General features: G+C 34.3%; 3 protein-coding genes across 5 annotated transcripts; 2 read left to right on the forward strand and 1 right to left on the reverse strand.

The window, feature by feature from the left end:
* The first annotated feature begins 20,315 nt into the window (after positions 1-20,315).
* RHPN2 (rhophilin Rho GTPase binding protein 2) lies at positions 20,316-86,731 on the forward strand. Its single transcript, XM_012553766.3, has 15 exons — positions 20,316-20,564; positions 49,039-49,154; positions 61,063-61,191; positions 65,257-65,332; positions 72,047-72,124; positions 72,681-72,805; positions 74,897-75,063; positions 78,955-79,142; positions 79,565-79,721; positions 80,704-80,823; positions 81,817-82,011; positions 83,710-83,786; positions 84,797-84,943; positions 85,266-85,421; positions 85,910-86,731. The coding sequence occupies exons 1-15, from the start codon at positions 20,499-20,501 to the stop codon at positions 86,165-86,167; spliced, it is 2,055 nt and encodes a 684-aa protein (XP_012409220.1). The 5' UTR covers positions 20,316-20,498; the 3' UTR covers positions 86,168-86,731.
* A 179-nt stretch (positions 86,732-86,910) lies between these two features.
* Positions 86,911-97,552, reverse strand: FAAP24 (FA core complex associated protein 24). 3 transcript variants are annotated; one of them, XM_023494145.2, is made up of 5 exons: positions 97,413-97,552; positions 92,170-92,312; positions 91,931-92,070; positions 91,246-91,398; positions 86,911-88,015 (listed from the first exon to the last, which is right to left on the reverse strand). In XM_023494145.2, the coding sequence occupies exons 2-5, from the start codon at positions 92,276-92,278 to the stop codon at positions 87,767-87,769; spliced, it is 651 nt and encodes a 216-aa protein (XP_023349913.1). In that variant the 5' UTR covers positions 92,279-92,312; positions 97,413-97,552; the 3' UTR covers positions 86,911-87,766. The 3 variants fall into 3 exon arrangements, with proteins under 3 accessions (XP_023349913.1, XP_003757237.1, XP_023349914.1); XM_003757189.4 differs by having other exon boundaries at positions 97,399-97,552; XM_023494146.2 differs by lacking the exon at positions 97,413-97,552 and adding an exon at positions 96,502-96,577.
* Positions 97,553-97,721: 169 nt separating this feature from the next.
* Positions 97,722-240,535, forward strand: CEP89 (centrosomal protein 89). The gene is made up of 19 exons (XM_031954380.1): positions 97,722-97,930; positions 100,370-100,476; positions 112,965-113,126; positions 114,091-114,283; positions 117,260-117,353; positions 122,175-122,200; positions 123,518-123,572; positions 134,106-134,324; positions 137,243-137,385; positions 159,444-159,494; positions 159,691-159,774; positions 166,404-166,507; positions 176,294-176,409; positions 181,159-181,339; positions 187,310-187,477; positions 188,526-188,667; positions 190,713-190,802; positions 219,115-219,284; positions 238,593-240,535. Exons 1-19 carry the CDS (start codon positions 97,892-97,894, stop codon positions 238,912-238,914), a joined length of 2,466 nt encoding a protein of 821 aa, XP_031810240.1. The 5' UTR covers positions 97,722-97,891; the 3' UTR covers positions 238,915-240,535.
* Positions 240,536-254,316: the final 13,781 nt, after the last annotated feature.

The following is a 254,316-nucleotide window of genomic DNA, read 5'->3' on the forward strand; positions in this document are numbered from 1 at the left end:
CTGCCGAAATTGGACAGGGAGCCTCTTGCCAAGTTCCAAGAACCTGGTGACCTCCATGATCATGTGATCTCAGGATGAGCCCCCAAACTATGTGATATATAACCCATCCAATAAATTTCAGAAATCTCTCAAGGTGTAAAGAAAAAGTTTAATTCACTTTTCATGAGATACAAGAGTCACTCCAACCATACAAGAGATAAAAGTGAAACACTGAGCATAAGCATCATAAAGAATATATGTTCCCTGACAAAATATTAATCCCCTTTTGCTGGTTCATCCTCTTTGGCTGAAAATGTGACCTTACATTCTAAGTATGAAAGGTTTTTGTTTTTTGTTTTTTGTTGTTTTTTTTAAGCTATATTAAGATGCATCAATCATTAAAACAATCTGACACTGGCTGGGAAAATAGGTGCTAGATCAGAGGGAAACGGGAAATAACACATAAATTCGAATTTAAACAGAGACATGTCTTTTGCTGACCCTGAGATATGTATTCTCAATGTATAGGATGGGCAGGTATGGATTAGGTCAATTTATTTTATACATTCCCAGAATTGCCATCCATATCCTGGGAATTGTCTGTCAGAGAAGAAAGGCAGGGGGAAATGGGAACCTGATCCTATAGCTTGGTTAATTTATAGTTTCCTTTTGAAGAAATATCACTTTTCATATTCACCATTCTGCCTTATAAAATTGGGTAATATACCCAATTTTAAGCAAAATATGACTAGAGTAGTTCTTCTTTGAGCTCTTGCTATTGGTTGATCATGTCTCCACGCTTCCAATCCTTCCTAGTCCAAAAAGAAACTTAATTTTCTTATTATACAGCTAGTCCCTGCCTCCAAAGAGCATATATTTTTCATTCTTATGGAGGAAGGTTACCTGGAGGAGGGGAAGGGCAAAATCCTAGAGATTCCCATTCAAAATTAAAACTCCACTCCTGGTTGTTTAATGCCTTTGTGAATTTTTTAATTTTTAATTTAATTTTTTTTCTATTTTCTATATATTTCTATATAATTTTTTTTAATTTTCTAATTTGTTTCATTTCTCCAATTTAATTTGTATAATTGTGGAAACCAAATGCTCATCTATTTCTCACACACACTACTTTAGTACTTTGGGCTTTACTTCAGGGTGCCAAACTCAATGTCCTTTTAAAGTAGTTATCTTTAATAGCATAAAACAATAGACATTTTGAATTTGTATTTCTCTATTGACCCAGGCACCATTGTTTTTGGATCTACACAGGAAAATGATACAAGGAATAGGAACTTTCACAAGTAAAACTGTATGGGTCTTATAGTGAGTATTTGTGTATTTGATTGGGGCTGAGGGATGAATGGTCAGGCAGCAGGATACGAGGTTATCTCTAGGCTCCATAATGCCAGTCTTAAGAACAAACAGAAGATAGGTTTAGGGATGGAAAGTTTTACACCTTTTTCCATTTACCTGCTTCTCTCTCCTCTCTATTCTTTGCAGTCCCAAGCTCCTTTTTTTCCCTCTTCATTCCAGTAATTATTTATTTTAAATAAAAATACATAATTTAATAAATACATATGTATAATAAAAACACATAATTCTTTATTTCAACAATCCCAAGTTGCTCTCTAACACAAAAACTAATTTTTAGCACCAATAATACAGATTGTCCCAAAAGTCCCAGTGCAGTCTTAAACTGCACTGATTCTTTTTAAGCTTTGATAGCACAAAAGTGTAGAGACTTTTGGGATACACTGCATTATGAAACTGATGAGGTGCAAATGATGAGGCTAGTGGTGGAGCATCCCTTGTGGTCAATGCAGGTCCACTGCGAAGGAATTCACAAACCTGAGATGTTTGTGGCAAAAGAGATTTATTGTTGCCACTGAGAAGCCAGCTTTGCTAGGAAGAGAGACTTCTCAGTGGGTAAGGTCCTGTCAGGGAAATAACAAGGGTTAACATTGAGAAGAGAATACCTTCACAATGGGCAAGAGTACTGGAAGATAGCTTTGGCAAAAAGACAGCTTCCTTGGCAAGCATAAACCTGTTTTGGACTTCTGCAAAGATCTGGGGTTCAGAGTTGTCTATTATTAGCCTTCTGAGGGTGGGGTTTCAATCAATGCCCAGGACCTAGGTTTTCTGTTGAAAACCGAGTACTTATCTTGGATTTTCCAGCCACTCAATAGGATTATCAGGCTGAGATTTCCACTTAGTGTCTGAGAAAGGTATGCTTCTCCCAGGGAAGAGTCTTCTTTTACAGATTAAAGGTGACACAGTTTCAAGGTTCACCCCCATCAAAATCAAATATAGTGTGAAACAAAGCAAGCAATATTACTTTCTTATTATTCAAAATAGTCTTTCTTACTGCCCCCAATACTTTTTAATCTGATTATCAACCCCCTGTTAATGTTTAATTTCCACTTCATGAACCAAATGCTAAAGGAACAATAACATTAAGCCCTTCCTGGAACCTATATGCTGAAAGGAATAACTTTGGAACTATTATAAATTATGGTATATGAATGTTATGGAATATTATTGTTCTGTAAGAAATGAGCAACAGGATGATTTCAGAAAGGTCTGGAGAGATTTACACGAACTGATGCTGAGTGAAATAAGCAGAACCAGGAGATCACTGTGATGAGAGCAAAAGCAGACAGCCCTGTAAAGTTATGTAAAATCACCAACAAAAAGTTATACAAACTCAAATGGTCTTACATCCTCTGGAGACAGGATGAGCCTCCAGAGTATGACTCTTTTCATATACAAACTTAAATGGTCTTACACCGTCTAGAACCAAGAAGATGAATATCCAGAGAATGACTCTTTTCATATACAAACTCAAATGGTCTTGCCTATTCTTACATTTCTGTATAAAGTAGGCCTTCAGAAAATGTCTCTGCAAAAATCACTTCTCTCTTGAGAATGATATTGCCCACCAAGAAAGCCCTTATTTTGGTCTCTCTAACAATAAAAGCTTTTTTATCACAGCCTTTGAGTAAGCGAATTTCCTTCACTACACTTGCACCTTGGAAAACAAGGAACCTCTCACCTAATCCTGCCACACCTCTCCTTCACGACCCTGACCTCATCAATTGTACCCAGCAACAAGATCAATTCGGATGGATGTTGTTCTCTTCAACAAGATGATTCAGGCCTTTTAATAAAGCTTTATATTTTCAAAACATATGCATGGATAATTTAACATTGATCCTTGCATAGCCTTGTGTTTCAGATTTTCTCCTCCTCCCTCCCTTCCCCTAGAAGACAATCAATTAAACATATGTTAAAATATATGTTAAATCCAATATGTATAAATATATTTATACAATTCTCTTGTTGCACAAGAAAAATCTGATCCAAAACAGAAAGTAAATGAGTAAGAAAACAAATGCAAGTAAACAAGAAAAAGAAGGAGAATATTATGTTGTGATCCACACTCAGTTCCCACAGTTCTCTCTCTGGGTACAGATGGCTTTCTTCATCACCAGACCATTGGAACTGGTCTGAATCATCTCCTTGTTGAAGAGAATCACTTCCATAAGAATTGATCATTCTATAATATTGATATTGCTGTGTACAATGATCTCCTGGTTCTACTCATTTCACTTAGCATTAGTTCACATAAGTCTCTCCAGGCCTCTCTAAAATCATCCTGTTAGTCATTTCTTACAGAACAATAATATTTCATAATATTCATATACCATAATTTATTCAGCCATTCTCCAATTGATGGGCATCCACTCAGTTTCCAGTCTCTTGCCACTACAAAAAGGGCTGTCAGGACAGTTTCTATGGTCTGGTGATGGAGAGAATCATCTGCACCCAGAGAGAGAGCTGTGGAAACTGAATGTGGATCACAACATATTTTTTTCACTTTTTTTGCTGTTGTTTGCTTGCATTTTGTTTTCTTTCTCAATTTTTTCCTTTTTTGATTTTATTTTTCTTGTGCAGCATGATAATTGTGGAATGTATGTATAGAAGAACTTCACATGTTTAACATATATTGGATTACTTGCCAATTACATTGGATTAATTTGGATTACTAGGGAAGAGGGTGGGCAAGGGAGGGGAAAAACTTGGTATACAAGGTTTTGCAAGGATGAATATAGAAAATTATCTATGCATATGTTTGAAAAGAAAAAGTTTTAATTTAAAAAATTAAAAATGTCTACAAAGAAAAAATAAAATAATATATCAGATTTATTATACATAAAAACCCCAAGCAATATGAAATGAAGATTCACGGTTACATATAAAATTCTCTTTTTTTTTTGTTTTGCTCCCAAACTCAAAAGATTCACCAGTTGTTTCTTCTACTGTTGTTTCTTCTTCTGCTTCCTTTTGGTATTTAAGTTCAAAACTTAAAAAATAAAATTATAATGGAGTCATTACTAAAATAGTTCCTTATCTCTTAACAAATATCTAAAAGGGTGCTAAAGTGGATGGTATAGTGATGTCTTTGGAACCAGAGAAATATGGTGTTTAAGTCCCACCTTTGAACATACCTACTCTGTGACACTTAAATCTCTTATAGCTATAGTCAGTCTTCAAAATATGTTAAATTGGTAGGAGTCTATTCACCTAGGAGTTGTATATATCAATGAAACTTCAAGATCACCCTTATTAAAATAAGGATTATATAATAATTCTTTCCCTTTAGTTTAGCATTTTTTTATGGAGTAAGATTTTTTTTTTTTTTAAAGACATCTAATTTGTAGAGCAGCTAGGTGGCAAAGTAGATCAGCTCTGAAGTTAGGAGGACTTGAGTTCAAGTGTGATCTCAAATACTTAACACTTACTAGCTATGTAACCCTGGACAAGTCACTTAATCCCAATTGCCTCATATACACATAAAAAGAAGTATAGTCTTATTTGAATTCACTACCCACTAAATAAATGCTAACCTAGGTAAAGGGTAATTCTTGAGAGATATTGTTTTAATTTTTTCACTACTGAAATTTATTCTCTGAAAGATTGGATAAGTAGTTTAATGTCATGCAACCAATTTATGATAGAATGGAGGGCTTAACAATAGTTTTAAATTTGTAAATTCATATTCAAGGTTAAGATGTTACTCTTGTTTTATATGTGCCAGAAATTCCCATTTTGATTTTGTTAGAAGATCCAAAGGCTCACTGATTACTCTGGAATGCACGTTTCCTTGTGCATTGTACAAACTTTATGTAATGTTAGACTCTGCTGAATTTTTTTTTTTTACTGTGGCATTGGAAAAGTATTTATCCATGTTATGATCAAAAACTTCCTGCTTCTATACACATGGATTCCATAGTGAAGAAAACATATTATTGAAGGATTTTCTTCACTAAGGAATTTATGTCTAGCAATAGGCAGATTCTGATCATAACATGGGTAAATACCATTCCATAGGTTCTACTGCTAAATGTAAAAGAAACGACTTCTGAAAACCCAGGATCTAATCACATAAGGTAAAGAACTCATGATTAGCTATTTAGCTCACTGGCTGTAAAAATGGTTCAGCTTAGTGATTCAGTTATAATTAACTCAGAGAATTGTTCCTGTGAATTCAGAGGCCAACTCCCTTAGATATAGAATTCTTAAAGAAATTCTTTCCTGATATTGAATTCTTTGTTTATACAAGAGTCCCAAGTGGAGCATTTTAATGAAAAAAAGAGTGAAAGGTGTCCATGTGTCACATTTTTACAGGGTCAAAATATGTAATATATAAATGGATATGTTTTTCTACTATGCAAAGTTTCAGGAGTAGTTGCTACAGTTTTGTGGACCAGGACTGACTTCAGTTGTTCTGCAAGTTAGGGATTGGAATAAAATGAAACATTCAAAACCCATCTAATCATTAACTAGAAGTTTACTTAGCATGGAGACAGGGATTTATTAACACCTTGGTAGTTGTTGAGTCATTTCAAACTCTTTATGACTTCATTTTGGGGTTTACTTGGCAAAGATACTGGAGAGGTTTGTCATTACCTTTTCCAGCTCATTTTACAGATGAGAAAACTGAGGCAAACAGGGTTAACTGACTAATCGAGGATCGCATAGCTAGTAAGTACCTGAGACTAGACTTAAATTCAGGAAAATGAGTGTCCCAGACCCCAGCGCAGTGCTTTATCCACTGTGCCTCTCAGCTGTCCTTATTAGCATCTGCTTATGTATTAAACTCCTCTGCTAAGAGCTTTTCTAATTTTATTCTCCTTTAACCTTCTTAACAACCTAAGGAGAAAGGCCTTTCGATTTTACAGATGACATGAGGCAAACAGAGTTGAAGTCTAGGGTCAAGCAGCTACTTAGCATCTGAAGTGGGATCTGAATTCAAGTCTCAATGATTCTATCCCCAGCAGTCTATCTTCTATCAGCTGAGTCTCTTACCTGCCTTGACCTGATTTTTTATTTTGCATCTGTGGTGGTCATATGGACACACTATTCAGAAGTGTGTGTGGTAAATCTGAAAGAGACAGTGATTCATGTTGTGTTGGCTTTTGTGCTTAGTCTACCGGGAGGATACATCAGTGACCAGAGCCTGTATCCCCTGAGCCAATTACGTCTTCAGGACAATTTCATTACCTTTTTAGGAAAAAAACTAATGTAGCTCATGTGGCAGGAACCTTAGTATAAGTTACTCCTACCACACAAGAGTATCATTTTCCAGAGTGTAGCTAGCTTCATCGTCATTGCTAAAGGTATATTTGCTTTTATGTCAGTAATTTCTGTGTTTATAGAATGTCCTGTTTATGGAAATTTTCGTTTGTTTAGGGGTACTATTTCAGTGGGCTTCTGTTGCATGTGTGATCTGCAAATAGAGTCACTGTTTTTTTCCAAGCTTAAGTCTCACAGAAACAAAATCCAAACTTTTCCAAAATCTCTACCCACTCCCATTTTAATCACATAAAGATTAGCAGGTCACTAGATTTATATAAGGAAGGAGTAAATAATAGCAAGGAAAGGCCATTAAGCAATGGGGCAGCTGGACACTGGTTTGAAAAGACAATATTACCTGCTTATCCTGAGCTTTGCCTTCTCCCACAGAAAGAAGAAATTGCCCATCAGCTTAATGGCGACCCAAGCTTTGAGCTAATCTATCTTTAATTGGGTGAGGGGAAATTCTTCTAGCTGTTTTATAGATGCAGTAGTATATATTCATCAGTCCTTGGCAGATCTGAAAAAAAAGCAGTTTTTGTTCTTCCTCATCAAATTCCCATTATCTCCTCATCTAATCTCAAAGGAAGTAGGGATGGGAACTGATAACTGTCTTCTTATACCCCACTGGTTTTCTTTTCAGAGTGGTACATAACAGGAACGTGTCATAAACACTAACAAAAAAAGCTAGCTAGCTATACCAATGTCAATTGGTTTCTAAAGAACAAGTCTAAGTATAATCTTATGGGTATATGCAAATCAACAGTAAGTAAAATAGTGTAAGCTAAGAAAAAGATGTTGTTATTCTATAAGCATAACACAAATACATAATAATAGATAAATGTGTTAATAAAATAAAATAGCATGAATCAGCAGTAGTATTGCATCAATAAATACTTACAATTTGCAACATATGTTTTACACATGCAATCTGCCATGACTGTGTAAAAAAGATTTTTCCTAATAGACCAGTAACATTTTAAGTTAGTATGGTTATGGGTCAAAAGGATGTATCTCTTCTGCATTATGGATATGGTACCTGCATTAACACAGAAAAGTCAGCAGACTACTGGCTCCCATATTATAATCTTAGACATTGTAGATATAAATCCTTAAAATTAAAAGCAAATCATGCCTCAAAAACTGTGAACCTTCTATAAGTAGAAGGTACTCCATAAAAACTACAAATGAGGCTCCCTAAATTCCCCTAGGTGGGAAATATTACCATTCCATAATTATATATAGTGTCTCCATAGAAATGTTCTCCTTGGGCATCTTTCATTCTTTTTTTTTTTTTTAAGCTGTTCTCTATAATTTTATATGGGATTGCTTGTCCAGGATCTTGAAGGAAAATGGGAAAAGATATTTACAGTTGCACAGAGATTGGATGACCCATCTTTTTTCTTAAGCCTACTGCTTCAGATGAAGCAGCCTGGGAAATACTTAAATTTAGAAAGTCCACGTCACAAATGCATACCAGACCATTAACAGTATTCTTGATTTAAGTCTGGTCACTGGATTTAGATGATTCTGGAGGAGAGAATGAGGCTGAGGATCTGAGGATTGCATAGATATGCTTCACTTAAATTCAATTCACTTGCATGTCAACATCACCTTTGTAATGTCAAGAACCAAGAAACAACAAGGACAAACACTTACCTTTCTCTCCACGTGATGGCTATGGGGAAGAATGGCTACTGTTTCCAGCTTCTGACTTCTCTCTCACAAGAACCTTTCCCAAAACACAGTCCTAAAATTCCAAAGTAAACTTTGGGATAGATAGCATCTGCCTGAGTCCTTAGCAGCATTTGTAATGCTTATGTGTTTATCATGTATGATTTTAGTTTTTATTTGCATGACCTGTAAAAGTTAAAATACATGAAAAACATTTGCTTGCATTGTGCATTGTGCAAGTGTCCAGCACTTATTGGATAGTTCTCATTTCATAAGAATCTAACAGTAATGATCTATTTTGTTTTAACAGTAAAACAAGAGAACTGGACATGTTAAAGCAGAAGACATTATAATGGCATATTGAGAGTCCAGAGCTAGAGTCAGGATACTTGAATTCAAATGTTAGTTGCTGCCTTATAACTTTGGATAATTTAGTGAACTTCTCTGATTCTCAGGTTCTTCAATTTTAAGATGGAATCACACTTGATGATCTTTAAGGTCCCTTCTGCTCTAAACTGATGGTCCTACATTTTGAAAGATGTTGCCCTCCATGCAAAGAAGACCATTTATTAATTTTTTTTATTATAGCTTTTTATTTACAAATTATATGTATGGGTAATTTTTACAGCATTGACAATTGCCAAACCTTTTGCTCCAATTTTTCCCCTCCTTCCCCCCATCCCCTCCCAAAAATGGCAGGATGACCAATACATGTTAAATATGTTAAAGTATAAATTAAATACAATATAAGCATACATGTCCAAACAGTTATTTTGCTGTATAAAAAGAATCAGACTTTGAAAAAGTGTATAATTAGCCTGTGAAGGAAATCAAAAATGCAGGTGGACAAAAATAGAGGGATTGGGAATTCTATGTAATGCTTCATAGTCATCTCCCAGAGTTCTTTCACTGGGCGTAGCTGGTTCAGTTCATTACTGCTCCATTGGAACTGATTTGGTTCATCTCATTGCTGAAGATGGCCAGGTCCATCAGAATTGATCATCCTATAGTATTGTTGTTGAAGTATATAATGATCTCCTGGCTCTGCTCATTTCACTCAGCATCAGTTCGTGTAAGTGTCTCCAGGCCCTTCTGAAATCATCCTGTTGGTCATTTCTTACAGAGCAATAATATTCCATAATATTCATATACCATAATTTATTCAGCCATTCTCCAATTGATGGGCATCCACTCAGTTTCCAGTTTCTGGCCACTACAAACAGGGCTGCCACAAACATTCTTGCTCATATAGGTGCCTTTCCCTCCTTTAAAATCTCTTTGGGATATAAGCCCAGTAATAACACTGCTGGATCAAAGAGTATGCACAGTTTGATAACTTTTTGAGCATAGTTCAAAAGTGCTCTCCAGAATCCAGGTTGGATGTATTCACAATTATACCAACAATGTATTAGTGTCCCTCTTTTCCCACCTCCAACATTCAGCATTATCTTTCCTTGTCATTCTAGCCAATCTGACAGGTGTATAGTGGTATCTCAGAGTTTTCTTAATTTGCATTTCTCTGATTAATAATGACTTGGAGCATCTTTATTAATATTTTTTAATTGAAAGGAATTTTTTTTCAGTTGCTGCCAAGTTCTGGCACTTGATTTTATATAATAATTTTTGTTTATGGCTTCCTCCATTATAACTAAGGACAAGGAAAAAGTCTAATCTAACTTTTATTTGCCCAGACTAAAATAGTAGTGAGCCCAGAGAAAGCATTAAACTATTATTTGTTGAATTGAATAGATGTTTGCTGGATTATGTAAACTACTTCCTCCATTGCCATTGGATTTGGGTGTTTTTTTCAGAAAGCACATAATAATGAATATAAATGGGAGGCATTGGTTGAAATGGAAATTACCACTTAGATTACTTTCTCTTATTCAGCAAGAAAGTCTTTGAATCCACCTGTGGATTCTAAAATAGCCATTTTATGGATTCTGCAGTCAATTTGCTGGGAGAACAGCCTTCCTCCCTGCTTAAAAATTAATGACTAAGTGTGTGGGCATCAGCTACACGGATAAAGAAACACAACTCAGCAGAAAAGATGTTTATACTTTCTTATGGCAATACCATTCCATGGGAATGAAAGGAAGGGAGGAGATTCCTTGATTTTCCTCCCTGATGTTTTTGCTTTCCAGGGAATGAGATACAGGTGATAATTTTAGGTTTTGATATTCTCTCATCACCTTTTGTTGTTGATAATGTTGGAAGATTCAGTTTTGTTTATTTACAAACATTTAGATAACCTACAAAAGGGACTTTTAAAGGAATGACTATTTTGACACTTAACTGTTTTTCTGTTTTTATAACAAAGCCATAATAAATTCTGATTAAGTCCAGAATGGCAGCAGCTGAGAAAATAGTTTTCCTTCAATTAAAAAAAAAATTAACAAATGATCTTTCATGCATGGATGTAAGCATCTAGGGACCTTAAGATCACCAGGTGTGAACCCTTCATTTTACAGCTGAGGAAACTGAGTCTCAGAGAAGTTAAAAATGAACTTGTCCAAAGTCATAAGGTAGTAAACAGCATTTGAATCCAAGTAATCCATTCATAAATGCTGGCTGTACCATAATACAAGCAAAAAACTTTTCGTGTATTTTGTGTACTATTCATGCAAATAAAAACCAGGATTGAAATGATGGGGATGAACCTTCAAACTGCCCCTCTTGACTTTGGGGGGGAAGTAAAGGGGATAAACTCCGAAACTGTGTCCCCTTTGATCTGTAAAAGAAGGGAGATTTGGAGTCTCAGTCTCCAAAAAATCCAGGAAAGTATATCTTCCCAGACAAGTTAAGTGGCTTCATTCAATTGGAGATCTTGGTCAATTCACCCTCCTTTGATCTTTTGGGGTTAGCCTGATCCTCTTCAGGAAATTCCAGGCTGTGGGAAAAAGCTTTCAAAATTATTTTATTCAGTTGGAGATGTGGGCCTGTTGAGTGGCTTGAAATTCTAAGATAAATAAATAGGCCTGGGGGCATGGATTCTCTTTTCAACTGGAAACAAGCCTCAGAACACCAATAAAAGGCAAATTTGAATTCCAAATCTCTGAAGAAGTCTGAAGTAGGATTATGCTTTGCCAAGGGACCTCTCTTCTTGGCACAGCTGCCTGCCAGGACTCTTGCCCGCTGTTAAGACATTATCTTCTCAGTGATAATCTTTGTTATTTCTCTGACAGGACCTTGCCACTGAGGAGTCTTGTCTTTGTAGCAAAGCTGGCTTCTCAGTGACAATAAAAATACCTTCTGCCATTCAGACATTTTGGGTTCTCAAATTATTTCACATTGTGTGCGCTGACCAGAGGAGATTGTCACATCAATTCTCTACCATTAGACCCACATTAATACTGCTAGGTTATGCATGATTTCAGCAAAGAATTTCTGGATATTTCATGAATAGTCAAAAGAAGCTTCAAGCCCCAAAGATAATTTCATTCTTAATATATTAATATAGTTTAATATATAGTAATATTTACCCAAGATCAAATTAATTAAGGTCATATAACTGAACTCACCAATAAATAGGTAATCGGTTATTTATACTACAGTATTTCCCTATTTGTAGGAAGAATTCTCCTATTCCTGATTTTAGAGTTTATATTTTAATTCTAAAATTTTTCATATCCTTAATTTTTGCATAATTTACCTTTTAAAAATATATTCCTCTCTCTTTCCTAGAGAGTCATCCCTTAAATTAAATGTAAACTGGACTCATTTGGGCATTCCCAGGTCTAATATGGAAATGCTCTCGAGAAAGCTTTTGAGCTTGTTCAATTTGTCTACTGTGGACCCTGCTGTATCCCCTGTTCTGTGGGTGGGGTAACCTCCTTTGATTGGCTTTTTTATCATTAAAACTGGCAAGACTGAACCATTTGATCTTTTGAACTGGTAAGAAAAGAAGGACTTTTCTTCTCTTTTTACACAAGCTCTGAAAAATGGCTCTGTTGGTTGTTTCTGTTTTGTGTTGTTTGTCCTTCCTAGTTTCAGGAGCTGGAGGTGATCCTCATAGACGCTGGGGTTTGAGCCATAACAACCTTGGATCCAGGATTGAAGCTGGGGAATGGGCTGGGATTCAAGCCAAAGGGGTCTTTTGTATTTGGACACTAAGCTATGAATCTAATCCCTTCCCCAGACACTAAGGTAGTATGGGGAAGGATGCAGAATGTGTGTAGCACTATGTATTCCCTTTTGTTTTTGTTTTAATTTAAATTTTCTTTCTGAAGAAAACATTTCTTTGTAAAAGCCAATTTGGCTGTTACATACTACATACATACATAGTTGGGACCACAGACCTATACCCCTTGCAATTGAATGAATATCGTTGGTGGAAAGGGGAGCCATTTGCATAGAACTTAGACACTCCCCAACCTCCCATAAGGAGACCAGAGAATCCTGGGGGTTAATGAATAATCGAATACACTCTGCCTTGAATTAGTATAGGCCAGACTGGCCTGGATTAACAAAAATAATAAACAATAAGGAAATCTAATCAACTGGGCAAAAAAAAAAAAAAAAAAAAAATCTGTCTTTAAATGTAAAATTCCCTATCCACAGTCCCCCACTTCTGCAAAGAAAAGGTGTAGAACTTAGAATTTAAATCAATTGTCTAGCACAAACCACACACTCTCCATTCTCTGGAGATAAGATAGGTACACAGAAAAAATTCTCTTATTAGAGATTCAATTGCACTTGGAAGTAAAAACTACCACACAAAAATAAGACAACACCATGTTCAGTTAAGTTAGAAATTTCTTGAGGAAAAGTAACACAGATCTTTAAAAGTATAAGTTACAGATCTGAATTAGTGGAAGTTTTTGCTCTTTGAACTCTCAACTATATGGATGTAGATGCTCCAAAAGTACTATAGAATAGCAGTTTATCTCTGACTTTCAGCTTCTTTGCCTATGAAATGTTTAATGTTACCTGTCTCATCTAGCTCACAGAGCTGTTGTGAGAATCAAACCAATTAGTGTACATGAAGCATTTCACAAATCTAAAAACTCCACAAATGTAAGTTAGTATTACTGCAATTATTATGGGGTTTCAGGGAAGATAGAAATCAAAATGGTCTGGAATAATCAAGAAATAAATGAATGACTGAATGAATAAATAAAAAAATCATTTAATTTAAACGTTCTTTCCTTTTAAAATGTTAAACTCCAAATTCTTTCCCACTTCTCCCCTACTTATTGAGAAAACAAGCAATATGATATCATATATGTGAAATCATGCAAAACATATTTCCAGTTAGCCATATTTTTCTTTCTTTCTTTCTTTTCTTTTCCTTTTTTTTTTTTTTTTTTTTTTTGCTGAGACAACTGGGGTTAAGTGATTTGCCCAGGGTCACACAGTTGAAAGTGTTAAGTGTCTGAACTCGGGTCCTCCTGACTTCAGGGCTGGTGCTCTATCCACTGTGCCACCTAGCTGCCCCCATATGTTTTTTTTTTAAAGAAAATAAAATAAAGTGAGAAAATTGTGCTTCTTGGATTCAAAATTCATCAGTTGTCTCTATGGAGGCAAAACACAATTTTTCATCATGAATTCTTTGGCTACATAGCTGCCCCTAAAATCCTACCTTTTATAGAAAGCCTTTATTCAGTTAATTATCTCTTAATTATCTTAATATATAGCTTGCTTTGTATATATTGTCTCCTCCATTAGATTGTAAGTTTCTTAAAGATAGAGGCTGATGTTAGCCTCTTTTTGCATCTCCAGAGTAGCACAGTACCTGGCACACACTTAATAAATGTTTATAGATTAATTGATCTCTAAGGAGAAGTGGGTATGGAAGCTAACAGAGTACTACAGTGATATGCTCAAAATCATATAGCTAAGGGCATGGAGTTGTGGGAACCCCCTTCTGGTTGGTGCAGCCCTTCATAAATGAATTTATGAACCCGAAAAGTTAGACAGGCTCTAGTTTATTTGCACGGGGAAGTCAGCTTTTTGCTAGGAGTCTAACTTCCTTAGTGGCAAGGTCCTGACAGAGAAGTAAAGGTCTAGTAGAGTAATCCGGATAGAGAGGTAAAGAGGGGCATCCTCCTTTTAGGGAAATGTGTGAGAGAGACAAAGAGAGGTTAACGCTGAAAAAGAGAATGTCTTTCAGTGGGCAAAGAGTCCTTCATAGGTAGCTATGCCAAGGCAGGTCCCGTGGCCTGACATGATTTCTGCTTTTGGTCCTCTGCAAGAAGTTGGGCTGAAGGAAGCTTGTTATATGGGCAGCTCTTGTTGGGGGCTGAGAGCAGTTTGAGTTGTAATCAGAATAGAGAATCTTTCAATTGAATGAGTGTCCCTGGGCTAATCTCCGATTCAATGGAGTTGGACAGAAATGTCTATCTCCAACTCAGGCTAAGTAGGAGTGGTCCAGGACTCAACTAGTCTCACCCAGATAACAGAATGAAACCACTTTTTCTTGATTCACTGGGGCAGTGAGAGCTTCTCCGAGGGAGTTTCCCAAGCGTCCCCCCCAAAGTCTGAGAGAGAGTGACAGTTTCGGGGCTCCCCTTGTCACCAGGACTTGTCTTTCTAACTCCAAGTCAGAACTCAAGTTCTTTCTGAACTTGAATAATTCCTTTCTGAACTCTTTGAATGCAGATCTTTCTGACCTCAAGTCTAGCTCCAACCAACAACAGGCAGGCTGTTTAGCTGCCTCAAATTCTTCCTCTACCAAAAGAAAAATATAAATTCAATTTAATAATCATGAAAATCACTTAGTGCTAGACACTGGGGATACAAAGACTAAAAGGAAACATCTTCCTCCCCTTAAGAAGCCTATATTCTACTAGAGGAATAAGTCCCTTTTTGCCTGTGTTTCTGATCGGTCTTTTCAGTTAAATCTGATTCTTCATGATCTCATATAAGGTTTTTTTTGACAAAGTACTGGAGCGGTTTGCTGTTTCCTTTTCTAATTCATTTTATAGATGAGGAAACTGAGGTAGATAGGATTAAGCTCAGTATCCCATAACTAGTAAGTGCCTGAAGCCAAATTTGAGCTCAGGAAGGTATGCTTCCTGACCTCATAGCTGTTGCTCTATTCACTGTGCCAGCTAGCTGTGTAAATGGGAACTTAGTACAGAGGAAGAGGCATTAGATTTGGACTCTGAAGAACTGGATGTGAATCTCATCTCTTTAATTTGACTAAGACTTTAAACCATTCTGGACACGTTTCTCCATCTGTCAAAAGGGAGAGTGTTGTGCTGAGTAGAACCTGACAATCCCTACCAACACTATATCTATGATTGCAACTTGGTTTTAACCCTCTTTGAGCCTGTTTTCTTTTAAAAGAAAGAGGTTAGACCACATGACCTTTAAGTCAATTGTAGTTTTGAATCTGTAATTTTGTAAATTGAATCAAGCATTTAAGTGACTAATATCTGCCAGGCACTGTCCTAAGAGCTAGGGATTTTTGTTGTTGTTGTTGTTGAGGCAATTGGGGTTAAGTGACTTTCCCAGGGTCATACAGATAGGCAGTGTGAAGTGTCTGAGATCAGATTTGAACTCAGGTCCTCCTGACTTTAGGGCTGGTATTCTATCCACTGCGCCACCTAACTGCCCCTAGGGATTTTTTTAAAAAGCAAAAAATAATTACTGCTTTCAAGGAGCTCAAAGTCTGAATTTTACAATACAAAATACTTTCTTTAAAAACATTTTTTCCCAATCAGCAAATCTGCTTTTTCTCCCTTCATCTCCCTTAAGAACAAAAAAAGAGAAAATCTCTTTGCAAATACGCATAATCAAGCAAAACTAATCTCTTTATTTCCTATGTCAAAAAAAAAAAAAAAAAGTCTCATTCTGCACTCTGAATCCTTCAATTTTCGATCAAGAGGTGGGCAGCAAGTTTCATTAGTCCTCGAATCATGGTTAGTACTTACTGATTAGAGTGCCTAACATTTTCAAAGTTCTTTATAATATTGTCATTATATAGTTTTCTTAGTTTTGTTCACTTATTAGTTCATATAATTCTTCCCATGTTTCTCTTAAACCATCCCATTGATAATTTAACACAATATTATTCCACTACATTTATACACCACAACTTGTTCAACCCTTTCCCAATGGTTGAACATCCCTCAGATTGTCATTTTTTGCAACTCAAAAAAGCTCTATTTTTGCACATCTCTTATATATATTTTTATTTTTAGTATCAGCCTTCCTGTAATCTACCCTCCTAATTCTCTCTTCTCCCATATCCCTATTAAGTGAAATGTGTTATCTATACCCAATTATATATTCTTCCCTCTCATCACTTCAGATGGGTTGTAGGGATTTTGCTATTTTAAGGATCTTGGGTTTGGCATACTGGAATATTTCCTCTGGGTACTGAGAAGTGGTGATTGAGGTTTTAGTGAATGTTGTGATGGGACTTTGAGGATAAAGTTGAGATTTGAAGAAAAGTTAAGTTGTATTTGGATAGATACTATAAAAACATAAGATGTAGCCCTAGAAAGGCCTTAGAGCCTACTCCAATCTCCTTTATAGATGAGTAAACTGAGAATTAGAGAGGTTAAGTTGTTCTGTTATTTTGAAGCAAGAATTAAAATCCAGGTTTTCCCATTCCAAATCCAGTGTTTTTTTTCAGTTCACAGTGGATTTGGAAATTTATGGTGAGATAAGGACATATTCCCTGATCTACACTGTACTGGAATATAAGGAAAGAAATGGACTAATAAATAAACCTATTTTTATAGGATCATAAGACTTTGGGTTAGCTTAGGACCATGTAATCCAACTCATTTATTTTATATAAACCAAGGCCCAGTATGTAATTGATTTACCTAGATTAAAATTGACATCTAATTCTAAATCACTTAACTCTAAAGCCACTTTGGTCTTACATTTTATTCTCCCCACTATGTTTTCCTAGCCATTAACATTGGCCTCCATCCATTATCTTTCTCCTGGCTGTCCCCCTTGCCTAGAATATTCTCCCCTCCTCATTTCAATTTCCTGGCTTTTCTGATCACCTTCAAGTGATCTTTCCAGGTGTCCTTCCTCTTTCCACATTAACATATTACATCCCATTTATACTATATGTATGTATTTTGTATGCATATAATTGTTTGCAGGTTTTCTCCCTCATTAGAATGTGAGCCCCTCTAAGTCAAAGATAATAAAAGTTAAGTTCCCGGATACTTTAAAAATAGTTAAGTTCATGAGGTTAACACCTTAAAGTCAACATGTAAACAAGTATGTATTAAGCACTTGTGTATTAAGTATCGGTACCAAACACTATGCTAAAATCTGTGGATACAAAGACAGACAAAAACCAGTCTCTTTTTTCAAGAAATTCCAATTTTATGGCAGAGATAATATGCAAACAATTAAATACAAATAAGATATATGCTGGGTAATTTAGAGAAATAGCAGAGAGAGATACCTAACATTGAAGGAATCTGGAAGGAATCAGAAGATAAGATTTTTAGCATAGATTTAAGTATGTCAGGAGTCAGAGGTGAGGAGGGAGGGAATTCCAAGCTTGGGAGAAGACAAGTGAAAATATATGGAGAAGGCGTGTTTTGTTGGAGGAACACCAAGTAAGTCAGTGTCTGCACCAAAAATCTTTTTTCCCCCTTAAGTAATAGCCTTTTATTTTAAAAATATAGGTAAGGATAATTTTCAGCATTCACTCCTACAAAGCTTTGTGTTCCAAATTTTTTCTCCCTCTTCCCCCATTCCCTCTTCTAAGCAGCAAGTAATACGTTAAACATGCAGAATTCTTCTATACATATTTCCACAATTAATATGATGCACAAGAAAAATCAGATAAGGAAAAAAATGAAAAAATAAAAAGCAAACAAAGGCGAAAATACTATGCTGCGATCCACAATCAATCCCCATAGTCCGCTCTTTGGATGAAGATAGCTCTCTCCATCACGTCTGCTGGAATCACTTCATTGTTGAAAAGTCACGCAGGAATCTCTTTAATAAGCAGTCATTAACAAAAAAGGAACTTAACATCAACAAAAATGAACATGTAAGCATTCAAAGAACAGAAAAAGAAGATTGCATGAGAAGCATTCTCAATTACATTAATTTTTTCCGTTAGAGGTACATATGAAATTTAACAGGTTGATACCCCCTTTGTCCTGCTTTTGTCCTCTTCCGACCTTTGTTTTCTATTTTTAAAAAGTCTCCTACATGCTTTTCCCCCCCCCATCTCTCCCACCCGCCGACTTGGCTCCAACTCTCTCCCTACCAAAAAAAAATCTCTCCCTTGTTAAAAAGTCTAATAAAGCGGTCGTTTGCAATCCTATTTGTAAAACAGTGTTTTTTGGGGGACATCAAAAAAAAAAAAAAAAAGACGTAGGGGAGTAAGTGACCCTCGGGCTCTCTCCCCAGAGCAGGAAGCGTCCCTCTGAAGCGGAGGCCCCAGGGAGGGGTGCGGTAGTTAGGGTGGCTGGGAAAGGGCGCTAGATACGAGCCCAACGTCGGAAGGCTCCCGGGAAGAGCGGAGCTGAGCCGCGAAGTGATTAGATGACCTTTCCATCACAGCATGGGCGGTCTCCGAGACTGCACTGACTCCCGACCACCCAGAAAGCAGCGCCAAGTGAAGACCCCAGACACATCTCGGGGCAGACGCACACAAGGCTTTTTTTTTTTTTTTTTTTTAAGCCGAAGATTACTGCGCACGCGCAGAGCCTCGCCCTCAGGTGTATCCTCGAGCCGAGAACAGGGTGTGGAATAGAAGCTCATAATGTTGGGGAGGGGGGAGGTTTAAGTGTAGAAGGAGAGGGCAGGGGTCGCGCAGGCGCGATGCCTCGTTATTTGGTTTTGAGAAGCCTAGATGCCCCTGGGAAAGGAGAAAACAGTTGGGCTGGACTAGGGGGAGGGGAACCAGGGTCTTCATTCCCCTCCCCCTACTCTCCCAGTCAGAACTCCAGAACTAGGATCCTTGGGGGAATTAGGTGGGGCTTAAGTCTCTGGTTATTTGGGGATTTTTTTTTCTTGATACCCTCACCTAGGGCCCTAGACTGCCCACTCGAGAAAAGAGACTATTGAGACGTAGGCATGGAGAACATCTTTTGGGCAAGAACTCGATTTGAGGGTGGGCTTGGTGGGGGATGCCAGATTTATCTTTTTAGGGAGAGGGGAGAAGTCAAACGGGAGTCAGCCGGTGCAATGCGTTAACTTCTTTGAAAGCCCCCACCTCATTTTTATTGCCTACTTCATGAATCCTGATTTTCACTCTAGAACTCGTGGAGGTGGGGGTGGGGGTCGGCATTGTATGCCCAGTAATTAAAGTTGGTTCCAGGAAGTTTTCGATGTATATCACCTCAGTTCTCCAGTCTTACAGCTCTCCAATCCTCCTTCCCTCCCACTTCTCCACCTCCTCCCCAGCAAACGGAACTTTAGTTTTGGAAGGGACATTAAACATGGTCCAACGATTCCCTCTTAGCTACTCTCACTTTACAATGAAGCAACTAAGGCTTAGAAACTGATTTGCTCATTGAATTCGCAAAACCAGAAGTAAAACCAATACAGGTCTCTGGCTCTCAGCCCAAGTATCTTTCCACCGCACCTGTATATGATACACAGTTCCGGTTGATATCCCTCAAGTTTCCTGAGGTCTGAAATAAAGACCGAGTAAATTTCCTTCCCTCCTCCCCCCAAGCTGCACCAACTTTCCAAAGGATAATTTCCAGATGGTACCGGGTCCAAGACAAAAGTTCCCGCTCCTGTTTTAGGATTCAGCTCTTAGGGACCAATGTGGCTTTTAGTACCGTTCTCAAAAGAGCAGCGTAAAAGCTACGTGGGAACAGGGCTGGCATTTGGTGTAAGCCTCAGTGTAATAGAGGAAAGGCAGCCCCCAACAACCGCACACACACATAACCTAAACTCAGTCTCCAAAAGTCCCAGGTTTTCCGAGGTGACCACGGACCTTCCAGCACTTAACAACCTTTCCCCTAGGCCAATTTGTCTGCTTTCCTGAAGCTGCACCACCCCTGGCTCCAGGGTTTCCAGGGCTCCAGGGGATACAAACATGAGGAGGTGGAGGAGGAGGAGAGGGAAGGACGGAGGGAGGGTGGAGGAGTGAGCTCAGCCTCCCTCCCTTGCCAGTAGGGGGAGGGGTCAGGGATCGAATCTCCAGCCCAGACCGCCAGCCAGTCCAGTGCTCTGCTGGGACTCACCGCCACGGGAAGACGGGAGGAGCCCCCTACTTCTGGTCTCCAGCATCCTCAGCTCTCCCTAGGCCAGGATCCAATATGACGGACACCTTACCGCCCCCGGCCGGCCGACCCTTGGAGGAGGGGGAATGCTATTTCCGAAAGGTAGGCTGCTCAGGGATTCGGGGAACGAAGGTGTGGGAAAAACGACGAACCTGGTTTGGGGCGGAGGGAGTTGTGACGACTTTAGGTGAATTGCACTTCTTGTTAGACTCTGCTGGTGCCATGTCCCGGGCAGGTGCAGCTTTTGCCAGTCCCGGGAAAGCCTCAGAGTCCCTCCTTCCTGGCCCCCAAAGCTGCTCAGCGCCCTATAATCTCCCGGGTCAGGACGAGGAAATGGACGATAGAGATTTAGTCTGTCTGAACTGGAGGTCTCTCTGCTCGGTTTGTTCTGGAGAGCAGGAGTCCCTTTCCTTCCTCTCTTTGCTTTCCACTCTCTTCCTGGCCTTCAATGGAGACATGTGGATCCCATGAGGTCGTGGGGAATAGAGATTTGCTGCAGGAGGAACTTTTCCTGGGGTTTTAACCCCACAACGAAAGCATTGCTTACCACAGGAGTCGATGTTAGATCGGTGAAATGAGATAGTTCTGAAGGGAACTCGAGAGAGCACTGAGATTTAAAGAGTTGGCGAGATTTTTGTTGCTAAGGACAGGACAATGGTGGTGGTTTAGGATTTAAAGAGAGTAGAAACTCTTCTAATGGGTCAAGTTACCTGTAGCATTTTAACCTTGGGAGCTCACTGGTGATTTCCCGCACCACCAGTTTCAGCAGGTGTCTCTTCAAAAAGTTATATAAATTCAGATGGAAACAGCAGAATACTTTTCTCAGCCCCAGAAAAATGAGTTGATAAAGGATAAGTTAATATGGAATTTTATTTCAACATGTGGATTAAGAATTCATTTTCCTCACAAAACTTTTGAGTTATTTTGACCAGATGTTTTCCTTATAAAGAGCAGAGAGAGGAAAGGAATGGATCGTGGTCTCTAATTGTGATACAGGTTATAAAATAGCTGCTTTTCCCTAAAGTTAATGGTGAAATTCCAAGTTGCAAGTGCATTTTGTACTTTTTTTTTTTTTTTTTAAACTTAGATAACTTTAGTAAGGCAGTTGGTTGTAGTATTTCTCACTTTGGGATATGCTGTTGGATTTGGTACAATGGATTTAAGACAAATTTAAGTTAGGGAAAGCCACTGTGTAATTTTGTGGCAAGTCATATAACCTTCTGAGGCTTCAATTTTCCTAATTGCAGAAAGAAGATTCTAGTTCAGATGATTTTTAAGTACCATTTCGGCTCTAAAATGATATTCTATGATTTTGTCGAAGTGCAGCATTATCGAAGGGTAACTCAGAAAGATTGTGAATTCAGGTATCAAATCTGATTGGGAAAGAGCAATCAGGTTTCAGTGCCAGTGTTAAAGGTAGTAATTTCCCCCTCTACTTCTACAATTTATATGAATACTAATTTAATTTGCCTTTCAGCAGTTATACATTAGCAATTATGAACTGGTGTTATTATATAGCAGCAGTAGGCTGTGGAGTGAACAAGAAGAATTATGGGTCATGTTTTCTGGAGAAATATAAAGATCAATTCTGACTTAAAGTTTTGTCAAATACACCATTAGTAGTTATGTATTGATGGGGTGCATGGTACTTCCAGGCAACTGAGAGATCTGGGAGAAGACTTGCCTATGCAAAGAGAGATAATTATTAGGCAATACAGATCTGGATGATGCAATCCAAACAAGTAGGCAGGACTATACCACATTAGGAAAGATCCATAGTAATAAAACTTGGTTTTGAGACCCTTTTCAATTTTGATTATTCTTTCAAAATAATCTGCTTCTGAGTTTGAATAATGCTGGGTAGAAATGATAAGGTATTTTGATGACTCATTGTACTACAATTCTTCTCAGGTGAATCCAAAAATACCTCTTCTGGAACCTTGTCAGTGATGACTAGGATGGTTATTATTTTTTATAGCTTTCTGTGCAGAGTGTATAATTGGAAATAGGGAAGTGAAACTTTGTTTCTCAGTACAATCAGCTCTCAACTATTCAGGGTCTAATTATCCAAACCTCTTCCTACTTTTTTATGATCCCTATCTTTGTTTTTTTTTTTTTTTTTAAACTATAGTAACATCTCAGATGAAAAGTAAAGAGAAGGCTGGCTGTGGTTCCAAGTCTTGCCTCGGTATACATACATATACACTTGATCATATATGTGTATATATATGTACGTGTATAGTGTATATACATATAATTACACATATATATTCTCACACACATGTGTTGTGTGATCCTGGGCAAGTCATTTATCCTCTCACTGTTCCAGACAGTTCTCTATGTCTATATCTAGTTGTTGAACTATATCAGCAAAGGCGGTTTCTAAACTAAAAATTCCTTATACAAATGAAATCAGGTTTGGACTTAAAAAGGGAAGAAAATCAGAAAAGGATAGACAGAGTTCAGTTTAACTGACTGAATTCAATGACCTAGTTTCAACTTTCATACTCTGATTTCTGACACAGCTCTTTTCTAGTTGAGAGACAAGGTAGCATGATCTAATTTAGAGAACCAGCATGATAGAATGAAAAGAACACTGACTTGGGTCAGAGGAATTGGGTTCACATTAATCTCTTTGGCACCCATATTCTATGTGTATAAAGTGAGAGGGTTGGAGCCTCTGTGGTCCCTTTCAGCTTTAGTTTGATTATACTGTTATCCCTTCCACATCTTGAGGGTTTAGGTGCATGGGTACCCTTGCAATCTGGAAAATATGAATAAAAATTTTTGATCCTCCCTTTATACTAGAGAAAAAGTATGAATTATTATGATATAAAAAGATAAAAGTTGTTGCTGTAATACAATAACTATACATATATTTTATGGATTTCTGAGTTTCTAAATTTCTTCAGTGTTGCTTGCTTTTGAGTGTCATCTGCTGCTTTTACAAAACTCTCCAAAAATTCTTACTTAATTTCTCATGCAGATCTAAAGATATTGTGCAATTTCAGTGAGGAAAGTTGGAGTTTGGAATCGATAACTGTACTGTGATCCCATGACTTGGGTTCAAATTCAGCTTTGCCACTTAACTTGTATGACCTCAGAGATTCTTTCTGTTCTTAAATTCCTTCCTCTCAAATGAGGAGGTTGGATTTGATAATTTCAAGGTGTTTTTTTCCATCTCTAAATTAATGATCTCCCTATCTGTCTGACTGTTCTTACTGTCTTATCATCCATCTCCTTCCTGCTTAGCATAGATGTCTACAAAGTTACACCCTGGACTCTTTTCTCTTTTTTATTTTATTTATTTATTTATTTATTTTTTATTTAATAGCCTTTTATTTACAGGATATATGCATGGGTAACTTTACAGCATTAACAATTGCCAAACCTCTTGTTCCAATTTTTTACCTCTTACCCCCCCACCCCCTCCCCTAGATGGCAGGATGACCAGTAGATGTTAAATATATTAAAATATAAATTAGATACACAATAAGTATACATGACCAAAACGTTATTTTGCTGTACAAAAAGAATCAGACTCTGAAATATTGTACAATTAGCTTGTGAAGGAAATCAAAATTGCAGGTGTGCATAAATATAGGGATTGGGAATTCAATGTAATGGTTTTTAGTCATCTCCCAGAGTTCTTTTTCTGGGCATAGCTAGTTCAGTTCATTACTGCTCCATTAGAAATGATTTGGTTGATCTCGTTGCTGAGGATGGCCTGGTCCATCAGAACTGGTCATCATATAGTATTGTTGTTGAAGTATATAATGATCTCCTGGTCCTGCTCATTTCACTCAGCATCAGTTCGTGTAAGTCTCTCCAGACCTTTCTGAAATCATCCTGTTGGTCATTTCTTACAGAACAGTAATATTCCATAATATTCATATACCACAATTTATTCAGCCATTCTCCAACTGATGGACATCCATTCAGTTTCCAGTTTTTAGCCACTACAAAAAGGGCTGCCACAAACATTCGTGCACATACAGGTCCCTTTCCCTTCTTTATAATCTCTTTGGGATATAATCCCAGTAGTAACACTGCTGGATCAAAGGGTATGCACAGTTTGATAACTTTTTAAGCATAGTTCCAAACTACTCTCCAAAATGGTTGGATTCGTTCACAAATCCACCAACAATGCATCAATGCTGGACTCTTTTCTCAATGTATTCACTTTCTTGGTAATCCCACCTACCTCCAAGGATTTTATTCTCACCTACTTGAAGATAAATCTCAAATTTATATATCAATTCCAATCTGTATCTAGAAAATAGTCCAAATTACCAACTGGCTCCTGAATATCTCCACTTGCATGTACCTTTGGGAATTCAGCATTCCCAAATCTTCCCCTCTAACTCTTCCCTTCCTCTAAACTTTCCTGTTGCTATATAGAATGCTATTAACCATCTCCCCCCTAACTCATGTTCACAACTTGTCTGTCTCCCTTTCTTTCTCCCTCTCCTTCTCTCTTTCCTCATCTCCTTTTTTTTTTTTATCTCTTCCTACTTCCTTTGCTCTCTCAAGCCTCATCTAATCAGTTGACTAATTCTATCATGGGTAGCTGGATGGCTCTGTGGATAGAGTGCCAGGCCTGGAATCAAGAATACTCATCTTTGTGAGTTTCCTGTATGACCTTGGGCAAATCACTCAATCCTATTTGCCTTAGTTTCCTCATTTGTAAAATGTCCTGGAGAAGGAAATGGCAAATCACTATAGTGTTTTTGCCAAGAAAATCCCAAATAAGGGTCATAAAAGATTTGGACACAATTGAAAAACGACTGAACATCAACAAATTTCTGTCAATTCCACTTCCATAACATTTCTTTTCTTTCTTTCTTTTTTTTATTAAAGGTTTTTATTTACAAAACATATTCATGGGTAATTTTTTAACATTGACCTTTGCAAAAGCCTTGTTCCAAATTACCCTCTCCTTCCCCTTTCCTAAATGGCAGGTAGTCCAATACATGTTAAATCCAGTATATGTATACATATTTATACAGCATAACATTTCTTAACATCAATTTTCTCCATACTCACAGAACCACTATCCTGATTCATACCCTTACCATCTCCATTTGATTTCAGTAGCTTCTAAATTCATTAATCTTTCTGCTTCTGATTTCTCCTTTCTCCATTTAGTCTTATACCCAGGTGCCAAAGTAATTTTCTCAAGTTCTAAGGAACTCCCTCTCCTCTGTGCCAGTGGTTACTCTGAATGTGGAAAATTACACATATTGTCAGACTTGATTGATATGTTGAAGTTCTTTGTTTTCTCTGGGAAAAAAAAAATTAATTACAAGGGATGGCTTCCTGGGCAGGGAAGAGAGGAGGGATATATTCAGAAGTGAAAGATAGATTTAGCAACTGAAATTTTTATTTCAGTGGTATAGGGAACTCCTGGCTGGGGAAATTGCCTCTATCAGTTTGGTATGATTTTCTTTCTCCGAAACTGAGATTTGTCCAGAGTCCTGAGAACCTAAATGATTTGTTCATAGAATCAGACATCCAGAATGTGTCAGAAGTGGGACTAGAATTCCAGGTCTTTCAGGATTTCAAAACTGGCCTTCTATTCACTATACCACATAGTCACTACATACAAAGTAGATCTAAAATAAGCTAGAAGTATGAGAATGAGAAGACCTGTAACCCATTTTGACTATTTAAAGTTTGTATGATCTTGGGTAAATCCCTTAGTTGTCTCATCTGAAAAAAAAATTGTTGAGGGTTTGTTGAAATTCTAACTTTTATAAAAGAATCTGAGCCGCATGGCATAGTAGGAAAAAACATTAGACTGGGAATCAAGAGGCCCATGTGGTACCCCATAGATCTATGTGTGATCTGATAACAAACACTTTTGTCTTCCTGGGGCTTAGTTCCACATTTAAGACATGAAAAAAATTAAGACTGATCTTTAAGGCCACTTACAAGTTTGATATTCTGTTTTTAAATTTTTTTTATTAAAGCTTTTTATTTACAAAACATGCATGGGTAATTTTTCAGTATTGATCCTTGCAAAACCTTATGTTCCAAATTTCCCCCTCCCCCCCAATGGCAGGTAATACAATACATGTTTAAATATGTTAAAATATATGTTAAATCCAATATATGGGTACATATTTATCCAGTTATCTTGCTGCACAAGAAAAATCCGATCAAGAAGGAAAAAAACGGAGAAAGAAAACAAAATGCAAGCAAAGAATAACAGAAAGACTGAAAATGTTATGTTGTGATTCACATTCAGTTTCCAAAGTCCTCTCTCTGGATGTAGATAGCTCTCTTCATCACAAGATTATTGGAACTGATCTGAATCAACTTATTGTTGGAAAGAGCCATGTCCAAGGTCGTATATTCTGTGCCTGTAAGCATAGATCATAAGATATAGATTTAGAGGTAGGGAGGACCTCAGAGAACATTTAGTGTGATTATCTTAAAAAAAAAAAAAAAAAACTTAGAAATAGATCATAGGGGGCAGCTAGATGGCACAGTGGGTAGAGAGCTTTGTTGAAGTTAGAATGACCTGAGTTCAGATTCAGCCTCAGACACTTAACACTTATTAGTTATGTATCTCTGGGTAAGTTACTCAATTCCAGTTGCGCCCAAGAAAAAAAAGAGAATATGTCACAGTTCAATTCAGCAAGTACTGTACTATATGAGGTATCACAGAGAGCAAAAAAGACATATGTTCCAAGTTATGGGATGGTGATAGAGGTCCAATCTTAGGAGTTCTCACAGCGTTCTTTTCAGATTGATTGGAATTCAGTAGAGCTCAATACTCAGTTTTTTTCTGAAATTCCCTTAAATATCATAGAGCTGTTTAGTTTCAGTTTTCAAATGTGGGTTTAAGTTTTTAGGGGGAAAATGTTTATAAATAATATGTGTCTATGAAGATATATTATAGGATCATTGGATTCAGAGATGGAGGGAACCTTAGAGATCATCCAAACTGACATTTTCATTTTACAGATGGAAAACCTAAGGTTCTGGGAAGGGAAGTGATTTATTCAAACTATACAGGTATAATAGCCTAGCAGGGATGCAGAGACTGTACCTTCACACTTCAGATTCAACAACTGAAAATAACCCTAAATATCACGTATTTTCTCTCTGTACGCCTGTTTAGACACTTTGAGCCATCACTTTGTGTTAAGAGTATGTTAAAAGTTTAAAAAAATTAATAAAGAATTATTCTGGATGGAGCAGATCTAGATGAGGGTTTGCAGTACAGAAATACGAAGAGAAGGGCAAAGGGAACATAAAAGACACTTTTGAGAAATAAATTTGAGTGTAATTTCATTGATCTGAGATGGGAAAACCTGTCACAGATAGAAAGCTGTAAAAGATACCAAGACCAGAACTTTAAAAATGAAGTTCTTTTACCTATGGAGAGGGTATTTATATGAAATAGAAAGATGAATCATTACTTTAAAATATTAGTGTAATAGAGGGAGTTCCCCACTATTTCACTTGATATAGAAGATGAGGAATGTGTTCACAAGGTGTTGATGAAATGTTAAACTGACCAGGAATATTCTAACTCATTTCTGTATGAGGTGCAAACACCTCTGTGATTCAGTCTAAAAAGGAACCACCCAACTAATTGACCAAACAAATTAGCCATGCCCCCGAGGCTTTTAAAGAGCTAAGCTCTGGACAAATTTCAGGGATCTGTTCGAGCTAGTAGTGACTCCTACACATAAATCAGGGAGCAGAATAGAGACAGTACATTTAGACAGTTATATAAGGAGAAAATCACTTGAAGGAAAGAGATCTTTGAACCAGAGAGAGAGGCAATTATGATATTGAGAGGAGTCTTGAGAACCTAGCTGAACAACTTTCTTAGCAAAGATGCTACATTCAGGGGACGACCTTGAAAAAAATTACAAAAATAGGAAAAAGACTCCTAAACCCTGTGAGTTGCCCTTGCCATACATGTATTCTGTATGAGTGCTTCACTATTATTCTACATTACTTTTATGCTCATTCTTCTCATGGATGATGTGTGTATTTGTGGAAGAGTATACCCCGGTTGATGGGAAAACTTCTGTAGCAGCTACTACAAAATGCCTTTGCTAAGGGCTCATTCCTCTTGGAAGCCCACCAGTAGGGGCTCATGATCTATCATTAGTAATTTAAGCTTTTGGGGTTATCCCTGAGACCTGAGAATAATTGCCTTTCTATGGATAGGATAACTCAGAGGAACTAATGCATCTCATAAATTATTTTAAAATGAAACTTGTGTCTCTCAATTGTGAAAAAAATGTTTTAAAGTTGCATCAAACAAAAAAAAGTGAAATTTTCTGTTTTTTTTTTTAAGTAGAAACAAAGTAAGTCTTCCTGATCAGAGATTTATATCTTGTTTTAATTAAAGTTGATCTGAATCAAATTCACTCTGAATGGGGAACAGGTTTAAAGAGTTGGCCAAAATAGCCAACACAAAAAGACAGTCCTTATAATTGAGTTAATTCAAGAAATTTATTATTACAAGCAAAGTTGTCCACTATATGATGATCAATTCTGATGGATGTGGCCCTCTTCAACAATGAGATGAAACATATTAGCTCCAATAGAACAGTAATGATTTGAACCAGCTACACCCAGCGCAAGAACTCAGGGAAATGAGTGTGAATCACTACATAGAATTCCCAATTCCTCTATTTTTGTCCGCCTGCATTTTTGATTTCCTTCACAGGTTAATTGTATACTATTTCAAAATCCAATTCTTGTGCAGCAAAATAACTGCATGGACATGTATACATATATTGTATTTAACATATGCTTTAACATATTTAACATGTATTGGTCTACCTGCCAACTGGGAGAAGGAGTGGGGGGAAGGAGGGGAAAAATTGGAACAAAAGATTTTGCAACTTTCAATGCTGAAAAATTACCTATGCATATATCTTGTAAAGCTATAATAAAAAAAAAAAGGTTTGGCAAGGATGGAAGGTTGGAAAAATTACCCATTCATATGCCTGGCAAATAAATAAATAATTAAAAAAAAAAACAAGCAAAAGTTGTCTACAGTTGTACAACATTTTTTTTTTTCAATGCATCAGGGTTGATAGTACTGAAAAACAAAGAAAAACAAAACCTTTGTAACAAATTTCTGGGGATAAAGTAAAGCAAATTCCTACATTGGTTATGTCCAAAAATATGTCTCAATTTGCACTGAGTCCATTATCTCTCTTTTGAGAAAGTAGGTATTATCATGGGACCTTTGAAATAGTGATTGGTCTTTGTTTGATCCTAGTTTCCTACCCCTTCTTTGTAAAGAGGATGTTATGATAGGAATGTGCTCTTCACTAGTGCTCTAGATTTGATATATTCTTCTTGTGCTTCTTGATTCCCTTCTCTTTATTTCACCAAAAGCCCAACCACAAATTCTTAAACTTTCTTTCCTCTTAAACTTCCCCAATCTTTTTCTATGCTTAGGATTTGTTCAGAACTAATCTCTCCTTTAATCTCCCCTGCCTCTTATTCCTCCTTTTCCTTTTCTTCCTCAATCCTTTTTCTGAGTAGAATTTGTTTTACTTAGAACTATTTTCTCCATTAATCTATCTTCCCTCTTATTTCTTCTCCTTTTGCTTTTTTTCTTCTGTTTTACTGTTGAGTGAAATATATATCTGTACCCACTGCTTGTGTATTCTTTATTCTCTTAATCAGTTATGATAATGAGCTTTAGAGATTCCTTTTCCTACCTCTTCCTGCTTTTTTGTAAAGTCTTCTAGCTATGTATGCAAATTATAAGATAATTTCTCCTACTTTTCCTCTCACTTTTTCTCTCTTAGTGTTTTCCTTTTCTTTTAAATAATCAATTAAAAAAACAAAAAACAAAGCTACTCCCAAGCTCTATTTCTTATTAGAAAGTCCCCAAAGCTCACAGCCTAGGTCTCACCCTTGACTCTTCACTATCTCTTACATCCCATGTCCAATCTAAGTCCAAGGTCTATTGATTTCACCTTTGCAACATTTCTTGAATAGATTCCCTTTTTTCCTCTGATGCTGCTATTATCACCTGTTGCTTAGTCTCCTACTCCAGTCCATCTTCTGTTTCAACCACTACAGTGATTTTCCTCAAGTGCAGGTCTGACCATGTCACCCACAATTTCAGGAAACTCCAATAGCTCTCTATCACTTTCAGCATCAAATACAAATTCCTCTATTTGGCCTTCAAAGGCCTAGTCTCCCCTTCCTACCTATCTATATAGCCTTTGATCCAGTGACACTGGCCTGAGAGTTCCACAAACCAGACTCCTGACTCTGGGCATTTCCTCTGGCTGCCCTCAATGTCTGTAATGTTCTTTCTTCATCTCTATGTCCTGGTTTTTCAGGATAAAATCCTGCCTTCTATAGGAAATCTTTACCAATCCTTCTTAATTCTAGTACCTTTCCTGTTATTTTTTATTTATTTACATATCTATATTTAATTATACATATCACACACACACACACACACACACACACACACAGGCATACCGTAGAGATATTATAAGTTTAGTTCCAGACCACCTAAACAAATATTGGAATAAAGCCAGTCACAAATTTTTTTGTTTCCTATTGCATATTAAAGTTAAGTTTACACTATATTGTGGTCTGTTAAGTGTGCAACAGTATCAAATCTAATATGCATGTATGTAAAAATAGTTATCTTAATTTTAAAAATACTTTATTGCTAAAATATGCAGACCCCATCTGATTTCCCTCTCCTGACTCCCCCAATTAATACTTTCCAGTACTCCTTCTTACTTTCATGATCAAATATAAAGTCCTCTATTTGGCTTTTAAAGCCTTTTTCAACATAGTCCTTTCTTACCTTTTTAGTCTTCTTATACTTTGCTCTCCTCCATATACTTTAGGATCCAGTGACTTTGATCTCCATGTTCTTCTTTGCACAAAATACTACATCTCTGGACATGCTTCTTGCCTGGAATGCTTGTTCTCCTCACCCTTGCCTCCTGACTTTCTTGGCATCCTGTAGACTCAGCTCAAATTCCACCTTCTACAAGAGGCCTTCCCAAGTTTTTTTCTCCTCATTTTCCTTTAACATTACCTTCTATTCTGTTTACATTGTATATAATATATATGTCCATAGTTCTTTGCTTTTCTGGCTGTCCTCAGGATTTTATGTAGTTCTTGATACATGTAAAGTGCTTAATAAATACCTACAGATTTTACTTTTTGAGTTTTTTATATATCTTGGAAATGAGATCTTTATTTGTAAACTATTTCCTATCTAATTTCCACTATTTTGGTTTAGTTTATGCTAAAATATTTGCATTTTATATATTCAAAATTTTCCATAGCATAATCTGTGATTCTCTCTATTCCTTGTTTTTTTTCCCCCCATGAACTCTTCCCCTATCTATAAATATGATAGGCAATTTCTTTATTCCTCTAAATTTATAATATGACTTTTTGCATCTATTATATATATAGTTACAGCTTATCTTTATATACAGTATAAGAAATTTATTTATACCTAATTTCTGGCAGACAGTTCCAATTTTATCAGCAATATATTTTTTTTAAGTTCAAATAGCAAGTCATTAATCTAGTAGTTGGGGTCTTCAGATTTATTAAGCACTATGTCACTATGTTTCTTTGTTTCCTTATGTTGTGTATAAAATCTGTTCCAATGATTACTTTTTAAAATACAGTTTGGATGATTACAGCTTTATAGTATAGTTTGCAATTTGGTAATATTAGTCCTTTTTCCTTCCCACTTTCTCTCCTCTATATAGGTTCTTGACCTGTTCTTCCAGATGAACTGTTCTATTTTTTTCTAGCTTTATAAAATAATAATTTTGGCAATTTAAAATAACATTGTAGTGCAGCTAGGTGGTACAGTGGATAAAGTGTCAGGCCTTGAGTCAGGAAAACCTGAGTTAAAGTCCAGCTTTAGACATTACTGTATGGCCCTGGGTAAGTCACTTATCTCTGCCTCAGCTTCCTCATCTATAAAAAAGGAAAAATGAGCTGGAGAAGCAAATGGCAAACCTAATCTTAGCTAAGAAAACCCCCAAATGACACCAGGAAGAATTGGACAGGACTGAACAAAAATAATAACAAATGAGTGTCATTTTAATTATATTGATTTGGCTTATCCTAGAGCATTCAATCTTTGTTTAATGTAGTTTTGTCTGTTTTTGTAAAGAGTGTAGTGTAGATGTATTCATATAATTCCTCTGTGTCTTGGTAGGCAGACTCAAATATTTTTTACATTCTGTAATTATTTTTGATAAGACTTGTTTTTTCATTCTTTCCTGCTATTTTATTGGTAAAAGGCAGAAATACTGATGAATTACGTTTTTTAATTTTGTAACTTTGTTGGAATTATTGTTTCAATTTTTACTTGACTCTTAAGAAATCTCTAAACTAATTATTTGCAAAATAAAATGACAGTTTTATTTCTTCCTTACCTATGATTGTTCCCTCTGTTTCTTTTTCTTATTTTATTATTAAAGCTGGTATTTCTAGAACTATATCAAACATTAGTGATGGCAATGGACATCCTTGTTTTATCCCTGATGTTACTGGAAAAACCTTTAGTTCTTCTGTACTATATAGAATTCTGGCTTGTGTGATTTTTAGATAGATTTTATTTGCCAAAGTAAGCAAAGACTCATTTATTCTCATGTTTCTTTTAAAAATAGTAATGAATGTTGCATCTTATCAAAAACATTTTCTGCATCTGTTGATAGAATCATAAAATGTTTATTATTATAAAATAATCTATTTTATAGTTTTCTTTAATATTAAACCAATTCAATCCTGGTATAGATTCTGCTTGGTCACAGTGTTGTTGTATTTTATATGTTACAATATCATCTCTGTTAATAATTTACTTAAACTTTTTGAATCAGTATTCATTAGGGATGTTGTTACTTTTTCTGTTTTGACTTCTTTTGGTTTAGGTACCAACATCATCATGATTTTCTAAAAAATGTTTTATTTTTTCCCAATTACATATAAAGACAGTTTTTAACCTTCATTAAAAAAAATTTTGGGGTTCCAAATGTTTTCTCCCCCTTTCTTATCTTACTTCTTTCTAAGACAGCAAGCAATTTAATATAGGTTATACATGTGCAGTCATATCATACTGTTTTTTCAAAGAACACAAACCATAGAACCATATCAAAGAACCATAAACAACCCTTCATATAAAGATGAAGATATTATTAAAGTAATTAGTGTAGGCAACCAGCCATTTAATATATAACATGCAAGGGGATACAATTATATTTTTTTTTTAAAAAATTACATTTTGTGTGCCACACCTTTTGGCTTTCCATAATATTTAGTCATTGACTTTGTGATAAGGGAAATTTTGTATTACAGTGAAAACTCAAGACCTTTGGTGAATTACCACATGGAATACCATTTTCAAATCTTGCCCATGGGGTACATAATCACTTTGATGAAACTCTGTGTTGATAGTACTTCTGTAGGTTTTTTTCTCTGATACTTCACTTCTTTATTTTTCTGGATGGGATTAGAGTGACTTTCTTTTCTGATCCATATTTACAAAAGGGCTTATTTTTATTAATAATAGCAATTCCAATTTATGTGGCACTTTTCAGTTTTCAAAGAATTTATCTCCCTTCCATTACAGATAATCCTGTGGAAGTGGGTTTTTTTTTTTTTTTTTTTTTTTTTTGCCAGATTCATTGTTAAAAAAGTTTCTTTTCTGAATCTTGCTATGGTTACTATTTCTGATAGTTGTGAAAGAATTAATGCTATATAATAGCAATAGAAAGATATTGTGGTCTGGGGTAAGAGTTTTGGATATGACCTTAGAGCAAGTCTCATTTGTATCCATGACTTTGAACTTGCCACTGATCTTGTAGTTAATAGTACTTTAAAATGTCATAGCCTTAAAATAAGGATGCTATTGCTTAATACTATTTCTCTTTCTATTGTTCTGACTGACTTAGTTCCAAAAATAGATACGTGAAGTAGATATTTATATATCAAAACTTATTTACTCTAGTTCCAAGGTATGAGTTATAAAATTATCATAAGAATTAATAAAAGGCATAGCCTTCTGTAATTTAAATTTTTTGGTTTATTTAAATGTATTATCTTTTTTTTGTACCATAATTCATAATTATCTTTTTTTGTACTATAATTTTGTACCAATATGCACAATCCCCTTAGAACTTTTATTTATAACAAATAAACACAGTTGAGTAAAATTAAATGACACAAATATCATGTGTTACAGCACATGCATCATTCTGCACCTATAGTTCACCACCTCTTTATCTTTATCCAGTGCTTAGCATGGTGTCTGGCACATAGTGGGTGTTTAATAAATGTTTATTGATTAAAGAGAATGGAAAATGTTTCATTATGTGATACATCAAGATCTAAGACTGGTCATAACATTTAGTCTGAGATCTTTTGTCTTTTTTAATGTTTTCATTTATATTATTTTAGTCATTCTTTTACTGTTTTCCTAGAAGAATATAAAATGCTTTTAGGTTAACATATTTGTGAAGTGTTTTTAATGGCTTTGGTTTTTATATCACTTTCATTTCCATATGCTTCTCTCTTCCAACCTTATCCAAAGAGCCATCTCTTGGTTTTTTTTTTTTTAAGGAAGAGAAAAAATTCTAGTCTCAAATCTAACATACATATCAACTGAGTCTAATAAGTATATGTAATATTTTACAACCATAGTGCCCATCTCCTCAATGCATTTTCTTAACATTTGTTTGAAGTTGCTTGGTCATTATAATGCCATAGTATTCATTTTTGTTCTTTTTCTTTCCATTTATATGATTGGGTAATTGTGTATGTTGTTTCCTATTTCTATTTATCTCACTTTACATCAATTCATATATTTCTCTATGCTTTGCTATGTTTTTCACACTTATAATTTTTTATAATTCAGTAATTATTTCATTATATCCATGTACTACAATTTGTTTGGCTAACCCCTAAATAAGGGACTTTATTTCTAGTTCTTTGATGTAATTGGGCATATATGGCCCTATTTAGTCTTGGATATCCTTGTGATATAGGCCCAACAGTGAAATTTCCAGGACAAATCTCTAGGATAATGGATGTTTTTGACCATTCTTAGCCTAATCTAAAATTGTTTTCTAGAATGCTTGGACCAATTCTCAGCTTCACCCATAATATCTTAGCTATCCTATCTTTTCAGAACACCTCCATTATTGACTGTTATTATCTTTGCCAATTTTTTAGATATAAGGTAAAACCCCAGAGATGTTTTTACTTGTTTTTCTCTTATCAGTAATTTGAAGCAATCACTAAGAATATTTTTTAAAATAAAATAATTAACCCAAAACAAGTCATAAAAATATCAGGTGAAGAGAGGAAAAAGGAATAATAAGCATTCATGTAGCACCTGCTAAGTTCCAGGTACTATGCTAAACACAGTTTAACATTTTTTTAAAATATAAAAATGTAATCTCATTCGATCCTTACAACAACTGTGGGAAGTAGGTGCTGCTATTATCATACCCTTTTACAGTTGAAGAAGTTGAGGCAGACTAGTTAAGTGACTTATACAGTAAGCCTTTGAGGGTAAATTTGAACTCATATCTTTCTGATTCCAGGCCCAGCACTCTAATCACTAAATTACTTAGTTGCCTGGATGAAATAGGTTTGAGATAATAATGCTGAATATGCTTAGGAAAAAGAAAGAACATTACAAACTTCACAGGCTCAAAGATGACTTCCTGTCTAGTGTAAATGTACAGTTTATCTAAGCAGATCTCCATTAGCAGAATTAGATAGTTATTGTCTGGTCTCCTGGGAACAATGACCACTATGTTATATGTGATTTGCTTATCTCCTGTTAACATTTATGCTTTTGTACTTCTCCAGGGTTCATTTTGACTCCAGGTTTGTACTTTCTTTTCCCTCACTTGGAAATTTTCATTTCAGTTCATTCCTTTTACTTTAACTTCTTTCTTCTTTGAGTACTTACATAACCATCTGATAATGAAGCTTTGTATCCATATCAAACACCTGCTTTTGGCTTAAAAGAATTTTTTTTCTCCCACTTTTATTTCCTTACACATAGCTTCTCTCTCTTTCTTTCTCTCTCTCTCTCTCTCTCTCTCTCTCTCTCTCTCTCTCTCTCTCTCTCATTCTTTTTACATGGAAAGGCTTTATTTATTTATTTTTTTAATAGTATACCAAACATCACCATTAGACATAACAATCACTTGGAACAGTGTTTTACTTTTTTAAATGGCATTAAATATTTGATCCTTGTACTTATCACAATGAATATCTTGGAGGAAATAACTATTTGAAAGAATGTTATTATAGAGGAGATAACTGCTCAATAATGGGTTGGACTAGACTACCTTTGAGGTTCTATTCAACTCAGAAATTCTATGATAAAATACAACCAGAAGTACAAGATAGAGAATTATTAACCCTTATTCTTTGATTTTTCATTTTCTGAAGAGGGTTTTTAAGTTTTGTTGTTTGTTTGTTTTTTTAGTCAATTTGTTGTGTCTAATTCTTTGTGACCTCATTTGGGGTTTTCTTGGCAAAAATGCTGGAGTGGCCTCCTCCATTTCCTTCTCCAACTCACTTACAGATGAGAAAACTGAGTCAGACAGGATTAAGTGACTTGCCCAGGGTCCCACAGTTAGTAAGGATCTGAGGTCATATTTGAACTCAGGTCCTCCTGACTCCAGGCCTGGCACTCTATGCACTGTACCATCTTTGTGCCCCATAATTAATTAATTAATTAGTATGAATTCAGCTTTGTTTCCATTGTTTCTTACTGCCTAACAAGTAGGCGGTCCTTCTTTCAGTCCAGCAACAGCCTCAAAGCTTAGCACTTGTGATTAGGCTTTGTTTATGTTAAATTTATTGCCATGTTCATATTGTGGAGAGGATTCTTTTTTTTAACCCCGAGGTCTGCTTACCTTTTCCTTTGCATTATCTACTTCTCTTAGGATTCTGTTGAGTAGTAAAGGGTCTATGCTTCATTATTTGGTTTGTTTTAAAATGAATACATTTTATTAATATCTTTTGCTTTTAGATCATAATCATTTCCATTTATGCCCTCAACCCTCTAGCTAATGAGGCTTCCTTCTGCAAAACAAAACAAATAGTTTAGCAAAATCAACCAACACAGAAACCTACTTTAATATCAAGAGTAATAAAAAATATAAAATCTTTCTCTTGTACCAAGAAATAATTATATTTTCTACTTTACAATGAGATGTTGGATAGTTGATTTCAGTTTTGTACTGCATGTATTTGTATCTCTGGCCGTTTGTCTTCAATTTAACCAAAACATGTCTTGCCTTTTTATTTAGGCATTGGCATTTCTTCTAATAAATGATCCTTGCAAACATATACTTTGAGTCCCATATGTGTGGAATTGGGGTGAGGATGGAGAGAGTTAGAGTTAGGGTTCCCTATTAAGGATCGTTTGATGTTTTTCCCAATATTAGCCTGGCAATTTGGCTGAATGTCACCACCCAATTGCCCTTAAATTTTTTTGCTTTCAAATTCCACCTGATGAATCAAGAGCAAGGAAACTGGGCCCCATGGGAAGGGCCTAAAAGATATATTTCCTTGAATTTCAGCTTAGTTCAGCCCTGGCTGTCAGGCCCTCAGAGAGGTGCAGCAGGCAAGCAGAGGGACTTTGCCCTCTGAATCAGAGGAAAATTGCCTGAAAGTTAATATGATGAGCTGTTGTAAGTGGTGATGTGTTTCCTGGGGGTTATTTGGACAAATTCCAAAGTACCACATGATTATGCCTCACATTTGTTTTGGCTTGAACCCTATTTCCTTCTTTAGATTTACTTCTCAAATTTGGCAAGTGATAACATTGGGAGGCAGTATGTAGCTCAACTAATTGTAGGAAAGATAACATAAATGTATTGCTCCTCTTGAATCTCTGGCAAAGCCAATAACTAGTTATATAACCTGAATAATAGCTAACCTTTTACAGTAGGTGGTGATAATACAGAATTGTGTCAGATAGAACACTTTAGGACTCTTGATGAGAGAAGATTCCTTTTTTTCTGCAAACCAGAATTAGATTTGATTGAAATCTGTGTTAAACTGAACATGTTAAAAAGTTTTTTAAATGTGAATTTTGACTTGTTTTTATTTGTAAAAAGGAAAAAAGATAAGGTAAAATGATTTATATGTGAAATCCTATTACCACAAACTCTGAGAGTTCCTAGGTTTTAGTGGAGTGCTCTCCCCCTCTTTTGATGATCAAATAAAAGGGGGGGGGCATTGATTGGGATCTGAGAAGGAATGGGATGTCTTTTTTGGGAGGAAATGATTTTGTAGCAGTGATGTGGTATAATGGTTAGAGCTATTGACCGAACCAAAAAGACAATATGGATTCTAATTCTGCCTCTTGAGGGATACTGGATATATGACTCTGGGAAAGTTACTTCACCTCCCAGTGATTTGGGCAACTCACCAGTTGGTTGAGGGACTTTCCTCATTTGGAAGTTTTCTATTGGAACATGTTTCTATCAATTGTAGTAGAGATTAATTTATGATTGGGATACAATAAAAACTTGACTAAAAGCAAAACACAGAGCTAGTTCATCAAACTCCAGTTGATTTTTATTGTTCTGGTCTGTCTTTTTAAGTGTATCTAAAACTTACAGATGAATAAAAGAGAAGGATGTTCAAGATGATCTTTTAAAGTTTATTCTAACTAGCATTCTAAAATTCTGTGAATGCTGCAGGGATTTGGATAGGCTGACAGGAGCAGATGAGCTTTTCTCCAGCAATGAGCCTGCTGAGATCTTCATATATGAAAGAGAAATATATTTTTTAGTTACAAATCTACACAGTTTCAACAAATATGAACAAATTGATAAGCAAGGGACTAATACTTCAAGTCAATGATATAATTCCAATTACTATCAAATAGTAGTAGGAACCCTAATAATGGGAAGACTGAGCCAGAGAATATATTGGATTTTGTGGCTCATGTATATTGCTAATAGTGCTTTTCAATATTTTTTTAACCAAGATATGTTTCCACTAACAGTATAACATTCTGCATATTTCCCCACAACTTCATCAACATTATGTATTGTCAGTTTAATGGGTATGAGGTGGTATGATACTACAAAGTGGTTTTTAAATTTATATTCCTTTAATTATGAAGATGTTGAACAGTTTTTCAAATGATAATAATTTGTTTTTTCTTTCAAAAATTGTGTATATCCTTTGACTTTCTCCATTGATAACAGGCATTTGTTTTAAATTCTGCATCAATTCCTTACAGATTTTGGATGTTATATATTCATCAACTACATTCTTATAAATGTATTTTTCCAATTTCTTGATCTCTTTATTTTTTAATTTTAGATTTGGGGATTTTTTGTTTTATTTTCTCATCAAAAGTTCTTCATTTTGATGATCAGGATGCTCTCAGAAAAACCTGGAAATACTTCCATGAGCTCATCAAAGTGAAATGTATTGTGTACAAAGTAATAGTAATGGTTCAGGATGATTATCTGTGAATGACTTTGCTATTCTCAACAACACAATGTTCCAAGACTAGTCTGAAGTACTTGTGATGAAAAAATGCTATTCATACCCAGAGAAAGAACTGTTTCTGAATATAGATTGAAACATACTTAAAAAAAAAAAAAAAACTTTATTTTTCTTGAGGGTTTTTTTTGGGGGGGGGAGGAGGAATCTTTCTCAAAATGACTTCTATATAAATGTTTTGTATAACTTCACATGTGCATTCTCAATAAAGGGAGGATGGGAAAAAAAACAGAATCTGGAATTCAAAGTTTTAAAAAAACAAATGTTAAAAATTGTTTTACGTATACTTTAACATATTTAACATGTATTGGTATACCTACTATCTGGGGAAGGGGGTGGAGGGGAAAAATTGGAACAAAAGATTTTGCAACTGTTAATGCTGAAAAATTACCCGTGCATATATCTTGTAAATAAAAAGCTATAATAAAAAATTGTTTTACATTTAACCGAGAAAAATAAAATATTAAATAAGTGGGGAGGGGAGAATTATTTTAATGTAATGAAATCCACCTGATCTCACAGGGCCTCTTCCAAGGATCAAATAAGATCATGTACATAAAGTATCTTGTAGCTATCAACTGGTGTTATGGTTTTGTTCTTAATAATTTTATAATTTTTTATAATAAGAATTTTTCTTTTCACAATTGGGATACTCTTTTTTTTTTTTTTTTTTTTTTGCTCAGTTTTGAAATGATTTTTCAAAATATTTCAAACATTGATGTGATTTGAGATATGAAACTAATTCAATTTTTGGTCAAAATATTGATTTGCCTTTAACCTTTTGATTAATTTGTGATCCCAAAGGGACCTGTATGTGCACGAATGTTTGTGGCAGCCCTTTTTGTAGTGGCTAGAAACTGGAAACTGAGTGGATGCCCATCAGTTGGAGAATGGCTGAATAAATTGTGGTATATGAATATTATGGAATATTATTATTCTGTTAGAAATGACCAACAGGATGATTTCAGAAAGGCCTGGAGAGACTTACACGAACTGATGCTGAGTGAAACAAGCAGGGCCAAGAGATCATTATATACTTCAACAACAATACTAGATGATGACCAGTTCTGATGGACCTGGCCATCCTCAGAAATGAGATCAACCAAATCATTTCCAGTGGAGCAGTAATGAACTGAACCAGCTATGCCCAGAAAAAGAACTCTGGGAGATGATTAAAAACCATTACATTGAATTCCCAATCCCTATATTTTTGTCCACCTGCATTTTTGATTTCCTTCACAAGCTAATTGTACAATATTTCAGTCTGATTCTATTTGTACAGCAAAATAACGGTTTGGTCATGTATACTTATTGTGTATCTAATTTATATTTTAATATATTTAACATCTAGTGGTCATCCTGCCATCTGGGGAAGGGGGTGGGGGGGTAAGAGAGGAAAAATTGGAACAGGAGGTTTGGCAATTGTCAATGCTGTAAAGTTACCTATACATATAATCTGTAAATAAAACGCTATTTAAAAAAAAAAAAAAGAATTTGTGATCCCATTTATGTGGGTACTCCTGCTAATAGTGCAGATCACAACACAGCTGTACTCTTTGGATTTGCCTCAAAATTGATCATATGTTGTGGCCTATTTATATCCACATGGGGTGCCTCATTGTGATTTGGGTTTTCTTCTACTTGAATTTTTTGGTGAATGGTATTCTGTGATTCAGAACCCTATCACTTTTATTGTTTAAAAAAAAAATGGCCATTAGAGAGCCATCTGGACTGTGGGGACTGAATGTGAATCACAGCATAGTATTTTCACCTTTTTTTGTTGTTTGCTTGCTTTTTTTTTTCTTCCTCATTATTTTCTCCTTTTTGACCTGATTTTTCTTGTGCAGCATGATAAATGCACATGATAAATGTGGAAATATATATAGGAGGATCATTATTGAGGTTTAATATATATTGGATTACTTACTATCTAGGAGAGATGGGGTAGAGAAAAGGGAGGGAGAAAAATCTGGAACACAAGGTTTTGCAAGGGTGAATGCTGAAAACTATTTTGGCATGTATTTTGAAAATAAAAGGCTATTATTAAATTTTTAAAAAGATGGCCATTGTTTTAATATTCATATTGGAAAATATTCATTTGTGTCTATTTTGTTTCAGTATTTTATAGGTTGATGGGATTTTGAGTCATTAATTCTCCAACAGAAAGGCTAGGTCTGTTTTCTTAAGTACAGTCTACCAAATGTTGAAGTTCGGAAAGAGGAGACCCCAAAAGGTTGGGGTTGCAGATAGGTGTCATGAGGTGTCTCAAAAGAATTTGCAGACTTGAACCAATATCCAAGTCAAGGGGCAAAGTTTATTGTAATTGTCTATACCAGTTGAAGCCGACTAAGTCCCAAAAGAATTTAGCAAGGAACTAGGGGAAAGGAGACAAATTCTTTTACAATCCCAACCTTTTGTGGTCTCTTTTTTTTTTTTTTTTTTTTAAATTTAATAGCCTTTTATTTACAGGATATATACATGGGTAACTTTACAGCATTAACAATTGCCAAACCTCTTGTTCCAATTTTTCACCTCTTACCCCCCCCCCACCCCCTCCCCTAAATGGCAGGATGACCAGTAGATGTTAAATATATTAAAATATAACTTAGATACACAATAAGTATACATGACCAAAACATTATTTTGCTGTACAAAAAGAATCAGACTTTGAATTATTGTACAATTAGCTTGTGAAGGAAATCAAAAATGCAGGTGTGCATAAATATAGGGATTGGGAATTCAATGTAATGGTTCTTAGTCATCTCCCAGAGTTCTTTTTCTGGGTATAGCTAGTTCAGTTCATTACTGCTCCATTATGGCCTGATCCATCAGAACTGGTCATCATCTAGTATTGTTGTTGAAGTAAGTATATAATGATCTCCTGGTCCTGCTCATTTCACTCAGCATCAGTTCGTGTAAGTCTCTCCAGGCCTTTCTGAAATCATCCTGTTGGTCATTTCTTACAGAACAGTAATATTCCATAATTTTCATATATGTGGTCTCTTTCTGAACCTCAACATTTGGTGGCTGGTACATTCAGCATAGCAAACAAAAGCTGCATGAACACTGGGACTGTGTGTATATTCCTAAGCAACAAATATGTCTTCCCTATAATAGATGCTCAAAAATGTTTTTTGAATTGAAAACTCTGAAAAGGCCAGATGGGTGATTTCATAGATTGCTACTATACAAGAGCTGAGAAAGGCATTGAAAATGTTATTTGATTGAGAAAGCTGAGGACCAGAGGAGCCAGGTGACTTTTAGCACATAAAACTAGTTAGGGGCAGAACAAAGACCAAAACTCAAGTCTTTTGACTTTGTCTAGTGTTCTTTCCATAATAACATGTATTTAGAGATTAGGGCTGACTGAAGCTTGGCTATTCATTTTAAAGACCTATTCTAAAAAGATGGTTACTTGATGGAATGCAAGTAATACTTAATGAGACAGAAATACTTTAAAAAAACAAAAAGAATCCTAATGTGTCAAAAATGGGCAAATTGTACAGGACATCTTTTCCCTCTAAATAATGTTTTTTCAGTGTTGCTAAAAGACAAAGTCATTTTACCTTAATAGTCTTCTTGAAAGGATGAGTGAGATTGAGGAAATGCATAGGTATGATACACAAAATCACCTGTGATAATGGGTCCAGATCCACATCCTTTTTTTTTTTTTTTTTTTTTTTTTTTTGCTAGAGTAAATTAAACTTTGAACATCCAGGGATCTTCATATGAATCATACTTCCTTCTCTCGTGGAAGAGTTCAGATGCATTTATTTAAGTTTACATCCTAATACTGCAGTGTGTTATGCCAGTATTAGGTACTAATGGATCAGGTGGAAGGCTATCCTTCCAGTCACATAGCTCCTCCACGGAAATCTTAGGGAAAACCAGAAACAAAAATTGCAATTAGAAATTGTAGGAGGAATAGATCCTGATCTTCAAAAGGGAGTTTTCTTCATATTGAAGAAGTCCGTTCATATCTAATATTTTCTGTTAGTAAGAAGCAATATGATTCTAGGTAAAATTCCCCAGTCAAAGCTAAACTTAAATATTTTATTTTGGATTTTAATTTTATCCTATATCTTCAGGCCAGTTAAACTCATGCAAAAATTCTGGACAAGTCAAAGTAGTAATATAAGAATCAGGAATTTTCTATCTATTACTGAGTGTGGTGGAGCCTCTAGGAATGTACATCCTGAAATTAACAGTAAGGGAAAAAAAAAATATATATATATATATAAATCATGTAATTTTGTGACAAAGTGTAACAGATCTCCCTTGTAATTTTTCAGAAGATACGAAAAGGAAGAATTCAGTCTTAATATTGTTTCAGATAAATTACATTTAACTTTTATTTAAAAGGGACCAAGATTTTAAGATTTCTTGTAGGAATCATTTAATAGTTTAAAAGATAGTGTCAGGTTTTGATATTTTAAGCTGGAACAGGCATAATGTCAAAGTAAATAATAAGAGAAGGAATCCAGAGGTGGGAAAGTAAATTCTTTTGAATTTTTTTCTTTTTTTGGTGAGATAATTGGGATTAAGTTGACTTGCCCCGGGTCACACAGCCAGGAAGTGCCTGAGGCCGGATTTAAACTTAGATACTTCTGACTTCAGGACCTGTACTCTATCCACTGAGTCATCTAACTGCCTCCAAAGTAAATGCTCTTGCAAAAACACCTCAGTATATAGGTCAATATGACTCATCTCTAATATGTCACTTTAGAGGTCATCAGTTAAGTCATCTTTGAATATTTCAGTGTTTCCAACATGGTTAGTTCTTCATTCTCCCCATACCTTGAATCTTAACTGTAGCCTACAAATGATCCACTTCCTCAAAAATTTAGACAGTTCTGTCTCTGACAATAATCTATATATTCCCATACTCATCTCTCCTACACCAATTCTTTATTCTCATTACAGTTGACAATCCCTCCACCACTTGGTACTTTTCTCAGATCATTATCTTTGCTTTCTTCCTTTTCCAATTTTGACCTTGTTATAGTTAACTAGTTCAACTCTATGCTGTCATTTATTCTTGAATCCCTTGCTTCATTTTTCTACTTCTGCCCATCTTTTGCTAAACTCCAGCCTTGAATTTTATCTACAACATACCTTCTCTGCTACTAATTACATGTTGTTCAACAGAGATGAAGTATGTCGCACAACCTTGTTGATTGGATATACTATACATTTATATTCTCTCAATTCTGCCTCACTGTAAAAAAGGCAACTTTTTATTCCTTCCTGATTGATTCTGTACCTACTCCTCAAAGAAGCTGTCTCCAAATTTTTATATTCAAGTATCCCAAACTTCTTTTTCCCCCTTCTCCTCTTCTTAGCTAAGGACCTTGCCTATTACTTTATTTAAAAAATTTAGGTCATTTGCCATGAAATTCTTTCTCTGTTCTTCAAATCAAAATTTCATGATACTATTCTCCATTCTGTTTTCATTTCCTCTAGTACCTTTTACTCCATCTCTTATTATCTTTTCTGGCAGATTAATTTTTTTTATAATTTTTCTAAAATTAAAAAAAAAACTTTTTATTTTCAAAATACATGCAAAGAATAGTTTTCAACATTTACAACATTTCAACATTTACCCTTCCCCTTTTCCCTTTCCCCTAGACAGTAAGTAATCCAATATAAGTTTAACATGTGCAATTCTTCTATACTTATTTCCACATTTATCATGCTACACAAGAAAAATCAAATCAAAAAAGGAAAAAAATGAGAAAAAAGAAAGAAAGCAAATAACACATTCAGTTTCCATTATCCTCTCTCTGGATGCAGATGGCTCTCTTCATCATCTCCACACGTCTATTGGAATTGGCCTGATTCACTTCATCACAGATGATCATCACATAATCTTGTTGCTGTGTGCAATATTCTCTTGGTTATACTCACTTCACTTAACACCAGTTCATATAAAGTCTCTCCAGGTCTCTCTGAAATCATCCTGCTGATCATTTTTTATAGAAAAGTATTTTGTAACATTCATATACCATAACTTATTCAACTATGTCCCAAATGATGGACACCCACTCAGTTTGCAATTCTTTGCTATTACAAAAAGGGCTGCTATATAAACATTTTTGCACATGTGGATCTTTTTCCCTTTATGATTTCTTTGGAACACAGACCCCAGTTGAGACACTGGAAAATTAATTTCTAATTAATTATATCATAACACACATACATTATGTGTAAATTTTAATAATTTTATTTGAATTAATTTCTCATCTTCAAGCTTCTTCAAGTTTTCCCTGTCTGCTGTTTTTTTTCCCTCTTGTTTTCAAACATGCTCAAGTATTTTTCATTTTTAAGAATCTTTAATTAGATCCAACCATGCTCTCAAGATATTATCCTATGCCTCTCCTTCCTTTCAATGCCAGATTCTCTGAAAATATTGTCTATGCTCATTGTCTTCACTTCCTCTCTTTGCCATTTGACTTTCAAGCTCATCACTCAGCTATAGCTGTAGTCATTAAAGTTAGCAATAGTCTTGGTTATCAGATCAGATGGTCTTCTCTCGGTGCTCATCCTTCTTGACCTATCTGTATCCTTTGAACACTGTTAACCACTATGTTATCCTGGATAGTCTACTCTAGGACTTTGTGTTATTATTCTTTCTGGTTCTATATTTTCTGAATGACTGCTTTTCATTTTCCTTTGATGGAATGATATCATTCATATCGTGTCTTCTGAGTGTTCCACTAAGGGAATAGATTCTCTTCTCTTTGACCTCATGTTCTCTCTTGACATGGTTTTAATCATATTTAGGCAAATGACTCATATTTTATATATATTTATACACACACACATGTCTATTTAGAATGGAATGAATGAAAACAATTTTATTAACTTATTACACTGTGTAAAGTACTATGCCAATTTTGGTGATACAAGTGGAAAAATAGGACAGTTCCTGCCTTGGGGAGCTCACTCTAATTTGAATAAAATATATGGAAAGCTTTAGCTCCAAGTCAAATGAAATGATCCTATCTATCATCTTTAGAGTTCAGTGGCAAAGAAGATAATAATGCCTCTCTTTAAGTTATTCCCATTGATGTAACTGCATCAGTTTCTGATGATAAACTATTTGATGGTGCCAACATCTTTAGTGATCAATTTGAGTTTCCTTATATTTCTCATCCATGATACTCAGTCTCTCATCTTTGTCCCTTTATACTGGTTGCCTCCATGTCTTCCTAGGATGCTCTTCCTTCTCATGTCAGTCTCAGAATTCTTTTCTTCCTTCAAGATGCAGCTCAGGCACTGCTTTTCTTAATCTTTCCAATTGCTAGCACCCCTTCCCTCCCATAGTATATTGAGTTTATTATTGAGTATATGTTGTGGAGTCATTTGGAGTGAATTCTTGGACTGGAACCATTTTCAAGAGACAAATCTTTATTATGATGCCATGAGGCAAATTAAGTTCCTTAGCAGAATTCACATTTAACAAAGGGAGAGGTGGGACCTTTCCTAAGAAGACCTAGAACAATGGGTTTTAACAATGCTAATTATGTTCTTTAATAAATTAGCTGGTGGCCATGGTCACCCTGTTTATAGTTAGTTGCTGACCTTTTTATATAAGATAGTCTTAGGAGTAGATTTGGTACTGCTAAATTGCCTTCCTTTACATTTTTTCCCCATTAATTTCTTTGAAATTCTTTACCTTTTATTATTTTTCTCAGTAAAATAATTTTTTAGTAATTTAATTGGAATGACATTGAATAGGTAATTGAATAGATGAAATTATCATTTTTATTTTTAGCTTTGCCTTCCCATGAATAATTAAAATTTCTCCCACTTACTTAAATCTGACTTTATTTATATAGTGTTTTATAATTATGATCATGTTGTTCCTGGGTATGTTTTGGCAGTTAACTCTCAGGTATTTGTACTATCTACTTTTATTTTAAATGGTATATTCAGTAATATTCAGTAATATCAGTAACATATGGTATAAGATCTCTCTTAATCAAATCTGTTTTAGCTTTAACTTTTTTTGAGATTCATAATTTCTATCCCTAATTTTTTCCTTTATATCATGTAAAGCATAATAAATTCTACTCTAGCCCTGTATTTTGACTGCCCCATTTTTAAACTGCATCTCTTCTAGGCAACATATTGTTGATTTCAAATTTTTAATCTCTTCTGCTATCCATTTCTGTTTTATGGGTAAATTCATCCCATTCCCATTCAAAGTTATATTTGTTTATTGTGTATTTCCTGTCCTCATGTTTTTTCTCATTATCCTTCTTCCCCTATTTACTCTATCCCTCCTCATGAAACTGATTTACTCTTTACCCACTGCTTTGCCTTCCTTTTCCTTCATCTACCTATCCCTCTAAGAATCCCTCTCTCATTTTCTCCCTCACTCTAATTCTTAACCTACACATGTTTCTTAAGGCTTCTTCTGTACTGTTGCCCTTTTATTTCTAAGTTTAGATTTTTATACTTTTCTAAATGTACATAAGCCCTTCCTCACTTAAATTTAATTCACTTTCATGTTATGTCATCACCTCCCTGATTGAAGGACACAGAATATAACAAGATGACACATATTATTTTCTTTTTCACCCATTTCCAATCAGAGTAAGAGAAAGAAATCCCAGCACTACAAGCCATCCACTCCCATTTGCTTCTTCTGTATAACAGTTCTTCCTTTCATGCCTCATCTAAATAAGATTATTGCTTTTTTTATCTATGTTTGCCTAGTTGTATTTTTTAGAATCTCCCCATCACACTCAGCTTAGCCCAAGCTTTTCTTTTAAACTACTCGAATAGATTATAATTTTAAAAGATATGAAACTCAAATTGACAACAACACTGTTGATCTCCAGAATTTTGGAAGTAGGTGGGAATTTATTTTGCTTTGAGACTAAATATTCTTTTATTCAGTTAGAATGAAATATTTTGTTTTATCCTAGGATTTTCAGAGTTCATAATTTAAAATTTAGTATTAGATGAAATATTATTTTCTCTATTTTTTGTTTATCTCTGATGAACAATTTCTTATTGTTTTTAGGGTTGCAACCCCTTGGCCCAGACAGGCCGAAGCAAACTTCAGAATCAAAGGGCTGCATTAAATCAACAGATCATGAAAACTGTTCGGATGAGAACTGGTGCTGAAAATCTTTTAAGGTATGTTATTGCTATTTTTGTTTCTAAAGTAGCTGGAATTAGCTTCTTTTCTTTGCCTTGAACCCTTTTGTGGTCAGGTTAATAAGCTCCTCTGACTTACTGAGCCAACAGGAAGTCTTGGATTTCATAAGTTGCTTTATGCTATATGTTTTTTAAATATCTCCATCTCAGTTTGAATTCACAGAATTATAAGAGACCTTTGAAACTTTTTAATCCAAACAAGACCTTAAGAAGTATCTTCTCATCCATATACAGTACTCAATAAATGGATATTTAGCTGCCTCTGCTTAAAGATCTATAGTGAAGGGAGACACTAAGACAATTGCCTCTTGAGCCAATCCTTTATGGTGTTTTTAAATAGGATTTTGGTTATATTCAGAACTGGGAAGGACTTCAGAGGTAATCTAGTCTAATCTCCCTCTTTTGCAAACGAAGTAACTAAGAAGTTCAATGACTTCCCAAGGTTAAATAGTTGGCAAACCTGGGATTTGAATGTAGACCTTTTGATTTTAGATCCAACATAGTTTCTACTGTGCTATAGTGTAACTCCTAAGTGTTAAAATGTTTTTCTTTACATAAAGTCAAAACATGTCTTAGGGTTTTAATTACAAAAGGATATGTAATAGGGGCAGCTAGATGGTGCAGGGGATGGAGCACCAGCCCTTAAGTCAGGAGGACCTGAGTTCAAATGTGACTTCAGACACTTCCTATGTGACCCTAGACAAGTCACTTAACCCCAATTGCCTCAGGAAAAAAAAATGTATGTAATGTTAAAATAAAGAAAAAACTACCTTGAAACTCTTAACTTATATATAGGTTTTGATTCCACGTTATTGGAAACCCCATGTATAAATGTACTATATTTTTTATTGTATTTGTTGTATGAATTTCTGTTTCAAAATCTAAAGGTAAAATTTTGACTAGAGAAAGGAAATAGCTCATGTGAACACATATCAGTGACCATAAGAATATACTGAGAGTAGCAGGATCTTTAAAAATAGCCTACTTTCCACTTTTGACTTTTGGAAGGATTCCTTAATATTGCCTTTTCTAGAATACAAATTCTGAGATCAGGCATCATAGCTTTTGTCTCTTTTGACCTCTAAGAGTTTATTTATATATATTTGAAAGGTAAGAAATTTTTTCTTTTTATTAACCTATCCCTTCTCACTCTCTCTACCCATATCCAATCCATTGATTTTTATCTATGTAATATCCCTTGCATTTGTCCCCTTCTCACCTCTGATACTTCCATCACCCTGGAATAGATCCTCATCATCTCAAATCTTGACTACTGCTGTAATCTGCTAACTAGGTCAACTTGTCCTAAGTCTGCTGCCAAAGTGATTTTTCTAATGTGTAAATCTGACTGTATTATTTCTTCCTACTCAATAAACTCTAGGATCAAATATAAAATTCTCTGGCATTCATAGTCAATAATAATCTGCCTTCTGTCTTTTTTTAGTCTTTTTTTTTTTTTTTTTTTAATACTTTGTGTTACCTTCATTCCATACACTAACTTCAACCCTTTCTAGCTTTCTTCATTATTTCTCAAACAAGATAGTACTTGCTGACTGGTCAGCATTTTCATCAGCTGTTCATTATGCTTAGAATATTCTCTCACTTCATCTCTTGCCTTCTTTTAAGTCCTGCCTTCTACAGGAACCCTTTTCCTGATGCCTCTTAATTCTAGTTGATTATTTCCAGTGATCTCCAGTTCTGCAAATATCTTGCTTGTATTTAGTTAACTAGTTATTTTCATCAATTAAATTGTGATCTTTTGAGAGCAGACACTGCCTTTTGCCTTTCTTTGTACCTCTAATAATCTAACATAGAGCTGAGCATAGAGTAGGTACTTATTTTTGACTGTTGAACTTCACTACAAACTTTTCTATACAATGCTTTTATCTTTTTATCCCTTCTTCAAGTTTTTAGCTTCCTTTTATGTTGTCTCTCCATTGAAGGCAGGGGCTATCTTTCTTCTTGCATTTTATTTCCAGCTCTGCTCTTAGCCCTGAGCCTAGCACATATAAATCATTTAATAAATACTTGTTGACAGGTTGACCATTCCGTATCCCTTATTGAGCAAAATGAAAAAAAAAAATCCCTGAAAAAGAAATCTCTTACTATATATATATCTACAAAGGCAAAATAAATTCCTGTGCTAATCACCTGTCTTTCCAAGGTGAGTGGAGAGTTTCACTTCTTTGGGATTCCTGGCTCCAGGATTTCTGGAAAATATGGCAACTCAAAAAGACAAGTTTAGGGGACCCCTTAACATTTCGTGAATATATTCCCAGTTTTGTCCGAAATTGTGTTTTGTAATTTCTTATGGCACAATGATACTTTGTTACATTCATATATTATAATTTGTTCAGCCTTTCCCCAGAAGGAGGATACCTCTTTAGTTTCCAATTTTTTGGCAACCACAAAAAGAGCTGCTATAAATATTTTTGTACATATAGATCCTTTTATTTTTTTATTTCTTTTGGAGTATAGGCCATAACTTTTATTTAAATATTCTGTAAATTACCTACATCTATCCAGTGTATATGAAGCATTGAAATTTAACTTGAGGATTTAAGCATAGGAATGAAATTGTATGAAGGTTTATTGTTGAAGCCTGATTTAAGAATGGAGAATATATAGCATTGAATCTTATCCCCAATCGTTTTATTTTTAAATAAAGGATTTTCCCCTTTTAGTTAAAATGTGAATCATCCCTTTAATAACCTCACAGAAGTCCTTCTTCCTGTGGGTCTTGTGTCAAAATAAAGGAACCTTTAGTCTCATATATAATACTATACCTACTCTTAAGCACCTGTTTCAGGAAGGTAGGTGGTATTTACTGCTTTATACATTCTTATTCCTTTGGGCAATAGGGGAAAGTGTTATTATTTCCTGCTTTCCAGAAAATCCCTTTGTTTTAGGAGGAGATGATGAACTGACCCATAATACTATGTATGAGAGGGAACTGCTCTATTTCTGGATAGGTGGAGTGCCTCTTAATTAGGGGTTGTAGGTAACCTTGAAGTTGAAAGAAGTAATAGGGGTTCTTAAGATTACATGTATGTACTCACAGCTGAAACAACTCTGGCAGCTAGCCATGTGACAGCTGGGCTACTTTTCTAATACTCTAGTTCCTGTATGTGATTTCTTTAATTAGGAAAAAAAAAAAGATCAATTAGAAATTCTTATAAATAGAGCATTTACCAGGAAAACTTAAAAAAAAAAAGACCTTGCTCAACACAAGTGTACTCAAAGCACCTCTGAACCCATGGATGGAGGTTTTAAAATTCAGATTTTCATATGAAGCTAGTTGTGATGAAGATAGGGAAATAAAGTGTTGAACTTGTAGTTCATTACAATGGCATTAGACTCTTGCCTCTGACACTATACCCTCATCTGTAAAATGCTCAAACACCTACACCTTCCTCAGAAGTTTATTAGGAGGTCCAGATGAGCATGTGTGTGTGTGTGTGTATAAAGTATTTCACAAGACATAAAGCACCATGTAAATGTCAGTTGTGATGATGATGACTGTAGTGATAAATCAGGGGAGAGTTTGAAGAGGGCAACAGGAAGGACGGATTTTGGTTCAATTCTTGGCTCTGCTACCCAGTATTCCTGCAATTCTATGGGCCTCAGTTTCCTGAACTGTAAAATAAGGGTATCAGATTAGATGGACGTCTAAGGTTTATGCTAGCTCTTAATATATAATTATGCTTTTTATTTAGCTGTATTCAATTTTTGGTTTGCAATTTATTTGTAGCTCACAAACTCATGTAAATTTCATTGATAATTATAGCCTCCTGAAGTGGGCATTTGGGTTGGAAAGAGTTTAAAGTTTTCTTGGGCTTTACCCTATTAAAAACAATCTCAGGAATGATCATTTTGAAATAACCTCCTCGTAACCTACTCCCCCCCCCCCTTTTTTTTTTTAACATGAATGAATTTCCAGATATTTTGTGTTCCATTCCATTCCATTAATTCTCCAAGTAAATAACCATTCTCAACATTCAAACAAAACTAAAGCAGTATTGTAAAGTTGGCCCTCTAGTTGTATTTGCCTTTTGGGGGGAGATATTAATTATTTTCAACAGTGACCTAAAAGTTCAAAGTGCCTCTTTTCATAGAATGCTCTCGGAGGAAAGTTGAAAGGTATTTACTAAACTCACTGATGAGCCAACATTTTATTAGCTACAGAGTAACTGAGAAGTTACAACAAATATGGTATTTCAGTGCTTCTATACTGCTCTGTGTAATAAAGCTAATGAGCCACCTAAAAAGGATTCTCTAGCAGGTACCTTTAGGGTAAAAGGTAGTTTCAACCACAGATCTGTGACTCTTCAGGTTCTTTGGCATTCCACAGGACTCCAGTGCTTCTGGGGTGAAAAATAGAAGGGAAACTACTTTCTTTTAATATAAAGGCTACCTTTTAAGCAAATGTTGAAATTTGAAAGGCAAGAATTTCTTAAGCACTTATGTGCCAAGTACTGTGCTAGAACAAAGAATGAAACACTCTCTATTCAAGGAGTTTATGATGTAATGGGGGAAAATAGAAATTCAAATAGCATAGAGATAAAAAGTGAATAAATAGAAGTATATTCAAAATCTCTTTGGGATATAAGCCCAGTAGTAACACTGCTGGATCAAAGAGTATGCACAGTTTGATAACTTTTTGAGCATAGGTCCAAATCACTCTCCAGAAAGGCTGGATGTGTCCACAATTCCACCAACAATGTATCAGTGTCCCAGGTTTTCCACATCCCCTCCAACATTCCACATTATCTTTCCCTGTCATTCTAGTCAATCTGACAGGTGTGTAGTAGTATCTCAGAGTTGTCTTAATTTGCATTTCTCTGATTAATAATGACTTGGAGCATCTTTTCATATGGCTAGAAATAGTTTGAACTGTATCTTAAAGGAAAAGTTAAGAGAGGCTCTATATGAAGTGGAAGAAAGGAAGTAGACTGTAACCCTGGATGTGGGATATCTAGTACAAAAGCATGGAGATGGGAGATGGAATATCATGTTTGAGGAACAGAATGTAAATCAAATTGGCTGCATTTCAGAATTCTGAAGGGAAAGTAATGCTGGAAAGATAGATGGGGACTAGTTATAAAGGACTTTAAAAGCTAAAGGGAGGACTTTGTATTTTATCTTAGAAGCATAGGGAGACACAGGAGTTTTCTTGAGTAAGGGAGTAACATAGTACATCTGCCCTTAAAGAAAATTACTTTGACTGCAGGATATACAATGTACTGGAGTGTTGAGGGACTTGAGACCTGGGCACGAATTAGGAAGCTGTTGTAATAATCTGGGAGAGAGGTGATTAGGACCTGAATTAGGAGAGAAGAGAATGGGGCCAAATGATTTAGAAAGAGGTCGAGATAGAAATGGCATATTTGGCAGCATATATCCAGATGTGGGGAGTAAGGAAGAATGAGGAATACATGATGATAAATTTTGAATATGAGACACTGGAAGGATGGTGGTACCTTTGCAGAAATAGGGATGTTTGAAAAAAAGGAGGGTTTTTTTTTTTAGGGGAAAAATAACGTAGTTGTGTTTTGGACCTGTTGAGTTTGAGCTTTTCTAAAGGAACATCTCTTGTGAAATGTCTAATAGGCAATTAGTGATGTGGAACTGATGCTCAGGAAAGAGATAGGGAATATGTGTGTGCATGCATGCCTATATGTACATGTACACATAGTATGTCTTCATATATATATTATATATATATATATATGGACCCATAGGTATATACTTATAGCTATAGATATACAAAGTCTTCTGCATAATGATAATAGTTAAACCCATAATAACTGATGAAATTATCAAGGAAAAAGAGTTTAAAGGGAAAAGAAAAGAAGAATAGAACCTTAGGAAACATCCACAAGTAGGACTCATAATGTAAATGATGAGCTAGCAAAGGAGGCTGAAAAGGAGTTGTTCAGATAGGAGGAAAACCACAAGAAAGAAGAATCAAAAAAATTTCAGAGAAGATTAAGTACCATGGAAATGCTCAGCAATGGTCAAATGAAGCAGTTAAGGAGAACTTAAAAAAGACTTTCAGATCTGACAGTTGAAAGATAAATTTCATTTGGATGGTGAGGACAGAGCCAGATTACAAGAGCAAGCCCTGGTTTCTATGTGCAGAACTAAAAAAAAAAATAGAAATGTGAGTATGGAAATGGGGATCACAACTGTTTGACCTGAGTGCATGCCGAATTCTATTGCTTATTTCAGGAATCCGTGTATTCCTTGTTCAATGTATACAAGATTGTAGTTTCTTTTGGAGGTTTATGATAGTGGCCTCTGAAATTTTAAATGAATTTTGTTGTTATTTATATATTTCAATCATGTCCAAACCTTTGTGACCTCATTTTTTTTGGCAAAGTTCCTGGAGTGGTTTGTTTGCCATTTCCTTCTCCAGCTCATTTTACAGATGAAGAAACTTAGCCAAACAGGGTTAAATGACTTATCCAGGCTCACATCAATAAGTGTCTGAGGCCAGATTTCAACTCAGGAACATGAATCTGACTCCTGACCCTGCATTCCATCCATTGTACCACCTTAGCTCCTTTTTTCTTTTTTAAAATTTTATCTCTCTTATTTATTTATTAAAGCTTTTTATTTACAAAGCATATGCATGGGTAATTTCTAGATCTCCAACTCCACTAGGAGAGGATCTGGACTCAACTAGTCCCACCCAGATAACAGAATGGAAACACTTTATCTTGATTCCCTGGGGTGGGTCTCTCAGGGGAGAGCTTCTCTGAGGGAGTTTCCCAAGCTTTCCCCCCAAAGTCCAAGAGAGAGTTTCGGGGCTCTTCTTGTTATATATATATTGAAATTGACCCTTGCAAAACCTTGTGTTCCAAATTTTCCTCCCCTTCCCCTGGATGGCAGGTAATCTAATATATGTTAAATCCAATATATGTATACATATCTGATGAGGTTCGGCACAGGGCAGGAAGTTGTGGGAACCTCCTTCTGGTTGGTGCAGGTCCTTTGTAAATGAATTTACGAACCCAAAAAGTTAAACTAGCAAAAGAAGTTTATTATAAGAACTGAGAAGTCAGCTTTTGCAAGCTGACTTCCTTAGTGGTAGGTCCCAACAGAGAAGTAAAGATCTAGCAGAGAAATCCCAATAGAGAAGTAAATAGGGTCCTGTTAGGGAAATAGGTGAGATAGATAATGAGAGAGTAATGCTGAAAAGAGAATGTCTTTTCAGCGGGCCAAGGGTCGCAGCTTTGCCAGGGAGAGAGAGAGATTCCTTGGCATAATTCCTGCTTTAGGTCCTCTGCAAGGAATGAGCCCCAAGTTGCCTGTTTTTATAATTGAAACTTTGGCTAGAAGCTGGGGGAGGGTGTAGTTTGAGTTGGAATCAGACAGATTTTTGGAATTAAAATTTTCCATTTGAATGAGTGTCACTGGACTAATCTCCAATTCAATAGAGCTCCAAATCTAGATCTCCAACTCCACCTAAGTAGGAGTGGATCTGGATTCAACTAGTCCCACCCAGATAACAGAAGGAAAACACTTTATCTTGATTCCCTGGGGTGGGTCTCTCAGGGGAGAGCTTCTCTGAGGGAGTTTCCCAAGCTTTCCCCCCAAAGTCCAAGAGAGAGAGTGAGAGAGAGTTTCGGGGCTCCTCTTGTCATATATATATATATATATATATATATATACACACACAGTTATCTTGCTGCACAAGAAAAATTAAATCAAGAAGGAAAAAAAATGCAAGCAAACAACAACAGAAATCTGAGTGAAAATGCTATGTTGTGGTCCACACTCAGTTCCCACAGTCCTCTCTCTGGGTATAGATGGCTCTCTTCATCACAAGACATTTGGAACTGGCCTGAATCATCTCATTGTTGGAAAGAACCACATCCATCAGAATTGATCACTGTATAATCTTGTTGTTCCTTGCTCCTCTTTTAAACAAGTTAATGTTGTATAATCTTAAGCAAGTAGCTTTTCCTCATTTGGGAAATGAAGGAACAGGACTAATTAATTTCTAAGACCCTTTCAGTTCTTATTCTTAAGTCTTTCCCATTACAGAAATATGTAGACTGCATTTATACAGCTGCAGTACTTTGAAAGTAATGACCCAGTTACTCCAAATCATCAGTTCCAAAGGAGTGATGAGGATATTTCTTTTCAGTCCTGTGCATGAGTGCCTAATTGCTTTTTCTATCAGGCAAACCTAGTACTGTAGTCATTCATATCTGCAACAGAGAGATCAGGCTGAAAACAAGAGGCACATTTGTTGGGTGAAATGGGCCAAAACATGTTTCATCTGACAATAAGTAACTCACTTTGACAGAGCCAAGTAAGTGAAATCAGAATCCCAGGAGTGAGATATATACCTGTTGGCAATGAATCCTCAGCCGAGATAGAAATTGAGCCAACAGTTACTAACTTTTAGTCATTATAGTCAAAGTTTATAATTGTCATCTTATTAATTTCCATTTGCATAATAATGATGATGGAAAATATTTTATATGATGCTTAAAGCTTCACAAAGTACTATTACGTACATCATCTCCTCTGATACTCATACTCTGTAGAATAGATCCTAAAACTATTATTATCCCATTTTAAAGATGAGGAAACAAGAGTGGTTCTCAAAGTATGGTCTAGAGAATCCTGGGGATCTCTGAAACCCCTTTTAGAGGGTCTAGAAATTCAAAAATAGTTTTAATTTCCAATATGGTAAATGTCTATAAATGTAATCCAGATAAACAAAAACACTTTGGAGAGATCCTCAATAATTTTTAATAGGATAAAGATACTGAAAACCAAAGTTTGAGAACCACTGGTCTAATGATTAGGTGATTTGTCTATTGTCACACAGCTAATATGTCCTAAGCAGGGATAATAAGCAGGCATAGATTCTGAGTTGAAAGGAACCTCAGACTCCATCATTTTATGTATCAGGAAACTGAGTTATCAGAAGGTGAAATGATTTGCCTAGGGTCACAGAGTAAATCCAAGAGACAGGATTCTATCCCAAATCTTATTTGACCAATGTTTACTTTAAGTCCCTGACTAAAGAATCAAAATGGTGAATTCTGTCTTAATACTGTAGTTGGATGTTCTGTTTCTGTAACTTCATTTTGGGATACCTATTTAGTACTCAAGAGATATGCAGATTGTCCCCTTAGAGGGACAACTCTTATGTTCAAAGTACTCTGTGGGTCCTTATACTATAATATTAACTCATAATAATGTATTATAGTACCCTGAATACAATACTATTGTATAGTTCACAAGGCACTGCCATTGTACTTCCCTTTAGTAGTTAGCCACTTCTTGGCCTGGTGTCTGTGTGTTTCCTGGACTTTGGGGGCTAAGAATGCAATAAAAACAGATAGCCCCTAGCTCAACACTAGGAAATATTGGATGAAATGGGAAATAATCAATACAGGGCATACCATTATGCCATGTAGAATCCTAGAAAGAGGGCTCAGGTGGGCTAGCTCAGGGGAATAGTAGAAGGAAAAATGCCTCCCAAGTAAATAAGCTTCTTGCTACAGGTTCTTTTTACCTTGGCAAGCTTCCTCTTCCTCTCCCAATCTCAACTATTTCTTCACAATCCAGGGAAACATGGAGGGCTCCTCTGAGGTCTAGAAGAACTACAGTAAGGAGAAATATAATCCAGAGGAGAGAAATAGCTAGTGATTGCTGCTGCTTGTGGGCTTAGGCAGGTAGATTAAAAACATAACTCTGTCTGATTTACAAAATGCAAAGATGTTTTTTGACAATCAGCCTTGAAAAACCTTGTGTTTCATATTTTTCTCCTTCCTTTCCCCTCTCCCCCCCTCCCTAGAGACAAGTAATCTAATATAGGTTAAATGTGTACAATTCTTCTAAATATATTTCCACATTTATCATACTGCACAAAAAAAATCAGATTGAAAAGAAAAATAACAAGCAAGTAAACAATAATAAAAACAATGAAAAAGGTGAAAACTACCATGTTGTGATCCACATTCAGTCCCCATCGTCCTCTCTCTGGATGCATATGGTTCTCTCCATCATAAGTCTGTTGAAATTGGCCTGAATCACCTCATTGTTGAAAAGAGCCACATCCATCATAGTTGATCTTCATATAATCTTGCTGATGCTGTATATAGTGTTTTTTAGGTTCTACTCAGTTCACTTAGATCAGTTCATGTAGGTCTCTCCAGGCCTTTCTGAAATCATTTTGCTGATCATTTCTTACAGAACAATAATATTCCATAACATTTATATACCATAACTTTTTCAGCCATTCTCCAACTGATGGGCATCCACTCAGTTTTCAGTTCCTTGCCATTACAAAAAGGATTGCTATAAACATTTTTGTACATGTGAGTCCTTTTCCCTTTTTTTAATGATATCTTTAACATACAGACCTAAATAGAACTCTGTCAGATTGACAACTCTGTTCCCAATTCCTTCTAAAGCTAACAGACAAAACATTGAGGGCTTGATGCAATCATTATAATGTCACTTGCAAGTTGTATGTGTGTGTGTGTTTGTGTGTGTGAGTAAACTTTGTTTTAGTCATACCGTTTTTATTACCAATAGTAAGCACAGTAGGATTCTCTACTTTCTACAACTTTCAGTTAAATACATGACTAAAAATATATAGTGTAGTATCATTTGTGAAAGCCTCTTTTCCTTTCTCATACCTCTAAGAATGTGTGTATATAAATTTTTCTTATAAAAATTTTGTAATTGCAAGTATATGAATTGATAATTATTGATATTCTTTTGGTTGGGGGTGGGTAGAATAAATAGAGTGTTCTCTCTCTCTCTCTCTCTGTTGGGGTAAAGTGACTTGCCCAGGGTCACACAGCCAGACAGTGTTAAGTGTCTGAGGCCACATTTGAATGCAGGTCCTGCTGAATTCAGGGCTGGTGCTCTGTCCACTGTGCCACTTAGCTGCTCCTCCTTCACTGGTCTCAAAATTTATCATCTTCAGTATAGACTTTCTTTGTGTAGACATGGTCTAGTCTAGCTTGTCTTTCCATATTTTTCTTCTTCAATGACATTTTAACTTCTGCATACAAGCACATACATAATTATGGATGTGAGAGCCCAAATGTAATAGCTCCAGTCACTTTGGTTATGAAACAAATTTGATATTTATCTAAAAGAAGCTCTTTTCTATTTTCTTTTCTTTCTTTTTTTTTTTTTTTTTTGCTGAGACAATTGGGGTTGAGTGACTTGCCCAGGTTCACATAGTTAGGAAGTGTTACATGTCTGAGGTCAAATTTGAACTCAGGTCCTCCTGACTTCAGGGCTGGTGCTCTATCCACTGTGCCACCTAGCTGCCCCTTTTTGTTTCAATCCTAAATGCTTTTGGAATAACAGCATAGTTGAGACTATTGTCATGTTTTCTTTCATCTTTTTTTCCCCTTCTATTTGTTTTAAAGATATAATACTACTCATATTCTTCTATAATACTTCCCTGCAAGATTTAACACGTTAATTATTTTAAACTAGTGTGCCCTTGATCATCATAGCGTTGTCTAGCAAGCAGATAAATTATTTGTTAGCAGATTTCTTTGCTCTCTTCATAATGGCAACTGTTCCTCACATCTCTAAATATCATGCCAACTTTCAGTCTATATAATATTTTAATTCTTTGTTTTCATTTGTTCTCTTATTTGGCTGTGATCAAGAGGCTTTATTGGATAATTTCCCTAGGTACATCTTGGCAGTTTATTGCTTGAGAAACCTGAGAATTCAAACATCTCATTAAAAAAAAAAAATCTTTAAAATTCTGAGAATGCCAGTTAAAGGACTTAACAAAGTTCCCCTACAATGTAGAGTCTGTTCCTAGGGCAATCTCTGAAATTCACTAAGTTCCATTTTTTTCCCTATCCTTTTTTTTTTTTTTCAGAGCAACTACAAACAACAAAGTTCGAGATCAGGTCCTCTTGGAACTTAGTTACGTAAATTCAGATCTGCAGATCTTAAAGGAAGAATTGGAAGGACTTAACATCTCAGTGGAAGTTTACCAGAATACAGAGTAAGTGAAAGTTTGTTGCTATTTCTAATGAGTCAATTGGAATTTGAGTTCCTATTTGTTGCACTAAATGTGAGTATACAAAGTGTACAACAAAAGGAAACTATGTTATATTTAGATTGTTGATATAAATCCTGACAAATATAGCTCTGAGAAATAAGTTAGTTATAAATTGCTGGAAGATGTTTTGAACAGATTGCCAGAATTATGAAGATGAACTTGTTGAATGTGTGTGAAAATGAATCAAGTATTTAACAAAAAGACACTTGTTCTGAACTCATGTGTTATACATCCTAACAGGAAGAATTTTGTGCCAGTGATCAGTCAGAAATCCTTTCCTCATCCTGTTGCTAAGAGTTTGGCTCCCATGACTTAAGCACAAGAGGTGGTTCTTCATAACTATGTGCAGAGGAAGTTTTGTAGGTTGAATTAGGATGGCTGATTGTATTGAAAAAACTGGTTTATCAAGCACAAGGACATAATTATTATTGTCCTCAACCATATATAGTCCCCAACTCTTTGTAGCAGTTGAAAGAAAAGAAAAAAAATCATAAAAATATGTTGATGGGAAAATTCTGTTAAAAGACTATGAATGTGTGGGTGGGGAGGCATAATCCTACCTTTTGGGGGAGAGTTGTGAGCTGGAGTGAGCTTTGCCTGTGGGTGTCCACACTCAGTTTAGTATTAATGTGATGAGCCTCTATGTAGAAATGTCAGCAGGTTGCCCAAGAGGGCCAAGCTGGTCAGTATTGGAAACAGCAAGTTAGAGCTCTCATGTTGATCTAGTGTGGGGTTAGGCTCAGAAGTGGCCCTTGTGTTTTTAGTCCAAGCAAAATGAAGAAACCTAGTTTTAAAAACAAACAAACAAAAGGTTATGGATACATGAATCTTTTCACTGAAAAGATTGTTTAAGTGGTAGTCTATGGTAATTTATATTAAAAAAAAATTCAATAGATCAAATAATACTAAGTAATTAAGTAGAGAAAAAAATTAAATGTTCAAGTTTTGCATTCTGAAAAGCTTCGAGTCAAAAAATCTTCCACTTAAAAGGCCATAGGATTATATAAGTAAGATTTAGAGTAGCAGAGGTCCTTAAAGATATAGCTTAAATTTCTAATTTTATAGATATGAACTAACTTGTAAGTTAAACCACTAATTTTTTTTTAAGGAAAAATAAGCTTTGAATAAATCTTGAAGAATAATTTAAAGCCAGTGGCCCTTTCAGGGAAAATCCACAGATGAAAAACAGTTTTTGAACAATTATTTAAAGTTAGAAATATATCCACTACATTATTTGGCTTACTTTTCTATTGGTCTTTCAGTTACAATCCTTTAAATGGTAGTTCAAAAAGTTTATCATGATTCTAAAAATAGAAATACTTTAAAGAATAGCAAAAATTGAATCATTAGTGAATTAAAAAATCTTTCTCCATTTCTCTTTATGAAGAGAGATATATCTCTTTATTTGCTCCCATTGGAATCTTCAGTGTAGTTTTGAAGAAAGCCTCAGGAAAAAGGAAATAAATTTATATAATTCAACCTTCCCAATGGTAATATAAAATGCAAAAACAAAAAAACAGATCATCTCCTTTGGGAGTCTTCCAAAGGATGTAAGAATATATATTGGAATATTCCTAGTGTTGTGCTTTCTAATTATTAATTTTAAAATGTTTATTTAGCACCTACTATGAGAAAGGACTTAAGTAGGTACTAGGGGAGATATATTCAATTTTGTCTCTCTGCCTGCCACTATCAAGTGTTCTGAACCTGTAATATTTTACTGAAGACTTCAAATTGATTTCATGCTCATATTCACTATTCTTTGGGTCCAGCCAGTTCTAGTTCTGAATCCATCTTACTTATATTATCATTATTTAGCCTGACATATAGTCTTTATGGAAACTTTCAAACAATCAAGCATTTATTGCTTGATTAACAAACATTTATTAAATACCTACTATGTGTGCCAAGTGCTGGAGAAGTGTCCTTGCCCTCAGAAATCTGAAGAATATAGCATATTCACAGATAAGTAACTAAAAGATACATTCAAAATAAATCCAAAACAGTGTTAGCCAGAAAAAGAAGGGAGAGGATGGGGCAGTTGGACTGTAGTAACCAAGAAAGAATAGGAGTTATTTTCCCCTAGAAGACTTTTTAAAGTGACTATCTAGAATTTAGGTTTATCATGTTTATTTTATTCTCCTGAGCTATAAATCTAGTAACATTGCCAAAAAAAGGAAACAGAAATAGTTTTATGTGACTTGTTCTTCTTCTTCTTATTATTATTATAGCTTTTTATTTACAAGAATATGCATGGGTAATTTTTCAGCACTGACAATTGCAAAACCCTTTGTTCCAATTTTCCCTTTCCTTCCCTCTACCCCTCACCCAGATGGCAGGTTGACCAATACATGTTAAAGCATATATGTATAATATATGTATACATGTCAATACAGTTATTTTGCTATACAAAAAGAATCAGACTTTGAGATAGTGTACAATTAATTTATGAAGGAAATAAAAAATGCAGGCAGACAAAAATAGAGGGATTGGGAATTCTATGTAGTGGTTCATAGTCATCTCCCAGAGTTCTTTCACTGGGTGTAGCTGGTTCAGTTCGTTATTGCTCTGTTGGAACTGATTTGGTTCACCTCATTGCTGAATATGGCCATGTCCATCGGAAGTGATCATCATCTAGTATTGTTGTTGAAGTATATAATGATCTTCTGGTCCTGCTCATTTCACTCAGCCTTAGTTCATGTAAGTCTCTCCAGGCCTTTCTGAAATCTTACTGGTCATTTCTTACAGAACAATAATATTCCATAATAAACATATACCACAATTTATTCAGTCATTCTCCAATTGATGGGCATCCATTCTGTTTCCAGTTTCTGGCCACTACAAAGAGGGCTGCCACAAACATTCTTGCACATTATATGACTTGTTCTTGATAAATGTAGCTCTATATGATCACAGTTTTACTTTCTACATGCTTACAATCAATCCTTTTAGCAATATGTTTTAGAATTTTCCTATGAATCAAAGTCAAAAGCAGTTCTGTATGTAGAGATATTACTTTAATACCCTATAATTTCTTAAGCTACTGTTACTCCCTTTTTATAAACTTTAATGGTATTTGTTTATTCTTTATGCACCACTTATTTTGGAGTTGCCCCAATTCTCAAGTTGGGTCCATATAGGGGAGCTCCTTCTATACTCAAGTTTCTAGGGATGCCTGTGGATGTCTTCCAATTGTACCCTACTACATTCCCATCTTGCCTACTTCTACCGTTATCACTTAACCCATTAAGATCTCCCTAATATTAACTAACCAATAGCCATTAATTAGTATTTATAAAAGGTTATTTACTGAGAAGGGACAGGAAAGCATAATGACACTCCATCTTACCCTACCCCCAAAATAAGAGGCATATTTTCTATGCACACTCACTTAGTCTTTAGGAAGAGTTCATCAAAATTAAAAGTGGTCAGTATAAAATATCTCCCTTTGTTCTCTAAAAGCAGGCCCATGGAGCAGTAGGGATTCAGACAATAGTGTAAGAAAATAAAAAGATTCTAGCTTTTATGCCCCTAATATCTGTGAAAAGCTTAGCTAGCTCTGGAGACCACTAATAAGGCAGAGGCAGGAGAGTACTGTGAACTGTGTCCAGAGGAAATTCTTGACTTGTATTTTAAAGAATGGTGACCCATAGAGTATCTAGGAACTTGTAGTAGTAGCCACCCCTGAGGGATCAGCCTGCAAATACAAATGAGGGATATCCCATAGAGGGATGCCACAATGTGAAAAACAAAAGGAGAAAAAAGGGAGATAGCTTAATTATGAAATATGGGGAAATGTTTGGGACATATTCTAAGAAATTAGGGTACATTTCAAATTGTAAATTGGAATTTGTAAAAGATAGATGTTTTTAAATCATATTACTCCAGCAAGTTCTTTTTTTTTTTTTTTTTTAACATGATATAAGGTATTTGCATTGATAATTGAATCTTGATGGTAGAGTGCCCTGACTACACATATTCATGTGGCTTTGCTGTGTTTTCTTACAGGGAGACTTTTACAATTCCACTGATTCCTCTTGGCCTAAAGGAAACCAAAGAAGTAGACTTGTCAGTCCTTCTTAAGGTAAATCTCCAAAGTTGAAAGATGTGAACAGAAATGAGAATCATTAGAAGTATGAATAAAAGTCTAAACGTACATACCTTTGCTATAACTGATTGAAAAATTATTTCATTTCACTTTTTAAAAATCCCAGTCTCACCTCTTTTGCCATGTAAGCTTAGCTGAGAATTTTACATGTTATTATCACATTTCTCATTTAATCATATTCTTACTTTAGAACAGTTTATAGAAGTTGAGGTGGTAATACCCAAGTTATCATCCTCCATATTCATAAGCTTTTGGGTTAAAAAGAGGGTGTAGTTTTAATTATTTTACAGTTGTAGAGAGTAAGAAAAATACACTCTAGTATCTGATTTGCAACTTCCATAACTGAAAATTTGTTTGGTTTTAAAGAGTCTCTTTGACCAAAGAGTAAACTTGGGATGCTTTGAAAAGAAATGTTTCCTGTTGATTAATGCCAAGAAACTAAGGGTGCCCTATTTATTTATTTTTATTTTGTTAGATTTTTATGTTCTTGCTTTTTTATTTCTTCTGTTTTTTGGAGGGGTTGTCTAGACAGGATGAGATGAAGTTTAATTTATAATTTTATTGGTGTGTGAGAATTCCCAAATGTGGAAAGCATCTCTACACCAAGCAGATTGAGAACTCATCTGCTACTTATTGTCTTAGTGAGTTTTTCTGGGGCATTGAAATGAGATATTAAGGGACTTACCCATGATCTACATCTACAATATCAAACAGAATTTAAACCTAGGTCTTCCTGACTCTAAATCTTATCAATTTATCTAGTATTTAGTCTCATGAGAATTTGAAGTAAAATATCAGAGCTTGAAAAATTTGGAACAAATAGGATCTCATTAAAATAGGAAACATGCTTTAGAAAAAATTGAAGTTTTTTTTTTCCTTCTGAAAGATTTTGAAACTAATTGTAATTCAAAAATAAAATTAGAGTTACAGCATTTTAGTACTTACATATTTGAGCCCATTTTAACTTTGGAAGGCACTTAATTTCTTAAATTTATTCTTTTTAAAGTTCTAACATTTAAAATTTTATTGTTGTATTTCATTTGGGCTAAGTAGACACTTCCTAGGGGCAGCTAAATGGCACAGTGGGCCTGGAATCAGTAAGACTCATCTTGTTGAATTCAAATATGGCTTCAAACAATAAGTGTGTGACCATGGGCAAGTCACTTAATCCTGTTTGTCTCAATTTCCTTATTTATAAAATCGACTAGAAAAGGGAAATGACAAATCACTTCAGTATCTTTGCTGAAAAAAATCCCAAATGAAGTCATAAAGAACTGGAAACATCTGAAAACAACTGAACAACAGACTTCCTAACAAATCGTCCTCAAAAAGAAATTTAACCCCAAAATTTTAAATAAAACTGTCCAATAATGATTGCATTTAAAATATTACACAATACTTTTCAATTTTAATATGTATTTTGTTAAATAAAAACTTTTTGGTTCTCTGGATTTCATAAGTGACTTAGATGGCAAAATTGCATTCCACTTATTAAAAAGAGAACTTCCCTAGATGAGAACATGAAGTACTTTGTCTAAGTTTTCTTATGTTGCAATCTTTTTGGAAATTTCTTCTCAGCTCTATAAACTATAGGTTTGTTTTGGAATTCATTTGTGGAAGTTGATAATATTGCATGACCTAGGATTATAATACTGTTGGACTTAAGGGTAGGAGCAAGTTAACAATAGCAGCTTTATATCAGCATTTTCAAAGGCTCTATGAGGCTTTATATATATACTTCCTGTTAAAAGTCAATGGGATTGGTGAATAAAATACAGGTCAACTTTGTAAAACATGAGGTATTGCAATAATTGTATGTGCAGTTGTTCTTCTTACATTGGTCCTTGACAAAACTGTCCTAAGATTAGCATGTTCAAGGGTCATTATACCAAAGAGTACATGTAAACTTTATGGGTAACCTTGTAAAACAAGATGTAATACATAGGAATTTACAAATTAAAAGCAAGTTTGAAAAAACAGTTATACTTTGTCCTTGCTATTTTAACCAAAATATTTTAGAATGTAGAAACAATGAATATCATTCACACAGAAATCAGAAAATGTGAAAAAGGTTTTAATTTTTTTCTTTATTTTTATTTGAGAATATATATGTCAAAAAAAAAAAAAAAAAAAAGAACCATGGATTATCTGTCTAAATCAGGTCATTTGTTGAGACTCAAGAGTTAGCAAAGCTACAGACACTTTTATTTTACTATTTATGCAGACAAAATTCACTCAGTAAGTAACAGGTATTAGATAGGTTGTAGTTAACATTATTGGAAGCATCATACTGACCAATCTACTAGAGCAATCAAAGAGGTTGTGTGATATAGTGGATAGAATGCTAAATTTGAAATCAAGAAGATTGGGGTTTCCGTCCATCTTCTTAGACTAATTAACTGTAAAATCATTCAACCTTATTGTGACAAAGAATTGTCAGTTCTCAGAGGCCATGCCTGGGGAGAATAAATCTGGCAGGTTTTTTCATGAATAAAAGATCTTAAGTTTGGAAACACATTGCTTTCTAAGCACCATTTTAAGAGAAGACACTAATCAATAATAATTGAGAATATGGTAATGAATTTTTTGTTCATGGAAATCCATAAAACCAAGAAAATTACAAAACAGCTATTCTCTGTAGTCATCTTGGTATTTCTACAGTCACAATTGCAAGATAGTACAAAGAAGGACATTCTTATTAAGTTCAGGTTTGGTCGAGACAAAATCCTGAAAATCTGCAAGTTTCTTGAATGTCCATTTGTTTTTTGATTCAATATTATTAGTTTTGCTGAATATATTTTTGGCTGCAGACCCTAGTTCTTTTGATTGTCAATATATATTATTCTAGGACCTGTGTGGTCTTTTATTGTGGCTGCTAATAAATCTTGTACAGTTCTTATTGTAGCTCCAGCGTATTTGAATTCTTTGGTTCTTAGAAAAATTTCTCTTTGATCTGGAAGTTTCAAAATTTAGATATAATATTTCTGTATGTTTTCCATGCAGGATATTTTTGTGGTAATGATTGGTGGGTTTTTTCTATTTCTACTTTCCCCTCATACTCCTCACTCCAGGACAATTTTCTTTATTTGTTACAGTGTCAAGGTTCTTTTTTTTCTTTTTTTGGTTACAGCTTTCAGGTAATCCAATCATTCTTATATTTTATCAAGATCTTTCTTTTTTTTTTTTTTTTTTTTTTTAATTTAATAGCCTTTTATTTACAGGATATATACATGGGTAACTTTACAGCATTAACAATTGCCAAACCTCTTGTTCCAATTTTTCACCTCTTACCCCCCCCACTCCCTCCCCTAGATGGCAGGACGACCAGTAGATGTTAAATATATTAAAATATAAATTAGGCACACAATAAGTATACCTGACCAAAACGTTATTTTGCTGTAGAAAAAGAATCAGACTCTGAAATATTGTACAATTAGCTTGTGAAGGAAATCAAAAATGCAGGTGTGCATAAATATAGGGGATTGGGAATTCAATGTAATGGTTTTTAGTCATCTCCCAGAGTTCTTTTTCTGGGCATAGCTATTTCAGTTCATTACTGCTCCATTAGAAATGATTTGGTTGATCTCGTTGCTGAGGATGGCCTGATCCATCAGAACTGGTCATCATATAGTATTGTTGTTGAAGTATATAATGATCTCCTGGTCCTGCTCATTTCACTCAGCATCAGTTTGTGTAAGTCTCTCCAGGCCTTTCTGAAATCATCCTGTTGGTCATTTCTTACAGAACAGTAATATTCCATAATATTCATATACCACAATTTATTCAGCCATTCTCCAACTGATGGACATCCATTCAGTTTCCAGTTTTTAGCCACTACAAAAAGGGCTGCCACAAACATTCGTGCACATACAGGTCCCTTTCCCTTCTTTATAATCTCTTTGGGATATAATCCCAGTAGTAACACTGCTGGATCAAAGGGTATGCACAGTTTATCAAGATCTTTCTTATAACCTATTTCATATTGTTCTACTTTTTCATTTTTTACATTTTGTTTTATTATTTCTTGATCTCTTATAGCTTCACTGCCTTCCCTTTGCCCCATCCTAATTTTGAAACAATTTTCTTCTTTTTTGAGACTATCTCCCTTTGAGTTGACTTTTTTTTCATAATCTTTTTCTTGGATGGCCTTATAAAAAGTTTTTCCTCAATATCTTCAATTTTTAAAAGTCTTTTTTGAATTCTACAAATTCTTTCCAGACAGGTAGCCATTTAGCCTTAGTCTCTGGGGCAGGAGCAGCTTTTTTTACTTCAGTATCCTCCTCTGAAGATGAACCCTCATCTTCCCTATTCCCATAGTAAGTTTCTAGGGTTGAGTTCTTATTTTCTTTTGCCTTTTTGTTGTTGTGGGTTTTTTTTTTTTTTTTTTTTTTGTGAACCATTAACGTAAATACCTCTAATCCTGAGGTGAGGGGGATGGTCCTTTAGCTTCACCTCAGCTTTTCCCTTTGACCCAGAGCCCCAAACCAAAAACTCCCCCTCCTGCCAGTGCCTGCATCCAGCAGCATCCTTGCCTCACCGTTTCTGGACTGAGCCAGTGTGCTGGTTCCTTCTTGCTTAAAAGTATCTGGGTTTTGTGTTCCTAATCAACAGAGATTCCCTCAGTCTTTCTGGACTCCATCTTGGGACTCCCCAGGCTTTGTAAGAGGTGAAAATTCCTGTTGTAGAGGTTGAGGACTATCTCTGAACCCAGCCATGCATATGGCTCCCCTTTTGGTGTTTCTACAGACCTAGCCGGGAAGTGTTTACGCTTTACATATGTTAAACCTTGTCTTGGGGTCTTTCTTCGGATATTCTCAAGTTGTCCCAGGAAGACGCTTGTTCTGTCCCAAGTCTTATTTTTCATCAGTCTTTGTTTGCACTGAGGTCCAGTTTTGTTTGTGGGGGAAATCTGGAGAGCTTGGAATTTTCTTCTGTGTTCTACTATCATCAGTTGTTTTAAGGTGTAGGTAGGACTTACATTCTTCTATTGAGTAAACTCCTGTGGTTCCCTACTGCTTTTAGGATTAAATAAAAATTACTCATTATTATGCTTGAATTTACTACTTCTGTTTTGAGAAATGGATATTTTGATTATATACAAAATCTTATTCTGGAAAGATACCACTCACATAACTCACCTTTCCTTGTCATACAAATATATATGTTAAATTTTGGTTTGTGATGTTATTTGGTTCTTGCCAGGTCTAATAGCTATTAATTATCAAAGAAACTTTATTTTGTGTGGTCTACAAGTTTTTGAGCTTGTCTTTCTTCTTCCTGACCTATGCTTGCAAATATATTTTCACCATTCTCACTTTTTTCCACCTTTGTATCGAAGTAACAAAATATCAAGATATGTGTTAATATAATTTGGAGAATATTGAGCTTTTCATAGTTTGTCTATATCTTCAACTTCTGTAACAGCTGGTGTTGAACATAAGTTGCCATTATTTTCGCAGTGATCTTTTTACAAATATTTCTCATAAATATTGCAATATAAGGAATAGTATCCCATAAAATATTGTTGGGTTTATTTATTTATTTTGCTTTTGGGACATGTGATAAAATCAGTTTCATCAACTGCTTCTCCAAGAAACATCCTTTAGATATTCATATGAAGAAAAATCTCTTGCATCTTATGCTGCACTCCTAAAAAGCATACCAAGTAACAGATGTACAAAATATTAGTGGATTTGATTACTTATGTTTATTTTTTAACACAGATAACAGAACTGATTTTCTTTTTATAATGGTTTTTTATTTTTTAAAATACATGCAAAATCTTGTGTTCCATATTTTTCTCCTCTCTTCCCCAGTCTCCTCTCCTAGACATCAAATAATACAATATAGGTTAAACATGTGCAGTTCTTCTAAACATTTCCACATTTATCATGCTGCACAAGAAAAATCAGATAAAAAGAGAAAATGAGAGGGGGGAAAAAAGCAAACAACAACAAAAAAAGGTGAAAATACTATGCTGTGATAGACATTCAATCTCCACCTTCCTCTCTCTGGATGTGGATGACTCTCTCCATCACAAATCTATTGGAATTGGCCTGAATCACCTCATTGTTTAAAAGAGTCAAGTGCATCACAGTTGACCATCATATAATTTTGTTGCTGTGTACAATGTTCTTTAGTTTCTACTCAGTTCATTTAACATCCGTTCATATAGGTCTCTCCAGGGCTTTCTGAAATCATTTTGCTAATCATTTCTTATATAACAATATTCCATAACATTCATATACCATGACTTATTCATATATCCCCAACTGATAGGCATCCACTCAGTTTCCAGTTTCTTGTCACTACAAAAAGGGCTGCCACAAACATTTTTGCACATGTGGGTCCCTTTCCTTCCTTTAAGATCTCTTTGGGATTCAGGCCCAGTAGAGACACTGCCTTATCAAAAGGTATGCAGAGTTTGAAAGCCCTTTGGACATAGTTCCAAATTGTTCTCCAGAATAGTGGGATCATAGAACCAATTTTCAAATCACATTTTGAAGTTTTCTATTTGTCATTTTCTTTTTTTTTTTTTTTTTTCTTCATTAAAGCTTTTTATTTACAAAGCATATGCATGGGTAATTTTTCCAACACTGACCCTTGCAAAACCTTTTGTTCCAAATTCCCCCCACCCCCCAAGCAGGTAGTCCAATACATGTTAAATCTTATTTGTCATTTTCTTTAAAGGATTTTATCTTGGAACATTATAGTGAAGATAGCTCTTTATATGAAGATGAAATTGCAGATCTTATGGATCTAAGACAAGTAAGTTCCCATATGGGATTCAATGCAGTCACTATAGTATGTTTTAATATTTCCTCTGAGAGATACCATGGCATAGTGGATAGAGTAATAATAACTATCATAATAAGTAGCATTAATATAGTGCTTTCATTATTTGCAAAGCACTGCACATATATTTATTAGAGAATGAAAGTGTTAGATTCCTTTCTGAAATAATACTGATTTGATGAAGTTAAGCATGTCACTTAGTTGCAGAGAAGGTGCCTATCTGCATTTGAACTTTGCTTACCAAAGAATTCACTGGAGCAAAGATATCACAGGCATAGCTGATATCTCTGTTTACCTGTGTGTTATTTTCACCCCACAATGCCATGGTGAAAAACAAATTATAGAAACCATCAACTTTTGTTAAGGTAAATATCTCAGTAATAATTATGAAAGGCAGACATACTTAGGGTGGATGTTGGGAAGTTATAGGAACCATGTTCTTTGAATTGATTTTATATGCATTAGATCAGTTAGCTGATGCTAGTAGTAGGTCGTTTACCTTTATTAAATATTTCTTTTATATCTTTAGGCTTGCCGAACACCTAGCCGAGATGAAGCTGGTATTGAACTGTTAATGACATATTTCATTCAGCTTGGCTTTGTTGAAAGTAGGTTCTTTCCACCCACTAGGCACATGGGAATTTTATTTACATGGTAAGTTGTTTTTTTCCTACTTAAATGAATATTTTATTTCTCTAATTTTTTCTAAATTTTGAGCTTATGTAAAATAGCTAAAGAGATAAAGACTCTTGAATGTTTATGTCACAGGTCCCAAAGAACTTGGGATATTTCACAATCATTGCTTATTTGCACACCATAAACTATTTGTAACATAGAATTGATAGTCTTTTTTTTTTTTAAATGTAAAATCTTTTTTTTTTTTATTTAATAGCCTTTTATTTACAGGATATATGCATGGGTAACTTTACAGCATTAACAATTGCCAAACCTCTTGTTCCAATTTTTTACCTCTTACCCCCCACCCCCTCCCCCAGATGACAGGATGACCAGTAGATGTTAAATATATTAAAATATAAATTAGATACACAATAAGTATACATGACCAAAACGTTATTTTGCTGTACAAAAAGAATCAGACTCTGAAATATTGTACAATTAGCTTGTGAAGGAAATCAAAAATGCATGTGTGCATAAATATAGGGATTGGGAATTCAATGTAATGGTTTTTAGTCAGAATTGATATAGTCTTAATCTTTCTACTATAATTGGGAAAATTGTTGTCATTGGAAATAAAGATTCTTATGATAGGCTTGACAGGTGGTTTTAATGAACAGGTTTTTTCCCCCCATTCCTAAGACATTAGGTGCTGATGAATAACAAACATTGTGACCAGACAGTGAATTTGGATAGCCAATTTTTTTTTATTACAAGTATTAACATACATTCTTTTAAAAAATGTTTTTATTCACATCTTTTATTTTTTGGTTACCTTTAAAATTTTTAAAAACATCCCTTAGGAGCTATCCTTTGTGACAAAATTTTTAAATGAAACATGAAAAAAGCCGTTCAGCAGAAACAACTAATATATCACTTGTTTTTCATAATATTTTTGGATTCTATACTCATACTTTTTTATCTTTGCAATGAAGTGCAAAAAGATGCATTTTCTCAACTCTTATCTAAGACCAAGATTTTTCATTGTAATTATAAAACATTCAGTGTTCTTTTAAAAATTCTTTCCATTTCCATTTTTGTAATTATGTATGCTGTGTTTCTGGTTCAGCTTCCTTCACTCTTTATCATTTTATATGTTTTCCATGCTTCTTTGACTTGTTAGAGGTCAGTAAAATTTTGCAATATTTTACATCAGTTTGTTTAGCTAAGCCCCAACTAATGGATATCTTTGTTTCTCTTTATTTTGTTACTACAAAAAATATTGTTTGTAAAAATTCTAGTGACTATATACTTAGGTATGGGTTCTCTAGGCATGGGAATTTTAGTCTTTTTTTTAGTATATTTTCAAATAATTTTCTGGATGTTTGGATTTTTTTATAGTTCCATCCACAGTGTATTAGTGTATCTGTCATTTTCTCAGCCCCTTCCATGATTTATATTCCCGTTTTCTCATCTTTGACTATTTAGCATATATTCTTAACGAGCACGATTGCTTTAAGAATTTCACTTTAATGTCTCAGGACCTATAGTAATCCAAACATTAGGGCTGTTGATTCCAGATTTCCTTTTGGGAAGGGAGATGAGTTTTTATAATATATCTCTTAAGAAAAATCTTAACTCTTTTATCATATACTGAAGAAGTTAGCGATATTGTTTAGTCTGATACGAGATGCTCCTTTTTTTTTTTTTTTTTTTTTTTTTTTTTTTTTTTTTTTTTTTTTTTTTTTTGCTGACGCAATTGGACTTGCTCAGTGTCACATAGCCAAGAAGCCTTAAGTGTCTGAGATCAGATTTAAACTCAGGTCCTCCTGACTTCAGAGCTGGTGCTCTATCCACTGCACCACCTAGCTGCCCTACCCGATTCTTTTTTCATTCAAAAGAGAAATCTAATTGAAAGAAAAAGTATAAATTTCATAATTATATTTCAGTTAAGAGAATCATTATTTTTTAAACCAAGAATAATTTTGGACAGGATCTTCATTAAATAAGAACAAGTTTGTTATCCTTCTTTGTAAACTACTTATGGGATGTATTTTAGAGTTTTAAGTAAAAGATTATAATATAAGCAAAAATGAAGTTTTCTTTACCCTTAAAAATTTTCTTAAATAGGTATGATTCATTAACTGGTGTTCCAGTCAGCCAGCAGAATTTATTGTTGGAAAAAGCCAGTATCCTATTTAATATTGGTGCTGTCTATACACAAATTGGAACCCGAAGTAACCGGCAGACACAATCAGGGCTTGAACATGCTGTGGATGCCTTTCAGAGAGCTGCAGGTAAGGGAACATTGCTTCCTTGTTAGGATGCTGGTGTGTGTGTGCACACATTTCAGTAAGAGAATTATATTTCATTACCCTTGATTCATCATGTTCTCTTTGTTCTTCAGAAAGAATTGCTATTAATTTGTTTTTAACACTATTTTTAACCTCAGTTTTGCCATCTTAGCTTGGCTTTCTAGTCTCTGGAGTTAGTAGATAGCTTTCATACCTGAAAGGGTTCTATAGGTTCATTGCCAACTTTCTGTGAATGTACAGAAAAGAGAATTGTTTTTAAAAACCTGTTGTCATCATCTGATTTTGTGCATAGGTTTCTGGAATTTAATTTTTCCCAAATGTTAAGAGCTTGGATAGGTATACTGCACATTAATTGTTCCTTTGTAGAAAGAACACTTATGTACTTAGGTAATTATGTAACATTACTTATGTAATGTTTCTTTTATTCTGAACTTGATAAATCATAAATATTAATATTTCCTAATACCAAGATCATAAAGAAGAATGCACATGAAGCACATTAATCTCTACTTACTTTTTCTTTTCTTTTTTTTTTTTTTTTTTTTGGTGGTTATTTAAAATATGATAGTTCCAACACTGATCTGCTTATTTGTGTCTTATGAACTTCTTTGGCTCTCCTATTTTTTTTTTTCAATAATACATTGATCCTCTTTATTTTTTTTTAGCATCACTATTTCTATCTTCCTTTCCCTCTAACAAATAAACAATCTGGTGAAATGTACAAACAAATACATGCTTTTGCTATATCTGAATCTTCTAGTCTATAACATCTGTGAAGATCACGTATTTTAAAATCAACAGGAGTCCAGAGTTCAGGTTAGGGGAAAATCATCAGTCTTTATTCTCAGTGAAGAAGGATCAGAGGTGGAAGAGAATTGGCGATAGCAATGTGTGCAGCTGAGTCAAGAAGCTAGCTAGATCACCAGCCACACGACCAGCAGCCAGGAGAATCGAACCCAGGCCCAATTTCTCCCAGCTTCTCTTCCTGTTCCTCTCTCTGCCTCCACCTACCAAAATCGTCATTTCCTGTACAACACATCAGGACTTGCACAGAGAGTGGGCAGGGACCATTCTTTATCCAATCATGTATATCAGTAGAGTATAGTCCAATTACTATTTAGCCTTATGTACTTGGGACCTCAGTGCATCAACTCAAACTTCAGCCCATTACAAACATCTATCAAAGAATTGAGAAAGTATGACTCCTCATCAGTCTTCTGGAGTTGTGATTGACCATTAAATTAGTCATGCTCCTTAATTCATTCACAGTTATGTTATTTTACAAAGTTGTTTTCATTATATAAATTGTTCTTGTTCTTCTCACTTTGCAGTATTTCAAACTAGTCCTCCCAGATTTCTCTTAATGTCTCTTTTGTCATTTCATATAGCATAATAATATCCTATAATGTTCATTTGTCATGATTATACACCTGTTTTCCAGTTTGTGGGGAATTTACCTATTTTATTTCTAGTTTTTTACTACAACAAAAAATGATGCTACAAATATTTTTGTATGCATGAATCAAGGAATGCTATTTTGAAAGATAGAATAATAAAGAGCCATAAGTTCTCTAGTCATAGAAACCAAAATATAAAGGATTTGTATTTGTAATTTTGAAAGGTGTGAATAAATTATTGTCATTACAATAATTGTAATTATCATTATATCAATTCAATGTACTCAAGCATAGTAGCATTATGGATTAAGATGTAGAATTAATTCTTTGTACACAAAGAATTTGAAGGGACTTCACATAGCTGGAAGTTCGGGCCCTCTTCTTAGGGATGGAGATACTGAAAGATTGAAGAGTTAATGACATAGCATCTGACAGTGCTAGACCTAGAATTGGGCTTCTTGATTCTTATGACAGTCTTTATTCACTTGTATTTCTACTTTTATTTTTCTATTTCCTGTGGCACTAACTAATGGCTACATTGAATAATCAATCTCTGCAGCCTGTTTCAGTGAGAATTGAGCCTGTAGAAGTAGATTCTGGACTTGCGTCGAACAATATAGAGTTCTGTAGATTAATATTATTGGCAGCTGTTTGGTGAAATGGCTGGTTAAACTCCAAAGACAAGATTTTTCCACTGGAAATCAAGGCAAATCTATTTATTCCAGCCATCTGGAAATGTTGGGGCTAGTCCCAGAGCCGTCATTAACTTATGTGACCTTGAGCAAAGTAATTTCCTCTCCATGAGCTGCAGGTTTCTTAACTATAGAATGAAAGGATTAGATTAGAAGAAACTTTGATGGTCCTTTTAGATCTAAAAGTCTCTGATGAATTATAAAGGAGGGGATTTTTAGTAAAAATTATATGAAATCATTGCATTGATTAGAGTTCTTAAGTCTTTTGAAATTGATCATATTTACAATATTGTTATTGTATTGTATCAGTTCTATTCATACAAGCATGTTTCTCTGTTTTCTCAGTTTCTCTGAAAATAACCCTTCATTATATCTTAAGAGCATTATAGTGTTTCATGGTACAATGAATCAAGCACTGAGCCTGCAGACAGGAAGATCCGAGTTCAAATCCAGCCTTGAGACAATTTACCTGGCTGTATGACCTTGAGCATTTTACTTAAGCTTGTTTGCTTCAATTTTGCTAATTAAAAATTTTTTTAAATTAAAATTTAACAATATACTTTTTAGAAAGTTAGAGAAAATGTCAAACCACTCCAGTATTTTTACTAAGAAACCCCACAACAACTCATATATATGCCAGAATTTGTTCAGCCTTCACCCAGTTGATGGGCATCTTCTCAATTTCCAATTCTTTGCTACATGAAAAAGAACTACTACAGATATTTTTGTACACATGGATTCTTTTCTTTTTAAGATCTCTTTGATATAGATAAAATAGTGTTATTGCTAAGTCAAAGCATAAAAAGCATTTACTAAGTTTTTATATCAAATGTTCCTAAACCTTTTTGCTTCATAGATCACCTTCATTTTGGGCAGTCTGGTGAAACCTAGGGACTCTTTCTCAGAATAATGTTTTTAAATGCATCCGTTATTAAAAAGTGAATCAAATATACTAAAATACAGAAATTGATTAAATAAAAAAAAGGTCACAGAGCCCATGTTAAGAACCTCTGCCCTCTGCTCTATATAATGCCAAATTTCATACAAATAGAAAATGCATGTGGTCTCTCCTAATCAGTTTCTGTAACATTCCCAGAGAAAATGGTACAGTTTATATACTGGTGAAACTAGATAAATCAGTTGGATGAGAATAATATTAGAGGTTATATTTCAGCTTCTGATTTGTCAGTTTTATTTTTTTCAAAAGGAAAATATTTGGCAGCTAACATATACATTGTATTTTTTTATATAATAAATGAACCTGGAAAAGCTCCTTATTCTGTTCTTTAATTACCACATCTTCCAAGGTCAGTTTGTAAGATTGCCAAATAATCATGTGACTCTCCAAATCTGATTATTATTCTTTTTTTCTTTATTCTTTAAAAAGCTAAGTGTTGCTAGATTGAATAACATTTACGTTATTCACAGAACATTACATTAATTTAATGAGCATCAAATGTCTGCTGTTTGGAAAGCATAGTATTAGATGCTGGGGATGCAAAGTTAGATGTATCACAAACCTTGCTACCCCAAACAGTCATTATGAACCTACTAATAATGAAACTGAGCATAGATCTCTTGTCAGGAGAATGATTGATTTATAGCGATGAGTACAGATATCACTCTATGGCTTTGTAAGCATTAAGTTTTTCATGAAACCAGTAAAGAGAAGTTTTATGCATGCAGATATGTGTATGTGTAGATGTTTAATGTAGCAAAGTAGAACCTATTTCTTCTTTCAAATGATGTAGTGCTTTTTGTTGTTGTTTGTTTTTACTTTAAAGGAGTTTTAAACTACCTAAAGGAAACATTTACTCATACACCAAGTTATGACATGAGCCCTGCCATGCTAAATGTTCTGGTCAAAATGATGCTAGCACAAGCTCAAGAGATTATCTTTGAGAAAATTAGCCTTCCTGGGATCCGAAATGAGTTCTTTACCTTAGTGAAGATGGCTCAAGAAGCTGCCAAGGTAAGTAGTGATGCTGTACTTTTAGAGCTGGCTTCATTTCTTAGTTTCCATGTTTTCTGGCAGATATAAACTCCAAGACCAACAATGCCCCAGAATTTGCTCAGAAGAGCATCATTTTTTATGGTATTCCTAGGCAAGGACCTCCACTTTACTCTCTGTGCAAATTTGTTATTGTCTGATATGGATCAGTAATACCAAACTGATCTTTTAACCCATGAACAAATTTATTATTACAATTGATTGTCTAATTATTTCAATTTTGAAATTAACAATAGGAAATAACCATGAAAATGTTTGTCTAATGCTAGGATGACCTGCCTGTATTCACAATTGCTTGTAAAAGGAAAAGCTTTTTGTCCTTAGCAGAAAAAACATGGAATGGTTCTGTGTCAGTGATTTCTCTTTCCTCTCTCTCGTTTTAGGTTGGGGAAGTTTACCATCAACTTCATTCAGCTATGAGTCAGGAGCCAGTTAAAGAGAACATCCCATATTCTTGGGCCACCTTGGTCAAAGTGAAATCTGACCATTATAGAGCTCTGGCTCACTATTTTGCTGCCACCATTCTGATTGATCATCAATGTAAGAGTTAGGAAAATAAAAACTTCCAATTTAAAAAAAATTTAATGCTTCTACCACATGACTTAGTGTGATCAATACTATTTCTTTTTGATAGATTATATCATGGGGATATAGGAAGTTAATGGAAATGTCAGCATTAGTTTCAAGAAGCACAGCATTTTGTTTCTTTTGCTTAGTCCATTGAAGTACCTGTGAAAATTTATAAACTATCTGACCATTTATCTACCTATATTTTACCACATTTTTATTTCTTATTAATGTCAAGTCAAGAAGCATTAATGCCTAAAGAAAGACAAAATTTATAACTCTTACTGCCACAGGAGTTAACCGTGTAATGGAGGAGTTCAGTCTATATTTAGAGAGGGGACTACTTGACTTTTGTCTTTTTAGCTCTAGTCCCTAGCATGGTGCCTTGCATATATATGCACTATCAAGCAAATGCTTGATAATGTTAAATTATCAAATACTGATTCTGTGCAAAGCACTGGGATAGGGTTTAGGACATAAAGGCAGTATAAATTAGTATTCTTGCCCCAAATAGATTTGTAATCTAATTGGGGAAACAATCTTTACACTTAAAATTTAAAGTAACTCTACAAGGTAATAAAAGATGAGAACCAGATACGAGGTATAAACAAACAAACAAACAAATACCTTAATGTTTCTTTAAATTTAAAGGGAGAGATTACTTTGTGTTGGAATAATCAGGGAAAGCTTCATAGAAGAAAGTGATCTGGGCCTTGAAGAATCAGTAAGATTTGAAGTCAGGAAATGAGGAGGAAAAGCTTACATAACTGCATAGAAGCCATCACCTGGTAACATCATATAGGGCCATTATTTAATACAATGTTATAAAACTAACACTCCATCATGACAAAGATAAAATTATATAATGCAGAATTTAAAAAGAGTAATATTCAAAGTTTCTATTCTGATTTGTTCAGTTTACAAATCTTACATACCCAAATCCATGTCATTGTAGTGAATCCTGGAGATGATGAAGATCAGCAGGAAAAATGCTTGTCTCAGCTGTATGATCACATGCCTGAAGGACTTACACCTTTGGCAACATTGAAGAACAAAAATGAACGGAAACAACTAGGTAAATTGTTTGTATGGGAAATAGGGAAAGTGTTCCTCCCAAAAAGCTCATTAAAAATTATTTCTCTAAGGTCTGGCATATCTATGTGCTTTCCCATGCTCCAGAATGTTCCTAAAGGATAATAGGTTGTAAATAATCATGATTATTCTGCTTTGTAGTAGTTACTCAAGTTTTAAAGTTGCATTTTCAAACATGTAATTTCACAAGTTATTCTTAAATTATCTAAGCTTATATTGGTTCATGTTTCGAAATTACCAAATACCTTTTCCTATATTCATAGTTCTCGTAGCTAGATTTGTTTTTTTTTTTTTTTAAATTTATTATTTTTTTTAATTTAATAGCCTTTTATTTACAGGATATATGCATGGGTAACTTTACAGCATTAACAATTGCCAAACCTCTTGTTCCAATTTTTTACCTCTTACCCCCCACCCCCTCCCCCAGATGACAGGATGACCAGTAGATGTTAAATACATTAAAATATAAATTAGATACACAATAAATATACATGACCAAAACGTTATTTTTGCTGTACAAAGAGAATCGGACTCTGAAGTATTGTACAATTAGCTTGTGAAGGAAATCAAAAATGCAGGTGGGCATAAATATAGGGATTGGGAATTCAATGTAATGGTTTTTAGTCATCTCCCAGAGTTCTCTGGGCGTTCGTAGCTAGATTTGTTTGACCATTTAGTTATCTTATAAGCAAGAGTTAAGGTTTTGCAGATGCATTTAATTGGTCTTCAAGCGGACCAGACTAGACAATAGCTCTTTTTTTCTGCTTCATGAATGAGAAACCATTGATCAGAAGGTCTGGGACTGACTTACTCAGTTTCGTCTTCTGTTAAGCAAAACAATTGAAATGGTCTTTGAAGCCCCTTCTAACTAGTTAAATAAAGCTGATCAGTTGAAACATTGAATGCTATTTAATGATACTATTGAATTTTAAGTTTAGGGGAAGATTACTATTTTCATAATGTTTTATGTTTTCAGGAAAATCCCATTTACGTAAGGCTATTGCTGATCATGAAGAATCTGTAAGGGCAGCTAACCTGTGCAAAAAGCTGAGGAACATTGAAATTCTTCAGGAAATCTTGTCTGTTGCTCACAAAAGGTCCCATCTTAAGTACTCTCAGTATGAACAAGATGATGATTTTTTGAATTTAATAGATGCTCCAGATATTATCTGTAAGTAACATGATGAAGATGTCCTATAGTATATCCTACATATATCAACATGGACAAAACCAGTCTGTATTCAGTTAACCAGTATCTATTGGGTACCTTCTCTGTGCAAAGTACTATGGGAATGTAAAAATGGGTAAGACATGGCCAAACTTCCAGTGTCAGGAGAGTTATCTTATGCAAATATATAGTGGGCTAAATGCTATTCTCAGTACTGTTAAGAAAGGTATTCACAAAGGACTATGGAAATTAAGAGGTGGAAAGAGGTGATTAGGGAAGGCTTTATAGTGCTAAGATTTGATTAGGCTTTCAAATATGGAAAGGATTGGGGAGGAAGGTATCCCAGGTAGAATGGACGAATAAAGGTTTCTTTGGAGAGTAGCAGAAATATTGCACTTTGCCTGAAAAAATGGGCATATAATTTTGGACCTGAAAAAGCTGATAGGTAATTTTATGATCATAGAATTAAGAACTGAAAGGGATCTTAGAGATATCCAAGTCCTTGAATACACATTGGTGTAACTAAACAGGGATTTGGATTCAGTCCTTACAATTCTAAATCTGACATTTCAGTAGACCACCAGAGGGCCTTGAAAAGTCAAGACTAAAAAATACATGTGCTTATGTTTTCTAATTTTTTTTAAGACAACATTAGGATTGATTTGTGATATGTATAGTAGAAGAATAACTTATGAATTTTTCTCTGAAAATTGAGAAAGATCTTTAAACACTGCTGCATAATCTATTGAAAAACCAAATTATTACTGGAGCAAATATTCTGGTGGTACATTAGGCAAATAATAGATTTGAATGTGTAAGTCTTTGGGTTCCCCTTTTTTACAATGCCATAGCCTAAAGGTGGGGAGCAAAGGGGAATCCAAATGTATAAATAGGGAAAAGTATAATTATTATGTAATTTCATTCATAATCTATGTAGATGCATTATTTAAAATTCTTAGAGTAGTTGGCAAACTCCCTTCTAACTATAGTATAAATTGGAGTACTTGAAATAAGAAGATTGTCTACTTATCTTGAATTAGATTTCTATTTATCCTTTAATAGCATTTGCCTTTTTCCAGAAGTGTTTTTCTTTTCATCCTGCTCAATGTTTTATTTCTTGCCTAGTGGTTTGCATCTTATTGAATTTTTGAAGCATTTTCAAAGACTTTTCAATTGGACACCAAAAGGAAGTACTTATTTAAAGGAATGAGTTAAATGCCCTTATACTTACTAGTGTGAGTCACAGATCACTTCTCTTAGAACGTAATTGAAATCAATCAGGCAGTCTTGTCAGTAAGCAGTTATGAGGCACCTGCTATGTGCTAGCTACTCTCTTAAACTAGAGATACAAATACAAAAAAGAGAAGTCTCTTCCTCAGAGTTTACATTCCAATAGGAAGAATCAAAGGAGTGGTGGTCAGAGAAGAGTGAAATTTCAGGTATGATGAGTGGACGTATAGGGCAATGGAATTATGCATCATTTTCAGAAACTGTTAGTATTAATTTGATTACTGTTTCCCTGAGCAAGGAGTAAATAGTAAATAGCTAGGTAGTTTAAGTAAATTCTTGTTGCTTAGCTGATCCCGGGGTGAAAGGTGACAGACAATCAGGGAGAGGCGGATGTGGCCTGGTAAGGTGACTATGGCAAAGCTGGAAAACTGGACAAATATCATTTATATTTTGAATTTTTTTTTTTTACAGCTAAAACAGAGCAGGAAGCTGAGATGATGGCCCCACAATTTTCCAAGGTAGCAGTGACAGACTTCTTCCAGAAACTGGTATGGCCTGCTGCAATGTTATAATAATCTCTCTGATAGACAACTTTTAATTTTGCTGAAGAATTGAAGAGGTGGAATGAGGATAATGGCTATAATTGCTCTAGATGTTCTTGAATTTTAGAACAGGTTCTTTGATTTGATCTAGGAGATGTAACATAAATTATGGTTGAGAAGAGTACCATCTTGAGCAGTTTGACCATTTGTATTCCTGCAGGCGATTCTTTCAATCTTTTTTTTTAAATCATAGGATACAAAAACATTAATTGGATCCCTAAAGATTCTTCCATGTAATCCTATACCTACTGCTTACCCTCAAGTATTATTTTTGAGATTAAACTCTTCCCCGTTTTGCTTTTAAAAGTCAATTTATCTGACTCCTGGAAAAACGATTGCTAAGATTATCTATTATAGCATCATAGATATATTGCTGACAAACTCACAAGTCTTCTGGTGCACCTCCTTATAAAATTTCAAGAACACGATTTTGGAGGTGGAGAGATGTCAGTGAGCATTTAGTGCAATTCAACATGAAAAATGCTCATTGAAGACTTTCAGTGAGAGAAAAACTACCTTTTAAACCAGCATATCCCACTCTTTGATGGTTCTAATCATTAGAAGTTTTTTTCAGTGTCAACTCTAAATTTATCTCTTTGCAACTTTTGGTCACTGCTCCTAATGCTGCTGCTCTCTGAAGAGCCAAGAATAAATTCAATCCACATATAACTCTTCAAATACTTGAAGATAGTTTAAGAATTACATTTATATTGAGTTCTGTTAGAATTCTTATTTGGTACAACATTTTAGCCTGTGAGGAATTTTAGAGTAGCAATTGCCATCTGATAATAATCTTTCCTACTTTATCTCATCTGCAAACTTGATGCACCATTCCGTCAGTACATATCAAACACAGATCCCTGGGACATACTGCTGGTAGCCTTGAAGTTGTTTAAAACATACCTTTGAGATATTTTATATGCAAATCAAATCATAAGTGTTTTTGTGTTCCATAGGGCCCTTTATCTGTATTTTCAGCAAGTAAGAGATGGACAGCTCCTCGAAATATTCATTTTACTATTGAAGATGATGATTTGGGGTTTACTCTGAGAGGAGGTTCCCCAGTACAAGTTCATTTTCTGGATCCCTACTGCTCTGCTGCAGTAAGTAATGAATTTTCGAGTGCAGATTTGAGGGCAGGGGGAAATACTAAAGTGATTATATATATATGTATAGGTATATGTGTATACACACACACACACACACACATGCATAAATATGCATATTCACATATACATACACACCTATTTAAAATCTAGGCACATTAATAAATGTGGAAGTTAAATATTTATCAGTTCTTAAGGACACACTTTTAAATAAAGTAAAAGTAAAGCAAATGTTGTGAATTTTTATATATGGATTTGGAAACTTTATGATTGACATTAATTTTAATTAAAAATTGACCTTTTCTATATTACTTTCTAGCTGGCAGGTGCTAAAGAAGGAGATTATATTGTTTCTATTCAAGATATAGATTGTAAGTGGCTGACAGTGAGTGAAGTTATACAAAAACTGAAAAGTTTAGGGAAAGAAGTTATTGAGATGAAGGTTATCAGTCTTTTGGATTCAACATCTTCTATGGTAAGAAAGACATTTAACTTCTTATTCTGATTCCTTTAATGAATTTATTAACCTCTGTTAAGCTAAGTAAATTGCAGGTATTTCACATAAAATCTACAAATCAATTTTCAGACTTTTTTCATTACTCTTATTCATTACTATTTTCATTACTTCTTAATAAGTTTATTTCAGTCAAGTATAAAGAGGTGAAAAAAATTTTATATTCTTCCAAAAGAGTTGATAACTAATTTTTTTATTTTTATCTTTTTCAAAACTTACTTAGTTCTCTTTAAAACAAGAGTTCTTAATCTAGGATCCATGAATTGTGTCTTTTGTAATTGTAAGTATTTTATGCACTTAAAAACAGAAAGTGTTCATAGATTCTACCAAATTGCCAAAGAGCTCATTGAGGACCCTCAAAAAATTAAGAATTGTTGTAAAAATTGTTCTATTTTGAACATATAATAACTTATCATGGATAACTTTTTTTCCTTTTCTCTTTTATGCAGCATAATAAATGTGCTACCTATTCTGTGGGAATGCAGAAAACATACTCCATGATCTGCTTAGCCATAGAAGATGATAAAATCGACAAAACCAAAAAAATTTCCAAAAAACTGTCTTTTTTGAGTTGGGGAACCAACAAAAACAGACAGAAGTCAGCTAGCACTCTCTGTCTCCCATCAGTTGGAGTGGTAAGACCCCAGATCAAGAAGAAACTTCCTTCTCCCTTTGGTCTTCTCAGTACAGAAAGTTCACTATATTAACATTTTAGCAAACAAAGCTATTTCTAAATTCTGAGTAACTCTCAATAATATGTGCCATAATGTGAAATTTATTAATATATTTAAAACCTATTTTCTTAGATTTTAAACTTGCATGTGGCATTTGTATCCTAAACAGAAGTGCCGAAACTGGATTTACAGAAGACATTTTGTCTTTTGTTTGAAGTTGTCAATGTATTGTTACAAGTTATTTATTGCATATAATACTGTATATAGAATAGTGTTTAAAAAAAAATGAAGGATATTCACAACTAATTCTTTTATTTGTATTGTTGATCTTTACTATGTAATAGATTGAGTTTGAAAAAAAAAACATCTTTAACTTTAATTCAAACAAATACTATATACAACATGGCAGCTAGTATCCAGCAGACTACAGTAGTGGATTTGTGTTACTGTTATCAAAATATTTCTGCATACTCAATGACAAGCTCTACTTTGATCACTGTACAAAATGAATGACAAATCTGCACACTTTTAGCATAGTTGCATATTCTGGATATAACCTAGTGCCAAATTTCATGATTAATACTTTACAACAAAGAACCAGCTTTGAAAAAATTGCTGAAAAAAATAATTTTCACATTGCTAACACAGTAGTGTTAGATGAAAATACCATCTACAGGGTAGATATTATACTGTTTGATACTCAAAACATTTTCCATTTTCTTTAAAGTAGAAAAATGTATAAATGCACCTTGAATAAACTTCTGGCTAAAAAAAAAAAAAAAAAAAGCTTGTTTTTAACTTTTCTTTGTAATAAATAAAAAAAGCTTTCTGTAAGACTTAAAATCCAAATGTTTTCTAAGTAATGACTTTTTTTGCTTATGTACCTGAATACAGAAACCCCCCCCAAAAAACCTGAATTGCTAAATGTACCATTAATATTTTTAACAAGCGTTTCCAAACAGTGCCTTTAATATTATTTGTAGAGGCTAATGTATTTAAATAAATGCCTATTAATTTATATTTTGTTTTCTTCATTTTTTTTCTCTTTTAAAAATCTAGGGTGTTTAACCTGAATATTTTAAGTCACCAAAAATTTTATTTAAATTGTAGACCTCTAATCAATAATATTTTATGTCCAAAACTGAAGTAATATAGTTCAGACAATTGTGATACATAATATTTCAGTGACTATTGCTTCTGCCTTTAGCAACCATCAGAAATGTCACAGGAAGTCTGAGAAGATTGATGTTACAATCGAGATTGTAACATCATTATTTATGAAATTCCATTAAACTAAATTACTTTTAGAAATTGAAACTAGTATAAATTTCTAAAGATTAAGATACACTGCATTCAAATTTTCATCATCTTAAGAATCGCAGAAGATATCAATGGAAAATTGGTCAAAAAGTGGCAATTGTCTGGTCTGCTAGGTTAAGACATGGCCAAGAGCAGAGAGATAATGTTCTAAGTTAACCTTTCTTTTCAATATTTGGTAGAAGATGAAAAAGCATTTAGGTATTTACCTTAGTTTCAATATAGTAAATACAGTTTCAATATAGGTAAAGAAAAGCACAATCTTAAAGTTGGTGATGCTGGGCAACAAAAAAACTATTGTAGGATTATGTCCTGTCATCTTGTCTGGGTAAAGAATATATGCATTTTTTCTGCTAAAGTATGTCCAACAACTTGTTCAAGTTCTTGGACGGATGTGTTGCACAATTTTTGGATACTTGCAAACTCCTGCAATAGAAGCAGAGCTGTCATTTTCCCAACTCCTGGTATCTGCTGTACCGTTTGAAGTACTGATGATTCAGAGAGCTGGCAGTTTTTCTTTCTAAGAAAAGGGTTCCTATTGCGCTCTTTGGTTTGTTCGTGGACCTAAAGTAGAAAACAAAAAAGAATCTTCACCTCATGTCACTCAAAAAAAATTAAGCTATTAACTGAAGTTTTACCTTGAAATCAGGTTCCATTCACTTTGATCCATCTCTGCCTTGTGGCCACTTTTCTCTCCTTTGGTTTCTCTGACACCATTCTTTCCTGGTTCTTTTGCTGGTTTTTCTTAATTATAACTTTCTCCCAAACTTATCATTGACTCCCTCTGCTCTACTGACTCTCTCCTTTAGTGTTTTGACCTGCTCCCACAGTTCACACTACTGATTCCTAACTACATATCTAGTTCTTCTTTCTCCTTTGAACTTTATTCCCTTATCTCTAAATATATATTTGACATCACTAACTACATATTCCCCATGGACTTCAAACTTACCACGTCTAGAAATGAACTGTTCACCTTCCCCTCTCCTTCTACAAATTTTCTAATTTTCTGCCAACCTCTCCATTAAATAATTAGGCAGGCTTGGATACCCAGAGAGGTTTGCTAAATCCTTTTGATTCTATCTTCATAACACTTCTGGTATTCATTCCTTTTTCTCTATTCCCATTGTCACTACCTTAACCAGGCCCCATATTCTTCTTGCTTGGACTATGACAGTGTCCTTAAAGTCTGCTTTCTAATCCTTCCTCTACAGTTATATCAGTTACATTTTTCTTCATAAGTCATAAGTATAACCAAGTAGTTCAGAAATATAAAGTGGTTTCCTGCTGTCTCTAGGCTAAAAAATTTCAAGTCCTTATTTGGTCCTTAAAGGCCACAAAGCTTTTAGCCTACCTTTATATAATTTTAAAAAATATTATTTCCCCTCTTTGTTCCAATCAAACTAGACTAGCTGTTCTTTGAACTCAGCATGCATATCCCATGAAGCCTCAGTGAATTAAGTAGCTCTTTACAATTCTCTTTCTTTAAAGTCTGATTGAGGGACCACATCTCTCCCTAGTCACTCTTCCTACCCTCAAATATCCAAATAGAGAATTATACTCAATTTTCATGATCAAAAAAAGAGCCTAAACATCATTTTTCAAGAAATTATCAAGGAAAACTGTCCTGATATTTTAGAACCAGAGGGTAAAACAGAAATGGAAAGAATCCATGAAATATCCCCAAAAGCAATCCCAAAATAAAACCTTCCTGGAATATTATAGCCAAATTCCAAAACTCCCACGTCAAGAAAAAACTATTGCAAGCATCCAGAAAGCAAGCTTCCAAGTATAGTGGAGCCACAGTCAGGATAATACAAGATTTAGCAGCTTCTACATTAAAGGACCAGAGGGTTTGGAATATGACATTCTGGAGAGCAACAGAGCTAAGATTGCAACCAAGAATTACCTACCCAGCAAAATTGAGCATAATCCTTCAGAGGAAAAGATGGTCATTCAATGAAATAGGATTTTCAAGCACTCATGATAAAAAGACCAGGACTGATCTAAAGATAAGAACTATGCCCCAAAGGCTATAAAATCATGTAAATCCTCAGACATAACAATACCACTACTAGGCATGAGTCCCAAAATAGATTTTTTAAAAAGAAAAAAAACCTTTGTTTTAAAAAGAACTTTTTTGTATTGTAAAAATAATCAAAATATTAGTTTCAGAAGATAATAGTCTATTTACTCATTCAAGTAAAATTTAGTTTCATAATATCAAAAGTCAAGGAGAATCTGAACTCCCTTTGCAAAAAATGCTTCAAACAGTACTTCTGATCCAACATGATGTACACACAAGTGTTATCATCAAAGGAAATGGTCCTTTGGGACAAGTTTGGGAGAAAGTTATATTTAAGAAAAACCAGTAAAAGAACCAGGAAAGGATCTCCAGAGTGACATCTGTGTCTGGGAATTATCATATAGACAGAATAAAATGAATTAAAGCAGAGTCGGGGGGAAAAGAAAACCCTCTAAATTACTATGGTACTTTACAGCCTTCTAATAACTTTTGAAGTTACTACTAGAACACTCATTTTCCTGGTTAAATAAAACTTGAGGATCCTCAAATTTAGTTGTTTTGCCAGAACAGACCATAAATTTGGTAGATCTGTTCAAGAGAGTAACTCAATGTCACCTTGGGCAGCTTTCCTCTCCTAAAAGGAACCTGAATTCTTTAGATAGCAGAAGCATGCAGGAGAGCTTAGAAGCTGGTGAGACTGGGAATGCTAATATACAGGAGAGAAGAGATTTATATGCTATTCAAACCTATCTGAAAGCATCAGATTAAAGCAAAAAGAAAAAAATTTTTAAATATTATAAACTACCACAAGACAGATATGTGGATTATACACATATAGTACAATGATCAATTAAAGATTTCATAGGACAAATACGTATGCTATAAAACTGATAGTGTATTTAATAGTAAGTGTATTATAGAACAGTTATTTCATTGACTAAAAAGCAAAATATTTTTTAGATATGTAATTAATTGACAGCTAAATTTCAGGATAATGGGGAAATTTATACATTAAGGTTTATCATTCATTTGTATTGAAGGTTGAAAATGTGTCAAGTTTAGGTTACTGAAGACAATTCTGACCATGGATTTCCCAAATAGATTTTTCTAACTAATTAATGGAATGGTGTTCATCAAAGTAAAGGTGAATGCTATAATGAAGGGGCCTCTCAGATCTTAAAACATTTTTTGTTTCCTTTCCATTTTTTCAGAATACATGCAAAGTTTTCAACACTCTCCCTTGCAAAATCTGGTGTTCTGAATTTTTCTCCCTCCCTCCCCTAGATGGCAAGTGATTCAATATATATTAAACATTTTGCAATTCTTCTAAACATATTTCCACACTTTATCAAGCTGCACAAGAAAAATCAGATCAAAAAGGGGAAAAAATGAGAAAGAAAACAAAAAGCAAGCAAACAACAACAAAGGTGAAAATATGATGTGATCCACATTCAGTCCCCACAATCCTCTCTCTGGATGCAGATGGCGCTCTCCACTACAAGTGTAATGGAATTTGCCTGAATTACCTCATAAAACAAGATGGTACAGTGGATAGAGCACTAGCCCTAAAGTTAGGAAAAGCTGAGTTCAAATCTGGCCTCATGACATTTAGCACTTAGCTTGTGATCCTGGACAAGTCACTTAACCTTACTTAACTGCTTCTCCTTCTCTCTCTCTCTCTCTCTCTCACACACACACACACACACACAGTCCTCCCCGCCCCCCCAAAAAAATTTATAAATGCTCATCACTGTGATTATGTGCTTACCAGTTGGATAATAAGTTGGGATGCTTCCATTTGGCTGGACACAGGAAGCAATGCCATTCCAAGTTCCAGCACAACAAATTTTTGCACTGCTGGAAAGTACTGTTCACTCATCTGTGTTTTTTCAACTATTATTATCCCTTGAAGATTACTGGCCTTCAACAAAAGAAACACAACCAATAAAATGAAGATATCTTTTATTATGAGATAAAATTGTCTTATAACAAATTTTAAAAATCTAAGAAAGATCTTATTACTCATTGGAATTACAGAGGACTGATGCAATAATACATATATTTGGAATGTTTAGTAATTTTAGGGAACTGAAAATTAACAAGTTCTGCAAATAATCACTCTCCCATCTCAAAAGCTGTGCTTATTTTTAGGATACAATCACCCCTAATATCTGTCTGCTTCAATCCCACCTGACTATCAAAACTTACTCCTTTCAATTTTCACACATTTTGTTAATATTTTTCCTTTTATACAACTTATATTTAAATAAATGTCCAATCTTCCCTACTAGACTCTAAATACCTTGACCGCAGGAATGTTATTTTTAAGTCCATATTTGTTTTTGAAAACAAATTGTATACTACAATTGATCCACGTTTTCTGAATGGATATTTTAGAGTTAGTAACAAGCGGAAACAAGTCAATTTTCATTTTTCATTTATTTAGTACTTACATTTCTAAGTCGAACAATTCTTTTCTTATACCCATTTCCTGCCACCAGGTCTGCTTCAGTAATGTAAAGAATACAGAATCTATTAGAAAGATGAAAATCTACTAATGTCAGGTCTTCCTCAAAGACGAGCTTAATCTTTCCTTAAAAGAGAGAAGAGAATGAATTCTATAGCATCATAAATTAAAGTACATAGGAAGAAAGAGGGCACCAAGCCAAAAAAAAAAAATATATATATTAACCTTGCATTCCTTGGGCTAACTGAGACCCTCGCCATTTCTCACATCCAACAACATGTCCAAATGGAACGTGTATAAGGCTTGTACTAGAAAATGTGGCTTCTTTCTCCATCGATGATACTCTGATTATAAAGCGATGGTGTTAGCTTACAAAAAAAAAGCAAAATTATATTTACTTGACAATTCAATCACTGTCTTCACATTTAAAACTTTATATATAATATCACCTAAATTTTCCCTAGGATTCTTCTTCCTTTCTCTATCCTCTTTAACAAATAATGTTTGGTTTTTAAAATTGCTTTTTATCTTCAAAATATATGCCAAGATAATTCATTCTTGCAAAATCTTGTGTCCTAAATTTTTTCTCCCTCCCTTCCCCTCACCCTCTCACCTAGAAACAAAAAGCAAGCAAACAACAACAAAAAAGGTGAAAATATTATGTTGTGACCTATACTCAGTACCCACAGTCTCTTTCTGGATACAGATGGCTCTCTCCATCACAAGTCTATTGGAATTGGTCTGAATCATTTCATTGTTGAAAAGACCATCATATAACCTTGTTGTCTCTGTGTGATGCTCTCCTGATTCAATTCACTTCACTTAGTATCAGTTCATTTAAATCTCTCCAGGTCTCTCTGAAATCATCCTGCTGATCATTTCTTATAGAACATTAATATTTCATAACATTTATATGCCATAATTTATTCAGTTATTCTCCAACTGATGGGCATCCACTCAGTGTACAGTTTCTTGCCACTACAAAATGAGCAAAAAATTTTTGTACATGTGCATCCTTTCCTCTTTTTTATGATCTCCTTGGGATATAAGCCTAGTAGAAACATTGCTGGATCAAAGGGTATGCACAGTTTGCTAGCCCTTTGAGCATAGTTCCAAATTGCTCTCCAGAATGGTTGGATCATTTCACAGTTCCACCAACAATACATTAGTGTCCCAGTTTTCCTGCATTTCCACCAACATTTATCATTATCTTTTCCTGTTATTTTAGTCAATCTGAGAAGTGTGAAGTGGTACCTCAGAGTTATTTTAACTTGATCAATAGTGATTTGGAGCATTTTTTCATGACTAGAAATGGTTTTAATTTCTTCATCTGAAAATTGTTCATGTCCTTTATCCATTTTATATATCCATTTATCATTTGGAGAATGGTTTGTAACCAATAATGGTTTTTAGAAAAAAAAACCTACAACCCCCAAAATTTGATGATATATGTGCTGTTCCATATATCCATGGATCTGCTACCTCTGCAAAAGTGGCGGGAAGGAGGAGTGAAGGATTGTAACTTCTCATATCTCCTCTGGGATCAAGGTTGTTATTTGTTTGAATAGATGTGGAACAACTGCAACTAATACAGTGTTAGTGGAGTTTCGAACTTATCCAACTATTCCTGAGGGCAATCTGGAATTTTATAGTCTAAAGGATTATAAAACCATAAATACTCTGATCCAGCAATACCACTACTAGGTCTGCATCACAAAGAGATAAAAGTCAAAAAGGAAAAGGACTTATATGAAGAAAATATTCATAGCAGCTCTTTTTGTGGTAGCAAAAAAGTGAAAATTGATGCCCAACAACTGGGGAATTACTAAACAGAATGTGGTAGATGATTGTGATGGAATCCTCTTGTGCTATAAGAAATGATGAGCAGGTTACTTTCAAAAAAGTCTGTGAATCACTTAGCTCCTCTAGATCATAGCCTCAAACAATAAATGTCCCTCAGGGTCCTGCACTGGCCTTTGTCTCCCTCTATTCTATTTTACTAGATGATCTCAGCAGTTCCCTAGGATTTAATTACCATTTCTATTCAGATGATTCTTAAATCTATATATATCCAGTCCTAACCTCATGGCTAACCTCTAATCTCATGTCTCCAACTGCTTTTCAGACATTTTGAATCTGGGCATCCTCTCCAATAAAGTCCAAACTTTCACAACTTACATCCTCTAAGTCAGATTCTGTCTTTTTCCAAACCAGAATTATCTTTCTAAAGTTCTGTTTATAAAACACCTCTTTAAAGTAGGAAATCTTCATTAACTCTGCTTTTTTTATTCCCACTTACTTATATGCTTCCTGTGTGTTGGATAATTTTCCCATGGGATTTGGTGTTCTTAGAGGCACCCCTTCCAATCTTTTAAAGCTTACCACATAGATTCCTAAAAGATTTTTAAGGCTCCTTAGAGACTATCTAATCTAACTCCCTCATTTGCAAATGAGGAAACTAAGAACTATCAAAATTGAATCATTTGCATATGGTCACAAACTAAGTCAATGGCAGAGCCAAGGACTATTAAACCCAGATCTGGACTCTTACACCAACATCTGATAAGGATTTATCAAGGCGAATCATGACCTCAAATTCTGAAGGAAGCTTGATAGTTATTGCAGTTGATATTTAGCTAAACTGGAATCTTTTCTTATAACATCCCAACTAGTTACCCAAGCCTCTGAATGAAGGCCTTTAGTGGTCAGAATCCCATCATGTCCTGGGTCAGTTCATTATGCTATTGGACATCTCTAATTCTTATTCTTGATTTTTTCCTTATATGAAAACAAAATAAATCTGTTTTCCTTTACTGATTGTCAATGTATAGTAACTGATGCATAATGGACAGTTAGTAAATCTTTGATTTTTTTTTTTTAATGGTTGGGAACCAAATAGAATTAGAGCAACCGTTCTTCCATAAGAAATAATTGTTACAAATGGTAAAGGGGTATGGAGTTACAGCTCTCAAAAGAACAGTTACAACTGTTACTACCTACTAACAACCATATAAAAGATGACTTCAGATCAAGGACAGAAATGCAAATCAAAATAACTGAAGTTTCTTCTCCCACCCAACAAATTGGCAAAGATGGTAAAACATGGAAATACTTAATGCTGGAAGGACTCCAGAAAGAGGCATACTAATCATACTTACTGGAGCTGCGATTTCATTCAAGTGCTAGACATATATACCAAGATTGTCAGACAGAGGTACTATATACAACAAAATAAACAAAGGTTTTTTTTTTTTTGCACTTGCAAAGAAATGGAAACAAAGTAGATGTACTGATACATGTATCAGTAGATGCCACAAAAGTGTGGTATGTGAAAGAAATGGATTAATGAACCATAAGAATATTTAAAAAATGCATTTGAAAACAATGACTACAAAAATATAAATAGGAGGAAAAAATCCAAGCCAAACTTGCACAATGTAATGGCATTGGCCAAGCTTGGCCTTGGAGCAAAGATGAAAAAATGTGCCCCTCTCTCCTTTCACAGTAAAAGCGGGTTTGTCTTATTCTCAAAGAAGACCATGAATGATATCAGGGCAGTGATACCAGGACATGCAAGTGAAGTGGAAATGATGGGGGGAATCCTGAAGCTGTCCTCTGACTTTGGGGGGAATTCTTAAGAAGCTCTCCCCTGCAAAAGATCTGTCCCAGGGAGTCAATATAAGTAGTTTTCATTCGGTTACACCCTCTATTGAGTTGAAAATTAGTCCAGAGACACTCATTTAATTGGAAATCTTCTATTCACTTGGAAGATTTCTGTCTGATTTCAACTCAAACTGTTCCCAGCCAAGACTAAATAGGTTTCTGTTCACTAATTTCTTTGCAGAGGCCCAAAGTAGGAACATGCCAGGCCAAGGGACCTCTCCTTGGCATAGCTGGCTGTGAGGACCCCCTGCTCACTGAGAAGACACCTTTTTCTCAGTGTTAACTCTTCTTTATCTCTCTGACAGGATTCTTCTGCTAGACTTTTACTACTCTGTCGGGACTTTGCCACTGAGGAAGTTAGCCTCCTAGCAAAATCTGACTTCAGTGCCAATAAACTTCTTTTTGCCAGCCTAACTTTTCAGGTTTGTAAATTCTTTTATGAAGCACCTGCATGGACCAGAAGAGGTTCCCACAACTCTCTGCCCTGCACTAAACCTCATCATTTGGTTCCGTGCTGGGGAATAGAGGGGTGCCAAACCTCATCAGATTTAAGTGAAGGAGGGCTGTGCAAGGCCATCAGCCTCACTTTTTCCTCTGAAGCCACTTGGGTTTACATCAGGACAACTGGAGATGGCCTTGGATCCAATGGAAGATCTTGGCTTTTTTAAGCTAAAGTTTTTACCAGGTGATGGTTTGAGTGAGGCAACTGCCCATTTAAGTATGAAAGAAATGAGGCAAAAAGTGGTGGGTTTTTTTTAACTAGTTAAAAAAATAAATCTGAAAGGGGAAGATCCTTAAGAGTTTTTAGTCAAAACGGAAACAACACCTTTTGTTGGCTAATGAGAATCAGAATGATTTGGATTTTAGGCATGTTCCTCAAAAAACAAATCTAACCTGTGAACTTCAAGATATCTTGCAAGGCTTCAGCAATCAAATTTTATATTCCTTTTTTTTTTTTTTTTTGATGAGGCAATTGGGATTAAGTGACTTGCCCAGGGTCACACAGCTAGGAATAATAAGTGTCCGAATCTACATTGGAACTCAGGTCCTCCTGATTTCAGGACTGGTGCTCTATCCGCTGCGCCACCTAGTTACCCCAAAATTTTATATTCCTTTGGGCAGAACACCCACTGGAAGGAAAAAAAAGAGAGAGAAACTAAATGTTAGAAAAGGAAAATAACAAATGCTGGAGATAAATGTGGAAAAATCTGAACCCTAATGCACTTTTGGTAGAGTTGTGGACAAGTCCAACCACCATGGAGAACAATTTGGAATTATGTCCAAAGGATTACAACCAAAAGGATTGATTCTATCCCAAAGAGATTAAAGAATAAAAAAAATTACGTTTTAAAAAGCGGGGTGCCAAAATGTGTAATGTTGCTTATACCGGCAAATAGGACTGAAATGCTGGTTAATTTTGTCGAACTACCTCCCTTGTCCTGTTTTCAAAAAGCTAAAAATAACTGAAAAAAGCAAAAACTACCAGGGCTCAGTTAACCAGCAAGCATCTGTTATGCCCCAGAAGAGGTCTGCCAATGTGATAAGGGCCAGGGGTGTAACGAATGGGGAGAGGGAGGGAAGGGAAGAGAAACGCACTCTCTTTTAAAGCCCAGTTTCCTTCTCTGAGGTCTCGGGGTCAGGGGCAAGTCTTTCCCCCACCGGCACCTCAATCAATCCTTAGCGCCCGCTCGGGGATGGGGGAGTGGAACCAAACGACCCGCAGGACCCTTATCTTAGTGAAAGTCTAAAGAAACCTCTCAGGGTGAGAATCCTCCTCCTGAGCTGGTCTACCTGTGCGTTCCCACCTCCGCAGTCGCCTCAGCAAGCCCGCTTCAGAAGGCCAGGCAGAAATCCAGGAGAGCAGGCACATCCTTTTCAGGACCGGCGGTCCCCGTGGATTAACTTCTTGTCCCGCCTTCCTTTCTCCAGAACGGCCAGCGAAGGGAAGACGGACGTCAGCACTGGCCAATAGGAAGCCGAGCAGCAAAGGTCTGTCGTCCTAGTGGGCGTTGAGCGCATTCGAAGGAATCCCTTCGGTTGCCAAGGGCCAGCCGGCTTGGCAGTTAGAGCGCCCTTGATTGGTTAGTGGGAAAGCGGGAGCCAATGTCTAGAGGCCTTGGTGCAGGCTCGGTAGCGAAGGGGAAGCGTTTGGAGTTCTGCTCGTGCGGATCTAAGGCAGCTGGATAAGGCTTTGGGGCTGGGCGAAACAGCTCGTGGCTTCGGGGGAGAGAGAGCGGTCTTTTACAACCCCAGCCCAGCCCTGCTCCTCTCCCCAGCCACAAAAATGCCTCTGGGGCTCAGGAGAGACAGTAGGAGCCAGTTTGTAAGTAGAGACTTACCAGTTAGGCCCCTGGGGTCAGAAAAGAGAGGCGGGATTGGATTTAGGAGCTCCGGGCTCTGGCCTCCCTATCCTCCTCTTTCTCTCCTCTGTCCTCTCCTTTCTCCCACTTCTTTCCTCCCTCCTTTCTCTTTCTCTTTCCCTTCTTATCTTCTTGTCTCTCTTCTCATTCTTCCCCTCCTCTACCACTTCATCTTGCCTTCTCCCTTATTTTCCTCTTGTTTCCTCTCCTTCTTATTCCTCCTTTCCCCGTCCCCTCTCCCTGTTACTCCTCTCCTCTCTCCCTATTCTTCCCCTTCCTCTTCTTTTCATCCTCTACTCTTTTTCTCCTTCCTTCTCTTCACCTTTTCATCTTCCCTCCCCTTTCCTCATTTTCTGTTTCACTCCTGCCTTTTCTCTTATTCTTGTCTTATCTCTCCCTTTTTAGCTTTCCCCCTTACCTCTCCCTTCTTTCCTATCTTTTCCTTAACTGTCCGTTCTTATCCTCCCTTCCTCTTCCCCTTATCCGTCCCTCCTCTTATTATTTCTCCCTTTCCTTCTTATCCTCCACCTCTCTTCCTTTTTATTTTCCCCTCTCCCTTTCCCTCTTTCTTTTTATCCTCCCATCTCTTTTTCCTCTGTCTCTCCTCCTGGCCTCTTTCTTCTTTTTCCTCCTTCCTCTCTCCCTCTCTTTCACCTATTTCCCTCCCTCTCTTTCTCTTCTTTTCCCTATCCTTCTTTTATCCTCTCTTCTTAATCCAAACATTCAGAATCTACTGTGAGTTGTTCAGTCAAGCCGATTCTTAGTGTCCTCCAGAGCATGATCAGAGCCTTATATTTTCCACTATCTCTTGAAGTCTGTCCAAGTACTGTTTATGACAGTATCTAACCTCTGCCTTGATTTTTGTTTTTGCCTTCAATTGTTCCCAACATCAGTGACTTTTCTAATAAGTCCATCTTCTCTTGTGACCAAAGTATTTAAGTTTCAGTATTTTAATCTTATAGTGAATTGCCTGAATTATTTTTTTTAATATTGACTGATTTAATCACCTTGCTGTGCCCAGCACCACAGTTTGAAAGCATTTATTCTGTATTTCTCATCTTTCCTTATATTCCAACTCTCATAACCATTCTTTGTTATTGTCAAAATCATAGCTTTAACTATATGGACCTTTGTCAGGTCATATTCTATCTTTGTATCATGGTTATGTCTATGTATATTTCATATAACATACTGTGCATATCAGTTAAATTAGGTAACAATATATATCGCCTTGTTATATTGTTTTTCCAAGCTTAAATCAATCAGTTGTTTCATATTTGTTTCTAATTGTTGCTTCTTAGCCTGTATACAGGTTCCTCAACAGACAAATGAGATGATCTGGTACTATCATCTCTTTGAAAACTTGTTGTATTTTGTTATGATCCATAGTCAAAGGCTGTAGTGTAGTTAACGAAGCAGAAATAGATGTTTTTCTGGAACTCCCTTGCTTTCTCCATAATCTAAAAAATGTTGGCATTTTAGTCTCTAGTTCCTCTGCTTTTTTGAAAACCATCCTGCTCTTCTGTTCTCATATTTTGCTTAAATCTAGCTTGGAGAATCATAAACCTAACCTTGCTGGAATTAAAAGGAGTGCAGTTGTGTGGTAATTTGAATATTTCTTTGCTTTGCCCTTTTTAAAGATTGGGATGTAAACTGATCATTTTTTTATTTGCTGGCATATTGAGTACAATGCTTTAATAACATCATCTTCTAGAAGTTGAAATAGTTTAGCTGTAATTCCATCATCTCTACTAGCCCTATTATTAGCAATAAATTCACTTGATTTCATTTTCCATGATGTCTGACTCTATATCACAACCACATCATCATGGTTATTGGTGATGTTAAGATCTTTCTTGTACAATTCTTTTGTGTATTCTTGTCACTTCTTAATCTGTTTTGTTTCTATTAAATGTCTCTGATTGTTGTCTTTTATTATGCCCATTTTTGCATGAAATGTTCCCTTGATATTTCTTGAAGAAACCTCTTGTTTTTCCCGGTCCACTGTTTTCTTTTTTTTCTTCACACTGCTCATTTGATCTAGAAGGGGCCTATTATGAAACTAAGCAAAAAATAGTCACTACTTCCCTTTTCATCTTTTTTCTGTTATCTCCCTCTCTACTTTAGCTTAATACTCAAATACATTTCTTGAGCAGTCACTGATCATTATTTGGGAGAGATGACTAGGACATGTATAACTGAGGCTGATCTGCAGCTAGATATTTGCTGTACCTGATTTACATGTAGATTATTGAGGGTTTTTTTCATTCTTTCTGAATATATGGCAAACAAAATGTCAAGTTAGCATATTCACTATATGAGTTTATTTTTCTAACTTTTATGAATTAGGAAATTATGTTCTTCAAAGTCACTGACTATTTAATATTTTTTTGTTTGCCTAGAGACACATAGCTCACGGCCTTGTTCCTGCAGCTACCATAGCACCTAGACCAGCAGTTCCTCGAACACCCCCACCTCGTAGTCCAGCTCCTTCTCCAGAAAGACCTAGGCAAGTTTAAATTTTGTTTTAACTTTATTGTGTGTAGTGTTAATTTGTCAAGTCAAAAATATTTATTATGTACCTACTATGTGCCATATACTATGCTAAGTACTAGATATATAGAAAAAGGCAAAAAATAATCTTTGCTCTCATGGAATTTTTAATCTAATGGGGGAGACAACTACAAATAACTATGTGTAAACTAGTTAGATAGATAGATAGATTAAATGGGAAATAACAGAAGAAAGGCAGCAGAATTAGAGGGTATTGGGAGAGGTTTCCTGTAGAAACTGGTATTTTAACTGAGATTTGAAGGAACTCAGAGAAGCTAGGAAGCAAAGGTGAGAAAGGATAATTCAGGAAAATGCCCACTTGGGATATGGAGTATCTTGTGCAAAGAACAGTAGAAAGACCAGCATCACTGGGGAAGGTAATAAGAAGAATGAAGACTGTAAAAGTAAGTGGGAGCCAGGTTATGACAGCCTTTAAAAGCCAAAAAAGGATCCTGTATGAAATAGGAAACTACTATAGTTTATTGAGTGGAGAGTGAAAGCAAGTGGGTAACATCATACTTTATAGGAAGATCAGTTTGACAGCTTACTGGAGGATGGACTAGAATGGGGAGAGGCAGGAGAACTAGTCAGCAGGTCCTTGCAATGAAGGCCTGTACTAGGGTGATGGGAGCATGTGAGGAAAGATGGATGTCCACATACTGGAGATGTTACGAAGGTAACATCAACAGCCTTGTGAACAGATATTGATATGGAGGATTGGTGAGAGTGAGTGAAGAGTTGAAGATGATACTTGCATTGTGAGCCTGGGTAACTGAAGTGATGCCATTGTCCTTGACAGTAATAGGCAAGTTAGAAAGAGGGTAGAGATTGGAAGGGAAAATTAATGGTTTCAGTTTTGGAGACATTGAGTTTAAGATGTTTATGGGAACTTTCATTTGAGGTATCCAGTTACAAATGAACCTGGAATTAGAGCTGAATAGTTTTAAGAACCATCAGCATAGAAATGATGACTAAATCTATTGGAACTGCTTTGATCACCAAGCAGAATAATTTAAAGGAAGAAGAGAAGAGAGCCAAAATGATTTGAATTTTGGAGGATATGCCTGCTTAGAGAGCATTACCTGAGTAATTTTTTAGCAAAGGAGACTGAGAAAGTTGAGAATGGGGAAAGACCTGGTGTCACAAAACTCCAGCGAGTATCAAGACAAGAGGGTAATCTATAATGACAAAGGCTCTAGAGAAGTCAATAGGATTAAGATTAAGAAAAGACAATTAAAAGTGGTGATTAAAAGTTCATTAAGGGGCAACTGGGTGGCCCAGAAGATAGAGTACCAGCCCTGGAATCAGGAGAATCTGGCTTCAGACACTTAGCACTTACTAGCTGTGTGACTTTGGACAAGTCACTTAACCCTGATTGCCTCAAAAAACAAAACAAAAGATCATTAAAAGTAACTTTGGAGAGAGCAGTTTCAGATGAATGATAAGTTTGGATTCAGACTACAGAGAGGATGAGAGGAAATAAAGTCACAACATCAATTGTAGATAGCCTTCCCAAGGAGTTTAGCTTTGAAAAGGAGGAGAGATATAATACAGAAGCTAGCAGGGATGGACAGATGAAGAGAGGATCTTTGAGGATGGAAGAGATAATAGTATGTATTGAGGCAGCAGAGAAGCAACCAATAGGGAAAGATTGAAAATTAGAAAGAATAGGGATGATGGAGGGGACCATCTACCAGAGAGGTTGGAACAGGATTGGCAAAGAAAATGATCCCCTTTTCACATGAGACAAAAGTAAAGGGATTTTTTTCCCTTCTTTTTTCTTTTTTAATAATAGCTTTTTATTTTTCAAAATACATGCAAAGATAATTTTCAGCATTCACCCTTGCAAAATCTTGTGTTTCAAATTTTTCTCCTTCCTTCTTTTTCCTTTCCTAGAAAGCAATGATCCAATTCTTGTAAGTATATTTTCACATTTATCATGTTGCACAAAAAAATCAGATCAGAAGGGGGAAAAAAGAAAAAGGAAAAAAAAAAAACCAAGCAAACAAATAACAACAATGACAACATAAGTGAAAATAACTATGCTTTGATCCACATTCAGTCTCCATAGTTCTCTCTGGATATAGATGGCTCTTTCCATCCCAAAATCTATTGGAATTGCCTTGAATCACCTCATTGTTTAAAAGAACCCAAGTCCACTACAGTTGATCATCACATAATCTTTTTTTCTTTATAGCTTTTTATTTATAAGATATATGCATGGATAATTTTTTCAGCATTGGCCCTTACAAAACTTTCTGTTCCAATTTTTCCCCTCCTTTCTCCTCACCCTCTCTCCTAGATGGCAGGTAGACCAATACGTGTTAAATATGTTAAATACAATATAGATTATCACATAATCTTGTTGCCTTGTACAATGTTTTCTTGGTTCTATTTACTTCACTTCGTATCAGTTCATGTAAGTCTCTCCAGACTTTTCTAAACTCACCCTGCTGATCATTTCTTTTCTTTTTTTTTTTTTTTTTTTTTTGTTAAGGCAATTGGGATTAAGTAACTTGTTTAGGGTCACACAGCTAGGAAGCATTAAGTGTCTGAGACCAGATTTGAACTCAAGTCCTCTAGACTTCAGTGCTGCCCCATGCTGATCATTTTTTATAGAACAATAATATTTTATAACATTCATATACCATTACTTATTCAGCCATTCTCCAACTGATGGTATCCACTCAGTTTCCAGTTCCTTGCTATAGTGTTCTCTTCTTTTTTAAAATATGATGGGAGCAGGTTTCTTGGAGAGCTTCTGGAGGCGGCCTTAGTTTCAGTTCAGTGTAATAATCACCTCAAATGCAGCCAGCTGTTAAAGTAGTTCTTTATTATTGCTTCCAAAATAGCCCAGTTAGTTTTCTTTGGTTCCGAGAGCTCTCGTTGCTAGTCTTTTGCCTCTGCCAGCTTCTGCCTTTAGCTCAATGACTCTTGGCTTCTCAATACCCTCAACTGACTGACTCAGCTCCTTTTTATGCTCTTTTAGAGGTGTAAACTCAAAGGTTGACGACAACTCTGAGAGTGGGATTATGGGAGGTATAACTTGTGAATCTCCCAGACTTGTGAACTCTAATGTGTGAGCTCTATGTGTAAACTCTCTTAAAGGTATGAGCTCTAATGTGTGAACCAATTACCTAAGCATTGTTTCTATCAACTCTAGTGAGTTAATACCTTGTTTCAAGTTCTGGCTCATAACATCTTGCCACTATAAAAAGGCCTGCTGCAAAAATCCGTGCACATGTGGGTTCTTTTCCCTTAGGCTCAGTAGAAACACTGCTGAAAAAAGTTAACTAGAAAAGGAGATACAGAGTCTTAAAGATGAAAATAATTCTTTGAAAATTAGAATTAGGCAAGGGGAAGCCAGCGAAGTTATAAGAAACCAAGAAATAAGAAAACAATATAAAGAATGAAACATTTTATATATAAGAAAAACAACAGATCTGGAGAACAGATCAAAAAGTGAAAATATAAGGATAATTGGACTACCTGAAATCTGTGACCAAAAAACAAACTTTGATACAATAATGCAAGAAATAATCTAAGAAAATTAGAATTAGGCAAGGGGAAGTCAGTGAAGTTATAAGAGACCAAGAAATAAGAAAACAATATAAAGAATGTGAAACATTTTATATATAAGAAAAACAACAGATCTGGAGAACAGATCAAAAAGTGAAAATATAAGGATAATTGGACTACCTGAAATCTCTGACCAAAAAACGAACTTTGATACAATAATGCAAGAAATAATCTAAGAAAATTGTCTTGGAGTGATAGAACATGAGAGGAAAGTAGAAATAGAAAAAACCTACCAAGTACCCCTTCAAAGTGATACGTTGTTGAAAACCCATAGGAGTATTATTGTCAAGTTTTGAAACCCCCAGATCAAAGAGAAAATTTTGCAACAAACAAGAAAAAAACAATTCAAACATATTGGAGCTACAATTAGAATCATACAGAATTTAGCAGCCACAATTAAAGACCACAGGTCCTGGAATCATATACATCAATAATCAAAAGAACTATCCTATCCTGCAAAATTATCCATAATACTGAATGAAAAAAAAATGGATATTCAACAAACTTGCAGATTTTCAGCACTTTTTTCAACCAAACCCAAACTCAATAAAAAATTTAACATATAAGGGCCAATATCAAAGATCATTTTCAAGGAACTTAACATGGACAAGTTGTTTATTTTTTTTACATGGAAATGGAAATGTTTAAAATTGACATCAGTAAAGAAATGAAAAATATTGGGGCAGAGTTGAATATGTTATGACTCTTAAAAGTAAAACTACTTAGCAAAAAGTAAAAATAATATTTTTACAAATGAGAAGCAGAGCAAAAATAGACATAGAGGCATAAGGGAGGGAGGAGGGCTAGTAATTCTAAAAACTTCCTCACATCGATAATAGATTAAATAGATAACACTACATGTATGCCATGAAGGGTATAGCACCCTCTGAAATCTATAAAATGATAAGGGAGCAGGGAATGACAGAGGGAGCAGCAAAGGGTGGGGAAGAAAATAAAGGAGTGATCCATGGGTGGAGGGAAGTTAAATAATATCAAGGCAAATTAAAGAGCAGAATTAAAGCAGAAGAGTTAGTAGAGATAGGAAAGAAGAGATATACACAAACACTAAAACAAGGATCAGGAGTAAAATTTATTAGGGAAAAAAAAGGCTAGTAATCATTGATCTTAGACAAAGTCAAACCTAAAAATTGTTTCAAGAGAGAAATCTGCTTTATATGTTAGTCATACTAATACTGTTTTAGATGCATGTTTATTGAGCATATGTTAATATGTATGCATGTTGCTCTATGTATATTGGAATATAGATATATGTATATGTGTTTGGGTTTGTGGGTAAGTGAATGTAGTGTGCGTGTATGTGTATATATATATATGCATGTGTTATATGTGGGGGGTATACACGTGTGTATATATTTATATATGTACATATAAATAGATCTGTACTTAACTATAGTCTGCTTAGGGGATGTGGGGGGAATGAAAAAGGGGGAAAAAAGAATAAAATAAAAAAAGTGTGCAGCAGAGAACAAAAGAACAGCCTAAAAGGAAGCAAAGATAATTAGATGGATATATATATTTTTTTACCATTATATAGCCATTCTTCAATTGGTAATTTATTGTTATATATTTTGAATCCTCCCTGATGTTTTTTTGGGCACATGACAATGTTCTGTTTTGTTTTGTTTCCCTTTTTTCTATTCCATTTTTAAAAAATAATAAATAAAATGAAAAGTCGCTGTGGTAAGTGGAATGAATAATTAATTCATTAGAGAGGCATGAAAGGATTGTCTTGTTGAGATTATAAAGTAAAAATTTGTAGTGACTCCTTCAGCATGGCTTTGTGATTTTTCCCTAGCTTCATTTAGCAGCATATGAGTAGGAATGAAAACATAGAGTAGTGGGAGTCATCCAAGGTTTATGTTTGGCAGGGGAAGATATCCATTAGGATAAGAGAGTAAGAATATATAAGTATAAAGTTGAACTCATTCAACAAAGGGTTGACATGGAGAAAGGAAGTGAATGTTTCTAGTGCAAGAGTCATGATCTAGGAAGGAACTGAATGGTGAAGGGATTAGAGGTCTCCATGAGGTTGAAGAACAAGGGCTAAAGGTTCCAAGGCAGAGGGAGAGGTGGAATAAATACAGATAAAGGATCAGATAAAAGATTTGGAGAATTCATGAACATGGAAGATGAACACTTACGGTGATGGCAAGATCACAAGAATGTATCTCTGGGTAGTTGTGGTAAGGTAGAAGAATGGAGTCATGGGAACGGAGTAGAATCAGAAGATTAGATTGTTTAAGTTATCAATATATTAGGCACTGAATTTGTTGGGAAAAGAAAAAGATTGTCTTTGAGGTCTATAGATAATAAATACAAGACTCTTGATCAGATGATAAATATAGATTTGTTGAATTTCAAATAAATAGAGGTTACTGAGTGATAGTGGTAGAGGGAAAACTTGGAAGTGGCTATAGGGAACAAGGAATATTCTAATTTTCTCATCTTGACCAGTTCAAGTATGAATATACAAAGATAAATGGGCAAAAGCATAACCAGCACTGGAAAGAGTGAGGAGGGAAGCTGTGTCATTAGGAAAGAACTAGGTTTCAGTAAATACAAATGGATAAAATTAATCAGAAAGAAAAAAGTTTAGGATGAAAGCAAGTTTATCACCTATTTAACTGGCATTACAGAGAAAATATTGGAAGGAGTTGGGATAGTTTTAGAGTAGAATGTTGTAGGGATTAGGTTGTGCATGGAAGGAATAATGGAATGGGAACAGAGATTAACAGCTGAGAATTATTATAGAATTTTTCTTATTACATTATATTAATTTTACTTTTTTTACCCTTAGAATGGAAAAAAAAATTTTTGCTGGGTTTTTTTTTTGCAAGGCAATTGGGATTAAATTACTTGCCCAGAGTCACACATCTAGTAAGGATAAAGTGGCTGAGGCTGGATTTGAACTCAAATTCTCCTGACTCCAGGGCCAATAGTTTGCCTACCATACCATCTGACTTCTCCCAGTTAAAAGTTCTGATTCTTTTAAATATTCTACTGTAGAGTATGGGCTAGCTTCCTGGAGGGCCTCAGGGCCAGTCAGAGTCAGGATAAATTAAAGTCCTTGGTCTTTAGGAGGAGAAGTGAAGGAGGCAGGCAAACTGCCATGGAGACTTGCCAAAGATGTATCTTGGATTCTGGAGTCCAGTCACCAACTTCTCTCTTCCTCCGTCCTGTTGCCAATTGCCTCTGGCCTCTCTCTCTCTCTCACTCTCTCTCTTGGCCCTCCAATTCTTGCCTATGATTATCTTAATACCAAACATTCAGCAAGCACCAAAGGTGAGAAGGGCCATTTATCCAAATATATGCTAATAGTCTTTGTTTCACATTGAATAGGTAATTAGCCTTAAGTGCTCTGTTGTCTGATTCAAGCATACCTTTTTGGAGTTTCAGCCCTCTACATCCAACTATTTGTATACCACCTCAGAATTATTTTCTATAAAGGCATAATTTTTGTACTTGTACTTTTAATTTTATTTACATTTATACAAATAAATATAACTTTGGAGAAGCTAAAGACAATACATACTATGCTCTTAAAAAAAAGAAAGCCTGAATTTCACATCAACAGAATTTTTAGAATTTAAGGTGAATACAGTGCTAAAATATGCATATGTCATTTTATCATTTTAATTATGTCAACAGCTATTTAGGAAATATACTGAAGCATTTTTATATTAAACATTTGGTAAAAAAAAAATTTCTGCTTAGAATCTTTTGCAAGAGTAACTATGTTATTACAGTTAGTATGACGATAAAGATATAAAGAGCATGTTCATGTTGTTGAACTATCCATTTAGACTTAATATCAAATATGCCAATTTTTTGTTGTTTTTTTCCTATTTATTTTAAAACTTAGATAAGAGAAAGGAAAAAAAGACAAAAGAAAACAACAGAAAATGGAAAAAAAAAACATGTTCACAGTAGAACATATAAGATTTAATATATGTAATGATAAATTTCCTTTTCAAGAAAGCATTTATAATAATAAAACATTGTATTCCAAATTGTCTTATTTTTTCTTTCTTTTTATCCTCTGCTGTACATTCTTTACTTTATTCTTTTTTCCTTCTTTTCCTCCCACCTTCTCCAAGCAAGCTACAGTTAAGCATGAATATATTTGTGTTTACATATATATTCAATAAGTCTATATCTGTTCTTAAGCTTTGAACAGTGCCTCACAGATAAATTAATACTAGTTCCAGTTCAAAATTGATTTTTGTCTATTTCCAGAGGAGTGATTAGATTATGGTTGAATGATTAACAACAACTTTTAAAATACTTTTTGAGGTACTTTTCAACTTCAGTCCAACCTATGTCCAGCTTTATTTCACCTAAATTCATCACATAATTGTCAGTCAAATTAGATTACTAGCCATCCCCAAATCTTGTTCTGTTCTTTTCTATCTTTGTATCTCCTATTGTTTCTTTCTGTAATGTCCTTCCTGAATTTCTCCTTGTTGAAATTCTTCTTTCCTTCAAAGTGTAGTTCATTACTTCTTTTGTCAAGCTTTCATCTCTTCCCTACTGAAATCTCATTTTTCTCTGGCTTCTCATATGGATTCCAGTGTACTTATAATATACACAGCAAGTTTGTGTGTGTGTATGTGTGTTGTGTGTGTGTGTGTATGTGTGTGTCTAATTTTTACTAAGAATTAGTCTAGAATGGTATGCAGAGTTTTAGGCTTGGAGTTAAGAAGACTAATTCCTTTTGAATCTTGCCTCTCTACTAACTGGTCATATGACCATGGACAAGTCTTTTAAAATTTTCCAGACTTTCTGTTGCTTCTCTGAATAATTCTATAAATGGTTTGAGACATTGAGAGTGCTTATACTAAAGAAATCACAGGTTCTGCTTGCTAATGGTAAGTCTCTTTCCTCCTGGAAGATTATTAGTTCCTTTAAGACAAAGGTAGTGTTTTTCATCCTTTGTGGTCTTCACCCCAAAAATATCAAATAGATGCATGTTGAATTGAAGACAATTAGTGAATGAGAATGCTAATTTATTAATTTTATATTAAGAAATGTAACTGCCAAATGGCCTGAAACGGATTTGTTGGCTAGTTAGCATATTTTTTCCCCCTTTTTACCTTTGTAGGTAAATTCACTTAGAAATCAAATTTATTGATTCTGTATTTAGAATTCAAGTTCCAACTACTTAGCATGGGATTCAGGACCCTCTGCAATCTGGTTGCCCTATATTTCCAACCTTATCTCCTTAAACTCTACACTATTTATAGTCTCTTTTATATATCTCATTTTTTCTATCTTGGTGCCTTTTTTTACTCCTGTACCTGAAATGCTTTTTTCCTATGGTTGTCTTAATAAGGCTAAACTGTTTGCATTCCTACATGGGAAGATGATTCTTATAACTCATAAGGACTTTTTAATTTTTAGGACAGTTAGGAATATATGTAGAGGGTATAGGTGGGAGTTGAATATGAAAAGATGATATCTAAAAAAGATACAATTAAGGGGTGAGAAAGAGGAATATACTGAAAGAAAAGGGAAAGGGAAAGGTATAATGGGGTGAATTATGTCACATAAAAGAAGAAAGAAAGAGTTTTTACAGTATAGCAGAACAAAGGAGAGGCGGTGAACCATCCTCTTGTTGGAATTGGTGCAAAGAGAGAAAAATTTGGGTATATAAATCTATGTTACCCTACGTGAAAATAGGATGGGAAAGGGATAAAAGAAGAGTGTGGGTGAAGCTGATAGGAAGAGATAAGAGTTAGGAGCAAAATATTTTTAAGAGGGGACATGGTGAAAGGGGAGAGAGAATAGAATAAACATGGGGGAAATAGGATAGAGGGAAATACAGTTAGCAATCATAACTGCAAAAAAATTTTTGAGAAGTTTCTCTGATAAGAGCCTTATTTTGCAAATATATAGAGAATTGACTCAGATTTATAAAAACAAGAGCCATTCCCCAGTTGATAAATGGTTAAAAGATAATAAGTTAATTTTCAGATAAAGTAGTCAAAACTTTGTAGCCATATGAAAAAAAAAATCACTATTGATTGGAGAAATACAAATTAAAACAATTCTAAGGTATTACTTCATACCTTTTAGATTGGTTAATAGGAAGGAAAAAGAAAATGATGTTAGTGGGGGATATAAGAAAATTGAGACACTAATACGATACTGTTGTTGGTAGAGTTGTGAACTGATTGAACTATTATGTAGAGTAATTTGGAACTAGATCCAATGGGCTATAAAACCATGCATGTACTTTGATCTAGTTATAGTATAACTAAGATTTCCCCAAAGAAATAAAAAACAAAAAGGAAAAATATCTATATGTACAAAAATATTTATAGAAAATTTTTTAGTGGTGACAAAGTAGAAATTGAAGGGATGGTCATCAAGTAGGGAATGGCTAAACAAACTGGTGTATGATTATGATAGAGTATATGTAGAGTATAATAGTATACTGAAAGAAATGATGAACAGTATGCTCTTACAAAAACTTTAAAAGATTTAATATGAATTAATACAAAGTAAAATGAGGACAACCAGGAGTTTATTGTAACATGATCAGTTGTTAATTATTTACCTATTCCCAGCAATACAATGATCCAAGACAACTCTGAAGAATTTATGATGAAAAATGCTACCCCTTCTCAGAAAAGAACTGATAGGGTCTGAATACAGATAGAAGCATACTTTTTAAAACTTAATTTATTTTTCTTGTTTATTTTATTTGTTCATGTTTTCTTTTATAATATGAACAATATGGAAATGTTTTGCATGACTACACATGTATAACATATTAAATTGCTTATCTTCTCAATGAGGAAATGGAGAGGGAGGCAGAGAATTTGGAACTTAAAATTTTCAAAACAAATGTGTTAAAATTGTTTTTACATGTAATTGGGGAAATATAAAATACTAAATTAAAAAAAGATTTTAGTAAAGGGGGGGAAGGTTGGAGGAAAAGATAATGTTCTGTTTTGGACGTGTTGAATCTTAAGTTGCTTATGCAATATCTAGTTTTAAATATTCAACAGGTAGTTTCTTAGTTTTTAACATTTATCAAGTTTTCTGCTGGTTGAACTAAGTTTAAATCTTACTTTGCTTCTGTCATTTTTTTCTCTCAGTAGGGTACTTCTATATTTTTTAACTAATAGCTTTTTTATTTTTAAAATATATAAAAAGATAGTTTTCAGCATTCACTCTTGTAAAACTTTGTTCCAAATTTTTTTCCCTCTTTTCTTCCACCTTCTCCCCTAGATAGTAAGTAATGTAATATATGTTAAACATATGCAATTCTTCTTTACATATTTCCACAATTATCATGGGCACAAGAAAAATCATATCAAAAAGAAAAAAAAAACAGAAAAAAACAAAAAGCAAGCAAACAACAACAAAAAAGTATGAAAATACTGTTATGATTCCCATTTAATCCCCATAGTCCTTTTTCTGGATGCAAATGGCTCCCTCTATCACAAGTCTGTTGGAATAGGCCTGAATTACCTAATTGTTGAAAAGAGCCAAGTCTATCAGAATTGATCATCAGATATTCTTATTGCTGTGAACAATGCCCTCTTGGTTCTGCTCACTTTGCTTAAGCATCAATTCATGCAAGTCTCTCCAGGCCTTTCTGAAATCATCCTGCTGATCGTTTCTTATGGAACAATAATATTCCTTAACATTCATATAACATAACTTATTCAGCCATTCTCCAACTGATGGGCATCCTCTCAGTTTCCATTTCCTTGCTACTACAAAAAGGACTCATCAGGATACTTCTTTAAAAAAAAATTCTTTAAGTAATATTTTTTGTTTTTTTAAAATCTCATTAATTTCCCAATAAGCCTACCCTTCTCAGAGAGTTATTCCTAAGATCAATGAAGAGAAATAAAATCAGTTAAGCAAAATTAATGTTAACTGTATCTGATAGTATATGAAATTTTCTATACCTATGGTTCATCTGCCTCTACAAAGAATGGGTGAAAGTTCTGTCTCTCATTTAAAATGTTTATGTTATCTTTTGTTGTTGAATGTTATTATCATCTAATCTTATTCTCCTTTAAAAAAATAAACATCTTAGTTTGTCTCTTTACTGCTGCCATATTTTCCTTTATTTCTTGTACTCTAATTTTTGTGTAACTTCATTTCTTATGGCATCATGAATATTAATTAATTGCTCTTTTCTTATGTCATCTTAAATTTCTTTCATCACATAACTTTAAAAAATGCATATGTTTTCTTTTTGGAAAAGAAAAAGGTGTTTTTTTGTTGTTGTTGTTCCTTTTTTAACAATGATTTTCCTTTGATATTTTGAGGTTATCTTTTAAAAAATTTTTAATTAAGCTGGGTTTTTTTTTTTTAAGGTTTTAGATTATGAAATAGGACTGTCATAATAACCACTGTTAATTGTAGCAAATTTCTCTCTAATTCCTTCCTTTCATTATTTAATAACAACTATAAAGCTTGGAAATTTCATAATGCTTAAATAGTCCAAGATAAAAAGATTAAATAGAGATATGGAGGATCCAACTGAAAAAATCTTAACACTAATGATTTAGGTAATTTGTACCAAAATTAAAAAACAAACACTTATTCCAGACTATCTAAAGTATATCTATCTTGTCAGAAACTTAGCTATTTAAAAAATTGATTCTTTAATCATATTCATGTTTTTATGTATTTTCAACTGATCTTTGCCATTAGTAATGCTTCAATGTTGCAAAGGTAATATTATATATGTAAATATATAATTCTCTTTCTGTTATATATGTATCATCATTTTTTGTTTGTTTGAGGTACTAATGTATGCCTTCAGAATCTACCTTCATTAGGTTAGTATTTTATATTTTATATTTATATCTTATCTAGATCTGCCCTTGCTGCAGCCATCCTGGTGTCCACATTAACTGGAAGGACTTTTGCTATTCCTCAGCCTAAATATCGATCACATTCTGAAAGTGATGCAACATACTTGGAAGAAGATGGTGGCATCATTGAGCCATATGCCACTATAACTGAGATAAGACCTGGGTAGCCTCTTATTTCTGTTTTTGTAGTTATTATTGTTTCATGTAACAGGTAATGCTAGAGATAAACGGTTTGATAGAGGCTTTTTGTGAAAAATATTAACACTATAATTTTCATTACAACAGTTGAAAAGAGGGTGGCCCTTTCCTCTCTCTAATATTGAGCTTTACCAGATAGCTGAATAAATATTTACTTCAGCATTTATTATGCACTAATTACACATAAGGGCCTTTGCCAGTTGCTTAAGATATATATCGAGAAGTTTATATTCTCATATGGGGATTCAGCATATATAATGCAAAGTTCAATTGTAGCCCCAGTTGCTTAGCACTGGCCAAAGAGGAAAAACAGGTGGGAGGAAGCTATTGTAATATCCTAGCTGAAAGGTGAAAGAGAGTGTTTGAACTAAGTTGGCAGTAGTATGAATGCAGAGAAAGGGATAATTGGGAAGGACAGTCAAAAGGATTTGTCATCTGATTGACTCACCTAGTAAAAATAGAATTTTTCTTAAGATTTTATCCACTGAAAACTAAATAATTTTTGTGCATGGCACTTGTTTAATGTAAAGTACATGGCACTCTTATTTAATGTAAAAAAACAGAACAATCTTTATTATGATGTTATGATTTTAATTTGGAGAAATCTCATCATTTTCCTTAATTAATTTTTCTTTCTTTATATTCTTGGGCTTAGTTTTTTTATGCTTTAATAATTCTTGCTGATGGTAGGTCATGATCAAATTTGAGATTCTTGTAGATTATTTCAAAATAAATATAAGAATTATTTTTATGTTCATTAAAAACACATTAAACTTAGAATTTTTTTTCTTACAGATATGAATGTTCTTATATGCTTATAATATGAACTGTTTCCTCAGGGTGTTTTGTATTTTAGCAGCTGAAGTATTTCATTTGAAGTATTAGATGGTTTATTTTTAACTCTTTATATACTGTGTTTCCATTCATAGACCAGAGTGGCCAGATGGGGAGGAAAAAAAATATTCTTTACCAGCTTTTAAAATGTCAAGCTACAGTGAGGATGAAGATGAAGAAGTTGAGACATATCTCTCTGACAATTACAGAGATATTGAGCTCAGTACTCAGAAAAAAGAAAACAATTTTGAGAATGCTGTTTATGCTGTTCCAAACAGAAACAACAAGGTATTTTTTGAGTATCACAGAATTTCTATATTCTGGAAACAGTTTTGTAGTGAATTATTTTCAGAATTATTAATGTTTTGCTAGTAATTGTTCTTCAGCATGAGTTGCCTCTTTTTAAAAAATTACATAATACAACATCTACTGGTCATCCTGCCATTTAGGGGAGGGGATGGGGGGGGGGGGTAAGAGGTGAAAAATTGGAACAAGAGGTTTGGCAATTGTTAATGCTGTAAAGTTACCCATGTATATATCCTGTAAATAAAAGGCTATTAAATTAAAAAATAAAAAAAAAATTACATAATACAAATTACATATAAATATATGAATTATAAATTAGTTTATTGGCAGAAATCCAACCATAAACTTTAAATAGCTCAAATTCTATTGTAAACTTTACCATCCATAACCATTTTTCCTAATTAAATTTTATTTTCAAAGAAAGATTCTCTTTTCCTTCCTACTTCCCTTTCCTTCCCTCCCAAGGTGAAGGAAGGAAGAAAAACAAACCCTTGTTATTAACGTGTAGTAGAACAAAACAAATTTCCATATGGGCTATATTCAAAAGAATATTTTTACACATTATTGTTTGAAATCTTTTGATCATCTTTTGAATTCTGACTCAGACTCTTCAAAACTATTTCTTCAAGTATGCATTTGTATTAACCTAATTGTATTGACATAATCATTAAAATTATTTTTTAATGGATTTTTAATTTGAAATTATGGATTTTATTTTTTTTAATTAAATTAAATTAAATTTGAAATTAGGCTTTAACTTTGATTTACTATATACTGTGTATATGCTTGTTTGCTATCTGTTTGAAATACAATGCCTTTCCCACTTGTTAAGTGTGATCACGTGAGAAGTGTCGATTATTTTTAGTAAAAATTTCTTTTCTTTAGTGTATAGTTTTTTAAAAAAAACAACTTTATTTTTTAGTTACATGTAAAAACAATTTTTATCATTCGTATTTTAAAATTTTGAGTCCAAATTCTCTCTCCCTTCCTCTGCTTGACTCTCATTAAGAAGGCAAGCCATTTGATATAGGTTATACATGGGTGACTGCCATGTATTTCCACATTTAAAAAAAAACCAGAAAAAGTAAAGAAAGGGGAAAAATATGCTTCACACTGCCTTCAGACTGCCATCAGTGCTTTATCTAGAGATGGATAGCATTTTTTATCTTAAGTCCTTCAGAATTGTCTTAGATAATTGTTTTGCTGAAAATAGCTAAATCATTCACAGTTAAACATTGTGTAATATTGTCACTGTGTACAGTGTTCTCCTAGTTCTGCTCATTTCCCTTGCATCAGGTAATGTAAATTTTTTTCATGTTTTCCTGAATGATGATGATAGCTAGTATTTATATTGCACTTATAGGATTGAAAAGTACTTTATAGATAGTATCTTACGGTATTCTAATGACAATCTCAGAATAAGCAAGTAAGTGTTATTATTATCCTCATTTTACAAATGAGGAAACTGAGGCTGAGATATAGTAAGCAATTTGTCCAAGATCACTCAGCTATGAAGTGTTTGAGGATAAATTTGAACTCAGGTCTTCTTCAGTACAGATGCAGTACTCTTATTGTCTGTGCCACATGGGTGCCTAAGATGTCAAACAGTTATAATATGTGAAAAACATTTTCTGAGGTTATATTTTTTCCTCTGAAATGCAAAATGCATGAAATGTGAGCACATTTTCATTTTCTTGTTAGTACTAATAAATTTAAGAATGATAACATTACTTAAAGAATTAATGCTATGGGCCACTAATGATACTGAAGTTAAGATTATACTGATTATAAAGACCTCATATTTGATTCATATATAATCCCAACTGAAGACCTCTTCTGGACAATAGAATTGTATATAAAATACTAATTAATTTACTAATTGTTTGTCCTTATTGGACCATAGTGAAGTGTTTTATCAAAATTCATTTCAAATATTATGGCTAAACATTTGAACTTATCAAGAAAGTGATAAGATTTATAATCACTTACAAGCATTTCCTTTTATATTTTAGATATATTAGAGAAAAGATTCACATAATTCATGTTGGTAAGGTTAATTTAATTTTAAGTACACTTGGTGGAGTTTGCTCTTTGTGTGATTTTATTAAACCTTTGTAAAGCAAATAATTATTTAGAAATATTTATGGAAAACCTACAGTGTACTAAAGTACAAGGTCTAGTGATAGATACTGTGAACTGTTTACTCCAAAATAGTTACCATGAATTACTACAGAAACAAAATCCTATCCCAGTATATAAGTAATAGGAGAGATAAATATGTAATATAAGATAGAATATGAAAATACAAGAAGAGAAGTTAAAAGTAAGGATGTAATATAGTCACAACATTTAGATACATGGAATAAGCAGTACAGGAGGAACATTTCCTAATTTGTTCCTATATGAATCTACATTTTGATATACAGTATTAAATTTATTTAAAACATGTTTTAACAGTTTGATTAGGCATCTAACAAAGGTATAGCCATAAAGCAATGTTATTTCTCAACTATTTTTTGTTGGGGCATCAAAGAGACCATGCTTAAGACATAAGCTATTATGTTTATGACCTTCCATTTCATCTGTTATGCTTGTTTAATTTCTATATGCTTTCTGGTCAGAGTTTCTTAAAAAAAAAAAAAAAAAGGCTGGGATAAGTTTGTCACAGATAATGAGGCATAATATACTATTTATTTTTTAAGTTTATGTGTATAATTCATATTTATGGTAAACTTGAAAGCTTCTTGAAGGCAATGGTTTTACCATACTTTTTTTAAACTAACAATGCTTAGCCTAGAAGTAGGCACAAAATCGGCATTCATTAGATATTGAAGTATTAAATTGGGCATTGACCTATCAACAGATTTAATATGCTGATTTTCCTTGTTGCTATGACAAAGAATGACATTTTGTCCAAAAGATACATGTCATTTCTGTTTGCTATCATTTTAAATCTAGGACACAGAGCCATTGATTTTTAGAACTTATACTAAAACTGTTTCTGAACAAGACGAATTCCCCATTTTGGAAGCGGGGTCAGTGCAAGTGAAAGGTAAGAAAAAAATTTTTTTTAATATAAAAGATAACAGTCTAAAAAATGTACTTGAAAGGGATAACATCTATTTTCCTTTTGTCTTACTACATCTACATACCTCTATATAAAAGCAAAGTAGATATTTTCAAAATGTTTAGCAATGTGTGTTTCTGTATTCTGTTGCATTTTTTGTTTAATATTCTTTTTAGGAATTTTACCATTACTAAAAATTAGTATTCTAGATAATAAATTGTATGAATGGTATAATTTTAAAGAAATTTCAATAATATTTTATTTTTCCAAATACCTATATAGTTTTCAACATTCATTTTTTTGGTAAATTTGTTGTTCCAAATTTTTTTCACTCCTTCCTTTACCTCCCTCTCCCAAAGACAAGTAATCTGATATAGGTTAAATATATGTAATCCTTTTAAATATATTTCCATATTTGTCATGTTATGCAAGAAAAATCAGACCAAAAGGTGAAAAACCGTGGGAAAGAAAAGAGATGAAAATACTATGCTTTGATCCATATTCAGGCTCCAAAATTCTCTCTCTGGATGTGGATGGTATTTTCTATCCCAAGTCTATTGGAATTGCCTTGAATCACCACATTGTTGAGAAGAGTTAAGTCCATCACAGTTGATCACCACCTAATCTTCTTGTTACTGTACACAGTGTTCTCTTGGTTCTGGTCACTTCACTCAGCATCAGTTCATATAACTCTTTCCTGGCTTTTCTGAAGTCAGGCTACTCTTCTTATAGAACAATAATATTCCATTACCTTCCTATATCATAATTTATTCAGCCATTCTCCAAATGATGGGCATTCATTCAGTTTCCAGTTCCTTGCCACACAAAAAGGGCTGCTACAAAATTTTTTGCACATATGGGTCTTTTTTCCTCTTTTATGATTTTTTTAAGGATACTATATAGTGAGCAGTCTCCAGTAGTTAGACTGCTGGATCAAAGGGTATTCATAATTTGATAGCCTTTTGATAACTATAATTCCAAATTGCTCTTCAGAAGGTTGGATCATTTCACAGAATGCTATGATTTTTTTGAAGAGATAGAGAAAGAAGTTCACTTCTAGCATATAATGCAGAAAAATTTATCAATAGAAATTGTGGTAATTCACAAAAAATTATGACATTTTTACTGTATTCCTATCTTCATAATCAAATTATTTCATATGTAGTCAGATAATGAGGTTTATAATACTCTTATAAAATACTTCTTGTTCCTTTCTAAAAGAGATACATTTTAAAATTTTTAAATCCATGAAACCCAGAATTTGTTAATTAACAGTCCAAGATTACATTAGTTTTGCTAGTTGCCATACATCACTGAATTATGAATCTACTGAAACCCCCAGGAATTTTCTCATGTATTCCTTTCTTGCTATGTTGTTCTCCATCTTATATTTGTGCAGTTACTTTTTTGAACCAAAATACAGTGTTTCAGTTTTCTCCCTTGTAAATTGTACTTATTAGATTTAGCCTTTAATTCTACCTTGCCAATGCTTTTGTATACACATTCTATAATCTGTTTTTATGATTATTCCTTCTCAAATTTTGCCATTCCAGAATTTGATAAATATACATATACTATCAGTGCTTTTAACCAAGTCATTAATTAAAAATGTTAAACATCCCAGGGCCAAACAGAATCTTGATATATATTCCTAAATTGATGTCAAATTAGTAATCATGATTATTTTGGGAGTCTTGTCATTTAGCCAGTTTGAATATGTTTGATTTCATTATTGTTTAACAGCTGTCCATCTTGTCCACAAGAATAGTATGTAAGGCTTAATCATTGCTAAAGTCTAGATTATATATAGCTATGAGTTTGTTTAACTCTATCAAAAATGAAATAAAGTAGTTTGACATTATTTTTCTTTAAAAAAAATTTTTGATTAGAAACTTAACTTCAGTAAAGATAAACATTTACATATACAAATAAAAATAAGGGAATTACATTTAAAACTGTAAGCTTTGTTATATACAGTTTTCCTCACTATATATGTCTTGGTGGTTGTTACATATTTCTTTATAATTCAAATTTAATATGTTTTTAGATAGTCTGTAAGCATTTATTAAATACTTGCTATATTCAAGGAGCTGTTCTAAGTGCTAGTGATGCAAAGAAAGGCAAAAAGATAGGTATTGCCCTTGAGGAGGTCAACTTTCTTTTTAGTTTATTTTTAAAAACATTGTTTTTATGAATTTTGTTGGGAGAGAAAAGTCAGCAAAAAGAATAAACCATGGGAGAGAGAGAGAAAAAAGTGACCATTGCATGTGTTGATTTACATTCAGCCTCCTTAGTTCTTTTTCTGGATGCAAATGGCATTTTCTGTCCAAAGTCTATTGAGATTGCTTTGGATCACTGAACTAATGAGAACCAAGTCTTTAATAGTTGATCATTGTACATTCTTGCTGTTATGTTATTGTACCTTTATCACTTTGATACAATAGGAAAAATGAAATCTCAGGATTCCACAGAGAAATTACATCAAGCATAGTTGTGGTAGTGATCAAAGAGATACCACAAAATCTTCAGAGACAAGATTAGCTTCTAATATTAAGCAGCTAAAATCAGTCTGAACATGATCACTGGAACAGAGGATTGTGACTAAGGGACCATAGGGCAGAAATTTGCTTTATTGTGCATATTTGTTAAAGGTGTTTTGAGATTTGTTTTTTTCCCAGTGATCTAGGGATTAGGGTCAAATAAAAAAAATACATAAAATAGATTTTTGTTAATTAAAACAAATCAATACTTATCAGAGATGAGACAGCAAGATCATTAATCTTTTGGAGCTATAATTGGTCATTACATGGATCATAGTTCTTAAGGCTTTTTCACAGAGACCTAGATATCAAGAACAACATTTGCTACATTCCTTGAGTCTGTCCCTTTTCTTCATTCTCCTTTTCACCAGTGTAGTTTTGACCATCATCTCTTGCTTCGATTAGTGTAATAGCCTAATTAGTCTTTCCACTTCCGGGAATGACCATTCATACACATTGCTGCCAAAATTATCTTCATTGAGGCAAGATCTCTGAGCATGTCATTGTCCTGCTCAAAAACCCTCAATGATTCCTTATTACTTCTAGCATAAAAGACAGTTCCAGCCTGATATTTAAGTCTTCCACAATTTGGCTCCCACTTGTTTTTCTAGTCTTTTACTTCCTAATATGTGCCATGCTTTTTACTTATTTTCCATTCTTGTCTGCTCTGTCTCAGAATTCTTACTTTCCTTGTAAAACTCAGATGACATTTCCTTATTGGTGCCTTACAGAGCCTTCTTTGTTATTCCCAGAGGATAATGAACTCTCTTTTCTTAAATTACCTTGATTTTATTTAGCTATTCTCATGGTACATTGTAAACTCTTTCATTGCAGGGATTGGTCTGCTTTTTTTTTCTTTTCATTTACTAAGCTTAGTGTCCTACCCTTAGAAAAAGTTCTTTGGAGCTTAAAAAAATTGAATTGAAGAAATATATGTGTAAGAAACCCACATTTTAGAGAGGATAGAGGAGAGTAATTCTTGCTTTCATAATGGATTAAACTAAACAGTTTTGAAAATTCCATCTAGTGGGGCAGCTAATTGAACAGTGGATACAGCACCAGCCCTGAAGTCAGGAGGACCTGAGTTCAAATTTGACCTCAAACACTTAACACTAACTAGCTGTGTGACCCCAATTGCCTCAGCAAAAAAATTTTAAAAAAAGAAAAAGAAAATTCTGTCTAGTTTGAAAGTCTGACAACTGAGTCAGTGAGGCGACCCAGGGTATAGTTGCCATTGGAGTTAAGATCTGAGTTCAAATCACTTACCCTCTATTTGACTGTAAATGAGGTTTTCTCAGCTGTAAAATGAGGATAATAATAACACTTATCTTCTAGGGCATGTATTAAAGGGCTATGTTAGCAGAAATTATTATTATTTTTGTTGTTTTTATTATTTCATTACTATCTAAGGTCTTAGATTGTATGAAGCCAAACTCTGTGCTAGTCCTTAGGAACTGTGTATAATAACCCTTAAGGATTGTAGTTCATTGATGGTTTGTATTCAAGAATTTTCTAAGTGAGCTTGAGATCATGAGTATTTCAAATTAATACTTAGAAAAAAAAGAAGAGTTCACTTGTAATTAGTTTTTTCAAATAAGGAATTTAAGGAGTGGGATAGAAAAAACCCTCTATTAAGTTTAAAAAACAAGTCTAGAGGATCTTTGCACAGTTGCTGTTAAATCTAAAATATAAAATAAGTCCACTTATAATTAGAAATAAGAGACATCTTGAGGCAGTGCAAAGAGCGTGGGAAAGGAATTTCATCCTATGTTGGCCACTGACTGGCTCTATAATCTCAAATAAATCCTTTCTCTGGTCCTGACTTTTCTTCTTCATAAAACTGAGATGATTACTATATTATTCTATGATTTTAAAACTCATTTTGAATATTTTTATGTTATCAGTTTAAATAAATAGGAGGCCGTGTAACAGAAGTTGAGTTCTTGCATGCGAGACCTCTGTTCATATGCCTTTTACATTAATTATGTGACCCTGCAAAAATCACTAAACTTTTGTGTATCTTAGGCAATCCAATGGACGTATCCACTTGGTTATAAATGAGTTAACATCTTCATTGGTAGGAGTTCACATATTCAGAGTTCTTCATCATGTTGTTTATAGCCTTTCCTGAATTAGCATGATTCAAAATAAACATGTTTAAAAAGTGCTGCTACCTCTGTGGAGATGTGATTCAGTATTGTTTTTTGATAGTAAAATTTATTTTTTGTTCTTAAAAGTTACATATATATTTTTTTTTTGTCAAAAGGTAACCATCCTCTTCAAAATTTAAAGGTAAGGCTATTATTTAAATAATTTTTAAAATTGTTAATTAACTTCCTACCATAATCATTAGATTCCTCTTATACCTTGAAGGAATATATGATTTATATTAGAGAGTCTGATTTCATTGCCTTCATAACATTAAGAAATTTGGTTTTCTCTAATTTTCATGGAGGAAGGACAATTATTTCAGATTAGAAATGATTAACTCATTCTATATGATAAATATATAGCTATAATGAGAATTGTAATTTTAAATTTGGAAATGTTTCTACTTATCATTTACTCAGCAGTACTAATCCTATGCTTCTGTTTTTAAATGAGTTTATTTTCAGAAAAACTTTGTAGTAAAAACTAGGAGCATAATACCTTTGCAAAGAACATTACTAATGAAAAAGATGATTAAAATTCTAAAGTTTCTATTTACTAGCTGTTGATCCTGTTTTAAATGCAGTTAAATATGAATTCACCTGTTATGTTCTGTTCTAAACATTTTGAAAAAAAAAATTTCATGACCATTTTTTGAGTTGATGCTTCTTCCTTCAGTATTTCAAAAGAGATGCAGTTTCATTGGTCTGTCTGATTCAGATTGCCACTTCTTACACCTTGCTAAAGGTGAATTATTTTGGACAAAAATATTCATTATGTGGTGATCAGAGGTAAAAATTACCAAAAGGTAATGGGCTTCTTGGAACTCAATTTTGTTAGTCTTCAGATAGCTGTCTTTTGCCAGTTCATACCCAAAGTCTCCCAGTTTGGTAAGATTTTTCAGAACTTGTACTTACAGCCTCTGAGACCCTAGCATCACTTCTATGTCATATAAAGAAATCTGCTTAACACTTCAGTGGCTGAAATTTTGAGCATTCATGTGAAATAATGTACTTCTGTAAAGATGATATTTTGCATCTTGCTTTATAATTTACAGCAGATGGTGAAATATTTAATTTAAAAATGTAACCTCTGGAGATTGAGTTCTTGGAAGAATCACTCATGATATTTTGGTTTGAGTACCTAGCTACTCTTTAGAGACTCTTACAGATGAGAAGAAAACTCTGAAAACTTGACTTGTACTTAATTTTTACTAATGGGAATATTCCTTTTTATGCTCAGAAATTCTTTTTATCAGAAATATGGTATATTAAAACTCACAAAAATAAGATTAGCTGTTACCAAATAGAGTAATAGTGAGGAAAGTTGATCCTAATATGTGTGGTAAATAATGAAATTTATGTTTTAGTGATTATTCTTCTTTGTCTTTTGCAGAAGAAATTAGGATTTTAAATGCATATGTATATATTACATGTAATTTTTTACTCTATTCCCTCCCAGGATGAAAAATTATCTGCTGAAAATGTAATTTTTGAAAAACCGCCACCATCTCCAGGTAGTTGCCATTTGAGTATTAATATGATTGCATTAAATCTGTATATTTGCAAATATGATTGCATTAAAAATCTGTAAGGATAATTTTGATTATCCCAAAGTAAGATGTTATTTTATTATTTTATGTTTCTATACCCAGAACTTCCTGAAATTGGAAAATAGAGGCAATGGTTAGTATGACTATCACAGTCAAGAAAGATAATGTTTACATGTAGGGTGTGCTCAAATTCCAGGTATCAAGGGTAAATATCTAGAGCTGCTTTGGGGGAGGGATACTTTCTACTTTCTACTCATTGGGGATTTTCAGTACCTGTGACAGATTTTTGTGTTGCATCATAAATCTGAAAATATAATGTGCCCATTGATATGTTTAAAAATAACACTAGAGATTATGTGCAGTTCTTTAACTGAACAGTTATTAATTGAGATGATGTGACTCGTGGTTTAGTGGTTCCTATTTGTAGTTGATATTTTGCTGATTGTCTTAAGACCTATGATTGTGCAGGGCCTTCTAAATAAGATCAAAATTATGCAAAACAATTTGACCTAACTAGCTATACAGGAAAAGCCAAGTAAATGAAGAATGCTTATTATCTAGATTGTGATGTGCATTATAGTTGAATAGAGAGTGAATAGAGTTAGTCTGTTGGTATCTTGGCTCTTTCAGACAAAAATGAACTAGAGCCAAAATCACATAAAATGTATTGCTTTTGGGAAATTATTTATCATTTTTAATGACCCTAGTTTTCTTCTTGAAACAAAATTCTATCTCTTTTTAAGCTTTTTATTTTCAAACCCTATGCATAGTTTTTTTCCTTTAAAAAATTTTTTTTAATAGCTTTATATTTAGAAGTTATATGCATGAGTAATTTTATAGCATTGAAATTGCCAAACCTTTTGTTCCAATTTTTCCCCTCCTTCCCTCCACCCCCATCCCCAGATGGCAGGTTGACCAATACATGTTAAATATGTTAAAGTATAAATTAAATACAAAATAAATACACATGTCCAAACAGTTATTTTGCTGTACAAAAAGAATTGGACTCTGAAATAGTGTACAATTAGCCTATGCATGGTTTTCAACATTTACCCTTGCAAAACCGTGTGTTCCAATTTTTTTTTCTTTCTTCCTTCCCCCACCTTCTCTCCTAAATGGCAAATAATCCAATATATGTTAAACATTACAATTCTTCTATACATATTTCCACAATTATCATGTTGCACAAGAAAAATCAGTTCAAAAAGAAAAAAAATGAGAATTTTTTTAAAAAAAACACTAATGTTCATCCAGTAATGATATATGAAAGACTCTTGAGAAATGAAATGCCACATTGTCCAAGAATCAAATGTTCAGATCACCCCAGATTAATGGAAAGATGATAGCAGTATATTATAAATAATAAACCACACATAAAAGTAATTATCAGATTGTTATGAGATTGGAAAAGGAGGTAGAGTATAAATAAGAAGAGCATGAATTAACATTAACAGATGGATAATAAATGTGCTGTATTGAAATCAGTAAAATGTTGGATCTAGGGAAAGGTCCTAGCATTTCTCGTAGAAGATTTATTGGAGAACATAGCCAAACATCACAATAGTTGAAAAAACATGTACTCTTGGGAAAGAATTCCCCAAAATAATGAGACCATAGATGCACTGAAATAATTATTAGCATAAGATTCACAATTTTGGAAATATGACTTCAAAATATTTTAAAATTCTGTACTTGAATTAAAAAAATTGAGATAGTGTCCTGGCATCCTGTTTGGAAGCAATCCAATAATTAACTATGAAATGAACATAAAATCTTAAATGATAAGAACTGTGTAGTATATTTTCTTTTGTTTACAAATCTTCATAGAAGTAGATTTACAAAAACCCATAAAAACTGCATGGGTGGTCTCAACTCTCAAATTAAGTTTCAAAAATGTGTTCAGAATCCTGTGTTAGAATTTTGGGATGCCAGCAAATTGACAAATAAGACAAAAGATGAAATAGTCAGTGTTGGAAAGGTTGGCACAATGATGTATTTTATCAGATCTGTGAATTAATACAACTATTTTGGAAGGCAATTAGCATTTATCCAAACTAAAATGTCGATATACTTTGAGGTATTATAGTGTTAGCCACATATCCTAACTGATCATTTGATAAGAAGGCCTCATATACACCAAAATAGTTATAATAGCACATTTTGTGGTAGCAAAAGTTGAAAAGGAAGAAAAATTACCTCTGGGAAATTGTAAAGCTTCTTTAACGACCCCAGACTTCCCATAACAATAAAAATGTATTTTTTTAATACAAATATTCTGTTGGTGTTACTTAGTGGGAGCAAGACATGAAGTACAAACTATCTCCAAAGAATTGAAGATGTATTCATATGGAAGGCAAGGGCAAGGCAAATGGTGATTGTGGGAAAGCTACAGCATATAACCAGTGAAGGACTTTAATGAGCCATAAGAATAAAAGAAGCCATCAATAAAATGTATGCTGGGAAAAGAATGAGACAGTCACGTGACATATTATTAAAATCATTAAGTAGAGCTAGGAATTACATTGGACTGCACTCAGGAGTGTTGTGGCTACATGTGATCAGACTTTGATAACATATAGTTGGATAGACAACTCCTAAAGTCATCCATCAATTTATCCAGTTGGATAGACACTGCAAATAGAAAGGAAGCTGGGCCTGAAATTGAGTAGATAAGAAAATTAAGAGTGATAGTGTCATGAAAACCCAGAGAGGAACCAGCATTCACGGCAAGACAGTGGATAGCAGGGCCAAATGCTGCCAAGAGATCAAGAAGAATGAGTTTTGAGGAGGCAGAAGTAGCAGGAAGTAGTGAAGCAATCTCTTTGATTAGCTTCCTCCAAACAAATGCACCAGATTTAATCTGAATGGGGAAATTTAAGTTAAAAAAAATCAAAACAAATCACTTTTCTAGCCCAGGTCACTATGGGATAGAGACAGATAAGTCTGTGGACATTGGGAACAGGGTCTACTGAAGGTAAGATAACAGATGCAGAGCACTCCAGTTCAAGTCCTTAAAGTACCTCATTCCTTCAAGATGGCATGAGGTTTATATATTATAACCTTTTCAAAAAGGGAGAATAAGACAAAGAGATCAATGAAGTAGTAAAATTTGAGAAACAAGATTAGACTGTTAGAAGTCAAATTTTTGGATCTAATTTATTAACAGTAGAGCTATAAAAATAACAAATGAGGAACCATAATTCACCCAAAATTTCAGAGAAATTCATTTATTCTTTCTATCTTTTCCCAAATTTCTGTACCTGATATGAAGGAATAGGGCCTGACTTGGAGAATGAGCTTTCCTATCCCCTAATATTAATACACAGAGGGGCAGCTAGGTGGCACAGTGGATAGAGCATCAGCCCTGAAGTCAGGAGAACTGGAGTTCAAATTTGATTTCAAACACTTAACACTTCCTAGCTGTGTGATCCTGGGCAAGTCACTTGACCCTAATTGCCTCAGCAAAAAAATAAAATAAAACAAATAGTAATACACAGAAACTTAAACTTATCTTTCATTTTAAAATTAAGAATAATCACATTCTGGAGTCTCATACATACAATGAATATGCAGACAGCTGTAAATCTCTGAACTTAAATATCCAGACCATTTGTAAACCCCTAAGGAAAAAATGCTATTTTTGAATCTAATGTCTACTGTTATGAAATTCACTCAAAATATAAATTCATTAACAATTTCATAATTTTCCTAAGTGACAGCCAAAAGAACCTTTTTTTTTTTAATTTTTAAAGTTTTTTATTTTCAAAATATGTGCACAGATAATTTGACAACATTGACCCTTGCATAACCTTGTGTTTCAGATTTTCTCCTTCTTTCCCCCATCCCATCTCCAGATGGCAAGCAATCCAATATATGTTAAACATGTTAAAATATATGTTAAATCCAATATGTATAAACATATTTATACAATTCTCTTGCTGCACAATAAAAATTAGATTAAAAAAAGTAAATGAGCAGGAAAATAAGTAAATGAGTAGGAAAATAAAATGCAAGCAAACAAGAAAAAGAAGGAGAATATTATATTGTGATCCACACTCAATTCCCACAGTCCTCTTTTTGGATATAGATGGCTCTCTTTGTCACAAGATCATTGAAACTGGCATTTGGAATTGGAAAGAGTCACATTCATTAGAATTGATCGCGTCGTATAATCTTGTTGCCATGTACAGTGATATCCTGGTTCTGCTCATTTCACTTAGCATCAGTTTGTAAGTTTCTCCAGGCCTCTCTAAAATCATCCTGATCATTTCTTGTAGAACAATAATATTCCATAACATTCATATGCCACAATTTATTCAGCCATTCTCCAACTGATGGGCAACCACTTGGTTTCTAGTTTCTTGCCACTATAAAAAGGGCTACCACAAACATTTTTGCACATGTGGGTCCCTTTCCTTCCTTTAAGATCTCTTTGGGATATAAACCAATAGAAACACTGCTGAGTCAAAGGGTATGCACAGTTTGATAACATTTTGAACATAGTTCCAAATTGCTCTCCATAATGGCTGGATCCATTCACAGTTCCACCAAGAATTTATTAGTGTCCCAGTTTTCCCACATCCCCTTCAACATTATCATTATCTTTTCCTGACATCTTAGCCAATATGAGAGGTGTATAGTAGTATCTCAGAGTAGTCTTAATTTGCATTTCTCTGATCAATAGTGATTTAGAGCACCTTTTCCTATGATTAGAAATGGTTTTAATTTCTTCATCTGAAAATTATCTGTTCATATCCTTTGACCATTTATCAATTGGAGAATGACTTGAAATCTTATAAATTTGAGTCACTTCTCTATATATTTTAGAAATGAGGCCTTTATCAGAACCCTTAAATGTAAAAATGGATTTCCCAATTTATTACTTCCTTTCTGATCTTGTCTGCATTGGTTTTGTTTGTACAAAAACTTTTTAACTTAACATAATCAAAATTATCTATCTGGTATTCAGTTATGTGTTCCTGTTCTTCTTTGAACACAAATTCCTTTCTTCTCCACAGATCTGAGAGGTAAATTATCCTATGTTCTTATTTGCTTATAATATCACTCTTTATGTCTAACTCATGTACCCATTTAGATCTCATCTTGGTATGTGGTATTAGGTGTGGGTCAAGCCCTAATTTCTTCTACACTAGTTTCCAATTTTCCTAGCAGTTTTTGTCAGATAGTGAGTTCTTGTCCCCAAAGCTGGGGTCTTTGGATTTGTTGAATACTAGATTGCTATAGTTATTGACTATTTTGTCCTGTGATCCTAACCTATTCCATTGATCAACTACTCTGTTTCTTAGCCAGTATCAAATGCTGCCTTATAATATAGTTTTAGGTCTGGTACAGTTAGACTACTTTCATTAGCATTTTTTTTTCATTAATTCCCTTGAAATTCTTGACCTTTTGGTCTTCCAGATGAACTTTGTTATTATTTTTTCTAGATCTGTAAGATAATTTCTTGGGAATTTGAATGGTACGGTAATAAATAAGTAGATTAATTTAGGTAGTATTTTAATTTTTTTGCTCGACCTACCCATGAGCACTTAATATTTTTCCAACCGATTGGATCTGACTTTATTTGTGTGGAAAGTATTTTGTAGTTGTGCCATATAGTTCTTGACTTTCCTTTGGCAGATAGATTCCCAAATATTTTATACTATTGATAGTTATTTTGAATGGAATTTCTTTGTATCTCTTGCTGCTGGATTATGTTGGTAATATATAAAAATGCTCATGATTTATGTCGATTTATTTTGTATCCTGCAAATTTGCTAAAGTTGTGAATTGTTTTTAGTAGCTTTTTTTTAGTTGATTCTCTAGGGTTCTCTAAGTATACCATCATATCATCTGCAAAGAGTGATAATTTGGTTCCTTTAATCTCTTTTTCTTCTCTTATTGCTAAAGCTAACATTTCTAATACAATGTTCAATAGTAATGGTGATAGTGGGCAGCCTTCCTTTACTCCTGATCTTATTGGGAATGGCAAAAGGACATGTTAGGACAAAATACATTCCTTTAAATATTTAACAATTTCCAAACATTTTTAACCACATTCTTTTAATAGTTCAATTCATAATCTAACAGCATCCATATGAAAAAAGAAATTACTTTTCTAATATTTCTGATATAATGGTTTCCCATTATAAGAAAAAAATTTTAGCAACACAATAACATATATAATATTATATATTTAAAACATGAAACAAAACTTATTAGCAGTCAGATGACATCAATTCAGTCAAATGCATTTCCAAATTTTCTTACATAAAGAATCATCCAGTTTTTCTTTTGGCATTCTATATTGATTGCATTCAAGACCTTTCTCATGTACTACCATTTATGTAATGCTTACAATGGGCCAGACACTGGCCAGTCACACTTTACAATTGTTCTGTCAATTGATCCTCATAACCCTGGGAAGTAGGTGGTATTATGGCCTTTATTAAATAGGAATCTGGATAAACAGAAGTGAAGTATCTTATTTAAGGTCCCATAGCAAATACATTTCTGAGACTAAATAGATTTGAATTCAGGTTTTCCTAATCATGTATTTTCCTAGTGATGAAGCACTAGGTTGGGAGAGGAGTTTAGAATGTGAAAAACTCACAAAAGCATTCTTATGACCAAAAGAAGCACTTTATTTTATGAAATCTGAAAGGCATATAGGCTAACAAAAAGGGAGTCTAGCAGGGCCTGAGTGTGAAGAGGTACTATTTAAAAGTCAGAGGCAGGAAGGAAGAAGGTGTTTGGGACTAAAAGACCTACCCAAATTGACCACTACAGAGATCACTCATAGAAAGTAGAATTATTTATTAGAATCTCGAGAAGCGGACCCCATCCTGGTCTGCAAGCAAAATTTCACAGCAGGATAGGGCCAAAGCCTTGAAAATGCTTACAGCTTTTATACATTTCAGACAAAGAACCTCCAAAATCCCACCCTCTATATGTTGTGATTGGCCACATAAATCTACTGTTCCCCTACTTGGTCAGTGGAATGTAGTAGACAAGGGGATATACAGCTTCTTTGGCCATGTAGTCCAGTCCTTATCTAAAATCATGTGACTCCGGAGAAGTTGAAACTGAGGCCTATAAGGCTTGATCTACTTTAGAATTTGTAAGTTCTTCACCTTTTCCCATACAAGGGGAAGCAAGGGCAGGGTCTTGAGAGTGAGAAAGGAGTTAGGGAAGATCCCAGGGTCAAGACAACTCATGAGCATTTTGTATGCTCTATCCAGTGTGCCTGCTCAGGAGGAGGAAAAGTCCTTCAACCTCAGGGTTCCTAAAACTAAGAAATACTTATTATTTGGGTGCCAGTGCAAGCTAGCAGCCCAGACTTTTGGATGGCAAACCAGAAGTCCTTCAAAGATAGTTTAGTGGAATAAAGATATCAGGCCCAACTTCCTTTCCTTCACACATTTTCCAAGGTTATGCCACCTCACTCCCAATAGCTACATTCCTACATTACAGCTCTCAAGGCTAGATGGCCTGGGGTTTCTTAAAAAGTATTGGGGTGTCTGCTGCTATTGGGGCTTCTGTTATATCAATCCCTAGGGCTGCAGCACCCCATCAGCATATTACCTTAATGCCAGATAGCAAATGTATTTTGCTTTAAGTTCTGATTTATCACAATTACCTTAATAGAAGAACACATATCATTTTATTTTTTTTAAAGCTTTTTTATTTTCAAAACATGTGCATAGATAATTTTTCAACATTGACCCACAAGGGGTCAAGGATATGCAAATAGCCTTGAGAACACTTCTCATTTTAAATAATACCATATTTTGATTTCATTTCAGGATACATTTCTACCAAATTAAATTAGGATTTATAATCATAAGAGCAATTTCTTTTTTTTCTGCTACTCATGAGCAATTAATATTTTTCCAATTGTTTAACTTTGTCTGAAAAGTGTTTTGTAATTGTGATTATTTCATTGTTTACAGTTATTTTAAATACACTTACTCTTTCTGTATCTTCCTCCTGGACTTTGTGTGTATATGTAGAAATGCTGAGAATTTATGTGGGTTTATTATATCCTTTAACTTTACAAAAGTTAATTGTTTCAACTAGTTTTTAAGTTGCTTCTCTGGGACTCTCTATGTATACCATCATATCATCAGAAAAGAGTGATAATTTTGTTTCTTCATTGCTTATTTATATTCCTTTAATTTTTTCTTGTCTTATTCTTATTACTAGTATTTCTAATATAATATTGAATAATAGTAGTGATAATTTTTATCCTTGTTTTATTTATCTCCATTATAAATATGCTTACGTACTCTTGGTTTTAAACACATACTACTTATAATTTTAAGAAAAGTTCCATTTGTTCCTATGCTTTCTAGGAATAGGTGTTGTATTTTGTTAAAAAAAAAAAAGTGTTGTTTTTTTTTTAAGTTTGTGGGTATAATATGATTTCTTTTGTTTTGATATTATCATTTATGCTGATAGTTTTCCTAGTAAACCAGCCCTACATTCCTGGTATAAATCCTACCTTGATCATGATGAGAGATGAAGGTACCAAGGAAGAGGTTAGGCAGGAATAGGTTGGGATTCTGTTCTCCAAGGGGCGGGGCAAAGGAATTTGCTAAACCCAAAGACTATGGTAAAAAAGCTTTATTGTTAAAGAAACACCAAGAGGGATTCTCTTGGCAGGGCATATCATTCTCTTTTTTTTTTTTTTTTTTTTTTTTTTTAATAGCCTTTTATTTACAGGTTATATGCATGGGTAACTTTATAGTGTTAACAGGGCATATCATTCTCAAAAGAGAAGTGATCTGCAAAGAGTCATTTTCTGAAAACCCATTCTATGCATGAATCTAAGGGAAATTTCAGGTGAATGTGAAATCTTGCCTGGAGTTGTGACTTCCCCCAAGAAAGCTTATCTTGATGAGAGAGGATGCAAGACCATTTTGGTTTGTAGATCAAAGGAGACATTTTTTTGGTGATTTTATATAATTTTACAGGGCTCACTCAGGTCATACAAAGTTTTACTCTCATCAATCATAGTATATGATCCTTGTGATATATTATTGTAATCTCCTGACTAGCATTTTATTTAAAACTTACATATCAATATTCATCAGAGAAATTGATTTATAGTTTTTTTTTTTTTAAATATCCCTATATTGTGTAATAGAAAGAATTTGGTAGGACTCCTTCTTTACCTATTTTTTCAAATAGTATTAGAATTAGAATTATAGTGTTAGAATTAATTCTTATTTAAAATGTTTGGTAGAATTCACTTGTGACTCTATCCAGCCTTGGGGGATTTTTCCTTAGGGAACTCATTGATGGTTTATTTCTTTTTTCTGAGATAAGGTTGTTAAAATATTTGATTTCTTCTATTAGTTTGGGTAATTTATTTATTTATTTTTTGGAAATTTATATTTTTGTAATTATCCATTTCACTTAGATTATTAATTTTATTGGCATATAACTTGGCAAAATATCTCCTAATAATTGTTTTTATTTCATATTCATTGATAGTACATTTACCCTTTTTATTTTTGATACTGGTTATTTGATTTTCTTTCTTTTTAAAAATCAAATTCATTAATGGCTTACATATTTTTCATAAAATGAGTTCATAATTTAATTAATTCAATTTTCACTTTTAATTTTATTTATTTCCTTTGATTTTCAGGATTTTAAATTTGGTGTTAATTGGCGATTTGAAATTTGTTCTTTTTCTAGCTTTTTTAGTTGAATGGCCAATTCATTGATCTGCTCATTCTCTTTTTTTATTGGTATAAGTCTTTAGAGATTTAGTGAGTGGAGAACAGTGTAAATTTAGAGAATGAGGAATGACCTTAGATAGCAAGTGGCAGTTGAGCCAAGCTTTGAAAGAGGCAAAAATTTTCATCAGGTTGAAGTGAGAAGGAAGTTTATCCTAAATAAGGGAGATAGATAGCCTGTATAAAGACATGAATGTAGGAGAGGAATTGTCACATAAAGGAATACCAAATGGGCCCATTTGACTTCAATGTAGATTGCATGAAGGATAGATGATATGAAAGTATTCTGGTAACAAACTCCAGCCAGATTAGGAAGGACTTTAAATCCCAAGCAGAGGAATTTGTATTTTATCCTAAAAAGAATAGAGAATAAATGAATCTTCTGCATTGTAGAATGGGAAACCAGAAAGTCTGTAATCAGTTGACCTAGTTTATTAAATTTTGTAATGATGATGCTAAGTTATGTTATTGTGAGGGAATAAATAACATTAAGATGTTAAGGTTACAAAAAACTACTTCTGTTTTACTGGTTTTGCTGTACTTTTATTTCCCCTTTCCCAAGTATTTATATGTGGACTCTTTTGTTAATCTGAGACTAATTCATTGATTATTTTAGAATTTCTTAGTTGTTTTAAGTAGATGATAATATGATATTAATTGTTAAATAGAAACATTCTTTTCTTTTTTCTCATAAAAAGGTATCAGCAAATAACATTTAATATTTAAAAAGTTTTTCCCCTCTAATTTATAGATGTGTCTATAAGACGACGTCGAGAACAAATGGAACTAAGTAAACGTAACTTTGATGAATTAAAACAACAAAATTTTTATCTAACCACTACAAATGAGACCCTTGCTCACGAGCTTGAAAAAATTAAGCAGGAAATGAAAGAATTACACTCACAGTGTAAGGAAATGGACGAAAATAATGAAACTGTGAAAGAGACCAAACAGAGTCCTCAAAAGAAAGGTGAGGAAGAAACTGCATGAAAATTTTCAAAGAGCTATTTTTTAAGGACCAAAAAAACCTTAAATATCAATTATCCTTTCTACATAGACAAACTCAAATTTTTGTTACTTCTGTAGTTCAATCATTCAATAAGAGTTTTCTGTGAATTATAGGAATATGGTTATAAAAGACCCTGCATGGACCCTGCATGGATACAAAAGAAACATGATCATCCTTGCCCTTGAAGAGCTAAATATGAGTTCCATGTAAAATTAGTTCACCTAATTCAGTTTTATAGGTTAGCTTTTTACATATTTTATGCTGGAAATACCTTAGCAATAATTATGATTCTTGGAAACTTAATAATACTTTTGGTCTGGTTTTTCATTGCTTTTTTAGATACCAATTCCGTAAGCTTCCAGAGCTCCTCTTAAAACCTCAGTATAAGACTATTTGCTATAGACCTACATAATTATGTATTGAATTATCAAAATACTAAAAGGGACCTTGCTAGTAAATAATTTAATAGAATTGTGGCATGTAATTTTTTATCTTTGTATTTCCACTAGACTACCATATAATGCGGATTCTTCCACCTTCCCACAAGTATTTCAAACTGAAGTGTCCAAAATAATATTCATTATCTTTTCACAAAATCTTTCACTCCTTAAAATTTTCTTATTTTTTTTCAGCCACCATACTTTGCAAACTCAGTCTTATTTAATGTCTTTTTCCCTTCTTCTCCTGATTCATTCACTTGCCAAATTCTTGTATATCTCTATACCATTAACATCCTCTCATCTGTCTTCATTCTGATGGTCTCTATTGTTGAACTTCATCATATCTAGCCTGGATTATTGCAGTGACACTTTATTGATTCTTCCTTCCATTCTTTCCTCCCTTTAATCCACTCTCTCCACAACTACCAAAATAATACTTCTAAAGAACGTATTTGACTAGGTCACTTCCTTGCTTAAGAATCTACATTAATTTCCTATTTCTGTTAGCTTGCATTTAAATCCTCTACATCCCGACACCACCTTCCCTTTTTGTCATTTCATATTATTCCTCTTTATTAATTTTGCATTACAGCCCATCTTTACTTTTGTGAGGCTGTCATCCATATCTGGAGTATACTTTTTGTCCTCTGTCCCTTAGATTCCTTTTTAAAATTTTCTAATCATGTGTTACATTCTATAGGAAGCCCTTTGTGCTTTCTCTTCTTAACTTATGTTGTATTTAACTATTTAAGTAAATGATATCTTTCAATTCTATAGGCTTTTTGCCTCTTTCTGTATCTTCATTATTTAGCATAATACCTAGTGCTTACTAAACGTTTATTGCTTAATGGGGAAATAAAAGTTAAGAGATTTAAAGAGGCATAAATTGTTCTTTTTGTCTTTGATACTAACACAGTGCTTTGAACTTAGTAACAGTTTTATAAATACTTTTTGAATGGATGAATATCATCATGTGATTGACTCCTACTCCATCCACCCTATATAGTGCTATGTCTATAAGCTTTAACTTAATTAACGTGTGTAATGTGATTTTAAATGTCCTATACTTTAAAAACAAATAGGAATAACTTTCTTCACAATTTTCTGTTATTCATTGAGGATATAATAATCATTTAAATGAAAAAAATGTGTCTTCATCTAAAAATTGATGATTGATGAAATGTATCTTTTAGTTTTAGAACTATACAATATTAGAAATGAGAGTTTTTCTTTTAAGGGACATTACTATTGCACAATCTATCCTTAAATTATTCTTTAAATTATAAACAATTCTGGCAATTTTCAAATAGTTGTAGGACTGTTGATACAGAGGAAGCTAAGTGGCATAGTGGAGAGAGCACCAAGCCTGGAGTCAGACAGACTCTTCATGAGCTGTGGGCAAGTCACTTCATCCTGTTTGCCTCAGTTCTTCATCTGTAAAATGAGCTGAAGAAAGAAATGGCAAGTCATTCCAAAATCTTTATTAAGAAAACTCTAAATGGGGTCACAGAAAGTCAGACCTGATTGAACAATGAGTGAACAGTTACAATTGACATGTTAAATTTAGGGGTTTAGTCAAAAACAAATTATAAGAATAAATCTCACAAAAATATATTCTTCTAAAATGTTTAGATGTCAAAGATTTAGGAAAAAAGATAGTTTATTTGTGCAACATGAGACTGACGGAAACTAAGCCTCAAAGGGACTGGTCTATTTTCTTTGGTTTGGATTTTAAAATATTCTTTTAGATACAAATGAAAAAGCTGTTAGTTGTAAACCTGAAAAATTAAACTAGTAATTTTCAGATCTATTTAAAATGTACTTTTCTGTATAGAAGTTTTTTCCTAAAATAATTTTGATGAAGTGTGAGGGGCTGGGGTGGGGGGAGGAGGGAAGAGAGAGAGAGAGTGAGACAGAGAGAGACAGAGAGAGAGAGACAGAAGAGAGAACAAGAGAGGAGAGGAGAGCTATGCTTACTAATCTTTTACAAAATTGTTAATTTCTTTTTTATATTTAGTAATTTTTTCTAAAAGTCTTTTTTTTTTTTTTTTTTTTTTTTTTTTAAGCTGTGTAGAATGACAAAATAATGGCCATCTTGGAAAAGTCTTTTTCTTGATACAAAACTATAATACTTTGTTTTCCTCTGGATTTAAAGTTGTGTGGAATTATTTTCCCCATGCTTTCTATACTCCATTTAAGAAATATCACTGTATTATAAAAAATAGACAGTTTATATGTATTTAATATCTTTTAATTCATAATGGAGTATAGTTTTTTCTAAGAAAATTTGCCAAAACACTTTGACTTTTCACATGCACAGATATTGTATCTTTTAGCTTTAACGTGATAAAAAGAGCATTTGGTTTTTTGAACATTTTAGATTGATTTGAACCTGTTTCCTATAGTATTCTTTACTTTATTGTAATTTTTTTTTAATAGCTGATATGGGTGAATTTCTTTCTCTAAGACAAGAAGCCCAGGAGTTGGTGGATGAAAATGATCATTTGAAAATGACGATATATCGTTTGAACGTAGAGCTAAGTCGATACCAGACTAAATTCAGACACTTATCCAAAGAAGAGGTAATGTTTTTTATTAAGAAAATGAATATTTTTACCAGTTCCATATGAATTTTAAGCAATTTTTACTGTTTTTTATTTTGATTCAAGAAAATGTTAAGTAATTACTGGGAGTACCTATTAAAATATTTAAATAATCATTATTTCTAGGGTGAGTACTAATACATAGACTACTTAATTAAAATTTCAATTATCATTCTCTTATTTCCCTTAAGGCCATAGTTGTTGAGTTAGAATTTGATTAGAAATCCTTTGTGTAAGTACAGTATTTTGTAAAATACATTAAATTTGAGCTTTTAAATTTTGTTAGAAAATTAGTTTTATTTAGGACTGTAAAATCTATTTTCCTTATTTTAAAATTTTACAATTCTCACAGATATGATTTCTTCAAAATAATAACTCATTATATAATAACATATAATATTGTTGGGGGATTGGAAAGGCATAGGAATAGAAACTAAACTTATGTCTTCATTGGTATAGAGACCTGACAGTATGTTACTATATTATTGTTTGTCCTTTTTCCTGGAAAAGGACTAGTAACATCCAGGACAGGATGTTTTGGCTTTCAAGTAAATTGGGTTTGAGAAAGGGAAAGCTGGGCAAAGTCAGAAGGCTTAATCTCCCCTAAGTAATTGGAGTCCAGTGTAAGACAAAGGTCAATATAACTGGTGATGGCCCAGCATGCAGTGGGTGACCTTCTAAATTAAGATCTTTCCTAGGGTCAGTTTGTTTGAGGCCACACCCATTCAGTGACCACAAATGGCTTGGTAATGTTATTAGACTGCATTTAGGCTAACCCCTTGTTTTAGATGCTAAGTGACTTACCCAGGGTCACATAGGCTTTCTAGATCTAGAGCTGGAGGACACCTCAGAGGTCATCTTTTTTGGTTGAGGCAATGAGGCCTAGGGAGACCAGGACTTGCCAAGATTACACAAAGAATAAGCAACAGAGGTAAAAGGTAAGGTGCCTTAGATTACATAGAAAATAAGCATCAGAGATAGGTGGTAAACAGATTCTCTGATTTTTCTTGTGCCTTAGTTCCCAGCATTCCCACTGTTTGGAATATCTTGCCCCAATTTCTTCTCTGTAGATGTACCACTGATTTTTTCTACTCCAGGTCAGGTCCTACTATGAAGTCTTTACCACTCCCCAGCCCTCTTGTAATTATTAAACACCTCCTGTGTGCAGACCATTTTGTTTGATATTGAAGAGATAAAATTTGGTAAAGACACTATACCTTTCATCATAAAACTTCATCTCATAAAGTGATAAAACACCAAAAAAGAGATAATTATTTTAATTTAAAAAGTTTTAAAATTAACAAGCATTTAATTTTTTCCCTTCTATATTTCTTCCTTAATTAAAAAAAAGGAAAATAAAAACAAAATCCTTGTAACAATATGCATAGTCAAGAAAAATAGGTTCCCACATGGGCGATGTCCCAAATATCTTTGTCTCATTCTGTGTCGAGTCCATCACTTCTCTTTCTGGAGATAGGTAAGATTATTATCATTGCTCTGACATCTTGAAAATTATAGTTTTTTAAGTTTTTTGTAGTTTTTGTTTTTTCAGTATTATTATTGTATAAATTATTCTGCTCACTTAATCCTTCCCAGACTTTTCTGAAACACTATCGTTAATCATTTCTTATAGTATATTTAGGATGGTATATATATTTCATTGCAGTACACTTAATAATGGTACTTCTGTCTCATTATATTCATATGCCATAATTTGTTCATCTGTTGGTTGGTACCAATGTTGAAGTTCAAAGGGAGACCCCCAAGAGGTTGGGGTTGCAGACTAGTATCACTAGGCTTAATCGCATCTCCAAATCAAGAGGTAAAATTTACTGTAACGCCAATTGAAGTGGGCTAAGTTCTAAAAGAATTTAGCATAGACCAGGAGCAAGGAGACAAATTTATAGGAAAAAGATAAGTCACATGTGTCACTTCACTGATATGCTAATTTTATGGCTTAGAGGTAGAACTGAGGAATAGTCTTAGAGGTGGAGTGGAAGAGTGATTTGGTATGTATCCCATTATTATCTCAGAAATTTTGTTATTGATGAGGGCAAGGTACCAAGGGAGAAGTGTGGTAGAAATGGGTGAGAGTTTCCTTGTTTTCCAAGGCACAGATTCAGAAGGAAGGAAATTCGCTTACTCAAAGGCTATGATAAAAAAGGCTTTTATTGTTAAAGAGACACTAAGATAAAGGCTTTTTTAGTGGGCAATATCATTCTCAAGAGAAAAGCGTGATTTGCCAAGAGGCATTTTCTGAAGACCTATTTTATGCAGGAATTTAAGAAATAAGCAAGACCATTTGAGTTTGTATATGAAAAGAAACATTTTCTGGAGACTTATCTTCCTGTTTGCAGAGGGTGTGAGACCATTTGAGTTTGTATATGAAAAGAGACATTCTCTGAAGACTCATCTTTCTGTCTCCAGAGGATATAAGACCATTTGAGTTTGTATAATTTTTTTATTGGTGATTTAACATAACTTTACAGGGTTGTCTCAGGTCAGAGTTTTGCTCTCATCATTATTACTGACCAACAGATTGTTATTTGACAGCCACCATAGTTTATGGAACTAGACACTGCCAAGGTTCAGTAGCCTCAGGGCTACTGACACATTTCTCCTAGAAGCTGTATTCCATTACCACCTTTATTTCCAGTTATTTGCAACTATCAAAAAATTGCTATAAATACTTTTTTACAACTGTGTTTTTTCCCTCCTTTTTTGATCTCTGTGGGCATATACCAAGTAATATCACTAGGTCAAAAGCTTTGCACAGTTGAGTTATTTTGGTAATAGTTTCTAATGCTTTCCAGAATGGCTGGACTAGTTTATACTTCTATCAATAATGTTTTGGTTTGTTTGGTTTTTTTCCTCTACAGCCTCTACCTGATTGGTCATTGTTGGTTTTTGCCAACTTTGCCACACTGATGGGAATGTGGTAGAACTCCAGAATTGTTTTAATTTGCATTTTTCTAATTATTGTATAGCATTTTTTCATATAAGTAGTGATAGCTTCTGTTTGTTCCTGTGAGAATTGCCTCTTTTTTATATCATTAGACTGTTTATCATTTGGGATATATCCTCTATTCTTATAAATTTGAATCAGTTCCTTTGTATTTCTTAGAAACAAGACCTTTATCATAGATATTTGTAAAGACTTTTTTTTTCATGGTTAATGGTTTCCCTTCTAATCTAAGCTGTATTTGTTTTGTTTCTATAAATTTGTTTTTAATTTTATATAATCAGAATTGTCCATTTTATTTTATAAATCATCTCTATCCTTTTCCTCCTCCATACATCTGAAAGGTAATGTCTTCTGATTTATTATATATCAATTTATTTGGAGCTTATCATGATATATGGTATGAGTTATTTGTCTAACCTAATTTCTGTTAGTTTGTTTTTAGTTTTTAGTTACTTTTTTGTTTTCCTAAATGGTGAGTCTTTACTGCAGTAGCAGGAATTTTTAGGGTTTAGAGAATGAAAAAAGTAAACTAACTAGGCTGCTAGATTTATTTATTTCCATGTGTTATATAACTAATCTGTCCCGTTGATGGGCCTCTGTATTTTTTAAACAATATCAGTGTTTTGGTGGTTATCTGTCAATCGCTAAATATTTGTGTCTACTCTGGCCACTAGGTGGTGCAGTAGAGTGCTGGACCTGGAATCAGAACACGTGTTTAAATCCACCCTCACTTTCTAGCTGTGTGATCCTGGGCAGTCACTTAACTCTATTTGTATTTGTCTTAATGAGATGGAGAAGGAAATGGAAAATGATTCCACTACATTTTACAAGAAAACTCAAATGAAGTCACAAAGAGTCTGATACTACTTACTGAGCAAGTACAGGGAATTGTATCATGCTGTAGGGATACAAAGGCAAAAGTAGTCCCTGTCCTTAAGGAGATTTACAAACTAATGGGGGAAGAGAAGGTAAACAATTACAAAACAGACTATATACAAGACAAATAGGAAGTAATTAACACGGGAAAGGTTTTAGAATTGGGAGAGGTTAAGGGGCAGCTAGTTGGTGCAGTGGATAGAGTATCATCCCTGAAGTCAGGAGGACCTGACTTCAAATCTGGCCTCAGACACTTAAGGCTTCCTAGCTGTGTGAACCTGGGCAAGTCACTTAACCCCAATTGCCTCAGCAAAAAAAAAAAAAAAAAAAAGAATTTGGAGGGGTTGGCAAAGGTCTTCCTGTAAAAGGATTTTAGTTGGTCTAGTCCCAACTAAACCAGGAAGGTCAGTTTTCAGCAGAGGAGAGTTTTCAGAAGAGGAGACTGTCCCAATATAGGGAACAGCTTATGAAAAACGGCCAGAGCTAAGAATATGCTGTGTGGTAGAGTATGGTTGGGAGGCCAGTGTACCAACTAGATTGAAGAGTATATTTGGGGAATAATATATAAAAAGACTGAAAAGGTAAGTAGATTACAAAAGAGTTTTGAAAGACAAACTAAGCAATTTGTATTTGAACCTGGAGGCAATAGAGAATCTCAGGTCATTGAGTAAATGGGTGATATGGTCAGATCTGTGCTTTAGGAAATCACTTTAATGGCAAATGGAGAACTGATTAAGAGTGGGGAGAAACTTGAAATTAGCAGGTTTATCAAAAGGCTACTTAATGCAATAGTCCAGGTATGAGGTGATGAGAGTGAGCACTAATTGTCATTGTCAGAATTGAGGAGGGATAGGTATTTGAAAAATGTTATAAAGGTAGAATTGACAGCTTTGGCAGCAGATTGCCTATGAAGCATGAGGGATAATAGGGTATTACTAATTTATAATATTTTGTGTGTGTGTGTGTGTTTCCTTTGAGATTTTTTTACTGTAATGCCAGAGAAACTGAGCCAAGATAGAGATTAGAGAGTTTTAATAATTTATTTAAAAGGGAGAGATTTACTGGGACCAGATGAATCCATGGTTTGGTCCTGAAAGGCTGAATGAGACTATTGTCTCCAAGAATCCAGCCAACAATGTGAGTTCTCAATGACATATAGACTCAGGGGGTAGACTGAGGCAGGGGCAAAGTCAGGGTGCTGAAAGCAGGAACAGGACTCTTGACAGGTGGGGCAAGCCATCAGAAATGGGATGATATAATGGGGGAGGAACCCTGGAGATGGGGAGAGGCATCTTGATAAGATGGTATCTGATATTCTGATAGCTTGGGATGGGGAGAGGCATTCTGATATTCTAAACATAAGATCTTTTATCCTTATCAAATATTCTGATTAAGAGGGAGGGTGGTTTTGTAGGACTGAACAGAACAATTATAAACTGAGGCAGAACAATTAGGGAAACTGAGTCAGGATAATTAGGGAAACTGAGTCAGGACAATAAAAGAGAACTGTAGCATAACATTACCTTTTGTTCCTCCAGAAGAATTTTTCCCCTAACTCCAGTAAAGAAATCCCTCAGCAATGTTGCTGATTGTGTGGGATGGAGTTATATTAAACCCCTCTTACCCAATTTGACTACAGGGAAGCATCTCTACCTACAACAAAAAGTTTTAATTCAATTCTTGCAAGAAGAGGGCTAATGTACTATCTGAACAGTTCAGAATAGAGTTGTTGAGGGCAGAAGGGTATTAGATAGCACCAAGATGGAAGTATATCCTCCCCCTTCCTGTTGGTTTTGAAATTCATTGATCTGAACTAGAAAGGAAGCAGCTCATTGACTAGTGGTCAGTGAGGCTGTCTGCTTCCTGTGGGTCATGTGACTCCTTGAGGCTCAGTCCTAGTGTTTGACCTTCCTTGCCCTACAGAACACTGAGAACAGAGATTACGTGACTTAGGCCCAAAGTCTGATCCAGTCTATCTCATAGTCTTTTTGAGAAATATTCATTTATTTCATTCAGTCTTTCCTTTTATTAATAGTCATCTGAAGATTTCTCATACCAATGCTGATACATTTATTATTTCCAGTTCATTTCTTTCTTCAGTAATTATGGGAATCCATCCTTGTCAATTCGGGGTTAGTATTCTTATGTCAGCAGAGGTCTTTATAAACTGAGATCATTTTAGCTAAAGAATTTTTAACTATAGTTTAACTATAGTTGTATCATACAAGGCAACAAGTGGGTAGGACAACAATGATAGCTAGGATGACAAACAAAAACCAAAGGACTTGCTTCCACCAACTCCCATCAAACCAGGACCACTAGGATGCATTAAAGGGTAAGGACCAAGTCTGTATAGGGGCATGAGCTATTTTCCTAATATCTTTGGTGATTTCCTTTACTGATTTCCTATTATCATGGATTTTCATACAGCAAGATGATAGCTTTAATTTCCCACAGACCCCACTTTCTTCTGCTAAGAGATAATCTAGCACAAGTCTGTGCTGTAAAATGGCTTTCCTAGTTTGAGTGGCTTGATCAGCTAGTAGGTCCAAAGTGTTGGCAGTTTGGTTAGTGATAATTTCAACTATATCTTGTAACCTTATTAACTGATTCAGAATATATATAGGAGTTCTATACTCCCAACTTCCATCCTGGGCTCAAGTGGCCAGTGTATATATATTATCCTTTCAGGTGGCCAGGTATCCCCCCTTCCATTTGCATCTCGCATATTAGTGAGAGATGTATCTATACTTTACTCCTCTTTAAATCATCATATATTTGGATACCTAGATGGCCTTCCAACCTTGGTAAAAAGAAAAACATGTGCCGAATTAATCCTGTGTAACAGGATTGACACATAGGCAGTCAGGCCACAAAATAATGCCCCTTTAGGGTGGGTTGCTTATGATCAGAAATGGTCAGTAAATACCGCCATTAACAATTGGTTAGTATTGTTGATCCTTATAACCTAGAGACCCTCCCTATTGGGAGGACCACTATTCCACTCTCTTTTGAGAGGTTACATTGCCACAGCTGTTGCTTCACTTTCCAAGTATATCCATCAGCCTCCTCCTATCCCAGTCAGATTACATGTACTCTAAAATCAAATACAATGTTAGCCCAGAGAAGAGTTAGATTGATTCCAACCCCAGTCGGTGTTATGTAAGAGGTAGGTCCAGTTCTATTTATATTGGAATGGAAGGTCATATTTGTTGTATAATTAATAGTCCTGTTCATTGGTTCATGTCTATGGGTCCAGTGACACTGACTATTCCATAGTTCGATTCTCCAATTTGATTCCCTCTCCCTTCTGGTTGAAGCAATATTCTCTTTCTTGACACTCTGTCAGAGGCCAAGAATGTTCCTTTTGATCCTCCAATCCTATTCCATTATGTGTTGTTGACCTATTACTCAGGATACAAGCTGGGATTAACAAAATAGTCACCCAGGGCCATTGAGATAGCTTTTGAGACCCCCTACAAATCCAATAGTTTGATAGGTTACAGATTATAGCTACAGTTTCCATTAGCTGCTCAAAACTATGCCTTTGGGATAGCCAAGGGATAGGAATCAAGTGAACAAAAGATATAAAGAGTAGTATACAGACCAAGGGAATTCCCGTGATGTGGTGTTGGAATTATAATTTCTGGGAGAGAGACAGAAGTCCCTTAGGCAAGAGGATATGGCATGTAAAATTAAAAAAAGGCTGAACAAGGATACCGTCAACAGAATAAGAATGACAAAAATTAAGGAACCCAATTGTGCCAACCCCACTTCCCCATAGGTTATGAAGATATCACCCAGTGAGGCGATTGCATCAGAAGTGCAATTACAAGTCTTTGGACTGCTCTGGGGTCATCAGTCTATTCAGCCAGAGGGTCCCTGGTCCTTTTACTCTGTGTGGTATGTCCAGCTTCACTCTTGAGTCCTTACTGAAGTATCTGAGGTTAAGAGTACCTAGAAGGGACCTTCCCAGATTGAGACTAGCTTCTCCTTCCACATCCAGATCAGGATCCAATCTCATGAGCTGAACTTGGGTATAGGAAATCCTAAAGGGAGTGCCTGAGCAATAATACTTTTAAACTGGATTTTATGCAGATGTTTAGCCAAAGCTAAATATACATAACATCTTATAAATTTATCTTTACTGAGATGGAGTCCCAATTTTTTTAGGGAGCCCTGGATATGGATGTCCATATAAAAGCTCATAAGGGGATAACCCAATTTCCCTGTGAAGTTTTGTTCTTATTCTGATAAGTGCCAATAGCAAGCACTTGATCCAGGGCAGCTGAGTCTCAAGGGCCAATTTAGTTGTCTCTTCCTGATTCATTCTCTCGATCTTACCAGAGGAAGGAGAGTATCAAGGGCTGTAAAACTCCCAAGAAATCTCTAGGCTCACATGAGACATTGGCATATTTTAGCAGTGAAATGCATTCCCTGATCCAAGTCCTGGAGGTCTCCCTCTTGTCAGAGCACAGTGTTGGGTTGATTTAGAGTATACAATTCACAGGTCTGAGCAGACCAGGCTTTTAGAAACTCCCTGACTGAACAAGGGAGTTTCTGTTCCCATCTATGATGGCATATCCATTCAGTCTTTTCCCATCTACCATCCGTGTAAACCATCTATAAATCAATTAGCTCCTCAGGAATTGGGGATTCTTGCAAGTCTTCCCTTACTTTGGTTTGGTAGTCTTATCAATTCTAGACAACAATGTCCTGACTCTGATGAATCCCCAGAACTCCCACCTCCACCCCACCCCCAACCCCATTGAGCCGTTAGGAAATCAGCAGGGTTGAAATTATGATCCTGGTGGAGGAAAGCAGGAAAATCACCTTTGAGGGAAGTCTAATTGTCAGTCTTCCACATCAGGTAAGAACAATTCTAAATCAAAAAGCAGGCAGATGGGGTTAACTGACTCCAGAATTCTCAAATATGAAGCCACATTACTGGAAAAAGATGATTCAGTGTTAACCCAGGATCATAATCTCAACCCAGCTTCTGACACACCCAATCCATATTGGTCAAATCATCCCTCCTCCAATGTCTGCCTCCCCCAGACAAGACAGCAATCTTCTATCATTTTCTTTCTATCTTTCCCTTTACAATTTGGTATTTCATTCCAGTTTTGTAGCTGGCCAGTTAGTGTACTATCTAGTGGTATTTTCAGTTTTTGCTCTGAAGATTTGGGTTTTGACCACTCCTTTTCCATTGTACTGAGAGAGCAGCTCCAATCTAATTTGTGATCCTGTAAAATGCAGAACCAACTTCTGGACTGGGATCAAAAAGCCTATCAATCACCCAGAGTGCCCTTCTAGCTGACTAGGAGCCACCCCTTTCCTTGGATCACTAAGCCCTCAGGGTCCCCTTTTCAGTCTTAGGTTAACCCAAGGACACAGGCAGGGCCTCTTACCTCTAGGTCATATGCATAAATTGTCTGCGGCTTCTCTCCCAGACTGATTGGACTTCTTTGGAGGCTTTTCACTTTGTGCTTTACCAAGTTCCTCCTTTTGGGTCAATACTTCTTGAAGAGAAAGGCTAGAAGTTCAATTTCAAGGATTATTAGAGAAAATCCTTTCAACCCATCTTCCCCTTTATCAGAGCTCCAGCTGTCTCTCTGGGAAGTCACATGATCCTGGATGAGCCTCCAACAAACTGTGTGGGATGGAATTATATTAAATCCCTTTTACGAGGCATCTCTAGGTACAACAGAAAATTTTAATTCGTTTCTTGCAAGAAGAGGGCCAGTGTATTATATTATATGAGCAGTTCAGGATAGAGTGATGCATGTTGAGGGCAGAAGGGTATCTAGATAGCACCAAGATGGAAGTACACCCTCACCCCTTCCTGTTGGTTTTTAAATTCATTGAATGAACTGGAAAAGAAGCAGCTATTGACCAATGAATGAATGGTCAGTGATGCTGTCTGCTTCCAGTGGATCACGTGACTCTCTGAAGCTCTACATTCCCTGCCCTACAGAGCACTGAGAACAGAGATCACCTGACTTAGGCCTAAAGTCTGATCCATCTCATAGTCTTTTTTAGAAATATTGACTTATTTCATTCACTGATAAAACAAGTTGATTATTTATTATTGAAAGTTTTTTTTTAATATTGACGTAACCAAATGAACAGTTACTCCATTTATCCATTTATCTATATCTATTATTCTTTTCCATAGAGATTGCTTTATAATTTTAGTTATTAGTTCCTGTGCCCATTTTTTAATTTTATTTTTTGCTGAGGCAATGGGGGTTAATTGACTTGACTAGGGTCACACAGCTAGGAAGTGTTAAGTGTCTGAGGATGCATTTGAACTTGGGTCTTCCTGACTTCAGGCTTGGTGCTCTATCCACTGCACAACCTAGCTGCCCCCTCACCTAGCTACCTCCCCTTCACCCCCTTGCCTCCATGCCCATCTTTTTATACAGACTCCCACAAATTTTATGCATTCTTTAATCATTTTACATGGAATTTCTTATTTTTTCTTCCTAATGGGCTTTTTTTTTTTTTTTTTAGTAATATAGCAATTCCCCTTCCCCTCCCCCTCAAAACTATTTCACTGTGTCTGGGACTGGATGCCCCTCTTACCCAAATTGACTACTTGGAGGTATCTCCAGATACAGACAGAAAATTTTGATTCAGTTCTTGCAAGAAGTGGGCCAACATACTCTCTGGGTGATCCAGAATATAGTAGTAACATGATAGAAACAGAGAGTGGATTAAATAGCAGAAAAGACTCAAGTACACTCCCTCTTCTTGTTGATTTTTAAATTCATTGGATGGCCTGAAAAGAAAGTAACCATTGACCAATGCTCAGTAACACTGTCATGTGGCTGCCTGAAGCTTACACCTAGCATTTGACCTTTTCTGCCCTTCAGACCTCTGAAAATAGGGATCATGTGACTTCCTGAAACTTAGGCCTAGGGTCTGACCTACTCCGTCCCATAGACTGTTTGAGGAATCTTCACCTGGTCCCATTAAACTGCTTAGTAACAACAACCATGATAGTAATGGTCAAAGTTTTTTTGTGGGGTTTAATTTTGGCCTGCAATTTTACCGAGATTGTTCAGTTTTAATGATTTTTTTGTTGTTGTTGTTGACCCTCTAGGGTTTTCTAAATTATATTATTTGCAAAAAAATGATAGTTTTATTGTCTTTGTCCTGTGCATGTTCCTTCAGTTTCTTTTTCTTATTTATTGCTGTAGCTATTAGCATTGCTAGTACAATATTGAATAATTAAGCTGATAATAGATATCCTTGCTTCACCTTTAATCTGATTTGAAAGAATTCTAGTTTATCTCTTTTCTATAAAATGACTGCTTTTGATTTTAGATAATACACATCATATAATACACATCATTTTAAAGAAATTTTTCATTTACTTCTATGCTTTCCCTCCCCTTTCCTCTAGAAAGCAAGTAATCCAATATATGTTAAACATGTATAATTTTTCTATACATATTTCCATTTTTATCATGCTGCACAAGAAAAATCAGATCCAAAAGGGAAAACAAAAAACAAGCAAACAGAAAAGATGAAAATACTATGTTGAGATCCACACTCAGTCCTTAAAGATCTCTCTCTGGATGCAGATGGCTCTCTCCATCATAAGTCTATTGGAATTGGCCTGAATCACTTCATTGTTGAAAAGAGCCACATTCATCAAAATTGACCATTGAATAAACTTGGTGCTGTCTTATTTTCTTTTATTTTGTTTTGAGATAAAAATTTTCCCCTTAATATTGCTTTAGTTGCATCCCAGAAATTTTGGTGTGTTGTTTCATTGTTGTCATCATCTTTAATGAAGTTATTTATCCATTTCTCTCTTTTCTTCTTTGATTCATTAGTTTTTTAAGTTTGTTATTTAGTGCCCAATAAACTTAAAAATTTTTGCTTTAAAGGTTTTTTAATCTAATAAATATTTATTGCATTTTTTGTCAGAAAAAATTGGATTTAGTATTTCTGCTTTTTTGCCTTTGTGAGATTTCTGTGCATATTTTTATGAAAGTTTCCCCTTGGCCTATCATATTTAATTTTTCTATGCCATTTGGTGCATATATGTTTAGAATTACCATTAATTATCTATGATTCCTTTTACCAAAATATAGTTTCCCTGATTATCTCTTTTAATTGAGTTTGTTTTGCTTTTATTGTGAGTTCATGATTACTTTCTCCACCCCATTCCCCCCCCCTTTTTTTTTTTTTTTACTTCAGTTGAAGCTTAATAAATTTGGCTTCGGCCTCTTATTTTAACTGTATCTGTTTCACGAATCTTTCTTATGAATAACACATTGTTATATTCTAGTTTCCAATTCATTCTTTGATGTCTTCTTTTTGTATGTTCATCTACTCACATTTGTAGTTATGATTGCTAATTATGGATTTCCTTCTATCTTATTTCATGTATCCTTTTTCTTCTCTCTCTTTTTTTTTTTCCTCTGTCTTCTTTTTAAGAATATATTTTTATTTGTGTGGGGCTTTACTGGGCCCTGATTTCTGCCCTGGGTATTCATTGGGGGGGAGGAGAGGCTGCAGTAATCTTATCCCTTTAACTTAATGGCTTTGAGAGGCATGCATAGAATATCTTTTGCCCTTTATGATCCCTTCTTCCTCCTTTTTTTCCCCCCTACAAGTATAGGAAAAATCAGCATCTGCTATTCCTCAAGGAGCTTATCAGGAAACGGCAGGATGGCAGTTTAGGCAGAAGTACTATGGGGAGGATCCATAGAACTGACTGAATGACCATCCTAGAATACTAACTTTTAGTATTATATATATTATATATATATAACTTTTAGTAAGTTCTCTGATATCAGTTCTTGGGATTATCCCCTTATTCAAGAGGTCCTGTTTTCTTGTTGATTCAGTTATAATTACTCTATATCTGGCATATAATTGTTTTCTTTGAAGTTTTGTATTAAACAGTTTTGTAATAAACAAATATTCTGCCATCTTTCTCATGTCCAGCTGAAAATTTCTTAAACCATGAACTTCAATGCAGGAATACAAAAAAATTTTACATCGAAGCAAAATAGAAATTTTCAACTACCTGATTATTAATGAAATATTTCTAAGTTCCCTTGCTAAACTATATATGAAATACTTTAATTTTTTAGTTGTGGAGCAGAAAGAAATTTTTTTTTTTATAACTCATTGTAAAATTGATGAGATACAAATGATGATATGGTGTGAGAATAAAGAGAGATCCCCTAACAGCAATGGGATCCCTTTGGCTGGTGGCAGGCTTTGTAAAAAAATTCACAAACCCCACTAAATATAGGCATGAGGTTTGTGGCGGAGAGTGGGATTTAATTATACTAAGAAACCAGCTTGCTAGGAAGACAGACTTAATGGGCAAGGAATATAGCAAAGGTGGGTTTCACTGAGAAGAAAATATCTTCAGCAGTGGGCAAGATCCTGTTAGGACATCTGGGTTCAGAGTGTCCTTTTATTTAGCCTGCTGAGGCTTTTTCTGCATTTTCCCAGGCCCTGAGCAGGGTGCAACTGCTCTCAGGAACTAATCTCCAGTTCAATAGAGAGTGGAGATTATGCTCCTGACCAAGATCTCCAATTGAATGAGAGCACTTAACTTGGAAAGGGTGTTGTTTGGGAAAGTGATTTTCCTAAGGGAGAGCTTGAGACCTTGAGTCACTCTTCCTCCACAGATTAAAGAGGACCCAGTTTCAGGGCCCCCCAAAGGCTAAAGGGGGACACAATTTACATAAAAATTAATAGAAATATTTACTTTGATTATAATTTCTATAATAAAGAAACCAGAGATTTTTATAAAGGTTCATATTTACTTGAGTAAAGTCTGTAGTTTCAATAATAAACTCATTATTATAGAGGTAAAATATGACTTAAGTTTACAATATAATCATCAGTACTAGAATTCCATTAAGTAAGGGAATATTACATCCCTTTGTTGTGGAAAAGTTCTTGAATTAATAAAGATTTGATCTTTACCATTTTAATTGATGCATGTAATGGCAAAAAGCACACACAAAATAACCTTCCCAAAAACCCACCCCCAACCCACAAACTAAGAAGTCTGCTTTACATCTGAATTTTCTCACATAATAATTTTTCTGGGAAATAAATTTCAGGGCCTTGCTCTTTTGATATTATAATGCCTGCATTTTCAAATGTGCTTCAAGCTAATATTTTTCCCTTGTATTCATACAGAAGGCTTGATTAGAAAGTATTTTGTTTTCCTATTTCAACACAGAATAGCATAATGTTTTTCTTGTGACTGAACTTTGAATGTTTGTGGTCAGAATTTGAAAACAATACAGTATTATGGCAGCTGCTAGTAAATAAACATTTTTATGCTTTGTACTTGATTTCTCATTTTATTCACTATCGGATTCCTCTTTGCAATAAATCAATCAAACAAACAAATCTCCATCTTAATAAATTGGTGTTTGCCTTAACCATTTTAAGTTTTTGACATTGTTTCTATTGGTAAAGTAATGTTTGTTTTTTCTACAGGCATCTATTTCATATGAAAGTCTATTGTTGAATCTAAAAATTAATCATAAAATAATTAAATGTATCAATAATGAAAACAGTAGGCTCTTTTATTGGCATGTATAATTAGAAATAATCAAGGGAGTTTAGGGGTAATGATGAGAAAACAGGGCAGATAGCTGACACTGGACTCCACCTTCCCCATCATCCCTCCATTCATTGGATGCAGGGCTAATATCTCCAAATTAGGGTCTGCCTCAAGGAGACTGTCTTTGATTCTTTTTCTTATCTGTATCCCCAGGACTTAGTATAGTGCCTGGTATTTAGCAGGCACTTAATAAATATTTATTGAATTTTTAAAATGTGGTATATGAATGTAGTAAAATATATAAATATAAAATATTGCTGTGCTACAATAAATAATATATATATATTATAAATTCATAGAAATGGAAAATTTGCAGAATAAAATAAGCAAATTTCCCCTAAAAATATATAAACATCTGCAACAGTGGAAAGGAAAATAAAAGGAAATCAAAATCTAAGTAATTGAAAAACCTGAGAAGACCCTGGAGAGCAGATATCATGAAACATGCCTTCTCCTTCATGGTAGAGAAGTGGAGAGACTATTAGGATAAAATGTTGTAATTTTTGTCTCATCTGGTCACTATATTAGATATTTTAAAATATTTTTTAAAATTTGTTATCACAAAGAAGGAGTGGAGACATAGAGGGTGAGGTCCTCTTACCCAGAAATTACTGCTAATATCAAGATAAAGTCTGTTTTCTTTCTTTTTTTTTCCCCTTCCTAAGATAGTCGGATTTATGTGACTTGCCCAAGGTCAAATTAAGAGTCAAATGTCTGAGGCTGGGTTTGAATTCAAGTCTGTTGCATCCTGCTTTCTAGAGCCCCCAAGTTGAGTTGACAACATGTACTTTGCTTTCTAGAGCCTCCATGCCAGGGTGGTTAGTGGAGGAGTAATGAGATGAGACTCCTAAGGATGGTTAAAATATAGAGTCCATTTATTCCAAGTTCTTTCCTCTTTATATACCTTCATACCCTTATATAATCAAAGCAACACTGACACATATGGTAGGTATATACCGGGCACGAGGGACCACATAAATAACTTGCTATTGTACATAGTTTGCCACCTGGTATCACTATTTCAATCACAATAGGTTGTCACTGCCCCTGACTTCTCAGGAAAGCAGAGAACCCTCACGGGAGAGGGGAGCCAAACCAGACAGGTTCCCTCTGGGCTGTAGGGTTCTATACCTTACCCAGAGCTCCTCTACTATCTGTGGCCCTCAACACAAGTCCTCCTGACTCCAGGGCTGCTACTGTATTCACTGCACAACCTAGCTGCTCCAAAAAGTCAATTTTCAAAGAAATATTTAAATGTAAATTTAAATATTTATTAAATATTCAAAAGTCAATATTTCAAAGAAATTCCAAAGAAATATTGAAAACAGTATAGATTTTATATAATTGTATTTAGTACATTATAGACTAAATGTAATATTAAAAGATTTGATATTTCGATATTACTGTTTGAGAAATGGGTTAATATTGGTGTTCGATAAATAGCTATTTATAAAAATCTAAAAAGGCAAAATATAATAACATGGAGAAATTGGTGGAGTCCTAAAATATGTGGAATCAAATGAGAAATTGAATTACTCTACTAGCTACAAAAATAGCTGAAGTGACAGACTAAATCAGCAAAACAAAAAAAATTAATTCATCTGGGAGAAGGCTTGATATTAGAGTCAATATGCTATGATGTATATAGAGCTGGACTTTGATTTGAAAGACTTAGATTTAAATCCCTTTGAACATTTAGCAGTGAATTTCAGTTTTCTTGTTAGTAAAATGAGGATAATAATAATGTTTATACCCACCATAGAGCTTGTTGGGGAAAGGGATCCTATTTTTGCTTTTCTTTGTATTCCTAATGCCTAGCACAATACCTGGTAAAAACTTAACATGCTTATTGACAGACTTCAAACTTCGAACTTCTATATAACTGTGATTATCAAGAATCTTATTACTGCAAGCATTTTTACCTGGGAAATCAGAAAACTTATGAATAAGGCTCACTTTATTATTTTGTTGATTGTCTAAATTTAAGAAAGTGACGGAGATAATGTTAATGATATATTCAACTTAAAAGTATAATGGATTTTTTTTGGTGGGGTGGAGCAGAAGACAATATTCGCTGCTTAATGTGAATGATAACATTTTGAATAAAGCTGATTGATTTGGAGTACAGATATAGCAAAATAATTTTTTAAAAAAATTTACATTTTCTCCAATTACATGTAAAAATAGTATTTAATATTTATCTTTTAAAATTTGAGTTCCAGATTCTTTCCCTCCCTTGTTTTCCTCCTCCCTTCTTGAGAAGGCAAGCAATTGAATTAGTCAGTTAGCAAGATAATTTAACTTTGCCTGAAAAATATGGATAGTCATAGAGTATCATACTATAGAAAATCATATAAATGCCAAATTAATTTACTCAAACATATTGTCATAAAATTCCTGAGCTATGGTAATGGTGATTTTATAAGTTGGCAACAAGAAAAAAAATCTGTCATTTAAGTAAATCCCATTTTGAATAGCACAAAATTCAAGACATAAAAAGAAATTAGAATAAGATATATCAGAAATTAAACAAAATTGAGCTTCATCCCCAAGACCCAATTAAATAAGAATAATATCTCAAAGCAGAAAATACACTTCAGAATTTCACTTCTATTGGAGAAAGTAAATCTTGGTAGGTCCTTTGATAATCGTCAACCCAAGAAACAGGTGTAGCTCTATCTCTTTTGATTTGCAGATCACCTATGAACTTCAACAAAATTAAGGTAAACTTTAAAACCAAATTTTAGATGCATCGTTAAAAATTCAATATAAATGTTTCCCAGGGTCAACCAAACAATAAAGGATGCATGATGTTTGTTGATCATTTGTTGATGTTTATTGAATTGTTTGTAGAAATTAAGGCCCAATTTGGGAAGTCAGGATTTTAGAAGTGTTGATTTGAAAACACTTACTTTTGAATTGTGATTTAGAGAATATCAGCGCAACAGTAAAGTTGTCTTGATTGATATCTCTTAGTCATAAATGAGTTTGAAGTTAGAAAGAAAATAAAAGTGTCAGTAGGCATATGGCAACTGGTGTTAAAATATCTCTAAATGTGGAGGCCCTGATAGAGCTTCCATAAATTTTCTCTCACATGTCTTTTGCTCCCACTAAGGAATTCCTTGGCTGGTCCTGACTCAGCTTCTTTTTTAAATTTCCCATCATCCCATTTAAATTACCCTGGGGATTGAAGAAACTTCAGAAAAGCTCCAAAACCATTAATCATGTCAATAAATGTTACTTATATACTAGGTAATGCACTAAGCCCTCAGAATAAAAAAAAAAAAGATAAAAGTGAGTCCCATCTCTCAAAGAGCTGGCAGTTAAATGGGGAAGCAATATACAAACAACTGTATAAAAACAGGAAATAAACAGATAAATTAGAAATAATAAAAACCACTAGTTTTATGAGGGGAATGGCTTCTTATAGAAAGAAGCAATTTTTACAGAAGGAAACCAGGGAAGCCAAGAAACAGATAAAGAGAGCATTCCCAGAAGGGTAGGAAAGCATGAATTTGGGAGATGGAGTATCTTGTTAAAGAACAGCAAGAAGGTCATTGTTAATGGATCACAAGAATACCTGGGAAAGAAATGAGAAAAAGATATAAAAAAGTTAGAAAGCAAGCATGGGACCAGATGTGAAGAGGTTTAAAAGCCTTTTTAGTTGATTCTGGAGGTAATAGGGATTGGCTAGAGGTTATTGAGTTGGAGAGTGAAATTTTAAAATTTGGGCTTTAGGAAGACAAATTTGACAGCTGAGTAGAGGAGTGGTCAGAAACTGAGGCAGGGAAAGCATCCAAAAGGTTATTGCGGTTGCCTAAGCATGAGCTGATGAAGACCCTCCTTAGGGTACTGACAAATGTTAGAATAAAGAAGGGGGTCCCTTGGGAGAGTTGTTGAAAAGGTAGAATTGACATAGCTTGACAACAGATTGGATATTATGGAAGAAGTAAGGAATAGAGAGTTCAGGATAGTACATAGATTGTAAGCTTGAATGATTTTTTTTTTTTTTTTGCATTTTTTTTTTAATAGCCTTTTATTTACAGGTTATATGCATGGGTAACTTTACAGCATTAACAATTGCCAAACCTCTTGTTCCAGTTTTTCACCTCTTACCCCCCACCCCCTCCCCTAGATGGCAGGATGACCAGTAGATGTTAAATACATTAAAATATAAATTAGATACACAATAAGTATACATGACCAAAACATTATTTTGCTGTATAAAAAGAATCAGACTCTGAAATATTGTACAATTAGCTTGTGAAGGAAATCAAAAATGCAGGTGGGCATAAATATAGGAATTGGGAATTCAATGTAATGGTTTTTAGTCATCTCCCAGAGTTCTTTCTCTGGGCGTAAGCTTGAATGATTTCAAAGACTGTAATAGTAATAGGAAAGTTTTTTTAAAAAATAGGGAGAAGGCTTTGGTAAAAGATAACCGAGTTTTGGACATGTTGAGTTTAAGATATATATAGAATATCCACTTTGAGATATGGAATAAGTTTATTTTTTAATAATAGCTTTTTATTTTCAAAATACATGTAAAGATAGTTTTCAACATTCACCCTTGTAAAACCTTGTATTCCAGATTTTTCTCCTTCCCTTCTCCCCATCCTTCTCTAGATAGCAAGTAACCCAACATATGTTAAACATGTGAAATTCTTCTATATATATGTTCAAATTTATAATGCTGCACAAGAAAAATCAGATAAAAAAGGAAAAAAAAGAGACAAAAAAAAAAGCAAGTAAAAAACAAAAAAGGTGAAAATACTATGTTGTGATCCACATTCAGTCTCCATAGTTCTCTCTCTGAATGCAGATGGCTCTCTCCATCACAAGTTTATTGGAATTGGCCTGAATCACTTCATTGTTGAAAAGAACCACATCCATCACAGTTGCTCATTGCATCATCTTGTTGCTATGTTCGATGTTTTCTTGGTTCTACTCACTTTATTTTGTATCAGTTCATGTAAACCCTTTCTGAAATCATCCTGCTCATCATTTCTAATATAACAATAATATGGAATAAGTGTTTAGAGCTTTGAGATTGGAGATTAGAAGAGAAGCGTGGGCTGGATAAGTACCTCTATTATCAGCATAGAGATAATAATTGAATCTGTGGAAACTGATAAAATCACCAAGTGAAATAGGATAGAGGGAAAAGGGCTCAAGATTCAGTCCTGGGGAATTCCCACAGTTAGTGGGCAGACTGGAATTAAGGGTCAGCAAAGAAAACAGAATAGAAACCTTGGGAATCATCCCTCATTCAATGGCAAGGATGTGATAAAGCAACAGAACAAAAACAATAAAATATAAAACATGGAGAGACTAGTTCTTTGACTATGGGGATAGCAAAAAATAATAATAATGTAGTAGAGGAAGAGAAAAGAGCAAGTAATCGTATATCGATCTCTTATTTAGGCTATTTCCCAGAGTAGACAGCAACAGGATCACTTTTAGAAGATACTCAAACAAAATATGTATCAAATAAGGATAATGGTTTATTTTTTACACCACAGAAAAATATGTGAGACATAAAAAACTGATAAACATAAATTAACAGCTATAAATATAAAAATACAAACAGCAATCCATTATACTTGTTAAACTCTTGGGAGGTAAACTGTGGGATTTAGGATCTTTCAAATTCATCTGGGGTATGCACTGTTGAAGCATCTCAAAAGGTCCATATCTCCTAGCCAGTTTTTTTTTTTTAATTTATCAGATTTCAATGTGATCTTGTTGGTACTCATTTTCTCTTGTGAAAAATATGCTATTATAGGAATCACCTTCTGTAAAACAGCCAGCACCCAGCCTCCAGAACTCCCAGACAATCATTAAGATAGCTGCCAGAGGTGCAAACATCACTTTCTCAATATTATCATCTACTGAATTTTGCTCAGGAAAAGAAATAGAAAGCACAATAAGCAAATAGCCAAGAACTCAAGCTTGTCTTGGCCAGCATAGGCCTTATGCGTGTAGCTGTCATTTCATTTGGGGTGAGATGGGGATCTGATGAGCATAGAAATCTTCGATGACCATCCCTGTTGTTCCTAGGGAGAAAAATCACTGGATAATCTCCAAATGAGGTAGACCCCAAGAGATGGAGCATTTTCTTCCTGGTTCTTCTTGTAACCCACTAATAGTATGGGTCTTGAAGATTTAGCCCTCAGTCATCTTTGAGATACTTCTTTGATACATACATATGGGGACCTATAAGAAGTTGCTTCCAGAATTAAATCTTTCATTGCTGATCTAGAGCACATCAGGTTCCGTGGGAAATGCTGCTCTTTCATCTAAGTACATTGAGGGGCTCAAGAGTGCCCTATTCATCCTTCCTACCATATTTGTTTTTCCCTAATCACAAACTTCAATTTTGTCTTTGTTAACAGTCTAAATATTTGATTTTTGCACAGTGTTTTTGTTCTTAAGCAGTTTGCTTGGATTTGCTCTCCCTCTCCTTTTCTTAACAGATCAGGCATTTTGGTACAGTGGAAAGACTACTCACTCTGGGGTCCTAAATTCAAATTCTGCTTCTGACATTTATTACATATATGAGTGACTGTGGGAAAGTCACAGGACCTGTTTCCTTATTTCTATAGCATAAGGGCCATATGATCCCTGAATTGATATATAGATATTTTAATGAAACATTTAACTAGTCATAAGTAATCTGTCATTATAGGCTAGAGGTAAGCTATCTTTCAAAAAGAGAGTGTCAAATTAATTATTTCTGTTCTTATGGTATAAAAATGAGGGGATTTGTAAGCCCCCTGAAAAAAATACAAGAACACTTTTGAAAGACTAAGCCTATTGTTACAATTTAATATGAATTTGTTATGTGGTAGTTTCAGTTATGTCTGATTGTGACCCCATTTGGGGATTTCTTGGCACAATTACTAAAGTGATTTGACATTCCTTTCTTCAGCTCATCTTATAAATGAGGAACTGAGGCAGACAAGGTGAAATGACTTACCCAGAGTCACACAGCTAGTGATCGTCTGAATTGTCTGAAGCCAGATTTGAATTTAGGAAGATGAGTATTCCTGACTCCAGGCCTGGTACTCTATCTACTGTGTCAACCTAACTTGAATTAGTCTGAATTACTGTATTTATATTATTAGTGCAGCCACAATAAGAAAAGAGTTTGAAGTAGGGGAGGGTCGAGATTGAAATTTTGGAGAATAGGGTACATTGGGGAAAAATAGGTTTGGGGAGGATGAGTTTGGATTTAGAATAAAATAAGATTTTAAAAAATGTACTAGTTAGGATGTGTACTTGAAAACTATTTTCAGGAAACTACAGACATTAAGCAAAATTACAAAGGGGGTGAACTAAGTCTTTAGAATTCTCCTAAAGAGAATTAGTTCTCCTAAAGAGAATTCCTTAGTTCACCCCCTTTGTAATTTTGCTTAATGTCTGTAGTTTCCTGAAAATAGTTTTCAAGTTCTTCATCTTAAATGCCATGTGGTTATTTTTTTTTTAATATCTGCTAATATATTGAAAATAAAAGATTGGAATGTTCCCCAACAAAAATCTCTTTAACTTTCTCTTCAATTTTTGTTCTTTGCTTAGAATATAGAAATCAAAGGTCTTCCATTCAAGGGGTCTCCACCACCTTGGCTGGTAAGTGAAAAAATATTTAATATTTTATTTGTGTTGCCTGGGTTAGATACAATCATTAAGTTGTGCAGTTGTTAAATTTTAATACCAGTTTCAAAATAGATTGAATTTTCTTTGTAGCATTTTATTATTGAAAGATAAGTAAAGATGTAAAGCTGCAAATATAGTATTTATTTCCTTTAATTTTCTTTTTCCTTAGGTGGATATAAAGTATTTGTCACCATTAATCTTAGCGTATGAAGACAGAATGAAAGAAAAGGATGATCTAAATGTCATGCTTGAGGTATGTTGCACATTTTCAAAGATGGCAGATTTTAAAATAAAAAAGATGTGAATCTGAGATATTTTGAAGATGGGTATCTTTTTTGGAAAGTAGTTATTTTCAAATTGTTAATAGTTTTAGTTAATATTTTTCTCATCTCTGCTGAACAGAGAGGGCTGGGCTGATTTCTAGTGAGTTAGAAAAGCTAACTTCAGCTGCCAAAGATAGTGTGATTTTATAGACCTCATGAATACCTCTGATAATAAAATAAATTTCCATTATCTTCTCAAACTTAAAATGCTACTATTTATTCTCTTAATTTTTGTTCCTATCATAAATATACAGATGTCCAAAGTAAGTACCAAATTAAACCTTATAAGTTATTAATAATTTAGTACGATTGGATGTATTTATTGTGAATAGCATTTTTTATGAGAGAATAATCAGAGAGCATGAGGATACATATTCCGAGTGGAATAAAAAGAAAGTGTTTTTCACTAGAAGAAAAAATGGTTTTGAAAGAGGAGGAGAATATTTAAGACAAAATTTACCTACATTGTATTTTGAATAGGTCTAGTCCTGAAGAAAGGTATGGATTGAAGTATACCTTAGTCTTTCAGAGCTAAGTTTCGGTGGATTTCTGTGCCATTCCTCTTGGGAAGACTTCCAGTCACAAAGACACACTATTATTATGAGAAACCTTAACAAAGAGCTGTGGGTAGGGCTTCTAAGGCCTTTTGAATATGTGTAAAATTTCTAAGGACTTATTTTTTTAAGGACTAAATTGATTTCTACTCTTAGAGTAAATCCTCTTAGAAGGATTCAGTGAGAAATAAATATTTGTTTCATGGAACCCAAAAGCTTATCTTTTTTTTTTTTTTTTTTTTTTTAAATTTTCATAGCCTTTTATTTACAGGTTATATGTATGGGTAACTTTACAGCATTGGCAATTGCCAAATCTCTTGTTCCAATTTTTCCCCTCTTTCCCCACACCCCCTCCCCCAAATGGCAGAATGACCAGTAGATATTAAAATAAACATATTAATATATTAAATATATATTATTATTAATATATTATCTTTTATTATTAAATATATTAAAATATCAATTAGATAGTATACATGACCAATAAGTATACATGACCAATAAGTATACATGATCAAATTGTTATTTTGCTATACAAAAAGATTTGGACTCTGAAATATTGTACAATTAGCCTGTGAAGGAAATAAAAAATGCAGGTGGGCAAAAATATAGGGATTGGGAATTCAATGTAATGGGTTTTAGTCATCTCCCAGAGTTCTTTCGCTGGGCGTACCTGGTTCAGTTCATTACTGCTCCATTGGAACTGATTTGGTTCATCTCATTGCTGAGGATGGCCAGGTCCATCAGAATTGGTCATCATATAGTGATGTTGTTGAAATATATAATGATCTCCTGGCCCTACTCGTTTCACTCAGCCTCAGTTCGTGTAAGTCTCTCTAGGCCTCCAGAAGCTTATCTTGTCTGGTCTCAAACTGAGCCTTACTCCATTCCATTCTTTTAAAAATAATTATGTCTGAAGTCAGTATACTTCATACTAAGTTTTTTCTGAAGATTTGAAAGACAAGAGTGTCTTAATTCCTTTGTGTTTATTTTTTTATTGCAAAACTTTCATCCTACTTATTTTTTAATAGCATTTTATTTTTCCAATTACATGTAAAAATAGTTTTCAACATTCATTTTTGTAAGATTCTGAGTTCCAAAGTTTTTTCTGCCTCTATTACCACCCTCGTCCCCAAGATAGCAAGCAATCTGATATGTTATATAGGTATAATCATTTTAAAGATGTGTACATTTTAGTTATGTTAGGAAAGAAAAATCAGAACAAAAGGAAAAAAAACTACAGCCTACTCATCATTTCTTGTAGAATAATAATATTCCATTCCATTCATATGCCATAACTTATTCAGCCATTCTCCAACAGATGGCTATCCATTCAGTTTCCAGTTCTTTGCTATCACAAAAAGAGCTGCTTTTTACCCATGTAGGTCCTTTTTCCCCTCTTACAATTTCTTTGGGATGTATCTACATTTTTTTTTGATTACTTTTTTTATTTGATTAAATACTTAATCCAAATAATGAAAAAACTGATTTAGATAAGTGATGTTTATCAATTGAATCTTTAGTACTCAATGAGATAAGTTTTTTCTTTTGAGAAACCATTTAATGTTTTTGGTATGTCTTTCACCATAGTGATAATATATTTAATAATATCAAGGCACACAATGCAATTTAATTTCTGAAAATTCTTCCATAGGACAGTGGCAAAATATCCAAATAATTTCAGCACATGCTGAGCTAATCATATCTGTGAAGAAAGACGCTATCATTCATCTTTGGGGTGAAATTTTTCTTGAGACTAAAGATGTCATTGTTATTTATTGCTGTAAATGATAATTTAGAGAGAGACAGAACCAAAATGGCAAAGTAAAATGGAGGAAGCAAAGAAGGCTGCTCCCCAGTAAAAATCATCAATTAGAAAATGTGGAAGGGATTGAGACAGTTTTGCTCTCTGGCATCCTAGAATAAGAAAAGAATCTAAGGAACAAAGACTGAAATTACCAAAGAGCTCAGGAAGATCAAAACTGAGTTAAAAAACTTTGAGCATAAGCAAGTAGATAATCCAACAGAGAAGATCTTAAAAGAGGGCCTTGAAATCATCAAATAAGTCCACACATTTCTGAATAAATATTGCAAGACAAATGAAATTAAATTAACATCTAAAGGAAAAGAACCCAGGAGATTCCCAAGAGACTTTAGAATCATGATAAGATATTCATTCCTGAATGGTTCAAGAGAGCAATATTAATAATTGTGAAGGCAGAATTTATGTCTTGTACAGCAGAAATAGTTGGCAGAATATATAAATGTGAATTCATAGGAGCTAGCCTCTCCACTGAAGCCAAAGAGACAACAACTTGAGTAGTTCACTTCACAAAAGTAAAGCATAACATGGAAGAAGGGAAGCAAAAAACAATGACATTTTTTTAAAAGAACAAAACCATGGACCTCTATACCAGTAATGCATATTGATTTTTCAATACAGGATACATAGATACAGTTTAAGAATTATAGGTCTCCCAAAAGAACACAGTAATTTAAAAAAACATCCCTCTAAAACCATAATAACCATTTTTAAAAGAAATAAAAGAAATAAATCTACCTAGAACTTCTGAATACAGAAAACAATACCAATTGAAAGAAACCATAGTGTTAAGAGACAGGTCAATTTTCTCAGAGCCTCCACAGCTGTGGATCATAACATCTGAAGGAGTTGCAAGGCAGATCTATTCTGCCTTGGATCTCCAGCAGCCACCATCAGGTGGCTCCTGTGCATTCTAACAGCTCTTCCGTGTATTCCAACACCACAGAGTGCCTTCAGAAAAATAAACAAACAAACAAAAAACTATGCTATAAAGTCCAAGATATATGTATTGGTTAGATTTAACAATTCCAGTGACAAACAATAAGTGACCATAGAAACCTCCAAATATAAAGGAAAGGAAATTCATAAAACTGTCCTATTCACTTACTATAATGCTTGATATAGAAGGCTCTTAAACTTCTCTCTCTGTTTCTCAATCTCTCAATCTCAGATCACTATGTCTGAAAGAATGTTATATATCCATTGATAGCATCTCATATCCAGAAGATATGAGATCTGGGGGCATCTAGCATCCAAAAGAGTGCAAGGACATGGGAACTAATTTATTGGCAAATGGAAAAGAAAATAATTTTGGAATATTTTAACATATTTAACATGTATTGGATTACCTGCCTTCTAGGGGAGGGATTGGGGGGAAGGAGGGGAAAATTTGGAACAGAAGGTTTTGCAAGGGTCAGTGTTGAAAAATTACCCATATGTTTGTAAATAAAAAGCTATAATAAAATAACTTTTAAAAAAAGAAAATTATTATGGAAAGGGCATTAGTTAGAAACATACCTAATGATCAAGGTCACAGGAAAATTTCTATGGTAGGACAATATTCTGTGTCTTTCAGATATTGATACTTCTAGGATTGAAACACAACAGAAATAAAGAAAATGGGGGCAAGATCGATAAAGCATTAACATAATAATCATTTAGAAGGAGGAAAGTAGGTGCTTTAAAAATTTTAATTTCACGAGAAACAACAGAGATTAAAGAAAGAATAAATATGTTTAAGGTCCATGAATCAAGCAGTAAAAGTTTAGGATAGACAGAACAATTGACAAAGAGAATGAGAGAAAATTCCTTTTTTAGAAAAAGATGCAGGGAATGAAAAAAAATGAACAAAAGAAGTCAAATGGGAATATTACATATCTTTTTAAGTGAGAAGAAAAAATATAGGGAAAGAATTAAGACAGCTATATAAAAGGAAGAAAGAAGGAATTAAGTAAAATTCCAATACTGATAATGAATAGGAGGTTGTGGGCTTGGGTGAAGTTAAAAAAGGCTAGTGCGAATAGGGTTCTCTTAAAGTAGATGAAACAAGAATAATTCAAGAGACAAAATTATGTCTTTAACAAAGAAGAACCCCCCAAATTTTTAAATCAATTCAGAAAAAAATTTGAGACAAATGGAGGAAAATGTAAGTTTAACTCATAATTTTAAATATGAGTTGATTAAACAACTCAATAAAACAAAAGAGTGACAGATTGGAAAAATAATACAAAACAAAAAACACAAAAAAAGTAGACTTTTATAGAATAGAGAGGCTAGAACTAAAGATGCTAAGCATCAAGTGAATCCAAAAACAACAGGACTTGTAATCATACTATTAGACAAAGCAAAAGCAAAATTTCTCAATATAAAGGAAAGGAAATTTATAAAACTGTCCTTAGAGATATAATATGCTGAAAGGAACCATAGACAACAAACCAATTTCATTATTAAATATATTTACTCTTGCCTTAGCATCTAAATTCATCAAGGAAAATGAATCAAGCCCACGAAACTTTAGGGGGGGATTTATATCCCTAAAAACATACATTTTACGAAAATAGAAAAAGATGACTAACGAACCGGATATGCATTCTAAAAAAATTTAAAAAACAGCAAATGATCCCAAAATAGGCACATAGAAGGAGATATTGAAAATTATAGAAGTAGATAAACTAAATTCAAAAGACTATATAAATATATATATATATAAATAATAATAAAAACAAATCTAGTTATTTGAAAAAGAGAAACAAAATTGCTTAAATCTTAAGGAGAGTATTATAGTAGTTCAAGAAGTGATACGGATTAATAAGTAAAAAGGAAGAGAAAGATTTGAGAAATGGTGTATGAACAAAAATGATAAGACTTAGTAGTTGATTGAATGTATGAAATGAAAAGGAAAGAAACATCTACAAAAATGCCTAAATTGTGAACCTGTGTGACTGGAAGAATTGTGGTGAAGTTAGCAGAAAGGGATAAGTTGTGAAGAGAAAGATAGTATAACCCCTACCCAGCCATGCCTCCTTGATGAGGGAGAGACCTTGCTCTGGGATCAAGGCTCTGAAGAATAGAGTTTGAAGGTGCTTACTGCCCTGCCACTTTCAGGGTGAGAGAACAAGGCAGACATTAGGGGTACTATACCCAGAAGCAGCTAAATGGTCGGTCCACAGTGCTGGGTCTAAGCTGAAATGTGGATTCAGATACTTTCTAGTGATATGTCCTCGTGCAAGTCACTTATGTTTGCTTCAGTTTCCTTACCTGTAAAATGGGAATTAAGATAGCACCCATTTTCTAGATTGTGAGGATCAAATGAGATAATTTTTGTGAAGTGCTTAGCATAGTTTTTGGCATATAGTAGGTGCTATAGAAATGTTGGCTATGCTATTGCTTCTGCTTGTGTGGAGTAGGGATCCATCACAATATTTCCTGTCACAGCTTATGCTGATATCTGGGTCAAATTTGGTTTAACTACTTTGAAGGGCCCATCACCTGTGCGGTTCCAGATGGCTAAGAGGAGGTAGGATGTAGGGATTAAGGAGTTGCTATGGCTAGTTCTTTTGTTTTTTGTTTTTTGATTTTTTTGGATTTGATAAAGTTTATTGACAAATACAAAGTTGTAAATTGTTGATGTTCAGTTGGTTCAGTCTTGCCCAATTCATTTATGATCCCTTTTGACTTTTTGATGGCAATGATACTAGAATGGCTTGCTATTTCCGTCTCCATTTCATTTTTTAAAAATTATAGCTTTTTATTTACAAGATATGTGCATGGGTAATTTTTCAGCACTGACAATTGCAAAACCTTTTGTTCCAACTTTTTCCCTTCTTCCCCCCACGCCTTCCCCCAGATGGCAGGGTGACCAATACATGTTAAATATGTTAAAGTATAAGTTTAATATAATATATGTATACATGTCCATACAGTTATTTTGCTGTACAAAAAGAATCAGACTTTGAAATAGTGTGCAATTAGCCTGTGAGGGAAATCAAAAATGCAGCAAAAATAGAGGGATTGGGAATTCAATGTAGTGGTCCTTGTATTATGAATGCCATACAGGTTTCATTAGTGCCAGTCAACACAGCTAGGATTTAATTGATTTTATTCAAAGTCACAATTTTAGGGTAAAGGCAATAATGTTTACATTTCAGATTTTGTAAGTAAATTTACATTAATTTTATTTCAGGAAGAAATGAAAATGTTTAAGAAACGAATAGAAGAGGTGATAAAAGAGAATGAAACACTTCACCAAGAGCTGAATAAAACTAGTCCTCTCACCAGTAAGGAATGGCAAGTAGAGTTACTTTTTTTAGTATCTTGGTAATTCTTTTTTAAATGATTTTTGTTGATATTTTCTCTTTTTTCCATGACTACGAAATTCCTCCACTAGAGCCATCTCATACAATAAATAGTAAGGGGAAAGGGAAGGGGAAAAAATACAACTGATTGGTACATTGAAAAAGTCCAAAAAGATGTGCAGTGGCTATCACCAGTGGACCTCCCTTCTCTACAAAGGAGTAGGTTGGGGATGTCTTCTTATATCTCTTTCATTCAAATCCCACTTGATCTTTATAATTTTATTATATTTACTTTTGCTTTTTTGCTTTTTTTTTTTCTGTTTTCATTGTTGTAGTTACTCTGTATGTTGTTTTCTTAGCTCTATTTCACTTTTCATTGGTTTATATAAATCTCTAATTCTCTGCATTATAGGCAAATCATTTTTACAATAGCACAATAATATTGGTTATATTTATGTACTACTTTTTTTTTTTTTTAGCCATTCCCCAATTGTTGGGCACTTACCTTGTTTCTAATTCTTTGCTGCTATAAATATTGTAGAGTATCAGCAATGGAGTCTTTTGTTCAAAGAACATGGGAAGTTTATTCATTTTATTTGGATAGTTCCACATTGCCTTAAAAAATGATTGTATGTAGCAACAACAATATTATGTAATGATCAAGTGTGATGGACCATGGCTTTTTTCAACAATGAGGTGATTCAGGACAATTCCAATAGAATTGTGATGGAGAGAGCCTTCTGCATCCAGAGAGAGGACTGTGGAGGCTGCATGTGGATCACAACATAGTATTTTCATCTTTTTTTCTTGTTGTTTGCTTGCTTTTTTTTCTTTCTCTTTTTTTTCCTTTTTGATCTGATTTTTCTTGTGCAGCATGATAAATGTGGAAATATGTATAGAAGAGTTGCACATTCTTCTCTATAAGAAGAATATGTAACATTGGATTACTTTCTGTTTAGGGGTGGGTGAGGGGAAGGGAGAAGGAGAACAATTTGAAAAAAAGTATTGCAAGGGTAAATGGTCAAAACTATCTTTGCATATATTTTGGAAATAGCTATTATTAAAAAATAAAAATTGTTGTATGATTTTACAGTTCCACCAACAATGTATTATAGTGTGCCTGGCTTTCTACAATATTCTAATATTGATTGTTGATATGTTTTTGTCACATCCACCAGTTTACAGATTTGTATTCATTTGTATTTCTCATTAGTATTTGGAGGATTCCTTCTTGTAAGTAATTGTTAATTCTTTGCAGTTGTTTTTTTTTTTTTTGAGAACTTTTTGTTTTTCACTTTTACCAAACAATGGACATTCTTGCTACACTCTTGTATTTACTGGAAAAGGTTATATGTATCTCTTATTGCATATGATGCTTGATTTTGGTTTTAGATACATGCTCTCTTCATAATAATTTCTTTTAAGATCCATCTATGCCAATACTTTGTAGAGTTATTAGCTTTAAAAAAGTATTATACTTTATCAAAAGCTTTTTCTGTATCTATCACATAATCATGTCATTTTGGATGTTTTGGTTTTTAATATGATTACATTGATTGTTTTTAAATGTTGAACTATCCTTGTTTCCTTGGTATAACTCCTACTAGATAACAAATAATTTCTTGGATAATTGCTGTTGTCTGATAGGATTTTGTTTATAATTTTTGAGTCAGTGTTCATTAGTGATATTGGCCTATGGTTTTTTGTGTTTTTACCTTAACGTTTTTTAGGTATTAGGACTGTATTTCTCTTAGAAAATGATTCTGGTACAATTTCTTTCTCAATTTTTGAGAATATTTTGTGATGCATAGGTACTAATTATTCTTTAAAAGTTTGATAGAATTCTCCTGTAAATCTGTCAGGACCAGAGCTTTTTGTTTTTATTTCTTTTCCAAAATTGGATTATTTAAGATTTCTATCTGGTCTTTTGATAGTTTGGAATACTTTGTTTTTGAGGGTATTTATTTATTTTGTATTCTCAGCTTTGTTAATATATAACCATACATAATGCTCATATTATTCTTTTAATTTCTTCTGGTTTTGTTATGATTTCATTTGACTTACTTGCTATTTTATTTTCTGCTTTCTTTTTAGTCATATAAGCTAAGGATCTTTACAATTTTTTAGTCTTTTTTTCAAAGACCTTGATGCGGGCAAGATTCCAATCTTTGATTCCCAACCCCCCAAGCTAATGTAAATTACCCTTTGACTCACAAATCCTGGTCCCTTTGAATTCCAGTAGAAGATCCAGACCTGTCCCAGCCCCACCCGGATCTGAGCCAACTTTGGGGTTACACCCCCTCGAGGTAAGTCTCCAACTTAAAAGGACCACACTGGGAACCCCTCTTTGCAGAGATTCCAAACATGGTCGCCATGTGAGGACCCTCTGCCCACTGGACCCTCTGTCCAGTGCCCTCCTTATCTCTACCTTCACCAATCTCCTACTTCTAAACTCAGTAATAAACCTTTTTTATTAATCTAGCTTTCTGGACCAATAAATGCTTTTATTGGGAATCCGCGCTGCTACTAGACCTCATATACCGCCGTATCCTTGCGCCGAATCCAAGGGGGTTGCAGGGGAACTCTGTTTGACTCCCTGTACCCCAAACCTGCCACTAGACCTTAACTAAACCCTAATTTCATTTAGGCACCCCAAATGTAGACCTCAACATGTGGTCTACACCTCAACATTTGGTTCCTGACCTCAACAACCTGACTTTTAGTCTTATTTAACATTTTGGGGGTTTTTCTTTCCAATTTATTAATCTCCCCTCTAATTTTTAATATCTTTTATTTGGTGGTTGTTTTAGGTTTATTTGTTGGCTTTCTAATTTTTAAAATGCATCTTGATTGCATTCTTTTGCTTTTGCAGTTTTTGCCATCTGTCTTCATACATTCCTGAATTTCTATTTCTATGTTTTCTTACTAAACACATCTCAAATACCTCATTATTATTGAACATTTCCATTGAGAGCTCCATTATTCTTTTGAATACATTTTTTTCACTCCTTTCTTGTTTTTTCTCTGTTACAGAATAGTTTTGTTTTATTCAGATTTCTTTTCTTTTATATTTTAGTTCTCCTAATTGATTATAGAGAACTGGTTCTGAATTAAAATAGTAGATTGAACCAGTATAAGTTCAAACCAGTTGAGTTTGCAGCTTTGGGCATTTTTCTGGAAGTGATCTATAAATTCTTTTCAATTGGTAATATTTCTTTCTGTGTTCAGAAGTTCTGGGCAGTTCTTTGCTAATATTTTCTGCATTATAAATGTGGCAAGACTTTTTTTTTAATCCCATTGTATTATTCTTAGAGACTCCTTATCCTTAGATTTTTTTTCTATGCATTCTGCCTTACAGATTAATATTTTTTGCTTGCATAGTGAGCATATTTTCTTTTGAATTTATTGTTTTTTTGTTTCCCTTTTTCTGGATTATCCCTTCAGTGTATTTGTATTTTGAATTTATTACTCTTTTTGTTTCTTTGACAAGGTTTGCCATTGTAGATTCCAGTTTTAGTACTCAAGTTATTTTCGTTGTGTAGGAAATAAATTCTGTCCTCTTAATTCTTATTTCTCTTTTGAACCACTCAGCAACAGCATGCTGTGGTTTTCACATTCTCCTCAAATTCTTTAGGATTCTCTTTCTCATCAATTGTTGGATCATTTCCCTTTGTTTTACAGTGTTTATTTTTACATTCTTGAACCCATTTAGTAAATCTGATGATTATATTGTCTTCTGTTCTAGTGTTTTCCTTTTGATTTATCTGTTTATATTGAAGGTTTTTGAATATTCTTCCTGAAGCTTTGGTAATTTTGGTTTTATTTTCCTTTATTTTTCCCCTAGTTCTCAGTTTTTACTCCCTCCTCTCTGATAATTGTTTCCCTGGGGACTGGATTTCAAAGCATCTTGACCTCCTTCTGTGCTAGGCAATTCATGGTTTAGCTATCTAGATTTCTGCCTCAAATGACTTTTGGGTGGTCAGAACTGGCCCTGATTGATGCAATGCTCTTTCCCCTCAGGTTTGGTAGAATACTGGCATAGCCCTCTCATAAATAGTTTTCTGTCCTAGTAACCCTTTTGTGCTCTTCCCTGTTCCTTAATTCTTGGCACCGACACTGGCCTTATGGAGCTTTGCTACCCTGATAAGAAGTCATCAGCCCCAGCAGCCTTTTGCTCAAAAAGGCCTCCAGCCTCAGCTGGCTGCCATAGCTAGGTCAGATTTCCATAGCCTGGAACAGGGGTTTCCATGGCACAGGAAGAGGGATATTAGATTGGGGCTTGGGAGTGGGTTTTGTTGTAAACTGTCCTTCTGTCTGCTAATGCATAGCTCTTTAATGATAGCTTGGGAAGTAAGAGGGGAATACTGAATGAGTTTAGGATCAGTGACTTTCAGTTAATGGGTTTGGGTTTTTGTTTTTTTTTAACCTTCTTTTGTATTCTGTGTGTCCTTGACTAGTGAAGACAGCTGATGTCGTTTTATCTTTGTTACATAATTTCTGTTTTAAAAATATGTTTTAAAAAGGTTGGAAAGGTTGTGGGAATCAGAGAAAATTCTAGTTTTCAATGTCATTGCTCACATTGCTAAATTTGAAGAAGATGTAAGGAGGAAAAAGACAAAAAAACTCATGAATTAAAAAAGCACAATGTGATACTTTGAAATAACATTTTAGTTTACTTATTCTGAAAATATTTTCTTAAATATTTTAATTTTAAAATTTCAAAGAACAATTACTTTTTATTCTTTAATTTTCAATTCTAAATTTTTTCTTACCCCTATTCCTTTCCCCACCCAAGAAGGCAAGAAAAAAAATCTTATTACAAATATGTGTAGTAACTCAAAACAAATTTCCACATTACTCATGTTCCAAAAAAGGAAATAAGAAAGAAAAATGTTTTAGTCTGTATCCTTCAGCTCTCTCTTTGCTGGTAGACAACATGTCTTCTCATGAATCCTTTGCAACTGTGGTCTGTTGTTACTTTAATCTGAATTATTAAAGTCTTTCAAAGTTGATCATCTTTAAAATACTTGTTAGTCTTTAGTTTGTTATGTTGGTTCTGTTCACTTTACTTTGCATTAGTTCATACAAGTTTTCCCACATTTTCCTGAAATCATCTCCTTCATTTTTTCCAGCAGAATAAATAAAATTCTATAACATTCATGTACAACTTCTTTTATCCATTCCCCAATTTATGAGCGTCCTCTCAGTTTTCAATTCCTTGCTATCATAAAAAGAATGGATGTAAATATTTTTGTACATATGGTGCTTTTTCTTTTGTCACTGTGGGCTACAGACCTAGTAATGGTATTGCTGTATCAAAGGGTATGCATAATTTAACAGTCTTTTGGGCATAATTCAAATTGTTCTCCTGAATGGTTAGATCAGCTCAATGTTATGTGGGACGGGGATCACAAATTAAAATCAGAGACTGTCAGGGTAAGATAAGCAAAAAGGGGTTTATTTCAATCTCCCAAGAAAGGGCAACTCCCATCAAACAAGGTGTCAGTAGAGGAGTGCAAACCCAAGATTATAGAGATCCTAACCAGAAGCGCCCCCTCTTCACTTTCTGACCTTTTCTCCCATTAGCTGAAGAATTCTGATATACCCAGAGTCTATATGGAGAAAACACTTTACCACATTAGCTACTTAAACACTAATGAAGGGGGGAAACAGGAGGGAAATGTTTATCTAACATGATTAAATGTCTACAGCTTTTAGCTATAGCTCAACTTGTTATTGCAAAGTCTCAGGTCACAATTAGAGCAAAGGTCAAGGCCACATCCTTATGAGAAGTCTTCACTCAGTTTATCCCATACAAGATTCTACTAGTAGTGTATTAATTTGCCTGTTTGCCCCCATCCTTTACAGTATTCTTTCTTTTTTTTTTTTGGTCATTTTAGCCAATCTGATGCATGTGAGGTGACACCTCAGAATTGTTTTAATTTACAGTTTTCTAATTATTATAGTAATTTAGAACATTTTTTTCATATAGGTATCAATAGCTTTGATTTCTTCTGAAAACTGCCTATTCATATCCTTTGACTCAGTTGATATTAGCTAGGATATAGTTCTTATTCATTTGACTGAGTTTCTTTTATACTTTAAAAATGAGACCTTTATCACTTCCCTTCCCTTCCCTAGTTTACTGATTTTCTTCAAATTTTAGCTGCATTGGATTTTTTAGTGCAAAAACTTTCATTTTATATTTTCTAGATTATCCATTTTATCTCCCATGAACTGCCTGATTTCTTGTTCATATTTTTTTCCCTATCCATAGATATGACAAGTGAGTTCTTCCCAGATTCACGAACTTACTTATATCACCATTTTACATCACCATTTATGTTTAAATTATATTCTAATTTTGAGCTTATCTTGAAATACATTGTGATAAATTGTGATACATTGTTGATCCGGTTTTCTCAAAAGTTTTTTTTGGTCAAATAATGAGTTCTTGCCTCAATAGCTAGGATCTTTGTGTTTACCACACATTAGGTTATTGAATTCATTTGCTTTTATATATTATGTACCTATTATTTTCCACAGATTAATCTTTCTGTTTTTTGCCAACTACCAAATTGTTTTGATGATTACAGTTTTGTGATTTAGTTTGAGATTTGGTACTGGTAGACCTGCTTCCTTCATTTTTTTTTTTTTTTTTATTGATTTCTTTGATATTCTTCACTTTTCTTCAGATGAATTTTTGGCATTTTTTCCTAGCTCTGTAAGAGAATTCCTTTGTAGTATGATTGGTATGATACTGAATAAAGTAGTATCATTATTATATTGGCTTAGCCTACTCACAAGCAATTAATATTTATCCAGTTATTTACACTTTTCATTTAAGTAGTCTCAATTTTATACTTAGCTTACATATAGACAATGAATATTTATACAATTATTAACATCTAACTTTATTTTTTTGAAGTGTTTTGTAATTGTGTTCTTATGTTCCAGTATATATATCTTGGCAGGAAGACTGAAGTATTTTATGCTGTATGTAGTTATTTTATTTTATTTTTTTAATAACTTTTTATTGACAGAACCCATGCCAGGGTAATTTTTTACAACATTATCCCTTGCACTCACTTCTGTTCCGATTTTTCCCCTCCCTCCCTCCACCCTTTTCCCCCATATGGCAAGCAGTCCTATACATGTTAAATAGATTACAGTAGATCTTGGATACAATATCTGTGTGCAGAACCGAACAGTTTTCTTGTTGCTCAGGGAGAATTGGATTTAGAAGGTATAAATAACCTGGGAAGAAGAACAAAAATGCAAGCAGGTTGCATTCATTTCCTAGTGTTCTTTCTTTGGGTGTAGCTGCTTCTGTCCATCCTTGATCAATTGAAACTAAGTTAGATCTTGTCTTTGTTGAAGAAATCCACTTCCATCAGAATACATCCTCATACAGTATCATTGTTGAGGTATATAATGATTTCCTGGTTCTGCTCATTTCGCTCAGCATCAGTTCATATAAGTCTCGCCAATCCTCTCTGTATTCGTCCTGCTGGTCATTTCTTACAGAACAATAATATTCCATAACATTCATATACCACAATTTACTCAACCATTCTCCAATTGATGGGCATCTATTCATTTTCCATATTCTGGCCACTACAAACAGGGCTGCCACAAACATTTTGGCACATAGAGGTCCCTTTCCCTTTTTTAGTATCTCTTTGGGGTATAAGCCCAGTAGAAACACTGCTGGATCAAAGGGTATGCACAGTTTGATAACTTTTGAGGCATAATTCCAGATTGCTCTCCAGAATGGCTGGATGTGTTCACAATTCACCAACAATGTATCAGTGTCCCTGTTTTCCCACATCCCCTCCAACATTCTGCATTATCTTTTCCTGTCATTCTGGCCAATCTGACAGGTGTATAGTGGTATCTCAGAGTTGTCTTAATTTGCATTTCTCTGATCAATAGTGATTTGGAACACTCTTTTATATGAGTAGTAATAGTTTTAATTTCATCATCTGAAAATTGTCTGTTCATATCCTTTGACCATTTATCAATTGGAGAATGGCTTGATTTCTTATAAATTAGAGTCAATTCTCTATATATTTTGGAAACGAGTCCTTTATCAGAACCTTTGACTGTAAAAATGTTTTCCCCGTTTATTGTTTCCCTTCTAATCTTGCCTGCATTAGTTTTGTTTGTACAAAAACTTTTCAATTTGACATAATCATAATTTTCAATTTTGTAATCAATAGTGATCTCTAGTTCTTCTTTGGTCATAAATTCCTTCCTCTTCCACAGGTCTGAGAGGTAAACTATCCTAATGCTCTTCCAATTTGTTTATGATCTCATTCTTTATGCCTAGAGCATGAACCCATTTTGACCCTATCTTGGTGTACGGTGTTAAGTGTGGGTCAATGCCTAGTTTCTACCTGTATATAGTTATTTTAAATTGAATTTCTCTTCCTGCTGAATTTTGTTGGTAACATACAGAAATGGTGGCACTTTGTATGGGTTTATTTTATAGTTTGCAATTTTGCTTAGATTGTAATTTTTATATTTACTTTTTTAATTGACTCTCTGTGATTCTCTGGATAAACTATCATATCATTTGCCAAAAGTAATAGTTTTGTTTCTTTGCTTATTTTTAAATTTCTTTTTCTTGTTTTATTGTTATATTTAGCATTTCTAGTACAAGATTGGATAGTATTGGTAATAATGTAAAATTCTTGCTTTACCCCTAATCTAATTGGAAAGGCTTTGATTTCATTAAATAATGCTTATTCTTGATTATAGATAGCTACTACTTAATTATTTTAAAGAAAACACCATTAATTCCTGTGCTTTTAATTCTTTGTTCATAATTTTCTTTTCTTAATAATCCAAATACATGCAAAGATAGTTTTCAACATTCACCCTTGTAAAACCTTGTATTCCAGATTTTTCTCCCTCTCTTCCTCCATCCCCCTCTCCTAGACAGCAAGTAATCCAATATATGTTAAACTTGTACAATTCTATATAGATTAAATATGTATAATTCTTCTAAACATATTTCCACATTTATCATGCTGCAAAAGAAAAATCGGATCAAAAAGGAGAAAAAATGTGAAAGAAAAAAAAAAAAACAAAGCAACAGAAAAGGTGAAAATATGCTATATTATGATCCACATTCAGTCTCCATAGTCTTCTTTCTGGCTGTAAATGGCTCTCTCCACAAGTTTATTGGAATTGGCCTGAATCACCTCACTGTTGAAAAGGGCCACATTCATCAGATTTGATCATCACATAATCTTGTTATTGCCGTGTAAAATGATCCCCTGGTTCTATTCACTTCACTTAGCATCAGTTCACATAAGACTCTCCAGGCCTCTCTGAAATCATCCTGCTGATCGTTTATAATGGAACAATAATATTCCATATTTGTTTATAATTTTCTTGCATAGCCTTCCATTATCTTTTTAAAAATTTTTCCTTTACTATTCTTATCTGATTAAATGTTGTTTTTGCTGTTTTTTATCTCTTTAAATTTTGTAGGATTTATTGTCAAACTTGGATTTATTCTGCATTGAAGCTTTGCCAGTAGATATTTTCCAGACATTGAAATGGGGGTCACTAATCTACACATACTGACTTAATTTTAAAATGTAGTGTTATCCATGTTTTATTATATTTTTGTTAAATATTTCTGAGTGACATTTTAATCTAATTTGGTTTTCATTTGGGATCATTTGACATCTCTGTCTTAGACCTTGGTTATTTTTGTATGTTGTGAGTAATGGAATTAAGATATTTTACTTGTAAATTTTTATAGGCATCAGCTACAAACTCAGGCCCAGCTTGTGTTAGAAGAAAATAAAGTTTTGATGCAACAGCTTGAGATTCAGCAAGCCAAAGCCAAAGAGAATAACCAGCAACACAGTCAAGAAGGTGAAATATTTTTCTAGTATTTTCTTGTGAGTAATTGTGACATTACTAAGTTTCTGTGAGTTAATACATGATCTTTGTTGTATCCTGCCTGGACTTTGAGATTCCTATGACAGAACTTTTTGGAATAGTGGGACCTCTCTGAGTTGCAAGTAGTAGTAACAGATATGACATAGATTCATAGTGGAAAAGCCAAAAATAATTTGTTGACAACAGTACTTAAGAGGCAGAAATAAAATAGAGGCCTCAAATATCTTTTCATGAATAACAGTATGAATTAATTAGAAATCTTTTAACAAATTAGTCATCTGAATATTAGGAGGTAAATTTGAACTTATAGGCATCCCTGAGATTTCATAGGATTGAAATCAACTTTCATTGACTCATTTGATCCTCAATCACCCAGCAAGTATTCTACTTATTTGCTAGATTCACTAAAGATCCAATGACAAAATCAAAGAGTCCCTGCCCTTAAAGAACAGAGTGTGTGTGAGTGTGTGTGTGTGTGTGTGTGTGTGTGTGTGTAGCACCTTAGGGACTAGGCAGGCCGGCGCAACAGCAGAAGCATTTTTTTTCTTTTACAATAGCCTTTCATTTCTCAAAATACACGCAAAGACAACCCTCAACATTCATCCCTGCAAAAACTCTATGCTCCGAATTTTTCTCCCTCTTTCCTCAATTTCCCTCTCTCCCAGAAAGCAAGTAATCCAATACAGGCCAAACATGAGCAGTTCCTCCAAACATATCTACACATCCACTATGCTGCTCAAGAAAAATCAGATCAAAAAGGAAAAAAAAATGAGAAAGAAAAAACCAAGCAAACAACAACAAAGATGAAAACACATCCAGACTACTCTCTCTGGACACAGATGGCTCTCTCCATCACAAGTCTACCAGAATTGGCCTGAATCACCCCATTGTTGAAAAGAGCCAAATCCATCACGATTAATCATTACATAATCTTGTTTTTGATGTGTACAATGTTCTCTTGGCTCATTTCATTTAGCATCAGTTCATGTAAATCTCTAGACCCTTCTTTTAAATTTTTTTTAATTTAATTTTTAATAGCTTTTTATTTTCAAAATATGCATAAAAATAGTTTTCAGCATTCACCCTTGAAAAATTTTGTGTAACAGATTTTTTTCCTTCTTTTCCCCCCACCCTCCCCTAGGCAGCAATATAGGTTAAACATGTGCAATTCTTCTATACATATTTATATATTTATCATGCTGCATAAGAAAAATCAGATCAAAAAGAAAAAAGTGAGAAAGAAAAAAAAGGCAAGCAAATGTGAAAATACTATATTGTGATCCACATTCAGTCCCACAGTCCTTTCTCACTGGATGCAGATAGCTCTGTTCATCACAAGTCTATTGGAATTGACCTGAATCATCTCATTTTTGAAAAGAGGTCCATCACAGTTTTCATCACATAATCTTGTTGTTGTCGTGTATAATGATGTCCTGATTCTGCTCACTTCACTCAGCCTAAGTTCATGTAAGTCTCTCCAGGCTTCTCTGAAATCATCCTGCTGATTGTTTCTTATAGAACAATAATATTCTAGAACATTCATATACCATAACTTACTCAACCATTCTCCAATTGATGGCATCCAATCAATTTCCAGTTCCTTGCCACTACAAAATGGGCTGCTACAAATATTTTTGCACATGTGGGTCCTTTTCCCTCTTTTATGATTTCTTTGGGATATAGACCAAGTAGTGAGACTGCTGAATGAAAGGGTTTGCACAATTTGATAGCCCTTTGGGCATAGTTCCAAATTGTTCTCCAAGATGGTGGGATCAGTTCACAACTCTACCAACAATCCAATAAAAACATTTTGTAGAAGGCATTTCAGCTGAATTTTGAAGGAGATTAGAGATCTCAAGAGGCTGAGGTAAGGAGTGATGGCAACTCAGGCAAGGACGCAGAGACAGGGTTTGGAGTGCCATGTGTGAGAAACAACAAGGAGGCCAGTTCATTTGATTTGTAGAGTATATAAAAGGGGTTAATGTGAGTCTGTACAGGTAGGATGGGACTAAGACATTTAAAAAAAAAAGGTGTTTACTTGATCTTAGAAGTAATTCTGAGCCATTGGAGCTCAGTAAAAGTAACCTGCACTTCAGAAAAATCATTTTGATGGCCATCGGGAGAATGGAAGGAGACTTGAGGTGGAGGAAGTAATACTCTGGCTATTTCAGTAATCTAGGTTAGAGTTGATATGCACCTGAATTAGAGTAATAACTATGAGTGGAGAGAGAAGACAATGTATACAAGAGATGTGGAAGTAGAAGGACAAGATTTGTTGTATATGGGATAGGAGGGAGAGAGAAGAGTTGAGAACAGCACCCAGGTTTTTAAACCTGTATAACTGACTACTGCATTTGGAATTCAAAGTTCTGAGTTCAAATTCTAGCCCCAACACTTAATAGTGTTATGACCTTGAGCAAATCACTTAAATTCCCTTGCCCCTCAATTACTTCATTTGTAAAATGGATTTGATAATTTCAAGGGCTTTCCCAATTTTAAATCTTTGGGACTGTATTGATGGGGAACAACTTCATGTGGCCATCTGTTATGGCTCTTCTAAAAGTTACTATATCTAAGAGATTATTGAATTGCTTTAAGAGTAATTTCAGGTACAGTGGATAGAACACTAGCCCTGGAGTCAGAAAGACCTGAATTCAAATCCAGCCTCAGACATTTAACACTTCCTACCTATATGACTGAGCAAGTCACTCAACCCCATTTACCTCACCCCCCCAAAAAAAGAGAATAATTAAATTCTTCAGGAGGTAATGATGAGGGCACTATTCCACATCCTTTTCTACTAAATAAAGAAGAAATTATAAATGGTCAGAACTTGGGGAGGAATTGACTACATTATAGTGTTTATGGTAGATATGGAAAGGAAAGCTGAGCATAATCTGATACATACACTAAATATTGATGGAGTGGATTTGAAGAGTTCAGAGAGAACAGGATTCCAAGGACTAATATCCTTCAGGAAATGTTGGATTAATAGGATTTATATGCACCCAAAAAGAAACAAATGATTCCCGTGGGGAAGAAAGGGGATTAGGATATCCTTTCTAAAAGAATCAATATGAATGTACAGAAAATTTTCATCACTTAGCTTAGATTTTTTTAAACAGTATTTAGCTTTTCTAATTACATATAAAGACAAATTTTAACATTTATTTTTAAAAAACAAATGTACAGAAAATTTTCATCACTTAGCTTAGATTTTTTTAAACAGTATTTAGCTTTTCTAATTACATATAAAGACAAATTTTAACATCTATTTTTAAAAAACATAGCTCCACATTTTCTCCTTCTCTCCATTCTTGTCCCCTCTCCCTAAGATGGTAGGCAATTTGATATAAATTACATATGTGCAGTCAATGTAACATATACTTCCATATTAGTCATGTTGTGAAGGAAGAACAAATGCCAAAAGGAAACATACACACATACACACACACACACAAAATATGCTTTGATCTCATATTTAGATTCCATTGGTTCATCCTCTGGATGTGGATAGCATTTTTCATCATAAATACTTTGGAATTGTCTTGAATCATTGTATTGCTAAGAACCTAAGTTGATTCAATTTAGATTTTTAAAATGGATTCTCCCCACTTCTTTGAAGGCAATGACTCGTTCTTTTGCCTTTGTATTCTTAGACCTGTCAAGTGTATATAATAAGTCCTTACTAAATTCTGATAGAAAGACACATATGGGAGATGGAAGCAAAGACTGATATTTGTAAATATATAAAAATTTGTGGTAGGAGTTTGTAAAAATATAAGAATACTATGTCCAGAATGAATTGGGGTTTATGGTAAATGCTGAGGATAGCAAAAGGTTTTTTGTGCTGGGTTGGGGAACATCAAAGAAAGAATGGATTCAGGATGGATGATATAATTTTAATGAAGAGATAGCAGAACTAACCAACTTATGTTTTGCTTACTTATATTTTGCTTTTCCTGCTGTTCTCCAGACTAAGTAGCAGACCATTTGATCTAACAAGCATTTATTAAGTGCCAAGCACTGTGCCAGATACTAGGATACAAAAATACCTCCCCCCAAAAAAACCCCACCATAAAACAACAACAATGAAAATTAGTCCCTGCCTTTTAGACGCTTATGTTTTTGTGGAGAGGTAGGGAACAACATGTATATGAATTAAACACAATGGTAATTACATACAAAGTAATTTCCATGGGGTGGTGGCCATATCTTCATATGGTATGAAGATGGCTAATATGAAGGACAGTTGATGAATTGTAGGCACACAATGGAACAGTAAGGTAGAATGGGACTAAGATCAGGGAAGGATGTACCTGACATTCATATGGGTATGTATATGTACATACATTTACACACACCCACACACACGCTCACACCCACACACATAATATATATAATGTGCTTGTTAGTTTTATAGCTTGTTTAGTTTTTCTTGAATGTTCCTTGAAGATAGGTCTTGTTACTTGTGTAACATCTAATGTATAGTGGGTATTAATTAGCTATTTAGTAGAATGTAGATACAGAAATTTTGAAAGTAAACCCATTCATTATAAATTTACACATTTTCAAAGATCAATATATATGTTGAGTGCAGAAAACCAGCTTCATGTGAGGTTGCTTGAATCAGTGTTACTAGTTGATATAAAGTTCAAGATCTAATTCTGTTGCTTTAAATCAAATTTATTAAGTTTTATCCATTTCTTCTCTTTTTTAAAGTTTCCAAAGTGATTAAACAGCAAATGCTTCTGGAAAATAAAGTAAAGAGTCAAGAAAAGGCCCTAGCTGAGAATGAGCAGCAAATGGACATTTTACGCTCTAAATATCAAAACTTGAAAATACAAGTGGATAGCCAAATGGAGATAAAAGTTCATGATACAATTGTGAATGAACTCAAAAGGTAGGGCTCTCTACATTTTCTTAAGTAAATTTTTATTGATGTAATTTTTTGCACATTGCCATAATTTCCCCAAGTATTGTTGGTCCTCCTCCCTCCTTATTAAATATCATCCCATGTAACATTTTAAAAATATTTTTAAAAGAAGGGAAAATTAGCATAACAGATCAATATAAATGTCTGAAAATTTCTTCAATGTGCCATATTTTGAGGTCTAACATCCCTACAAAAAGGGCATCAAGATGGTGCAGCAGATGGAGTGACAGATCTGAAGTCAGGAAGATTTTGTCTTCATGAGTTCAAATCTGGCCTCAGCTACTTATTAGTTCTGTGATCCTGGCAAATCACTTAAATTTGTTTGCCTCACTTTCCTTGTTTGTAAAATGACCTGGAGAAGAAAATTGCATACTACTCCAATATCTTTGCAAAGAAAAATCCAAATGTGGTTATAAAGAGTTAGACATGGCTGAAAAATGACTGAACATATCTGCAAATTGATGTGGTAGATCTTCCTTCGCACATGTCTTGTTTTGAGTCATGCTTAATCCTTGTAATTTTACAGCATTCACTTTTGATTTTTTAAAAAATCTTTTTTTTTATATTGTTGTCATCATTGTGCACCTTGTTTTCTTAGCTCTGCTAGCTTCACTCCATATCAGTTCATATAGATCTTTCCATGCTTCTCTGTATCTATACATTCACTTTGTTTTTTGACCTTACCATGATTCTAATTCCTCTTCCTTTCAGCTCTCTCCCAAGCTATCACCTATGTACTAGCTTCAGTCTTCTCCCCTCCTCAACTTACCCCCTCGATGAAGAAGTTCAACTCTACTCATGTCTCTTGATTCCCTTATCTCCTTGAAGATCTTGCCCTGCCAAATCCCAACTTTCAGTTATTCCCACCATTCACCTTTTTTTCCTCCTAATCGCATGTTAATGAATGAAGGTGGACAAAATTCACAAAACTGTGCTGACTGAGGCCACAATATTACAAAACCATCATTTTGACAAGATGATTCCTCTTATATCTCCCCAGTTGATTCAATATCCTATCCACCACAATAATTTTTCCAAATCTTTTCTAAATTTGATAAAAAATTCTCATAGTTGTTCTTCTCTGTACTCTTTCAGATAAGAATGTTTTTTAAAATTTCAATGAAAAAAATTGAGTACTTTTACCAAGAGCTTCTTCTTTTCCCTCTCCTCTCCATCTCACATTTCTCTGATGCCTTCTGGAACTATCTACTTTTTCACCATAGACTTAGGTGTGACTTTCTGGCCAAAGCACACCCCATTCTGTGCACAAGTGATTCCATTTGATTCTGTCTTTTCCAGCTGATTCACCCTCTTCTATCACCCTAGCCTTCTCAATTAAATTTGTTCTGTCTCTTCTCAGCTCCCTACTGTCTGTAAGCATTCACATTTCCTTCATCCTCAAAAATTCTTCATTTGACCTATCTATCCCTGTTATCTATATTTCTCCTCCTTGAATAAACTCATTGAGAAGACCATCTTCAAATTAATTCCTCTATTTTTTTTCCTCTTAACTCTCTCTGTTATAGCTTCTGACTTCATCATTCAACCAAAACTTCTTTCTCTAAAGTTACTAATGATTTTTTCATTGTCAAATTTAATGACCTCTTCCCAATCCTCCTCCTCCTTGTTCTATTTGCAGGCTTTGACACTGTTAATCTTCTCCTCACGATCTCTCATTCTTATACTGAATGTGCGTATGTCTTTTTTCCTGGTTTTCCTCTACCTATCTGACTACTACTCAAAATCTCTTTTGCTGAACTTTGATCCTGGTCTTTCCCATCAATAGTGGGTATATCCCAAAGCTCTGTCCTGATCTCTCTCCTTGTTCCCTCCATGAGCTCAATGAATTCATTTATCATCTCTGTGCAGATGATTATCAGAGCTTTTCATCAGTCAGAAAATCATTTATTAAGCATTTATTATGGATCAGATATTGCACTAAGCATTGGAGATTTTTTTAAAAAGACAACAAACAGTTTGGGAAACAATAAGCAACACATTTGCATGTACGAGATATATATAGAAAGAATAGGAAATAATAAAAAGAGGGAAGGCACTAGATTTAGTAGTTGAGAAATGCTTATTAGCAGTTGGGAAATCCTTCCTCTAAAAAAAATTTTTGTAGGAAACCAATGTCACTGAATGGAAGAGACATGATAGTATATAAGGAGTATGTGTGTGGGTGTGCGTGCGCATGTGGGTGCAGAGGGGATTAGGTTTTGAAGGACTTTGAACACCAAACAGGATTTTATCTTTGATCCTGAAGGTGATGGGGAGCCATTGGAGTTTAATGACTTCACTTTAGGACAGTTACTTTGGTGTCTGAATGGAGGATGCACTGGAGAGAGGAGAGAATTGAGGCAGCAGACCCAGGATGGTAGGAGGAGGGCCTGCACCATGATGGTAGCACTCTCAGAGGAGAGGACAAGGCATCTTTGAGAGATGTCACGAAAATGAAATCCACAAATTGGATATGTCACATTCAGTATGAGAATGAGTGAGAGTGAAGAGCTAAAGGTAACTACTAAGTTGTAAGTCCAAGGGATGAGGAAGATTATATTACCCTCTTAATTAATAAAGGAGTTAGAAGAGAATGAGGGTTTGGGGGAAAAAATAATGAATTCATCTTTGGAAATGGTGAGTTTAAGATGTTTACTGGACATCCAATTCAAGATATCTGAAAGGAAATTGAAGATGTGAGATTGGAGGTTAGTGGTTAGGATTGAGTAGGTAGATTTGAGAATCATCAGTTTTCAGAGGGTAATTAAATTTATGGAAGTTGATAAGATTACCAAGTCAAGTAATATAATATGGAGGATCCATTGTAGAACCCCATGAGATACTTATGATTAGAGGGCATGGCCTGGATGAAGTCCAGCAAGGGAAAGAGAGAAAAAGTGGTCAGATAGGTAGAAGGAGAACCAGGAGACAATAGTGTCCCAAAAACCTGGAGAAAAGAAAGTATTGAGGAGGAAAGGTTGATTTAACAGTGTCAAAGGTTTCAGAGAGGTCAAGAAGAATGGAGATTGAGAAAAGACTACTGAATTTACAAACCAAGAGATCATTGATAATTTTGAGAAAACAGTGTCAGTGGCATGATAAGGTTGTAAACTGGATCCTAATGAGTAAAGAAGAGAATAAAAGGAAAGAATACAGATGGCACAAATCATAAATACCCTTTTTTATTTAGACACAAAAGGACAGAAGAAATATAGGATGATAGATAAAGGGAATAGAAAAAACAAGTGAAGATTTTTTTGAGGATAGGATAGAAATGGGCATGTTTGTAAGTAGGACTGCATCCAGTATACAATAAGAGATTGAAGATAAATGATAAGAGTTGGGATGATGGGGAAATCTGTTGCAGGGGATAGGATGGAATGGGATTCATTGTGCAGGCAGAGATTTGCCTTAGTGTGGAGTAAAGTTATCTCTTTGTGAGACAGGTAAAGGAGGAGAAAGTGGCAAAAGGCTTTGGGGTGACAACAAAAATGGAAGATAGAACTCAAAGTGAATGGCCTCAATTTTTTCTGTAAAATATGATCCATGGTTCTCAACTGAATTGATAAGGAAAAGAGAACTTCTGAGAGGGATGAAAATATTGGAAGAGCCACTGTGAAGAATTGGGATAGTGAGTTAATAAATAATAATAAATAAGGATTGCCTTTTGTGAGGCCCTGTTGATGTTATGTAACAAATTTGGTGGTTTTCCATCCACATTTAGCAGCATAGGTAGAAGCAAAAGACAGATAATGGAAGTCATCCAAGGAGGATTGGTAGGGTGCTATCAGTCATATGATCAGGACTCAAGAGAAGGGGATAGTATAGAGTTGAACTGGTTCAACAACAAGGAGTTAAGATGGGGAGAAGAGGAGAGAGAGGCTAGTACAGGAGAGATGACCTAGGAGAGAACTTAAAAGTAGGAAACTTCTTAAAAGGAAAGTATTTTGATGAGGTGTCAAATATGTATAGCATAACTATTCATATCTCAAAAGAAGTAAGTTCACTGAGTGATAGAGGTGGTAAAAACTCTGAAAATGGCAATAGAAAGCAAGAAATAACTTCAATTCCCCATCTTATTAGTTAACCAAGGGAAATGAGTAAAGGTTTAAGAAGTTAGAACTGGAAGGAGTGACCAGAGAAGCTAGGGTTCAAAAAGAACAGGCATGAATGATAGCTAGGAAATGGAAAGGATGGGAGAGAAAAAGATTATTTTTCCAGTCTCTCCTCTTTCCTGACTTCCAGTTGTGCATTTCCAGCTGCACATTGGACATCTCAAACTCAATGTCACAGATCTCTTAAGTTTAACATGTCCAAAATTGAACTCATCATTTTCCTCCCCCCTCAAAAACAACAACAACAAACAACAAAAACAAAACCAACAGTGACTCTTCCTCTTCCAGACAGCCTTATTACTCTTGAGAATACCATCATCACTCAGGCTTGCAACTTTGATTGTTATGCTCAATTCCTCACTTTTACCATTGCTAGGGCCATCCAATCTATTTCAAAGCCCTGTCATTTCCTACTTTTATCACATCTTATGTATTTTACCTCCTTTCTTCTTATATTGCCATCACTGTAGTGAAAGTCCTCATTACCTCACTTCTAGATTATTTAGAGCCTTTTGGATGATCTTCCCTTAAGTCTTTTCCCACTCTAATCCATCTTCTACTTACTTGTCAATTTGATTTTTCTGAAGTGTAGTTCTTACTTTCTCATCATTTCCTCCCACCAGTTTAATGAAGCAGAAGTCTTTAACATTGGATCATATTAAATCTTCTGTTTGCCTTTTAAAGCCTGTTTATAACCTGGTACTTCTACCTTTCTAATATTATACTTTACTTTGCTGTATGTGCTCTTCTGACCAGTGATGCTGATCTCCTTGCTGTTCCTTAGACATTTCTTGATTTTTGATATTTTCCACTTTCTGTCTCCCATGCCTGAAAATTCTCTTCCTTCTTATTTTTGACTCCTGGCTTCTTTCAAATCCCAGCTAAAATTCTATATTCTACAAGAAACTCTTGCTGATCCTCTTTAATACTAGTGCTTTTCTCCTGTTGATTATCTCTAGTTTGTTCCGTCTATATTGTTTGCATATACCTGTTTTTATGTTGTCTTCCCTTTTTCTTGAGAGCAGGAATTATTTTTGCCTTTCTTTGTATTCCTATGACTAGATGAGCACCTGACCTATAGCAACTACTTAATTAGTGCCTAATAAATGCTTGTTGACCTGACTAATTGATTCGGGCTACTTACCTTGGCATTTTTATGAATAGTATAAACAGCAAAGAAGTAAGAATTAGAATCCAATTGGCTGCAAGTCTGGAACTTGATCTCTAATTAGATTGGAAATCAACCCCAAATATAGTGCTCAGGAAGACTACATTATACAGTCACTTGTGATACTTCTTGACTTAGTAGTTACATTTACTTTTTTTGTTTTGATAAAAGCCTCTTTTTTTCAGATCTAATTTTCACATGTAAATGTATTGCTTATAAACAAAATATAATACTACTATCTAGATAGTTATTAATTGCATATTTGCTTAAAGCTTCTATTAAAACTTTTTAGCTCTTATTATGTAAAACATTTAATTATAATATAAATATATTTAAAAGCAGTTTTTCATGTTAACTTGAAATAATTTTCTAATCAGTATTGTATTTTGTTTGGCTCACATGAAATATGTTAAACTTCTCCATTTTTGGCCTCAAAAGCAGGCAGATAATGTAGTAAAGAAAACACATTTTCAGCCCACCATCTCCCCCAGTCCTCAGCAGTGTACCTTTCAAACCAGTCCTCCTATATGAGAATGACCCTCACACAGAAGAGGCTCGCTGAGTGCCCGTGCTACTGATCAGTATCTCACAATAAACCTGTTTTCACAATAGTATTTTGAATATAAATTTCTTGCTTTTTTCCCCCTCTTCCAGCCAATTACAAAAGGAAAAAGAGAAATGGAATGCTGAAACTGACAATTTGATAGGAAAGATGACAGAGCTGCAAACACAAAACAAGAGCCTGCTTTTAGACAAAATCAAATTGGAAGCCGAAAACAAGGCCCTGAGAGCTGAATTGGAAAGGGCACAGAAATTAAATAGGTTTATAGATTTTCTTTTTTAACTTGTTTTCCTCCATGCTAAATAAAATATCCAAAAATGTATCTGAACTCTGTGTTGGAGATTTATAGCTCTTGTCTTTTCCTTTTGTCTTTTAGTAGATCTAACTCTGATTTGTTAATAAGTTCTGTGTAAAGAGAGAAGACTGATTAGAATAATTCTTTTATTACATAAAAGTACTACAAAGCTGGTTTATCTCATATAATAACAGAAATAATATTCCTGAAAGTCCACAGTTCAGTAATAATTGATACCGATAATGATGACCTTGAGGTACTATAAGACCCCAAGGTCCCATCTGAATCATAATATACTATTAATCAAAAGTTATTTGATAAACTAATCCTTTATTCTCTAATGATGCTAGAAAACAGAGATGTTACTATATAATAAATTGCTTATGGACCGAAGAAGAAAAGACATATCTTTTTTTTTTCTATGTGTGTGTGTGTGTGTGTGTGTGTGTAGGTAATTTTTATTTTATGTTGTCCAGTGTTTTGTTTATGTTATGACTATAGATCATATATTTCCTTCCATTGTGTTCATTTTGCCTAGGATCTTTAGTAAGAGATATATTGGAAAGAGCATTAGGAAGCTGGAGAGTTAGGTTATAGTATTTCTTCTGCTACTAGCTCCCTGTGTTAAGTATGACAAATCATTTCTCAGTTTCTTCATGGGCAAAATGACGATTGGATTAAATGATCCCTAAATTTTCTCCTGTTTCTTCTATTTCTAACATTCATTTCCAACTGGAATCAAAAACCCAAGGAAAAAAGAAAGTTTCATTATTTTATTGATTGCTCAGTTATTATGTACATTGTTTACATTATTTTGCACCAATAAATTAATATCTTTAGTCTAAAAGTAAATTCAATATGAGCTTTCACTTTTAAATTTAATGAAAGCTTCAGGTTGTAAAATAATATAATTTAAATTCCAAGGCATTTCATGTCTTTATAACATAACTATTTCATTCTGTCTTGACTAGTAAGTTTTTTTAAAAATATAATTATTTGCTGAACTTTTGTAGGGGATCTCAAAAGCAAATAGACCTCCTTCAACAACAAGTAGAAGAATCAATAGAGAAAGAAGAGTTAACTCACCAATATCTGACAAATTTTGTCATTTTCACAAATGCTATAGCTCAGGAACGTGACAATCTTATACAATTGGTAAGTTTCCTCAAGATTACTTCAGGTAATCTTAAGTGCCTTTTATTGTGCATGCTTATGATTTTTAAGGATATTAATTAAAGATTAATGCTACTTAAAACTTAAAATCTTTGTATCTCCAAATGTCTCATTGAGTAACTTACATAATATTTTTATTTAAGTCTTTATTAACTAGAATTTCCAAGTATATCAAACTTAATAATATTCTGTTTCAGACCTGTTTTACTTGAAAGGATTTGATTTCTAATTCTAGATCGCCTGGCACATGCTTGTTTCCATTGTCAATTCATCTAACTTCACAGAATGTTAGAACTAAAAGAGACCTTAGCTATTATCTAGGCATAGGATCATAGATTTAAAACTGAAAAAAATCTTCAGAGACTGTCTCATTAAACTCTTTCTTTCACAGCTGGGGAAACAAGTCCACAGAAATGAAGTGACTTGCCTCGTGTCACACAACTAATAAGGGGCTGAGCTGAAACTTGAACCCAGGTCTTCTGTTTCTAAATTTAGCCCTTTACATTGTATCATTTTTATTTTATATTAATTTCTTTCTTTGGAATGTGGAATTGTTGTTGCTGATCTATTTTATATGATTTATGTTGTAAGAATTTTTAACTTTTTAAACATTTTAAAGTGTTTAATTTAAACTAAAAGAAAATAAACATTTTAAAATGTAATTTACTTTTCATCTTGTATTAATCATATATTTGGGAGAAATTGTGGCTCAAAAACAACTTAATATAGTAAAATAAACTATTATGCTATAGGAAACATTTGTTTTTCATGTTAACTTGTGATTTTCTTTTTTAAAAATAAATTTTATTTCCCCCTTAATTATATGTTAAAACATTTTTAAAAAAAGTTTTGAATTCCAAAGTCTATCCTTTCCCTCCTTTTCTCTCCCCTCCCTGACATGGTAAACAATTAAATATAGGTTATATGTGCAATCACATAAAACATTTTCATATTAATCATTTCGTTCAAGATGACTCAAAAAAAAAAAGAATGAAAGTAAAAAATATCTTGCTTCATTCTGTATTCAATCAATATCAGTACTTCATCATTAGTCCTTTGGAATTGTCTTGGATCATTGTATTGCTGAGAATTAGGTCATTCACAATTCTTCATTGTACAATATTGCTGTTACTATGTATCTCATCTTCTCCTGGTTCTGTTCACTTCACTTTGCATATAAATTTATATATAGTTCATAGAAGTCTTTCTAAGTTTTTCTGATATCATCCTGCTTGTCATTTGTAATACCACAAAAATAGTCCATTGCAGTCATATACACAGTTTGTTCAGCCATTCCCTAATTGATGGGCATCCCTTCAATTTCTAAATTTTAGCTACCACAAAAAGAACTGCTATGAATATTTTTGTACAAATAGAGCCTTTTCTCTTTTTTGGATGTCTTTGAGACCCTGTAGTGACACTGCTGGATCAACAGATTTGCACAGTTTTATAGCCTTTTGGGCATAATTCCAAATTGCTCTCCAGAATGATTGGATTAGTTCACAATTCCACCAGAAGTACATTAGTGTCTGTTTTCACACATTTCTTCCAACATCCATCATTTTCCTTTTTTTGTCATATTAGCCAGTCTGATAGATGTGAGGTGGCACCTTAGAGTTGTTTTAATTTGCATTTTCTCTAATCAACAGCAATAGGAAACATTTAAAATTAGTGACATTTGCTTGCTTGAATTTTTCTATTTGATATTCTTAATATACTTGTACTTCTAAAAGTTTCTGATTCTTGAATAACTTTGGAACATTATACAAATGTATACAACTTTAAGCTTAAACGGTTTCATTTCAGTGCATATGACTTATTTGTAGATTCCTCCATTTTTCCTTGACAAATGATATTAATATTCTAATACTAATCAGTACTCTGGATTTGGACATTTAGAAGAGAAAATGATATGACTGTAAAAAAATGGTGGAATGGGCTATACTATTATTCATTATGTCAACAATGTTTGTGCCCAGTTGCAAAAGACTTTGAATCTCTTTTCTTTTTTTTTTATGTTTTAACAGACTCAGTGCCTAGAAAGTGAAAAGCAAGGAGTTCTCTATAAAATAAAAGAGAAGAATATTCGCTTAGGAAAATTAGAAGAAAAGGTAAAGGTAAGCATCCTTTTTAGGGAAATATTATAGATATCTCAGGTGTGGTATGGATTTTGTGTTTAAGAATATTATGTATGTGTATGTATATATATAGTTGAATTAATCAGGAAATACACCAGTCTGTATGGCAACATTAACCTTCATCAGAGCTATAATTTAGGGCAGTCAGGGTTTTTTCTCAGGATTCTGACACAAACTCCTTCATAAGTAAAACCAACTGAGTTTAACATCTAGTTAAATAATTATTAGTAAATATAGGTAATTACTACATACTAAGACTCCTTTCCCCTTGCTTGCAAATGACTACATTACTAGCAATAATCTATCTAGCCTTCCTCTGACAAAAATGTTTTGTTCTTTTGTCTCCATTTTTCTACTGGGAGGATGATGTCCATTGCCTCTCCCTCTGCCTCAGTTAAATTTGACTTAAAAAGTTGATTTGACATCTGTTCTGGGCCAGGCACTAACTTCTGCATTGGAAATACAGTACCAAAAAATAAAATATTTTCAACTCTCAAAAAAAAAAAAAAAAGTTGATTTGAGAGCTGTTTTCACATTATTTTATTTGAGATGGGTTTTTGTGGCATTTATTCATCTCAGGTTCCTGAAATGTTAGTTTATAGCTTTGATGGAGTGGTACATTTGGTAGAGTCCTTTAGTTAAAAATACTTTCTCCCTGGTAAAGATAAAATATTTAGCTAATTGTTCTTTGAAGGAACAGCTTTCTACTCTCTCAAGATGAAAACAGCTAATAGAATTAGTTCATAAAAATTTTGAATCTTAGAGACTAATCCATTTCCCTCACTTTTCAGGAGAAGAAACTAAAAGATCTTTGTCAAAGGTCATGGTTGTTTTGGTAATAAAGCTAAGACAAGAATTTGAGTCTTAGCATTAGGATTCTTTCCACTGTACCATGCTATCTTACCTATTCAAACCTGACTTTTTAAACTTCTGTAGAAAACTATATTTAAATTCCAAGCAGTTCTTTACCAATACAGGGTAGGAGTGTTAGGAGTTTCTGGGCATTGCTAATACTTAAATTACTCAGCAAATTTATTGATTTTCCTCACACATTAATTTGTTTATATACTCTCCAATCAAAATAGATCATGAACTCTTCCCAGTCCTTGAATTCTATCTTCTGCCTCCTTCTCTTTGAAAAGATCAGTCAGTTCTCATTTCTAGAGTTTAGTCCCTTCCCATCTCCCCCTTTCAAATTCCTTTTTCTTTAAGTCACAGCTCAAGTATCAGTCCTCTAAGAAGCCTTTTCTTAAACTATTAGATTTCTCTCCTCCTTCAGCTCTCCCTGGAGCACTTTGTCTTATTCTTTTCTCTCTTTTACTACCTCCTTTGTTTTATACATATCTGTGCAATATTGCATAATAAAATATGTTCTTTAAGGTTAAGATTTGTTTTGTCTTTGTTTCCTTAGTATCTATGGCACTTATTAAGTAATGGTATTTATTAAATATTTGCTGATTTGTGGAGTTGCACATAAAAACAAATTTTATGCAATGAATATTTAAATGTTCTAGCAGAACTCATTTTTTGTGTCATATACAATCCTTTTTCTGTATCTAAAAGTGTTTTTTTTTCCTAATTGCAAGTAATAAAGATAACTTTAAACACAATTAAAATAAAATTTTGAGTTCCAAATTTCCTTCCTCCCTTCCATTTTTCTTCCCTCCCTAATACAGTAAGCAATTTAACATAGGTTATATATATGCAATCATGTAAAATATTTTTCCATATTAGCGATGTTGTGAAAGAAGAAACAGTTGACAAAAACAATTATAGTTTGCAAGAAGAAAAAATGTGAAAGAAATAAGGAAAGTGAAAATAATATGCTTCAATTTGCATTCAGATTCCATCAGTTCTTTCTCTAGATGTGGATAGTATTTTTCTTCATGAGTCTTTTGGAGTTTTCTTGCATAATATTGATCATTGCATAATGTTGTTGCTACTGGGTGCAGTGTTCTCCTGTTCTGCTCTCTTTATTTTGCATCAGTTCATATAAAGTTTTCCAGATTTTTCTGAAGTCATCCAGCTCATTATTTCTTATAGAACATCTGTATGAGGAAACATAACAATATGCACTCTTCATTTGTAAAAAATCAAAGACTAGAGTTAGTGCTGAAAAAAGGTATATATATATATATATATATATATATATATATGGTTTATACATATTTTATCATATTTATATCATATCTTAGGATCACATTAGAATATATAATTTTTAGTCATTTAGAATCATTTCAAGTATGAGAAAACTGAGGCTGGAAGATGCTGATTAACCTGCCCCGGGTCATACAACTTGGAAATAATAGTCTAGAACCAATATGAACTCAGGTCTTCCTGATTCCCCAGGTCCAGCTGTTCACTGTGCTGACCTATATATTGAAATCCCTTAGTAGAAGGGAAGGAATTGGGAAGGAGAAAGAGATTTTGAGCCACACACTGAACACATGTAAAATTGTGTTATTTAAAAAACATTTTTTTTTTTAAGTTTTGATTTTTTTTTTCAAGCTTATAGCTAATACTTGACAGTTGGCACATCTTCATGTGTATATATTAGATGTAAATGTTTAGCAGAATCCTTGAACCTAATTTTTTATATTTTGATTCTCTTCCTGTTTCCTGAGATAAATCCTAGGGGATTGTTTTTCCCCAGAAAAATAATAACAGTTTCTAAAATAAACAAAAATTTTGCTTTGGGCTTTTTTTTAAAAATAAAGATAGTGTGTAAAGGAAGGGGATGACATTCGTTTTACAGAATAACTTTGCTATAGGAAATAACTTTCAGATATACATAAAAACAATAATCCAGAACACTTATCTAAGCTTTTGTTCTTGTCTTGTACAAGAAATAGACAAAAAGTTATAAATAACCACACATTAGAGATTTAACTTTGTTGTGAATGCTACCCCTCTCCCCAGATCCTCAGTAAGAGTGTGAAGAAACAGCATTTAATTAGTTCTAATGATATACTTCATTCTATTTTCACAGGACAGAAGCTAGGAATTGTAATCTTGGTATTCTGTTAAATGTCCATTTATTCCTGCTTTGTGATTATAACTAATATTTAGAATGATTGCTCTGAGGTCCTGAAACATCCTGAATTAAAGAAAGATCCATTATATTTATTATATTCTGCTTACTAATGCAGGGACATGTACTTACATATTTTAGAAAATATTTTTAAAATGAGGTTCAGAAATCAAAGAAATTTTCTGGTTAATCGATTATAAAATTCAGTTAATCTCAGTGTCTTTTAGATATTATGAATAATCAAGATTTTACTATATTTATCTTATGGAAGACACATTTTTACTTGTGGGTTAACCATGAAATAGCAAACCATATTATAAAAAGCTTCCCTTTGTGTTTTTAAGCCTTATACTTTCTTTCTTTTTTTTTTTAAGTAACTTTTTATTGACAGAATCCATACTAAGGTAATTTTTTACAACATTATCCCTTGCTCTCACTTCTGTTCCGATTTTTTCGCTCCCTCCCTCCACCCCCTCCCCCAGATGGCAAGCAGTCCTATACATGTTAAATAGGTTACAGTATATCCTAGATACAATATGTGTGCCGAATCGAATAGTTCTCTTGTTGCACAAGGCCTTATGTTTTCAAATGAAATAAAAAGGTATATACTTTTAACTATGTTTTTATTTTTGAAGATACTCCAGCTTTGTGTCACATTATTTTTCACTTGAAAACCTCTAGTATGAATGTAGCAGCCTAATTTATGGCAATTCTCTTTTAATATGTGGTACTTGTGATTTCATTTTCAGGAAACCTTTCATACAAATTTAAACTTATGATTTCTTTTAAAAAAGCATTTTAAACAAAATTAACCCCTTTAAATAATTTACAAACAGCTGATCCATGAGTTTGTTATATTCTTAATGGCTGTTTAGAATTTTCTTGCCCTTTTTCTTATCTATCCTATATCCTATGTTCCCAGTTGTGGCTGATATGTGGAAAAGTTGAAACTAAGGTGGGGGTATATCTTTATATCTCTTACCAAAATCCAAGACAATGCATAAATGATTTCTATTATCTATTTTATATCACTTACCTTGTCTGCCTTGCATTATCATAAGAGAGTTGATATATATTTTAACACAAGTGTATTAAGCATTTCATTTTCATTCTAAAATATAAACATCAAAATTCTCATGATCATTTCTAAAAAAAACTTTTTTTAGAAATTTCATGCTATTTGACATAGCAATTCTATTACATTTAATTTAAAGTTATTCATTGCATTGGTCTGGCTCTGGATCTCAAGAAACCCATAGTCTCTTAATTTCTTAGCCAACTATAGGATTATCAGTATAAAAACCATAAGCAGAGCCACTCATACAGATTGATGCAGAGCCATACATGCCTTACCTGCCATACAAACCCCTGCAGGGTTTGGTCCTGTTTGGAGACATTTAGCTGCATGCGTAAGGACAATCACTAGGATAGCAGCTTTACTCAGTCAGTTTGTAATCATTTACTATGATTATTATTTATACCAGCTGGGTGTCTAGGAGGCACAATGGACAGAGCACCAAGTCTGAAGTTGGGAAGATCTGGGTTCCTGTCTGGCCTCAGACATTTACTAGCTTTGTGACCTGGACAAATTGCTTACCCCCCACTTTATCTCAGTTTCCTCATTGGTAAAATGAGGTGAATAAGGAAATGGGAAAGCACTCCTCTATCTTTGCCAGGAAAACCCCAAGATTCAGACACAACTGAAGTGACTCAACAAAAAATGTGCCAGATATTGTATTGTGTGCTAGGAATATAAAGAATGAAGACAGTTCCTGTCCTCTTGTAGGTCACAGTGTAATGGGAGAGACAGTATGCAAAGAACTATGTACAGATGAGTTCTGTATAGGATAACCTGACTGTCTCAGAGGGAAAGCATTAAGAATAAAGAGATTTGTAAAAGGCTTCCTGCAGGAAAGCCAGGAGGCAGAGAGGAAGGGAAAAAATGAAGACTCTAGGCCTGGGAGACAGGCAGAGAAAATGTCTGGAGTCAGGATATGGAGAGTCTTGGTTGAGAAGCCACTTAAGGGGCCAGCGTTGTTGGATTGAAGAGCCCCTCAGGAAGTGTAAGGAGTTAGAAGACTGGAAAGCTAGGGGAAGAGGTGGGATGCCAAACAAAAAGGAGCCATTGAGATTATTGAGTGGAGGGGGTCTGGTAACATGGTGAGATTTTAGGAAGGTCACTTTGACAGCTGAATGTGGGATAGATGATTGAGGAGAGAGTTAAGGCAGGCAGACCCAGACTGGCAGTAGAGCTAGAGGAGAGTCAGAGGAGAGAAGGGTTGAATGTAGTAGCAAGGCTCTTAAGAAGCATCCAGATTATGGGCCACAATAGCTTGATTTATGGGGATGGAACAAAGGTAGAGTCTGCTGTTTTTATACTGAGGTAAATAAAGAGATCCTCAGCCTTGTTGCAAATGGAAAAAAATCTAAGAAAAATCTAGGACTTAAGAATGCCCTCATTTCAAATAAGCAAAATAAGGATAAGCATTGCCTTTAGAGAGATATTAGTCATTCTGTTTCTTATACTTGTCCCTATCCCAATTCCCCCATTATCCCTTTTGGGGAAGGAGTTTAATTAACAGTTTACAGCACTCAAAGTAAAAACATGTGATTTGGAATTTTGAATAATTCAGATCGAGAATGAGGCTAGGCTAAAGTTTTAAACCCTTGCTATGATTATGGAAAAAAAAGGATTTTGTGCTCCTTGAGGGCAGACTGCCTTTTTTTTTTTGATATCACCAGTGCTTGGCACAGTGAGTGGCACACAGTAGAGGCCTTATAAATGTTAATTGATTGGGTTTTTGTCTTTCTTTGAATCCCTAGTCTTACCAACAGAGCTTGGAATATAATAGATGTTTAATAAATACAAGATCACTGACATATTGATAAATAAAATAAGTTTGGGGAAGGAGGAAATATTTAGGTTATGTAAGAACACACTTTGATTTTTAAGCTCTTCAGAAACCTTCATTAACATGTTAACAATTGATATTCTGGGATCTCTTTGGAAACCTGTAGTAACCTAGATCAAATTGCCTTATTCAAAAATGATACTGCATTCCACGCTTTTCACAAATTTAAACTGATCTGCTACCAGAAACGTAAATTAGTGAAGTTTTATTGTACAGTACTTTTTAAAGCTAACATTGTCCACTACTTATTTAATAGAATTTAGCTTAAACTGAAACCTAAGATATTTTTCAGCTCCTTATGTAAAATATGGAAAAGTACAGACATGGATTGAACATAAAAATTAGGATGGGAAGACTTCGGTAAGAGAATTTCAGAAGAAAGTTTGTTGCATAATTTTTATAAATTTGTAATATCTTAATTTAGTTGTGAATTTCACAAGTTCACAACTTAAGAACTTATGTTCATAAGTCATTCACTATATTTAAGTTTTGATTACATATACAACATATTAAAACAGTAATTTTCAACTTAATAAGGAACAGTTACCAATTTCCTGATAGAGACATTGGCAAAAAACATATACAAGACATATAGTTAGACTTGAAGGAACTAGACTGACACATACAATCCCCAGTGTCACTTTCTGAATCACCAACAAATAGATCCCAAGAGGCAGGGATCCAAAGTAGAATAAGCCCAATAGCCACATTATTATTCTAGGCACATGATTACAGATTTTAGAGAAAAGATCTTGATCAATTTGACTATAAGAATTGACAGAGACTGAGTCCATACTGTGACCCCCATAGGCATCAGAAATAGTGTTTTGGCTAAGAGTCCTTGTCCAGTTCTGCTGAACTTCCAAAAGTGTAATTGCTAAGCAGTTTGAAAATCCATGGGAAGGACTTGAAGATATCAAGTTCTTTGGTGTTAAGACTACTTCACTACTCTCTGAGTTCCATGTTGTTTTGTCTTTGAGCAAAAGTTTAGACATAATGTTTGTGTCGTCAGGAAGTTCTGCTACTTTTTCTCCTTGCATCTCTGTATTATAGCGGCAAAAGGGGCAGCTGATATATGTGGTGCTTCCATCTCCTGTGTGAGCTATCTCAGTCAGGCACCTTGCACAGACTCTGTGAAGGCAGTCTAAGATTTTCGGTTTACGACTGCAAACATTAAATTTCTGGTAACATATTTTGCACTCCAGTTCTTCATATGGTAGTTTTTCTTCTATTTGAGGGCAACTCATTCTTATTATAGATTCACTGTTAAAATAGAAGTCAAATAATATTAAGATTTCCCAAACCCCTAAAAGACCTTCTAGAACAGAAATAATTTGGATCATCATGTGCAAATTTAACTTTTCTTGGATTTAGTCTTGGTATTGAGATGATTATAAAATGGGATAAATGGAAAAGTGTCATAACAACAGTACTGACACTGAATTGGCAAGCATATCACTGTTTTGAGTTGTGAAATAAGTCAAAGGTGAGACCAAACTACTTATTACAACAACTCATTAATAGCACTACAAAGCTCTTTCATAAGTCTTGTTTTTAGTCAAAAGTCCATAAATGAATGAAATGGCACTGGGGGAAAAAAAAATGGTATCCCTGTTACTTAAAAATTCAGATAGTTTACTGATTTAAAAACAAAAACAAGAAACTTTCTCCTAGCACATTTTATGCTTTTAAAGAAACTAGAAACATTGAAATCATCTTAAAATATTAAAAGTAGTTTTATAATTAAAGACATTTGAATACAAACCTATCTTTGTATTGCCTATTTCATGTGACCTTCCAGCAGCAAAAAACCATGCTGTATCTCCTTTACTATATGTACTATTATTGTTTATACTTGTTATCCTTGGTTTTAATACAGTTTTGATACAGAATAAAAATTTTAATACAGAAACCTTTGGCATACCCTCACCTTGAATTTAGAATTTCTTTTAATCTTCAAAAAAATGAGGGGTGGTTTTCAAATTTATCAGGTAAAGAAATTTCAGACAATATCTTTTCAGCACACTGTTTGAATTTATAATTCCATTGTAAAATTCATTGCTGCCATTTGGTAAACCAACAGAAATCATGATAGCTATTTTCAGTTACTAGACAAAACGATGAGTGAAAATCACAAAAGGCAAATTTAAGCTTGTTGTCAGGAAAAATTTTTTCTTTTTTTTGAAAAACATTTTATTTTCCCCCCAATTATAAGTCAAAATAATGTTTTACTTTTTTTTTTAATTCTTGAGTTTTAAGTTTTATCCTTCTTTACCTTCTTTTTTCTCTTTCCTCCCCTCTCCCTGACACAGTAAGCAATTTGATAAAGGTTATGCATGTGTAATTATGCAAAACATTTCCAAATTAGTCATGTGAAAAAAAACAGACCAGAAAAAAAGCCATGAAAAAATAAAGTAAAAAATAGTAGGCTTCAATCTGCAGATTCATCAGTTTTTTTCAGTGGAGATGGATAATATTTTTCATCATGATTTCTTTGGAATTACCTTGAATTGTTGTAATCATGAGAATTGCTAAGTCATTCACAGTTAATCATCATATAATATTGCTCTTACTTTGTATAGTGTTCTCTGTATAATGTTTTCCTAATTCTCTTTACTTCACTTTGCATTAATTCATGTAAGTCAAGGTTTTTTTGAAATCACAGGAAAAACTTTCTAGCAATTAAAACATATTCAAAAAGTAGCATCCCCTTTTACTTGGTCTTCAAGCAAAGGTGAAATGACCAGTTGTTGGATGTGTTAGAGATTTTTTTTTCCCCCACAGGAGAGTTTAATAAAAGAAATTCAACTTGGAAAAATGATCATTTGGCCATTTAACAAATCTTTTGTCCTCATTAGTAGACCTGAAACATAAATCTCTGTGGGTGACACCTGGGTCTGATCTTTTTTTCTGCCCCCTATACTCATCAGTAGGAATGCAGCTGTCTCTACCTTTATGAATAATTCTCTTTTTTGACACAAAACCCAAAATGAGGTTAGCAGAATGAGTTTTCATTGTAGCCTACTGACTGACTGACAGGGAATATGTCCCCTCCTCTGTTACCCTGGAAACATTTTCTTTTCTGTCCTACATATGGAAGACGTGTTAAGAGATTTTTGTTCAGGTAGGGAATTCAGTAGATGGCCTCTGAAGACTTTTTCAAGTCTGAGAATTTGTAATCTTCTTTTTTATCCTTTTTATGACATTAGCAGTCTTTTGAGCCTTTAGAAATGAATTTCTGTAACTTATACTCTAATTTATCAGACTGCATCAGTGCTGACCCAATGTACAGAATATGTGTTTTCAAAATGCTGGTGGACTGCATTAGAGCTAGATGGGAATTTATACCAGTCTCCTCATCCCTTTTAATCGGCATCTGAAAATATGAAGGAAAGTGTCTTTTTCTTGAATCATTCAAACTTTAAGATCTTATGTACTCAAGCCATCTGCTATGTGTTAGGAATACAAAGAAATAAATGAAGGAATGGAGCTAAGAGCCTGTAGGCTATGAAAATTGCTGTTTATTTCATGAATATTATACAGTTTACAGACATTATTTTTGTGCCTTAAAACCATTTCACCACACATTTGCAGAAAAAGAAGGAAAACATGCCTCCAAATAATATTTCTACAGATTCATTACTATCAAATATTGAATCTTGGGTTCCCATTGAAATGGGATATAAATAAAAATAAAATAGAAATTTTTAGAAATAAAAACAATCTTATTCATTATCACTTTGAGGGCCCTATGTGAATGGTAAAAGAGGTTTTTATATTGGCTTCTTTTAACTCTCACTATTTGATTTAAACCTTCAGTTTACTTAGAAGAGAAAATTCATCTTACTTAGACTACTTCTGCCTCTAATTTAAACTCCTCCTATTTAATATCAAACACCATGATATCCTATACTAATAGATGTATGCATAAAATGGATTGGAAAAGTTTGGGTTTTTTGCCCTTCAAAGAAAAAGCTGATTTGTCCTACTAGCCAAGGCAAACTTATCAAAACCCTTAGTTTATACTTGGCTAACTAAAGCAACTGATACTAGCAAAGAGTCCTCAAGAACTAATAACCATGAAGAAAGCAACAACAAAATTAATAGTATTGTAAATACATTAGCAATGTCAGTACTCTTTTCTCAAAGTTAATTTATAAGGTCTTTACAAATAGCCACAGGCAACATTTGTATGTACTAAACTTCATAACTAATTGGTTACTTTTCTTAATTGGTTGTGGTGCTAAGCTTTTAAAGAAATTTTTTTGGTTACTGTCAAAGAAATTTCAAAAATAATATATACTGGCAATTAGCTTGCTGCTTTGGGAGAAAGTGCATCTGGGAAGTAAACAAAGCAAATACCATGAAGGTGAGTGTGATCTTTAGTGTAGCACTAAATTAATAGCAGAGAAAAAGATGTTGTAGGTTTTGGTATTTTTTTTTTATTTTTAGAGTGTTCTGAAAAATCAGCAAATAGATAATGGAAGCAAGGTCTCTGATTTAAATTAGAGATTATGGTTTTTATGGCATATCTATATAAAGTAATTAGATGCCTCTCCTTTTCTAATAGAGAAACACTAAATATTTCATGGCAGTTAGAATAATGGAACAAAGGATTTTGGTTTCGTTTTATTTTTTATATTCAAAATAGAGGATTTGCCCTTGGGTCAATTCAATAAATTATTGAGTGTTGGAATTTGTTATGCTTTATTTATGAGTTACAAATTTTTTTGGTTTTTTTTCTCCAGTGGTAGGAGAGTGGAAAGGGAAGTAAAATAAATGCTTGTTAATTGAAAAAGAAATTAATATTTAAGTACCATGACTTTTATAGAAATGTTTTATATAATTGCACATGTGCCTTCTCAATGGAGGCTGGGAAGAGAGAAGGGAGAAAAGGAGAGAATATGGAGCTCAAAGTTTTAAAAACAAATGTAAAAAAATTGTTTTACATGTAAATGGGATAAATAAAATATTAAAATAAAAAAACATATAAGTACCTTTCATACATCAGCTAATTATTTCAAAGCAGTGAATTCAGTAGAAACTTCTACTGAAGTTTTTTGTTTTGTTTTGTTTTTTGTTTTTTAGTTTTTAGTTTTAGTTTAGATTTAGTTTAGTTTTAGTTTAGATTTTAGTTGGATGACCAGTTCAATAAACAACTAAGTCACTTAGTCACTTAAATTATAATAAGATTTATCAGGAAGAAAGTGATTGATAAGATAATAGATTTAGAGCTGTAAAGGGCCCTAGTAGTCACTAAATCCAACTCTTCCACCTTCTCACTTTACAGAGAAGAAAATTGAAGCTGAGAAGAAGCTAAATGACTTCCCCAGGGTCATTATGCAACTTATTATCTGAGGCAGGTTCAAATTCAGGTCTACCTAATTCACAAACCCGCCATTGAAGGGAGGAAGGGAGGAAGGAAACAAGGATACTAGGTACCATGCTAAGCACTTTACCAGTGTTATCTCATTTGGTTTTCACAGCAGCTCCTTGTGATAGATATCATTATTATCCCCATTTTAGAGTGGAGGAAACGCAGATAGACAGGTTCATTGACTTGTACAGTGTTACACAGCTAGTAAATATTTGAAGCCAAATTTGAATTTGGGACTTCCTAATTTCAAGCCTACCACTATATCTACTCTACCACCTACACAAGGGTGGGAGGCACAACGTTGGGTACTGCGAACATGAAATAAGACCTTTAACTGACTCATCTGTTATCTGGCAAATAAAGCCTGACCAAATCTCCACAAATCTTTGATGCATGACTTCCAAAGATAGCTAGATGAATTGAATTTAACATTTTTAACATTAATTTAACATTAATTTTAACATTTCTTTTAACACTCCCTTACAATTCCCACTAGAATCACACTGTATTAAGGAAAGGTGTTTGTCAGGTAGTTACTATTTCAGTGTGAAGTGTCCTGTGAAAACCAAAGGAAATTTTTTTATAGAGGCAGGTAGCCATAATGTACTGAAAACCTGGCTATAGACACCTCCCAAAACTTGAGTTTTCTCATAGAGGAAACTCTTAGTGAAAAGAATAATGGACTTTTCATCCAAGAATATGGGTTCAAATCTGGCCTTTACCAATTATTACCTAATTGGTAATAGGTATTTACCTATTCAAAAATAGGAATAATGGTACTTAGGGTAATTTTTACACCACTGAAATGTCTAGAGGGGTATACCTTTTAAAAGGTATAGGTAAAGGCAACATGATATGTGGATAGAGAATTGGCCTCCATGTCACATGATCTTTTGACAAGTCATTTTACTTCTTAGTGCCTCCAGTACTAGTCTGTGGGAAGAGTATATTCTTCACCTAGAGTTTCTTACCTGAAAATCACAGGTGTGGTCTTCACTTTTAATATAACTTTGTCAGCCTCTTTTACTATTTTGACTGAAAACCTAACTCAAATCTTTGAAACATTAGGCCGAAAGGACTTGGGTTTATTTTGATTTTTTAAAGTTTTGTCGTTTAGTCCCATTAATCTATCTATCAGATTGCTTCTTTTCTGGTGCTGATTTTGAAATTCAAGTCATTTTTGTTTAGTTAGGAGGCTTAGGAGAAATGGAAGAGCAGCAGTGGAAGAAGAAGCAAAGGATCTTGTAACCATAGGACCATAAGATGATAAGTCAGAGCTGGAAAGGACCTTCATGGTAATCTAGCAGTCACCCAACTTATTTTACATAATGAAAAAACCTGAGTCTTAAGTTAAATAACTTGTCAAATACTAAAGATGGCAAAGTAAAGTTTTGAACATAGATCCTCTGTGAGTTAGTTGTTCTTTCAACTGCATTGGGCAGCTATTCTCAGGTTTAAAAAAACCTCAGCTATAATTATTCGAGCTTATGGATAGAACCTTTCTCAGAAGAATATGTTTACTTATTTGAAAGAAATGGTATATTTCATTTATAAAAATAAAGATTTTTTTTCATCTAAATTAATTAACTCTGAAATCTTTCCACCTTTTTCTTAATGATTCATAGGCTCCAGACTGAGAATCCTTATTTAAGAAGTATTCCTTCCTTAGTTTAGAGAAATAGGATTTGATGAGTTATCTTCTGTCTCCTGTCTTTGAGATGTGTGAATGTTGAAAATTGCATCATTCAGCTAGACTTACTAGACAATAATGCTGTATGTAATGTTTGTTGAACTGAATTTAGAAGAATGAAAATGGGCTTCCCAGTCAACCAAGGCCTGCGGAGAAAAACGGAATCACAAAATCACCCAAACATTTATTATCCTCAGATAAAAGGAATGATATTTTCCAAAGCTATAATCATTTGTAGCAAATTTACCTGGCCTAGTCTTTTTTCAAAACCTTAGATCTGGGAGAAAAATCTTATTAACTGTTTATTAACTTAATGTTTATTCATTCATTCACAAAAAAAAAAAAAAAAAAAAAAAAAAGTATTTATTACAGTCCTGTAATGAGTCAGGGCAGCTAGGTGGAATAATAGAATAGTGTACTGAATAGAGCACCAGAGGTGAAATAAAGAAATCCTGATTTCAACTTTGATCTCACACTTATTTTGCAACTCTGGGAAAGTCACTTAACCCTTTTTTTGCCTCAGTTTCCTCATCAGTAAAATGAGTTGGATAAGGAAATGGCCAACTCTCCAGTATCTTTACTAAGAAAACCCCAAATAGGGTCATAAAGAGTAGGACACAACTGAAACATACAGGCAGTAGGCGAGATGAAGAGTTTAGATAAGATAGGAATTTAGGGAATTTACAATTTAGTAAAAACTGATAGTTTATTAGAATACACAAACTAAAATTACTTTAAAAGTAGATCAGAGAGCTGCAAAACAAAGTTTAATGTAAAGCCCCAGGAAGAAAATAATTATTAGTTTAGAGGGACCCAGTGTGATTTCAGAGGAGATAGTAGGGATTTAAAGTATGGGGATGAATTCAAGTAAAGACTAAAAACATTTTCTGGTAACATGAACAAATGCATAGATATGGGAAACCAGGTCATTTTTAGTGAATAAAATTATATTTTAATTTGGCTAAAGTACAGGATATGTTGCAGAGAATATAAAAAGCTTGGAAAAGCACTGGCACCAGGTAGTAGAGAGCTTGAATGTCTGAGAAAAAAAGAGGTGGTGCAGTGAATAGAGGGTAGGACCTAGAGCCAGAATTTAATTTAAACCTAGCCTCAGACATTTAATAGCTCTGTGATCTTGGACAATTTACTTAAACTCTACCTTAGTTTCCTCAATAGGGATAATTAATAGAATCTACCTCTCCAAATTGTTGTGAAGATCAATGGAGATAATATTTATAAAGAACTTTGCAAATTTTTTTTCCCAAGATACCCCCTTTTTATTTTATTTTATTTTTTGACAGAACCCATGCCAGGATAATTTTTTACAACATTATCCCTTGCACTCACTTCTGTTCCGATTTTTCCCCTCTCTCTCTCCACCTCCTCCCGATGGCAAGCAGTCCTATGTATGTTGAATATGTTGCAGTATATCCTAGATACAATATATGTGTGCAGAACCAAACAGTTCTCTTGTTACACAGGGAGAATTGGATTCAGAAGGTAAAAATAACCTGGGAAGAAAAACAAAAATGCAAACAGTTTACATTCATTTCCCAGTGTTCTTTCTTTGGGTGTAGCTGCTTCTGTCCATCACTGATCAATTGAAATTGAATTAGGTCTCTTTGTCAAAGTAATCTACTTCCATCAAAAAACATCTTCATACAGTATCGTTGTTGAAGTATATAATGATCTCCTGGTTCTGCTCATTTCACTTAACATCAGTTCATGTAAGTCTCGCCAATCCTCTCTGTATTCATCCTGCTGGTCATTTCTAACAGAACAATAATATTCCATAACATTCATATACCACAATTTACCAAACCATTCTCCAATTGAAGGGCATCCATTCATTTTCCAGTTTCTAGCCACTACAAACAGGGCTGCCACAAACATTTTGACACATATAGGTCCCTTTCCCTTCTTTAATATCTCCTTGGGGTATAAGCCCAGTAGTAGACTGCTGGGTCAAAGGGTATGCACAGTTTGATAACTTTTTGGGCATAATTCCAGATTGCTCTCCAGAATGGTTGGATTTGTTTACAACTACACCAACAATGCATCAGTGTCCCAGTTTTCCCGCATCCCCTCCAACATTTGTCATTATTTTTTCCTGTCATCTTAGCCAATCTGACAGGTGTGTAGTAGTATCTTAGAGTTGTTTTAATTTGCATTTCTCTGATCAATAGTGATTTGGAACACTCTTTCATATGAGTGGTAATAGTTTCAATTTCATCATCTGAAAATTGTCTGTTCATATTCTTTGACCATCTATCAATTGGAGAATGGCTTGGTTTCTTATAAATTAGGATCAATTCTCTATATATTTTGGAAATGAGGCCTTTATCAGAAACTTTAACTATGAAGATATTTTCCCAGTTTGTTGCTTCCCTTCTACTCTTGTTTGCATTAGTTTTGTTTTGTACAAAAGCTTTTTAATTTGATGTTATCAACATTTTCTATTTTGTGATCAATAATGTTCTCTAGTTCATGTTTGGTCACAAGTTCCTTCCTCCTCCACAAGTCTGAGAGGTAAACTATCCTATGTTCCTCTAATTTATCTATAATCTCAGAATTTTTCAAATGTTAATCACTGTACAAATACTAGCTATCAATAGTAGACAATAAGGAGTCCTTAAAGTTTGTTTTTGTTTGGTTTTTAGTAGAGAAATGATAGGTTTATGCATCAGGATTATTATTTTAGCACTTTTATGAAGAATAAATTGAAGCAAGGGGAGTGAAGTTAGAAACCTAGACAGGATACTTTTGTTATATTTCAGGCAAGTGATGAGGAAAACCTTATTTTGATGACATTTATTGGGAGTAGTTAAAGGTACAGATGCTAAGGGCTATTAACGTGCCTTCCTGCTTTAAACACATACCCAAGATCCACCCAATTTTGGGCAAAAATACTTTTAAGCAGCATTTTTCTTGTTTATTTTTTAAAAAGAAGATAATTCTTAATGAAAAAAAAAATCAAATGAATGTGGCCTAGCTGTAGACCTGATCTAAAACTATATTATAAAGCAGCAGTCACCAAAACCATTTGGTATTGGCTAAGAAATAGATTAGTTCATCAGTGGAATAGGTTAGATTCACAATACAAAATAGTCAATTATAGCAATCTAGTGTTTGACAAACTCAAAGATCCTAACTTTTGGGATAAGAATTCATTATTTGACAAAAACTGCTGGGAAAACTGGAAATTAGTATGACAGAAATTAGGCGTGGATCCACACTTAATATCATACACCAAAATAAGATCAAAATGGGTCCATGATTTAGGCATAAAGAATGAGATTATAAATAAGAGAAACATAGGATAGTTTATCATTCAGACTTGTGGAAGAGGAAACAATTTGTGACCAAAGATGAACTAGAGATCATTATTGATCACAAAATGGAAAATGTTGATTATATCAAATTAAAAAGCCTTTGTACAAACAAAACTAATGCAAATAAGATTAGAAGGGAAGCAATAAACTGGGAAAACATTTTCACAGTTAAAGGTTCTGATAAAGGCCTCATTTCCAAAATATATAGAGAATTGATCCTAATTTATAAGAAACCAAGCCATTCTCCAATTGATAAATGGTTAAAGGATATGAACAGACAATTTTCAGATGATGAAATTGAAACTATTTCCTCTCATATGAGTGTTCTAAATCACTATTGATCAGAGAAATGCAAATTAAGACAACTCTGAGATACCACTACACACCTATCAGATTGGCTAAGATAACAGGAAAAAATAATGACGAATATTGGAGGGGATGCGGAAAAATTGGGACATTGATGCATTGTTGGTGGAGTTGTGAACGAATCCAACCATTCTGGAGAGCAATCTGGAATTATGCCCCAAAAGTTATCAAACTATGCATACCCTTTGATCCAACAGTGTTTCTACTGGGCTTATATCCCAAAGAGATCATAAAGAAGGGAAAGGCACCTGTATGTGCCAAAATGTTTGTCAGCCCTGTTTGTAGTGATTAGAAACTGGAAAATAAATGGATGCCCATCAATTGGAGAATGGTTGGGTAAATTGTGGTATATGAATGTTATGGAATATTATTGTTTTGTAAGAAATGACCAGTAGGATGAATACAAAGAGGCTTGGAGAGACTTACATGAACTGATGCTAAGTGAAATGAGCAGAACCAGGAGATCATTATATACTTCAAAAATGATAGTGTATGAGGATGTATTCTGATGGAAGTGAATTTTTTCGACAAAAAGATCTAACTCGGTTTTAATTGATCAATGATGCACAGAAGCGGCTATACCCAAAGAAAGAACACTGGGAAATGAATGTAAACTGTTGGCATTTTTGTTTACTTCTGAATCCAATTCTTCCTGTGCAACAAGAGAACTGTTTGGTTTTACACACATATATTGTACCTAGGATATATTGTGACATATTTAACATGTATAAGACTGCTTGCCACCTGGGGGAGGGGAAAAGTCGGAACAGAATTGAGTGCAAGGGATAATGTAAAAAATTACCCAGGCATGGGTTCTGTCAATAAAAAGTTATAAATAAATAAACAAATAAATAAAATAAAAAAGACAATTTTTTAAAAGACACTTATATTTATATTTCTTGCAGTAAAAGATTATTTAAATTTTAAAATATCCCTTGAATTTTACTTATTTATTTTTATGTACTGAAATGAATTATATATGTATAATACATAATTATATATGACATTTAATTTTTTCTGATTTTTTTGTTTTTATATGCTTTTAAAAAATTTTATTCTGAACTTCAGAAATGAAACAAGCATTTCCAAAAAAAAAAAAATGGAATAGAAAAAATTGTATCCCAAACTGCAGATCTATTATATGCATCTTGCTATTGCTTTTAAATATACAACAGTTATCAGTATAATTTTCAGTCCCCACCCCTCCCACCTTTCTTCTCTCTCACCCTACAGATGGCTCCTATTAGACGTGTGTGCACATGTGTGAATTCTTTCTTTGCATGCAAACAGCATCTTCTTTCATAGAACTTAGATATTTATAAAAGAATGACTTGGTTGCTCAAAGTTATTCTTAAAACAATGTTGCAGTTACTATATACAACATTCTCTTGATTCTGCTTATTTTGCTCTTCGTTATTTCCTGCAAGTCTTTTCATGTTTTTCTAAAATCTTCCAGCTTACCATTTCTTATAGCAGAGTAATATTCCATCATGAACATAGAACACAATTTGTTTAGCTGTTTCCCAATTGACAGTCATCTCCATAATTTCCAATCCTTTGCCATCACAAGAGCTGCCACAAATATTTTAGAACATATAAGTTAATGAACTTATTCCCTAATGAACTGTTCCTTTAATTATCTTGGGAAACAGGTCTAATGGTGGTATTGCTGGGTCAAAGGGAATAGAGCATTTAATAACTCTTTGGATATAATTCCAGATTGCTCTTCAAAATGGTTAGATCAGCTCACAATGAATTAAGATCCCACTACATCCTCTCCACAACATTTGTCATTTTTCCCTTCTGTTATTTTAGCTAATCTAATCGGTGTAAACTGATATCTCAATGTTTTTTTGATTTGCATTTCTCTAATTATTTAAAGCATTTGTTGTATGATTATAAATTGTTTTGATTTTTTCATTGGTCAAAGGATATAAACAGGCAGTTTTTCATTTTTGAATTGTGAAATGACATATTCTTTTTTTTTAAATTATTATATCTTGTAAATAAAAAAACATATGCATGGGTAATTTTTCCAACATTGACCCTTGTAAAATCTTCTGTTCCAACTTTTCTCCTCCTTCCCCTACCCCCTCCCCTAGATGGCAAGTAGACAAATACATGTTAAATATGTTAGAGTATGTTAAATGCAATTTTATTCTTATAAATTTAACAAAATTCTTTATATATTTGAGCTATGAGATCTTTATCTGAGGAATTGTCTATACAATTTTTTCCCCTAGTTTTCCACTTTCCTTCTGATCTTGGCTGTGTTGGTTTTATTTGTACAAACCCTTTTTAACTTAATGTAATCAAAATTATCCATTTTACTTCTGTCTCACATTGCTCTCCATATCTAGATTGTAATCATAAATTGTTCACCTCTCTGTAAAGTCTGTTAGGTAATTTATTCCATGTTCTTCAAATGTTCTTGTAATATCTTCTTTTCTGTTTAACTCATGTATCCATTTGGACCTTATCTTGGTAAATAGTGTAATATAATGGTGGACACAAATAATTATATGAATCATGTCATATAATGTGTAAATAAATGCTGAAAAATTTCTTCAGCATGAAAATTACTTGAAATGTATGTTTTTAGTGACTTGGGCATCAAAAAATTTTGTTTAAACTGTAGGTCTATAATAATTCTTACTGCTTTTATGTTATTGTTACTTTCAGTTTTTAACTTATGGAAATATCATTTTCTGTGTATTCTGTGCACATTAGATCACAACTGGATCACATGTCCAGTCCAGAACAGGCATAGGCTTTGAACCTTTACTTACTAAGGTGGTTAGACTTTATTGAAGCAATTCTCAGAGCATGATTCCAGTTAAATCAGGGCAGATGAGTAAGACAGTTCAGATTTAATAAAACAAGACAAAGTCCCACTTGGCATAGCAACAATTATTGTTAAGTCACTCGAGCAACTTCCATGTAGGTTATAGAAAATTCTATATAAGAAATATTTTTAAAAATAGGAATGACAGCCATCACATTATCTGACCTGGAATGAAGGGATTCTGCTAAGAGACTTTAGAAATATAGTCAAAAAAATTTTTTACCCTAATCATCCAGGTTTTTGTCTCACTTGTTATCTTTACTTTGATTGTAAGGAGCCAGAACTTTGTGGATCTGAGTAGGAAAGATTACTAGATATCTCAGACAGCATCAGTTATATTTAATATATATTATTTAAAAGCAAAGTGCTATTTCCAGGCATTTGAATTTCCAGATCATGGTGTAATGAGATGAAGGAAATCTGTTTTTTTTTTTTCTGATTCCCACAACCTCTCTAAAACATATTTTGAGGGAGGTTAAAGGGGTTTGCCCATAATGATTAAAGTGTCTCAGGAAGGAGTTGAATTTGGGAATTTCAGAATCAAAAGTCCAACGCTCTTTCCACTGTAGCATGATATGAAAATGTTTGGATTTAATGATATCAACATCAGGGGCAGCTTGCTGGTCTGTCTAATGGATAGAGTGCTGGCCCTGGGTCAGGAAGTTTTGAGTTCAAATTCTACTTCAGACACTTACTAGCCAAGTGACCCTGGGCAAGTCACTTAACCCCAATTGCCTCCAAAGCAACAAAAACAAAAAAGAAAAAAATTAAAGATTTGAATAGGGATAGAGACCAAAAAAAAATCTACTTTTTCATAATAATTTACCATCAAAATCTTTCTTGAACTTACTCATACTCCTAGTCTGAACCACTTAGTCTGAGTCCTAATATTTTTCATATTCATATTTGGTTGTTTCTTTGTCTCCAGAATCTTCCTAGTTTTTCTTCTCCATTTTTTTTTGATGTTTGTTTTTCTGCAGTGCCACACCTGCAGCCTCTGAATCGGGTACAAAGGGAATATGAATTTTATGCAATAACAGGGTAATGATGCTGTTTTATTTTTTTTTTAAACTCATCTAGTTAATGGCCAGCTTTTATTATGCTTTTTAGCTGCAGTAGCACATATGATAACTCATAATGACTCCTCATTTCCTTTTCAAGATATGACTGCTAGATTGAACTGTACTATTTTTATAGAATTTTAAACCAGGAAGATGCTTAAAGATGTATGTAATTGAATCTAGCCATAGGATCATAAATGCAGAGCTGTCAAATACTGTAGAGGCCAGCTGGTCCAATTTCCTCATTTCAACAAGTAGGAATACTGAAGCCCATGAAAGTTAGGAGCTTTGCCCAAAATGACATAGCCAGAGAGCATCAGAGGTGGGTTTTGAAATCATGTCATGTGATGAGAGAGCCAGCGATCTTTTCATTGCACTTCTGGGCAGGCTCCCTTTTCTCTCTAGTGGCCTGTTAGGAAAGGGAAAGGTAACCTCAGCCTCTGTACAAGGTAGCAGTGATTCACTGATGGTGAATGACTAAGAAGTTCATATATATAAATCTCATTCTTTTTTCCATTAGTATTTGAACTTTATTTGAACTTAAAGATTTTGAAATACATAGTAACTAAACTGAATCCTCAGTTGCTTTATATTAAAATGGGGTTAAATTTGAAGAGCTTAAATGGAGAAGCCTATGAGTATGTTACCAGCAATGCATGATTAATTCAATTTATGAAATTTATGAACTATGATAATTAGCCATATTAGATTATAGACCATAATAATAACAAAAACAATAAATATTGCATAATTATATCAATAGATGCAGAAAAAATTTTAAGTACGATACTCATTTCTAGAAAGTAAAGAAATAAATGGATGTTCCCTTAATATGTAAAATAATGTCAATTTAAAACTAAGAGCAAGCATTATCTTACAGGGTGAAAAAAACTAGAGATCTTTCCATTAACTTCCAGGATAAAGCAAGAATTCCATTGCTACCACTTTTATTTGTTGGTATAGCAATGAAAAGAAAAATAAATCGATGGAATAAACATAAGTAAAAAGGAAACAATCATTACACTTTTAAGTGATATAATGGTCTACTTCAATAACTCTAAAGGTTATAGCCCAATAAATTAAAACAGTAACTTTAGTAAAATAAGATGTAAAGACACATAAATCATTAACTTTTGCATGCCATCAAAACACCTCAATAACAGATAAAAGAAAAAATTCTATTCAAAATAACTAATAAGTCCACCTACCAATATAAATGTATGTGCAATATGAACTGTATTCCAGAAACTCCCTCTGACATAGTAAAACTATTATACACAATCATATTCATTTTCTATAACCAGCTTAACTGTTCCACAATTGATAGATTCTTGTTTAGTTTCCAGTAAAAAAAAAAAAAAGTACAATTTTTAATATTTTTAGAAATATGGTTCCTTTACTTGTATCTTTGTAAGAAATGACAAAAAAGGAACAATTCAGAGAAACCTGGTAAGATTATATAAACTGATGAAGAGTGAAATGAGTAGAACCAGGAAACCAATATACATGGCTGTAACTTGGTTAGCACAGTAAAGAAAAACAACAGCCAATGCAAAAATCAGACACAAATCCCAAGGATTGAGGTTGATCCATGCTACCCTCTCCCCCCACCTGAAATCGAAAGTGAAACAAATTTTTGAACATAGTTACTGTGTGGATTTGTTTTTGCTTGATTATGTTTATTTGTTACAAAACAAATTTGGGAAGAATGGGTAGTGAAATTATGGATAGTAATGCCCCCCAAAAGGAAGAAAAGATCACTGGAGTCTTTTTTTTTTTAATACTCAAAAGAAATTTTAAACAGAACTTATTATCTTTCCCTGTAAATCCTCTCCTTTTTGTACCTTCTCTATTTCTGTCAAGGGGAATACCCAGACTTTCTAGTCACCCTAGTTAAATCAATTTGGTGGCAAGTCTCTTTATTCAACTCTTTCCTTTCCCTCACTTTACATATCCAATCAGTTGGCAAATCTTGTTTGTGCCTTCTCCCCACTCACATAGCCATCATCCTAGTTCAGACCCTTATTGACTCTCACCTACTTGTACTAGCACTAACCTTCTCATTGGGCTTTCTGCCTTAGGTCTCTCCCTCTGGCTTCAAAAGTTATTTTCCTAAAGCACTTATCTTTCCTAAAGACCTATTTTCAGTCTCTTGATAACCCTTTTCACTACTTAACAATACTACCAAATATAAACTCTTCTGTTTGGCATTTACAGCTCTTCATAATCTGTTCCCATCCTTCTTTTTCAATCTTTATACAAATCATTCCTTGCCTTGCTCTCAGTAGTCCAGCCAAATTGACTTGCAGTTCTTCATATATGACTATTTCCCTGCCTTTTGCAGTGACTATCCCCCATGCCTAGGATTCTCTTCCTTCTCATATCTTCCCTTCTGAAACCCTGTTTTCTTTTGAGACTCATTGCAAGAGCTACCTTTTGCATGAAGTTTTTCCTGATCTTCACTCCCCTTCCTCAGCTGGTAAGAGCTTGTCTCTCATCCCAACTTACCTTTTATCTGCTTATATATATGTTTAATACATACAAATATAGATACAAATTGCTTCTTAAAGGCAGGGATTTTTATGATTGTCTTTGTAGCAATTAGAATAGTGCCCAGTATATGACAATAAATACCTGTTCTTAGATTTATTGAAAGGACAGTATTCTGACGGTTTCATGTAGAAAACAGTATTTAAACTTTAGTTTTGAAAGATAGAAGAGATTTTTTAAAAGGAGAAAGTGCATTTCCAGCATGGGAGACAACCTGTAAATAGATAAGTGACGTATAATATTATATGTGAGCAAAGCAAGGCTAAAAAAGAGTAAGGTATTAGACCCCAAATTAGAACGCTATTGCAACAAAACCAGTGCAGCTAAAATTAAAAGTAAAGTAGCAAACTGGGGGAATATTTTTACAGCAAGTTTCTCAGGTAGAAGTCTAATTTTTCAAATATGTAGAGAACAATGGTTCTTAGTTTTATAGTTTTAGGTTTAGTTTAATATCCTCAATAGATAAATGATCAAAGGATATGAACAATTTTCAGAAGAAGAAATCAAAACTACCAGTAAGTCATATAAAAATGCTCTAAATTACTAATTTAAAAAAAAGGCAAATTAAAATTACTCTGAGGTACCACCTCATTTATCAGATTGACAAACATGACAATAAGAAAATGACAAATGCTTTATGTGGAAAAATAGGTACACTAATGTGCTGTTTATGGAGCTGAGCTAGTGCAATCACTTTGGAGAAAAATTTGGAAATATTCCCAAAAATCTATAAAACTGTGACTTACCAATGCTACTACTAGGGAAGGAAATACTATGCTATACACTTAAGGAAATGAAAGAAAAAGAAAAACGATCCATATGTACAAAAATATAACAGCTTTTTTGATGGTTGGCAAAGAATTTAAAACTGAGTTGATTCCCTTCAGTTGGGAAGCTACTCAACAAGTTGGTGGTGTATGATTGTAATGGAATACTATTGTATTAAAAAGAAATTATAAAGAGGATAGTTTCTGAAAAACCTGAGAAGATGTAAAGGAATTGCAATGATAATGAATTAAGAAAAAGCTCTCCTGATCAGTACAATTATTCATGATAATTGTAAAGGACTCATGATGAAAAATGCTATCCACCTCCAGAGAGAAAACTGATGAATTCTGAGTGTGATTAAAGGATTTTTTTCATTTTATTTTTCTTCATGTTTTTTTTTTTTTTTTGTAACATGGCTAATGTAGATATATATTTGTGTGATTTCATATGTATAATGGGTATCTTATTTCTTGTCTTCTCAAGAGATAGAGAAGAAGGTGAAGGGAAGGAGAAACTTTGGAATTAAAAATAAGAAAGTTTTATTGTTAAAAAAAAAAAAAAAAAAGGCTATTGGAGGCAGCTAGATAGGCACTATATAGAGCACCAGCCCTGAAGTCAGGGGGACCTGAGTTCAAATTTGACCTCAGACACTTAATACTTCCTCGCTGTGTGACCCTCGGCAAGCCACTTACCCCCAATTGCCTCAGCAATTAAAAAAAAAAAAAAAAAGCTATTGCAGTAGTCCAGATGAGAAATAGTGAGGGCCTAAATAAACTAAAGTGATGACTGTGTATCTGGAGGAGGAAAAACGAAAGTGAAAGATGTAAAAATTGACAAGACTTGATAACTGGTTGAATGTGTAAGGAGAATGAGCATTCTTAAAAGTTGTCCTCCAAAAAAGATATTTTCTATGCATGTGTGCCAAAATCTTACATAATTCAGGAAAAAGATTAACAGTAGAAATAGCATCTGATTAGACAACTTTCTGATTATATTTTCAAACAAAGCGTAAATCAGAGACATTTGCTCAAAGATATTTTGCACTATTGTTAAATGATGTCTAGTACAAAGTCTAAAACAAAGAAAGATTCACTTTATTATAGGCTTTAAAAAAAGATAAGGGCTTATAATTCAGTGAGAATGAGGGAGTATAAAGAGATCACTTGTTCCATTGATATCTATGTAAAATTAAGAAATATATTGATTCTGGTGAATAAAATTAAATAGGCTAAGAAAATTATGAATAGGTTTTGATGGGCATCTTTGAAGAGAGTAGCCACATGCTTGAGAGATTACAGCTCTTTGGGTACAGGTACAAGACTCTCAGGAAACTATGGGAATAAGGAAGATATCATTTATGTCTTCAAGGAGTTTAACATATGGTAAACCATTGAAAAAAAACAAAATAAGTGTCTGCATGGCAAGAAGAGAGCAACACTATGTTTACACATCATAGTACTTTTCTACTTAAGAGATCTGTAGTTTTGTTACTGTGGATATTTCCTCCTTTCAAACAGTTTTTAACTTCTCTGTAATTTAACTTTTGACAATTAAATTAAAATCAACAGGCATTTACTAAGTGCCTAATATGTACCAGGCATTAAGTATGTGAAGACAAAAATGAAAACAGCCTTTTCTCCTAAGGGAACTTGCCTTCTGCTAGAATTCGTATGGCTAAAAAAAAAGTCAGCCTAGTGATGAATTTCTCTTGACTGAATTAGGCTGGTTGTCAGACAGAATATACATCTTGTCACTATACCTATTTTCAAAACATTTCCCAAGGTCTTCAAAGGATAATTTAAATATCTATTTGTTGCTGCTGACCTTGGTAGCCCAAAATAAAATATGACCTACTCTTTTTATTATTGTATCTTCTCCCCTGCCCTTACCCTCAGTCTACTGAAATAGAAACTGTATAGTAAAACATGCAATGTGTATTAATCGGATAAAGGAACTTAGAGATTTTGACTTCAGTTTGGTAAAAATAGTATTTTTTAAATATTAAGGAAGTAGAATTTGTTACTGTCCCAGTGAGGATTTGATGATTTTTACTGATTTTTTCCAGACTTTCTTTCTTTGGCCTTGGAGTTAAATTTCAAGAGCTGAAGGTTATCATCATAGAATTATGATATTATTTTAGGTACACTTCTGATCTGGATCAAAGATATTTTGTCAGTGTTGTGAAATGATATCTGGTACAAAATGTAAAAGAAGTATTCACTTTAGTGTGGGCTTCAAAAAAAAAAAAAAAAGGTAGAGGAAGGGGCAGTGAGGTGGTGCAGTGGATAGAGGACCAGCTCTGACATCAAGAGGACCTAAGTTCAAATCTGGCCTCAGACACTTAACACTTCCTAGCTGCGTGATCCTGAGCAAGTCACTAAACTCCAATTGCTTCAGCAAAAAAAATTTAAAACTAAAAATAAAACAGAGGCTTATAATTTGGTGAGAATGAAGGATAATTAATGAAGATATCACTTGTTCCATTCATATCTACATAATATCAAAAAAAATTAGGAAAGTCACTGATTCTGGTGAATAAGAACTAAATAGGCTAAGAAAATTATGAATAGGTTTTAATGGGCAAATGTAAAGGCAAACTTCCAGTTAGAAAGGTAACTGAAACATAGTCTTCTGAAAGAGCTTTTAATTTATATGAAATAATATAATTGAGCCATAAGCCAGCAGAGAGAGCAGCATGCTACACAGCATGTCTCAGGTAGAATTATATGACAGCACTGAAGGCAGAATGATTTTACTCTCTTAGCCGCACAGTAATTGTTATGAAATACACTGCCTGGAATATGTTCCTGCTTCATAGCAAAACTTAAATTCTTAATTCAGTATTTTCTTTGATGTCTTGTTTCTTTTTTTTTTTATTAAATCTTTTTCTTTTCAAAACATATGCATAATTTTCAACATTCACCTTTGCAAATCCTTGTCTAATTATTTTTTCCTTCCCTTTCCCCCACCACCTCTCCCAGACAGCATATCTCTTATTTCTTCTATATGATTGCTTCCACTAGAAAAAATAATAGGAAACATTTTATCATATTGGAAACTGACAAATTTGTTCATCCTTGTTCATATAAACATAGGCTGAATAGTTGAATTTTATAAGAATTATACATAAAAATTATTTGAAGATTCCTCTGAAAAGAGAACATTTTCAAGTTTGAAAAACTTAATGATTCCAAGGCAATCCCAATAGACTTGGGACAGAAAATGCCATCTGCATCCAGAAAAAGAACAATGGAGATTGAATGTAAATTAAAACATGCTATCTTCATTTCTTTTTTTTCTGTTTTTTTTTCCCCTCTTCCAACATGATTCCTAAAGCAGTGCGTATTAAAAAATTAATTAATTTTTTAAAAAAGAAAAATGATTATTTGAGCCTTTAGTAATGTAATTAAAGAATCATAAAAGCGTGTCTAGCAAAAGTTCAGTTTTATGAAAGGAAATCAATGGAGTAACACATTTAAATAGTAAAAACTCTGATAGCTTCATACTCTTGAGTTCACTTTTTAAGATTTTGTTTATTAAATAAAATACCGGTCACATCTTTTACCCTCTTTTAAAGAAATGATAGGAAGTTTCATTTGTTTTCAAGAAAATAATTACTTTTATTTTATTAAAATATGCTTTGAAGTAATAGTCATGCAATATCATAATCCATCTTTCCCCTGTCAAATTACTATCTGGATAAGTTATGAGAAATTACCCTTTTGTAACAGGTTTCCCTATGACCTATTTTAAATAGCTTTTTTTCTTCCCAGAAAAGATTTTTTCATTTTGAAAAAACTCAGTTTTGATATAGATACACCAGAGCTTACTAGTATTTATTTGAAATTAAAGTCAAATTTGTTCCTCTATTGTTTGTCCCATGCTAGTTATAAGAATGAAAGTGGATCCATATATATTATATATGTAATGATATATAATCGTATAATTATAATATCAAATGTATGGCTATGTTTTATATAGATATAAATATAGGGCATTTTGTTCCTTCATTTTTGGATCAAGGTTATATTCAGATTAGATTTTTGGATGAAAGATAAGGATATGGTTTTTTCTTTCTCTTTTAAACTGAACTTCTTTTGTATTCTGTTAAATCTTTTTGTTTTCAAAAAAAGAAATGTTATAACAAGTTTATCCTTTGGAGAGATGGATATATATTCCACATAACTTACCTAAAAGCCAGTCTAATCAATATTAAAAAATGCAAACCTACCTAATTGAATCTTGATATCAGCATGGATGAGCTATAGATAAAAAGTCTTCACGGAAGAAAACCATGACTTTGGAAGTGATCCTCCATGCTACTAAACTCACTTTCTCCATGGCCATTCATTTTCCCAGATGTATAAAAAGAAAGCCGCTGTGAAACTGGGAGACTTCAATCACAAAATGACCAAGCAAGAGGAAGACTTTGCTGAGAAGATTTATCAGTACGAGCGAGAGATGAAGCACCTCCAGCAGCTGCTGCAAGATAAGCAGGATGCTCTGGAAGAAGTGCTACAACAGAAAAGGTAGCATTGATCCTCCCTCCAGATGAGCTGAGTGTTCTGGGGTGGTGGGTGGGGGATGGTCAGCATCAGAACAGCTGCTGCAGCCCCTGCTTGCCAGGAGCCTCTCATCAGGCAGCTTTGGTGCTTTTTAAGGGTTGCACGAACTGAAAAACCTCTCTGCTCACTTCCTTCCCCCTTTCCCAGGGTAATATAATCCTTTAAGAGAGCAACTGAGAGATGGCAGCTCTTTAAAAAAATAGTAAAGTGCTTCAAAATAGAGAAGAAAAGAGGTAATTTGATAGAAAAATCCAGGTCACACATTTGGAAGGTATAGTATGTTAGGAGATCATTGGAAAAACCTGTTAATATAATAACCTCTTCTACTGAAAACTAGTATAGTCACTTCATCTGAATTTTCAGACAAGTGAGAGCTAAAAGCATTTGAATTAACAAGTTTTCTGACCAAGGTTAATTTGATCCATTTTTGGTTTAAGAAATTGACATTGCCAAGGTATTGCATTAATTACTAATGTAGATTATCAAAAGCTCAGGCACAAATGGAAAATAAAAACAGTTCAGAAGCAGCTCTAGATAAGTTTTGATAATCCTGGACATACCCTGTAAATAGAATTAATTCCTTGAAGCAACCTTTTCTTTGGTTTAAGCTTTAATGGTCCATTTCACTTACCACCAAAGAATAATTCTGAGAGAGCTAATTGAGCATTTTGCAAATCATATTACCTATTATAAGAGAATTGTTTGTAAATTTATAGAAACTTAAAATCAGAGAACAAATCCATTTGCATCTGTGGTAACTGCTCTCACAGGAGGGAACACTCTGAACTTTAACTAAACAGTACTTTCCTAATCAGCATGATCTTTTAAAGTTTCTGGAAATTATCAAGCAATATTTTTAAAATAACTGAATAAAAACTTATACTTAAATCTTTGTCTTTGTGCAACAATTATATGGTGTCAGGAAGGAAACTTCTGAGTTGATTTACCTGCTCCTGTGCATAGAATGATTTCATTGGGAATCTGATGATTAAGCAGCCCTAAAGTGTTATAAACTGAAACCTCAAAGACAGTTGACCTTAACCCACCTTCAAAAGGTCATGTGCTTTGAGTCTCTTTCTTTTGAGTCCTCTGGAATTAGATTTGCACTGATGTATCTGTATTTATTTTCTTCTTCATCAGCTATTTGAACACATTCACTATTACATTCTGGCCCCTAGGAATTGAAAGGTGTCACCCTCAAAGGAATCACAATCAATCTAGTTAGGGAGATAGGACATACACATAAAGAGATCATAGTAAAAGGCAGCATATCCAAAGTGCTTCAGGAATTCAGAAGAGAGAGCACTCTTCAAGAATAGACTCTTAGATCCAAAAGGAGGGGAAGGGACCCATTTGTGCAAAAACATTTGTAGCAGCTCTTTTTGTAATAACAAAGAATTGGAAACTGAGTAGATGCCCATCATTTGGAGAATGGCTGAATAAGTTATGGTATATTAGTGTCATGGAATATTATTGTTCTAAAAGAAATGTCAGGAGGATGATTTCAGAGAGGCTTGGAGAGACTTACATAAACTGATGCTAAATGAAGTGAGCAGAACTAGGAGATCATTGTACACAGCAACAAAAAGATTATCTGATGATCATCAATGATAGACTTAGCTCTTCTCAGCAATATAGTGATCCAAGACAATTCCAAATGACTTGGGATGGAAGATGCAATCAGTACCCAGAGAGAGAATGATGGAGACTAAGCTGGGATCGAGGCATGGTGTTTTCACCTTTTTCTGTTTGTTTGCTTGTTTGCTTTTTCTTTCTTGTGGTTTTGCTTTATTTTGTTTTGTTTTGTTTTGTTTTTTTGTTTTGTTTTTCCCTTTTGGTCTGATTTTTCTTCATGGCCTGACAAATTATGGAAATGTGTTTAGTGGTATTGTGCATGTGTAGCCTGTATTGGATTGCTTGCTGTCTTGAAGACAGGGAGTGGGAAGGAGAGGAAGTTTGGAATGCAGTCTTGCAGAAATGAATGTTGAAAGCTATTTTTGCATGTATTTGGAAAGATGGAATATTCTTGAGAAAAAAGACCAACAGTTATGTGTATTTATGCAACAGCTCAATGAGTCTTAGGATGTCCTCTGTGGCCATGAAGCCAAAGAAGAACTTTGGCTTGCCCCATATGGACATTAATTAAACTCTTATGTCCCCTTTAATCACGTCATTTAGTGAAGTACTAATTAGTCAGTGATTCTTAAACTGTTTGAGATAGAAATAAGAGTTCCTAAAAAAAATTCCTTATGTTTTATATCCAATGAAAGCAAAAATTTTCATATATTTGACTTATCTTTTGTGGACATATCTTTATCACATAATCTATTGCATTAAATTGTCTTTGTTTGATAGATACCTTCAGAAAGCTCTTGTTGCTTTTCCAGCCATTTGGGGCTATTTGTATGAAGAATGTAAATTATTCTTCCTGTCTTCTCTGATGGATAGGGTCTCATTTATATCTTTGTCCTTTTGAAATCATGAGAGATGATGAAGTTACAGTTGCAAAATTATCTACTAAATAAATTAAAGATGAAGACTGTCTAGGGAAAGTTGGATGGTTTTTCAAAATGAATCTGTCTTCTCATATTACTCACATTTTACATTAAGCAGCTCCTTTCCCAGTGCCAGTATTGCAACTGACCATACTTGAATTGGGAATATTACTAGTTTATTCTGTAATGTTAGATAGTGTGTACAGATGACAGAAAATTCGCTGACTTCAATTTTTTCATCCTATTTGACTCTTTAATTTTCTGTTCTTTAGGGATTTTCTAAGTCTGTAACATCTCTTGATTTTTCCATTTAGACTAATGCAAAAAAGTAACCATAAAGGTTTTTTTCTAAAAGTAATTCCTTATTTATTGATTAGGTAGACAACTTTATAATGCAAAGATAATTTGAAAATTAAATACAGTTTCCAAGGTAATAGAACTCATATTTGTCTCCTAAAACTTTTTTTTATCAGTAGCTGCAGATTTTTCTGGCTCCAATTGTCTCTTAAAACAGATCAATCAATAAACCAGTCTCTATAAAATTGTTTTAATAATCTCCCTTCCAGAAACTTAAAAAAAAAGACTGTCCTGTATTTAGTAAGTTCTGTACTTGTGAAATTTTTCCTGTTTTTATTTTGGTCCCCACTGTTCAGAAAAAAAAAAGGGGTTAGAGAAATTAGTTAAATGATTACAGTTACAATCATGTGGCTTGGCAACTGTCCTTTTGGTTTTGAGTTATACTGTGATTATATAGATTTGCTACCCAGAAAAAAAGAGTTGTCAGAAGAAAACAAATTTAAATAATGTATCCCATGGTTTGTTAAGTAATGTTAGAAATGAAGGACAAGTCTTTTTTTTTTTTTAAAGAAAATACTTCAACTTTTGTCATAATACATTAGAGTTTAATTAAATTAGAGTTTAATTTATCTTACTTTTTAAATTATTATTATATAATTATATTAAAGAGTAGTGTAGGGAGAAGGGAAGTAGTTTGTTCAAAAAAGTATCAATATTGTATATCTGTTAGCTGAAATTAAAGAAAACCCTAGACTTGGTTATTCTAATAGTACTGTTAGATACCTCAGAGGTTCCTTGTGAAAAAAAACAACATGGAAATATAAATATTTATTATTATATGTTATTGAAATTGTACAAACAGAAACCAAATTATTTAATGATCCTCCAGGCCTATTCATCTGAACTTGACTTAGAATGAGTGAGGAGATGGTATCCTCATCCTAGTGACATAGTACTTTTTTTGATTTGGACCTATGATTTCATTGATGTGTAATGAATGTGTAATTTCAGCTTCTGTGAAAAATTCCCTCTATCAATTCAGAATTAAAACTTACATTCTTTCAGAGCTGCCTAGGGTACTGACTTTCCCAAATCATGAACTACTGTCACTGTTTCTTTTTAATATCCACTCTCGATATGTACAACCAAGTACCACAACTTAGTCCCAAGTTTGGTCATATCTAAAAGAGTATGAATATATGAATATATATGAATATACATCTCAACTCTTCTCTCATTATACCTTCTCTCAGCATTATTTAAAGATAAATCTGATCAATTAGCAAGCCATCGTCTGCTGCATGGAAGAGCTTGACTTGCAACTAGATTTTTGAAACATTTTAATGATTAACATTATTGTGGGGGGACAACCAGCTAAATGAAACTTTTTGGAAATTGGAAATTAACTTTATGCTTGGTAAATGGTGACTTGATCTTTCCCCCCCACACAAAGATTTTCTTACATCATACTACTTAAAACTTCATTTAAGAATTTACTAAGTGCTATCTGTGTTCAGAGAATCATTATAGGCACTGAATGTGCAAAGATGAAAAGTAACACAGTCTTTACCTTTGTGAAGTTGATAATCTCATAGGACAGTAGGAGGCATGCCTTGACAATTTTAAACCAATTTAGGAAATCTCAGGAGATTTGAGAAGGGAAGTATTTAGCCAAGATGATTAGAGATGGGGTTGTAGAAATAATAACATCCATTCTGGGTCTAAAATTATGAGGAGTTCAGTAGGTATTGTTGGAGGTTAGTATGTCTGTGTGAATGCAGAAACAGGGAGAAGACAAGGTGAATCATGGAACTTCAAGTAGCCTCCTCTGGGTAGAAACTAAAGTGTGCTAACAACAGAACTGTGAAGCAGTGCTGCAAAGGTAGATGAAGTCACACCATGGAAAGCCAGGAAGATCATGGTAAGGAATTTGTATTTTATCCTGTGAACTTTGGGTCAGCTTTTGGGCTGATTAAAGTAGGATTATTTTTATTTTGTTTTGTTTTAATATTTGTAGAGATTATATAGAATTTTGTACATTTGAGTATGAGATTTAAAAACTTTCTCTTGGATTTCAGGAACTAATAAAAGAATAATTTTGTGATTTTTTTTTTGAGAAATAATTCATCCTCTGAAACATCAAAACAAATATAAAACTTGAAAACTTCAAGAATATTTCAAATTTACATATAGGACTAGAGCAATAACTTTTAAAATAATAACATACTTTTTAAAGTATCAGGTACTATTTAAAATATTTGTGATTAGGTACTGTTACTACTTAGGTATAATTATAAAACTTTAAAATCCTGCTTCAAAGTACCAAATAGAGCCAGTATGACAAAAATTAATCATAGAATCATAAATTTAGAGCTCAAAATTCTTCTAATCCAGAAGTGTCCATTAAATTGTGAGCATTTTAAATTCAGGTACTGTCATCTTTGTGTATCTAGTGCTTAGCATAGTTCCTGTAACATTCTAACAGTTTAATAAAGGTTGATTGGTTGATTGTCAATATAACATCTGTGGATCATGGCCCAGATTAAAATGTAATTTGAGAATATTTAACAAAATAATTAAAACACAACAAAAAGTTGAAAAAAAATACTACTTCAAACCTTCATGGTTTTTGAAATGTATTTTGAACACAAAACCATTTCCAATGAATGAACCACATATTTCTTAGAGAAGATAAAATTGTTTAAATGACTAGCTTTGTAGACTTTATTTTGTTTTGTTTTTCTTTCAATTCTCCATTCATTCCATGGAGTCAGGTACCATCATTTTGGAAATATGTATCATAAATATAAAGTTGAAACTGTCCTAGGAACCATATTGTCCAACTTACTCTTTTTTACAGATGGAAGTTAAGGAATTTGTCCTTAATCAGAGCAGTAAGCATAAGAGGCAGAATCTGAATATAGACTCTCTGACTCTTTGAACAATATCCATTCTATTGCACTAACCCATCTTTTGAAGCCCATTACAAATGTCATCTCCTCCAAGAGGCCTTCCCCAGTTCCTTCTGTTCATAGAGACTTCCTTCAGTCAATCCTTAATCATCAAGTATGCAAAAAATGAAATAATCCTTACTTTCAAGGAGTTTGTATTCTACTGGAGGGGGACAGCAAATATATTTTAATTTATAAATATCACAAAGATAGTGATTAAAAATAGAAATATAAAGTAGTTAACATACAAATTTTACAATAGACAAATACATACAAAGTAGTTAAATACAAGCTAGTTTGAAAGGGAAGACATTAACAATTGAGTGGATCGGGAAAGACTTCTTAGAAGATGTTGTCTAAACTATCTTATGGTAGAAATGGAAAGTTTTGGCAACTGATCAGATATGTGGAGTGAGGGAGAATTTGGAATCAAGGCTAATACATACATTAACTTGGTTTTGCCTACTGTGAAACAGGCATCCCTAATTGACAAGAAACGACATTACTATCAGCTACAAGGTTGGATCTTGAGGGAGGATCATGAAAAGTCTCATCATTTTCTTCCTTCCATTGGCCCATCTTTAATCAATGATACTCTACTTTGAATTATTCCTCAGTGATTAGCAAACTCCCACCCCTTCTGAGTCTTTGGCTGCTGAAGTAAAAAACCCCATTCCCCATCCTCAGTTTTTCTTTACACCCTCATTCCCATCTCTCTCAATGCTTTCCCAAAATATCTTATTCCAGATCTTTCCACATCTTCCTCTGTACTCTTTAGTCCATAATTAATGAACCCGATTTCATCTTAAACCTTTTCTTTTCTTCCTCCTTTCACCTTTTAGTATTTGCAAATCTGGTGTCCTTCTGATAAACCTGCACTCTTGACTTCCTTTCCAAAACTGGTTGCACTTTCATTTATATTCCTTCCTGGTCACAATGAGCAAGTTGGAATACTTCTTGCTGTCTACTACTTCCATATTCTTTATCTGATAATAATATTTTATCACGTAATCTTTCCTTTGATCTTATAGCTCCCAGTCCTGTTCTTCATTCTCCCTATGACTGCAGTCCATTTAATCCCTGATTATTTCCCAGACCACCACTAATGCACTGGCCTTTTTTCCTTCTTTACCCAAGTCCTTGGTGCATCAGTTCAACTCTGCATTTTTCCTATATACTTTAAACCCTTTTCATATTGTCGTTTTTCCAGGCATATTGGGCAAAATCCAACTTTGAATTACTACCATCATCTGCCACTTTTGTTCCTATACACATGCTGTTGCCTAATAAAGTTTAGGAAAGTCATGAAACAGCCCACTATAAATTTATACTACATAATCTCAACTGAGTCCTCATGGCAGCAAAATAGTTCTTTAACACTGTTCCAATCAATTGTCTTCACACAGGGGGTATTCCAATCTTTTCATCTCTCCTCAAGCCTCCAATGGCATTATTTCTTTTATATCAGCAAAGGACCTTGCCTCATACTTCATTGAAAAAATGAGACCATTCACTAAGATCTCATTTTTCTTTCTTCCTCATCTCATGGCACTCAAATATTTTTCTCCACTATTTTCTCCATCCCTGTCTCACATGAAGGCCCTTTCTCCCTGCCAAGGTAAATGTCTACCTTGATACCATCCTACCCCATTTCTTCTATCTAGTTTCTTGGTTCTTTATACTATCACTATTGGTTCTTTCTCTGCTGCCTGTAAATGAGCCTGCATCTCCTCATTCTTCAAAAACAACTCACATCCTACCATCCCAATAAGCTGTCATCCAACATTATCTTTTCAACCAAATTCTTTGAGAAAGCTGTATACAGTAATTGTCTCTATATTCTCTCTTCTCACTTGCTTCTTCCACCTTTTGGTCTCTGACTTCTAACCTCATCATTCAACTGAAACTGTTCTCTCCGATGTCAGATATGATAGCTTTTATCTGAAGAGACTTACACAAACTAATGCTGAGTGAAATGAACAGGACCAGGAGATCACTATATACTTCAACAATGATACTATGTGATGATCAATTCTGATGGACCTGCCCATCTTCAGCAATGAGATGAACCAATTCAGTTATAATGGAGCAGTAATGAACTGAACCAGCTACATCCAGCAAAAGAACTCTGGGAGATGACTAAGAACCATTACATTGAATTTCCAATCTCTATACTTTTGCCCACCTGCATTTTTTGATTTCCTTCACAGACTAATTGTACAATATTTCAGAGTCCGATTCTTTTTGTACAGCAAAATAACGGTTTGGACATGTATACTTATTTTTTATTTAATTTATACTTTAATATATTTAACATGTATTGGTCATCCTGCCATCTAGGGGAGGAAGTGGGGGGAAGGAGGGGAAAAATTGGAACAAAAGGTTGGCAATTGTCAATGCTGTAAAATTACCCATGCATATAACTTGTAAATAAAAAGCTATTAAAAATAAAAAAAAAAAGATATGATAGCTTTTTTTCCCAGTCTTCTTTTTTTGACCTCTCTTAAGCCTTTGACTATCAATTCCCTACTTCTCTTGGATACTTTCTCCTCTTCATATTTTTGTGACACTGCTCTTTGATGGTTCTCTTCCTTCTACTCTTTCTCCCTTGTGGGATCTTCAGGTCATACCTATTAAAAATTAATGATCTTTAAGGTTCCATATTCTTCTCCCCCATATTCTCTGGCTCAGCAATCTCATCAACTTCTATGAATTCAGTTATCATTTCTTTTAAAGGTAATTCTCAAATCTACCTATCCACCCCTTATCTTTTGAACTCATTTTGTATCAACAACTACTTTTTGAACATCTAAAATTGGAGGTATTGTTTCCTAGGGCATTAACCCCACAATTTCAGTTCAGTTCACCAAACACTTATTAAGAATCTCCTACTATTAGACTAGGTGCTTAACCATAATCCCTGATATCCAGAAGCTTATATTCTTTCAATTAACATTTAATACCTCAGGAGATAATGAATAGTAAATAAAATGAATTTAGCAGAAAGAATCATTTCCTTTTTCCCTTACCTATTTAACCATTATACCTTTCAGGACCCTGAATTAGGTACCAGGGAAAAAAGATGAATAAGTTAGGGTTTCTGAGTTCTAACCAAATTTCAAATTTCTCAAATTAAAAAGAAAGGAATACCATGACAGGTTACCATAATGACCTGAGACCTGAGACCCCTTACTGGAAACTGCACTAACATTTTGAGCAATGGATGAGTTAAAATTTAGGGATTTGTCAAACCCAAAACTAATTTTGAGGGAACTGTCTGAATTGGATTAAATGATTACAAACATTTTAAGTTAAACGATATCTTCACACTTGTGTCTAGGTAAAAATACTACAATACTTTAAAAGCTATGTTCTTGTCAGCCCCAAAGTTCCTCTACTAATAACAGACAGGTCTGGACAATCCTACTCCCAAACTGTTAATGAAAGTAATTGTGGAAAAAAAAGCTAAATATCAGTAATTCCATATATAAACTTTTGGGGTGGATAGATAATGATTCGTTATAATTAGGTGGTTGAGACTACATACTCTGAGTAGCTCTAATGAAAGATCATTTGAAAGTGGAACTAAAAAGTTCAGAAGGACTTATCAAAGTGCAATTAAAATATGCCCAGGATGATTTTCTAACAACTGTTCTGTCAAAGGCCATGCTAAAGAAGGAGAATAGGAACACAGGCAAATAAATATTTAAACTCGAGGCTGGTATTTAAAGAGTATTCTCTTTAGCTGAGATTCTCCAACATGACATGGAAACTTCTGGGAAAAATAAGCATATTAAGCAGTAGAAAAGGTAGTAGGGCAAAATACAGCAGACTAGAAATCATCAATAACTTATGATGGTACTTAAAAGTATAGCTATAAAAATTAAACAGGAAACAGTTGTTTCATGCAAACTAAGAACATGTATTTGGTTAAATGGCTCAGATGGAAAAACCTAATGTTTTCAAAATTTCAAGCAATTGCTGCTAAAATCTCTTGAAAAAAGAAGACAGAAAAGGACACACTGAGCATCAAGCAACAAATCAAGCTTGAATTTGTGCAATGCACCATGTTAATGAATATTCAATTCTAAAGAAGTATATAATTAGGAATGTAATTAGGAAACTCTTCTTTGGTCAGAAACTTTAAATATAGGTCAAAAATTTTTTTATGATAACTTTTACAAAGTATCAGTCCAAGAACGTCTTTGTTCAGGAAAATTGCCAGTTAGATAATTGTTAATTAAGCCTGGCTTCATGGAATAACTACCTAAGTTGCAGAGTGGATAGAGTGCTAGGCGTGGAATAAAAACTTGTTTCAGAAATTTTCTAGGTCTGTAAAATGAGGCTTTTGGACTCCATGATCTCCATTTAGGTCTAAATCTGTGATCTTATGATATATATATGAATTAGATACATGCTATAGATTGTCAAATACAACAGGTACTACAATTTTGATAATTAGCAGAAATTCTAACCTCTATTCTTACTGTCAACAGTCAGTCAGAAAGCATTATTAGGCACTTACATTGTGCCAGACAAGAGTGCCAACCACTAGGGGTACAAAAAGGACAAAAACACAGTCTATGCCATTAATGAGTCTCATTCTATTTTTTTTTATTTTTTTTTTCCTGATGCAATTGGGGTTAAGTGACTTGCCCAGGGTCACATAGCTAGGAAGTGTTGTATCTGAGATCAAATTTGAACTCAGGTCCTCCTGACTTCAGAGCTAGTACTCTATTCACTGCACCATCTAGCTGCCCCTGAGAAAAGAGCATCCAACTGAGCTTTGAAGGAAGCCAGAAGATCAAAGATGAGGAAACAGCGCATTCCAGCTATGGGAGTAACTAATTTAAAAAACAAACACTTGGGAGATGGAATGTCTTGTATGACAAATAGCAGAAATGACCATGTTCCTGGATCCAGAATGCACAGAAGGGAGTAAAATGTATGAGTGAAACTACAAGAGCTTTCCAGGATGTGAAACATTTTAAATGATAGAGGATTTTATATTTGATGTTAGAGGGAATAGTGAGTCATTGGAGTTTACTAAAGGGGCAGCATGGTCAGAGTTATACCTTAGGAAAATCACTTAGGCAGCTGAGTAAAGGATGGATTGGAATGGGATGAAAACTGAAGCAGGAAAAACATATTAAAATAGTCTAGCTGTGTGAGATGGTGAGATGCTAGAAGAGGATAGGGCTGTATGACTTTTGAGAGAAGGTAACATTCAGGATGACACTGAGAATGGAAGCCTGAGAAGTCAGGAAGATTGCATTGCCCTTGACAGGTATGTGAGAATTTAGAAAAGGGGAGGATCTGGAAGGAGGCAATATAATAAGTTAAAGAAAACTAGCAAAGAATCCTTTCTTAAAGCAAAGTATCTTTTAAAAATAGAAATCTTCACTCTTTATATTTTTAAGTTCTGATGGTCTCAAAATGGGAGGTACTTGCTCCCCAGAAGATTTTACAATCTTTTAACCACTTTCCTTTATTATTTTGAGTGAACTTTATATTGGTGACTCTACCATAAATATTGAATATTTATCAAATGTTTTACATTCTACTTTGATTATTTCCATTTTTTCGCCCTTTGCAATATTAATTTTACTGGTATGAGGAACTTCTAATGAGGAAACTCCCTTTGTCAATTCTGTTCAACACCTCCTCTCCATAGGATTTTCTCTACTCTTAGCCCCTCACTGGGTGCCTTCTTTTCTTTTTTCTTTTTTTTCTTTTTAATTTTTTATTGACAGAGCTCATGCCTGGGTAGTTTTTTTTTTAACATTATCCCTTGCACTCACTTCTGTTCCGGCTTCTTCCTCCCTCCCTTCTCCCCCTCCCCCAGATGTATCAGTATCCCATTTTTCTTATATCCCCTCCAACATTCAGCATTATCTTTTCCTGTCATCTTAGCCAATCTGACAGGTGTGTAGTGGTATCTCAGAGTTGTCTTAATTTGCATTTCTCTGATTAATAATGATTTGGAGCATCTTTTCATATGGCTAGAAGTAGTTTCTGTTTCTTCATCTGAAAAATGTCTGTTCATATCCTTTGACCATTTATCAATTGGAGAATGGCTTGATTTCTTATAAATTAGTCAGTTCTTTATATATTTTGGAAATGAGGTCTTTATCAGAACCTTTAACTATAAAAATGTTTTCCCAGTTTATTGCTTCCCTTCTAATCTTGTCTGCATTATTTTTGTTTGCACAAAAGCTTTTTAATTTGATATAATCAAAATGTTCTATTTTGTGATCAATAATGATCTCTAGTTCTTCTTTGGGATGACCATTGCTTTATAATATAATTTTAGGTCTGGTACAGCTAGCCTTTCATTGTTTCTTATCACATAACAGCATTCTATTATATTCATAAATGCCATAACTGTTCTGCAAACAATAGACTTTCCCTTAGTTTCCCTTTCTTCACTATTATAAAAAGATCTGCTATGATTTTACATAGATATTTACACACACACACACACATAATTGCCTGATGTGGGTAGAGAGAAATCACTTTGATAGTATCAAGAAAGATTTCATGAAAAAATTACTGCTTGAGCTCTATTTTTAAGTCAGGGAAGGATCTGAACAAAAGAAAATAGAGAATAGAGTGGATAAGAAATGTTTTACCTCAATTCAGATGGGAAATAGAACAAAGTAGGATGACATAAGGAAGCCAACTGTCCAGTTTGGGTGGAAGATATAGTATATGAAATATTGTGAGATAATGCTGGAAATGAGCTATGACTGTATACTCAGAAAGATCTTTTAATTTGACAGTCAGAAACAGCATTTCTATGAAGACCCCACTGTTCTAAAAAATATTCCATATATTCAAAATATTTTTCTTAAGATTTTTTGGGGAGGAAAACCAAAGAGGCTCTGTCAGTCCACAAAGTGCTGAGAATTGCTGCCAAGCCTGCTTTCTGTACAAATGAAGTCTTGTTTAGTAAAGAAAGTGTGAGTGAGCACAAAAAGAGGTTGAAGTCTGGTTGCTTGATGGGAGATTTTGAGGATGAAAAGGTTCCCAATTACTTTCTCTAGGGAAAAAAAAAAATAGTACATTTGAAAAGCTTTTAACATAGTCATTTCTTTGAAGATCAACTTTTTAAAAAGCATAAAGTGAATAAAGAAAATAATCACTGCTTAAAATGTCAGTGTGCTTCATTAGCTATAGATTGTTGAAAAAATTTGCATGTATTAATAAAGCCATTTGTAGTAATTGTGTACATTAATTTTAAATGTTTTTTTTTTTTTTTTTTTGCCTATATGTTATTCTATAAATGTGTGTTTTCTCTAACTTTTCCTGGTCTCTGTTTACTATTTGTATTTCTTTTCCAAGCTAAACTTTCATAATATATAGTGCATAAATGAAAACTAAATTCTTCCAATATTATCTAATATTTACAAAACATAATTGTGCTTTGCCATAGAAAAGCCAGTTTATAACTCAAAAATTATGTGACAAGGAAGGCCTTAAAAATTTAAGATGTTGAAGAAACATGCATCACAGAGCAGCAGAAGAAAGTAGTTGCCCAGTGACTTGTGCGCTTACCTAACTTGTATGTATTCTACACCATTATTTTCCCAATTTTCACTCCAGATAACCTACATTTGGAAATCATGGTTAAGTAGTTATCGCTTTGTTGTGAAACTTAAAACATCTTTCAATTCAAGCTGAAGAATCTAGTTTGTTTTCTGAAGATGTACATATTCTTTTATCATCTGTTACTTTAGTTAAGTCATTTCTCTTTCTTGGGGTTTTCAAGATGATATATCAGTCTGAAATTCTATAATTCTTTGATGAATTTTAAATATAATATGTTCTTGCACATAGTCTTTAAACAAAATTCAATAATATAATAATAATAGCTCACATTTATATAGTGTTTTAAGGTTTGCCAAGGAGTTTATATATACATTGCATTTGATACTCAAAGATTTGGGAGCTCTTATCTCTTTTGTAGTGCCAGCAAAACTGAGGCAAGATAGAGATTAGAGAGTTTTTAATGTTTTATTTAGAAGGAGGGATTAGGCTGGGGGCAAAACAGGATCCATGTTACCCCTAGTAACTGAATTGGACTTGTGTCTCAAAGCATCCAGCAGCAAGCTAAGGATTCTAGGGATTCTTATAGGGCTTCAGCAATAAGGAAAACAGAGGAGAGGGTGGGAGAGGGTTGGAAAGGGTTGAGCACTGGTAAGTGGAAACTTTCAGGAATGGACCATACATTCAATTCTGACAGGTTGGAGCTAAGGAAGGATCATAAATTCTGATAAGTTGGGAAGACCAGGAGCCAGGTTGTCTGGTTCAGAGGGTCTCATCTAGGTATCTGAGATAAGCTATCTGCAGTTTATGGCTCTATGGAATGTTAGTGATCAGGGCTCCCAGCCCTAATTATATCATTCTTAATGGTCAGGAAGAGGGGTTGCCGTTAAGAAGACTGAAGCAGAACAATTCAGGAAAACTGAAGTAGAACAATTTAGGGAAAATGAGGTTGAACAATTAAAGGAAACTGTGGCATAACACTTTTACAAATAAAGAAACTGAGGTAGAAAAATACAACTAGTAAGGACCTTAGAAAATTTTTTAACTTGGGTAGTCTTGACTCCAGGTCCAGGGAGCCAACTACTACATTCTTCAGACACTGAAATAATTCCTTAACTGAAAACACTTAATTTAAATTGTTAATCTAGCTGTGAAATAAATAGATTTGTTTATTCTTTCAATTCAAATATATGTCTAAAACAATCATAGCTTCTTTTCCTCATTGTGATTTCTCTAGGTCATGTGCTACATAATTTATAGCAAAACACTTGCAAAATTGTGGGGGTTTTTATTATATAGCTTTTAATTTACAAGATATATGCATGGGTGATTTTTCAGCATTGACAGTTGCAAAACCTTTTATTCCAACTTTTCCCCTCCTTCCCTCCACCCCCTCCCCCAGATGACAGGTTGACCAATACATGTTAAATATGTTAAAGTATAAGTCAAATATAATATATGTATACATGGCCATACAGTCATTTTGCTCTACAAAAAGAATTGGACTTTGAAATAATGTACAATTAGCCTGTGAAGGAAATAAAAAATGCAGGCGGACAAAAATAGAGGGATTGGGAATTCTATGTAGTGGTTCATAGTCATTACCCAGAGTTCTTTCCCTGGGTATAGCTGGTTTGGTTCATTACTGCTTTATTGGAACTGATTTGATTCACCTCATTGTTGAAGATGGCCATGTCCATCAGAATATATCCTCATATAGTATTATTGTTGAAGCATATAATGATCTCCTGGTCTTGCTCATTTCACTCAGCATCAATTCGTGTAAGTCTCTCCAGGCCTTTCTAAAATCCTCCTGCTGGTCATTTCTTATAGAACAATAATATTCCATAACATTCATATACCACAATTTATTCAGCCATTCTCCAAATGATGGGCAGTCACTCAGTTTCCAGTTTCTGGCCACAGCAAAAAAAAGGCTGCCACAAACATTCTTGCACATACAGATCCCTTTCCCTTCTTTAAGATCTCTTTGGGATATAAGTCCAGTAGTAACACTGCTGGATCAAAGGGTATGCACAGTTTGATAACTTTTTGATCATAGTTCCAAATCACTTTCCAGAATGGAAATGTATTCACAATTCCACCAACAATGTATCAACATTTGCAAAATTATCACTACTTTCTTTTCATAAAATAAATGATCCTTAGGTGTTTAGCATATATTTTAATAACTTTAGAAATTTATTTAATCCCAAAATTTTAATAAGAATGTCACAAAGAAAAGTATTATCAACTGTTAAGGAACACACTGCCTAAATCATGACCCTTCTACTGACTGAAAAGTCTGTGTCTAGAAATAAAGTTAATTTCTTGCTCAGAACATTCTACATATGTGAATGAAACATTTGAGCTGGGTTTTTTGATTTTTACTTGTGGGTTTGGGTTTTTTGGGGTTTTTTTGAAGGAGCTAAAATATTGACCTGAAGTGAATTTCTAGCTATATGTGCTTAAACAGTTTAGTTCTAACTTTTTTGCCAGGTCCGTTTTATTCTGTTTCTTTTAACTCTGAACACATCTGCATAAAAAGCTCAACTAAGATAAATGATAAGGAAGTTGGTATTAGAGAAATTGCATATGTGGGGGAATGAAGTGCTATGAGGATATGACTTGATACTTTTGCTTATTTTGGGTCTGAGTGTTGTAATTTTTGGAATGATGAGGCTGATAACTCTCGCCAGTGTTTGGACTATTATGAGAATTCCTTTTTTTTTTTTTTTTTTTTTTTTTTTTGGCTGAGGCATTTGGGATTAAGTGACTTGCCCAGGGTCACAAGTTAAGTGTCTGAGGCCAGATTTGAACCTGGGTCCTCCTGACTTCAGGGCTGGTGCTCTATCTACTGTGCCACCCAGCTGCCCCTTATGAGAATTCTTAAGATTCTGTTTTTTTAGAGTATTTTATGAACACCACATAAAATGGGATTAGTAAATCAAGGTGGGCTCATTACTTGCCTTTGAAGGAACCTTACAGGCTTTTCTGAAGTCGCTTTGTGGGTAAACTCTTGACAGTCTAATGCTCCCTCACCTCCACCCCCAGCAGCAGTGGAACTAAGAACCATTGTATTTTCCTAAATGTTTAGACTACAGGGTATTTCCCTTAAGACAGGTAGGGTGTGACATAGTGGATAGAGGACTGGCTCCAGACTTAGAAAGACCTGAGTTCAAGTACTGACACTAAGGCCCTACTGCCTTTGGGATCCAGGGCAGCTCACTTAGCTTCTTGATGCTGTTGGGGATCATCTGTACTTCTGGTCCTCCAAGGCAACCTTCTCTCTCTCTCTCTCTCTCTCTCTCTCTTTTTAAATTAAAGCTTTTTATTTACAAAACATTTGCATGGGTAATTTTTTAACATTGACCCTTGCAAAACCTTCTGTTCCAAATTTTCCCCTGCTTTCCCCCACCCCCTTCCCTAGATGGCAGGTAGTCCAATACATGTTAAATATGTGGAAAATATGTTAAATCCAATATGTATGCATATTTATACAGTTATCTTGCTGCACAAGAAAAATTGGATCTAGAAAGAAAGAAAAAATCTGAGAAAAAAAAACAAAATGCAAGTAAACATCAACAGAAAGAGTGGAAATGCTATGTGTGATCCATACTCAGTCCCCATGATTCTCTCTCTGGATGTAGATGACTCATTTTATCACTGAACAATTGGAACTGGTTTCAATCATCTCATTGTTAAAGAGAAACATGTTCATCAGAATTGATTGTCGTATAATCTTATTGTCAAAGGCAACATTCTAAGACTGAGACTGCAGAGCAGCTACTCCTTTGTATAAGGGAGGGGATTCCTTACTAAAAGTTTCCTAGTGAAATAACAGTCCATTTTCAGAAAGTTAAGTATAGAAGGATTCTAACTGGCCTCAAAGGAAACGGAAACTCTCTGGCAAGAAAAAAGATTTAGTGCTGCTGTTTTCTCTATTTTATCTTCTCCATTGTACTGATATGGTTACTGGCAATGCAGAGAGTTGAGGTGTGAGAATCCCCTCTTCTGGTCAGCACAGGTTCAACATGAAAGAATTCATGAATCCAAAATATTAGTAGCAAAAAAGGAAGTTTTATTGTTGGCACTGCAGAAATCAGCTTTTCTAGGAAAACAGACTTCTGAGTGACAAGGTCCTGGTAGAGAAATAGAGAGGTCCTAGTAGAGAAATCCTGGCAGAGAAATAAAAAGGGGTTTTCACTGAGAAAAGGGTCTCTTCACAGCGGGCAGGAGTCCTGGCAGGCAGCTATGCCAAGGAGAGAGCTTTCTTGACAAGGCATAATCCTGCTTTGGAAATTCTGCAAGTTATGAGTTTAAAATTTTGTTTTTTTTGTAGGAAATCTGAGACTGAAGTTTCAATTGAATGAGATTCCTTCAATGTTGGCACTGCCCCCAGGCCTAGATTTCCAATTGAATAAGACCACTTAAGTTCAATCTAAGTAGGAGTGGTCCTGGACTAATTTTCAGCTCAATAGAGGTGCAGCTACTTGTAGAAATATCAGGTTCAAATCTCCAGCTAAATGAGACCACTTAAGTTCAAGCTAAGTAGGGAGTGATCCTGGATCAATCTTAATGAAACCACTTAACTAGCCTGAAGGGTAGGTCTCTGTCAGAGAAGAGTTTCAGGGCTCACCCCAAAAATCAAGGAGGACGGTTTCAGGGTTCCCCCCCATCAACACTCTTGTCTCATGCTCACAGCAGAGTTGTCATGGCTCAGTGAAAGGAGTGCTTCCTATGTTGAGGTGTGACAAATGAGGGGTGAGAGATACCCAGGCTGTGTCGCAAGATTTTTGCAAAAGAATTCGGAACAGTAGGTGAGGGTTTTTGGCAAAAATGGGGTTTATTACACTGAGAAACAACTTCTCAAGAGGCTCGTCCAAAAGGAATTTAGCAAAGGTCTGTTTTTAGCAAAGATGGGTTTGCACTGAGAAACTACCTGATGTCAGCTGGCCTCCTCCTCTCCCCTGGAGGCTGCCTTTCCTCATGTGCACCTCTTGGTTACAGCAGAAGCTTGCTAGTACATTTGCTGGCCTTAAGTCTCTCCCCCAGCCACACCTGTATCCATTCTGCCACTCAAGTGATTTTCCTGAAACACAGGTACAATCATGTCATATCTCTGCTCAAGAAGCTCCAGAGGCTCCCTGTTTTCTCCAGGAGCAAATAGACATTCGAAACTCTTCATAATGTAGCCCTCTTCTATTTTTCCTCTCTCCAACCTCTCTCTCCAACAAGTACTCCTCGATCCAGTGGCACTGGTCTCCTGACTGTGAACAAGACTGTCTTTCACTTCTGGTCCTTTTCTCTGGCTGCCACTCAGGCTGTGACTACTGCCCTCCCTAACACCTTTAATCTGTGTGAACTGATGTAATAATTAACAAAACCAAGAAAACGGTACAGACAGTGAATGCAGTAACATCAATGAAAAAGCCGCCCCTGCCCCCAATGTCACCAAGTAATAAAGAGTAACCAGAGTCAAAAGAGGAGGTATAAGAAAATGACTCCCCACTGTGTCTTATATAGAAGTTCATAAGGGATGCTAAAGGCAAATTGTTTTAAACTTTTCTAGTATTCTGATCAGATGAGAGTTTTTTGTTTTTTTTTTTTGTTTTTTTTTTTTTTTTTTACTTAAAAATACTATTTGGTAGTGGCAGCTAGGTGGTTCACTGGATACAGCATCAATCCTGAAGTCAGGAGGACTTGAGTTCAAAGTGACCTCAGTCACAACATTTCCTAGTGACCCTGGGCAAGTCATTTAACCCCAATTGCCTCAGGGTGGGGAATACTATTTAGGGAGGGAGAGAAGAAAATTTGGGGAAATTCTAGGAAAATTGGGGAAATAAAAACATCAATAAAAATTTATTTAAAAAAAGTTGTTCCTCTCAAGTTAAAATTTCTGTTGTCAGATTGTTCCACAAAGGACCTAGATGAGGAAGAGGTTATTTAAAACTTAACTTTTGTTTGTTTGTTTCTTGTAGAGAGGTGGAAGGTGAACTTGAAGTGGTTTGGCAATCTACTGCCAAAGAAAACCAAAGAATGAAAGAGTTCCTGCATACCACCTTTGGAAAGACACACTCATGGAAGAAAGCCAGCATCTATGAATCAGGCTTAAACCAGATCTCCAAAGAAGATTTAGTTGAAGGCTATGCTGTTAGCTATTGTGAGGTGAAGTCTTCTTCAGGCATCCAATTACCAGAAATGCCTGCTTTACATAATTTATACCAGACAGAACCCAGTGAGAACAAAGACACTACAGCCAAATCAGAACTTTTTCTCCAACAGGAAGCCAATTTATGTTGAAAAAGGAATTTTTCTATTCCCTATGCACAATATTTTTCTCCTCATAGCTGTGACATTCTTTACTTCATCTAAAAGGTGAAATAAATTGTCCAAGAAATCTAATTTAGATTTTTTAAAATATTATTTATATTTTTATATTGCATTGTAAAATCCTTATACTTTTTATCATGTAAAATGTACTATCCCAGTAGTCACTGTTCAATTCTAAGTGTTTTTTTTTAAATAAACAGGTAACCTAAGTAGGGAAATTTGAGCCCCAATCATCATCATATAACAGCAACAAGTCGAAGTCTGTTATAAAATAATTGTGTATTAAGGAGGAGTATGGTTTTGTCATGTTTTAGTAAGTAAATCATGTCAAGTAAAACTTTTGCCTCTGACCTAATAAGCTGTTTCAGTGATGTGTGCACAAATTTATGTGCATAGCACTCTTTAGCAGTGATGGTTTTGAGTTTTGATTTCTTGAAATTATAAAATAATAAAACTTATACAAGAGAAATAAAAGGTTATTTCTCATGACCAAACTGTTCCATGTTAGCATAGTTTGGAAATTTATAGACTGTTATTAAATATTTGATCAGTTTTCTTGTGTTTTTATTTATGGCATACCATTTGCCTATATCACTGGAGACATTCACAAAAATTTATTTTTTAAAGTCCTGCTTTCTGGCTGTTTAAGTTACAAATATTTGGCATATATATGAACCCATCCATAAGTCAGTATGTACCCAAAGTTTAAGTAATACCTCTTATTTCTGGGCTCCTTGAAACAGTCATGGCATTGATTTATATATGTAAAGAAGTTATTTAAGAATTAAAAGCTAAAAAAAGATAGTATTTCTTAGAATTAAATTCTGTTACTATATACTTTGTATATTAATGAGCTGTATCACTACCATATCCCAATGTGTCAAGTAACAGTGCTTTTGTTAAAAGATTTCTTTATATGGGAATTACTTTCAGTGATGCAAATCTTGGACCATGTACCTTTCAAAAAGATTTTTCCCCAAGTGCCTCATATTTTTAGACATTTAAAATGGCCAGAATTGCTATCTTTGTTATATTCTCCCTCTCGTGCACACACGAAAAATCATAAGATGTTGATCTTTTGATGTACCTATGATCTCATCATTAATTATTCAGAGAAAATTCCTTTTTGCTTCAGACTTTATCGAGCTTGTTCAGAACTCAAAAACAAATTTTTTACAAAGTAGGTAATTACAGAGAATATAGCTCCTCTCATCAGCTTGCATAGTCCCTGGAAATTGCTTTGACTGGTGACATTATGTTCTCTATGTGGCAGCCAGATTCTCCTCACCAACTCCTCCATGTCCCCTGTATCGCTCTACTTTTGTACATGTCCATCATGGCTGTAATTTACATTCTCCCTCTTCACGTCTCAGAATTTTTAGCTCCCGGCATGGCTCAGCTCAGCTCATGGACCACCGTTTATGCTGCCTTTCTCCTCCTCCTCCAAGTACGTTTTTTAAATCTGTTTTCACATTCTGTTTCCCCCGGTAGAATGTAAGCTTCTTGAGGGCAAGGACTGTTTTTGTTTTGTCTTTGTATGCTGGGGACATAAGACATAATTGGTCTACAATAAAATGCTTATTGAACTGGGTTTGGAAGTTCTTGTGTTCAGTCAATTTTAAGAGATAATTTTCCTTTCTCTCTAACTTCAGTATCGTAGATATTACAAATAAAAGGATAGCATTTAGGTGTAACACATGTTGTCAATGAAGTTCACGTCCTTTTTTAAAGGTGAGAAGCCCAAGGCAGACGGGTGAAATGATTTGCCCGAGATCACCGAGATAATAGTTTCTGAGTCTGAATTCGAACTCAGCTTCCTAACCTCCAATCTCGCTTTGCGTCCAGCGCGCCAGCTAGCTGAGGAAACGGTCAGGATCGGGGTCGGAGCCCTTGGCGTCCGCCGCGCGCTCCTCTGCTCCCGGCCGCTCCCGGGGCACGGGCCGCCTTTGCCTCCCAGCTCTGGGGCGCCCTTACAGGCTCCTTAGTATGTAGGATGACATCGTAAATAACCTGGGGCGGTCCCCCGAGACCGCTGAGCCCTCTCCCAGGCGGGGCAGCCCACGGGAAAGGAGCGCAGGGCTGTGAACCCCCGAGGGCAAGGACGGCCGCTCGCCGGGCCCTGAGGGCAGGTGGCGAGCAGGAATCTCCCACCAAGCCTGGCTGGGGGGGGGGGGGGGGCAGCCCGCTTACAGGGACCGGCCGGATCTGGCATGAACGATCTGCAGTAATAGTGGGCGCCCAGAGGGATGCCCTGCAGCCGGGGGCAACGTGAGGCCGCGGCGGGATCGGAGGCGAGGGCCAGGGACTGGCTCCGGAGAGTGAAGCGGGGGAGGAGGAGGAAGAGAGGAGCCAGTCGCCAGGGCCCGTGTGTTACACAAGCCCAGGGCATGAATCCCGCCCGACTGTCCTAACTACACTTTGCTCTGTTCCTACGTCGTCATCTCCCTAGTTTCTCATTTTGCCAGTTTTGGCCACGGACGTTAAAGGAGGTAGCTCATGACAGAGGCAAGGAAACAACCTGCAACGACTCTTTTCCCAGCACGCTTCACTGCTTTCCGTTGCGGTTCCGAATACGCACGGTGCAGTTGTGGACCTCCAAGTTCACATAGTATGAATCTTACTTTCCGTAAAGCTCTAATGTATTTTACTGTTCCAAGTATTCTAATACTTTGCAAATTGACGATCTATTTGTAGCGTCACAGGTAGTGCCTTATTTTTCAGAATAACATTCTCTGATAGATAACGCCGAGCCTTACATGCTTGAAAGTGGTGAGATTCATTGCATAGGGTTGGAGGGGACAAAGGCAGCTATCCAAACGGCCTAGAAAATGTCAGGGAATACTTTAGTAGCAGGACGGTTTCCCTAAAGAAGGAAATCATAAAACGCCTTGAAATCCGTGAAAACAGTAGGCAGAGTTCTGAGGCGGAATCTTGAAGAAAGTTTTTTGTTTTGTTTAAACAACTAAACTAAGTAACCTGCAAAAATAGACCATAGGGATCATGGGATTTAGATCTCTGAGAGTCCTTACATCCTATTCGATCCCTTCATTTTAGAAGAAGAAAACGGATGTGTATTGTTTCTAGTTTTTTAGGTAGGTTGTATTGTTGTCATTGTTTTTAATAAGGTAAAATGGTTTTATTGCAAATCTTTGAATATTGAAAGCAATGCAAATTTCATTTGATTTTTCATGACTTATTTTTTATCTCTTAGCAGCAGTCTCTAGCATGGAATCATGCTGGGAGTATGTGTCAGTAAATATGAGATGAATTAATGAATCAAAGTGTAAAAGTGGCTGCAAAATGAAGTTATATTAGAGAGTAAGATTCTCTTACAACTTCCTATCAACAGTTTGCTATCTCTTAAATGGGGACACTCCTCTCTCTCTAAAGGTTTACTGATTTCTGATAGGGAGAATCGTGGTAGAGTCTCTTGTGTAGTATGATCAAGAAAAGGGGCCTAGGGACAAAGGTAGAAAGCTTTCCTTTTCCCTGTATGTCATACACACTTCACTTAACCAGCATTCAAAAAAAAAAAAAAAATCCCCACAACTTCTTTTGCTGATTGGTGAAAATCACTATGGCTTTGAATCACTAGTAGCAATCTATCTCTTTTGAGTCCCTGGTAGCAATCTATCTCTATTCACTGCTCCTGCATACTATTTTTTTTTTTTTTTTTGGCATTTCTGAACATGTACAGTACAATTGTAATTGATGTTTAAGAGCATGACCCAGAAATTGCATAAGATGCTAAAGTATAAATCCTCAAAGACACAATTTATGTCAAGAGATTAAAGTGCTTTAATGGTGTAACTTTTAATATTTTAATATTATTTGGCTACATAAGATTAGGAAGGTAAATATTAATAGACTTCCACTTCCAGCTTTAGGATAAGAGAACTTTTCTTAAGCAGAAAGAAATCTTTGTGATAATAAAAACAGTCTGAGATGTGCATAGCCTATAACCTTTCTGAAAGGAAAAACATTAACTTGGATAGAAATTAAGAGACAAAAGGAAAAGGCAAAACAAATAAACACCTAATTCCAAGTCTGGTAGAATTTTTTGCCATTAATTAACTCTAGGTCTTCAGGCAAGGTTTTAAATCTACTTATCTCACATTGCCACATAGTTATACCTTAATTAACAATAGACAGTTAATTTATTAGACCCCATACTACTTGCCATACATTGTGCTAAGACCTGATACAAAGAAAGGCAAGAAACAGTTTCTATTCTCAATCTCAGAATCTAATGAGGAAAACAAAAAGCCAACAAATGCACAAGCTATATAGAATAAATAGAAAATAATTAAGAGAGGGAAGACATTAGAATTAGGAGGGATTGGAAAAAGCTTCATATAGAAGGTAAGATTTTAGTTGGGACAATTGGTGATTATGAAACATTTCTTATAAACACTCAAATGTTACATAGGATAATAAAGTTTGTAAATATCTAGAAATATTTAAGCATAGTGGAAAAAGTTGAACTTGGAGAAAATGGATTCATAGGAAAATGATATACATAATTTGTTGTTTTATCATTTCAGTTATGTCAAATTCTTTGTGATTCCATTTGGGGTTTTATTGGCAAAGATAGTTTACCATTTCCTTCTCCAATTCATTATACAGATGAGAAAACTGATGCAAATAAGGTTAAGTGACTTGTCCAGGACCACACAGCTAGTAAATGTCTGAGGTTGGATTTGAACTCAGGAAGATAAATCTTCTTAACTCTAGGCCTAGATTGCCAACCAGCTGCCCAATATATATTATACAACAATGTAAGTGGAAAAAATAAAAATAAACCTGAATTCTATATAGTTATAATCATCTAAAAAATTCATTATAGGTGAGGTGACTATGGGTGTACAATGTTGCATATACTGGAAAATTAGTCAATATGTTGTTTGCTTTTACTGAACTGATTTTTTCCCCCTCTTTAAAAGTCTTTACTATATGAAATGACTCACTGGGAAGGATAAAGATATGTTTGTAACTAAATGATATAAAAACAAAAGACATCAATAAAAATAAAGATGTTTTGTAGATGTAGTCAAAGGCATTGGTTAACTAGCTTCGCAGCCTTGTGAAGTTTCTTTCTCACTCTAACCTCAATATCCTCATCTATAAAGTGAGGATGATAATTCCTGTTCTCATGGGTTGAAAAGTGGGTCAAAGGGGATTTTGTAGGCTAATATACTTTATAACTTAAAATGTTATATAAGAAAATATTATATAGTAATTTTCCCAATCTCATCTATTTAGTAAATTATAGATACCAGAAAATGATATATGAGCAAAAAAGGAATAGTTTCATATTGAAATTTAATAAGTATAAATCAAACCCTATAACAAGGAGACCAAAAGTGGCCTAGAAAGGACCCCATCAGCAAACACATGGCTTTTTTGCCAAAAGAAGTATGTCAGACAATGGCAACAATGACTTAGAATACAAAACAATCTGTTAAATCTTTACAAGAGACGTAGTGGAAGGATAAAATCACCTTAAAAAAAACTTAACAAGATGCCAAAGCTAGATCATCTTGTGGGCACTTGTGGATGAAAGTAGAAGGTCAACAGATGAAAGCCAAATAAGATGTAGAGGAGAGAGCCAAGATAGCAGAGTAAATGTGTGAACTTGCCTGAGCTCTCCCAAATTCCCTTCCAAACAACATTAAAATAATGCCTCAAAATGAATTCTGAAGCAGCAGAATAAAAGAGGACAGGGAAACAATTTTCCAGCCCAAGACCATTGAGAAGGATGACAATAAAGGTTTGTTTCACTGCATGAGAGGGCACTGCAGTCAAGTGTAGCTGGCATCCAACCAGTCCCACACCAGGCCTTGGAAATAACTGAATTAAAGGCAGAAGACTTCAGAATTCTCAGCCAACAGACAACAAAGGGTTCTAACCACTGGCCGGGAGTTTACAAATAACCTTTTGCTGGCACTTGGTCCAGAATTCTCATGGATCTGACTCACATTCCCAGGGGAGAAGGAGCATTAGCAGGAGCAGGGACCTGGTCACAGTTCCAGATAGAAAAGAGTACTTGTGGCCACTCACAGATTAGAACATAGGCCAAGAGAGCAGTGACCACACTGCCCTGGAAGTTCTTGGAAGAAGTGAAAACTTAACAATTCCCCAAAACTATTTCTGAAAACACCATCACAAAAAAACCTGAAGCTTGGAACAGTGCCCCTTCCACCACAGGAGCAGAGCCCAATTTTAACATAAAGTTTTAAAAAAGTTACTATGGGGATAGGGAAGATCAAAACAAAAATTCATAAGAAGACAACAGTGTCAAAAAAGTTATTTGCAAAGCCTAAAAGAAAAATGTAGATTGGTCTGAGCAATGCACCCCTTCTCTCTTCCCACACACAAAGAATTCTTGAAAGATCTCAAAAAGGATTTTAAAAATCAAATAAGTAAGGTAGAGGAAAAATTAGGGAAAAGAAATGAGTGATGAAAAAATCATGAAAAAAAAGTCAGCACCTTGGTAAAGAAAGTGCTAAAGAAAATAACACCTTTAAAAAGAAAATAGTCTAAAAAATAAAAAAGCACAAAAATCGACTGAAGAGAACTCTTTTAAAAGCAGAATTAACTTAAATAGGAAAAAAATGTACAAATGTTCAGTGAAGTTCTCTTCTACTTAAAAATTAGCCAAATGGAAAAAGAGGTACAAAAGCTTCCTGAAGGAAATAATTCTTTAAAAAATTGAATTGGGCAAGTGGAAACTAATGACTCCTTGAAACATCAAGAAAACACAAAATAAAAAGAATGAAAAAATAGAAGAAAATGTGAAATATCTCATTGGAGAAACAACAGCTCTGAAAAACAGATCAAGGAGAAGCATTTTAAGAATTATTGGGGAGCAGCCAATTGCTCCAGTGGATAGGACATTGACCCTGAAATCAGGAATACTTGAATTCAAATCCACCCTCAGACACTTGACTCTTACTAGCTGTGTAACCCTGGACAAAACATTTAATCCTGATGGCCTTGAGGGGAAAAGAACTATTGGAGTATGTAAAAGCCATGATTAAACACACACACACACACACACACACACACACACAAAACCTAGACATCATCCTTAAAAAAATTAGGGGCACAAAGAGATTATAAAGAAGGGAAAGGGACCTGTATGTGCACGAATGTTTGTGGCAGCCCTCTTTGTAGTGGCTAGAAACTGGAAATTGAATGGATGTCCATCAGTTGGAGAATGGCTGAATAAATTGTGGTATATGAAATTTATGGAATATTATGTTCTGTAAGAAATGACCAACAGGATGATTTCAGAAAGGCCTGGAGACTTAAAAACTGATGCTGAGGAAAAAGGACCAGGAGATCATTATATACTTCAACAAAATATAGATGATGACCAGTTCTGTGGACCGGCCATCCTCAGCAACAGATCAACCAAATATTTCCAATGGAGGGTAATGAACTGAACAGCCACGCCCAGAGAAAGAACTTGGGAGATGACTAAAAATCATTACATTGAATTCCCAATCCCTATATTTATGCCAATTGCATTTTTGATTTCCTTCCAAAGTAAACTTTTCAGAGTCTGATTTTTTTACAGCAAAAAATGTTTTGGTCATGTATACTTATTGTGTATCTAATTTATATTTTAATGTATTTAAATCACTGGTCATCCTGCCATCTAGGGAGGGGATGGGGGTAAGAATGAAAAATTGAAAAGAGGTTTGGCAATTGTTAATGCTGTAAAGTTACCCATGCATATAACCTGTAAATAAAAGGCTATTAAATAAATTAAAAAAAAAAAGAAAAAAAAATTAGGGGCAGCTAGGTGGTGCAGTGAATAGAGCACCAGTCCTGAAGTCAGGCGGACCTGAGTTCAAATCTGGTCTCAGACACTTAACATTTCCTAGCTGTGTGATCCTGGGCAGGTCACTTAACTCCAATTGCCTCAGTGAAAAAAAAGGAAGATAGGAAAGAAAGGAGGAAGGAAGGAAAGAAAGGAGGGAGGAAGGAAAGAAAGAAAGGAGGGAGGAAGGAAAGAAAGGAGGGAGGAAGGAAAGAAGGAAGGAAAGGAGGGAGGAAGAGAGGGAGGGAGGGAGGGAGAGAAAGAGAAGGAGAGAGGGAGGAAAACTGCCCTGACCTAAAACCAGAGGTTAAAAAAAATTTACTGATCACCTCTTCAAAGTGATTTCAAAATAAATCTTCCAGGAATATTATAGTCAAATCCTAAAACTCCTGGGTAAAGGAAAAAATACTGCCAGTAACCAAAAGAAAACAATTCCAATATCAGGCAATCACAGTCAGGATAAAATAAGATTTGCAGTTTCTACATTAAATGATCAGCTTAGATTGATATTCTAAAGAACAAAAGAGCTAGGATTACAACAAAGAATAATCTACCCAGCAAAACTTCAGAGAGAAAAATGTCTATTTAATGAAATAGAGCATTTTTGAGCACTCTTGATGAAAAAGCCAGAACTAATAGAAAATTTGACTTTCAAATGCAAGATTTAAGAGAAGTCTGATAAATAGGAAAGAGAAATTATAAGGGATTCAATAAAATCAAACTGATTACAGTCCTACATGGGAAGGTGATACTTGTAGTTCTCATTCTCTCTCTCTCTCTCTCTCTCTCTCTCTTCCCCCTGAGGCAATTGGGGTTCAGTGACTTGCCCAGGGTCACACAGCCAGGAAGTGTTAAGTGTCTGAGGTCAGATTTGAACTCAGGTCCTCCTGACTTCAGGGCTGGTGCTCTGTCCACTGTGCCACTGAGCTGCCCCAATACTTGTAATTCTCAAAAATTTTATCTTATTAGGGCAGTTATAAAGTATAAACAGATAGAGGGCATAGTGTGAGTTGACTATGATGGGATGATATCCACAAAACTAAAACTCAAGGGTCAGAAAGAGGTATGCACTAGGAAAAGGGTTAAGAGAGAAGTAGAATGGAATAAATTATCTCACATAAAGGAGGCATGGAAGAGCTTTAATACCCGGGGATGGAAATGGTGGGCAAATCTTGATCCTTACTCTTATCAAAATTGGCTCAAATAAGGAATAGAAATATTCCTTTCAAGAGATATAGAAATTTATCTTATCTAATAGGGACACAGGCAAAGAGGATAAGATAGTCTTCTGGAAAGTAATTTGGAACTATGCCCAAAGGGCTATAAAACTGTATATACCCTTTGATCCAGTAATACCAGTAATAGGCCTGTATCCCAAAGAGATTTTTAAAAAGGGAAAAGGGAAAAGTATTTATAGCAGCTCTTTTTGTGGTGGCAAAGACAGGAAACTGAGGGAATACTTATCAATTGGAGAATGACTGAACAAGTTGTAGTAAATAATTATGATAAAATACTATTGTACTAGAAGAAATTATTTCAGAATGATTTCAGAAAAGCCTGGAAAAGCTTATATGAACCAATCCAAAGTGAAGTAATAAGAGAAAGGGGGAGGTAATAGAAGGGACGACAGATTGGAGGAGGCAGTGGTCAGAAGCAAAACTATTTTGAGGAAGGAAAGAGTAAAAGGAAAGAGAGAAGTATAAATAGAAAGAAAGTAGGATTCAGGGAAATACATAGTAATCATAACTTTGAGTGAGAATGGGATGAACTCACCCATAAAATGGAAGCAGATGGCAGAGTAAATTATGTGATTTACATATAAAGGAAGATATTATAAGTAAATTAATGCAACATGGAATAATTTACTTGTCTTATCTATGGATAAGGGAAGGATTTATAATCAAGTAAGAGGTAGAGAATATTATAGTATGTAAAATGGAGAATTTTTATTACATTTAATCAAAAAGATTTTGCATAAACAAAACCAGTGCAACCAAGATTAGAAGGAAAGCAGAAAACTGGGGGGAAGAGAATTATCACAAATTTCTCCTATAAAGATCTCATTTTTCAAATGTATAGAAAATGAGTCAATTTTATTTATTTATTTATTTATTTTTATTTAATAGCCTTTTATTTACAGGTTATATGCATGGGTAACTTTATAGCATTAACAACTGCCAAACCTCTTGTTCCAATTTTTCACCTCTTACCCCCCCCCTCCCTAGATGGCAGGATGACCAGTAGATGTTAAATACATTAAAATATAAATTAGATACACAATAAGTATACATGACCAAAACGTTATTTTGCTGTACAAAAAGAATCAGACTCTGAAATATTGTACAATTAGCTTGTGAAGGAAATCAAAAATGCAGGTGGGCATAAATATAGGGATTGGGAATTCAATGTAATGGTTTTAGTCATCTCCCAGAGTTCTTTCTCTGGGTAGCTGGTTCAGTTCATTACTGCTCCATTGGAAATGATTTGGTTGATCTCGTTGCTGAGGATGGCCAGGTCCATCAGAACTGGTCATCATATAGTATTGTTGTTGAAGTATATAATGATCTCCTGGTCCTGCTCATTTCACTCAGCATCAGTTCATGTAAGTTTCTCCAGGCCTTTCTGAAATCATCCTGTTGGTCATTTCTTACAGAACAATAATTTTCCATAATATTCATATAACACAATTTATTCAGCCATTCTCCAACTGATGGACATCCATTCAATTTCCAGTTTCTAGCCACTACAAAAAGGGCTGCCACAAACATTCGTGCACATACAGGTCCCTTTCCCTTCTTTATAATCAATGAGTCAATTTTATAAGAATATAAGTCATTCTCCAGATGATAAATGGCAGTATTCAAAGAAATCAGAGCTATGGTCATGTGAAAAAATGCTTTAAATCACTATTGATTAGAGAAATGCACATTAAAACAACTCTAGGGTCCCACCTCACACTTCTCAGATTGGCTAATATGATAGAAAAAGAAAATGACAAATGTTGGAGGGGATGTGGGAAATTTGAGACACTAATACACTATTGATAGAATTGTAAACTGATCCAATTATTCTGGAGAACAACTTGGAACTATTCCCAAAAGGTTATAAAGTTGTGAATATGCTTTGATCCAGCAATAACACTGTATTAGTTTGTATTCCAATAAAGTTTTAAAAGGGGAGGGAAAGATCTATATGAACAAAAAATACTTATAGCAGCTCTTTTTATGGTGGCAAACAACTAGAAACTAAGGCTAACAAATTGTGTTAGATAATCATGTAATGTAATGAGCCAGAACTCTGGAGAAAGGTGTTAACTTGGTGGAATTGATAATACAATGGTTATCTAGTTTAGCATAGTGATTAATAGTTCTCTAGTTCAGTATAATTGATTTAATCTTACAACAAATAATGGTTCCCTAGTGATATAATGATTGGCTTATACTCAGTATACTGTAATGATGTAATTGTAATAGAGTATATAAATTGCACACAAACTCAGCCAGAGACAGAGAAGATGGGACCACCATCCTGGTGGCTCTCCTGCCTCCTGCACTTTGAGAGAGAAGAAATTCCATCTTGGCCAGCCTCTGGTGGCTCTCCTGTCTCCTGCATGCCTCCATTAAAACCAAAACCCATTCCAGAGAGCCTCCAGAAAGCTAGCCCAGCCCCAGGCGAAGGAGACAATAAAGACTTTGGACTCTATTCCTGACCATTCTCGTGATTATTATTCTGCTGAGACAAAGGCTGGTTGCGAGACCTCCAGAAAGCTAACCAGGACATTACAATGGAATACTATTGTTCTATAAGAAATGATGGGCAGGATGCTTTCAGAAAAGCCTGGAAAAACTTACTTTAACTGATACAGAGTGAAGTGAGCAGAACCAGGAGAACATCATACCCACTAATAGCAATATTGTACAAAGATCAACTGAATAACTTAGCTATTCTTAGCAATACAATGATCTAAGACAATTCTGAAGGACTTGTGATGAAAAATGCTATCCGCCTCCAGAAAAGAACTGATGGAAGTCTGAATGTAGATCATGGCATACTTTAAAAAAAAATTTCTTTTTCTTTTTCAAATCTGTTTTCTTTCACAACATGACTTAAATGAAAATATATTTGTGGTGACATTATCACTACACATGTATAACCTATTTTAATTTACTTGCCTTCTCAATGAGAGGAGAGAAGAAGGAGGGAGAGGGAAAGAATTTGGAACTGAAAATTTTAAAAAACAAATATAGAAATTGTTTTTTATGTAACTGGAAAAACAAAATACTTTTCAAATTGAACTGGAAATCTCCTTTAAAAAGAAAGTCTATAAAAGTTTTTTTTTCAATAAAAGCCTTTTTTTTTTTAACCATCAAGAACAGTGGGATAACCACACTTAGACTCTAATATCACACTTCTACACATGCTTATAAAGAAGACAGAAATGATGCTGAAGAAAACAGATTGGAAAACATGCCTGAACTGGACCAAATATACGCAGGGGAAACCTATACAATAGGAGACACACTTATGAGTTATTGAGATTTTAATTCTCAAGTTCTATAAAGGTGAGAAAGAGACTATGGGGGAGGGAAATCTCAGATTATTGTCTCCAAAACGATGACCAGGAGAATAGCAACAATTGCCTCCAAGTTACACTTATACTTTCCTCATTTATTTGAGGTTTTATGAGTATGATCCATATTATACATTAAAGGTATCTTTAATGAGGGTATTAGAAGGAAAATGCCCTTTTGCAGATATTATTCCAAAGTAGATCAGATAGATAGGTTGGTAGATGGGTAGATAGATAGATAATAAAGAATTTATATCTGTACCATCACAAAGTTGACTGAAAATTGCAGAGAATGCAAGCTTTCAATGTACTTATTATAAAAAGATATTTAGTTGACTAAAACACTACCTTAAGAGCTCTCTTCCAACAAGTCCTCTCCCACACATAGGTCCCAGGTACACAAGATTCCTTCGAAACTATTATACTTTGTAAAGCTTAGCAGAAGTAATCTTATTTGATGACCCATTGACCATAAATATCAAGTGAGGCATAAAGCAGACTGAGATACTTGCTAAAGATCCTTGCTGCTATCATGGAAAAGATCCAGTGTACAATCCAGGATTAAGAAGGATTCCATATAGATCACAAAATCCTTGACATGGTGCTGGTTGCAGCAAGATTTGGAACTTTGAAGAACATCCTGAACACAATCCACAACTCATCAGGAGAGTTTGCTTAATCATCCCCACAAAAGAAATTAAACGAATAAAAAAATCACTATTGTTCTGTGACATGCATTGTAATGGACAGCCCATATATCTCATTCATTTGTGTGCCTAAGTACATAGACAAATCTATGCTTAGATATCTTAGACACTGCAAGTAGACAGAATTAAACAGGAGACTATTTCAAGATCATGGGGCAGCTAGGTAATGCAGTGGATAGAATACTAGACCTGAAATTAAGAAGACCAGTATTCAAATTTACGCTCAGACACATACTAGCTATATCATCCTGGACAAGTCTCTTAACTATCTTTCTGCTTCAGTTTCCTCATCTGTAAATTGGGTATATGAATAACCCACATTTCCCAGGGTTGTTGTGAGAATCAAGTGAGTTAATATTTGTAAAGCACTTTGCAAACATATAAATTATATAAAATACTGTATATATAATTGTATAAAAAACTAACTACTATTATAAGTGGGATAGATTTCCTTCTTGGAAGTTGCAAAATTATTTTATAGCACTAAACTTTTTAATAAAACTAAGACCCATCTTCTTAAATTAGTATCTACCAATAGTATTCTATGACTGTGTCTCATGGAACAAATATAGATCTGAAGAATTGAAAATGAGAATCACCCCAAGTATAATGGAGAGGCACATGGTGGACATAACAAGTTTTTATAAAAAATTATGAAGAATCAGAGTAAATGATGTCATCAGGGACATTTGAATGAAAAAATAAAAAGTAAAAATCCTTGTCATGTCATGGGAAAGCAAGATAAGCCCTCACATAGACCTAATCTTCTGGGGTGAATTTATGGGAAGGTGTGGACACAGAGGATCAACAAACATGAATGGATTGTGAACTGAATCATTGGAGGGAATATCTACATTGATGAGATCACAGATCAGTTTGAGCAATTATCAATGCCATGTTGACAATCTGGTTCTCAGTGGGATTGGTTACTTGAGGGACTCATGCGAAGCAGAACAATCATGGAGGCAGTTGTAAATAGTAAATTTCCAAAATTTAAATGGAACTTTTTATCTCTGAGGTTCCCAGTGTGCTTTACCAAGCTAATTCCCACTTTAATTTTCCAGTTTAAAGTTCATAAAGGACATGCTCTTCTGCAGGATATTGCTCTGTGATGCTGTACCATGTTGTTTTACAAGATTATCCAGCTTGAAGAAAACCTAGCCTGGTGCTAGGAAGGGCAGCCTTCTTAACTTTAAGTATGTGTTTTGGTTCCAAGATAATTTTGTAAATTGCTTTGTTCTATGACCTTTTGCTCCACAATTTAATCTCTTTTACATAGTGAAATTTCTCCTTGAGTAAGAACCATTGATAAGTTGAGAACCACTAATGTTTAGGCATTATTCAAGACCTGCCAAATTGTACTTTGCCACCTTATCTCACTTATTCTCCCAGAAATCTTACTGAAAAGTCCACTGACTTTTAAGAGGCTTAGACTAAAAGGGCACTCTTTTCTCAGGCTAAGCACTACTCTCTGGCTTTTGAGTCATCTTGGATGCTGAGATCATTATTGAATTTACTGGGATTTTGTGCTATGCAGGAAGAGTGGAGCTCTCTTTGAGAGGATCAAAGGAGTTTCTAGAAACTGTTCTGTGATTCTAAAATGGACCTTTCTAGGATCTCGTTAATCACAGAACCATTAATAACAAAACGTTGGAACCCCAGGCACTTCCTTCGTATTTCACAGAGTTCTGGAAAAGAAGGAAGATGGGGATCAGACATAGGAATGGCAAGTACAAACTATCCTGAATTTCTTGTTGGAAACATCTATCTGCAAAATTGCAAGTTCTTGGTGTTGAGTAGAAAAGAAAAAGACCTGATGGGAAATGGTAGGTGAAAAAAAAATCTGTTATGTCTTCATTTCATCTATTTTGAATTCAACCATCTTGAAAAACAAAACAATAGCTTTGAGCAAACCTCCTGACTTAAGCAAGGAGGAAAACATCTTCTTAACCAATGAATTATATGAACTGCAGTTAATGTTTGTAGAACTCCTCGTGGGCAAGCTGTAAATAGAGCCTTTTTAAAAACAATATAGTAATGAATGCAATATTTACCTTCATTTTATTCTTAGATATTGGAAAAATCAGGTACTTCTACTCTTTATAATGAGTCCTCACTGATATGGCTTGACATTTGTGGAAATTGATAGAAATTTGGTTTGTACTCATAAACAAAATCAGACATTTTTGGAGAGAAGCTATCTTGCCCCAGCTTCACATCTTTGTTTTTTGTGTGTATCTCAGCTTCCTTGCAGAAAAATGTGTTTA

Source organism: Sarcophilus harrisii, chromosome 2 (genome assembly GCF_902635505.1).
Source record: "Sarcophilus harrisii chromosome 2, mSarHar1.11, whole genome shotgun sequence".
NCBI lineage: Eukaryota > Metazoa > Chordata > Mammalia > Dasyuromorphia > Dasyuridae > Sarcophilus > Sarcophilus harrisii.

Coding starts and splice junctions, on each gene's coding strand:
- RHPN2 (XM_012553766.3), top strand. CDS start 20,499: ATGACGGACACCTTACCGCCCCCGGCCGGCCGACCCTTGGAGGAGGGG. Junction 61,192..65,256: donor GAAGTTTACCAGAATACAGA/GTAAGTGAAAGT, acceptor GTTTTCTTACAG/GGAGACTTTTACAATTCCAC. Junction 83,787..84,796: donor CAGACTTCTTCCAGAAACTG/GTATGGCCTGCT, acceptor TGTGTTCCATAG/GGCCCTTTATCTGTATTTTC.
- CEP89 (XM_031954380.1), top strand. CDS start 97,892: ATGCCTCTGGGGCTCAGGAGAGACAGTAGGAGCCAGTTT. Junction 181,340..187,309: donor ATTGTGAATGAACTCAAAAG/GTAGGGCTCTCT, acceptor CCCCTCTTCCAG/CCAATTACAAAAGGAAAAAG. Junction 187,478..188,525: donor AGGGCACAGAAATTAAATAG/GTTTATAGATTT, acceptor GAACTTTTGTAG/GGGATCTCAAAAGCAAATAG.
- FAAP24 (XM_023494145.2), bottom strand. CDS start 92,278: ATGGAGAAAGAAGCCACATTTTCTAGTACAAGCCTTATACACGTTCCA. Junction 92,071..92,169: donor GTTAGCCCAAGGAATGCAAG/GTTAATATATAT, acceptor CTCTCTTTTAAG/GAAAGATTAAGCTCGTCTTT. Junction 91,399..91,930: donor GAATTGTTCGACTTAGAAAT/GTAAGTACTAAA, acceptor CTTTTGTTGAAG/GCCAGTAATCTTCAAGGGAT.